Here is a 236,996-nt window from a genome sequence, read left to right as displayed (position 1 = left end):
CTAAGGATGAAACTGTAATGTCAGAAAGTACTGTATTTTTTATGATTAGGAACTAATGGCTGTGCTACCCAAAAACTGATAAAATGATCAATTGAAGATCCACTTTCTCTTATTTAGTTAATATTTTTCCCAAACAACAAAAAAATATATAATTCTGATGGCATTGTAGTACATTGTACAGCATGTCTCTAATTTCTCCATCAGGTGTCAGGATTGTGATGCGCACAACAAAGTCCTTTGTTTTTTAAGTCCATTAGCTGCATCCTCAACATATTTCATGCCAGTCATAACTTGTAAAATATTTACAGAAGGACACCAAATGTATATTATAAGTAAAAAGTAAAATAACAACAGTGAAAGCCTCCAACAGTCTGGATGCCACACTGCTGTGAGGGGGAACCTTCTTTAATCCTGCACTACAGAATTTCCAGGTATTTTCAGTATCAAAAGGATCAACAAAGGACAGTTGACTTATATTTTTGTTGTATCTATCAGGGTAAAAAAATCTCTCTTTTATTTAGTGATGTACTGCTTGGAATAGGGAAAAGGTTTGCCTTTTGTTAAGCATATGTTTAAGTGAGTATTGAGGGAAACTGAGACTTTCTGTTATAAGAAACAGGTTTTCTCTTTTCCATATGTGGTATTTGTGCCTCAGTTGCAGGACAATGTTCTATGTACTTGTGTCTGTAAAACAGGACGCTGGTTCTCACAGATTTGTAAATATCAGTACAGAAAAGTAGTGAATGTTGTGTGTCTGTATATTTTCATGCCAAGCCTGAAGTCTATAATTGTTGACTTTCATAATTTGCTTGCAAAGCAAACTGGTGTTAGGACTTTATTTAATTGTTTTTATAGTTTTAATATCCCCTTTTTCAATTGTACATACTTTATAACCCTTCCGTATTTTCTAATTTTGAATCAAATAAATTGAACCTCTGATTGACCCTGAAGCTACAAAAAATGCCAGGGATTAAATCTGCGTTTTACAGGACAGGAATATGTATGATTTCCTAAATATCTTACTGATATCCATTGTATTCATTACATTAAGACATGACTCCCATCATTTTATAATGACTCATATATATTTATATACTTTGTACATACAGACACTGCCCTTGAAGTGTTTGTAATGTTATCTGAGGTGGCAGCTGTAGTTAAAAATGTCATGACCAAGAATAAAAAATCTAACTTAGATTGCATTAAGTTAGAGGAATGACATCATTACTCTGCAACAAGCATATTAATGTATTTAGATGTTTGTAATTCAGCAACAATTGATGTAATTGATATGAACTAGAGATAGTTTCCATCTCTTTTTTGTACTAAAAGATTAGCTTCATCCTCATTTGTAACCTTTACTTTCATCTGTGATCATGTCTATATGTTTAATATATTTCTGCATTGTATGACAAGTAATGTTTAACTATGAATAATATATATATAATATTTGAACATCACTAGTCTACACTTTAGTTTGGATTTTTTGTGAAATTATAGCTTTAACTTTATATCACATTTTCAGATTTTGTTAAATACAGAGGAATTTCCCGATATATTTTTAAAAGAAACCTTTTAAATTATTAATATAAGTAGATCAGAAATTATCATTGATGTCACAAATTATAGTAAAATGTTCATGAACAGAAAAAAAAACATTAACTAATTCAATCCTAAAATCATTGTCATTGGCTGTGTAGCATTAAAGTCATGCCGGTTACTAAATTTAAATACAGTATGTATACAATATATATGTAAAGTACTGCACATTTAAACCTCAGAGTGAGCCAGGAAACATCAAGAACCCAAGAGTGAAGTGGCCATTTGGTTTTTGCTCACATTCACTTGTAAATTGTTGACATATATAAATATTTGTGGTTGCCAAATTCTTGTGGAATGTAATAATGTGTGGCCGGGTTGTCCTCCTTTCAGTGACTAAAGACATGGTTACTTAATAATTTATGTTTTATAATCTCAAGGCTTGATTAACCTCCCTTTTCTATTCTTTCACTCTAGAAAGCTGTCAAAAAGGCATAATCTGTAAAATGAATCACCAGCATCTTTACTTGTAAACATATCTTAATACAGCATTTTTTTTCACAGTCTAAAATGTTCTGGCAGGCTCAAGACACTTGTGCAATAATCATATGATACATCTAAGCTGCTTTCCTGTTTACTTAGAATAGCTGTTAGTTATTAACACCAGGCTCTATGATTCTACTCCAAAACAAAAATGAAAAACAGCCTCATTGTGCCATGAATTAATTCTGTAAAGCCTGTCTGGTAAACAAAATGCTTGTCTTATGTTGCTTTACATGCTTTTAAAGGCATGTAAAAATAAAATCAATTTTATTAACCTTATTTTGTAAATCTTATTTACTTTCTTAAAGGTTGTGTTTATGTTTCATTTATAAAGAGATGAAGATGTCATAAATATGTTATTGTCAGGTGGGAGTGGTAGAGGGCTGGGTTGTGGTGGGCACCTTACAGAAGATTCAACCACCTACTGGAAGTGTGAGCATTTTTGGATGGGGCCAGGACAAGGTCTGGATTTGGGAGCTGTACAATGAGGATTAGGAAAGTGACAAGAGAGAAGCTGCCAACTGAATAATTCTTGATAAAAGATAAGGGGTAGCTATATGAAGAAATGTATGCAGAAAATGGATTTATTGTAGTGGAGATCATCCCTTAAGATTTACTTACATTTTACCCATTCCTTAATACTCAGATTATCACGCCTGGAAGCACTAAATGCTGCTTTGGATGAGCTATGCTTGTTGAGATACTACTTGTGAACATGAAGTGTGATTTGCTATTGAGAAAAATGGACAATGTAAAAATAGAAATGCCACAAGTTCCTCACCACCAGTTTTCACACGACCAATGAACTTCACATTAACCAGTACTCAAGTGCATTTGGAGAACTGAAAACAGCAAAACATGTGACAAAAATGGATAATAATGTAAATGAAATAAATTTCAACATCAATATAAGTGAAAAACTGGATACGGTATAACACATATATACATCTAAACACCTCCCTTCAGTCATGCTTAAATAATTTGCAAAAAAATCCATTTGCAACTGTGTACATTTTAGTTTAACATTCTTCTTGAAAGTGTTTAGATCCAAGTGTTAACTGTATAAAAGCACAAGATAAAACCAACCAATCAATTAATCATGATTTTATATGGCATGTTTTGGAGGTGACAAACAAACAAAAAAAACAAAACAAGCAAAGAAATTCTCTGTAGATTTAAGAAATTCCTTAAAACCACCCAAATAACAAAAAGTCACTTTCAGTAACAGACAAAAATGAAATTATACAGTATGTGTATCATTATCCCTTCTTAAAAGTACCTTTTTGTTAACACTATTCAAATACATATACTGTTTAAATAACATGCATTTCTTTTGAAATAATATAATTCATATATGACATAAATTACATTTTATGCTGTATCTGTCGTTAAAGATTTTTGTGTTAGTCAATATATTATGTATTTTCCTGGATGAATGGTAATACTGATATAAGGTTTTAATTTAGGTTAAGGGCAGAACCTATACATTATAGACACATTTTTAACCGGCAGCAGATGTCAGTGTTTTCCTTATGTGTATTTCAAGAGCCTATTCCCTCATCGACAACCAGTGCCACTGGTACACAGAGGGTTGTGCTGTGTTACCCAGAATGCAGTGAAGGAGCAGTGCTGGAGCTGGCTGTGTTGTTGGGATGTTGAGGATTAAAGATGGCCACCAGCAGGCGGAGCAGGGACAGTAGGCACTTCGGGATTACGGCATTATTTATTTTATATGGATGAAAAGAGGACTAGAAAGACGTCATTAATAGCCTACAAATACACCATCCTTTTCCTTATCCCTGTTCCTTGTCGACATAAACACCGATAAACTGGTGAGTTGACAGTCGTAATATCTATATTGGTAGCTGTTTCACAGAAGAGGGGGTACTGAAATAATGCCAACATCCTCTCCCATTCCAAAAAAAAAAGGAGAAAGTGCATTTGCTGCGTTTGAATCATTTGTGATCTGGTGATTAATACCATAATGGAAAAGCAATTGAGACCTTGGAGTTTTTATTCTTAGTAGGTTACATAGAAACGTTATTTTGGACCAGGAAGTGCCATTTTGTCCAGTTTTTCTTTATGATTATTTGCCGGTTTGTGTTCGGTCGAGGGTTACTGTACAGGCCGTTTACGTTAAAGGTCGACAAACATCTAAGGGCGAGGGAAATTGCAACCACCTTTCAATCTGACGATTTTAAACCGCAGCGGCTGTTGCAGGAATAAGACTAGCTGCGTTGGTCTTGACGTTAAGGGTGGGACGAACAATGTGAAGAAATATAGTGCAATAACTACACTAAGACTGTACAGACAAAACTGTGTACTTAGGCTAAGTCGATATGTATATATTTCTTTATTGTACAGATCAAGTAAAATGTCCTTTGGTTTGTCGTAATACGCAGAGAAATATTCCTCGATGTTCGGGCTACTGTAACTTGCATTTGAATCTTGTAGGCATTGTTGCCGCTGCTATTGTACTTAGTTCAGAAGAGCCTTTCTTTTCACTGATGACGTGCATGGTAAATATGTACATATATAAAATAAATAAAACTGGTATATCCCTTGTGTTATGAATTCGAATATGGCGTTTGGAGATTGCATGGATTACGATGAAGAGAAATAAGCACACTGGTTTTGCGGAACTCTGCCCTGCTCGATTGGTATGAAAGTGATGCATTTTTATTATTGGACGAAATACAGACAAAAATGGCCCAACTTGTCAAATTTGCACATCATCTAGTGAAATGGTGAATTCATTCGATAGTTGAGTTACCTACAGCCGTGAACGGTATAGGTTTGATTTCTGACTAAAGAATTCCTTAATTTAAGCAAGATTTGATAATGTAAGCAAGGTAAAGCTGTAGAAATAACGTGTGTTTTTAGCACTATTTAGTAGTTTTAATTACACTGCAACAAATTCTCTGCCGGTGAATCATGTCAACCACTGTATTAAAATTATTTGGTCTCCTTATTGACTGTATTAAAAATGTGGTCAATTAAATTCCATGGTTAAACATTGCAGCAATGAAAACTTTTACGTGGAGGAATATTTGTGCTATATATACATACTAAAGCGAGCAAAAACGAATAGTCTTTAAAAACGTGGATGGTTTTCATGGTCCGTTGGTTGCCTTCATTACATACTGGTATTGTAGTCACAATGCCTAGAGCAGTAATTGTGCTTCTTAGGTCTTAGTAACAGATTACCATTCTTGTTTGCCTATTGTAGCCACATTTAAAGCAGGTGAAGGAAAACAATGGCAAATTCAGATTGTAGTCTAGGTAAATAGTGCTGGCCCACTTTGTCAACTTAAAATATTGAAAGTATTAGACACTACTGTTTTAATTTTTCATCTTTTAAAATTAAAATATTTAATCTTATATATTAAATGTTATCTTATAACAAATTGTATGAAAATGAAAAAAAAATCTGAACAGTGGCAGTGACCATTTTAATACAGAAGTTAAAATTTAAAGAACTGCTTCAGTTCTTAATTTGTTGCACTTTGTGGAATGAAGCAGTAAAACAGAATGCTTGTGTAATGAGTCTTTGCCTTTTTCAAAACCTCATGATTTACTTTTTTTTATTTCAAGTGAGACACTGATGTGTGGAAACTGTCCTTTCAGTTCTCCAATTTGAGGTCCTTCTTTACTGCAAATGTGTGGTCCCGTTGCCATTCTTACATATCTCTTTGATACTGAATCTTATGCTGTAAATCTGAGAGGATAAAATGAAGTGTGCAACCTCCTTGCAGTTAAAAAAAAGTCAGATGTTGTTGTTTATAAGCACATTAAGAAGCCGTGCACCTTTCTTACAGTACACCTAGTCTTGAATAAGTCATACTGTGGCTTCTTGTGGAATCATTCTTGTCACTTAACTGATCAAGGTTTGATCTCATTTGGAATCTCCTTTTCTAATGGACAAAAAATAAGTTGCATCTCACAGAAGACAAAAATGGTACAGATAAAGCATGCGCGTATGATAAAATCATGTAGTGTTCACATTTCATTTAATAGCAATAGAAGGGAGAACAAATTTGACAAGTGTTTCTCAGACTCTTGCCAAGTTTTCTTTTTGACTCTTTGGCTCCTCTTGTAGTGTGCATTATTTCTCTGAGTGGTCTTTAAATTGCTGCAGCAGTGTCAACATGACCTGCTGCAAGCTCCACTGGTCCTTTTTAAGATTCGGCACATGATGTATTGAATATTATATGTGATTGTTAAGGTGTATAGACTTTACATAGGGTTTACCTGAAAAACCACCTGCTAGTCTTATAGAAATGTATTGGAAGGAATCATGTGTGATCTCTATAGTTCTACTGTACATGTTTTAAAAATAGCATTACAATTTGTGCAAGACCCAGCTACTCTTAGAGGTTTAAGTCTAAATTCTGGGAGTTTATTAGCAGCACCTGACTCTGGAAATGTAGTTCTGAAAATGTAATCTCAGTCCAGAAATACAAAATTTTCTGAAGAAATGTATTTTAGTTTATTATTGGAATTTATCTCCAGTTTCTCATCACTGGAGAAATATGTTTTTATGACCTGGTTTGTCCAAGGTCCTGCAGAGTGTGGGGATAGGCAAAGATATTTAATCTTATATGTGTAATTTCGCAGCTTGAAAAATACTCAGAACTCTCCTTTACACACCCCATGTAGCCATGTGTAGTCTGCACAAACTGTGGAAATACCAAAAGATAAGCAAATGCAGTGACATTGAATGAAGAAATTGAGTACAAAGTTGTAACTTTACTTCATGCTTCAGTGATGAAGATAAAGATCTGACTCTCTCAAATGCTGGCATTTAGTATAATTCTAATTCACAGCTTAGTCCTTGGGTGTAATTTCCCAGTTTCAGTGAAATGTGGAAAATAGTTGTCTTTTAATGATTAATCAAATAATATGTGTTCATATTAAATGCCTACTCTAGATAATAAATTATATCGGCATTAAAGAGTAAAATGATATTTCCTAAATATTGTCTAATCTTCAAGAGGTTTGGAAGTAGAGGTTAGGGCTCTGGAGGGTCATAGGTTCAAATCCTGGATGAGATGCTGATGTTCTCCCTTTAAGTAAGATACTTCACTCAGATTGTTGTACCGGTGAATCACCGGATTGTCATTGTAAATCGATTCTCATTTGACTTATCTGGTAAAATAAAGGACTGAAAGAATTTTGGTGGAGCTGTGCTGTATTCAGTGTATGGTAGTGTGTTGTGTACATGATACCAAACAATGTCACTTGAGTAAAGGAAACTACTGCAAATGTTACCAGTTTAAGTTCAATGAAATCGGTAAAAAATGCAGTCATTTCAGATGTATCGTTAATGTTGAGTCTTGAGTGATGGACGATGTGGACAGAAACATTATAAACAGGAATGTGTAAATTTCACATGCTTACATCTTTAAAAAAAATAACAGATGCTTTGCAACACAAGATTTGGGATAGTTAAATATATTGAACAGGCTATGTACTAAGTGTTTATTTAAAGGATTGGCAGGGATGACACGTCTTGTTGACACTACTTCAGTGGCTTTATTTGTCTTGTTTGCCAAAAATGTCATTTTAGTTTCATTAGGCATTTTTATTAGTGTATATAACTTCCTAAGGCACAGGTTGCAGTTCCTACTGTTACACTAGGGAGCCAGACGGGATTGGTGCTTCCTTTTCTTAGCTTTGCACAGTTTGTGATATACACTGCCATCCAAATGTATTGAGACAGTGATGTCAAAATGACTATGGTATATTATGGTATAGCCAAATGGTATATTTAAGTAATATGGATTTGAGATGAAAAGATGAATATGTATAGAATGTCAGAATAATTGTATCGACTATTAATGTATAGCATATCACATTTATTTCTGGGTATTTCTGTGCATATGTGCCTTTAACATTTTTGAATAATACCATTCCCCCCATTTTAGGTAAGCATAAATATTGGGACAAATTATCTTAAAGTTAATTGAAATAGTATAAAGCTTAGGGTTTGGTTGCAGATCCTTTGCAAGCAATTACTACTTCAAGCCTGTGACCCATTGACATCACCAAACTCTTGGTTCATTTGAGATGCTTTGCCAAGCTTTTGCTGCAGCCATTTTCAGTTGCTGTTTGTTTTGGGGGTTACTAACTTCAGTTTCCTTTTCAGCATGATTGGATTTAAAGCAAGAGGTTGACTTGGTCAGTCTAAGCAGTTGCACTTTTTTCCCCTAATGAACTCCTTGGTTGCATTGGCAGTGTGTTTCGTATCATTGTCTTGCTGCATATGAAGTGCCAGCCAACGAGCCTGGATGTTTTTCTTGTACACAGGCAGACAAGAATGACTTCAGAAGTGTACAGAAGCATCTTATGCTATAGTCATTAGTAACATCATCAATTAAGATGAGTGACCTAGTTCCAGAGGTGATCATGCATGCTCAAGCCATTGTCTGCAGTTCATTCCTTTCTCCTCATTATCACCTTGCTATCACTTTGGTAGAGGTTTATCTTTGTCTCATCTCTCCATAACACTTTGTTCCATAACTCTTCTCTGTTTCATCTCTGTACTCTTTAGCATACTGCAATCTGTCCTTTCTTTTTTTTTGAGGTGATGAGAGGTTTGCATCTTATGGTATAGCCTTTATGATTTAACTATTTAAGTCTTCTGTGAACAGTAGGTTGTGATACCTTTACCTCTGCACTGTGAAAGTTGTTTCAGAGCCAGCTGTTTTAGAGTTTTTCTTCACAGCTTTCATACATTTTCATCAGCTGTAGTTGTCTCAGTTGATCTGGTTGTTGCCGATTGCAACTAGTGGTTTCTTTCTTTTTCATGATATTCCAATTTTTCTGTGCTCAGGTTCTGTGCTATGATTGAATTCTTTTCTTTCAGCATCCAAATTGTTTGCTTTTATTCATTGACAGTTTTCTAGTCTTCATGTTGGTTTAGGCCTACTGATTCTAAAAGCAGACACTAAAGGGAAGAGCAAAGGCTAAATCCATCAATACACATTCACCGCTCCTTTATGTGTAGACAGGTAGTGCAGGAATCACCTGGCTACAAGAAATATCTGGTGGCTAATTGTCCAAATATTTATGCACACCTGAATTGCGGGAATTGAACACAGAAAGTGCTATTATTCTTCAATGGTACCACATATAAGCACTGAAATACCCAGAAATAAGAGGTGTCATTCTGTACTTTTGGTTCATATTCATCTTTTCATCTCACATCAGATTTGCTTGATAATACATCAAAAATAGCAAATTTGGCCTTACTGTCCCAATAATTACAGATATTTTTTTCTATATTAAGTTAATATGACGTATGTGCCATTATATTTTTCATACTTTCAAAGCATACAGTTCTGAAGCTGAAAGAAAAGAAAATCAGAACAATAGCACAGAAATTGGGCATACCAAAATCAATAATTTGGGATATACCGATGAAGAAAGAAACTACCAATTAGGTACCAATTAGCAAAGACGAACATCTGCAGTTGATGATGGAAAAATTATCAGAGCTGTAAAAGAAAACATTAAAGCAACTGTCAGTGAAATCACCAACAAATGCAAGAATGCCAGGCTTAAATTATCAAACTTAACTTACTTCTTAAATAAAAAACAGCTTTTTTGAAAATAAAGAATCATCAATTATGATTCTTTAGTAAACCAGAATTTTTGAATTAGCTGCAGTGTAGCCAATAAGCTTGTTTTGTCACTGCAGAACTTCACCTCAGAACTGAAATGAAACGCACATGTCATCTGAGAGACATATTGTTAAGGTGGTCGTTTGCTTTGGCAGTGTCATCCTCTACAGTCGCTAAACAGAGACAGAAACAGTGGATCTTGTGTTTCTCTTGGTGTACAGATACAGAACCTGCTACTAGGACCCAGTTCTACTGGTCTTTGGTTAACAAAGAGGGTTATTGTTGTATATGCAGACAGAGAGCCCTGTAGTCTGTGCTACAAAACTCTTTTAAGTTCAAAGTTCAGTTCAAAATAGCAGTTTCTTGCACTGCTATTGTCACTGAGTGGCAGAGTCTGTATTCAAAGCATGGAGAGTAAGTTAAATCAAATTAAGGTTTTGGGTTTGTAATAATGTAATGCCAATGCCATATTTAAACACTTTATTTTAAAGGAAGATGAAGAAGAGCAAGAGGAGTGATATGCTTATTGACATTCAATGACTGCATGCCTTTGCAAGTTCTTGAAAAGACAGACCTTTTGAGTGGCTAGATTCTCGATATAAAGTGAGACAACAGCACTTTACAAAAAGTGCCATTTTTAAGTTGTTAGAAAAACAACAGATTTCTGGTGTCATTGATGAAATTTACCCCAATAGTGCAGCAGTACTCAACAATTTTGTCTTACATTTATTAAAATGCATATATAGATAGGATTTACTTGTTTAGTGAACCAGTGTGGAGGGAGTTATGAATATTGAGTTGATATTGTACAAGCACTACATGGATATATGTAATAGGAAAAATACATTGGCACCAATATTTTTGCTTTAGACGGAATAGAGATTCTTACATTTTGGTCCTGTAAATTAATTATTGCCCTTTCTAAAATCCTTCTGTGGCTTCAGGTGTTGCGTTTTCCAGTATCATAAAAATGAGACCTTTGAAAATATAGCTAACGCCTCTATATTTTTTTTAAGTTGTACATTTTGAGACAGGTTGTGATTTCAGCAGCACCTGACTCTTTGTGTCTCAAAAAGTCATGGGTCCTGCCATCATTGTCCTTATTTTGCAGTGCAGGATTTGTCAGGTTTACCAGGATGGGAGGTCCATTGCCAACTGCTGCAAAGATTCAGCTGTTTAGATGGGTTTGAGAATTGGTATATTGCGCAAAGGCAGTTTTTGATGTTTGCTTTGTGCCGGCTGGAGTGGATGGCATAAATACTTCTAAATCTACTTCCTTTTTGGCATTCAAATAGTAAGTGGACTACACTACAAAACTAGGGAAGAAATAGACATGAATATATGTACGCATGTCATCTCTGAATTTTGTCATTTAATAATGCCTTATCCAGCAATGTGGTAAGAATTCTGCAGCTAAAAAGGTTTTTATTTCTTGTCTTTAGCCACAGTAATTCTTGAAATAATAGTTATGCTTGTGGGCAGCTGAAATTCTGATGGGTATGTGGGACTTTAAGATGCACACTTGAAACAAACCCGAAAACTTAATGTGCATAAATAAGGGTTACCTCCTGTCTTGCTAATGATACAGAGCAAAACTAAACAATAAAAAGTTGTAAGCTAGGCTGATCTTTCTTTTTTAGCTTCTTTCTGATCTGTACAATAAAAAGTTGTAAGCTAGGCTGATCTTTCTTTTTTAGCTTCTTTCTGATCTGTATATTCTGAAATACACAGTTCAGATCTATAGTCTGTCAAAACAACTGTTAAAAACAACAATTAGTTAAAAACTAATTATAACTTATCTATGTCTCACATCTACATTACTAACTGTACTCTGAATAATTTACATGATAATAATATTATTGAAATACTTTTAATTGTAGTATCGACGTACTGGTAATCTGTTGTAAAATATGTTCAGATGTGTTCACACCTCTCATGTCTCAGATTTCAGGTAGACACTCGTTAAGTTAGATTAACTTCAAATACTGATGTACAGATGGCCTCCTTTCGGCAAACCAGCTCGGTCCCAAGAACCATTCCACAAAAAACCATTCACAGAGGTTTTAGGTAATAAAATATCTTCCCTTTCTCTTTAACCTCTGTGGATTAACTCTTCGAGTCTTCTTTAATCCACTGGGGGAGCCGGAACAGCTGAATTCCTGGCAAATTCTATTCCTCTTCTTAAATACTATTCATCACATTCCCAGGAACACCACAATGTACTGAACTAGGCTCACGCCTCACTTAATGGCCAGACTTTCCCTTGATTTAGAAAGTATATGTCCCTTGTCTCCTTGTTGTCCTACTAAAATGTCTTACATGGCTAAACTGGTGCCCAGTTTCCAAATATAATCGGCAGTACTCAACAACGCTACAGTCTATGGATAATTCAAATTAAATCCATGAATACATTATAGAGACAAAATGCTCAATTCACTCTGGATGTATCATTCATCACCTAACTCAGCTCCATAACAAAATACTTCCATGACTTTTTCCATTAATCCTCTTAAACCCTTCAGACTATCTCAAATTAGGACTGCAGACTGGCTGCTGATGTTAAATCACAAGATTAAAATATCTACTCATCTGCGATCTAAACTCTCTAAAGTTATATTTATCGGAATATTACCTGACTGCTGTAATATCCTAACCTCTGATCCTGTGAAATGTTCCATTATTCAAAGCCCCAATCAAATGAACCACTTTTTAACCAGTGGAAGTTCTCTTGAACTTACAATGAAATGCTCTTTTATTGTAAAGGAATCACTAAAGCCTGCCTCTAGTCTTGTTGTCAAGAGATCCTTCATGATCTGTGAAGTAGATTTGCAATTATCTAGTAAATATAATTTATGTAAGAGATATATAACTTATTTGAGAAACAAAATAGTATTACATAACATTTAAATAATGGTATTAGAATAAAAGTTAATGTTGGGAGCATAAAACAGAGCTCATTATCTGCGCTGTTTATTTTGTACTGTTTTTTGTTTGTCTTTATCAAGTAAAGCAGTTTTAGTTCCTTTGAGATGAAACATACTACAAAAAAGAAAGTAATGATAAATATGACGTTGTCTTGTTGGTTTTTTTTTAAAAAGGGAGGATAAGATTAAAAATTGGGGTCTCAAAAAGGCCCAAATGAATCTCTTCTCAGATCACTGAAATTAACAAAATAATTTCATAAGGAATTTTCAGAACCAAGATTGTGGGATTCCTTAAGATGAATTCACTAAATTTGAGGTTGTTCTGATTATTGTACATAAAATAATCTTAGTACATAAAATAGAAATCAGAAAATACTTCATTTGAAAATAACAGGTTTGCTTAGTTACAAAATAAGGTATAAATCTTAGAGCTTTCTAAAGTAGGATAGTTTCTAACTTGTGTTATTAAATTATTGGTATGTAATGAGGTGCCTGTTGAATATCAGTTTCACTTTACTTTTTTTCACTTAGATTTTTCAGGTTTGTAATCCATCTAAAAGAGTTACATGGGCCAAATGGCCTTTACTTGTTTCTAACCTGTCTTATTTTCTTAAAAAAATAAAGCTTCTGAAAAGACTTCTCTTTCTCCCATTAAAGTGAAAAGCAGAGTTTTGCTTATGTTGTAATGCTAGTACAATATAATTACCTGAGCAATTTCCTCTCATACTCTTTAGGGACATCGTTGCAAAAGATTGCACTGTTGGAATCAGAAGAGCAATGTAATGTCATAATTAAGCAAGTATAACTTGCTTTATTAACTGTATACAGTTTGAAAGTGCAGAAGTAGGATTTTTTCACTCAACGCTTGCCCAACATGGGTTTTAAATCTGTGAAACATAAATTATTACATTTTTGTCTCCAGTTAAAACTGATTATTATGCCCTTTATCAGATACTGTATGTAACCTAAAAATAACTCATGATTATGCACTTTGCTACAATATTATAGAGTATGTAAATTAAAATTCAAAGACTTTTGCAGACCCCGGTTTTGTGCATAATCCTTGCAGCTGATATGCAGTATATACATTGTATAATTTCATGAAGAGACTGCTTCAGTTCCCCCCTTTCTCACTCTTATTAAGACGCAGATGGTACCTTCCAATCCTGGTGTGACTGAGTGCCACCCCTTCCCCCGCCCCTCTCCTAATTGTTGATGGATGCATCAGCTGTGCCAGTTCCTGTGAACATTGGCACAATAGTTTCCTTGGTGCACGAAGCAAAATGCTGAGGTTTTTCGCCAGCTCTCCTCAGAGAAAGCTTGTTTAATCACAGATTGGAGCAGACTTAAAGAATCCAGGCCTCTCTACTGTTGTGTGTTTGGAGTGTCCTACAGCAGTGGAGCCATTTTAAAATGCTTGCTGGGCATAGGGATAACAGTAGGTATGGAATATGGTGCTGATATGTGAGTTTTATGTAGCTGTTGCATTATCTTTGTCCATTATGTGAAATGGCAACTCAGGACTCAACAAGCTCTTGGAATATTTGATGAATGAGTGTATTTCATTGTTTTTACTGGTGCTTTTAACATTTCTTTATGTGATGTGGCGTCATTATGTCTAGTCTTTTTACTTATGCTACAGTTAGATTTTAGTACCTTATTAATATCTGAAAGTATGTATTGACATCTGAAATGTGCAGTAAAACAGCAATTATCTTTGTAAGAATGGAAACGTTTATTTTAGTAAAAACTGCAATTGTATTTCCATATTAGGCTTTAAGCTAAAATTTGTATACTTTTACAGTATGTGTGATACTCTTGGTAATCCACACCATCTTTGCCATATTACTCAGATAAAGTCCTGTTCTTATTCTTTTTTCTATTTCCAGTAGTTTTCCAAAATCTTTTTATTTTCTGTGGTATTCACATTTGATGTTTAGAATATGTGCATTATTGAAACTGTATGAAGGCTTTATTGCATCTATTTTCCTAGAGTGAAGTTGAATTTACACCTGCTGAAGTATGTGAGATTAATTTTGTTACTGTAAATGCCAAAGCATACCTAGCATACAAATTATTATTCACATAATGATGTCAAATCACTGTGTGCCTTTTGGTCTTTGAAACTAGAATTTTTCTGACTGTATTACTGTGTAGACTAGGTTCACAGCATGTGACAATCATTTCGGTCTTACATTCATATTTTTGGGAGCCATCTTTCACAGTGTTCAAATAATATTTGAAGAATGAAGACTGATAAAAATGTAATGTTTTTTTAAATTATTGTTGAAGTCACTCATGGTATATTTATGCTTTGCGTCTAATCGTTTTTCTTTGCTTGCAAACAACAGCATTTCCATGACAGCAACAGAAGCAAAGATTATCCATATACAGCATAAAGCTAGGCATACTGTCAATAAAAAGGACAAAGAGAGTTAGACATGATACTGCAACTTGTTCTTTCACACAAGGAGATCATTAAAACTGGAATAGAGAAGGAAGTGCATTTAGATTTTTCTTCCTTAATGTGGTGGAAATGCCCTTTAGATATTCTGCTAAAGAATTCTAAATAAATATTTTGTAAGTAGAAAGAAACAAGCCGATTGCTGGAACCTTATTGATGCCAAAATCTTACACAGTTCCTTCTTTAGGATCACTGAGTGTCAGCCTCAATACAAAAAAAAGTTGGCCAGTTTTTTTTCTCCAAAATTCCTACAAATGAAAACTTTTTCCTGGAACATTTTATTATTAAGTCTTTTAAAAATATGAATCACCAGTTATTTTTTTTGTACTCCTCTGATTTGGAGTAGTTAATTTTATTTTTCATGTCTTGGCTCACAGTTACAAACCTACACACAAGGGAGGATAAGAAAGTACAGGTAAACTCTTCTAGTCCACCCACCTTTGGGCAACCTGTCTTTTAACATATCACCGGGACAGCTTAGACCTCTTCCTATGATTCAGTGCCCATCAGGGACATGCACGTCCCTTATTGACAGCATTGAAAATGCTTGAGAGGTTGCTGAAATTTCTGTGTTGCTGAGAGAAGCCTGGCTGATTACTCCCACTCTTGGGAAATTGCTTGGTAAATTCACAGTCACAGTCAGATAGTGACATGGCTCAATCCCGTGATCACAGAGCTCATCCTGCACTCAGGTGAGCGCCTTTACTGGTTTATCACTCTAACCCTCATGTTAGCTTTTTGTAATATGGTGACCGAAATTGACTAATTAAGTTTTCTTAATCAAGCTCCAATAATACTGGAAATTTTGTAGGATTATCTTACGTTTTCGTGTCTTAAATCATTTGGTTTTGCTTATGTATTCATTTATTTCCAATGTAATTAAGGACAAAATACAAAGTGTGCCTTGCTTTTATTTTGAATAGAAATTGAAGAAGGGAGAGACATTATTGATTTGTTATTCACCTGTTCCAGCTGTATTGAAAGCAGTACTGAAATAGCTGGACCTAAGAAACAGAAAGGGGATATAAAAAATGTAAATTTCGTGCACCAATGTGCACAATGTTCACTATGTGAACAAATGGGGAAGATTTATTTCTTCTTTGAACTGAAATACTTTAATTAAAATAGAGATCTGTGTTAGTCCAGTTTGCTTGTCTTCTAAATACTTTAAGGTCACGTTCCTTGGTGTCTTTTCAGTTTACTTGGTAAAGCTTTATATCGGGCACTGACTGCTTGAAATAAATTTGGTTGGAGTAGTTTTTTTTTGGTATTGATTCTTATGTAAGGCAAATTATTATGGGTGTAATTTTGTAATCTGAAAAGGGTATTAAGTATTAATCTAGTTGGTCTAATCAATTGTTTAAAATAAGGTTTGTCGCTGTGGACAGCTTAGCTGCCTAATAAAAGGAATTAAATTAGATTTTGGTAGTACAATATAGTTAGTTTGTATTTTGATACCCTTAATATAACTTTGAATTAACACAATCACAGAATCTTATTGTAATATAAAACGTATTATAGTGTATTGGTTATATATTTTAACAATTTTAGGGTAGTGTAATTATATTAATTTTAGAGACATTACATCTCACTGTAATATCAGATTAACAGCAAACATTTGATTTACAGTACATCTCAAGCAGAATGGTTTGTGACCTGTATATGAACTGCCTTTTCACCATGACATGGTCTTGGAATGAAACAAATGGCAACATTACAACTCTCAGGCAGGCAGAAAAAAGTAAGGATACTTAAAGTGTGAATGTAAACCTATTAATATAATACCTTTTCTTACTTATCAGAATCCCAGATCATTTAATATAATATGACTGTTTTCTAAAAAATTGTAAAGTAAAGTAACATTGAGTGATTTGTAAATGTGCACAAGTTATGAACACTTGTTCTTCCTAAAGGGAAGTGACATTGTGACCTCTATTACATATGCAACCAATTTAGTTATGCAGCCAAATAGAAAACATACATTTTCAATAAACAATGAACAACATTAGCAGCACTCCGATTAATCTACTTATGACTAGATGGAGTTTAATGAAGAGTTTATTTGTTTTCTTGTCCTCTGAATGGTCTGCCATGTTAGATGGCGTAGTTCAGTCTTTTCAGGAAGTTTCCATAATGTCAAAGTGTTGAATGCATTTATAACTCATTAAAATTGCCTTTCAGAATACATTTTTGGTAAACGATATAATCATGTTAAATCATTTGTAAATTTTGAAAAGCAAATGTATTGAATATTGATTTATTATATGAAGCTGGGCAGCACACGGTCTCGGTGTTTAGCATTGCTGCCTCAAAATGCTGGTGCCCTGGGTTCAATTCCAGACCTGCGCTGCTATTTGCCTGGTGTTTGAAGGTTCTTCCTGTGTTCTGGATGTCTCCCCTGTGACAGACTGGTGTCACGTCCAGGGTGTATCCTGCTTTGCGCCCGTTGCTTGCTGGGTTAGGCCCTGGTACCCTCATGACCCTGAATTAGAAGTGAAAATGGGTAGATGGTATACAAAGCCTTTAGTTGTGCAGGCACTGGTTCATGCAGCAAGAGGAAAATGTGAGGGAACATGGTTGATGCAGGAACCACCAGCTCACCAGGGGTCCACTCAAATGCATTAAGAAGCTCCAGGTGTGCTGCATTCAATGTTCCCTGCCTTTTTTCTGCTGCTTCCTGAACTAGTTCCTGCCACAAAGACCTTTTCTATAATAAAACCAGAAAAAAAAAAAGAAACTTCACAGAGATGGATGCACATACATCAGTATAATTTGAGTTGACTTATTTCAGTGTTTCCATGAACGTACATTAAAGAAGTTTTGCCAGCCATTCCAAGCATGGCATAAAGTTTTAGTTTCCAATGATCATGTCACAAATGACTATGAGCTGCTTTTTCAAGAGGTTATTAAATCTGGCACACTGTTATGAAATGCACAGAAAAAGACTGCAGGGCAAAAAGTTTAACTACATGCTAAAGCAATTTTACTGAAATCTTCAAATCAATTGTTTGCTATCTGGGAAAGTTAGAACCCCTTCAGTCTGAAATGAAGAATTTCGTTTTAATGAATATTTTATTCTGCATTTTTCTTTTAGACTTGTCAGATGAACTGCTTTGAGCTTAACATTTAAAAATTCATGACATGGTCATGACCAGTTTACTTGGGTAACAAAGAATGTACAAATGATATCTAATGGCAATGAACTATTTTTCCAGTTCATTATCATTTGAATATTGACTATCTTGGAGACTCTTTTAAATTCTGCAAACACCAAAATAATCACTCTCACAATAGAGTTATACAGAAGGATAGGACTTGCACTATTTACCAAATGAAGTGCAGCACATATTTGGGCAATACATGGCAGGCATTGTGCACAATCAGCCCCATTATACAACAAAGGCAGAGTAGCGAGAAATTGCTTAACCAGTTGTATTATGGGGCAGTTTAAGGAAAGACAGATTGTTAAAGGCCACAGTGGATTTACAGTAGTCCTGGCTAAACATTCTTTCATTTTTTTTAAGTACCGTTTGTAGACAGTTTATTGTCTCACTGGGCATACTTCCTACTGGTCCACTAACACATCTTGTAGCAGCACCCTAGATTGCTCTTGAGGTCTCCCATCCCATTACTGATGAGGCCCAGTATTAGCTTTGCTTCTGAGATCTGATGAGATTTGCCTACAAGACGGTAACGCATTCAGTTTTTTTTTATATATTAATTTTGTTGTCTATGAATTTAGAGTTTTTTCAACATCAGTGTACTACATCCTCATTTTGCGTAATTCACAAAGAATAATTCATATTTCATATGCATTTAGTACGGTTTAGGAAATAATGTGTAGATTGCTGGTATATTATCATTGTGCAAAGGAACAAGTAATAGGTTTATTCCATGCTGAAAAGAAAAGAAAGAAAACACAAAGTCTGGGCTGTGGAGTCTTCCTCAGGTGACCCTTTTTAATATTATCATTGTGGTTCATGGTACTCTTAGAATTTTAAGTGTATCATACAAATCCAAAAATAATATTTTTTTATTCAAATTATTGCATGTTGTAATTAAAATTTAAAATATGAAAGTGTTTGCAGTTAGCAAATTAATGCAACCAGGCCCGATTCAAGGGTATCTCGGATCATGTAAAGTTGTAATCTAGGTTCTGTGTGCTTCACAATTCTGGGTTTAGCAGTTGTTTTCTATGTAAGCACACAATATTTGAACTTTTGTCTAAGCAAATCTGCTTGAGCTTGAAGTTAAAGATATATTTAAATCTAAAATCACACAATTTTTATTTCTACATATGTTGTGATTGGTATTTGTCTAATAGTAAAAATGTTGCTTTTGATATGTTATATGTTATTTAAAACAGATCAGGCTCTTGATGGTTTTAATATTTTGTTACTTTGAGAAATGTGTACTGAAAACTTTTGAAGTGTTATCTTTTTACATTTTAATGTCTTCTTCTCAAACATCTTTTTTGCATATGGTTACAGTACTTATTATACTGTTACAGTTTCTGTACCACTAAAATGTAATCAATTCATGCTTTTTTCCATAAGAACAATTTTTGCAAATTAATGCAACCAAGCCTGATTTAAGGGTATCTAAGTCTTTACCCATACTCAAAAAGCTTGTTTTTTTCAGTTGCAGTGAGACTCACAAGCAAGAAATGTTGTACCTAAAGCATTGTAAATGTTATTGATAAATAGAAGTGCTGTTTCAGTGACAGTCACATCAAAGAGCAACAATACTCTGTTGTTGGGGAAAAAGTAGCAAAATATCATATGCCTTCATTTTTGTCATTGTGATCCTCATTTTCTAAATCTTGATTTTGGAATAAAAGAAACACTTTTTCTTAGAAGTGCATTTTTTCTTTTCGTAGAAAATTAATTAGGAGATAGAACAGTAACTTATATAAAGCACCCTGTGTTTTTATCAGCTGCTGGCAAACCTATGTGTTCTGCCACTGGTGTAAGAGGGAACTGTTATTTTGACTCAATCTGATATACAGAATGCTAGACTGTTTTTGTTTTAGAGCTAACCAAATGAAAACCATGATGTTTTTTGGAGTATTGTAGTTACAGTTCACACTTAACCTTACTTTTGTAAATTGGAAAATTAAGAGCATGCTATTATAGTTGACTGATTTTTTTAAGTGTTCTTCTTGTTCATGAAATATTTGTGTTAATTTATTGTGCTCGCTTATCAGAAGTCAACTAGTGAACAACTGCTGTGAAGTTCCCATTGTGCAGGGATTTTCTCCAGCACACTATCACCCAAAAATAACATGTGCGGGAAGCTGTGACCTGCTGTGTGCGTTGTCAGGCACAGCCACTCAAACATATGGTAGATGCACCTACCACTGTTCCCTGCGCTATTGGAGCATCAGCAAGATTGGCCAAAAGATAGGCTGCATGGGAAAAACAAAGAAATAGGCACTACTTTTGCAAGGCATAGGAGCATACAGGTTAATATATAGTAAGTGTCGCTGAAGTTCTGACATATAAAAGGATTCATGCGATGGAAGCTAAAAAATACAATATAAGAGGTCCCTGCCTAAGGTCATTTTTGTCTCCCCATTTTTATGCCATTGGCTTTTTGTGATTGTGAATGTAAAAATTATCCAATTTTACGTAAAAAGAATGTAAATGTATTCCCTAAAAATTTAGTCTGGATTATTTTATTAATGTTTATATATTTTTTATGTTTTCTATGCCCCGACTTTGTCGTTTCATCTTCGTGTGGACTGTATGTATGTAATACACTACATGGTAAAATTATTTTTAACTTTAATGTTTAAAAATGTTGTTCATCACTTGCACTCTTAAATGCAAGCTCTCTCTCTCACACACACAAAAAAAAACTTCACAAGCTCTTTTTATTATTCATTTGGAATTTGAAAATGAGCAACAATTTATAAAACATTTCCAACAATCTTAAATTGCATCTAAGTGCTCAGCAAAATGGTTATTACAGTAGTCATTTTGTACACACAAAGAAAATGTGAATGTTCTATTTATACACAAAAAATGAATTTGTAGGATTGCAGACTTACTTTGTCAGGTCCTGGTCCTTATTACTGTTGAAATACAGTGAGATATTAGTCACATTTAATATCCTTGCAGTCCCCATTAACCCTGATTTCCATAATTTTGTATGGGAAATAATTTTGTGCTTAATGTTCCCTTTTTAAGTTTGTTAAAGGGGACCTCCAAAAATTAACTGTACCAGCAGTGTTTCAAAATGTTTTTTTGTTACATGAAATAACACAAACTTAGATACAGCATTTGAAGAGTTTGTTTTTTAAGCTGGCCAGAGTTTTTTTTTTATTTTGAAAAGGAAGGCTTTAATGTCTGTGTTGGTTTTCTTACAACAATTTTCTCTAGGAGAGACCTATATTTTTTTATTTGGTAAAAAAAAATCGTAATTGTGATGGCAAAATAATAATCATAGCAGGACTTAAGGGATATCGACCTTTTTGCCAGAAGAGAAAAGTCATTTAATTTGAGAAATGTACCTTTTTATGTGCAGCATTCAGGTTTGTTAGATTCTAACATTATATTGTTCACTTGGCATGTGATTATATGATTTTGTTGCATGCTAAATAGGCATGGAATTAATCTGTACAGAACCCTATTACAGTACTAACATTGCATTACAAAAAGCTTAAAGTACGTCCAGGAATTACATTGTGTCTTTCAGTGTCTGCCTCTTTGAACAGAAACTGCAACCTATGCAGTATTTCAGGATGCTTAGAAGGGGGTGTTTACATTTTTAGTCAGCCAAGCTCTGTTGGCTTCACATTTTCCATTCCCGAAGAGTTGCAGTCTGTTTCTGTGGGACTCACGATATGTGGTTGATTCTTTTTAGGACATACATTTCTGTGCAACTGTAGACAAATCCTTCCAGGTTTAGTTGTTTTTTAGTGCTTTATTCTGGAGGTGGAGAATTGAGATACTGATGTATTAAAGTATGATGTCTTGTTTCATCACTGAAGGGATGACATGGAATTTTCAGTTCTGCATTTCACATTTGAAAAATAGATGGACCTGTCAAATCTAAAATACATTGATTAAAGGTTGAGTAGTAGGGATGGGGTATGTGAAGACATTGTTGTGAGCAGGGACGTACTGTAAATGAAGAACATCATGTTCACTTGTATTCTACTTTATCACTAAAAGGCATGGCAATGTAATACCTAAGACAGAGCTTTTATACCTGGTATGTTTTGTTCTTCAGTAGATTATTTTCCCTCCCCAGAATAGTAAACTACTTTCAGTTCCATATAGAGATTGTATAATGTTGCTGCATTTTCTTTTTTTTGTGTGTTATCTGAAGATTTTTATTTCAAAGTTGTTTTTTTCTTACTCAAATTCTAGGATCATCAAGGGTTAATCCACTCATCTTTGCACTAGGTTGCTCACACAGTACTGGCACAGGAATGGTGAAGGTAGACCATGCGTACTTCTATCAAAATGTAAACACCGTTTTCACATTGTCACACCATTATAAGAAGAAAGTTAGTTTTGCCTGAAGAGGTGGTGTACCTCTCACTAATATTATCTGAGCCTCTCAAATAATATTGCAAACCTATAGATACTTAGTGGTATCTTTGATTTGCCGTGGCATGGAAACTTCAGAGTGCCCTTTTCAACTTAGCCCCACACAACTCTTATGATGCTTTGCCAGTTGTGCACTTGGAAATTCCAAACTCATTCTTCGTGTCTGGTATATAGTTTAAGACACTGTCTACACTCTTGAGTAAGTGCTTTTATTAGTTGAGATTTCCAAAAGTTCTAGATGCAGAATTTGAATCAAAGTTGGACTATATGTAGTTATATATATTAGAATAATGTAGAATCCAGATGATTGGAAAAAAATGTTCTCTTCTTAATTTGTCAAAAGTTAGAATATATTTGCTATACAATTTTGATGTTAAACTAAATAGTGCATTAACAACAATTTAATTTTCTTTTGGTCTGGTTGAATGAATCATATATACAGGCTCTGAAATGTACAATACTATGGGATAAGCAAGCCTTTAACAAGGGAGTCAGGAGAAGCTTTGTTCTGTGTGAGCAGAGAAATGTCCATTTGACCATCATCTTCAGTGATGACAGTGAGTCTTCCGTATTATGCAACACTGCAAAAATCTGTATCTTCCAAAGAGTTTTATGCTGAAGTGAACTATCATGATGATATCGTGATTCATTATGCTGCTGGAAAAGATTGCCTTCAGCAAAAGGGTTTTGTCATTCAGCAATCTGTAAGGTTTAATAATAATTGAAAAGTGGGTTTCCAGTAAGTAGCCTCTAGTGGTTCATCTTACATTATTGACAATTACAGTACACATCTAATTTACCACATCATTGTATTTGATAAGCAATACAGACTATTTGCTATTCTCTGTTCTGCAGAAGTGTTTGCAGTAATTAATATACTAAAATGCATTGCACCTAAAAACATTTTAATGAAATACTATTAAGTGTTTTCTAAAAATCTGTTTTAAAATATTGGTAAGTAAGAAAATTAAAGAACATGGAAGCTATAGTTCTGAAGAATTAATGAGTATGACTCACTTTTACAGAAGACGTTTACAAGTGCATTGATTAAGAATTTTTTTATTTCTAATTGTAATTAACAATACAAATGTTTCTATTTACAAAATTGCTTTTGTATTTCTACTGTTACAAAATACTGTATAATCATGATTAGTTATGGGTTACATCACAATCTATTCCTGTGAAGATATCAATGTAGAAAAGTCAGTGGGAGTGTTACATATGTTTGGCACCTAATGTAAGAAGTCATACTTTTTTGTAAACCTAGAGGACATTTTCGTATGAGACTAAAAGTCATACTTTTAGAATTTAACTGAAAGTAAATAAGTGTGTGTTTCAAATCTTAATTAATATACAGTGGTGTGAAAAAGTGTTTGCCCCCTTCCTGATTTCTTATTTTTTTGCATGTTTTTCACATGACATGTTTCAGATCATCAAACAAATTGAAATATTGGACAAAGATAACACAAGCAAACAGAAAATGGAGTTTTTAAATGAAGGTTTTAATTATTAAGGGAAAAAAAATCCAAACCTACATGGCCCTGTGTGAAAAAGTGATTGCCCCCCCTGTTAAAACATAAATCAACTGTGGTTTATCACATCTTTGGAAAGCTGAGTTCAGTTTCTCTAGGCCAGGCCTAATTACTGCCATACCTGTTCTCAATCAATAAATCACTTAAATAGGACCTGCCTGACAAAGTGAAGTAGACCAAAAGATCCTCAAAAGCTAGACATCATGCTGCGATCCAAAGAAATTCAGGAACAAATGAGAAACATAGTAATTGAGATTGATCAGTCTATAAAAGGTTATAAAGCCATTTCTAAAGCTTTGGGACTCCAACAAACCACAGTGAGAGCCATTATCCACAAATGGCAAAAACATGGAACAGTGGTGAACCTTCCCAGGAGTGGCCTGCCGACCAAAATTACCCCAAGAGCGCAGCCATGACTCATCCAAGAGGTCACAAAAGCCCCACAACAACATCCAAAGAACTGCAAGCTTCACTTGCCTCAGTTAAGGTCAGTGTTCATGACTCCACCATAAGAAAGAGACTGGGCAAAAATGGCCTGCATGGCAAAGTTCCAAGACGAAAATCACTGCTGAGGAAAAAGAACATAAGGGCTCGTCTCAGTTTTGCCAGAAAACATCTTGATGATCCCCAAGACTTTTGGGAAAATACTCTGTGGACTGACTAGACAAAAGTTGAACTTTTTGGAAGGTGTGTGTCCCATTACATCTGGCGTAAAAGTAACACAGCATTTCAGAAAAGGAACATCATACCAACAGTATAATGATGATATGGCCAGCAGCCATATCACCCTGCAACTCACAACTGGCAACCCACTGAAGCTAAGCAGGTGTGAGCCTGGTCAGTACCTGGATGTGAGACCTCCAGGGAAAAACTAAGGTTGCTGCTGGAAGAGGTGTTAGTGGGGCCAGCAGGAGGCGCTCACCCTGCGGTCCATGTGGGTCCTAATGCCCCAGTATAGTGACGGGGACACTATACTGTAAACAGGCGCCGTCCTTCGGATGAGACGTAAAAGGGAGGTCCTGACTCTCTGTGGTCATTAAAAATCCCAGGGCGTTTCTCGGAAAGAGTAGGGGTGTAACCCCGCCGTCCTGGCCAAATTTCCCATTGGCCCTTACCAATCATGGCCTCCTAATAATTCCCATCTATGAACTGGCTTCATTACTCTCTGCTCTCCTCCCCACTGATAGCTGATGTGTGCACTATGGCGCACTATGGCTGCCGTCGCATCATCCAGGTGGATGCTGCACATTGGTAAGGGGAGTCCCCATTACCTGTAAAGCGCTTTGAGTGGAGTGTCCAGAAAAGCGCTATATAAGTGTAAGCAATTATTATAATTATTAATTAACAGTAAAATATGGTGGTGGTAGTGTGCTGGTCTGGGGCTGTTTTGCTGCTTGCTGTGGTAAATGGAACCATGAATTCTACCAACAAACCTGAAGGAGAATGTCCGGCCATCTGTTCGTGACCTCAAGCTGAAGGGCTCTTGGGTTCTGCAGCAGGACAATGATCCAAAACACACCAGCAAGTCCACCTCTGAATGGCTTAAGAAAAACTAAATGAAAACTTTGGAGTGGCCTAGTCAAAGTCCTGACCTGAATCCGATTGAGATGTGGCATGACCTTAAAAAAGCGGTTAAGGCTCGAAAACCCTCCAATGTGGCTGAATTACAACAATTCTGCAAAGATGAGTGGCCAAAATCCCTCCACAGCGCTGTAAAAGACTCATTGCCAGTTATCGCAAACGCTTGATTGCAGTTGTTGCTGCTAAGGGTGGCCCAACCAGTTATTAAGTTTAGGGGGCAATCACTTTTTCACACAGGGCCATGTAGGTTTGGATTTTTTTTTCCTTAATAATAAAAACCTTCATTTAAAAACTGCATTTTGTGTTTACTTGTGTTATCTTTGTCTAATATTTCAATTTGTTTGATGATCTGAAACATTTCAGTGTGACAAACATGCAAAAAAAAAAAGAAATCAGGAAGGGGGCAAGCACTTTTTCACACCACTGTAGTGTCTCTTTGTGGATCAGTTTCAACAGTATGTATAGTTAGGGCTGGGCGATATGGCCAAAAACATTATCACAATAAAAATGTTCATATCAGTCGATATCGATAATTATGACAATAAATGTAAAACCATTATTTCTTTCAAGTTTAAAAGCAGATTTTTTCTCCTGAGTGAAAGTTAATTGGTAAATTAAACAACTCTTTATTTTAAGAACACAACAAACACTTGCCAAACAGCAGAAACATTAAACAAATCTGAGGTAGAGAGTATTCAAGTCTTTTTTTATGTCAAAATATGCATGAGTAAAATTTACAAAATAAATATCTTAATAGAAAAATAAAATACTGCAGTGTGATAAAACACACATAGAAGATTGCTCAGACAGACTGCAAAGTTTAAAGTGCTCTGTTTTATGTCTGATCGTAAAAACACCAAATATCTCCAAATTACCCATTATATCTCCATTTGCTTCAGTGTCGCTCATTTCTCCACTCTAACTACAATCCTGTCAGCCACCACCGTGCAGGTAAACAACTCTGTGTTAGCTGCCCGGTGTGCAACACGCACCCGCACTCGCGCAGTATTTTGTGTGCATGTGCATATCATGTGCAAAGCATAAACATATATATCGAACATTTATCGAACTTTTGTTAAAATTATATAGAGGAAAATTATAGCATGATAATTATCATTATCGAATTATCGCCCAGCACTATGTATAGTAGGGTCAATTTGTAGCTGTTCTCGCTGTGTGAATGGAATCTTGAAATTCCTCAAATGTGAGCATCATGGCACATCTTGAAAGTCATAGGGTTATCATACTTGCCAAGCACCATCCCATCTGTGTGCTCTTTTTCAGATTACAATGACTACTGCATGATAAATTCTTGGAAGAAATAACCTACACATAAGGATAATGATAGTAGCTTTATGACTGCATGAAAATGATCAGTGTTTTCTGATGCTATTCAGGGTTAACATTGAAGAGCTAAAATCGTCATTTCTATGAGTCATAGAATGTCTTAGATGGTGGCAGAGAAAGTGGTGGAGTCTGTTATTTGCCAGTGAACATTATTTTGCTCTTGATAGATCTGGAGGAAGACAACATATGTGGAGATGTAGTGGTGAGTGTGATACTAAATGTTGAGGACAGTAGAAGCCTGATCACATGGCAAGGATTCTCCTTAGCACAACACCTTCCAATCTGGAAGCATCTATCTTCAAACAGAACTGTAAAAATCCACACAGTTCTAGGATTTCAGTGGCATGACCAGACACTATTCCAGCATCCAGTAGAACAATTGTAGGGTTAAGTCGCCAACGCCAGCAACAGGAGATAGCTTCAACCAGCCAGTCTTTGCCATCTGACTGCAGCTGTGCAGTGAAAGTGACAGGATATCCCACAACAATCTACCTTACTGATTAATAAGTACAGAAAACTCAGATATATTGGCTGCACTTTTACAGCTCAGATTAAGAGCACTGTTGGTATGCATGTCTGAGGATTCATAGTAATTGTTTTTCATAATCATGCTCTTAATTTTCTCTTGGTGTGGATGATGATTCCTAGCAAGTATGAAGATGTGTTAAGTAGAAAGTGCAATTTTAGCTTTAGCAACACCCAGGGTTTCCCTGACAAAACCTTAAATGAAATGCCAGATTTAATTCTTTAAATGTGTACTTGGCTAATTTAGCAAAGGGTAAGAGTAATTTAGCAAAGTAAAAAAGTTAACAGTAAAAAATGTGAGAAGTTTGATTTTCATAGCCCAACCCATTAAAAAAATGCTCTAGTAAATTCTATATTTACTAAAATGCTATGTATCTAATTAAATCCACTGCCATGTTCAAGTATAGATGTAGTATTCTGTGTGGTTTCATAAGGCCTTTAATAACTGAAAAAACTTGTCCCTTTTGACAAATATTGGTCTATTCAAGCATGCCTGTTCTGTTTGTTCTCTTGGCTTGCGTGTGAAATTCCAGTGTGCATGCTTCTTTCCAGTAAGATTGATGGGTTTTTTTTTGTTTCAGGGCAATAGGAAATATCCTGAAGTGAGGCTGTTCTGTATGTACCTAAGACTGTATAGTACACATGGACTAAGATGATAAATGTCCTGTCCTAGACAAGAAGTGGCTTTATAATGAACAATACAATAAGACATACAATACAGTATTAGCATTGAGCAGGTTATTAATTTTTTACATTTTCTTTTCACATTTCTCTTTCTTAATACAAGTGAAAGACCCCCAAGGGCAAGAAAGTGAAGTCATAAGCTCTGTGCTGAGTTGTACAGATATTCCCAAGATAGCTGTAGACCTATATGATGAGATATATTTTTCATAAACCATAAAACAAAACTGGCAGGATTTCTTCACATTAAGAATATTTGCTGCACTTTCAGTACTGGCCCAACTGCATTATTTAACATCATTTATAAGAGACAGAAAACTAAATGTATTTTAACAGTTATTTTGTTGAGAATCATTTTAAATCAGATATTATTACTGGTTGAAACATTACATTTAAATATAATAATGAAAAATAATGGTCAGTTTTTAGAAAAAGCTATTTTATTGATTGTATGATGATACTAATGACTGTAGTACGACATGCACAGTCAGTACCAAATGGACAAAAGCATACCATTCTTTCAGGTGGCAAAATATAGGGTGTGGAATTTAATTTTCAAAAAAGACTGACCTTAAATACAGTTTCAGACGAGCATTGTTTTTTTATTTCATAATTGTTCTGTCAAACAATTTGAAAAATCATAGGCCCAGCAATTATCTGTAGTAAATTGTGTGGACCTTTTCGAGGTTTTGTGCTGAACACTCTTAATGTTAATGTTACTCTTAATGCTCTACATGTTTTTAGTTGGTCTGAAGAAAGATCAAAAGATGATCTCCAAAAAGTGAGGACAGAAAGATAACCCGTTTTCACCCTAAGCATACTCTTTCATGAAGAAGAATATTTTCAGCAAAAAGTGTAAATATTTAAAAGCTCATTCAGTATTAAAGTAGTTAGTCAGTCAATCAAACAATTGTGCAAAAAAAAAGGCTGGAAAAGACTTTCCCTGACCCATTTATGGATATCAGGACATTGTATTGTATAGGTTTATAGAAATTTTATTTTGTTATGGTTGAATGAAGATATTTAGTTTAGAATTTGAAAATACAGCTTTACCAGTTGCTAAAAACTACTTTGACTTGTGGGTAGTTAGATGTTTTCACACATTGGACAAGTAAAAAAGCTTAGATTTGGCATTTCCTGTGTTTTTATCTTGTCAAATTATGAATTAAAATACTTACAGAAGACCTTCAAAAACATACGCACACAGTGTTTTTCCGTAGCTACATTGACTATTAAAATGAGGGTAACTGTGCTAATGCTGTGCACAAAGCCTTTACTAGCAACATTAAAAATAGCCCTTTCATGAAAAATCCTGTTATTATTTCTTTAGGACATGCACTTCTTCCTGACCTCTAGTGAGCTTATATATCAAAATTTGTCCGTTTGGACTCTGCAACATCACTCATCTACCACCTTCTCATACAAGACTGCATGGATATAACACAGGGATCTGCAACCTTTCAGAAGGATTGTGCCAGAAGTTACTATAGCGAATGCACTTGTTTTTACAGATTTTAATTGTGATTAATAAAAATGTAATACTCAAGTATAAGAACATCTAAAATTAATAAATTAATATGCACTTCTTAACATTTAGTATAATCCTTGCCCTTGCTTTCCTTTGCAGAGTTTTCCAAACACAAGCTGACACTTTAAGCAGTACACAAGCCTCTCAGTGCTCAGTTGTTAACCAGCTATGGGAGGAACAAAGAACTGAATTAAGGTGGTAGTGAAAATGCTAGTTTCTTCAAACAATCAAAGTTCACTGGCAGGGACTTCCTATAGGTCATGATAGAGATGCTGTGATCGCTTTCAGTATTGCAGATCCTGGAACTTTAAGTTCCTTAAATCTGAATGCAGTAAGTAAACCAAGTGAATCATTTTATTTTCCATGTCACGAGCCTTGACTTGGACCTCTGCTTCTTGCCACAGCATGAAACAGTACACTAGAAGAATGATGTAGGCATCTTCATTTATACTGTTTCAGGCTTTATATTGGTTTTGCATTTCTCAAGTTCTTAAGGTCTTAAGGTCATTCCTTTGACACAATTGGATTTATCCTTTGAGATCTTGACTTCTTCCTTGAATTTGATTGCTTGAATTCTACACACGTGGCTGAGCTAGGGGTCTATTGAGCCCTGCTTCCAGTTAAGGAGAAACAGAAAGCTGGAAAGCTGCTTGACTAGCTGGAGGAATCAACATGGGGGATATCGATTTCTTGCAGGGTCTGTGATATAGTTTAAAGGAACAACTAGCAAAAGTGAAGAATAAAATGAAAAAAGAGCTTTGAGCCTAGTCTGTGTATCCATGTTCCAAGAGGACTTGTCTAGCGTTTGGACACATGGAAGTACTCCAAGGAGCTCTTGCTCTAGGGGATTGCAAGACTTGAACCTTTTTGCAGGTTACCCTGCTGTTTGCCTCACTCTCTCTTACCAGTCTGAACAACTCAGAGGCCCCACAGAATCTCACAGACAGCTCATGTTTCCTGTGTGAAGCATGGACCAAACTGCCAAATGTGTAGTCTTTCCTATGTTTTATCTGCGGATTAGGAGCCTCTGGAAAATTTGTCTTTCATATTTCAACATGGTGTGGCCCTACTGCTTGTTCCTCCCTCCCTTTTTAGTAAGTAAAGGTGTTGTCTGAGGGAGTACCTCTGCATTATGGGCAGACCCATGTGATGTTTGTCTGTTTTACCTTAGGCTGGAGTTCTCTGTAAGGCTGTTCCTCTGACTGTTGTCACTGAATCTGGCTTTCTGAGTGTATCAAAAAGGAAAATGGGGATTTCTGGTTTGAATATTGATATTTGTCGCCTCCACCAGCACTCTGTTGCTTCCATATAAACCTTGGATGAGTCTTTATCTCTGCTGCAAAGGGCTGTATCCCCTGCCCAATGGTGTCGTTCTCTTTGTCAGAAGTTTGCAAAGTGATGACATCACCTTTTGTGTAGGAGAAGGCACTGCATGCATGTTTGTCCTCTGAGGTGGACTGCTCATAGCACTTTCCTGGGAGCAGAAAGGTCAGAGAATGGTGGTGACACTTAAGTGTTTATGTCATCTTGCTGTATGTACCCTACCCTGTATGTCAGATGGATGCCAGAGCTGCAATGAACTCTTTCGAAGCTTATTGGGTTCTTCACGTTTAGTGGGCAGGTTTGTGGACGTGCAGAGGTCACACAAAGTCCTTCATTACTCATTTCTTCAAGGTGTCCCATTTAAAGTTAGAACACCGGGCCAATACTGGATTAGGCAGTGGGTTTTGCACTCTCCTTTGCCCTTACTTTCTCTTAGCCTGCCAGCAACCCATTCCAAGCTGCAAGGACTTAAGCCACCTTGACTTGATTTGGTTTTACATGCACTGGCTAAATCAAGGTCTAGTGTATCTTTTGGGAAATGTGTGTTATTACAAAACATTTTGTAGTGAGTACTTTATGCATTATCTTTGATTTGTTTTTTTTCTCTTAAGTACAATCTTTGCAAAAGAACACAAACAAGAATGTTGGTGTTTCTTGTTGTGCTTGTGTTAAGACAGTTAAATGGATAGTTTGTATAACTAAAAATCTCACTGTAGGTTACTGTATATTATATATTAATTAATCTACTTATAGTTATCTACATTGACTTGTAAAACTTGCATTTTTAAAATGATTAAATTACAGTATTACCTTTGAGGCTCCTTAAACATTTCTGAGGAATACAGAATTACACTGAAATTCTTTCTTCATCTTATTTCATACATGTATTACTGTATGAGTGGGTGTGGTTAGACAGGTCATATGTTTATGTCAGAAACGAAAGTATGTCTAAACTGCTTTGTCATTCAGAAGAGAAGTCTTCAGCAGAATAATAAGTTTTACAATAAGTACCGCTTTATTTTAGAGGCACCTTTGCAACATATATGGATAGTGGTGATCTTCTCTCTTCGTATTGTGCCTTAGATTAAACTTAAGCTAAAATCCAATTTTAGAAAGTTAAAATATTTTGTTAAAGATGCGCTATAATAAAATGGGTAGTCACGGTGTTCCATTAACCTTTTGCCTATTTTTTTTGGTGCCACAAAATTAAATTCAGTTTTCTGAAGTAAAAAGGCAAAATATGTGCTCTTTCTAAATTCACATTTGGTTATGTAGTGAAACCTAAATGACATTTATTATAAGTGTTGTATTGATATCCAAAATACATGTTTTTGTTCCATAGACTTGAAAAAATCTATTCTAAGGAGCTGTTATAAATAGCTTTACCTTCAGGGGAAAGCTGTGATGCAGCTTCACATAGCATTGTCAAGATATTTTAGTGTTATTGTGCATTCGTTTAAGAAAATATGACATAAAGTTCTCTTAGCCTGAAATATCCGCACTAGCAAAGTTTATTAGTATAGTGAGGGTATTTAAAATATTTTAGAAGTTTTCCTGCCTAATTAAAAAGGGATTAAAAAATCAATGCTGACTGATTATGAATATTTTTATACCACTTTTAAATACATGAAATGATTATAATGTGTATTTTTCATTAATTTTAATAAAAATTATTTTAAAAGTATTGGACAAATTTTAAGACTTAAATGAAATATATGTATATCAGAATGGTTGTATTGTAGAAAAGATCATTAAAGGACACATGCAACTCTAATGTAGAGAAATAAAAAAAATAATCCAGTGTTATTCCTTGTGAGCAGATTATTTTTTCACTGCTGTGTGATGTCTGGCTCAGTTGCTTTTTCTTAAGTTGTAGTTTAAAAAATGGTAATGAGGAATTTGAAAGTACAATATATAGGATTTATGAATATAACATTAATACTTAATATATAATTATTAATTACAGTAGACCTGTGTTTTACACGGTTGCACATATACCCAAAATCCTCCCTTAGACTATTCCCCTCCCTGAAACATGTCAGTTGTAAGTGTATTGCTATGTCTATGTACTGTTTGTAGTTTAAAGTATGAAAACAATAATACAGCAAATAAAGTGCTGTATGTTTTTATACAAAATAGAGCAACAACCATATTTCCCTGCAACTCACAACTGGCAACCCACTGAAGCTAAGCAGGTGTGAGCCTGATCAGTACCTGGATGGGAGACCTCCTGGGAAAAACTAAGGTTGCTGCTGGAAGAGGTGTTAGTAGGGCCATCAGGGGGTGCTCACCCTGCGGTCCATGTGTGTCTTAATGCCCCAGTATAGTGACTGGGACACTATACTGTAAACAGGTGCCGTCCTTCGGATGAGACATCGGATGACTCTCTGTGGTCATTCAAAATCCCAGGGCGTTTTTCGAAAAGAGTAGGGGCATAACCCTGGCATCCTGGCCAAATTTCCCATTGGCCCTTAGCAGTCATGGCGTCCTAATAATCCCCATCTATGAATTGGTTTCACTACTCTGCTCTCCTCCCCACTACTAGCTGATGTGTGGTGAGCGTTCTGGCGCACTATGGCTGCCGTTGCATCATCCAGGTGAATGCTGCACATTAGTGGTGGTGGTGGAGGGGAGTCCCAATTACCTGTGGAGTGTCCAGAAAAGCACTATATAAGTGTAAGCAATTATTATAATTAACTAAAATAGATATATAATTAAATGCAGGGAACACTCACCCAAACCTAGTGATAGGTTTGTGATAGGTATGTGTAGCTGATGAAAATTGCACTATTTAACGTGTTCAGTATCTCAGTTTTTAACTCTGAATCAGGCACTTTTCTTAACTTGCCTTTACCCTTCGTACTTGTTTTTGGTTTATGAGCCATACTGAGGGTAATGCAGCACAATATAAAAAAAGCGATGGCGTAACTAGTTCCCAAAGTGTATTGCACCAAATTTGAATTTGTGAAATTTCCCGTATTATTTTATTTTTCATTTATTTTTCTCCACTGACTGTGTATACACAAATTGATCGAAAATGCAAATCTACTGTAAATCTTCTGTATTTTTGTTGAATGATGTCCATTATGCAACATTAGTACTGGTTGTTAATTAATATATTCATAGATAGTCATGTAGTGCGTTCTTGGCTATAAAGACCAGAGGTTATAACAGAAAATTAGTGTAATGGTAAGAGCTGTACCTGGCAGTTGTTTAAAGGCTGTTTTTTCTGTAATGTGATGCAGCATCCAAATGAACATTTAACTGCTGGGGGCTGTTGTTTGCCAGACATTCATTGCTGACCAGATTTTTGGATTTACTGACTCCTTCCTTTCTTTCTTGCAGGGCTGGCTTTGGTCTGAAGAAGCCTCTTAAAATGAACATGGTTAAGAGGATTATGGGGCGTCCCCGGCAGGAGGAGTGCAGCCCGCAGGACAATGCCCTGGGACTCATGCATTTGCGTCGCCTCTTCTCAGAGCTCTGCCACCCGCCACGCCACATGACGCAGAAGGAACAGGAAGAGAAGCTCTATATGATGCTTCCAGTTTTCAACAGGGTGAATGAAGGGGTGGGATGGGGTAGTAGTTGATTACCTCCAGCATTTTACTTCTCAGCATAACAGTGGTTTCTAACTGGCAACACACACACAATTTATTGCATGCTGCTGGTGCTTAGTGGGCATTAGATGGCTGGGGTTCTCTCAGATTTCTACATTACAGCAGTTCCTGGGACCTACTGTGCTCCTACAAGCTTGGAGTGACACCAGTGGCAAATGAGCTCTTCAAGTTGATAGTAACTTGTAAAAATTATTTGTCCTAGCAGGTAGGCATGATAGAGGAACATGATCACTCATTCTCGCTGTATGCCACAGAGGTTCCTTTTAAATTCCTGGTGATTTCACATCGGATAGAATGTATAAACACAAAAGATAAATGTCAAATGTAAAAGAAAAGAGCTTCTGTCATTTTTATTCAACACTTTTTGAAAGGACATGCTACTTTATCTCTTTCAGTCAGCTCACATTCAAATGCACAGAGACACCCACACATGACAGGGGTAAAGGATATTTATTTTTCCAGACATGTTCAATATTCTTCTGTTTACCTTTTCAGGTCATCTTTCATTAATGAGTATGTTTTGAACAGCCATTAACCACGTGAGATTTATACTGCTTAAGCACTATTTCCAGTTTATTTTTTAACATGGGATAGTTTTTAGGGATGGCAAAATGGCAACATACTGTGACTGAGACACCTTAAAAATATCAAGCAATCTAAAAGGTTTCCAAGAACAATTCCACTGATTTACTTATTTGAAGAAGAGCAGTTAGTAGTATGGTGTTTCATCTAGTAAGTTTGACCTGCAAGTATAAAGTCACTTTTCAACTCTGAAGCAGGTTTAAGAGTGATGAAACATGTTTCTAGTGAACCAGTTACAGTTCCTAAGATACTGGTAGTTTGAAGTTCACAAAAAAAATGGTGGACAGGCTGCCATTTTGGAAGCACCATTTTGCTGTGTTTATTGTATTTTCTTTGAAATAATAACTGTCAGACTGAAAGTAATTGGCCAAATAGTTTTTGTTTTGATCAAAGTTCCTGTATGGAATATGCATTAATGAAAAAAATGGTAATCCATCCATCAGAAATGTGGCCATCTGAGTTGAAGCTAGAATGATAGCTACCAAATTTGGAGTAATTTTACCAACCAGTGTTTGAAGATGAACACCTTGCCTTATGGTGTCTGTTTCACCAACAAGGTGATGACCCAGTTAACTTCTCAAGTATTGCTGCAGCCCTTAAGGTGCAGTTCTGAAACAGGACTGAATGTAATGTAAGTGGATGTAATTAAACTGCATGAAATGCTAAGTGTCAGGTTGATCACTTCCAAAAACAATGGTTCTTATTTTGGTATCATATTAGAAGTAGTCATTTGTGTTAATTTTGTCAATTTTGAACATATTAATCAGGATTAAAGTGAAGAATAGGAATTATTGTTATTGTCCTTTCCTGTGGTCCATCTGTAACAAATATGTATAAGTTGCTTCCTGCAGTGTATATTAAATACATGTATTTGGTCACATTCAAAATACTAAAAAACCTTAATGTTTCAGAAGGTAAGTAAATAAAAGCTTGGTACTTTACATCCACTTTTTTAAAACAGTTGCTCTCTGTGTACTCCTACAAGTGTGAGAGTTTGGTGGATGGAGTTCACACAGTATTTGAATATTTAACTAGGAGATAATTGACTTCCATGAATAAACCTACTAGTCAGTAAAAATAATACAAAATGTTTTATGTGTACACTATCTTTCCTCTCTGTAATCTTCTGCATACATTTGAAGAGATAAGTAACAAAGTAATCCCTTTTTCATTTATGCGTAATACAGTTTGTAGTAATAGTGCAGACATGATACTGGCCTTTTAATTGGAATTTGTGTGTTGTCTATGTTACTTCAGGTAAACTCTAGCATTACTAATTCTTTAATATACTCTTGACTACAGTACATCACCTAAGACTAGGCTGTTTCTATTAGGTATATAAAAATGTAGTTTATATTTGTTTTTGCTTTTTATGTTTCATCGTTGTTTTTCCAGTTAATGAAGAATTTAGTTTTATCATATTAATTTTGTGACAGAAACTTTGTTTATGAAGTTGTTGCTTACAAAGGATATATTAAAAAATGGTCACAAATAGTGACTTGTTTTTCAGGCATCTAAGCATGCAAATACATTTACAGATATTTCTCAACAGCCACAAACTATTGTGTTTATTTTACATAGACTCTCGTGGGGAGTAATTCCATACTTGAATTGACCCAAAATCTATTACTCTTTTCCTGTATAATTGGAGTTTTCAGCCTTTGGTCTGTTCAACCTTGTGGTCTATGAAGTTACAATAGTCCTAGTACCCTGCAAGCAATGGGCGCAAGGAATGTATACCATTATTATTACTGCTACTGATGAGTTTTTGCTTTTGCTTTTGTTTGTGGTTACACTGTGAGACATAAATATGTTGTATATTTTATGCATGCATAAGGTGGCAGTTGTAGTGAACGTAGCAGAAAGTACCAAAAGTACCAAGAGTATAGTGGTGGGTTAATATAGTAATGCCCAAAGGTAAAGAAACTGCCAATGAGCACAATGTTCAACACAGTATTTTGCTTGGAACATTGAAACTTTGCAATACAAGTGAAGTAAGCAAAAATAATGCAATAAGTGCTTAGAACAGGGACTAGAGTGGACTGGCACTGAAGATGAGCTGTGGCCACTGTGTATTCTGTGTTATGAAGTGCTGTCAAATAATACCAACTAATCCGTTTTGTTACTTAAAAACAAAACATTTATTTTTTTTGCAACAAACTGAGAATTCAAGGAAAGCCAGAAAATAATGCACTGGCTGGAATAAGGCTGGAAAACCTCATGCAATTGACAAAGATATATGATTACAAGCAGCAACAGGAACGTTGAGTACCATGCTAGGCGAGAAGGCTTTACAATCAAGTACAATCTCACTGTGACATGAAACAGTTCAATGCAAAACTGGAGAGAATGCCCAGAACATTAATAAAAGCAGATAGCAAGAATATGGAAAATTTGCTTCAAGGTTTTACAAGTGAATGTATCAACTGACATTGCAAAGCTTTCAGACCTTGATTGAATTGGCCATATGTGCAACTGCAAAGGTTATTTTTGAAGTTTTGAGTATTTGTTTTAGTGATTTTGACTCCTGCTTTGACACACCAACACATTTGAATTGGCTGTTGTGTAGCACCGTTAGCAAAAACTATGGTAGAAATGGTCAGTGTTCATTATCAACTACTTCTGCTTAGGTCCACTGAAGAAAGGTACTCATGCCCTTTTGAATTGTACATATTTAAATAAGTGCTTTTGCCTCACTGATTATCCTTTGCTAGCTAAGTATTATGCACAGATATTTTTAACCCATTAAGGGAAAAGCCATATTGTTAAATCAATGAGTAAGAATTTCACATAATTTAAATTTTACCATTTTTACAAAGTTTTGCACATGCAAATAATCTCCAATATCCTCAAAATACAACCATTAAATTTGTTTTTACAGCAGTGAAATATTTTTTTAACAAACAAATTTATGACTTAGTGCAGACTTAATAAATAACATTGTTAAATAACATATAGTTCAACCAGTAATTTTCATCCACTTTAGCAGCAAAATCAAAACACGGCATCACTAACTATGGATCATAAGAAACAAGACAACCTTCAAAATAGTGTATTTCAAATCCCATCCTAGCAGCACAATCATTCTTTGTAAGACAATTTTCATGATGACTTTCAGTAGTAAAAAATAGCAATATTCAAAGAACACAAGCTGCTAATTTACCATTTTAGAGTAAATATACAAATATACAATTGCAATATATGCAAAAGCAAAAATTTGCTCAATCGCAAAATATTAAAAATCTTATCTATTTATTGTGAAGCAACAAAGAGATTTCAACATTCCTGGAATTTGTTGTCTTTGTTCTATCAGTCTCACATTTTTATACAAAATAGTTGACACTGACAAAGGCCTGTGAAAAGGTTTGGGTTCATACAAGTGCTACAACTTGAAAAATTGACTTTTGAAAAAAGAAAATGAAAATTGTTTGTTGTTTCTTTCTACTTTTATTTTGATATTTTTGATACTTTTGATATTTCTTTTTACTTTGCGTACTGAATAAGATGGAAAAATGTGATGTTTTGGAATTCAAAGATTCAACCAGGCATGTACTCTGTATATTTTCCAAAACAATTTAAGATCCATTGGTGGACATGGCTCTGAAGGGCTGGATTGGAAAAAGGGTTAAGGAGGGTACATCATTAATGTTTTATTGAGTCCAGATGACATGTTTCTCATTACTCTTATTATTGCATTACATTTTCATGTATAATGAATTTTAAAAAAGCACGTGGTGACCCACACAATGTTTTTTTTAAGAGGTCTGCAGATATGAAAAGGTTTGTAATTGCTGATTCATAACTCATGAAAATATTTTCATTGTTTCATATTTTTGTAATTATGTATAATTAAGAACTAAAGGTTAACTTTAGAATTACTGTCAAATGGCCAGTGAGGAACCAGTCAGAAATATATGGAGTTCTGCCTTATTGGGACTAGGACTTCATTAAAGGCTGTATGAGGCAGTTCTACAGTTTTGCCAGCAGCCATATCACCCTGCAACTCAGAACTGGCAGCCCACTGAAGCTAAGCAGGTGTGAGCCTGGTCAGTACCTGGATGGGAGACCTCCTTGGAAAAACTAAGGTTGCTGCTGGAAGTGGTGTTAATGGGGCCAGCAGGGGGTGCTCACCCTGTGGTCCATGTGGGTCCTAATGCCCCAGTAAAGTGACGGGGACACTATACTGTAAACAGGCGGTGTCCTTGGGATGAGACGTAAAACCGAGGTCCTGACTCTTTGTGGTCATTAAAAATCCAAGGTCATTTCTCGTAAAGAGTAGGGGTGTAATCCCGGTGTCCTGGCCAAAATTTCCCATTGGCCCTTATCAATCATGGCCTCCTAATAATCCCCGTCTATGAATTGGCTTCATTACTCTGCTCTCCTCCCCACTAATAGCTGATGTGTGGTGAGCGTTCTGGCGCACTATGGCTGCCGTTGCATCATCCAGGTGGATGCTGCACATTAGTGGTGGTTGAGAGGAGTCCCCATTACCTGTAAAGCGCTTTGAGTAGAGTGTCCATAAAAAGCACTATATAAGTGTAAGCAATTATTATTATTATTATTATTATTATTATTATTATTATTATTATTACAGTGTGACTCAGAGCTATCAGAATATGTCTTTACATTGGCCTTAAAACTTGGACCCTAAACACCGGCTTCCCAGTTTAAAAATCTGATGTTGTGTTTGTCACATACTGAGACCTGCAAAATTTATATACAGAACCTTTATGCTTTCTCTTGTGTTCTGATGAATTTGCTGTTTTCTTCATCCATTTTTTAAAAATATGATCAAGAGATTATTGCATTACAGGAAGAAAAATTTTTGAAATGCTGCATTTCATAAGTCAAATATCTGTTACAGTATTTAAAATTAAATAAAAAAAGAATGCCATTGGTCTCAGATTTAGAAGTACATTTTGTACTGTTATGAGATATTTTTATATAGATATGAAAAATAAACATTTTGAACATTGAAGCTAATTTAATCACAGAATTTATTTAGCACAACCATAAATGGCATTGCAGTGGAACTAATACTGTAATAATGGATTTATTGTATTACTGCTTAAATGCTTAACTTAATATAATAATAATTGCTTACACTTATATAGCACTTTTCTGGAGACAGAAGAAGTTTATTTTTGGTGTGGGGAATCATCAAACATTAAAAACATGGTGAAAAAATGGTGTTCATTATCTGTAGGTTATTCAATTGACAGAAGTGGACATAAAATGTCTGTTTTGCATGTGCTCAGTGGTCAGTTCTGAGATTCTTTTCTAAAAGGTATTTTCTTTACAGATCTTAAGTATGTAGCCTTAGCAAATTACAGTAGATGTCTTAGAAATATTGTACTGTATGTGAGCCTTTTTAGTTAAATTTGATTTTTTTCTTAATACAAAGTACACTGATCTGTGTAGTTTTACAAATATAGTGACATAAATATAGTTGTAGGAAGAGATGCTGTGGTATGTGGGTAATTGCTCTCTTCCAAATCCATTCACATCTTTAAAATCAATTGTCATGTGGAACTGGCATAGTCATTAGTCACAAGTGGAACAGTGAGACAAGTTCTATGTGAAATTGGTCTAATTGTGGTTGCTCCACATCTTCAGATACAAATCTAATTAGAATTTCTTTGCTTTCATTAACATTTCTTATGATATGTTTGTATTTCAAAGTTTACACACCATTTGTTAACTATACTTTTGGCAGGCATGAAAGGTTTCACAATCTTAATGCTTAAATCACATACAACACATGGATCCACCACTAAACATTGTAAATATCTATAAATTCTGTCCGCAAACGAAGTATATGTTTACCTTCAACACTTTGAATTTCTGTTAAGTTGTGTTTCTTATGAACAGTGATGCCGATATGAAAATGATGACTTCTTGGAAAATCAAAATGTACTGTAGTGCTTTGAAATTTGCATTGGTGTTATTTCATGATACTGTTTTTCTGAGCCAAGCTGTATTTTTCTCGTCCCTGTTACAAAGGTTTTTGGGAATGCTCCTCCGAGTACAATGACTGAGAAATTTTCAGATCTGCTGCAGTTCACAACTCAAGTGTCACGGCTGATGGTGACAGAGATCAGACGGAGAGCATCCAATAAATCAACAGGTATGTGTTGTGCATGTGGAGAGTACAAGGTACATGTACATTAGTGCTTCCATCTGACACTGTATTAAGATTCTTATTTACTGTCAGTTGGTCTGCAGTAGGTCCTTGTCTAGTAATAGTCATGAAATGTTAACCTTTTTGGAACAGAATAGCACTTTATTATCAATATATTTTTTCTTTCTCAAGGATATAATTTAATTTACCTTTCTGGTTTTGCTGTACAGAAAACATGTTTGCATCCTCTGGTTTCTATAAGGAAGATCAGAAATGACTTATATAATTTAACAACTTGGTCATTGGGCAAACAGCTTCTATACAAGCATAATTTGTATTCTTCTTTATCTTTGCGTTAATCATCTTGGAAAATGACTGGTCGGGTTTGGAGCATAAGTTTATTTTGATATTTATTTAGATTTAAAAAAATGCAATCAAATAGCTGCATTGTTTGAAGTGGATTTTTAATTTAACACCAATTTGATGTGTGCACCAATATAGTGAGAGAGTAAAGAGAGTTTACATGTTTGGTTTGGTGTAAATTTGTTTCCATTTTTTGTCCACTACCTGTACACTGATTATACACAATGCACAAGACTTTTAGTGATGTCATGACAATAAGTATTGGTTTCTGGTTTGAGTAAAATATAGATTTTTTATTCTTGTAGTCCCATCTATTGATGCAGCCACCCATAGAAAAAAAATAGAAAATTCACCCCTTGGGAGAAAAAATAGAATCTGTTGAAGACATTTGTTTTTGATACTTCAGCAGCATATATACAATATGATTTTTTTCTTTTCAATTTGAATTATAACCCATGCAACAGCAAACAATAATAATACAGTGCCTTGCGAAAGTATTCGGCCCCCTTGAACTTTTCAACCTTTTGCCACATTTCAGGCTTCAAACATAAAGATATAAATTTTTTATTTTATGTGAAGAATCACCAACAAGTGGGACACAATTGTGAAGTGGAACGAAATCTATAGGATTTTTGAAACTTTTTTAACTAATAAAAAAATGAAAAGTGGGGCGTGCAAAATTATTCGGCCCCTTTACTTTCAGTGCAGCAAACTCACTCCAGAAGTTCAGCGAGGATCTCTGAATGATCCAATGTTGTCCTAAATGACTGATGGTGATAAATAGAATCCACCTGTGTGTAATCAAGTCTGTGTATAAATGCACCTGCTCTGTGATAGTCTCAAGGTTCTGTTGAAAGCGCAGAGAGCATCATGAAGACCAAGGAACACACCAGGCAGGTCCGTAATACTGTTGTGGAGAAGTTTAAAGCCGGATTTGGATACAAAAAGATTTCCCAAGCTTCAAACATCCCAAGGAGCACTGTGCAAGCGATCATCTTGAAATGGAAGGAGTATCAGACCACTGCAAATCTACCAAGACCTGGCCGTCCCTCTAAACTTTCAGCTCAGACAAGGAGAAGACTGATCAGAGATGCAGCCAAGAGGCCCATGATCACTCTGGATGAACTGCAGAGAACTACAGCTGAGGTGGGAGAGTCTGTCCATAGGACAACAATCAGTCTTACACTGCACAAATCTGGCCTTTATGGAAGAGTGGCAAGAAGAAAGCCATTTCTCAAAGATATCCATAAAAAGTCTCGTCTAAAGTTTGCCACAAGCCACCTGGGAGACACCCCAAACATGTGGAAGAAGGTGCTCTGGTCAGATGAAACCAAAATCGAACTTTTTGGCCACAATGCAAAACGATATGTTTGGCGTAAAAGCAACACAGCTCATCACCCTCAACACACCATCCCCACTGTCAAACATGGTGGTGGCAGCATCATGGTTTGGGCCTGCTTTTCTTCAGCAGGGACAGGGAAGATGGTTAAAATTGAGGGGAAGATGGATGCAGCCAAATACAGGACCATTCTGGATGAAAACCTGTTGGAGTCTGCAAAAGACCTGAAACTGGGACGGAGATTTATCTTCCAACAAGACAATGATCCCAAACATACAGCAAAATCTACAAAGGAATGGTTCACAAATAAACGTATCCAGGTGTTTGAATGGCCAAGTCAAAGTCCAGACCTGAATCCAATCGAGAATCTGTGGAAAGAGCTGAAAACTGCTGTTCACAAACGCTCTCCATCCAACCTCACTGAGCTCGAGCTGTTTTGCAAGGAAGAATGGGCAAGAATTTCAGTCTCTCGATGTGCAAAACTGATAGAGACATACCCCAAGCGACTTGCAGCTGTAATCGCAGCAAAAGGTGGCTCTACAAAGTATTAACGCAAGGGGGCCGAATAATTTTGCACGCCCCACTTTTCATTTTTTTATTAGTTAAAAAAGTTTCAAAAATCCAATAGATTTCGTTCCACTTCACAATTGTGTCCCACTTGTTGGTGATTCTTCACATAAAATAAAAAATGTATATCTTTATGTTTGAAGCCTGAAATGTGGCAAAAGGTTGAAAAGTTCAAGGGGGCCGAATACTTTCGCAAGGCACTGTATGTAATAGCTAGTTCAGTACCTGCTGAATTATACATTAATGCATTTTGTTGCTGATTGGTACAGTTTTGTTTTGAATTAAGTGTCTGGCTTGTATTATTTATAATTTAGAAGCAACTACGAACTAAGGTGTCGCCGGGGGAAAAGCAGGTGTAAAAAGGATGTTACTCACACCACACTGATATTCTCCGTTTTTTGTTCGTACATTTTCCAATTCCGATCCGTAATCCGTTTCCAGTATCCTTAAATAATCCAGATTTCAAAGTCCGTATGTCCACACCAATCCATACCGTAACCAAGTCGTAATCCGTAAATCGTAGTTGTAAACCGTAAACCGTAAACCGTAGTCCGTTATTCCTTATTCCTTTCAAGCACAATCCTAATCCCCCCCTCCTTCCTCAAAAATGCATTCACCTTATCACCTTCCGCGCTGGCTCACCACTTCTGGGACATTTATATTCTGTTTCCTGATGTAGCTCAGCTGTGTCTCCTTGTTTCGCTGCATAGGCCTTTTCCAACAGCGGGTCAGCTGGTTATCCTTGGTGGCCATCTTGCCCAGGTCTATATCTAGTATTTTCAGTGTTTCGTTCCGGAAATACCAGTTATAAATGACCCTTCCCTGGGTCCTCTTACAGAACCTATGACATTATGGGAAAATGAGGAAGTGTCACACAGCCCAAAGCCAGTGATTGCCTTCTTCCCTGACTGGGAATCATAGATTGTGTGAACACACCTTAGCCATTTGAGACTCTCAGAGATCCTGCTGTTATGATTTTATGCCCATGGAATATAGCTACCCTTGAGTTACTTACAATATACAGTAGCATGTTGTACTTCTGTTCTTTTTTTGTTTTGTTGCATATAGTTAAGCCATTCCTTTATAAAAAAAAGAAATCAAAACCAGGCCATTTATCCTTTATCTTATTAAAACAATGACTAACAATTGATTCTAATTGATCATCCAAATAATGCCAATCAAAGAGGAGAATTTTACTATAGGCAATACCTAAAATTGCTTTTGTTTTAGAGTAACTATTAATTTAACCTTTAATTGTCTTGTCTCTATTTTCAGTGCCCATTATAAAACAAGGACCTAATACAAAATAGTTTACACACAGCTCTAATGAAATAATACTGCTTATCAATATATGTTCAGTTAAAAAATGTATTGCTGTTTTGGTGCAAGCTTTCTAAACACAGCACAGTCAAATTAAGTTTATTTAAAAAAGGGACTTGCGTAGATGTTTTTTAGTTAATTTAGTACATATGTTGCGTAGATTTTAAAAATACAGTGGAAAAAGTAACAATGAAAAGTAAACATAATCTTAATAATTTGGTAACTGTGTGAAAAGTAGTCCCCCAGCCATTAAATTGTTTTGATCTCAAAGAAAGGATTTATTTTTTGATGGAGAGAGGCAGCCTAGTTCAGCACAACTTACACTGTATGTTTCACTGTCCTTATATGGCCTTGTCATCAATATTCAGAAAAAAACAAGAGCCCTTGGAGTACTATAAGATTTCGGTTTTTGGGGTCTTATATTTCTGCCGCATTGAGGTCAAATTATTTCCATCTGTGGCATAATTCTAAACTTTGCCCCTACTTATTTGTAGATGAAGCCCAGCTTCACTTTCATGATTTAGTTTCCTTTTGCTTGGGATATTGCACGTGGTGTTTAAATCGCTCTTAGGCATATTAAAATGTTACAGGCAAGCCAGACAGCTTCTGGTGTCCTTGATAGATAGCACATATTATCTTCAGGATCAGTTCAGTGTTCTTGGACACCATTTGAATATATCATTGTGTTATTTTTATTATTTGTTGTTTCTGTTTGCAAAATAGCCCTGTGGGTAGCCACTTGGAAGCATTTTATGGTTTGGTGTACACAATATTTGTCTATTATGTCTCTTTATGTGTTTCGTGAGCTATCTAAGGTAATCTAACACCAATCTTTTTATAAACTGTTATCAAGTACACTTTCTTCAGGGGGAGATCATTAAACTCACTAAAAACCTTCCCAACAAAATTAAAAATTTAGAGCAGCTAAACATTAAATTCTAAATCCTAATGTAAAGATATTTACCAAGCCTTTTTGGAGAGAGTTAATTTCAGTGCTGAACAGTGTTCTGTTTACCCCCACCCACTACTCAAATAATTAGCATTACTCAACATTCGGTAGTTTTTATGATTTCCTAAAAAGCTTTTTTGTGCCTTTGGAAGCTTATGTCTCTAAATGAGCTCAAACACATGTTTAACTTTTTAAAATTAATTAAGTTAAAAACAAACTAAAAACAAAGCAGCATATTAAAATAACTGAATGGTAGTTGTAGCGTCCTCTCATGAGACACCAGTAATGTAGGGGTTTGTGCATTTACTGGGACAATTTTTAATTGTAGCAGGAAGTCACAAAATGATTCTTTTGGTGGTATTAGAATCCAACCTTGCGGGATAACTCAAACAACGCACACACACAGGTACTAATACACGAGAATACATTTATCAATACATAAAAAGTGCATATAAACATAACAGATCTTATAGCGAGGGTTAGCAGAATACAACAGGTATATATTCAATCACGAAGAGTTACAAATACCAAGAGGGACATACGCTCAGTATATCATTCATTTAGACCGTTTCGTAAATGAACTTGGTTACAACTTCTGCACTAGATACTCAAAACAAGTACATCACTCATAGGAATTAAATTGATATCAACTAGTGGAGGTAACAATTGAATTCTTGAGCGGTAATGCAGAAAGTTGAATACTCATCCAATCTGTGGGGATTCAGATCTCCCGCAGACAAAGAAGCAAAGGCAGGCTTGTTGCTGTCCAATCCGCGCTCTCTGGCTCGGTGCCAGGCTGCTGTTGCTGCGTGCGACGTGGTGGAGATTCCTGCGGAGATTCGCTGCTGATGCTCTCTGAAAACCAGCTAGTTAGTGTTAGCTGAAACTAGCAAGAGTTTCTGCACAGGAGAAAAGTGACTGCGGGTCCCAGCAGGTCAGGAGGAAGACCGGTTCGTTCCTGATGAAGCGCTAGTCCTGATTACTGATTCCGCTGTCCACAGTTCTGACCTGTTCACGAGGCTTGCTGATGATGCAAACCTCGGGTGGATCCTTTGCTTACGCGCTGGCAACCTCCGTTCTTGACTCTTAGAACAAAAGTTAAGTCCTGCACTCTGACACACTGGCCGTTACGTGGTGGTCTGGGCTGAGTCGGAGAATGTTCAAGAGGAGCCCTGAGGCTGAAAGTCCAGCAGGCGTGCTGCGAGAATGTTCTGCTCCTGGGAACTGTTTCCCTTGGGAACTGTTCTGCCCTTTGGAACCGTCCTACAGGCGCTCTGTGTTGCCTGTTTTTACCTGGAGGAACTGCAGGTCACTCATTGGTAGAAAGTTTCATGTGCATCAGAGACACATGTGGGGTTAACCTGCCGTACCAGTTCCTGATTGGCTGATGATGAGTAACCATGCCCTCTGACCTAAGAGTTGTAAACCAACTTTGAATAAGACTCTCCATTGGAATCCCAGACTTTAAGGTGCCAGATAACCATTTGTTAGGTTGCTGGAGAATCTCAGCATTGGGAGTTGCTCCTTATCAGGACACTCTATCAGCTAGAAAAACACCTTAATTGTGAACCAAATGGAACCAAGCACCACTGACATGAAGGAGAGAGGGACTGGCAAGGGATCAGAAAACTTCCTGTACTTTAGATAGATACTTTATTGATCCCGTGAGGGGAAATTGCAGTGCAACAGCAGCTTAACACACACAACACAGCCACAGTGTAACGAATTATATAATAATAGTACAATACATACAATACAATACAAGAGTTACTCACAGTCCGGACACACATAGAACAGACTAGAACAGAACAGTACACAGAAAAATCGTATCGCACATATGAATATAAATATAGATGTAAATATAGATATAAATATAAATGTATTGCACAGGTCCCTGGCATATATTGCACAAAAATGGTTGTAAACGGGAAAAAGAAAAAGAAAGAGAACAGATGTAGCAGTAGATGTGTAGATGCGTTTAGTCCAGAAACAGGTCACTGTCGATGTTGCCTCTGCCAAGACGCAAGATGGATGCGTTGTACAGTCTTATGGCAGAAGGCAAGAATGACCTCCTATATCGCTCCCTGTCGCACCGTGGATGAATCAGTCTATTGCTGAACGTGCTCTTCATTCCTGCAAGCCTGTCATAGAGGGGATGGGAGAAGTTGTCCATGATGGCCTCTAGTTTGGACATCATTCTCCTCTCAGCAACTACCTCCAAGGGGTCCAGGTCAGACTCAATGACAGAGCTTGCTCTTCTGATGAGCTTGTTCCTTTTAGAATCAAATAAGCCTCCAAAATGTCCACCATTGACTCAAATGAGCACGAAATGCATTTTTCCAGAGGTCCTGCAGTAGAAAATAATTAAATTGCCCGTGCTAAAAGTCATGTAAATCTCCCTGTGACAATAGGTGTTTATTACAAAATCATCACTGTTGAGCACCGTGAAGCACCCTTCATTGCCCTTATGAAGTGGCTGTCATCTGAGTGTTACATAATTTTAGATGTAAATAAATTATACATCTTATGGTTATGCTGTGGCTGTCATGAATCATCAATGTTAATTTGCCCCTCAGTCATATAACACTTAATGTAAGTACCTGGTGAGGTGTTTTACTGGTTATAATGGGTGATGGTATTGAGTACTATTCAAAAGGACTTTGTAATTGGGTGAAAAACCATTTAATATTAGTATTAAAAAACAACAACACTGAATATAGAAATGAACAATTAAAGATGCTTTAAGGTTTTCTATCCTGTGACCTTTTACTGCTGTGGATGGTTATTGAATTCTTTTGCATTTTTCTTTTATTCTTTTGACAAGTCTTTTGAGATCCATTTCAAAGCTTAGTTATGATAACATACCTAGAATGCAGGTAAGAATACTGGGTAGTCACACATGTACAATTATGTAAGTAAAGAGGTAAATCACATATATTTTCCTATCTTTTTCTTAATTTATGCCTTAAGTTTGAAGTGACTTGTTTTACTCTGAATATCATATTAGTTTAGGGCAGTGGTTCTCAAACTGTGGTACGCGTACCGGCAGTGGTACGTGGAGTGCCGCCAAGTGGTACGCCAAATGACCCTGGAACTGTGTCGTGTGCGCTGAAAAATCGGGACGGGTTTTTATATTTTGTATTTTAATACATGTCGAATACGCAGCGTACGTACTACGATACAGTGCACGCTAATACTTCAGTGGACACAAGAGATACTCTGTAATTCTATACCACTCTATAGGAATGCGTGCTACGGATGCAAGTGACCAATTGTATTTAAAAAAAGCTATTGTATCTCCAGCAAATAGGGAGAAAGGAGAATGTGCGTGATTTTGGAACAATGCCAACGTTGTAAACACAGGAATGCATAGAAATACGTGCTACGAACGCAGGTAGTCTTGTGTGCACACAAAAGCGTGATAACAGAAAAATATTTAAGAACTGTTCTAATTTGAGAAAAATACACTGAGCGTCTCTCTGTTTCGCTCCCATGCGCATGAAATAAAAACTTTAAATACGGAAATAAAAATGGAAACGCAGAAAAATGCAAGCTTGCAGATTGCTAAAGCAGGTAAGCTACACTATTTTTGAAAAACCTTATTTACCGTTGGCAAAAGAGCTGACATGTATTATGTGTAGAGAAAAGGCTGCTAAACAGCTCGACCTGCTGCCCCCCTCCCCCTGAAAGACACAGTCACTCATAGAATTATTGAAATGAAGGATTATATCAAAAGTACACTGATGATAGAGTGCGTTAAGATGAGCAGATGTTTTTCACTGCAATTAGATGAGTGTAGTCGATTTGGCCAATTTGCTCGTTTACGTTAGATACGAGTTTGAGGGCATGTCCCATGAAGATTTTCTGTTCTGTAAACCGCTACCAACAGGAACTACAGGAGAGCACATATTTCAGCTTCTGAATGAATTTATCGAAGAGAATGGCCTCGACTGGATAAAATGCGTCTGAGTTTGTACAGACGGTGCTAGAGCAATGACAAGCTGACACAGCGGTGTAGTTGCACCAATTAGGTTGCTCCAGAAATTAATGGACGCATTACAACATCCACTGCGAGACCTTTGCCGTCAAGAAAATGCCTGACGATTTAATATCTGTTAGACTCTGTTGTGAATTGTATCAAGGCTCGAAAAATTAATTCACATCTGCTTTGCTCAACTAAACAGGCTCACCCCTCTCACTGAAATGGTGCTTTTTTATTAGTTCTTGTTAATGTTTTTTTTTTCCTGTAAAACACTTTGAGAAGCCACCTTTAAAGGCGCTATATCAAATAAAGTTTATTATTATAATATTTATTATATGTATGTATGAGTGTGTGTGCACGCACGCTCATGTTGGTCATTGAGAATATCTGGGATTCCTATGAGAAGATGACTTGTAGGTGGATGCTTGGATGCTTTGGTTGGATTAGGGGTGGAACTTGGTCCAAAAAGTTTGAGAACCACTGGTTTAGGGTAAAATATCAATACAATCAAAAAGGCTGAACAAATCTCAACTGTACTGTGACAAACATTGCATAATACCCTGCCATTTTATATTTTGAATAGAATGTTTTCAAAAAACTAAAAATGTTCAAATATATTTTACTTTTTAGTAGGCAGAATAATTATGAAGTGAGCTTCAAATGAATTGCTTATGATTAATCCCTGGCAGTTCTGTCTGATGGACATTCCGCTAATTAAACTTTTCCTAAATTAGTTCTAAACAAATATATGATTGTCAGCATTAGTTTTCCCCATTAATTATTATTAATTTCACAGTACTTAACATTACAGTGTAATGAAGTGACTGTCTATTTTGATGTCCTACTATCCATTAAACTTTCATGTTTATGTCAAAGATGATGACTACATCACAAGCACACACATAATACTTTATTAAAGCTTTGTTTCAGCTAGACTTGATTTTGACAGATGGTGTTGAATTATACATTTTTTAGTTTTCCTTTACTTCAAGACAGAAGTTTTGTGGGCATGTTTATATATGTATATGTATATATGTTTTTTGAGGATTTGTTTAAATCAAGAAAAGTAAAAGGTTCCTTCTGAAGTGTTAAGTTTTAAGTTATTTCTTGCAGAGGCAGCAAGCCGGGCCATAGTTCAATTCCTGGAGGTGAACCAGAGCGAGGAGGCTAGCCGAGGGTGGATGCTGTTGACCACCATCAACCTGCTGGCATCTTCTGGACAGGTGTGTTTGTGCAGGCTGCTTTTCTGTCCACAACTCAAAACTGTTTTAGAGCTTTTGTTGATGTTTGATGTCTTAATATTATGGTTGTCATGAACTTTAGTAATACATCAAGATTTCTTTACAATATAGCTAAATGTGTCAGTTGTTGAAAATTAGAAAGAATGAGAAAATATACAGTCAACTTATCAAAGACTGTAAAAGGCTCCTACAGTAATGAGACTGCAGATAGCTTAGCTTTTCTCTAGAAAGACAAGGGGTAAAATTTTTATTAGAACTAATATTGGGAAGATCACCTTGTCTTGACTTAAAATGGTCATTTTTTAATCTAGTTTGAAGAAAAATACAAATTTAGGTTCGACACTTTTCAGTCCCTTTTTCAATTTGTAACAATTATAATCATTTACTAAAGAATTCTGAGAAAGATTTCTATTTAAAGCTTCAAGCTGTAACTGTAACAAATGTCTTGCTGGCACCTACACTCTTAACGTAATTAGAACAGCAGTCTTTTCTTCACACTGTAAAAGAATTCCCTTCATAGCCAGCTTTTGCGCTATTGAATTAATTCTTTTGCCAGCTGATTTCTGTGCTGCCTTCTAACAGATAATGAAAGCCCACCCTCTCTTGACCAAAGGTCAGTAGTAATATTTCAGTGTCTGATATGATAGTGACTGTCCATGGTGCAATGAAAGATGTAACCTTGACCTTAGTCTTTACTAGCACTATTATTTTAAGAACATAAAAAAGCTTGCAATTAAAGATTAGGTTCTTATAAGCTCATTGAAAAGACAGAACATGACAGGGTAGATTGATCCAGTCTCCTGCAGCTCTGGGTAAAGAAGTGCCAACTGCACTTTCTTAGTTTCACGTTTTAGTTTGACCATTTTTCTGGTCTTGTTCTTGATGTTTGGGATTTTGAACAATTTGAGATTAACATGCATTTTCATAAACAAATTTGAAAAGATAAACCTTTAGCACAAATATGTTAATGAAAATGTTTTTGTTTTGTATTGTAGGGGTTTTGTGCATTTACTGGGACAATTATTGTAGCAGTAAGTCACAAAATGATTCTTTGATGGCTATTGGAAAACCGACCTTGCGGAATGACTCAGCAACGCACACACACAGATACAAATACCCAAGAATACATTTATTAATATATAAAATGTGCATATAAACATAACAGATCTTATAGTGAGGGCTAGCAGAATACAAAAGGTATATATTCAATAACGAAGAGTTACAAATACCAAGAGGGACATACATTCAGTATTCCGTTTCGTAAATGAGCTTTGATTACAACTTCTACACTAGATACTTTAAAGTAAGTACATCACTCATAGGAATTAAATTGACATCAACTGGGTTGAGGAAACAATTTAATTCTCGAGCTGTAATGCAGAATGTTGAATACTCATCCAATCTGTGTGGAGTCAGATCTCCCGCGGACACAAGGGAACAGCGACAGGCTTTTTCTGTGTCCAATCGGCATTCTCTGGCCCTGTGCCAGGCAGTCCTGGTTCAGCGTGAGGTGTGGGAGAAGGAGGGAGAGATTCCTGCTGCGGAGCGCTGGCAGGGGGCTCTCTGAAGACTGGCTAGTTAGTCCTGGCTTAACTAGCAGAGTTTGTGCACATGAAAAATGACTATGGGTCCAAGAAAGCCACACTCTTTAGACGGGAAGAAGACCGGTTCGTTCCCTATGTAGCGCTAGTCCTGAATACTGAGGTTCAGCTGTCGACAGTTCCGACTGGAGTTCACTCGTTGATCAGGCATGCGTTTGCGGTGGGGTACCGGCAGTTCACGAGGCTTGCTGCTGGGCTAACCTCAGGTGGATCCGTCCGACGTGCAGGCGACCTCCGTTCTCGACTCTTAGAACAAGGTAAAGTCCTGGCACTCGGACACACTGGCCGTCACGTTTTTGTCCAAGCTGAGTCTGAGAATGTCCTGGAGGGGCCCCTTCTGGGCCCTGTGCTGCCTCTTTTATGTGGAGGAACTACAGTCCTTCATTGGTTGAATGTTCCGTGGGCACTCGAGACCCACATGGGGTTACCCTGCCCTACCAGTTCCTGATTGGCTGATCGAGGTGGAGGATGAGTAACAATGCTCTCTGACATTAGGGACATAAGCAACCTGGGATGAGACTCTCTCTTGGAATCTCCCAGATAGTAAGGCGCCAGAGATGACCATTTATTAGGGTGACTGGATAATCTCAGCATTGGGAGTTGTTCCTTATCAGGAAACTCTATCAGAAAAAACACCTTAAATCTGAACCAAATGGAATGGCCTCTCTGTGTCCAGCACCACTGAGATGAGGGAGAGAGGGACTGGCAAGGGAGCAGCAAGCTTAATTCCTGTATTATTAATAAGACTTGCCGCTACAGTATTAGCTGTTAGAAATGTTGTTGTGCGACATATTGATTGATAAGCATACCTCATGGATCTTCTACTTGAAAGAATAGTAAAGTAGTAAAATGATCAGCCTTTTCACTACATGAAATGTGTGAGCCTTTCATAATAATATACCATGAGAGATATACAGTTGTATTTTGTTCAGTGTTCAATTCCTGTAGTTTCAATAAAGAAAACTTAGTTATAAAGTTTACATTGGTAACACATCTCCTGTCCTAATGATAACTTGGATTAGAAAAATTTTAGAAATGTTATTTAAAAAATACAAAATGAAGTTATCCATAAATGGATTTCTCTCAGTAAACCTGTAATGAAAAATATATGTGGTCTGTAACCTAAAAACAACCTCTGCATTGTCTTCTGAAAAGAAAGCAAGAATACATATTTGTATTGTTGTTGAGAGTCTGATTCATCTACATGAATAAGCATTGTGTGAGTTTTTGTTGAAAATCTCCCACACACTAAAGACTGTGCAGAAGTACTTATCATTTTGTTTACATTTCAACTAAAATCAGATTTATGATTGTAGGAGGTGAAGTTTATCAATGTCTGTTATAACAGCATCTGTTGCTTAAATAATTTAGTTTGTCTGCTTTATCCTCTTCATCACCGTTATGTGCTTTATTAATGAATAAAACTTTACATGGGTAGGTTTTTGTTCCGAGCATTTGACAGTTTCCCAAGGTAGATTGTGAAGAAATGAAATGATAAAATTCTTGATTAAATTGATCAAAATGATCAAATTCTTTGATAAAATAGTGAGGCAAGTACAAAATATACAAGAAAGTAGAACAGGGAATTGCATGCAACTCTTAATTGTGTATGTAAGAAATAAAGATTTCCGGAAAGATGATAGAAATCATCACCATCAGCCGCTTTAAGTGTGCTATGAGATAAGGGCTTCGCTCAAGTCCTTCCACAAATCCCTATCTTCATATTCTTGCTCCCACAAATTACAATTTTCCAAGAGAATTTCCTGTCGGTCTTCTTTAGTCTCTTTTGCAATTCTTTTCCAAATTTGTTGCTCTAGTACTGATCCATTCTTCTTGCTTTATGTCTTTTATTTACTCTTCCAATAATGTCGCCTAACTCTTCTTTGCTTTGTCAGGAGAGGGACATACAAATGTGTTAAATCACAGTGCTTTGCTCCACTTTTTGTTTTGATGCGAAGTATACAGTACAACACCTGTGTGTTAAAATCCCAAAGACAATTCCTTTCCCTTAGGAAAACACCCACGCAGGAAGCCATTTCACTTTTGCATGAAAAAAATCTCCTCCTCTACTAATAAAAGAATAAGTGGGTGTCTCTTATGCAGAATCATAATCTATAGTGTCAACTGAAATGGAAGTATATTTAAGTAACGTGCATCAGGATTTTAAGAAGATAGTGGTTTATGATGAAAGTCTATGAAAAGGAGCAGGAAGAGTATTATGCACTGAAATTAATTTCCAATGAGGAAGTGTCTAGGCAGTATTTCAGGATGTCAAAAATAACGTAATAATAAGAAGCACTGCTGAAGTTGGTGAAAGAGAACTTGATAGTGAAGGTCACTGTGAGGCACACTGCTCTTGGTCAAGAGTGCAGGCATGTCTAACACAAACCGTCAGAAATTTCTCTGGCAGAAATTTGAATGTACTGCTTTTAGAGGCGAAGCAAGACAAAGCTCCAGCATGTCAAGGCTTATGTTACTTTGCCACTAACTCAAATCAGAATCTTGACCTGAATCTGAAAATCTGTGGCAGGATTATCCATTTACTGCCACAGTCAACATGCCAAGCTTGAGCAATTTCTCAAAAAGAATGGGCATAATCCCAGTGTGCAAAACTGCTAGTGACTTTTGCAAAAAAAACCTGCAGCCCTGGATTAAGAGCGTAAGGGGAGAACATTCCAGCAACAGTCCCGGAGGGGATTATGAATAGAGCGTTGAGGCTGTAATTTTGCTTCTTTTTCTTTTCTCCTGTCCCACTATGAGGTTTCACCGGGGCAGGCTGAGTTTTGTTTTTGTCCTCACTCCTTTTCTTCCGGAAACTGCTATTTTATGGAAGCTTTTTTTTTGCATTTGACATTTGACCTTCATTTCATCTTTAAAAGACTTCCTTACGTGCCTTCAAGTTTTGATTGAACATATTCACTTAAAAAAACCTGTATGTGCATCATTTATAACTCAACAATGGGAGTTTATCAGAACAAGATGAATACTTCTGAAGAGCCAAGTATGTTATTCACTCACTTGCAGGTCTTCTATGTGAATGAATACTTGTGGAATTTACACAGTGTTTTTGGCAAAATGTAATATGTCTCCACACTGATTGTCTATAAGGGAGCCAAGTTGCACAATCTAGAAAGAAGTGCTAAATAAAGCCACTGAAAGTGCAGTTAAGAAGAGTGTTGGGGAAGTTTCAGCCTACGATTCTAGTTCCTTTTGGTTTCAGAGATCATGATGAGCTTCCCCTGGTAATTAGCTTTGACAGCTCTTCAGAATGTGCTTTTTCCCCCAAATTAGTCAAATCACAAATCATACTAAGCACGCATAAAAATAAAACACATACAAGTATTTAATACATTGTCCGAAAAGTACAGATGATCTACTTCTTATATGTTGCTTTGCCTTTAAAAATCGGCTTCTGTAAGATGTTAATATTTTTTAGACATTCTGATACTTCAGATCCTAGGCTATCCATATCTTTACATAATAACCTGTATATAACTGTTCTAAAATGTTTTTTTTATTATGTGGTATGTAGGGGGAACATTTTATAGCTAAAAAGAGTCTGAAAATGACAATGCGGAAATCACATGATATGTGATCATTGTGTCAGTCTGAGCATGTTGGGCATTGTGGAATCTTTCTTATATTGCTTTGTTTGTTTTTAATAAAACTGAAAGGGGAAAATGCTGTTATTGCTTTTATGCTTTACTTTCATGACATTTTCTACTTTTATTTTGAGAGTATGTTTGGAAAAAAAAATTAAAGCTTATCTTAGAAAATAATTGACCTTATGTCATGCAATATATATATATTGCGCATCAAAGACTCCCATCACTGTGTATCCAAGAATATTTTTAGAAAGATAAAGTATAATAATATTGATTAAATGTTTTGGCATCATTTTGATTAACTGAACATTCATGACTAACCATGTGACAAATGAATGACTGTTACATGAGCACTAAATCACTATATGTTAAATGTCACCAATGTGAAATTTGATGCAAAATATGAAAGAAAAAAAACCAAATGAATCTGGTCTCCCAACATGTCAAGTGGCTTCATATTATTGGAATGTTGGAGGCTAGAATCAAATCACTGCACTGTTGCTTTTCATCTGATGTGGTGACAGCAATTTCTAACCTGTAAAAAGACTTTACAGCCAAGCACAGTTTGTGACTGATTCGGGAGACCATGAGTCAGGACACTTTAAAAGTGTTGGAGATGTCCAAATGTGTCTGGGCAAAAATGTCTATTTGCTGCAGAACTCCACTTATAGGGATTGATGGCAACCTGACTACAAAGCACTATATTTATCAACTCCTGGTATCTCATTTGCTGTTTTTCTGTGTGCACAGTCTGATGTGACAACATTCCAGCAAGACAATGCCCATTGTTAAGCTGCTTGTGTAACAGTGGCTGACTTGGAAGATAAGAACGTAATGGTTATGTTGTTTTTGCCCTACTTGATGAGTCTGGGGCAATGTAAAGTACTTCAGGCTTTAGCTGAAAAATATTTTAGCATTTCATTAGTCTGTATCTTCATCCTGGTGATGCCATTAATAATCTAGTAATTAAATTAGATTCACAGATCATCCCTGTTGTTGACAAATGTTAAATCAGAATAATTAGTTCACTGATTTCATGTCTGTTCAACAAAATGTCAGTACACCTGCTGAAGAAAATATTTTGTATTTTTCATGATAGTTTATTTCTGAATGTATTGTGGAGATAATATATATATCTTAAGATATATGTTATCAGTGTATCTTAAAAAAGATAAATATATCGCTTTCTGTATTCCGTTTCAATTTTGCATTTCTGAAGAAGCTCTTGACATCCCTGTTCAGAGTTTCTGTTCTCTCCATGAGATTTTAGAGGTCCAACTCCGTGCTTTATTTGTAGATATGTGGTCTTAGGTAATTATTGGATGTGCCTTTGATGTTGATAGAATCAGATTTCTTGATGCCACCTTTGGTTTTTAAAATCAAATAAAAACAAAGCATTTGTGTTTCTCTTTGCTTCTTTCCCTAGAAAACAGTGGACTGCATGACTACAATGTCAGTGCCATCCACGCTGGTCAAATGTTTGTACCTGTTCTTTGACCTACCCCATGTGCCCGAAGCCCCAGGGGCAGCACAGACAGAGCTGCCCCTCGCCGACCGCAGAGCTTTGCTACAGAAAGTCTTCGTGCAGGTCAGTGAGCTGCTGACCAGACAACAATCGGACAACATTGCAATCTGTAATAATGATGTGGACAGCATGCTAAATGAAAATCCTGAATATAAATGAACTAACATTTAGCAGCATTTCTCCAGTAACATTCCAGCTTGAGTGTGACAAATACTACCATAGGGGAACAGAGAGGATAGTTTTCAGCACAGTAAATCTACATTCAACAGGTCATAAACAGTAAATGTTTAGTAAAAGTAGGAAAATTTAAATTTAGGCAAATAAAGTTTATTTTCTACTTTCTATCGGATCGGCATGTAATATAATATTTCTGATGGAAGTTTTTGAATTGGAGGATTTTCCGAATTGTTCCAGAAAATTAAGGTGTCTATACATACTGTACCTCATACATCAAAAGCAGGTTGTAACACATGGAAGAAGAAATACAGCATTTTCTTGGCAACTATTGTTTTTGTGTTGTGAATCGGAAACTGTTTTATGATACAAATAAGACATTGTCATATGTCATACTACTGTGATTCCATTGCAGTATCAAGCTAGAATTTGAAATTTTAAGGGACTATGTTGATGCTTATTTTTGGTCTTTACTAGGGACATATTTTAAGTCAATAAAGAGCAGGGTTTCAAGATGAACAAATCCATCTGAAAGGAAACAAAGAAATGGAAATTCTAGTTATTCTATGGATATTATTGAAGGGGTTGGGGGAGCTATAACAATATGATGTCACATTGTTAATTGACTGTACCAATTTTCATGTTTTTAGTGTAGGGCATGACAGTATTTTAAAGTGAGTTTGGTGGGTATGAGGATTGAGATAACAACTTTGAGCAACCCTCACAGATTCCCTTCTTTCTCTTACAGATACTTGTGAAGCTCTGTAGCTTTGTGTCCCCAGCAGAGGAGCTGGCTCAGAAGGATGACCTCCAGCTCTTGTTCAGTGCAATAACATCATGGTGTCCTCCCCACAACCTCCCCTGGAGGAAGAGTGCAGGGGAAGTGCTCATGACAATCTCTCGGCACGGCTTGAGTGTCAATGTAGTCAAATACATACATGGTGCGTGTCCAATTGCTGTAGCACTGTGAACATTATGGGCTGCTAAGTCAGCCTACTGTTTTCATGGTCTTAATCTGCAAGTTTTGTTCAAATAGAATTTTAAGCCAGAATGGCTAGTAAAACATAAAAAAAGTTTGAAATGGCAGTATATGAGAGCAGGCTATGTGGCCCATTTTATTTGATTGGAATTTTAGCAGCTGAAATTTCATCCCGTTTATTGAAAGAGCCCACAGCTTGGGCCTTGAGTTTAGACACCCACCACCCTACCCATATACATACTAATTCACAAATTCAAAGCAAAACCCAAAAAGAAAATAGTATATTGATTGTTGCCAAAGGTACGTTCACCCAATACTTAGTTCGCAGGTCTGAATACTTACAGTATAAAGTCAACACATTTCATTTTTTTTCTCTTTAGTTACATTAACTGTAACTTATCACTCTTAGAAGTCTTCAGTTTGAGCATTTATGTTTTGAATAAAATATTACATGTAAAAGAAATATTTATACATTATTTTGTACATTTATTGAAAAGAACATCTTAGGAAGAGTTTGATTAGTTTTGCAAGGTTACAGATAGCTGATGCATGTGAGGCTATAAAGCTGTATAGTTGTTTGCAACTTCTAGTTATTATAAGTGCTGAGCAGATAATATTTTTTTATCTTTGGTTTATTTTTCCTTTCTAAACATAAATGGCAGTGTTCTTCAAATCTGTTACTTGTATAGTATTTAAATATGCAAGTTTTTTAGGGTGACCGCTATTGGAGAGCCCTCACTAACTGTAGCAGAAGCAGTGCAAGATAATGATCACTCAATGGTTCAACAACCCATTTAAAACAAACAGTGGAGGATGGCAGATGCAAGAAAACAAAGGAACAGTGCAAGTTCATGTGTTGCACAGGGCAACTTTATTGTGAATGATGATGAGACTTCACGTTTTGGATGAGTAAGAGAATGTTTATAGAGGCACAATCATGATATATAAATATATAGCCAATATATTTAAAAAATCAGCAGCCAGAGAAATGTGTGGACCTCATACAATTGTATGCATCTGAATGGTATGTACAATAGTATGTCAATACAGGGTTATAGGCGTATAAAATAGACCACATAGAGAATATCCCTTATTAGTTTTGTTTCCTGGTCTCCAAATTACTTTGAATTCAGAAAACATTGCAACCTATAATAAAAAAAAACATCCAAGAATATTGTAATGCTAAGCAAGTCCTGCAACTGCATACACATCTAATCCATTTCCAAATCATCGTCACTCTTTATAACACAGAGTGAAAATATTGTTAGCATGAAACAAAGTGGAATATTTTTTCTTGGAATCAATTGGCCACTGGTCTTCTGTGGCTTTAGGAGTCATTTTCCCTCCCACAAATCTTTTGTTTCTAATCACAGTGGCAGAACCAAGGGCCAGTGGCAGGGGCAGTATCCCCTTCAGTATGCTGATACTTCAGCTTTATGAACAATATGATTTGCTTTGGGGTGCAAAAATGTAGGGCTTGTGAAACAGAAAATTGTTGTTTACAAACATTTTTACTGTTACATATATTATTACCAATTACAGTCACCTGAAAATTATGTAAAAACAACTTTCGTATAATTTCAGGTCTGTTGAGGTCAGACATACCATTTTGATTGGAACAATTTTTTTTTTTCAGAGAAAGAGTGTTTGGCCACTTGCATACAGAATATGCAGCAGTCTGATGACCTTTCACCTTTGGAGATCGTGGAGATGTTTGCTGGGCTCTCATGCTTTCTTAAAGACTCGAGTGATGTATCACAAACCCTGCTTGATGATTTCAGGATGTGCCAAGGATACACTTTTTTGTGTGACCTTATGCTAAGGTAAAAATGAGTTTTGTTTTTAAATAACTATTAAATAAAGATTATACTTCTAATTTGCCAACGTGCTCCTTTATGGAGATCAAGGGTAAAACAGCAATGACAACAAATCAAAATCTTCTCCAAGAAGAAGACTAAGACCAATATTGTTTTCCCTAGAGTTTGGCAGGTTAGCACTGCATTATTGCTCCTGGGTTCATGATTTGTTTTTTGCAGAGCTACCTTCTGTCTGGTTGCATTGGTTTTCACCAGGTTTTCAACTTCCGCTTTCGAAAGACCTGCTGGTTAGGTTTGTTGGTGTTTATAAATTGCCTATATGCTAGTTTGTGGTAAGGGACTGACGTTCCATCCAGGTTTCAGTCATGACTTTGCTTCCAGGATAAGTTCTGAGTTGTTGTAGTCCTTCAAAGGAGTAAGTATCATTTTGATAATGGATAGATGAATGGATATTTTAGTTGGCCAGAGATTCATTTCCATCTTGGATTCTTGTGTGTTAGGCAACTAGAATCAATTTTCAGATACTTTAAACAAAATGGTTCTTTTCCCATTCAGACAAAATGTTGTCATTATCTTTTGAGTGTGCTCTTAACACTACTTCTCCACTGATTGGACCTTTGCATCTGACCTTCCAGTATCACCCATCCCCGACACTGACATGGAACTTCACTTACTGTACCTTCAGCATGGACCTGAACATCTGTATTCAAGGTCTTGACCTGTTGTGAGATATTTCAGATGACAGTGGAAATCTTGCCTAAATGTGGGCATCTATCACTGGAGTCTCTTATCCTGATGAGGATTAGAGAATCTAGTGATAGAAGTGATGTGATCCTTTAAATCAATTTAGACTTCTGTTCCTTGAAGTCTTGACAGAATCATGAGGTTTATCTTATGGCTGCTGTCCTGCAGCATCTTTTGGCCTGTGATTGCCCTTAGAAACCGTTGCATTTGCCCGAGGGCTCACAGTTTTCCAGGTCTTGTCACTCTGATAGAATCCTCATTTGGTGATTCAACCTAATAAGCAATTATGATTCTAATAATTCTGTTGCTCTGTTTCCAAGTGTAATGTAGAGGCACTACTTTGGTGGAGCTTCTTGATTAAGAAGTTTTGTCCTGGTTGCAGTACTACTTCTACTCTCTCTCAATATTTCTCCAGTCGAGCAGGCTGAAGCTGTGGCGGGTTAAGCTCTCCTGGATAGTCCTGCCGCCCTGGAATGCCAAACCTGTGCGTCCTCTTTTTTTCTGGGAGCTTGGCAGCAGGAATCCACTTCCCAAAGCCGAGTGAGCGACACAGGGCTCTTTGCTAACTACTGTCTCCCTTCACCTGTGTATTTAAAGCCCACTCTGCTATTGCAGCTTGCACTGCAGCTCCACTTTCAGGTTTTCACTTTGCCAAGCACTACAGCTCCAGTTTTAAGTCTTCATTTCTCTTTGCACTGTGACTCCAGCTCCAAATCTTCGCTCTGCACTGCAGTTCTTGGCCCTTTGCCCTTGGCCCTTTTCTGCTGGCCTCCTCTTCCCCAACGATTCTGACCCGTTTCAGGAGCCAGCCTTCGTTGTCCAGGACCCCAGGGCTCTGTCCATGCAGTCATCCATCCCTCAGCCTTGCAGCCCAATTCCTGTTCTGTAGGGAGTTCTGTGCTAGCCTTTTCTCCGACTGCCCTCATTCATGCTGCCCTTTGACTTCTCTTTGAGGCAGCCTTTTTTCACCCGACCCTTGGTGAAGCTCTTTCTCACCTTTTCTTAGGCTGTATGGGTCACTTTTTTCTACTTTTATTTTTTCCTTTTCCTAGCCACCCTCCAGCTCCCCAGTGGAGTCTTCTTTTTTTTTTCCTAGGGAGGCAGTCATCATGAATCTGCTCCGACACTTGGTGAGCATCACCCCTTTAGCTTGAGCTCCCTGAGCATTCCTTTGTTGTTGGACTGGGACCGTTCCCTGCATCTGTGCTGACCTGAGTGTCCGGGAGATGAGAGGGGACTAAGCTCCAGTCCTTGTTTCTATATCTTTTCCTAGCAGATGTCTCCACCCGTTTGATCCACAGGGCACCTATGTATCCATTTCCGTCTGTACCCGGGTGTTTTAGTTGGAGTGAGGAACATGGGAGACCTATCTGACAGAGCACACCTGGCCAGGTCTCAGAGGAGATCCCCCATAAGGGTGTGCACCTTGATTCACCAGCTCCTGGGCCCCACCAAATGGATCACAATGTGGGGGTTCCCTGCCTTACTGGTATTCGATGAGACTCCTCCTCTCACAGGAGCCTTCGGGAGAAGCACAGTGATGCCTGGTGGCTCCCCTAAGACCGTTGCACCTCACCTTTCCTTTTCTCTTGCTGTATTGCAAACCTTGCTCAGCCAGCCAGTTATTTGTTATTTAATTTTTTACTGCCTGTCCGCCTGCATGCACCCCAGACTATTAAGAGGGCTATCCACATAACACGTGTGGTCCCCTTTTTTCGGGGAGATTGACACTAGCTTTCACCCTGATTCCAGTGGACAGATTGAGATGAGGTATGCTTCTGGGGGCTGGTATCTTTCTATGCCAGCCCTTTTCCCTTTTTCGCCTGAGTTGCAGACAGCTGGCTTTTCTTCATAAAACAGTCTTTGCTGTTTTCTCTTTAATTACTGACCGATCGGCTCTAATTAAGCCCTGCTAGCTAGTAATCTATTATTTTATTTTCACTTCCCTTTCACTTCATTTTTTCTCCATCCCAGAGCTCTTGAGCCCTATTTTCGGGTGTTTGCGTCACTCTCCAGTTCCTTGTGGTTAGGTTCTGACCAATCACCACCTGCACTGCTGTATCCAGCTGCATTGTAGCACTGCAACCGTAGAATGCATCCTTGTTATTGTTATAGCTATTGTGATTATTGAAGTCTTTAAGAATCTAGATGCAATGGTTAACAACAATGTCAACATTTCCAGTTTTCTGGAGCTTCAAAGCAAGGATGTGTTTGCTTGGTTTACCTTAGGTTACTAAGTTCTTCATAAATGATGTTAGTGTCATTAACAGTCTTAAAAGACCACAAAAAATGAAACAGGCAGGTACAGAGAGACAAAAGAATAGACTGGAAGACACTACAAGACACAGAAACACAGAGAGGCGAGAGATCCTTGTCCAGAACATCTGGAAAGACCAGAATGGAGTTATTTGAACTTTCTTAAGAGAGCTTGCCATTCATTTGATTGGAACCTTGATTTCCCGTGTTGAGAAGCCCACAGTTAAACACTTCCCTGGTTAGTGTGTGCGTTTTTAGAATATTGAGATAGGTTTCCATTTAATTTTGTAGCATCCAGATTTACAGTGAAAGAGAGATTTGTAGGTTGTATAATGTTTAGTTTAGAAAGTAGCTTTCTGTTCTTTTAGCTTTTATAGGTGTTATATAAGAGTTGAATACTTGGTAACGGTCTGTAATTTTTCTGGGTGGTCAAGACGTAGGTCTCTGGGATGCCTTGTTAGTAAGTTGTACTTTCACACCTTCATATTGTTAAAGTACAGGTTACCTCCTTGTGAAGATGGAGCTCCATGACCCCTCCCTGGCCCAAACTTCAATCCCATTTCTTTCGAAGATCTGTTTCTCCTCAAACATGGAGTTATATTAGGCATGCTTCTTAAACTCATGGTTCACACAATAGTTCATATTTACCTACTTGCTACATCTTACCAGGTATAGAAGGCAAGACATTACCTCTTGTTTGGGACATTTTCTAGATTTGGAAGTCTCTTTTAGCCTGTGTTATAATGTTTCCAAATTATGTGGAAGACTGCCTGTCTTTAACTACACCAGGAGTGAGTTCTGCCTTCTGCAGCTGTGGATCTGACCTCTGAATGTTGCTGCCTAATTAGCCTAGGTTCTATGTACAGGGGATTCTTCAAAGCCTTGTGCTCAGACAGCTGTCTCATGCAGACCATGCCTCTTTACATATTGGATCTGTGCTTTCTATTGTTGAAGACATAAGAGTATGAGAGGTCTCTAATGACAGGAGGCTATTCAGCTTCATGATATAACCCCGGACAGAAAGCTGTCAGTGTCTGCGACCCTCCATGATTGGGTGTGAATTGAAAATCTCTGTCTTGTGGAAACATGGAACAATCCTATATCTTTGTATATGCATATATGTTTATTCTCTTTTTATCTATAAAGTGTATGACTGATGTATACCTTTTAAATGAAACAACAGCAGACAGCTTTCTTCTTAGGTTTCTGTCTACCAAAGTACCAAATTTGTTGGTGGACTTAAGTTTGAAGTGATTGTGAATTTTGCCTGCAAGAATTTTAAAAGATTCTTATAACAAGTCGGTAATCTTACATTTTTATTTCTCTAATTCTTTCAGATTAGAACAAGCAAAAGAAGATGATTCCAAAGATGCTCTGAAAGACTTGGTGAACTTGGTGACCTCTCTGACAACTTATGGTGTGAATGAGCTCAAACCTGCTGGTCTCACTACAGGAGCACCCTTCCTTTTACCTGGGTTTGTAGTGCCACAGCCCTCCGGAAAAGGTTTGTCTTATTTAATTATTTGTTAGTATATTCAGTTATTGATTTTTGCTAAAGTCTTTCACGGTGTAAAATTAAATTAGGGATTGGAGTCAACTGAATTTAACAAACGTTTCCAGGGTGGACATTACATATATTGTTTCAAATTAAGGGTGTGTCTGAGTAATTACTCTAAATAAAGGGATGTTATACATTTTGTGAGAGCATAGCCTCTAGAGATTCCTCTAGGGGAATGAAATGATGATCTGTTACCTCACCAGTTGGCTTATAAATAAGACAATCAAGTAAGACAATTATAATTAAGACAATCAAATCAATATCAAATCAGGTTCTGACACCATCTTGTTATGCAAGAAAATTAATACAGATTAACAAGTATACACACCCCAGACAGGGGATACTGAACATCACAAGAGACATGTTTTCATTGTTCTCCAGCATAGCGTACTAGCAAAGTAATAACCAGGTGGTAAAACCTAAGAATGACATTTTTTTACAATAACACATCTAACGTATCTACAGCTGTCTGTAAAAGAGTCTTGGTTTTTATAGGCATGGGATCACAGAGCTTGACAAAAGAGACACAAGAGCTGCATACAAAAAGTGTTTCTTAGAAAATAAAGATCCTAATCAGCAGGATTACCAGGGCTGGTTCTCTCTGAAACAAATGGCAAATATATTGGAAATTTTTTCCTATTTCAAATAATATATCAGTAAACAAGTGAGACGCTTATTTTAACCCAGTGAATATCACAAATTGGAAATTACTATTTCCGTACGTATAAGTAAATGGCCCCTTGCATGAGGCCAAGTTCTAGTTCTGAAGTTCATTCTGTTTTGTCTCAATACAAGAAACACGTTTTCTTTCTCTTCTCTCTATAAATTTCCCTAATTCTATGTGTTTTTTTTATCCTGCCCTCTCTACTGATACTCTGAGAAGGTTGACTGAAATAATATATTTAGCCATGATTAGTTTAAGTCCAGTTGAAAATCCCAGTTAGTGCAATTACCTAGTCATGTTTGTTTCTTCGAGGACAAGTACAGTACTTACCCCAGGCTGCCCAATTTTTTACCTTGAAAGAATTTAATTTAATACATTTTTTGTGTATCATTTTAAAGTAATTAATTTTAAGTTGTGTTAACTTGTATACTAGTATTCTTGTTTACAGACTTGTATGAATTTGTTATTGAAAATCTCTTAAGATGAAGTTAGAAGGTACAGTATTTTGTCAATGTGATAAATAATATTACAAAATAGCAGACAGGACATAACTAAACGTTACCTAACACTTGTGTACTTTTTATGTCTCTTGCTCACCTCTGATGGTTTAGTCAAAATCGGGTCCCAACTTAGACAAACAAATATTTCTGAACAAAAGTATATTCAAATATACAAGTATATACAGCTATGTCCAATCACTGATCAAAATTCTTCCCCTATAATGTAAGTATACCACAACAACACCTGAACAGATCAATAAGAGAAGACCTGTATTTCTGCTTACCTAGATGCCCATAATTGAATGGGAGCCAATTTCCCAGTTCTAACAATCTGTCACAGAATTCGGAAAGAACATTTTGGGCCTAAAGTAATGGCAATCAGAATTTCCAAAAATAAAGAAGACACCAAGCTCTCTTATAATAATGCTCAAATTACATAGAAAGAATCTGGTTCCAAGACTGATTAGAAAAAGGATCTCTCCTACTGGTCAATTTCAAAGATGGTGAATAATGATGATTGAGTGATGTTTATTCTCCCATCCTCTCTTGTTCCTTGTTGTCCTCTTTGTTCTGTGTGTCCACTTTTATATTCGTGCTGTGCTCCATTCCTCTGGAGGCTGGCTAAATGACTTCCATTGGAACAGCCCAGTCATTATTTATTCTGTATAACGGATATATTAATGATTTAGTGTGAAGTTAACTAACTCAATCATTGCAGTCATCCTTTGATCATTTGTGTCACTTCCATGTTTACTTGCCTCCTAGCCCAGGGACAGCTAGGTACAGTAAATAATGCCAAAACAGTCTTTATTTTTCAAAACCTTTTGAGTTATGAAATCAAGCTGTAATGAAAATGTTGCTAACTTCAGTTTCCCCCCTCACCAAGTCACAACGATATTGTGTTTTGACAATAGCCCCCTTTGCATATTAACATAAGTCAAATAAGCTTAACATAGCAATATCTAGTTTGGAGGATTGAATAAATGACCATGATTTCTGAAATTCAATGTGTATTCAATATACAGCTGTAATAACAAATGGGAATAAGTGATCACTTGAAAAATCTACACATCCATCCTAACAACAGCTAATTTACAACATCATTGCGGTTTTATGACCTTATGACCTAATGGTTCTGCCCAATGACATTTGGCTATTTCAGAATAAGTAAACTAATTACTTCAGGATCTGAACCAGAAATTTGAAACTTTTGTTGATGCAAAACAAATTAAGGAACAAACGTGAACTGATGTTCTGAGCACTTAGGCCTAAAGGCAGATATGTTAATATGGCTTTTAAGGACGTTGCAAATTACAGTAAAGTTTCAAATAAATATTGACAGCTTTATTTAAGGATGATGAAAACTTGTTTGGAGAGCTTTTCATGTATATTGACCAAGAATGAGGCGGAACAGTAACAATTTATAATGCAGGAGCAGTGCAGTTTGAATATAGAGGTACTCGATGATGTAATTCTTGTTTCACAAAAGGAACTTGAGAAAGCTAAAAACACAAATTTTATGAAAAAGTCAGGAACTTAAATGTCTAAACCCTAAAAATGCAAATTAATGTTGAATTTAATCGAGCTATGTGCAACTATATATATGTTGCAGTACTTGTCTGTTCTCACTGTTTTAGGTCAGATTCTCTCTATAAGAACCCTAAGAAGACTGAACATTTGATTGTTTGACGCATTGTATCTAGCACTCCATCTCAAGTTGTTAGATTGAAGTGAAGTGATTGTTGAACTGTTTCAAGTAAATCATAAAAAACAGCATTAATAAATTACTTCTGTAATTTACAGTGTACGAGGTGAGAGGCGGTCTTTTTTTATGCAAGCAGACCATTATTCACTGCACGTGAACATTACTTGTTGCTTTCGCTACTTTATTTCCGTAGAGACAAAATATAGCATGCATATACAGTAATTTGAGCAACACAAACATCTGTAAGAAAGTGTTTATGTTTGCACTATAAATCATTTTAGTGTTTTTATATTTAAATTTTCTTTTCTTCTTAAGTATAATGTAAACTTTTATTGAACTCTTTAATTCGTTTTAGAAAGACTTACATTTAAACTAAACTTGCTAACCTACAGATTTGTATACATATTTCAAAAGTAGGTTCATTCTACCCTTTTTCTCATCTAGGTCATGCAGTGAGGAATATCCAGGCCTTTTCAGTACTTCAGAATGCCTTTCTAAAAGCTAAAACTAGCCGATTATCCCAAATCATTCTGGATGCTATTTCAAATATTTACGTGGCGGATAACGCTAATTACTTCATTCTGGAATCCCAGCACACTTTGTCTCAGTTTGCTGAAAAGATATCCAAGCAATTGGAAGTACAAGGCAAATATTTTGAGCTCTTGGAGTTTGTGGTGTTCAGCTTGAATTACATCCCTTGCAAAGAACTCTTCAGTGTCAGCGTGCTTCTGAAGTCCAGCACTTCATACCAGTGCAGCATCACCGCTGTGCGGACACTGCTCAAGTTTAGCCGTCATGACCCTATCTTCGGTGACGTCTTTAGAGAAGTGGGACTGCTGGAGGTCATGGTCAACCTTCTGCACAAATATGCTGCTCTCCTGAAAGATCCCACACAAGCTTTCAATGAACAAGGTGGGGAAGCATGCACATATTTTTATTTAAGCAGTGTCCCAATTTTAACTCTGAATGCTTTTCATATGAGATTGCCTTGTTACTATTGTCCTCTCGTTCACAGGTGATTCTAAAAATAACAGCTTAATGGAAGACCAAAAGCAGCTGGCGTGGTTAGTGATGGAAACTTTAACAGTTCTTCTTCAAGGCTCAAACACAAATGCAGGTATTTAGCCACTGTCTCGTGTCCAGCTTCAGTTGCATCTAGCTGATTTTGTAGCTATATACTGCTAGTCTATGAAAATGTATTTTCTAAAAAAAAATGTCTGCCTTTTTTTGGAATAATATACTAAACGGCAGAAGATTCGTAGAAAACATTTTATCTTGATAATTGTAATAAAAATTAGCCATAAATTCAGCCTCTGCTGTTTAAATTCTACTGCTCCTTCTAATGTGGTTATTAGTCATGTTCAGGTCTTCCTTTAGAATGAGGACATATCAGCAGGCTTCTTAGAGGAAATGTGACTTGTGAGGTAAAGGTTAAGAACAGCACAGCTCCCATCAGGAATCTGAACTAAATTTATTTCTGTTCGTGTTTTGCTCTGGACCTTGCCAGTTTTTTTTACTCTTCTGTTTCAGAAGTTCTAAATTCCTGATTACCTTTTGTTCTGGCAGGAGGAAAATTAAAATGCTAATATCAGTAGTGACTTGCCACTATATTACTAATCATGTCTTTTCTCTTAATAATGTTGCAGTGATAACATTGACTTTGTCCACCTGTATAAATAAATGCACTTACTTACTAGCTTTCACTTGTTAAAAAAGACTCCTTCATTTTTTTGCAGTTCTTTACTACAGGTTTTACCAAAGAGGGTAACCTTTCTTCCTACAGTTAGATTGCCTGATTTTTTGGTGAAAAAGAAAATTGTATTATATTGTTCGCTAATTTAAATCACAAAATATATGAAATTTCAAGGTATGCACAGAGCCATATTGCTGTCATTATCTACAGTGCCTTGCGAAAGTATTCGGCCCCCTTGAACTTTTCAACCTTTTGCCACATTTCAGGCTTCAAACATAAAGATATAAATTTTTTATTTTATGTGAAGAATCACCAACAAGTGGGACACAATTGTGAAGTGGAACGAAATCTATTGGATTTTTGAAACTTTTTTAACTAATAAAAAAATGAAAAGTGGGGCGTGCAAAATTATTCGGCCCCTTTACTTTCAGTGCAGCAAACTCACTCCAGAAGTTCAGCGAGGATCTCTGAATGATCCAATGTTGTCCTAAATGACTGATGGTGATAAATAGAATCCACCTGTGTGTAATCAAGTCTCTGTATAAATGCACCTGCTCTGTGATAGTCTCAAGGTTCTGTTGAAAGCGCAGAGAGCATCATGAAGACCAAGGAACACACCAGGCAGGTCCGTAATACTGTTGTGGAGAAGTTTAAAGCCGGATTTGGATACAAAAAGATTTCCCAAGCTTCAAACATCCCAAGGAGCACTGTGCAAGCGATCATCTTGAAATGGAAGGAGTATCAGACCACTGCAAATCTACCAAGACCTGGCCGTCCCTCTAAACTTTCAGCTCAGACAAGGAGAAGACTGATCAGAGATGCAGCCAAGAGGCCCGTGATCACTCTGGATGAACTGCAGAGAACTACAGCTGAGGTGGGAGAGTCTGTCCATAGGACAACAATCAGTCTTACACTGCACAAATCTGGCCTTTATGGAAGAGTGGCAAGAAGAAAGCCATTTCTCAAAGATATCCATAAAAAGTCTCGTCTAAAGTTTGCCACAAGCCACCTGGGAGACACCCCAAACATGTGGAAGAAGGTGCTCTGGTCAGATGAAACCAAAATCGAACTTTTTGGCCACAATGCAAAACGATATGTTTGGCGTAAAAGCAACACAGCTCATCACCCTCAACACACCATCCCCACTGTCAAACATGGTGGTGGCAGCATCATGGTTTGGGCCTGCTTTTCTTCAGCAGGGACAGGGAAGATGGTTAAAATTGAGGGGAAGATGGATGCAGCCAAATACAGGACCATTCTGGATGAAAACCTGTTGGAGTCTGCAAAAGACCTGAAACTGGGACGGAGATTTATCTTCCAACAAGACAATGATCCCAAACATACAGCAACATCTACAAAGGAATGGTTCACAAATAAACGTATCCAGGTGTTTGAATGGCCAAGTCAAAGTCCAGACCTGAATCCAATCGAGAATCTGTGGAAAGAGCTGAAAACTGCTGTTCACAAACGCTCTCCATCCAACCTCACTGAGCTCGAGCTGTTTTGCAAGGAAGAATGGGCAAGAATTTCAGTCTCTCGATGTGCAAAACTGATAGAGACATACCCCAAGCGACTTGCAGCTGTAATCGCAGCAAAAGGTGGCTCTACAAAGTATTAACGCAAGGGGGCCGAATAATTTTGCATGCCCCACTTTTCATTTTTTTATTAGTTAAAAAAGTTTCAAAAATCCAATAGATTTCGTTCCACTTCACAATTGTGTCCCACTTGTTGGTGATTCTTCACATTAAATAAAAAATGTATATCTTTATATTTGAAGCCTGAAATGTGGCAAAAGGTTGAAAAGTTCAAGGGGGCCGAATACTTTCGCAAGGCACTGTATGATTCAGAACAAGGCAACAACACTTCTGGTTACAAGAATCGGCCCATTACATAGTATACAAAAGCAGGGTTGTGAATAAATCTCTTTTAATCCAATAGGATTGTTGTCATAAAAACATATTTAAGGCACATCTTAACATAGGACTTAAAATAATTATGATTAAAAGATCTCTTAAATCACAAAGATAATTTTTTGTCTATTTTTCTATCAAGCACTGATATCACCCTCTCAATACACTCTCTTTTCATCAATTACTTTTTATGAGAAAAAAGGGTAGGAATGGCACCTGGTTTGAGCACAAGTTTTGGCCCAGTATCTGAAGTGTTAATATATTTCATATTATGTACTGTCAGGCTTCATAATCATGTGAAATCCAAATCAGAGAAAATTTCAACAGACACATCCAAATGAACAGTATTTGAAAACAATATTTTATTGTTGTATTAATGTACATACTTTAGACCAAGCAAAGTTTGCTAGTGTATTAATTTATACAGCATATAATGTTATAAAACAGACACTTAGAAGGTGACATGTTTTAGAAACTTTATCTAGACTGCCTATTTGAATAAGTGCAACTGAATTAAATTCAATATATTGATTTTGAGATAGTTTTGCTGACAAATACTACTTATTTGTTAATGCTGCATGCAGATCACGATGGAACATTTCTGTGGTGAAATGTCTGCTTAACAACCTGTACTTATTCACTTAGGAAGTACATCACATTACATTAGTCATTACAGTGATTAGTAAGCAGAAAAGTCCAGTTTTCTTGTGTCAAAATTCTTGTGAATTCTTGTGAACTGCTCTTGCCTGTGACCAGCATTTTGTGACAAGATTGCAACCATACAGTACTTTCACAAACTTAATTTAATAAGCTTAAATTTGTGCTTAATGATTCAGGTTAACTTTCATCATGTTTTGTACATAATACTACATTACAGCACAAGTAAGGAAATTAGAATTGCTATTATCTAAATTTAGCTGTGAATACTAAGTGCTATTTGATAGACCATATCTTTGGTCTTGTGTTTTAGGTGTTTTTCGGGAGTTTGGAGGTGCCAGGTGTGTCCATAATATAGTAAAATACCCCCAGTGCCGAGAGCATGCTCTGATGATCATCCAGCAGCTGGTGCTGTCCCCCAGTGGAGATGACGACATGGGCACTCTTTTAGGATTAATGCATTCAGCACCATGTACAGAGCTGCAGCTGAAAACGGACATACTGAAGGTGATAAATTCCAAATTTGTGTACTGTGTGCTGATGCCTTTGTCTTGTAAAGTGTTTATTAATACATTTCCTAAGGAGTGTAAATGGGGCTTACAAATTTTCTGTTTATACATTACCAGAGATCAATCTATTGAAAAAATGTTTATGACTATCATTATTGTCTGGATCTGCAACTATACTATATATTAATTTTATTAAGATAATGGGGGGAGGGAGGTTTTTTTTTATTTGATTACAATACTTGTTTTGGAGAAAAACTGATGTTGTCATTTCCTGTTCATGTCTTTGCTATAACTTTAATTGTACTGTAATATCTATATATGGTTAGCATTGCTGATTCGCAGCACTGGGCCTCCAGTTTCAATTCTGGATCTGGGTTTCTCTGGTTTTCTCCCACAGTCCAAATACATACTGGGAGGTTAGTTGGCTTCTGGAAGAAATTGACTCTCTGTGTTTGTGTGTCTGCCCTGTGATGGACTGGTGTCCTGTCCAAGGTGTACCCTGCCTTGTGTGTGTTGCTTGCTGGTATATAGTAGATACCCGAGTTTCTGATCACAGGGTTGAACCTGGGTCATGTCACTAGTTTACTGCTGGGTATTCCCCAAGCAGTGATGTGCAACTGACTGAGCACTTCTGTGGGGTGGGCGGGATAAGTGGATCAAGCTGCTTTTGGTGACACAGTAGCACAGGAATATTTAATATGGGTAATTGGGATAAACAGAGCTCACAACAGGCCAATTTTGCTCTGATCAGGAAAGCCCAGAACAAGACTATGAACAAACCAAAAACAAAACAGTAAACTGTAAGAATAACATGATAAATGGAGATTTTACAGATGTAACCATTCAAAATGCGTGGTAAAACCCTATACCACAGGTTTTGATTTACAGGCAGCCGTGGTACTTAATTCGCTGGCCAAAGATGATCCACAGGTGGCATGTGTGGTGTGTTAGTTATTAGTGAAAATCTTGCTTCATTTAATCTCTCTACTGTGCATGTTTAAATCTGCTAAATATGTAATTTGACAATCAAGGGGAAATTTTGGTAGCTGAGCATAAAAGTAACAGAAGCACAACATCATATCGTCATAAATTATATTAATTTAGGGATATAAATATATTATATATAATGTATATGGCTGGTAGTGTAAGCTTAAATAAAAAGTACAGTATTCCACTTCATAAACATTTTACGCATCAAAGTCATTCACTAATTGTGGTTATTTTGGAAAGGTTTTGACGTGCTCATTCTGACTATATTAAGTTTATATACTTTGTAAAAAGCTATAATGTTTTAACATTTTCTATGAATACGTGCTGTTATTATTTCAGTAAATGTGAACTTTTTAGAATTCACTAAATAGGGAATATAATATGGAGTCGCATAACTAAAGAGATTAATAACAATATTAATTTAAGGATCTTAATGTATTTATATAGCTGGTAGTATTACTGTAGTTCACTTTCCGAACGGCCCCTTGGTGCAGTGGGTTTGTCAATAGGGCTAGGAGATCCAAGTTCAATTCCCGCTTAGGGCACAAACAAATACTCCTTTTTTAAAAATAAAATAGTAAATATTATGTACACTATATTAACAATTATTTATTGTTTTTTATATTACACAACATATTCAATGTTAAATTATATTAATAATGAATAAGCAAATGTGAATACTGTCAGTAGTGGGAGTAAAATCCAGTTCTACCGATTTTATTCAATTCAAAATACTTTATTCAGTGGGGGCAATATCACACAAGACTTTACATCAAGCCTTAAAATGAAATTGTATGTATTATAATTGTAGTTAAGAATAACAAAGTGGTATTAAAAAGACCACTGCAACTATAATAATGTATATGAGATACGATGTTTCAGATGTCAATAACGTTGTGAAAATTTGACACAAAGCCTTCAAACTACAGGCATTTTAAAGATCGCGATTTGTGAACATTTTCACAGCTTTTATTTAAACAATATCTAGTACCTGGTTGCATTTTAAGAGACCTTAGTTTGAATAAAGTAGATCCCAGGTGTAAGCGAATTCATAATGCAAGAATGCATTGTTACATTTTTTATGCATAAGTTTAAGTGTTCTGAAGTCTCTCAAAAACGTAAAAGTATGTAACATATAATTGTATGGCACGATGGGCAACTGATTCTTTTAATTTTTAAAGAAAATCAAAAATAAGAAACAATAACTTGACCCAGCCTAAATTAGACATTGCATGACTTTAAAAGCAATAAAAAATGGGTGATTTTTCTTCCTCGTGATCAGAATCTTTGTGTAAGATGTAAGTTTTTGTTTACTTTTTAAATAAACGTTTAAAACACTTTAATTTTGTAAACGCAACACACGTTTCGTGCACAAAAAAAACACATTCCCCCCTCTCCCTGTGGTGTGAAGCAGATCGGCAGGTTGTTTAGTAATAACAAGAATGAATGAACCTCCAGACCATCTCCAGGATACTTGGAAAGGAGGGATTGTTTCATGCCAGCCAGCGCATTATCACCTCGCAGTAGGGGGGAAGGGAAGTGAGCTGTAATTTCGCTCTCCATCAGTACACTTTCCCAATAGTCAATGATGAAGCTTTAGCCAAATAATTAGTTTAAATACCACTTTTCATGTTTTTTATAGCTTTTAAACTCATTCAATGTCTGTTAGGCAGGTACATGTCGATGTTTCTTATTTTTGATTTTCTATAAAAATGTTTAAAAAATCAGCTTCCCACTTTCACCTTGCCGCAACTATATTGGGGATGTAGTATTTTTGGGGGTTTGTTCAGGATCTTTGATTTGTTGTGTGGAGCCCATTTTTTTCCCTTGGTTCACGCATGCTGCATTTGGGGTTGTTTTAGTCTGTAGTGGTCATTTATATCACAGGTATTACGGGTTATTGTGGTGTCCATCGTGGCTTTCTGTTTACTCTACACTTGACTTTGGAACACTTTGAGAAATGTTGCAAGGCAGATGATTTATTGCTAGTTGGCTTTAGTCTCTTGGTTTACTGGGGACGTATCAGCTGTTAAACTGAGGAAAGGATACAACCACCACTCCACAGACAGACAAAGGTGATAAAGATGATAAAAAAACATTCAAAAGGCTGCAGTGTGTTAACACAAACTAACAGAGCCACTTGTGACAGCAAGGTGACTTTCTGTTCAATTGCATGAGAGCTACAGAACAGTCAGATAGATTTTAAATTCTTTAAGCAACATTAACTGTCAAATTCACCTACTTTGTGCAGTACATGATTTCTAAAAAGGTCCCCTTTTCTCTCGTGCAAACTCATTGAAGATGTATTTTTTTTAATTCTGAAACCTGGACGATATGCCTCAGGGACTCATTCATAGTATAATCAAAACAACCCCACTCCCCGCCCCCGCCGGGTCTCACCTCCTGCACAAGCGAATATCACGAAGTCAGGTACACAATTAGACCGAAACAATAGCGCACAGGGCAGTGAACGGCGGTGTGTTCGTATACTTTATATACAGTATGACACCGTATGATTTCAAAGCCAGTAAAGTATATGTTTAATATTTTTCTTAATCAAAATTTTAAGTTAAATTTCTCATTGCTGAAATTTGTATTAACACAAAATATAGATTTTCTTAATGCGGATGTAAACCTGAAAGAGGCACATTGCGTTCGCAACACGCTATAAAAACAAACTATTTTTACACGTCCTGCTATATATAAAATACAGCCAAAAGGATTGCTCTAAAGGTTAATTCTAAGCTGAAAAGACAAGGCTCAACATGTCTTCTCTAACTCTTCAGTTTACAGCTCGTCCATGGTCATTAATTATTAATATTATTAATAGTATATTCTGTATTGCATTAAAATTGGAATGTTTTTACAAATATTGAGAGAGAGGACACACAATCTGTCTCCTCTATAACTCTTCAGTTTACATAATAATTCCCGCAGAGCCCCACAACATCGTCACAACATCGTAAACAACAGTCGCTGGCTCACTAAAAGGTGTGACACATCTGTCTTCAGTGTCATGGTATGTTTTTAACACATTGATAAGATGTTCTCCGGTTGCTGGCAGTTGTAAAAATAATACTTCGTCCCTCCTTATTCACAAAACCATCGCTTATAATAATTCATCCAGATACACGCACTCAGGAGCCAATTTTGCCAGAAACAACCTCTGAGTAAGTCTTTGGAATCCGCAGTACTGTACAGTATATAATATACATTGAAGTCTTAAATTTAAAGTTAAATTGTTGGCTGATTACTGGGTGGATTAAGACAAAATAACAATTTTCTTAACTCAGATGTAAACCTGAAAGAGGCACATTGCGTTCACAGCAAGCTATAAATAGTGGACTATTTTAATATATTTGGCTATGTAAAAAACAAACCAAAAGTAATGCTCTGATTGGACTTTCAACCACTTCGGTGCTGCGCGCTACATTACAGTCCATGAGCGTTCCATTTGTCCATTACAAAATAAATGTTTTTTTTCAAAATGAATGTCAGAATGTTTCCAGAACATCCACTTGTGATATTTTAGCTGCTTGGTTACACGATTCCATATTAATATTACTATGAAGTGGTATTAAATCAATACAACTTTTTTTTTACAATATTACAATAACAAGAAGTGGTGTTCTTACTACGTATTCTTGGAAAAAGATGAAACATTATAACTTTTTATGGAGTACAGTATATAAACTTTATATTGTTACAACAAGCACATTAAAACCATAACCCACTGTAAGTTACCAAGTTAAAACTTTGATGCATAAAATATTTATGAATAAGGTAAATCTACTGTGTGTATATCAGGTCCCTCAGCATTGACCATGAATCAAAACTTGGTGTTTTCTGGCGACAGCCCAAATGCTCCACACATCACGTGAAGCTTTCACTGCTCGACCTGGTGGTTTTACAAAGTAGTGCAGTCCCACAACAGATTATTTCTAACAAGTTGTGGTGTCCTACAGACAAAGAACTGCAAACATCTGCAGTATTTATGGCGCATTCTGAATGGTTGGATCTATATACAGGTTTTTACAATAGAAGATATCAGTATCAGCCTTCTTAGTATTGGGTAATGTTAGTACAGATGCAGCCATTCAAAATGGGTGGGGTATTTCGCGGCATACCCCGGTGGGCGTGTCGCGGTATCACTCGGTATCACGCAGTATCACGCAGTATCACGCGGTTAATCGTGTCATTTGACGTCATGCCGGAAAGTATCCGGCATCACCTTGTAAAACCGCCAGGGGGAGCTTAACCTCTCATGTACAGCATTTGAGCTTTTAAATTTGAACTGTGTATTACAGCATGTTAATCATCAGTCATTAAAATGTTGGTATATTTTATGAAAGCAAGATTGCTCATTTGGACAAAAGTACACAACCTACCTTTATCAGAAATATTTATGCATCAAAGCCTTTACCGAAGATATTACTAATAGTATTAAGAATGAATGACTTTGGACAAGCTGTATACTCAAAGTATAATTTCTTTAGCACATTTGTACAAGCACTTGGAATCTGTCCAAGCCATACTTTGTCAGGCATTTTGTTTTACTTCAACGGGCATAAAAAACTCCCTTGCTTTTAACAGGGTGTTTCATAATTTCTAACTACGAAAATTATTTAAAATGCGACACTTATCATTCAACTAGAGCTCAAAATATCACAAGGATCCTCAAGAGCACAACAAAGACTGTATTAAGAGATACTTGTATGAGATACATGAGAATTCAGGCTTTTTTATCAACGCTTTCTTTTCCGTATACCAGATATTATGGAACCACTTCAGAAGGGTGTCAGCCAGTCAGATTCCAGGAATCGGTACTTTAAAGGAAAAATACACACCGGTATTCCATTTCTCCCTAAACATTTTAAGCATCGAAGTATTTAACTAACATGTGAATTAGCGTGTGAAAAAGTGGTAGTTTTAAGCTTTTCTGCTAATATAATATGGAATCGCGTATCTAAAGAATTTAATAACTATATAATTATATTTGTGTACTGCGACAGGGCTGTGTAGGGCTGTTTCGCCTCTTTCTTCCGACTTCCCTTGTAGCCCACTGGTCTACGTGCCCGATTACCAACTCACGGGTTGTGTGTTCAAATCCAGCTGGTGCTGGACTTTTTTCTTAACAAACATTTCTTCGAAAAAATAGAATAGCAATATTATGGACAATCAATTGACTTTTATATTTCAAAATATCACAACATGATTGATTCTAAGTCATTTTTGATAACAATGAATAGTCACCTTCTTCCCTTCTGACAAAGGTTCCTGCTTCTGCTTCCTGCTTCTATTGTGTGTGTGTAATAGAGAAAATTTTTATAGAGAAATGGAGGCTGGACAGTATGCGTTACAATATAAACATTTATATTGATTTAAATCGTGTTTTGATTTAAATCGCAAACGCGTGTTTAATTATATGTGTTTTTTTAATCATAATCAGACTAATGCAACATAAATTGATACAGTATCTTTGTCTTCTAAGTATCTTAATAAACTTTCAGCATAGCTTTCTACCCGTTTAGATTTATTTTTCTTGGGATTTTGGGATCAAACGTGGAAGGATTAGATTGTAATCGTTTTTATTTTTCAAATACATTTTAGAAAAGTGTAATCTATACCTGCCCAGACTGTACGCCTTCCTAAACCCCGCCTTTCACTCCTGTCCTGCTCTTCCCCGCGCACCCCAGCCGGGCGCTCTTCGGCCTCTGCCCGGGACGAATGTATATTTGGATATTTACACCCGGCGCGGCACCGAGGGAGCGTCTGCATTTATAACTTAGTTTTTAAAATTAGTCAAGCAATATGAAGCATCTCCTTCTACTTTTAAGTCCCTTAAATACATTGAGCACAGCTTTCTCACCACTTAAGATTACTTTTTGATACCATCCTTACACAAAGCAGAAACTTTCCAATGACATACAGTACAAGTGGAAAGATTACAGATTTTAATTGTCTAATTTTGTTACGTTATACGTTTTAGGAATGTTTCATCTAAACAAACACCACAAAACTATTCTCGATTGTATTTCTGAATGTTATGTTACACCTACAGTAGTTCACTGCTTTAAATACATCGAATTAAGAAAGTTAGGTGTAGCACTTTAGATCTTTTTTTCTGAACCAGGGAAAATCTGATCATGTTTCTCTATAACAATAATAAAAAACTTTATTTTACATATCACCTTTAAAAGTGGCATCTCAAAACAATACAGTAGATGGAAAAACAGTTAAAAGGGACCAAAGTAAATACCAGACAAACACAAACGCGTTTTTAATAAAATTCTTCTATTCATTCAGCAGAGAGTGAGAGGGACATCCAGCAGAGAGAGACACACACACACTTATCCAGTCTCTCGAAATAAAGCTATTTTTCAAGCAATGCAACAAACGTCGGGCAATGTGTTTTTTTTAATCCAACATTGACAGCCACATCTTAAATCTTGTCAGTCAGCTCTTTTTTCTCTATTTGAATTGTGGCTTACACATCGCACGACTTTAAAAGCTAGAAAGACAGGTTTGGATTCACATTAGCTGGCGAGCCTTGTTAACAAAAAAACAGACAATACACAGGGAGGAGGAGGTCAAGCGAGAGAGAGAGTTTTTTACCCTCCGTCTAAAAACCCAAATAAGCTGGGGCAGAGAATCTGGGGGGATCATTGCGTGGTACAGAGCGGAGCTCAGTCAATTCTTATGGAATGTGTTTTCTTTCTTCTTTTTTTCAGCAAGGAATAAACCTGTTACTTGATTCATATGGATACCCGGTTACGTTATACATTTTAGGAACATTTCATCTAAACAAACACCACAAAACTATTCTCGATTGTATTTCTGAATGTTATGTTACACCTACAGTAGTTCACTGCTTTAAATACATTGAATTAAGACACCCAAATTAATAATGTAACATGCCACTGTTTGTGCATGAACAAAGTTATACTGAGATTTCCTTAGATACGCGATTAAAAATAAAATAAAAAAATGTTTGAATCCCCGGCGGAACACATTCCATAAGAATCAGCACTTTTACGGTATATATCGCCTTTAAAGGTGGCTTCTCAAAATGCTTTACAGGATAAAAACAACAAGAACAGCAACAACAACAATATTGTATTTCATTTGCACTTTGAAAACCAAGTAATAACTTAACTATATGTGCAAAAGTTTCATATGTTGCTGTTGTGAATGCCTCTTGTGGAGTGTATCTTATTTGCCTTACGTCCTGGTTATCTCGCTCGCCCTCCCCCCCCCTCCCTCAATTCAATTAAATTCAAGGTGTTTTATTAGCATGACAGATGGGTACAATCAGTGTTGGGTATTTTCTTTGCTTTGAGATTCCACTTTTAAAGGTGATATATAAAATTTTAACTAAAATAAATTGATATCTTTGTCTTCTAAGTATCTTAATAAACTTTCAGCATAGCTTTCTCCCCGTTTAGATTTATTTTTCTTAACTAGTATACTTTAGATAATTTTTTCTGAACTGGGGAAAATCTGATCATGTTTCTCTATAACAATAAAAAAACATTATTTTACATATCACCTTTATGTGATATCACCTTAAGGATGCGCAAAAAAATTTAAAATAGTCTTCTTTAGGTGTGAGGGTAGGAGTGGATCGCAGCAGGCATAATCGGCAAATTAGGAAAACAAAGAACAGGACAGGCGAGACGTTTATCCAGAGAGCGAGTGATCAGAAAAAGGAACAGCTGTTACACCCAGGTTTTACGCTCTCTCTCTGTTGAATGAATGAAAGCATTTTATTAAAAACGCATTTGTGTTTGTCTAGGTATTTACGTTGTAATCTGTGGTTTACATCTACTGTATTGTTTTGAGATGCCACTTTTAAAGGTGATATGTAAAATAAAGTTTTTTATTATTGTTATAGAGAAACATGATCAGATTTTCCCTGGTTCAGAAAAAAAACGATTAAAATCTGTAATCTTTGCACTTGTATGTCATCGGAAAATACAATCAGTTCCTGCTTTGTGTAAGGATGGTGTCAAAAAGTAATCTAAGTGGTGAGAAAGCTGTGCTCCTCAAAGCGCTTTACAGGATAAAAACAATAACAACAATAGTGGCTGGGCAAACTATTTTTTTTTATAGAAGTACAAAATGAGATACTGTATAATGATGTGCATGAACAAAGTTATACTGCAATTTTCCTTAGATACGCGATTAAAAAAAAAATTTGTTTTTGAATCCCCGGCGGAACACATTCCATAAGAATCAGCGCTTTTATACAGTATATCGCCTTTAAACACATATATTTAAACACGCGTTTACGATTTAAATCAAAACGCGATTCAAATCAATATAAATGTTTATTTTGTAACGCATAGGTGACTATTCATTGTTATTAAAAAGACTTAAATTCGATCATGTTGTGATATTTAGAAATATAAATTTGTTTGGTGCTAGTGAGGTTTTATTTAATCTCTGACCAAGGGAAACGTTTCATTTTTTCAAAGAAATGTTTGTTAAAAAATAAAGTCATAGTTCCATGGGATTCAATCACAGACCATGTGACATGGGAGTCAGGAAACTAACACACAGCGGCACCAGATTTGACAACGCTATAAAAACGCTATCAAATAATGTGACTAGGCACAGAACAAGTTTACAGCACAGTACAATAATAAATGCTGACCATGACTTTAGAAGCATAAATTACCTTACACTCAATTTAAACACAAGCTGTCATTAGCCCTCTAAGCTGGTTCATACAGAAATGTAGAGATCCAGGCTCAGAACACACAGCTTCATTAGCGAATACATATTCAGGACAACTAGAGAAGACATTTTACAGAGGATGGATTTTTAGAAACATCTCATCAGTGACATCACTGAAGTCAACTCCTAGGTACCGTAACTGTCGTGTGGATAATTTCACAAGAATCAGACAAAGGTTTAAGCATCGCTTGTTCTAGATAAAACTGCAAAAAAAAAAACAAAATAACAACCCATAATGTACTTCTTTGCGGCTCTGTTTGCCCAAATCATATATTCACAACGTGAAATCTAGAAAATAATATTACGTTACCAAAATCCGCAATATGGAAACAGAACCTGTGTAATTGTTGACAGATGATGTACTCGTAACATTTTTACAAGACAAACTACAACATTTAAAAAATGACTTGTATGTACTTGATATCTTTAATCAATCCACGGCCACATTGTTAAAAGCAGAGTCCCAGCACAAAACGAAACTAAAACGCATACCGTTTCGCGCTTCTTATTAGTTGCTCAAAAGTAAATTGACCGTATGAAATGCATAATATAAACCTAGAAACATATACGTGAGCAGTATTTACGCACTGTAGTATCGGTGTTAAGACATACAGTACCTCTCAAATACTGTAAATCAAGTTAAAAATATCTCAAGACCGATTCTGGTCATAATGAAACCATGTTTCGTGTATGTTTTCTTTAAAGTACCGAGACCAGCCATATACTGTATGTTTATGTTCCAAAATTAATATCGTTTATGGCCTTCACACACGTTGCAGTATGCTCCTATTCTTTTTATGCTCAGGCACTAAGATTTCCCTTCAGTGGTAAAATTCCATATGAATATTCAATACTATAACGGGCACAGTAAAGAGGTTTACAGTAATTCTTTCTACGACAGACCAACGGACCACGAGTGCCCGTCGGTCAACCAATCACGTACCGCGGTACCCCGCGTCGTCTTGCGTCGCGATGCGTGACGCCGTAGCCAATTACCTCCGGTACGTGTCTGTACCGCGCACTTTGAATGGCTGTATCTGTATATCTGACACTGAGGTTTTATAGAAGCTAAAGAAATTCACAGGCCTAAAATAAATAGCACATCCATTCTTAAATGCCTAGACATCAATCCTATTGGCACAATGAATACAATGCAAGAACCTGAAGCCAATGCATTAGCAGGAAATTATGAAATTGTTCCAAATGGGTAGAGGAGGATAATGGAGATGAGTATGAATTTAATGGCTACACATTTATTTTGGGAAAGATAAGTGGCATAGTACGGGTGGGAGCATGAGTTAACATATCAAAAGAAACCCAAGACCTGGTGAAATGAAGCAAGAGGATACTGACGGTTTAAAGTCTATATGACTTAAACTGGGAAATAGAAATTCAAATGAGTGCTGTCGACCAAGTAGCATAATGTATTTTGAGATAAAGAAGGTATGTTGCCATGGTGATGTTGTATTACTGGTAGATTTCAGTTTGTCACACATAAATTGTGGTATTGAGATGGGGCATACAATGATTTTTTATGACATGTTTAATTGTTGCTTCTTAACAGAGTCGGTAAACTTGCAAACCTAGTCCTTTCAAACCTAGCATGAATATAATAAACACTTTTGTTTACTAAACAAAAGCAGTAATTTACAAACAGAGACAAATTCATGTACTGGGCACACATTTAACAAACTAAAGTTAATTAACTGATTAACATTGATAAGTGCAAAGTGATCTTTGCAGGAAATAGGAACCTATGCTAATGCATATTGCATTGGTGATTCTAGGCATTAGGAAACTATGCATGAAAGAGAGCTGTATGTTTAAGAATTTACATACATTTTCTTAGCAAGACTTTTGGAAGAAGGACTTAAAATTATGACAAGAGTTTCGATTTACTTAGATACTGAACTACTTAAAGAGAAAGTGGTTGGCAACCTGTACGTACTTAATTTTTGTGTGTGCCATTGTTTGTGTAGATTTTCAGAAATAAGGGCCGGAATTGCTCAACCGAATCATAGCACAATTTCTTTATTCTACGGCACAACTTGAAAAGATGAGTCAAATGTAAAGACATCAAGCATTTGTTTGCTATAACTTACACACAGTATTTCACAGCTATATATAAACAATTACAATTCTGGGAGTACCAGAGCCCTACCTTTAACAGACTTAGAAAATGCATAATTCTGCCTGTTTTTCAGGATAGATTTAAAAAATGATACTTAACTAAGACTGTTTTCCCATTCAAAATATTGTATCACAAACCATGAAAGGTTAACCTTAGCCTATGAATTCCTATATATGGGAAATGGGTATTTCAACAAACAAGTAAAATAAAACAGCAAACCATTTTACATACGAATATGGTACATTTAAAGTATTCAGATTCCTGGACACAATTTTGTTTCTTAGACTTTATGAAGGAGTCCACTCTCACAATCCGATCAGATCTCCTCCATCAGAGTCTACCTTTTCATTTGTCTCTTGTCTCTGTTTGTTGTATGTCCTATTTATTCTTACTTGAGACCTACTTTGTACTACTGTATGTCATCCCCATAACTGCTGGCTAAATGACCTCATTTAAATAGTTCAGCCACTATTAAATAGTTATGTTCCAAGAAGGCTGACAGAATGGTTTTAAATAGAATTTGTTTATCCTCAATAAAAAAAGTAATGTTCATGAAAATTGACACCTTTGGCCATATTTACTGACTTAAAAGACATAAAACACATGTGTAAACCCTTAACACAATGCCCATTGTTTGTAACATTTTCATAGGACTAAGCCTATAGTAATGAAATCTGTTTTTCAAAGAAATTCTCTTTGATTTTGTTTTTTTATTGTGGTTTAATGGAGTTTTATAGTCTAGAAAATGTCACACGCTTAAAATGGAATTAGCAGTGTGTGAATTCTTAGCAGTACAATATGATATATTTATAGATTTTAAGTTTATTTAAACTATACCTTATTAGTATGCGTTCCCTGGAAGAAAATATGTTTTAAGTGATAATTCTGGCATTAAAAGGACATAGCAGTAATGAATGTCCTTCAAATGAATCACATAGCAAAATTAATTCTGTTTATTTCACTTTTCTGCATTTCATGTTCTTGAAGTATGAAGTGTGTTCATTTATGTAGGGGAACAGTCTTGATTGGTATTTGCTTCTTAATTAAGAAAAAGTAATGCCCCACTTCTCTCTAAAAAGTGTTTTTGATTATTATTAAGAAACATGACCCCTAAAGGTACATTTTCAAATACATAAATTAAGGTTGTATAGTGTATATAATAAGTGTGTTAAAAAAATCTAATTTTTCCTGGAATTCTTAAACAGGAAGAACAGTGCTGTGTTGCATGCACTGAGAATGGATAAGAACATTTTCTATAAATTAGGTGCTGGGAGTGTTTTCAGTTAAGCTAAAAAATAGTAAAAACAATATTGATGGAAACTAAGCACTGTTTTCAGAAAATACTCATGCATTTCTTATTCAGTACACAAAATGTTTTTTAGAAAATAAACTCTTATCCTTTCTGTGCTAGTAAAAATCTCACAATGGAATTCTGTATTTAATTAATTTGCTATTAGCAATTTGCGATTTGTTATGTTAAACTGGATGAATATTAGTAGTCTGGGAACAGAACCAAGCAAAACTGAAAGAATTAAGCTAATCCCCCTTTCCAGTGTTGTTACGTAATACTCAAGAAAATAAATATATTCTCAATGGTACCTAATAGACAACACATAATGCAAAATATGAAATGTTTCAGTTGCTTAAATAAATTTAAGAAAAATAAGTGTTTAACGGCAGATTAATGTTGATATGAAACGTTTCTATAAAATCTTATTTTCCTGTGTCAGGCACTTCTTGCTGTCCTGAGAGAGAGCCATCGCACCAGGACAGTGTTCAGAAAGGTGGGGGGGTTCGTTTACGTCACATCTTTGCTCGTCGCTATGGAACGGTCTCTGTGCTGCCCCCCAAAGAATGGCTGGGAGAAGGTCATCCAGAACCAAGTGTTCGAGCTCCTGCACACCGTCTTTTGCACGCTGACTGCTGCAATGCGGTACGAACCCGCTAACTCGCACTTCTTCCGCACGGAAATCCAGTATGAGAAGCTGGCAGACGCTGTGAGGTTGTTGGGCTGCTTCTCTGACTCCAAGAAAATTGGCCTAGCAACTGTTGTCCCGTCCAACTCACAGCCATTTCAAAGATTGCTGGAGGATGATGTGATTCCTGTGGACAGTGTGTGTCCCACTCTGAGACATTGCAGCAAGCTCTTCATATTCTTGTACAAGATGGCCACTGATTCCTTTGACAGGTAGGCAGCTCTATTAGGTACCGGTGTGCCTTTTCTGTGTTTACTGTTTTTTACCTGTTTTTGATTCCCACATGTGAAACATTATTTTTCTCAGTTGATAATACAGTTGTTGTCCCATATTTCATTGTTCAGCTGTAAGTGCAGACAAGGACATAATGACATTTGAAATGTCTAGAGCAGAGGTTGGATTAGGTTCTAGGCTCTTGCCATTTTGAGTTTTTTGTGTTTAAGATTTAATTGTGTCTTAATTGATAACCTACCATTTTGACTTCAATTAATTTTTATTAGGATTGGTTCATTTTAAAATAAAATGTTAATATATACTCAGATTTAGATGTATTCCTGTAATGTTTTGGCCAAAATAGCCCTTATTGCTCATTGAGATAAAACTGGAATGAGACATTGAAGTATCATTTTTTCACTGTGCTAGGTGTCTACTTTGAATAACATGTTTTAAGCATCACCTTGCCTGTTGTAATCTGCTTTGTAGAATTTAAATGTATGATTTTATCATCATCTTGGTTGCTTGCTTAGTAAAATATTTTGAGGCTTATCCTATTTGGTCATTTGGAAGTTACTATATCATTTAAATGATAACACAATGGTTAGTTCTTCACCCATACCCAGAAGTAATACTGTTTATCATTAGTGTGCTTTTTGCAATACTGGTACTGCCTTCTTATCTTAGAGTATGTTTTTGGCTGAAACTGTCTTGTTTTGTGACAGTTTTTAATGTATAAAATTTCTAAAAAGCATGCTTCCAGCGCTTTTCCTTAATAATTAATGCATACATGCATTTTTTAATGACTGAGTGTTATTCCTTGAAGGATACATTTCTGGAAATTCTCTGTGATAATAGCAGAATGATGAGCAGTCAGCAATTAATTATTAATTAGTTGCAATGGGCATTGAACAGGCTAGGCTAATGAAAATGACTGTCATTTCATTGAAACAAGTTTTATATTTCAATGCATGAAAATGACAGTTAAACATTATAGCTAAAATATAGACAACAAATATTGTAAAAGAGAAACATAAAGTATTGATAAAGATAATGTTTTCCCATATACCACAATGCTGCAGGTATGTAATGGAGTAATGGAGAAGAGATTCTTTTGTCTTTTAGATGCATTAAGAACATGCCTGATTTGCACAACCTCACACATTTTGTGCTTTGTTGGAGGCAGGGAAAACAATAGAAATAATCTCACTTATTTCCTCGTATAAATACAGATTTTGAATGTAAATGCTTCCAAGGAAAAGTTATAAATTCTAATGAGCAGCAATGAAATAATGTAAACATTAACCACCTTATGGCTGGTTGTGAATGTTTACTGATAACACTCTAAAAAGAAAATAATCACTTAAGAAATATTAAAATGTTTAGCTGGTTCAATAAAGGAAGTTTACTCGTGATTGTTCTGTTTGTCAGGGTAAGCAGCCAAACTTGGATCAAAGACATTTTCTGAAGTGCCTTAGCTCTCAGAATTTCATCCTTTACAGCGGAGAAATTGCCTTCTCTGAGACTATTTTTGTTTATGTGCATTTGTGTATGTATGTGCGATGGTCAAATCATGTGTCTGCTATAATTTGTATTCCTCTTTTATGTGTGTGCATTTGTTCTCAGCTCAGAGTGCTAACAAGCTCCCTACCTGTTTTTCTCTTAACCTTTCACGTTTGCCTGGCTGTCCTCTGCTGTCTTGTGTATGTAGTCGTGCTGAGCAGGTGCCTCCGTGCCTGACACACGAGACCTCCCTGCCCTCTCCTTGGGGCACTCCAGCTCTCTCCAGAAAGAGGTACTGCTCACTGCAGTTTTCTTTTCTGTTCACATCATTCTGTTGATTTCTGCTCATCTTTTCAGTTTCTACACCTTTTCTTTTTTTTTCCAGTTTCTGTAACAAACTCGTTGCAGCTTTTTTGTTAGACCGCAATGCACATTGTTGTATTTTTGTGCTGTCACTTGTCTCAGTGTCTATTTTTTGTCATCCTTATTTGATGAAACGCTATTGCAAGAAATGGGATTTAGGGTTAAAGATGTGTGTCATTACCTGGTTAGCTTTGTATAACTTGATGAAAACATCTTGTGTTGTCTTATGTATTATTCATGTTTTGAGAATATTGAGAATATATCTTAACTTAACAGCTCAGAGCTTAAGTTGTGTTTGATATGGTTATATATATATGGTATTATACAAAAATAAAAAAAAAGGTTCTGCTCCTGTTAATTAAGTACTCAGTGTCTTTTAGGATTGCTGAATTAAAAAATATTCATAGAAAGTTTTAGTTGTATAAAATTAAATTAAGAAGCTCCAGACCCTGTGGAACAGCAGTCTTCCAGACTTGTGGCTCCCTGTGGTATCCCTTTTTTTTCATTGATTGGGCTGTTTCACTATTAATCATCAGAGTTCTGACAAAATAATAGAATTATCAGTAAATAAAAATTACAACTCAAACAGTTTCATAGCTTCCGCTTTATATAAATATTTTATTATGTTCTTTTAAATATCGGTTTTACAACTTGTCTGATTATTTCTTATTCACACAGGCCTGTGACTGTACATTCTGATGTACTATACTTAGGTGTTTTTTTTATTAAAAAGTAATCTTATAGCATTTTGGATAACGACTTTTGAAGGGTAGCAGAGAATCTTGCCCTGAAGGATATTCACAAATGTTGTCTGAGCCATTGGGTCTTGGCCTTCAATCACACTGGGGTTTGTTAAACTAAATCATTTTTTCTTTTGCCCTGTGTAATTGGATGTAGAGATCTGATATTTTGATATTTTGGTCAGCTTGCAATTGAAATTGTATAAAACTTGTACAAATTATGTGTGATCTCTACTCCTGCAGACATGGCTATCATGGCGTCTCTGCCCCAACCTCATCTCTGTCCATGAAGGCTGTCACTGACCTGAAGCTACACCTAGGCGCCCCTCCCTTGCACTCCCCTGATGCAGTGATCATTCACCCCGGAGCAGGGCTAGCCATGTTGGACCTCCTTGCCTCCGTCACCTCTGAAATGCAGCCTGAGGTACAACAATACACACAAACATTCATTGAAGAAGGCAGTAACCGAAGAAGAAGGCAGTAAAAAACATAATATACAGTTGCAAGAAAAAGTTTGTGAACCCTTTGGAATTAAAAATGTGTTCTGATCATCAACTACGTCACAGTAATAGACAAACACAATCTGCTTAAACTAATAACACAAACAATTGTACGTCTTCTTGTCAGTACTGAACACACCGTTTAAACATTCACAGTCTAGGTTGGAAAAACTATGTGAACACTTATATTTAGTAACTGGTAGAACCTCCTTTAGCAGCAATTACCTCCACCAACTGTATTCATAAAATAATCACACCCAAAACCAAAAGATCACAAAATGGCCTCATATTGTGAAGGCAAATACCTTTACAAAAATCTCTGTGGATAATGATAATGCTCTATAGATAGAAGAATGTCATATTGTAGCTTAATAAATGTGTGTCAAGTCAGCTTGCTGCTGTAAATATAACATACATTCCCTCTTTTTAAAAGCTGTTCACTACCAAAATATGATTTTAAAAATACCTGGACAGTAAACAGAAGAGTTCTGTTCTTAACAAAGGAGCAGTAATTAATAAAATTGATCAGGTCAGGAACTGGTCAGGAAATGACAAGAGTCGAGAATTTTTTACAAAAGTCTGTTAGCTAGTGTATTTCTGTCATATGTTCACACCTTATAGCATCCCTGAGATGATAAGTGTGTTAGTGGAAGATCATGCAGATGTGCTTTGTAAAATGTGAAAGAGTCCTTGTGAAACATGAGTAATGCCATGTTACTTCGGTTGGCTGTTATCTCCCAGCATGCCCTGGACCTTCAGCTTGCCATAGCAAACATCCTGCAGCTGCTGGTCCACTCTGAGAGGAACCAGCAGATAATGTGTGAAGCTGGCCTCCATTCCCGGCTCCTCCAGCGCTGCAGTTGTGCCCTGTCCGATGAGGATCACCCACTGCACCCTCCGCTGCAGAGGATGTTTGAGAGACTTGCATCACAGGCTTTGCAGCCCATGGTCCTGAGGTATTCATTGACGTATCTAGCAGTTTGTTAGCAGATGCTTCACTGCCACAGAAGTCAGGCTTTTAAATTCTGGTCAGGAGGTATTTAGTAATATCCTAATTCTGGATAGATAATATCTCCACCTTCAAATTTGGAGCAGCAGGAAGTTAACGTAGAAGTTTTGTTTCACCTAAAAACAAGTTCAATGAACTCATAGTATGTTTTATGAGGTCTTTCTAAAAGAGAAATAGTAACATGATCTTTTCCATTTTTTTTAAGAGCTCCACAAAAATGCACTTTAATGGAGATTACAGTTTGCTGTAAGCCTGGTAAATGCCTTTGAAAGGAGAAGATTTAACTTATATATTTATAAATATTTTATTAAAATAATTATTGAAACATTTGTTATCTTATTGGATATTTTTTTAAAGTGTCTTATTTGTTTTAGACGACTTCAAAAGTGCTTTTTAGTGTTTTATCAAAGAAATGTTTAGAAATGCTTAGAACAGGAAAATTTCCCCATCTTTGCTTTACAGTCTAAGCTAATTTTTGCTATATCGTTTTGACTTTTGTCATACTGGTGGCAGCACTTGGTTACTGAAGTTTTTGATAGATTTTTCTGAAGTAATTGTATTTAAAAGTGCAGTGTAATTGTCCTATCCATTCCAATGTCAAGTCATATCAGGTTTTGAATAGATAGACAGTTGTGTACTTGTATGTACTGCAAGATGGAATTTAAAGGTACCTTTTCCCCCTAATGTTTGGTTTACTTATTGATTGGGGAAAAAAAATCTAAAACTACTGCATTGTTAGATGAAATAGATCAGATTTTATTATAATTACCTTACTTCCTGGATAAAGAGACTGACTGATATTTCATGAAGGCATCTGCAGCAAAGAGACTTTGTTTTTTTTGTTTATAAAGGGAGTTCCTTCGCTTGGGAAATCCCTTGAATTGTGGGGCATGGGACAAGAAGCTTCTGAAACAGTACCGCGTCCACAAACCAAGTTCTCTGAGTTATGAAGCTGAAATGAGGAGTAAGTGAAAAATGCTTATTCAATATTCAAATAAAATAAACCACATAAAAATCAATCCCATTTAAATAGCTTCTGTAGACTTTGCAGTTTTCTTCACAGAGCATGGTTTTTGTGTTCACCCAGCTGGTTTTAGAAATGACAGTTAAGAAGACTTGCCTACCCATTGGGGAAATATTGTTCATTCTTGGTTCTACCCCAATTTGCTAACTCTTACTGATAAGTTAAAAAAAATAAAATGCACTTATACTGACTGAGCATGTTTGTTAAAATTGGAATTAGCATTAGATTTTTAGATTTGGGAATTTATCAGGATCAGTGGTTTTGCAGCGTGTGATTTGGCTCTCAAGTTTATCCCAGCAGAAAACCTTTCATTATGTGGTTGGTTTGTAAAATGGTCACCATTTTAATTTAAAAATTTAACAGTATATTTGATATCCATGAACAAGTGGTGGAAATTCCGAGATCAATATTAATTTCACTTTAACATTGGATGTTTAAATTAAAAAAGCTGCAGTGCCTAACTAACTGTGTTACAGTGGTGAGCTATGATATAAAAGTAACTTCTGCAATCTGATTCTGTGAATGAAATTTCAATGTCTTCAAATGATTTATTCCAGAAGTTATATTTGCAGACTCATTTCTTTTTTTGAACAAGTTGAAAACCTGTCATTGAAAATGTACTAAATATTTTCCATACTTGCAAATAAAACATTCTCAGATTATACGTCTTATGATACCCCAATGAAGTAGCCGGTGACCTTGGCCAAGTTTATGTGTGCATTTAAACTGCTAGTTTTATTTATTTATTTTTTTAATTTCTAAGAGAATATACAGCCTGCTTTCCCATGAAATGGGTGCTATTTTAAGTAGATAGCAGATGTAAGTAGATTCACAGATTATTGAATAAATGGTTTTGAGGATTTTTTAATTATATTTTTGGGGTTTGTTTTCTTCCAGACAGTATGACAATGTCAATGGAGGGATTTGGCCCTGACAGTGTGTTTACTGTGAATGAAGATAACAGTCAGTACAGAATAAGCAGAAGTCTGGTTAGATCAGCAGAAGGAAGCACAGTACCTTTGACCAGAGTGAAGTGCCTGGTCTCCATGACAACCCCACATGATATCAGACTTCATGGCTCATCAGTCACCCCGGGCTTTGTGGAGTTTGACACGTCTCTTGAAGGGTTTGGGTGAGCTGGATTTATTTAACACAGACTTGTATAAGGGAAATTTTATACAGTTAGCAGTCTGTTGTGTTTTAATACTTTTTTCTGCAGAGAATTGTTTTTGGAGCCATATTGATTCATCTATACCACTGCCATCACTTATTTTAAAGTATTAACAAATGTGCCCTTTAGCCAGGTAGATTTGCCTTCAGAAAAAACACAAACTTATCCTTTGGTTTAGATGAAATTTTATTTTTAGCTTGTTAAAAGTTTGCTGCGATGGATAGGAGTGAAAACAAATATAAATTTAATACCTCAGTTCATTAATCTTTAAAAAGTGTTATCTGTTATAAAATAAAGTTTCTTCAGAATATACACATTTTCTCATTAAGTGTTTTGTCATTCTTAATTCAAAACTCAATGATTGACTGTTTCTTGTATCTTTTTATGTAATTTTCCATTTTATAAAACACAAAGGTAATATGATTAAGTCTTTGAACCATAAGAATCTAACCTATATCAAAGATAGTCAAATTTGGTGAAATGGCAGAAGTAGTGAATGTTACGTTTCACTGCTATCTATTGAAATGCACTTAATTGATTATCAAAGTAAATTGCTTGTAAATCTTAGAGTAGTCATTCTGAAAAGTGGTCTGGCCCTTCATGAGTTATGTTTTTTTTTTTCATATTCCTGCAGTTTTTTCTATTTATTATTCCATTTTAAAAATAAACTTTTCATAAGACATGCCACCTATACTTACAAAATGTTAATTTCATTTTCATATTATGATATTCTACTGTAAATTACCGCGAAGAATGAACCTGAACAGATTCTTTTAATAAACCAGTAGAAAAAGCCTTGCAGTCATTTTAGGGAAATCTTCTTAGCTAATTATAGGATGTTTCTCCCCATTTCTTCTCTTAGTCACTGTGTGACAGTTTTCTTTCATGCTGTGATGTGAGATTGAAAGGAATCATCGGCTGAGTAAGGGGCCTCCATGCTTCTGTGAATTCATGACTCACTACTGACACTTAGGGTCATAGCTCCTTTGAAAAAGTCTTCCTCCTTGGCCACAACCAGAATGACAGGAATGAAAACCCTATACATTAACTGGCTGTTGCCTGTAATAGTGCTGGTTTTTGTGTTCTTACAGATAGATATTTTGACCACACATTTGCAATACACAATGATTGCACCAATTATTCAGACTGTATCTCCTAGTTTCCCTTTGCCTCTTATATGTAGAAGCTGGTAGTGCAAATTGTAGAATTTGTATTAAGTGAGAAAAAATATGGATATATTTCAGTCAGCATATAAAGAAAAATCTGAATGTTTTAGCACCTTTGGAATAAAATGGAAGGTGATAGTATTTAATGGTTGGGTAGTTAGAAAGAATCTCTACTTGACTGGTTTTGGCAAGGAGAAACATTTTGCCAAAAAATGTCTCCAGAACCCCTTTTTTCCAGGTTGATTCATTTGGTTAGATAATTCCAGGTACATATATATTTTTGTTTGATTATAATGAAACAGACATCAAAAGATTTCAGACAGATACATCTGTAGTTCATTTGAGAAAGTATAATAAAACAGAGTAAAAGAATTTTCTTTCAAGAATCAAGATTTTGTATATATATAAATATAAATTTTGTAAACTGTTCCAGCCTGAATTTCTGTGTGCACATCTGATATCAAATGTTTGTTCTAAAAGTTTTCTTATCACAAAGGAGAAAAAATAATAATTTCTGTATTCACTTTATTTAAAATGTACTACTAAAATGTATACTACATGTTTTGTATTTTCTGTATAAAGAAAACAAATAATCACATTTCTATATGAAGGAAAATAATAAGATAGATAACACAGTATGAATAACTGTTGTAGGCACTATGCACACACCTGGAATTAATGGATCTCTTTTATCATGCAGGTGTCTTTTCCTGCCCAGTCTGGCTCCCCACAATGCACCATCCAGTAATGTCAATGCATCTGGGGTGAATGACGGGGCTGTTGTCAGTGGAATAGGAAATGGTTAGTATATTTTTTTTTGTATATCATGTATTCTTTTTCAGAATATATTAAACATCTCTGTTTAATATATGAATTTGCTTCAGTGTTTCATTGATTGTATTTACTCAGCTGTGGCTACAGGAATTAGATTTTTTGAATAATCTTTGGTTAGCTTATCCTAAATGCGCACATTATTTTGTATCAAGAGTAAAGTTATTGATTTTCTAATATCAAACTATATAGTACAAGTACATAATCACAAAAATATGAAAAAGGTTGTTGTTGCCTAGATTTGTCCATTCAAAGTATAAAGATTTGAAAATGCTTTTGTTAATATTTTTAAATATATCACAACTCAAACTGTAGAATTTTGTTATGGATACCGCACAATTTTTATCTTATTTTCTCGTTTCTTTGTGCTCATTGTAAAGTATTTAGATGTGAATTTAAATATCGCATCTTTCATACAGCCACAAGAAAGGCAGAAGCCGCTGTAAATAATATTATCAAGAATTTATGAAGTGATGTAGGCATAGAGTCCTAAGAGTGTGGCATGATAGAGGAAATTGAATGTTTCCTGCTGTTAAAATCATCCTGAAATGTCTGCAGATGGTGTCATTTATATATAGATGGGAGCTTGTGTTCCCTGACCTATATTTAAAAGTGACATCATTTCTGTTTGAAAAACATTTATTCTGGTTTTTAACACTGGTGGTTTGCTTAGAACCTTGAAGTAGCCCTTTTGGTGTGCCATGTTTTTACAAAGATAATGGGAAAAAATAGTTTTAAGTGCTCATTATTGAGGCGTGTCTTAATAAAAGACACCTAATTTCAAAAGTATTCTTTTGTAAAATCTGCATTATCCTATTTTGCTTTCCCATCTGTTTTCTGTAAAAACTATCTTGAATTTTAGTGTATACTGACACAAACAATCTTCCTTCATGTTACTCATTTATTGAATTTAATGGGTTTTGCATTGAAGTTTCAATTGCCTTACAATTGCAGGTACTGCAATAATGTTGTTATTCAGAGGTCCACTGGAACCCTGGCTTATAGGTGATTAATTGAAGTTGATTGAACTAGCTGTAAAACTGGTCTACAATGGAACAAAGACTGTGCCCAGAATAGCTACAGTACTTTTGTAACTATTAGGTACAGTGTACTAAGGCATTGTTTACTGTTTTGCGTTTCACTTAAATAAAAAAAATGGGAGGTATCGAATAAGTAAATTAAAGTAATTTTTTTTAAAATTTGTTACAGTTTTCTGGTCATTTAGTCCAGATCTTTCTAGCCTTTAACTAAATTGTATTGTATTTGGCAGGTGAGAGACTGTTTCCTCCTCCCTCTGGTTTGACATACTCCTCCTGGTTTTGTATCGAGCGCTTCAGTAGTCCTCCCCACAACCACCCTGTGAGGCTGATCACAGTGGTACGTCGGGCCACCTCCTCTGAGCAGCACTACATCTGCCTGGCCATTGTTCTTTCAGCCAAGGACCGATCGCTCATTGTGTCCACCAAGGAGGAGCTGCTGCAGAACTATGGCAAGTTCACTCAGGGCTAATGATCCGTGGTACAGCTAAGCATTAACATGAATACCCTTTAGCATGAGCATGCCTGGGCTTTATCTTTCCTGTTTTCATAAAAGTCATGTAAAAGTCTTGGCAATGCCAGTTAGTGGTGTTGTGTAACACAAAATTACAGTAGAGTCCCGATTATCCGACATAAACGGGGCCGATAGTATGTTGGATAATCGGAAATGTTGGACAATGCGGAAACTGAGTATACAAATCATAGATTAATGGAAGGCAGTATAAGTATGAAATCTGGTTTATTAATCTACTGTAATACTAAAGTAGTAGAGTATAGAACTATTGTTAGTTATTATTTAAAGAAATTAGTGATTGGAATCTGTTTTCCAGATGTGCTTCTCTTCCTTGCGGCAAGGTCTCACCATTGTCTTAGTAACATGACATCAGTGGCAGTTGCCTCCTCTTGTTGTTCAGTGTAAGCTAGTGACACTTTGAGACCCTTGGCTATGATTCTGATTGAAAGAACTACTTTCTTTCTCTTCTCACTCTTCATGTTTCACAAATAATACAATTATATTAAGGGAAATGTAAATGTAAACAATAGGAAAAATAAAACACAATCACTGTATATACAGACAAAAATAAATCATGAGTGCAAATGAGCAAGCGAAGCTACGTCAATGGCGGCACATGACGCACTGAGAGACAAAGCAGCATGGGATTGGGCAAAATATTGTAGCACCCTGCCGAACGCTTTAGCTGCTGCACAGTGCAGCCGCTAAAGCATCTGGCGAGGGTGCTACAATATTATGCATGCGCACGCATACAGTATGTAGCTTGTTGATTGGCTATATTGGTTAAAACGGAATGTCGGATAATTGAGACTCTACTGTACCACTATAATTGGCGTTAAAAATATGGTGACTGCAGTCTGTTCATGTTGAGTTAGTACATTATATGGAAGTCAGCCCTGGTATATGTGAAACCCTTTTAATATTGCATGTTTTTCTTTCCCAGTGGATGACTTCAGTGAGGAGTCTTCCTTCTACGAGATCCTTCCTTGCTGTGCACGTTTCCGCTGTGGAGATCTCATCAGTGAGGGACAGTGGCATCACCTAGTCTTGGTGATGAGTAAAGGCATGTTAAAGAACAGTGCTGCCACGCTCTACATAGATGGGCAGCTAGTGAACACAGTCAAGGTATGGACCAAAAAGAAACTTTTATTAAATTTCTGTATGTTATTCTAGGTCTCATTGATCTTAAGAAACTACTTTTTCTCTTGTTGTTATCCTAGTAAAGAAATAATTTAATTATTCTTCTTGGAATTGTTTTTGGCACCACTAAGACCCACTTCAGACCCAGATATACTTTGGTACTCCTAAGGCTAATCATATTTTTATGTTCAGTGTGTTACCTGGTATTTATATTAAAATATAATGACCATCTTTTGATTCTTAAATAGGGTGATGAGGGTTTACATATGAATGTAAAACCTGACAATTCATTTTGTCGCTTTAATAAAGCCAATGCAGAAATAACCCAGGTGATGCAGTAGATGGAAAGGGGTTAAGCTGTCAAACATCAAATATTTATCATGTACACAATAAATTAGAGCAGTAATATAGAATCCTTCCTTCAAATAAGTCATAAAATATTTATATGTCATTCTGCAGAAACATTTCTTTCTAGTGCCTTCCTTTTCACTTGTTTATTCTTTTATGCAGGTACCTCAAATGTTTTGGTGTAGATAATATGCAGATAATTATGATATGCTCAGATAAACAATTGCCTTATGAAGCACAATAGCATCATTATAAGTAAACAGTTCGATTTTTTAGTTTAACAGCAAAATTACATTTGATTCTGAGTAGATACTAGAAACATTAAAAGTTGAAAAAATAACACCTGTTATGAAACATAATTTACTGTTTTTTCTTCTGTATTCAGTGCCACATATCAAGGAAAATGCAAGTTCTTCACTTTATTATAGATATTAAATTTGAAGTGGTTAAATCTTAACTAAGATTTCAAAGGCTGCGAGCCTTAAATAAAAAATGGTATTTTAAGCTGCAGTGGCCTGTTATAAAACATAAATGCTTTTGTATGTCTGCATCAGGAGGGGAAGAGAAGAAAATGAAATTTAGACTGCCCTAGTTGTTCCCAAGTTGTCTATAAATCTCATTATAAAACCAGTATGGTTTTCAGTGACAAGAAGCACATGAGGGCAGCAACGATGGTTTCAGCTGGTGTTTGGACTCTAGAGTGGTCAGACAGCTGAAAGCTTCTGTCTAGGGAGAAACTGTGCATCTGAAGAGCTTGCAGTGACAGACTCAGACTATAGGGAACAGTTTAGTCACATCAAGTCTTGCATAGTGTTTTGTGTCAGCCATCAAGAGACCTACTGTAAAATAATAAAACTGACACTTTGCATTAAAATGTCAAGTCTTTCTTCAGTATTTTTAAGATTATTTTTAAAATGAGATTTTAAATAAATTTAACGCCTGTGTAGGTTTAACATGTGCCACCACTTGCCCTTTTAGAGTTATTCAGATTGTTCATATTTACTCTCATACTGTTCAGATATCACAGTCAGGCATCATGAACTAGGTGTGCCTTATTTACAGTGAAGTGTCATGTCTACACTCCATCAGCACAGGATTTTCTTCATATCTTTTTTTTCTTCCAGTGAACTCCAGGGATTATAATTTTTGAGTAATATTAAAATTCTAAAATTTAAAATGAGGAATAAAATATTCTGTTTTTTATTTAATGTGTTTAAGTGAAGCAGGTAAAGTTTTAAAGCAGAGATAAATCCTTTTTTTTCTCCCTGTGGAATACTGCATTATATGGTCTTAAAAATCTGCAGAAGGCCCATGTAGCTTGTTTGATAACTTGGTATTCTTGTTTGGAATTGTTTTGCTCCTATGAGTGGTTCTAAAGTTTTTTTTTAAATGTATTGCCTCATCTTGCAGAAATGTTCCCCTGACATACACCTGCCAGACCCATTTGTCATTTAACATGCTCCCTGCTCCAAAAGGGCCTATAAGGATTGTTAGTGCAAAAAGGAAGTGCAACATATCTGGCACTGACGTCACTGCACGTTTGCAGACTCAGGAGTCACTATTGCACTGAGACTTAGGAGAATCTTGCCTGAGGGTCTGTTTCTATGACTCAACCGACAAAGGTGCAGGTCAAGCTGTAAGACCCAGAAATCATGGGTTTCAACCAGGGTCATGTCATTAGGCTTCATGTCATTAGAATTAGAATTCTGTGACCAGTATTCTCCAAGAGAGGTTGCACACTTGATTGTGTGCACAGAGGTTAGGAATTTAGGAACAAGGCTCTTTTGGCTTTTGGCACACAGTGACCTCTGCAACCTCTTGAAATTATGGGTTGCTGTCAGTGAGGGACTACCTTACAATACACTGAAACTCAGATACAGGGCTGTGATGCCTGACTTGTCAAAAACTGAGTATCTTAAAGGTGAGCAGATTAGTTGAGTCTGCCTACACTTTCTGATTCTCCTCTGTGTGAAGTTGCAGTATTTGTAGCCATGAATCAAGATGTGAAAAACCTACAACTGGTGCTTCTAAAATAAGTCTATGGCCAATGCAGTGAGAATGATGCTTTTGGTCGTCAGTCAGACAGTGATCTTTGGGGAGATGGCACTCTAATTCAAGCATGACAGCTGCCTGACATGTCACATGCACAAGTATTGCATGATTTAAAATGTTTTTTTTATTACACCTGAGGAATCAGAGAACAGTGACAATCCATGCATTTACTTTGTAGCAATTCACTTAGTTATACCATGCTTTTAAATGTTTTTAAATATTAATCGATGTTTTAGATGTGCAACTAAGGCTGATCTTCCTATTCAAATGTGAAAGTGGAATTAAACAGGTTAAAATTTCTTGATTTTATGATGAAGCAATAAAGCATACAGTACTGTATTAAACTAATGTAACTCACATTTTTAAACTACGCATTTGTTTTTGTTAAAGTTTGCACACTCCTAGGGTACAGAAACAATTGCCTTTTCTCATATTTGCACAGCAGATTATATGAAACAAGTAGAAAATTGTAATGTACTGTAGATAAGAACTCCATTTTTGACTCATTTTTTGTAGAGCATTTTTCTCAGTATTGAATTCCTCCCCTTGTGTAATTGCAATCTCCCCAGCTCCACTATGTACACAGCACACCTGGAGGTTCTGGTTCAGCCAACCCACCAGTGGTCAGCACTGTATACAGCTACATTGGCACCCCCCCTGCCCAGCGCCAGCTTTCCACTCTGGTGTGGCGTCTGGGACCCACACATTTCTTGGAAGAGGTCCTGCCAGCTTCCAGCGTTTCCACTATATATGAACTGGGACCCAACTATGTGGGTAGCTTTCAGGCAGTCTGCCTCCCATGTAAGTACAGAATGCAGTACTAATCATTGTTTAAGACTAGTAGACCTTGTAATGAAAACAAAAAAGGGTCATTTTATTTTTTACAAAACATGACCTTTGGTCTCAAACAGCTATTCTGTGTTGTTAAGCTACATTTGTTTTGTGTCTAGAGCTTTTCTTTGACTGTCAAGAGTAGGAATTTAAGAAGATTCCTTCGGATTAATTGCAATTCACTTTTTTCAAATCGGTTGTTTTTATTTATTAAGAAATATGGACAGGAATTGTTTAGGAGGTAATGTGGTGATTCTTAAAACAAGCATATGCTGTGAAGATAGCAGAAGACACTAAACTATCTGCAAATGTTTCACGTAAGACTTGGATAATTAAAACAGAGAACATTAGGTAAAGTAAGTTAAAAAATGCAAAAAAAGTCTGCAGTGCTACATAGAATGTATTCATGCAAACTTTTTTTTCCTAAATTAAGATGTTGCATAAGACTTCTGATCAGGTGTTGACCTATTTTTCAACTAGAAAAAAGAAAACACATAGTTTAAGATTGTTTATTGGCCATAGCCAAGAGAATATAAATAAATAAAGGGAAGTTTAAAAAATATATATATTTCATTTTTAGGGATATTTTTTTTCCCTTATCTATATTCTAAAATATGAATAAAACATTTGTCAGGAAAAGGGAATTCAGATGTATTTTTACAAAATGTAATAGTCCCAGATGACTCTGTAGTTCATTGTTAGTCTTATCTTCAATGGGGTCTTAGGCAGTCTTATGCCTGACAGGCTCATTTAAGTAGTAGGCTAAGACAATTTATAAGTGATTGCTCTGTGATGTATTTCATAACCAGCACAAGTACTGTTAAAAGAATGCAGATATGGAAATATATTTTCTAGGATGAAAACCTGTTACTACTTTTGTGGTTTATTATTTGGATATTAGCTTATAATTGCAGAAGGATAAATAATTTTCTAAGTATTTGTAGCTCTGCAGACTCTGACAGACTTCCAACTGAAAATGATCAGTGTTTACTTCATATGTGCATTGGGTTTTACAAGTACTTTAATGGATCGGACATTTTTCAGTTTTTCATCACAGAAGTACTTGATATGTTTTTAAATGAGCATTTGTCATTTAATTAATTAACTTTGTTATTAATTGTCACCGTTGTTTAATTCTGTTATGCTTCAGACTTGGACCACAGTGGCAGTGAAGCAGTGTATTTCTGCTGCATCATGATCCATATAAAGGATGTTGTTCTTCATTTACCGAGTGTCTTTGTATATTTGTTCTTGTACTAATAATCACATTAGACTCAGCATGACTGAGAGACTGTGAAATCTGATTCATTAGCATGGTGCTCTTACCTGATAGCAGTGAATGCTCTATCACATTGAATTAGAAAAATAATGGAAAGTTTGAACTTTGAATGTCACTATTAACAAAAATAAGGAACTTTTGTGTGGTCCAAAAATGATTTCCTACATTGCTTAGAATATTAGAAATCTCAACAATGATTTCACAGATTTTTAGTGAGTGTCTTGTGCAGGCCATGTCTGTGCCCGAGCCTGTAGTTTCTAACTGAAATGTGCCATTCATGAACAGTGACTGCGTTTTATTTATGGAACCTACAGTACAAGAAGTATAAACCCCCGGTATTGCTTTGAATTCTCATGCTGCTAAAAAAAATAACATTTGATTATATCTGTTTTACTGTGTGCTTTTACGAGTTAGTAGTTCTCATTGTAGTTTTCAGTATCGCAAATAACAAATAACTTGGGTTAATATGACATTTAACATTTTAGTTTTCATTTCCATCTTAGTTTTATTCAGGGTAACATCAATATTAAAAATTTCTGTGGGCAACCAGATCTATACACAGTACTGTTTTTTTTATTTTACTTTTAATTAAATCTGTCAGGTTGAAATGCATACAATGCAAAATGCAATTTGGGGTTAAAAGGATTTTAGAATCCCTTTCAACACTTTATCTTTTGCAGGTAATACCTATTATGTACATTTTAGTTATCTATTGTTAAACTCTTGTCAGCTTTACTATAAATAGGAATGTAATCTGTGGAAAGTAAATTGTGTTTGTGTTATGTAGTTTGCCTTTAACCTTGAAAAACTAAAATAATCTTGTGAAGAAAACCGTCCATGAAATGACCTGACCTGAGGAAATGCTTATCCTTCAGGTAAAGACTCAAAGGCTGAGGCTGCTGCTTCATCTCCTGTGGCCCTAGTGCCTGAAGAGAAGGTGTCCTTTGGGCTATATGCCCTCTCTGTGTCCTCACTCACTGTGGCCAAGATTAGGAAGGTCTACAACAAGCTGGACAGCAAAGCCATTGCCAAGCAGGTGAGGCTTCACTTTAAAAATTCTTTGGGTTAAATGTGCCTCGTTTCATGTTATTTTGTGTCATCTTGCAGAAATTGACTTTAAATTATTGATTTTTTTTATCATCAGGGGAAGGAAGTTGATTTTGAATCAACAACTGAAACATCTTTACTGTGCATCTTTACTCCCTTAATTTTCTATTCAAATGATGTTTACTTAGGCTGCTGCATCTGTAGAGCACTTTAGAGAAATGAACATTGCACCGACAGCAGTTTTACAGAAGCAACAGTGCTTGCTCAGCACTATAACACACAGGCCCTTGAACATCCAAAGATTTTGAGCTAGGATGATTTGTTTCTGTATTTGTGTTTATGATATTTTTACGTAATAAAGTCACAATCACAGTATGGATACAGTTTTTTGACAGCTTTTAAGAATTCACCTAAATTTGTTACTTTAACTGTTAAAAGTCCCAGGTCTTATTTCTTGAAAGCAGTGTTGATAAAAAGCTATCACATTTACTTTTTTTACTATTTGTTTTCTAGTTAGCAGTGTCCTCTCATGAAAATGCAACTCCAGTCAAGCTGTTACACAACTCTGCTGGACATCTCAATGGACCGGCACGTACTATTGGTGCTGCTGTCATCGGTTACCTTGGTAAGTGTTAAGATGATAATAATGTGATGAAATTTCCCAACTTGTCATCTGAACTTGGCAAGAAACCCTGTTTACTAGTATTGCTCTGTTGAATAGATTGTATATTTTGAGTGACTGGGAATATGGTCAGATATGCTGATGGAAGAACAGCTGATTCTAAATGAGTGTGCCTCTAGGGACGGCATGGTAGAACAGTGGTTGGCATTCCTGCCTTACAGTAGTGAGGCCCTGGTTCAACTTTGGACCTGGGGTACTCTCTCAGTGGAGTTTGTATGTTCTCCCTGTGTTTACATGGGATTCCTCTGGGTTCTCTGGTTTTCTCCCACCCTCTAAAAACATACTGGTAGTTTAGTTGGCTGGGATAATTGGCCTTATTTCTTAAATTCTTACCACCTTATCACCTGGTATGCTTTACATTTATACGCTAATATACGATATATGTGAAGATACTGGTGAAGAATATTCTGATTTCTAAAAAACTGTCAAGTGAAAATTAACAAATTAAATTATAATAAAATACAGACAAACCAGTTCTCTTTCTCAAACCAACAACAGTATTGATACTTGTTGTTCTAATTATTTTTAACCCTCTTGAAGGTGTAAGAGCTTTTGTTCCAAAGCCAGTTGCAACAAACTTGCAGTATATTGGAGGGGCAGCTGCCATCCTTGGCTTGGTTGCCATGGCGTCAGATGTGGAAGGGCTGTATGCTGCAGTGAAAGCTCTGGTGTGTGTTGTAAAGAGCAACCCTCTGGCCAGCAAGGAGATGGAGAGAATCAAAGGCTACCAGGTAGGCACAGTGTGCAAAACACCACTATGTGCTATTGAGTATTGAATTTAACATTCAGACTTGTGTAATCCATACATAATCATAATCCTATGCTGTAAAGTAAATGTCTCTACTTCTTAGATATTCTTATCAGCAGACCATCAATCTAGGACACTTACAATGTCATATTGTTCAGTATTATTTTTTAGGGTTAAAGGTATCATCAAATGAGTGAAAAAATAATTGTTAGAATTACAGGGAGATTACAAAGTTTTTTTATCTTAGATTACCAGTTTATGGACATAACAGGTGTATGTGCAATGGTGTGTTTTACAGACCGTACAGTGGCACATACAGCTGCTTTGTCCTCGTTAGTACTGTAAGACTAGTTTGTTTAAAGTCTATCAAGCCTAAAAACTGTTCTATGCTTTTTTTTTAATATGGTGTCATTTTTCAAAAACTGTCTGACATTTAAACCAAATGGCTAGTGTTGTTACTTGTATAAGCTACAGATGCAGCCATTCAAAGTGCCCGGTACAGATACGTACCGGAGGTAATTGGCTACGGCGTCGCGCATTGTAACGCACGGTGACGCGCGGTACTGCGGTACGTGATTGGTTGACCGACAGGGGCACTCGTGGTCCGTTGGTCTGTCGTAGAAAGATTTACAGTAAAAATCTTTACTGTGCCTGTTTTAGCATTGAATATTTATATGGAATTTTACCACTGAAGGGAAATCTTAGTAGCTGAGCATAAAAAGAATAGGAGCATACGGTAACACGTGTGAAGGCCATAAACGATATTAAGTTTGGAACATACAGTATATGGCTGGTCTTCGTACTTTAAAGAAAAAATACACACCAGTATTCCATTTCTCCCTAAACATTTTAAGCATCGAAGTCTTTAACTAACGAGATACCGGAGTCAACAAGCATACTTTTAGAATTTGATTAAAAGGGAATATAATATGGAATCGCGTATCTAAAGAAATTAATAACGATATAATTATATTCATGTACCGCAACACAAGAATGGTACACGCTGTACATTGTCTGTTTATAATGTTTCTGTAGTGCTCAACACTCTGCATGTGACCTTGCCTTGCATGTGACCTTGCATGTGACCTGTGGGTTAGGTTCCTGACTCCCATGTCAGATGGTGAGTGTTCGAATCCAGCTGAAGCCATGACTTTTTTTTTAACAAACATTTCTTTGAAAAAATTAAACTTGTCCCTGGGTCAGAGATTAAATAAAACCTCACTCGCGCCAAACAAATTAAGATTTCTAAATATCACAACATGATCGAATTTATGTCATTTTAATAACAATGAATAGTCACCTATGCGTTACAATATAAACATTTATATTGATTTAAATCGCGTTTTGATTTAAATCGTAAATGCGTGTTTAAATATATGTGTTTTTTGATTCACAATCAGACAAATGCAACATAATTTGATATATTTGTCTTCTAAGTATCTTAATAAACTTTCAGCATAGCTTTCTGCCCCGTTAAGATTTAATTTTCTTGGGATCTTGGGATCAAACGTGGAAAGATTAGACTGTAATAGTTTTTATTTTTTAAATACATTTTATAAAAGTGTAATCTATGCTAAAAAGTTGTACACCACCTGCTATAAAGATATATATTGTATACTTTCGGGTTCGGATAGGACAGACACGAGAACTCAGACTTGCGGAGTTAAAGCAAGTTAAAGCCTTGATTTTATATATCACCTTTAAAAGTGGAATCTCAAAGCAAAGTAAATACCCAACACTGATTGTGAACTTGAACTTGAACTTTATTGCCATATGTAACCGGTACTGCTACAATGGAATTCTTACTTACAGAAAGTCTCTCGTTTGTAAAACAAGTGTAAAAAACAAAACAAAGCGCAAACAGTGCATCAAGACAATGTACAAACAAACAATAGACAATGTGCAAGTAAACATGCAGACAGTCTGAATGTAAACAATACAGACGTGTAAATAATGACTGGAGACGTACAATAAATAAATTACAATGAGGTAGATGGTGATGGTGTAGGTGTGGTCCGAGGGGGATGGCTAAATGTGTTCGCCAGTCTCACTGCTTGTGGATAGAAGCTATTGAAGAATCTAGTGGTAAGTGTCCGTATGCTCTTATATCTCTTGCCTGAGGGCAGTGGGGTGAAGAGCTCATGCCCAGGGTGGTGACTGTCCTCTGTGATGGCCAGAATTCTACCACGGCAGCAGTCCTCATAGAGCTGTTTAATCTCGGTGAGACCGCAGCCGATGATCTTCTGGGCCATATTGACCATTCTCTGCAATGCCTTTTTTTCTCGCGAAGAGGTGTTGCCATACCACACGGTGATCCCGTTGGTGAGGACGCTCTCGATGGTGCAGCGGTAGAAGTTCACCAACACATGTATTGGCATCCCCCATCGCTTGAGGCACCTCAAGAACTAAAGGTGCTGCTGAGCCTTCTTCATGATAGAGTCAGTGTTCACAGTCCAGGTTAGATCTTTAGAGATGTGGATTCCCATCTGTCATGCTAATAAAGCACCTTGAATTGAATTGAGGGAGAGGGGGGGGAGGGCGAGCGAGAGAGCCAGGACAGACAGGCAAATAAGATACACTTCACAGACATTCACAACAGCGACATATCATAAAACGTTTGCACATATAGTTAAGTTATTACTTAGTTTTCAAAGTGCAATGAAATACAATATTGTTGTTGTTGCTGTTATAGTTGTTTTTATCCTGTAAAGCGTTTTGAGAAGCCACCTTTAAAGGCGATATATAAAACCGCTGATTCTTATAGAATGTGTTCCGCCGGGGATTCAATTTTTTTTTTTTAATTGCGTATCTAAGGAAATAGCAGTATAACTTTGTTCAAGCACAAACAGTGGCATGTTACATTATTAATTTGGGTGTCACCTATTGCCAGAAAGCTCTAAATTGCATTTTGAGTGCGGTTTTTGACTTTTTCTAAATTGCAACCCATAAATAAAGCTGATACAGTTTAGACTTTGAATTATTTTAAACTGTATTACAGCAGCACGATGGACAATGCAGCGTAAATTGCAAAAATGCACTTGGAATCTGTCCAAGCCCTACTTTGTCAGGCATTTTTTTAATTGCAACAGACATAAAAACTCCCTTGCTTTTAACAGAGCGTTTCATAATTTCTAACTACGAAAATTATTTAAACTGCGACACTTATCATTCATTCCATTCCATTCCATTATCAGTCTTCCATTTCTCCCTAAACATTTTAAGCATTAAAGTTTTATGAAACGGTACCCAAATATGCGATTGCTGTATAGAATGAATTTTAATTTTAAAAAATTATTTAACACGAAAATTAAGCTGTTTACATCTTCCGCCTGAGAAGTCACCCGTTGCTACCCAACGCAGAAACACAGCCACTCACTAGCAAAGAGAGGACATTAGCTAGCCAATATGATAAAGAAATAAATGATTATTTTGTTTATTTCTTTTGCACATTTATTTGAACACTTCCATCGATTGTACAAGCACTTGGAAACTGTCCAATTCCTAGTTCATCAGGCATTTTCTTTTACGCTGCGGGCATTCTCCCGGTCTGGCGCCGGTCTGTGTCTTCTAGGATATAATGCCAGCGAACTCTTGTTTTTATGTCCACTATAACAGACAATCTCCTTTGCTTTTAACCAAGTGTCTAACCCCTCTGATTGGAGAAAAAAGACGTGCTGGTTTGCTATACATACTGTACCAGGAAGATGATTTCTCTCTATTCGAAACATGTATTTTAAAAGTTTAAGAAGTAAAAACCTTACAGCGTACACAGATTTCTAAACTGATCAGGATCGTTATCTTTGTCTTATCCATAATAATGTTCACCGCTCTGTTCAGCAAATTAATAATAAACTTTATTTTATATAGTGTTTTAAACGAATAAGTAATTAGATTGCTCATAAACCTAATCACTTTTTCTACATAAACACAGCTTGATTGCTCTCTGAAAATGCTTTTTCTTTTTATTTAGGCTCAGATTTCAACTATAGATCGGATTATTATAAACTTTCTTGGAAAAATGTCTTTTATGTAAACTATGTTTGCTGTTAATTCATTTAGGGATAGAATATGTTCATTGTCTTCCAATCGAGTCGAGTTGACATCAGAAGCTTGCCACGCCTGGACTGTTACACCAACGCATTAGCATGTTAAAGCGATTTCATTGAGGAGCCTAGCTTTCTTAACTAGTAAGTACTGTACTTCCTTGGCTTTGGAGGGGGGAGGTGTCTTTCGCTGGAAATCTCGCCCCCTTCTACTTTGAAAATACCTGTGAAACCGGTTTAATTCATCACAGCCAGCACTCCCGCAGAGAGGGGGGTTGTACTTGTTAATGTCTTAGCCGGAACACATCATTATATCTCATTTTGTATTCCTATTAAAAAATCGTTTGCCCAGCTAAACACTATTGTTGTTATTGTTGTTTTAATCCTGTAAAGCTCTTTGAGGAGCACAGCTTTCTCACCACTTAGATTACTTTTTGATACCATCCTAGCAGAAACTTCTTGTATTTTCCGATGACATACAGTGCCTTGCGAAAGTATTCGGCCCCCTTGAACTTTTCAACCTTTTGCCACATTTCAGGCTTCAAACATAAAGATATAAATTTTTTATTTTATGTGAAGAATCACCAACAAGTGGGACACAATTGTGAAGTGGAACGAAAACTATTGGATTTTTGAAACTTTTTTAACTAATAAAAAAATGAAAAGTGGGGCGTGCAAAATTATTCGGCCCCCTTGCGTTAATACTTTGTAGAGCCACCTTTTGCTGCGATTACAGCTGCAAGTCGCTTGGGGTATGTCTCTATCAGTTTTGCACATCGAGAGACTGAAATTCTTGCCCATTCTTCCTTGCAAAACAGCTCGAGCTCAGTGAGGTTGGATGGAGAGCGTTTGTGAACAGCAGTTTTCAGCTCTTTCCACAGATTCTCGATTGGATTCAGGTCTGGACTTTGACTTGGCCATTCAAACACCTGGATACGTTTATTTGTGAACCATTCCTTTGTAGATTTTGCTGTATGTTTGGGATCATTGTCTTGTTGGAAGATAAATCTCCGTCCCAGTTTCAGGTCTTTTGCAGACTCCAACAGGTTTTCATCCAGAATGGTCCTGTATTTGGCTGCATCCATCTTCCCCTCAATTTTAACCATCTTCCCTGTCCCTGCTGAAGAAAAGCAGGCCCAAACCATGATGCTGCCACCACCATGTTTGACAGTGGGGATGGTGTGTTGAGGGTGATGAGCTGTGTTGCTTTTACGCCAAACATATCGTTTTGCATTGTGGCCAAAAAGTTCGATTTTGGTTTCATCTGACCAGAGCACCTTCTTCCACATGTTTGGGGTGTCTCCCAGGTGGCTTGTGGCAAACTTTAGACGAGACTTTTTATGGATATCTTTGAGAAATGGTTTTCTTCTTGCCACTCTTCCATAAAGGCCAGATTTGTGCAGTGTAAGACTGATTGTTGTCCTATGGACAGACTCTCCCACCTCAGCTGTAGTTCTCTGCAGTTCATCCAGAGTGATCATGGGCCTTTTGGCTGCATCTCTGATCAGTCTTCTCCTTGTCTGAGCTGAAAGTTTAGAGGGACGGCCAGGTCTTGGTAGATTTGCAGTGGTCTGATACTCCTTCCATTTCAAGATGATCGCTTGCACAGTGGTCCTTGGGATGTTTGAAGCTTGGGAAATCTTTTTGTATCCAAATCCGGCTTTAAACTTCTCCACAACAGTATTACGGACCTGCCTGGTGTGTTCCTTGGTCTTCATGATGCTCTCTGCGCTTTCAACAGAACCTTGAGACTATCACAGAGCAGGTGCATTTATACAGAGACTTGATTACACACAGGTGGATTCTATTTATCACCATCAGTCATTTAGGACAACATTGGGTCATTCAGAGATCCTCGCTGAATTTCTGGAGTGAGTTTGCTGCACTGAAAGTAAAGGGGCCGAATAATTTTGCACGCCCCACTTTTCATTTTTTTATTAGTTAAAAAAGTTTCAAAAATCCAATAGATTTCGTTCCACTTCACAATTGTGTCCCACTTGTTGGTGATTCTTCACATAAAATAAAAAATTTATATCTTTATGTTTGAAGCCTGAAATGTGGCAAAAGGTTGAAAAGTTCAAGGGGGCCGAATACTTTCGCAAGGCACTGTACAAGTGGAAAGATTACAGATTTTAATCGTCTTTTTTCTGAACCAGGGAAAATCTGATCATGTTTCTCTATAACAATAATAAAAAACTTTATTTTACATATCACCTTTAAAAGTGGCATCTCAAAGCAATACAGTAGATGTAAACCACAGATTACAACGTAAATACCCAGACGAACGCAAACGCGTTTTTAATAAAATGCTTTTATTCATTCAAAGCTGTTCCTTTTTCTGATCACTCGCTCTCTGGATACACGTCTAACCTGTCCTGTTCTTTGTTTTCCTAATTTGCTAATTATGCCTTCTGCGATCCACTCCTGCCCTCACACCTAAAGAAGACTATTTTAAATTTCTTTGCGCGGTGTATTGTGCAATTAACCCTTGTATGTGCTGTCCAGATTTTCCCCGGTTCAGAAAAAAAGATCTAAAGTATACTAGTTTGTCACTAGTATACTTTTAATACAGTCTTTGCTGTGCTCTAGAGGATCCTTGTGATATTTCGAGCTCTGGCTGAATGATAAGTGTCGCAGTTTAAATAATTGTCATAGTTAGAAATTATGAAACGCTCTGTTAAAAGCAAGGGAGTTTTTATGTCCGTTGCAGTTTTTTTGCAACATGAATATAATTATATCTTTATTAATTTCTTTAGATACGCGATTCCATATTATATTCCCTTTTAATCAAATTCTAAAAGTATGCTTGTTGACTCCAGTATCACGTTAGTTAAAAACTTCGATGCTTAAAATGTTTAGGGAGAAATGGAATACTGGTGTGTATGTTTTCTTTAAAGTACCGAGACCAGACATATACTGTATGTTGAAGTTCCAAAATTAATTTTGTTTATGGCCTTCACAGGCGTTACAGTATGCTCCTATTCTTTTTATGCTCAGGTACTAAGATTTCCCTTCAGTGGTAAAATTCCATATAAATATTCAATACTTAAACAGGCACAGGTAATACATTATATATACATACACAAACTGTATACAGTACAGTTTGCATACGGTAATATGTCTATGTTTCTAAATCAATCTCTTTTATGAGCATGTGAAAGGCATGGTGAATCGATTCTCAAAAATTACTGTACTTTGCATGATTGGAAACAAATGCGTGATTGCGAAATGCTGTGGTGTTACTTTTACAAAGACAGTCAATTAAAAAACTAATGTGGACCAGGGCAATACTTTGAGTTTACAGCTTGTCCAAGGTCATTCATTATTAATACTATTAGTAATATCTTCGTTAAAGACTTTGATGGCGACAGCTCAAACATGACAGGTTGAGCTTTATTAGCTCTACCTTGCGGAAATTCCGGATGCTATTATTTTGCTTGCGGAATTATAGGAGAATTTAAGGTAACTAGCAGTATTTACCGGTAATTTGCGATAGACTGCGTAAAGCGCACCTCAAAATAATGCGGTATCGCCCACGCATTTTGAATGGCTGCATCTGTAGTAAAAGTTGCATCAGACAGAAAGCCATTAATATCTGATATTCTTTTTGGATCAGTTAATTGATTGAATGATTAAATTGTACCTCAAAAGATTCTGCTTAACTGTGTGTTTCATCTTTAAATTATGACCTTTGTTCTTTAGATCATGTTTACGTTTGAAAGAAGCTTTTGTGCTCTCAGTCTTCATGGTAGTGGTAACAAAGTGCTTTGTGGGGGTCCTAGTCATGCAGAAAATGTAAGAGGTTATTTGTGTTTTGTCTTGTCTGACCTAGTCAGTTCCATACCAGGCTCCATACCAGGCTCTGGTGCTTGCTTGGCAGGATTAGTAAAGTAGCTATGAATAAAACAGTCACATTTTGAAATCATATCTATTCAAACTTACCGACATATTGTGAACATTGTAATGCCCTGTGATTTTTAAAATGTGCTCTTTGAGAGCAGTGTTGAACTACAAGCTTTTAATATAAGTTTAAAGAATACCAATGAGACAGCATCTTCAACACTAGTTTCTAGAGATAGTGACACATTTCCTGCACTTCAGTTTACAGGTTTTACACTTTGGGGTAGTAATAGAACTGACAACTTTTCCTCTGGGATAATTCATTTCCTTTCCCTCATTACAATAACTGCATTAATGCACAATGAAACTTAATTAAAAATGAAGCAATTAAAAATGTAAACATTTAATATTTAAATATAAAAGCATACACTTGCAGTTTGTATTTAGACCTCATCACTACAAATGTAACATCTATTATTCACATTTGTTCTCTTTTCTGTGTATTTTAAGTCAAATGAGTTTAGTTCAAAAGAAAATAATACTGGTAGTTGTTATAGTATAGGGCCATCTGGTGGTTAAAGATAGATGCACATTGACAACATTTAATACACGTTATGCAATTTAGGAAAATTATAAACTTTTCTCACTTGTAGTGGAATATTCTTTATTGTAATAGTGTTGTAATTTGGAAAATTTGATCTGATGTAAGGAAATGTGCATATTGTTTTAAAGAGCACTGGAGCAAATTGTAGATGGCAGCTCTAGAACAGAACTAAAATATGTTGTTGGAGCAGAGTAAGGGTCATCTCTACTCAGATAGGTAGATGCTTCTACATTCAGGAACAGCTAGCTTATGGCCTGAAGAACATGCAGGGTCACTTGTCTTATTTTATCTGAGAACTCCGCTTGATTGAATGAATCTTTTGCCTAACTACTCAAAAAATTACTTGTTGACTAGATTCAGCCAGTCAAGATGTGAAGATTACTTACATGGTCGTGGTTCTCCAAGAAAAGAGCTCAATACTGTTAATTAAGCACCTTTCACATACAGTATACTACTAGAACAGCCACAATAAAAACTATACTTTGCTATCTGGTTGTATCTGTTTTACAGTTAGGGTACCTTAATTCTTGCAATGCAAATGATATCAAGTGTGACCAAACTGTATGTCAAAGTTAAACGTATTCATTCTGTAACACACTTGCATCAGGAGAGCCTAAAATTCTTGTACTGTTTGATTAATGTAGCAGTTATTCATGTGCAGCATTTTATGAACATGAGAAAACTTTGATTGAAAAGACCTTTTAACTTAACATGCTGTTTCCTTCTAAGATAACAATTGTGTCTCAGCGTCAGGTTCAGCGATTGTGAATTGAAAGATAAAAAGATTGAACAGTGTACTTCCAAATGTAGCTTAATGATTTATAATGAGAATTTATCTTTCCCATGGTTAAAAGTGTTTCATACCGTCAGAGTGTAACAGACCATCATGTCTTGCTCTCTCAACTTAATTTGAAATAGTTACTAGGGTCACATTCATTTAGGTTCACATTCCTTTTAAATTTTTGTAAAGCTTAGTCTGATCTGGTTGTACTCGACGTTTAGAAAGATTGGAAAGACCAAAGGTAAATTTTGGTACAACACAAAAATCAAACCTATATCATTTCAATTTGCAGTTTTCTAATATATAAGGTCATTGTATAATAACTGTAGGATCCAAAACACTTCTGTAATGCCACATACTGCCAATCTTAAAATAACAGTTCTCTCAGCAGAGCCTCATGAGCCAGAAATGATGCCTTCTGCTACCACGAGTAGGAGATGTGCCTCTCCTGATGTATTCTGACGCATCATGGCCATTACAGCATCTGTACACACTTAAACATTTGTGGGGAAACAGCATAAGCTTTGTACTGTGAACAATACAGGGCCAACACTGTCTTGCACAATGCAGTAGCTAGGCAGCAATATTTTGCATTATACTCTAGATTTTAAACATCCATATTCAAGACTGTGTAATAGATTTTACCTAAGCTGTATGTGTTTAGTTGGCCTGATATTAAAAGCATTTTCAGTTTTGAATATAGAGCCCAGTATGTTTAATAATGTGAGTAAATAAAACAGATGAAAAAAATAACTGCAGGTAATTTAGACAATGCGTTATGGTACAGTTGTTATTGGGAACTCCATATTATACCAAAAAATGATCTCATAACACAGCATAATGCAAATAGCATTAACAACAATTTAGTCATTTTTCACAACATAAAACAGTATGTAGGTTAGGATACAATGCACTGACTTTCTTTTTAGTTAACAGTTTTATTTACAGCATATACACAAACAACACGTGGAGTTTAGAAGTATATTTTCACCATGCAATAACATTTAAGCCCTTCCATTCTGGTTGAAAACTTGCAAAACTGATATATTTAATAAATGCTCAGCATCCAGAGTTGGTACGTGAGGAGTTTTTTTTTGTGACAAGAGCATGTGATATTTAATACGTATTGTGGAAAGATACTCTACAATTTATAGTTCTAGAAGCAAATTAGTTTTTAAGGGCATGTTTGGACAGGCTCTCAGATCTAATTTTTATATTATATATTTATATGAAACATGCAACTTTCCTACAAGAAATAAAAGTGTTGGTCTGTAATCACAAACTCCTATTTTAAACTATGTATTGAAGAAACAAAAACAGGTGTGATGATGTATGCTGTAGAGGCACTTTTTTTTTCCTTAGCATGTTAATGTGGCCTGCTGTATTACAGAAGACAGTTTTTTTTTGTATTGGTAAAAGTCTGATACTTGAGTTATTTTCGCATGGATGTTTTAGTGTACCCACTAGTACTGCAATGGGCATGAAATGTCTGAATAAATCAGTATACCGGTATATGTCTTGTTTATGGCTCAGGAGGCTGCACTGAGAAGACTCATTTTTTTTTAATGGGCAGTGCAACAGTATGGGGATGTTTTGGAACAAATGCTTATAAAATGACCTAATACATTTGGAACTGCTATTTGGTATGACTTATACATGATTGTTGTTTTGCAGTGAATTTCTCTTTAGGTTCCTTCATTCCATCCTCATAAATCATGTTCATATTCCCTGAGTTTGGTTTTGATCCTCTGATTTGGAAAACTTAAGGCTTTTATGTCTTTTTATAATATGCAGACCGTGATTGTTTTGCAGTATTTTGGTTTTCCCATCCTGGTCAGTTTATTCTCTGTGTGTATGAGAAACATGTTGAGTTAGTTTGGTGTTTAGACTGAAGAATTTATTTTTTTCCTGCTTTAGTTACTGGCAATGCTGCTGAAGAAGAAACGTTCCCTTCTGAACAGCCATATTCTTCACCTCACCTTTTCCCTAGTGGGCACAGTTGACAGTGGTCACGAAACTTCCATCATTCCCAATTCCACAGCTTTTCAGGACCTGCTCTGTGACTTTGAGGTGGGGTTCTCCATATGCGATTCAGGCTTTTTCTACACAGAAGTAAGAGGGACCATACTGCATATACACATATTAGTGAAGAGTGATGGTTTTGCAGCTCATCATATGTTTGTTTATAGGAATATTACGATCAAATAACTAACTAGCCAGTTGTGTCCAATTCAGTGTTTATGGATACAAATCTTAAATTCATGAATGTTTGTTAAAACATACTTTTGAAAAGGATATGCACCTTAAATATATTGATACACATTAAATGCATTTTGTGAAAAGTTATTCTCAATCTCAGTTACTGTATATCGTATCAGTCTCTGATTTCTCATTTGCTTAGTTTTATATCTGTTTATCTCACAGGTCTGGCTTCATGCTCCGTATGAACTGCATCTGTCGTTGTTTGAGCATTTCATTGAACTCTTAACTGAGTCAAGGTGGGTATCTCAATAGGTGTTTTGATTTTTTAAATGCTTATTTTATATTTGTATTTTATGGTTCTAAGTCTGAGCATACTCTGCTATTTGTAATTACGGTGAAGTTGAATATTAATAGAATTTATATTTTGAACATCCTACAGATTAGTTAGTTTAATACAGAGTTAAATTACAATACATATGCTGACATAATTATTGCCTTCATAATGTGACTCCAATTATCTTGCTCTTATTATATTATTATTAATATTATATTATTATAAATAAATATAACCTTGTCAGGGAATTGTACATGAAAGAAAAGCCAGAAAAAAAGATAAATAGAATCTCATACTTTGTAGAATCTTGTCATTGTTTGATAGCATTTTGACCATGGTACACTTGTGTGACTTTGACTTTTGCATAGTCACTAAATAATCATTAGTTGATTGGATCCAGGTTCTATGATTTAACTAGTTAAATATCAAGCCTGGCACAAATCAAAGAGTAAAAACACACTGAACAAAGTTTAAAGAAAGGGACCAGAATGTCCCACTTAGCAAGAGAACACTGCCTTCATACTGTTCATGCTGCTCGCATAGTGTTTTAACGCAGCTAGTAATCTCTGGTTTCTTGTAGTCTCCAAAAAATATCCAATTCTAAAGACTATGGCAACATATAACATGAGTTCCTCAACATCTTAATAATTTCTTTAATTGTTTCCAACAATGTAGCACAGATACCAGTTCAATACATCCCATAAGTATTTAACTGGTTAATTAAATAATATTTCTATTACACAGTGTTTCTGTCACATACTTTATTAAATTCAATTCTCATGTTGTGTGCTAGCAGCAGATTAAATTGCATTCCACACCATATCTTTGTTGTGAAGTTGTTTTATGGGCTTAGAGCGCTTCTATAATATTTTTAAGCAGTCAATTTTTTAAATGAATCCTGAAATAAGTTTCACTGTTTACTTGGCCCATGACATCATTAGGTTCTTGTCCAGTTCAGGCACAGGGTTTGAAATGTCAGCACAGGGAAACTAGTCTGAGTTGGACTGACCAGCACCCCTACAATATTCTAATAGTTTTTGGTGGGAGTGGTGGGCTGGAGAGGTACATTGTAACATTTACTTTAAGGGGTGTGTAAAGCCCCAAACACGGCCCTACTGGATGTTAGCAAGTGTGGCATTGATCTGTCAATGTCCTAATTGACTAGTATCTGGAGAGGTTCATGTGTTGTGGTCTGGGCAAGGGTGTGTAGTTGTAACAGTTATTTTGACAGAATCCTACAGTACAGCACCGGCAACCTGGTGCAAGGTATATATTGCAGATGTACAAATTGTATTTATTACAACGTTAGCCACACACTACCATTATTATAATAATCCATAAACTAATTCAATAATGGGGACTTCCTTCTACCACTATCAATGTGAAACATCCACCTGGGTGAAGCAATGGCACCACTCATGACCCATCAGCTATCAGTGAAGCCTACTGATAGATGGAGATTATTAGAAGGTCTGCTAACACCTCTTCCAGTAGCAACCTTAGCTTTCCCAGAAGGTGTCCTAGGTACTGGCCAGGCTCACACCTGCTTAGTTTCAGTGGGTTGCCAATTGTGAGTTGTGAGTTGCGAGGTGATATAGCTTTTGTGTACTATTATAGATTAAGGCATTGAAAAAATACTTTTTTGAATATAGATTGCCCTCCTACCTTCTGGGAAAAGATATTGCAGTTTACGGGCTAGCTCGACCAGACTCTGTAACAGGTTCTTCCCACAGGCGGTCAGGCTCCTCAACACCACGGAATCTACTCGCACCCACCCCAATTCCAGAAACAGGCTTTAAATCCCTCCAGTGTATTGTGTATATTGTACTATGTATTGCCTTGTAATTTGCACCATCTGGACTTTGCACTATGTGTATCCTATCAACAATATCTATGTCAGTTTCCTGTCTGTATTTGCACATTGGACCAGGACGAACGATATTTCGTTCCTCTGTGTACTTATGAATGCCTAGAATGACAAATAAATGTGAACTTGAACTATTACCCAGTAGTCCCCGTGTTGATCAGCCTGTTGTTGAAATACAACTATGACATGCCTTTTTAATAAAATATCACAAAGACACATACCCGCTTCAAACAAGCTATTTTCATTTTCCTAATAACTTTGTAAATGTGCAGCTATAAGTAATAGGCTTATTTTCAATATTCAGTGTTTGCCATATAATTTTGTTCCCTCAGTGAGGCAGCTAAAAATGCCAAGTTAATGAGAGAGTTCCAGCTCATTCCCAAGTTGCTGCTGACCCTTCGAGATACTTCTCTCTCCCAGCCTACTATAGCTGCGATCAGCAATGTCCTCAGTCTCCTTCTACAGGGCTTCCCAAACAGCTATGATCTTCTCAGGTAAACCATACCATGCTCTAACATAACAAACCCAGTGCTATTCTAATGTTCTTGATTGTAGTTTGTATCTGGCATTATTTTAGCGAGTGCCATGTTTCAGATTTGTTACTGGATAATGTCTGGTTTTGGTGTTATTCATAGATTAAGGCTTTAAAAAATACTTTTTTCAATTGAAGTAATACATTTTCCAGTGATGCAGTGTTGTCGACACTTTGTACAAAATGTGACTGGTCCATGCTTTTTCAAGGGTGACAGTAGCATTGTTGTACATCTGTGCTTATACAGGTTTGGCCAGTTCATTTCCTCCACTCTGCCCACTTTTGCTGTCTGTGAGAAATTTGTGGTCATGGAGGTCAACAATGAAGAGAAAATAGATGGAGGTAGGCATTTAAGAGTTCTGAAAAGTGTACACTTATATACCAACATAAAATGAATATCAAATTTAAGATTTAATATTTCCAAATATTATTAAGATGATTTGTTAAATCCCTTAGGTAATGTATGTCTAGATTTAATAATTGTTAATTACTTTGTGTAGCATTATTCTATCAATTCACACAAAGATCTGTGAACTGACAATTCAGATTAATCACCATCTCAGTATGCCACATTTACCATTTGTGTCACTGATAAAAGCTAATGTCCTCACTGCTGTACCTACCACTGAATATATTCATATTCAATAAAATATACATAATCAATGTAGAACTTACTTTTTAACCATTCCAAAATAATAAAAAGAGTTCTTTGCAAATGTAGTTTTTCTTTTTTGCCATTAGGAAATGAAGATGATTTTGGAGGCCTACTTTCTGCCAGCCTTATCTTGTTAAGAAATAGGCTCCTTGACATTTTACTCAAACTGCTCTTCATTTGCAAAGAGAAGTCTACTGTTAATATACAGTAAGTGAGCTCTTAAATCCAGTAGTGTTATGAAACTTTTGGTCAACGATACAATGACAGGACAAGAAAAGGCTGGTGTAATTGTGTTTACTTGTAGTATTTGTTAATTATAGACGTGAAAATAGCTAAATATGTTGCTTAGAATGCCAGTAGACTGTGGTAAATTGTGAATTAAGATGAATGTGAAGATATAAACTAAAGATTTTATAGACACTTGCTCATATCTTCAAAGTGAAATCTTTAGAAGATTACTATATCGGTTACCATAAGACTTAATTGTTTGGCCAATTGATTGAATTGATTTATTGATAGCCAGGGGTTTTCCTTCCTATAGTGTCTCCAAAACTTTACAAGGCATGGAGTGTCTAAAAATATATTTGTGAGCAGGTCACATCAATCTGGCACAATACCCCTCTCTGTGTTTTCTGTGCAGAGCATGTGAGGAGCTGGTAAAGACACTTGGGTTCGACTGGCTTCTGATGTTCATGGAGGAGCACCTGCACTCCACTACTGTTACTGCTGCCATGAGGATTTTGGTAGTCCTGCTCAGCAACCAGACTATTCTATCACGCTTCAAAGAAGGTCTGTCTGGGGGTGGATGGCTGGACCAGACTGACTCAGTCCTCACCAACAAAATTGGCACAGTGCTAGGTAAGCACAGATCATTTATTGCTTAATGACTTCATATTAATGCTTTTAAGTCTTTTACCTCTTTGAATTCTCTGATATTTGAACAACACAAGCAGACATTTTCCTTTTTAAATACAGTGTGTACTAAATCATTCTTAACTAAAGATGTTGCCACACAGAACACGCTGTAGAACTCATTGCCATGTTAGACTCATTGCCATGATCAATAGGTGGCACTTATGGTGTGTTAGATGGTGAAGTCATTAGCCTTATTTAATTTGTAAATGGAGGAGAAATATTATTCCCAAAGTCCAGTAGCTGAAAATCGCACCCAAGCATGTAACCAAGTAGTGATGAGCATGAGAAATTTTGGTAGCTGAAAATAAGAATTGTTTCTAAATGTCATTAACAACATTAATTTATGGATACAAATATATGTATATAGCTGGTAGTGGTAGATTATTCCACTTATTTTGTAAACATTTGCATTAGTTTAGATATGTTTGTTTAAACTACATTTTGCTGTTGTTATTGTTGTAATGGAAAATAAAATGCTCATAGTTTGTAATGATGCTTACCCAAAATGAGTAATGCCTTGGTACAATGGTAAAGTGCTTGTATACCACCTGGGAGGTTCCAGGTTCGATTCTGGACAGGGCATACGTTTATTTTTAACAAATATAGAAAATTGGAAATAATATGTATACCGTATTGACATTTTTACTCATTCTACATCCCAGGATGTTAAATAGTGAAATAATATAATTAGTTAATTAGTAATAAAAATGAACATTAATGTGTTAGCAAACGTGAATACTGTCAATGGCAGGAGTAAAAAAACAGTTCTACCACTTTCCAGCAACCCTTAAAACAAAAATTGATGTTTGTGATTGTGTATATTTTCTTTAAATTACTTCTTGTAAAGACACTATGTATAATATTTGTTTTATAATTAGAATCTAGAATAACAAAATGGTATTAAAAAGAAAAATAAACTACAGACATTTAAAATTAGTGGTGTTATGAAACAATCACCAATCTTAAAGATTTGATTTGCCTTTTTAAGAAAATGTAATTGTTTGCTAATTTTCCCTTTTTAAGGCTAAAAAAGCAACTTGTGGATTTTGGAGACAGATTTATTTTACTCTTCACACAAATTCACAGTAAAAACTAATAGGTGAGAATTCTACCACAGAGCCAAAAGTCCAAACACACCGTATTAAGCATTCAGTGTGCCACCTGTACTATTTTACAAAATAGTTAATTACTGCATAAGATTATTTGTAAATATAAAAATATTTATAAGATTCTGTAAAGGAAGGTGGCAGCCTTCAATTGACTTCATATTTTGTAGTGTATAAAGTCCAAAGCTAAAACCACAGAAGTGAATATAAATTAAAAGGTAGAAACACGGCAGTACAAAGGGTTTTGATACAGTGCCAACAAAATTTGTCAGCTCCCAATATAATTAAGTGAATTACAATTTCTTACCACTATACATGATAGTATGCTTAATTAAAGTATTTTCTCAAATAATTAAGAGGCTTTATAAGTAGCAGAATATAGCTAATTAAATTGCCTATGTTACTTTGTATAACATCTTTTATTAAGATTTTCATGAAGATCTAATTACAATTTGTCAAAAGTATGCAATAATACAGGCCATCCAAGAGAGTGACAGACCTTTTCTTGGTTGTTGATCTTGTGCCTTTTGCTCCCCAGGTTTCAATGTGGGCAGAAGTGCTGGAGGCCGGTCAACAGTGAGGGAGATTAATCGGGATGCCTGTCACTTCCCTGGGTTCCCTGTGCTCCAGACCTTCCTGCCCAAACACACCAATGTGCCAGACCTCTACTTCTTGCTCATGGCCCTGTTTCTGCAGCAGCCTGTCACTGAGCTACCCGAGAACCTGCAGGTAAATGTTAGTACCATACCTTTCATTCTAACAAAAATGTCACAATACCAATTGTATTATTATTCCAATTGATTATTCTAACTAATTTCAAGTACGTCCACATACTGTATTTAAGGTGCTATGCAAAAGTATTTAGACCCTTGCAGTTTTTCACAGTTGTTTTTTTAAAGCTAGCAGTCATGACAATTGGAAGTAGCAATTGATATGTGTTAAATGCACAGCCTTCTGCATACATTTAAAGGAAAACACACAAAAAAGTAGTAAATACAGTCATGTGAAAAAGAAAGTACACCCTATTTAAATTCAATGGTTTTACATATCAGGGCATAAATAACAATCATCTGGTCCTCAACAACTTCTATAATTAGATAAATCTATCCTCAGATAACAGACAACACATAACAGATTTCACTATGTCATTATTTATTCAGCAAAAAGTGAGCCAAAATGCAAAAATGAAGTACACCCTTACTTCTTCCATAGGAATTAAGAAGGTAATTGGCAGCCAGGTGGTGCTTATCAAATGCACTTAGTTGGTCATCAGGAAGTGTGACCACCTCTATAAAAGCAGAGTTTTTGGCAGTTTGGTGGTCTGGAGCATTCAGATGTGTGTTAAAACCATACCAAGGAGAAAAGACATCAGCAATTAATTTAGGGAAGCAATTGTTGCTGCTCATCAATCTGGGAAGGGTTATAAGGCCATTTCCAAAGAAATTGAAATCCAAAATTCTGCAGTGAGAAGGATTATTTACAAATGGAGAACATTTAAGACAGTTGCCAATCTTCATATTGAACCTATCACTCACGTTGATTCATATATGTACTTAGGAGTACACATAGACGGTAACCTGTGCTGGATTACTCATGTTGAGAGTGTTTGCTCCAAAGTTCAGCAGCTCTTATATTTCTTGCGAAGACTAAGAGTGTTTGGGGTTTGACAGGAAATAATGCTACTCTTTTACTATACTGTAATCGAGATCATTATCAGATATGGTATAACAGTGTGGTTTGGTAATTTAGCAGTTCATTTAAGATCTCAAATTACCAGTCTCATCCAAACAGCTTTGAAGGTCATGGGAGTGAAACAGCACCCCTCCCTGCAGACAATCTTTGAAAAAGCCGTATTCAAACAGGCAGAAAAAATTATATCAGATCCTTCCCACATCATAAATTCTGAATATCAACTTCTTTCTGGCAAACATTTAAGGGTTCCCAAATGTAAGTCAAACAGATACAAATGTTCCTTATAACAATACTTATACTTATAACAATACATACTGTATGTAGTAAAGTTAAAAGGCCAGTGAAAGTTTGAGGTGAGTTTAATTTGTGATGGAAATGGTAATTTCCAGAGAACACTGGGAGCAGAAACACAAAAGGTTCATCCCCTAAAATGTCCCAAATTCCAACAGTGTTCCCAGCAAGTTTTATAGTCAAAAGTTCAGATATGGTCACCCTATATTATTACCATGGTTTTTTTTTCGAGTAGCTATTCCACTTATAGCCCAATGACTGTTCCTGATAATGTTATCCCCCATCTTTCAGGTATTCCTGAGATGTCACATACAACATGAAGTGCCTGTTTAAAACTCAGTCAAGCCAGTTTAGGATTGATGGACATACTCTAATGTTCATTTTCTGCACTTTACAATAATTTATTTTTTTTATAAATAACATTTTTTTATTTCAGAGTTGAACTGTCATATGTAAAAAACATCAGCAGGTAACCAGGTGTGTTAAAATGATTTTCATTTGCAGTTTGATCTGGACTCAATCTGGACCTTTATCTTCGGAGTTCCAGCCTCCAGTGGGGCTGTGGTGGGATCCATTCACAATGTCTGCACAGAGGCTGCCTTTCTTCTGCTTGCAATGCTCAGGAGTATGCTCAATTTAGTAAGTCTGGACATTCACAAATCCTTGTTGAGAAAGTGCCCCAACAAAGGAACATTAACTGCCCAGTACTGTAGTGCAGTAAAATACTTAATTGCATAAGGTTGTTAATAGGTGAATGTTTGTGTTCTTTACTTAATGTTAGTTTTGATTAATCATTCTTTCTTACCAAGTCTGCAAGCACCTGAGGAGTCGCAGGGGTCACTGATTCATTTAGAGCTGAGAGAACCCTATCAGACTATTCCCAATCCTACGCTTTTTGGTGCTGAACCAATTATGTACTGCTGTTTTGGGAATCCTGGTCATAGCCAGCAACTAGCATTGCCTAGGTTCAGACTGATGACATCTTGATCACAGAGCCCAACCTACACTTAAAGCAAGTGCTTTTACCATTTGAGCCACTGAGGAGACCTACATTTGTCTTTCTTGATAATTTGGAGCTATCTTTCTATCATGAAAGAAAAATGTTGATGCCTCCTATTATCTCTTTAGAAGTGGGGTAATGGCGTTGATCAGCAGACAGAACCATAATGATGCTGTATGAGCAAATTTCAGCATAATTCATAAAAAAACTAGCAATTGCATATTGGAATATGTGGCTTTTAACTAAAAGGTTAGAAATACCTTTTAATTGAAATATTTTATTAACTAGATTAATGAATGAGTTGCAAATTTGAGATTTGTGTATTTTGTGGGACTGAGAAATTAAATTAATTTTTTTGTCTTACAGCCATGGCAGTCAGAGGAGGAGGGCTCATGGCTTAGAGAATACCCTGTGACTTTGATGCAGTTCTTTCGGTACCTTTATCATAATGTGCCAGATTTAGCTCCGATGTGGATCAGCCCAGAATTCCTCTGTGCATTGGCAGCGACTGTCTTTCCGTTCAATATCAGACCGTACTCAGAGATGGTATGTTATCCTTTAAGAAGATGATATAATTAGAAGTGCTTTGTTCCTATGTATTCAAATTAATGGTGCTTTAAAACTCACGGAAGAGGAAACATATTGCATGCACTAGTTGCTAAAAAGCAGTTTCTTGTACAGGTTGTTCAGAGTATCTGTTATTTTCTGATAAAATCTTTCATAATTCAGACCCTAAAAAAAACAATCATAGAGTCTGGTTATATACAGTAGCTGCTGTCATATGTTGTTTATAACCAAAATAAGCTTAGCATGAAGTTATGGTAAATGCTTTGATTGTAATTATTTATTTTGTCACGTTTTCAGTGTTTCCAGTGTGTGTTGTGTTTCCAGTTGTGTTAAAGCAGCTGTGTTTGTGCAAATCTACAAAGTTTGTGTTTCTGCAGGTGAGCGACCTGGACGATGAAGTTGGCTCTCCAGCTGAAGAGTTTAAAGCCTTTGCTGTCGACACTGGCATGAACAGGAGCCAGTCTGAATACTGCAATGTTGGCTCCAAAACCTACCTGACCAATCATCCGGCTAAGAAATATGTCTTTGATTTCATGAGGGTGCTGATCATGGAGAACTTGTGCATGACCCCGGCCAGTAAACAGACTCCGATTATTGACCTGCTTCTGGAGGTAAACTGTCAGTTTTGTACTCCTTCAGTTTACGTCTCATTGACATTCTGTTATAGCTCTACGTACATTGAGTTTGGAAAATTATAAGGAGATAATTAAAACAATTTTTGAATGACTATAATTATTTTTCTATTTTTAAATAATGCATGTAACTACCTAATATTGATTATCAGTGTATGGACGTCCTTTCAAATGACAATTAAATATTATACATCCCTGTTAACATTCAGGAATTATATTGCCTTGCAAAAATATTCCCCCTCTTTCAACCCATTTTGTTTAATTACTGCTTATCTATCCTGTTATGGTTATTGGTAGCTGCTATTGAGGTCTCTCAAGAATCTAGGGACAATAGTCAAGCATCTAGCTAGTGTCAACATTTGTAATTCTCAGGAGCTTCAGAAAAAGATAAGAACGAAAGTGTTTACTTTATTCTGAGACAAACCGATCAAAGGAATTTCTGGTTTACCTTGGTTAACTAAACGGTTATAGGATTACTTTTTGGAATTGGTGGATAGGTTTCCAATACACCTTTTAGCATCTGGGTTTATATATAGAGATACTTAACTCTAAGTGGTATTCTGTTTGGTATGTGAAGCTTGTTTTTCTCTATTTTTGTGCCTTAGACTTCATATAGATTTTAATACTTGGTATTCTGTTGTTGGTCAGGGTGTTGGCAGTCGAGATAACGTGTTTGTAAATAGTGTGACGTGTAAGTTATATGTGTATGTCAGTGTTGTTTAGTTTGTGTTGTTTTTTTAACCAAGGCCGTGCCAGAAAATAACTCAGGTGCCTCTAATTATATCACTGTTTAGATATTTTCTTGGCAAAATCTTAATTTGGGTGTTATGATTATTAATTTTACTTAATGATCAACCCTCTTGGTCTGTTTTTGGTAATTCTCTACTTTCATAATCTGTATTTTTAACAATGCACATTGTCACTCAGTAATTAAAACTTGAATGGTCAAATGTAACACTTTTATGTAAATGTCATAAGTCAACAATATCCTTGTCACTCCATGATGCTGGCCTGTATTGCAGAATGGCAAAGCCCATCTGTGCCAGTCACGGCCATTTGATGTCTTGGAAGGATTATGTTGCAAGGATGCTTCTCATCTACAGGAACAGAGAAGTTGAGAGGAAAATGGAAGGAGCAAGTTACAGACAAATTTGAGAGAAACAATGCACTCTGCTAAACACTTAGAACTTGTAATGACACAGCTGATTACTGGGTGTGAGTCACATCAGTAATAAGGCTGAAGAATCCAAGTTCCAGAGCCGGGATGAATGAGAGGCAATTGAAGTGGTAGATGGAGAAATGACAGGCAGCAGCTAGAACAGATGGAGCTCAGGTTGTACAGAGGTGGCAGTGACCCGGCTGGAGCAAGTGCAGCATGCTGATTAAGGGATTCATCAGAGTCAAAGTCAGAGTTTGGTAACAGATAATCAGAAAATAATATCAGGACAAAGGGAAGATCTAAAGACTAAGTCAAGAATGCAGGTGGAAAGTCAGTAATGCAGGAAGGACTCAATGACAGACTGAAGCACTGTAAGCTGGTAAACTGACTTAATGTCAGAGCACCAAATGCAACCTGGATTACATATCCTTGATATAAACCTGGTAGTTAACCAGGGGCCAATGATGAGGGTTGGCTGATGATGAGCTGGCTGGAGTTCAGCTGACAATGGGCATCGCATATCGGAATGTGGTTCATTGCCATGGTAGTAGACGACTGCAAACCCGGGTTTACTGCAGTGAGAGAGAACTGGGACAGGGTAATCACTGAAAGCACAAGGTCAAAGTTACAATGAAGGTGACTTAACAGAAGAAAGTGAATATTTTAAGTAGCCCTGTCAAAGTTATGACTTGAATGAGATCAGGCCCATTGTTTGTTCATCAACAATCTCCAACAAACTTGACCAAGCTTGAGCAAGTTTGCAAAGAAAACACCAAGTGTTGCACCATGTGTGAGGAGTTGGTAGGTACTTACCCAAAAAGATGTGAGGCTATAATTGCTGCCAAAGGTGCTTCTACTAATTATTGACTCGGGTTTGAGGGGTACTTATGCAATCAACGTATTTTAGTTTTTCGTTTTTTTTATGTTTGGGAGCAATTTTTGCTAATATTTCACCCATAGTTTAGATGAAAAAAATTCACTGTAAAAATGTGTAAACTTTATTTGCAGTTCAACCAAATGGGTGTTCATTGGAATGGGGTGAATGCTTTTGCAATTTATTGTATTACATGTTACAGCATATTACTTTTAAAATGTATCTATAAGATGCAGTTTTTTTGGAAACTCTGTCATACAAGTTGCCAAATCTAATTGTCTAATAAAATAAGGACAGTTGTAGAATTGGTGTTTATTGAGCAAGTGGAAGATTCAGCAATATTTCTGTGTTTTTGAAGGCTTCTCCAGAAAGATCAACAAGAACCCAACAGAAGGAGTTTCAGTCTTATATCCTGGACAGTGTTATGGAGCACCTTCTTGCAGCTGATGTCTTGTTAGGTAAGTCTATGGCTGGACAGACACTTATTTATTAACAAATACCTTGTTAAAAAGTATTTAAGTAATCAGCATGAGAAGCTATGACCAGAAATAACCATGATATTGTGTTTTTTAACAATCATAACCATTTTCCAAATTTACTTTAGAAAGGATGGCTTCTTAATGGTGTAGTTTGTTTAATGGAAGCTTTTTGAATAGAAAAAAAAAAACATGGAAAAAAACTGTCGTTTAACAGTCCTGCACTTTCAAGAAAGCCTTTACAATATGTGATGAAATATGTTGGTATGGGTTGAAATAACTGTAGCAGCAAAATGCTATCCATGTTATGACATATTATCAAATTATTTAATAGCATGACAAGTTAACATACCAGAATAACTTTAAATAGAGACAGAAAATATAGTTTCTGTTTCATACAGCCTCTTACACATGTTATTACAATGAGGAATATAAAAAAACAGTGTGGCTTCTGCTAATTTGTGGTTATTCAGTCGCTGTTTTCCAAACGTAGATTTTGAGTAGTGTTTCACCTGAGAGACCTCAGCTAAGTGTTCCCATTGCTCAGACCTGAATTATTTGCTTGTAAATATGTATAAAATTTAGATCAAATTATATTTAACATTCTTCTCTTGTTTAGTATTTTCTTTAGTAGACCCATACCTAATTATACAGGCATTGCAAATCACTGGTATCAGGCCTATGCAAAGACTGAAAGGCTGTTTCTTGTAGAAAAACTGTGTGGTGGATTCAGATCCTCATCATTCATTCAGGGTTTACTGTTTATGTAATGTACATATCTCTAATTATCTGTAAAAGTTAGAACTGGAGATTGAACAGAGATTTATGGAAACAGTAAAATGTTCTCTTTTGTTATCATCGCTTGCTTTACCAGTTACGAGAGGCTAAAGTTATTGTGGTATTTACAGTATATAGACTTAGTGCTCTGTCTGACCTCCCTAATGTTTTAGTCTTTCATGAATGTGATGTGAAGTTTGTCTGTTTAATTACTTGTTTTTTCAGGAGAAGATGCATCACTGCCTATCACAAGTGGTGGCAGTTACCATGTCCTGGTGAACAACGTGTTCTATTTTACCCAGCGTGTGGTGGACAAGCTGTGGCAAGGGATGTTTAACAAGGAGTCCAAGCTGGTGGTGGAGTTTATCATCCAGCTCATTGGGCAGGTAGGTTGAGGTCTGGTTTTGGAATGCCTGGGGCTACGTTCATTTCCTGAAATTTTCTTAAAGAATAATGATAAGAAAAATGGCATTGGGTTGCTGCGTTTGTTCTTTTTTTATTGTTATACTGTATGTAGAAAACGCAATATTTTTCTTAGCAAAATATATGATAAACAGACGGGTACTGTTAAAAATAATCAGTGTTTATTAGGCATACCATCTGTTTTGTCATTTTCCATTACAAAGAAATTTCTATTACTTTTTGATATTTCCTTAAGTATACACATTCTGCCACAGGACAACTAAATTTCTTGACTTTTCTACTGATTCTTCAGCTTTAAAATACCAAATCTTCAGCTGTAAGCCATTTGGTGTGGACTCATCTGTAAACAAATACCTCACGTTTTATACCGCAGAGAATATCCCAGCATGTTCTAGTTTTCATTTTTTCATAAACTAATAAGTGACAGATTTATTTAATCAGGCACAAGCCTCCCACTGATAAGCAAATTTGTTTAATTCAGTAGGCTTAGCTGTATACTGCAATTGCATAGAAATTAAGCAAATGTGATAATGTAATTTGAAACTGAAAAAATAGAACAGACTGTCAGTTTTCACTGGTGATTATAGAAGTAAATGTAATTGTTTTTACCTTTGTGTAAAGTGTAATGGAGCTTTAAACTAAATCATTAACATAATAGTAGTTTGTTTTACATGTTGGATAAGTCTATAACACCTTGAAACTCTCATAACCACTCAAACTAGTCTCAGCTTGACTTAGAGGAATCGGCAGATTTTTGTTTGCTCTGAAAAAACAAATACATAGCATGGTTTTCTGAATGTTAAATAAGAAGTTTAACGTGACAGTTCAAGAAATTATGTATGTTCAGCTATGTATGTATGCAGTTTGATTAAACTAAGTAAGTAAACAAGTGTAATTGAACATTACATTTAAAATTAATATACATCAGATAGGATGCTGTTGTACTAATGGATGGGGTTAAAATCCTTCTTTTATTATGATGCACCAGCTGTCTTTGTAATACCAAGAAGCCCATGTATATTAGTGTTCCTGAAAATATTGTTGCACGTAAGGAGTTCATTGTGTATCATTTAAACCAGTTCAGCAGTTCTTATTTTTTCATATGAGTCAGACAATAAGCAGGTCACCATAGCATATGATTTACCTAAAGTACACAAGCTCTGTGATGATGTACGGACAGCAGATGAACAGTGATGTTTCAGTATGTTAAAGTAGCTGAGATTCATGCTATCCTGGCATGATTCTGAGTAAATGCCAAAGCAAGACCAAAGCCTACTTGTCACACCCAGTCAGCCTAGAGCACACAGTCCTCAGTAGCCCCAGGAAACAGCAACATTCTCACGGGGAATTGCAATCAGACACACTCAGGTCATTTATCAATACGTCCCATGTTCTAGCAATGCTCCAATCAGTCCTCCTAATTATTCTATTCTCCATTTAATACTGTTTACGCCTCTTGATGATTGTGTGAGCCCTTTTTCAGGAAGCGCTTCACTCTGTCTCTGCTCAGAGAAACATCTCAGCCTGAAGGCCAGAAAACTTGAATCAGAAACCTGAAACCTGATCTATCAGAAACCAGCATCAAGCACCAGTCCAGTGGTGTCTTCCTACAGCTCCCAGTTTATTCAGATTGATGCTGTTTCATTTTAAAGTCAGTGGACGCCAGTAGTGCTGCATTCCTACAAAATGTCTCAATACTTGGTAGATGTCAGCCAGGAAGATCACTTAGACAGGTTTGTGTAGGCAATAAGAAAAGCTCCATAATTTTTTTTCCGGGAACCAAAGTCACATGCTGGATATTCAGCTGAAAGGTCACAATAACGTACTCACTATGGAGTTCTTCAATCATACAAAGTGGAAATCAGTGTGCAAAAGATTAGCTCTCGCATCCAAGACTATAAACTCCTGCTGCTGTCATTTGACATACCATTCTACATAAATCCTTTGAGTTGTCTATTAACAGTCCAAGAGAAAGCAGCTTAAAGTCTTTCTCCTTAATACCTAATGTACATGAAAGAAGTACAACTCTGGTCCAGGGGATTGTTACTTGTATTTTATATCCACTCAAGTCATAACTACCTAATTAATTGATTGCCATGTAATTTGCCCCTTTCTGCTCACCAGTCTCTGTAATGACTCATTTAATGCGATGTAGGAGCAAATAACTTCAGATTGTGCAGCAGCCATTTTACTTCAGAAATGTTCCAATGTGATGTGTATGCACAGTTAACAAGTAAGTTCCATTTTTCGGCAAATCTGGTTCGAGAACAATATTTCTAACGGATTAAAAGATATGTATTCACAAACCTGCTTCTTTACAGTGTAACAGGGCCACATCATGTTATTGGAAGGTTTGTTGCCTAATTCTGAATTTGAAAATATGGTGCTGCACACACCTGAACTCATCAATGCCAATTCTTTCTAACCCCAAAGTATAAAAATAGTGTTGCAGTTCCCCACTTTATTATAGACATTTTAATTAGTTGAATATTGGTTTCAGTTCCCCTAACCCTACTTTTAAGGTCTTATAGGAAAAGTAGGGTTAGGGGAACTGAAACCAATATTCAACTAATTAAAATGTCTATAATAAAGTGAAACAATGCCATCAGAGTAAGTAAAATAATATATTCTGGAAATCATATTGTATAGTTTTTAAATTAGTTTCTGACATAAACATAAGAATTATGTTGTGATGACGCTAAATTGGTCATGTGACATGTACGAGACCCTAAGCAATGTTGCTGTTCCACTTCTTACACATGCTGATAGCTTCCTCATTTTTTTTATTTTACGAGTTGTAGATTAATTAACAAAAACACTGTAACAAGTCATGTAGTAACAGACAAATAAGTACTAGAACCTGAGATGAAGTTTGAACAACTGAGTTTATTGTATGCAAGGAACAATAAGACCAAAGTATTGTTCGAAATATAGGTACAAAACCTCCAGTTTATATTGCAAATTTCACCCTTCCGCAAATTGTTACCATAGCAATGGGGGGGCACCTGTGTTTGGACATTCCCAAGACCTTGAACACTTTTAGTGGTCAGTTTTATCTTTCCTTAGTTGGGGGGGGGGGTCTTTATCTTACACTTTGAATTTCATATTGATTAACTCCCATCCCTGCCATAACTCAAAGGTGCCTAAGCATGGAATGTCTTGTGTCACAAGAAGTCTTTGTGCAGAAAGAAATCAGTTAACCCCTTTCTCACATCTTGTATCTTTCTTCAAACAGTATTGCTTAGTCCTTCCTGCAACTTATCAAGTATTTTATACTTTTTTCTTCTTTTAAGCTCATCACGCATCTAGGTTGCTTAGCAACAAAGGACTCTTTGTCCTTTCTCATACACTGTGGAGCCTCATTTATTTATTATTTACCTAATGACTATCACATTATTTAGGAAATCTCTATTACTAACACTTTTTTGCATAATCAAATAGTAATAACTATCAAAGCCCACTAATATGCGCAGAACACTGTAGGAATGTGAAAGACATTGTGGAAATCTCTCAAGCATGCATGCACCACAGCTTACAGATGTTTCTCAAGCTGAAAGATACAAGGTTGTACAAGGTAAAATAAGTACAGAAAATTCAGTATGGATACTCTTAATCACATTAGGTAAATTTGCATATAGCAGGAGATTACTGTATTTCTTTTCAAAATTACATTGAAAAAGGTGAATTGTTTGTTGTGGCCCTGGATCTTAACTTGTAGGATAAGAATTATGAAATAAAATCATTTTCTTTTTTACATTTCTGTGTCTTGTGGCTCCAATTTACATTTTCGGTCTCACTTATGCATAGTGTGGGATGTCACATGAATTCTTTATAAAATTCTTATGAGGAAATTGAAACTTTGAACTTATCATGAGGAAAGATGTTATGTTGTTATGCAAATTAAACATTAACAGTTGAAAGAAAAAGTTTGTGAACCCTTTGGGATTACCTGGATTTCTGCATTAATTACTCATAAAAATGTGGTCTGATCTTCAACTAATAGGCAAACACAATCTGCTTAAACTAATAACACACAAACAATTGTACTTCTTCTTGTCAGCACTGAACACATTGTTTAATCATTCACAGTCTAGGTTGGAAAAAGTATGTGAACCCTTGACCAGGTAATTCCAAAGGGTTCACAACATTTTTCTTGTAACTGTATATCTAAATTCCTCAATGTGTGCTCCTAGGAAGTTTGTTTGCATTTAATATTTTTTCCATTCTGATCAAATCCAATTAAACATATAGCTTATTTAAAACCAAACTGCTTATTTATGGTGAAGAATCTCCCTTATTATTTTTACATCCAAAACATATGTGAATAATCTTTTGATTATTCCTTTGAATTGTAAGGAGTTTAATCCTCACGTTCATATCCATGCCTTTGCTGCACGCGTCTTCCTAACATATGGAGTTCCTTTAACTAAACCTAAAGTTTGTATACACATGTAGTGAGTACCTTGAATAAGAGAATACCGGTACATTTAGAGTATTACAGCATCTATGTGAACATAATGAGATTTGATCAGATGATTCTCATTAAGTGGTATCTAGAAATCCTGATCAGAAAGCATGGATTACAGTAAACAGGATTTTTTTGGAACCACATACTGTATGTATTTTTGTTACAACCATAACTTAAATTTTGATTAATTATTTTCACTTAGTTGTGGTCTGATTATCCAATTTCCATGTTGCATCTTTTTTTTTTTAAGCAAAGCTATTTTTTTATTGAATGAATTATGCCAAATATGCTGCATTCCTAAGGGCCTTAGCTTTGAAGATTTTTTTTTACCTTGAAAGCTCAACAAAAGTATTTTTCTGTTGTTCTCTTTGCCATGAAGTCTAAGAGGAGATCTCAAGGCTTATCCCTGGACCCCATCTATCACTGCCTGAACAGGACCATCCTCTACCAGCTCTCCCGGCCACACAAGACCGTTCCTCAGCAGGTGGCACTGCTGGACGCTCTGCGTGTGCTCACTGTCAACCGCAACCTCATCCTGGGCCCAGGCAACCATGACCAGGAGTTCATTGCTTGTCTGGCTCATTGTTTCATCAACCTCCATGTGGGAAGGTGAGAATCTCGCTGTGTTAAAGCAACACAGAGAACATTTTTGAAAACAAGTCACAAGGTTTCATAATGTTCTTTTTCATTTGTACCAAAAATTGAAATTGAATTTAAATTGAATGTAGTTTAAAATACCTTTTGAGAATTATTTTAATAATACGTTTCATTTTTTGTTTTTGTATTAAACAGTTTTTGTGGTGATTTTAGTAGCTTGTGATAAATTTTGTTTTGGAATTAGTTATCATGTATTCTTAGCTTTTAAAGAGCCCAAGTGTCCTACCATTTCTGCATTAATGACTGGATAAAACAAATGCAGCTTTCTGGATAGAGAAGTCACTGCTAAAATTCTGTTTTCACTAGCAGCGTTGATGGCTTTGGTCTGGAAGCCGAAGCTAGAATGACTACATGGCACATCATGATGCCTTCTGACATTGAACCTGATGGGCCACACAGCCAGGATGTCAGTGAAGGTAAACTTCTGAATTAGGGCAACATAAATTAGGACACAATGTAGGACATCTACATCGTAAGCAGTCCAGTATGGGTACAGGACTTTTTGAAGTACTGCAGTATTTTTGTGGTGCTTTTCTCAGGACCTTAAAACTGATCGTCAGATAAGCGGAGAATTGGGACATTATTGTTCTGAACATTTATGTTTTCAGAGGTTTATAAAATCCATATGTTTGACAAAAGATCATGAAACACAAGAGTGTAGAGGCCTATACAAAGTTGTGTCAGAGTGACTGTATTAACTGATAAGTCAGATGGTTTGTTTGCCCAATTGGATTTTTCAATAAATATTTGGAAATTTCCCATAATATCTTCTCTGAAACAAATAAAGATATGATGTACAGTGTCACCTTATATCCAAGATGTACATTGAAAAGTTAAAATAAAACTTCAAACAAGTTCTTGCTTGATCAACTAGAGTGAAATTTAGACAACTTAAATGAAATGTTTTTTATGTTTTGTTCTCTTCTGTTTATCTTAGGTCGTCAACTTCTGCTGAAAGCAGTGAACAGAGTTTGGACTGAGCTCATTCTCAGTAAGAAGCAAGCCTTGGAAGAAATATTCAAAGTGCCCTTGCCTGTGAATGACCGTGGCCATGTAGATATTGTCACTGCACGAGCCCACATAGAAGAGGCAGCTGCTAAGAGTTGGCAGAATCATCTAGGTTAGTTCTGTAATTATTTTCTAATATATTGTTTGTTGAAAAAAGAACTCTTTAGAGATGCTAATCCTAATGTAAATTGCATGCTATGAAAAGTCCAATTTTAGATTTTGCATTTTATAGCGTATTTAAAATGTTATATGTGTACTGCTTGATAAACCTGGTGTACTATCCTGTTGTAATCCATATCTTAACCTTCATTTGAACGATGAATTACATGAAGTAAAACATGAGTTTCTGAAATGAGCCTGTTGATGATTTTAGTTATCTATGGGAATAACTAAAATCTCTGGGATCTAGATTTCTATTGCAGCTTTAGGCGCAAACCAGCTAAACCAATAATTTCTTGATGGTTTCTAAAGGGAAGAAATTGTAATCTTGTGTTTCTAAACTCCTGTGAATACTGCAGATACAATAATAATAATAATAATTGCTTACACTTAGTGCTTTTCTGGACACTCCACTCAAAGCTCTTTACAGGTAATGGGGACTCCCCTCCACCACCATCAATGTGCAGCATCCACCTGGATGATGCGACGGCAGCCATAGTGCGCCAGAACGCTCACCACACATCAGCTATTAGTAATGGAGCCAATTTATAGATGGGGATTATGATTGATAAGGGCCAATTGGAAATTTGGCCAGGACGCCAGGGTGACACCATTTCGAGAAATGCCTTTGGATTTTTAATGACAATAGAGAGTCAGGACCTCGGTTTCATATCTCGTCCAAAGGGCAGCGCCTTTTTACAGTATAGTGTCTCCGTCACTATACTGGGGCATTAGGACCCACATGGACTGCAGGGTGAGCACGCCACGCTGGCCCCAGTAACACCTCCTACAGCAGCAACCTTAGTTTTTCCCAGGTCTCACATCCAGGTCCTGACCACGCTCACACCTGCTTAGCTTCAGTGGGTTGCCAGTTGTAACTTACAGGTTGATATGGCTGCTGAAAATAGCTGTGCAAATACTCAAGTTTCTTGAGTTGTATGTACTAGTTTTTTTTAATGCAGTTAGAACCTCTTTTCCTTGTTAAGTGTATGCTCTCCATTACAGGGTGATATGGCTGCTGGCTATGTACAGCAACCTAGTTTGCTGACTTGGACATACAGTAGGCAATATAGACAGTGAGAGTGATTTTTCCAAAATTTGGCTGCAAAATAAAATGTGCCCCTGAATTTCCCAAAAGGAAACTTTTAAAATTAAAATTTTCTAGATGTAAGTATGGGTTTTTTTGTTGGTTCATATAGACATAATCTGGAATTTTCACAGGACATTATTGAGAGATGAGAAAAGAAACAGAAATTTGAAAGCTGAATAGTAACACTGAGGATTGATCGGACTTTTTAAATTAAATGAGCTGCAAAAACTTAGCTACACGTGTCTAATCTAAGTTGTGAAAAAATAGACTTGTAGAGGTCTGATAGGAATATAGATGGTTTATTTTTAAGATGACTTTTTTTTCAACCTATATTTCTATACTGTTTTGTCTGCTGTGTGCTCCTCTCCAGCCCATGAGAAGAAGAGTATCAGCCGGGGAGAAGCCATAGCTCCCGTCTCACAGTCCAAGCTGTCCAGAGTCAGCAGTGGCTTCGGCCTGTCCAAGCTGACAGGAGCGCGGCGCAATAGGAAAGAAAGCGGGCTCAATAAAAGTAATCTCTCTGCTCAGGTCTGTGGAATAGATTCATAGAGTGAATTGCGAAGCTGACAAAATCCAGTGTAAAACTTTAGATCTCATATTAGTGATAAGGCACTGTGTGTGGAATGATAAAATACTATGGTGTGTTTGAGGACATAAAATGATTGTAGTGGCTTCTTTAAAAGATTATGTATATAAAGACTATATAAAGTCTATTTTCTTTGTAGTTGTGATAATTCTCAGCTACAAAGAAAAAAGGTAACTCATTTTTGTTTGACTGTCATCTTTACTCTGATGATTCGTTTTACATGTTAATTCTGATTAAGAACAATTTATTGTAAATATTTCCTGCCTCAGATGGTCTTTCAAGTTACGCAGCCATCGCTGTATTTATATTATTATATATTTTAAGATTTAGACATTTAGTTTTTCCCATTTGTTGTATTTTGTGTAAACATGTAAATTTTCATTTCTAAACATTTAAAGATTCTGTCCTGAATATTGTAGTGATTAACTTTATTTGTCCTAAATGTATCACCAAATGGTAAAAATGCTTCACCGTGTTCCCCGTCCTTTAGCTAAGCTGATATGCGTGCAGTTTTCTTTATCCAACATTATATATACTTTGTGTTAGTTTCCAAACTTATTGGTATAGTTTCCATCTTCAGGAAACCTTCCAGTGGATGTTTACCCACATTGCTGTTGTTCGGGATCTGGTGGCCATGCAGTATAAGGAGTATCAAGAAGTAAGTAACGAATGTGAACTCACTTAGCATAAAACATTCAAAGTGTCTTTTATTATGTTGGACATAACTGGTACAGAACTGAGACATGACTGAAACAGAGAACCTTGAAAAGAGTTTCTACACTTCCTTGTGGGTAGCTGCGTCATCATGTGTAGTCTGCAAAGGAACAAGTAATAGGTTTATTCCATGCTGAAAAGAGAAGAGAGAAAACACAATGTTTCAGCTGTGAAGCCTTCTTCAGAGAAGGCTTTTATCTCTTCTCTTTTTAGCATGGAATAAACCTATTGTTCCTCTACACTTCCTTGACTGACTATCCATATACCTTATCAGTTTTTTTTATTAACTTTCCTGAATTAGCTAAATATTTCATGCAAGTGTCAATTTTTTGGTTTAGTTTATTGTAGTTTATGTTGTATTTTGAATAGTGCAAGCCAAAACACTGGGCCAGTCAATGGTATTACAAACTTTTGTTTATATCCCTTTAATAGTACAACTAGATATAGTACTCACTCCTGTATTCTGTACCTGAAATGATCATCTTTAGAAATATAGTACTAAATCAATTATTTAACTAAAGACCAGTGATAAATATTGTATTAAGCATTTACCACTGTGTATGTAATCCTAAAATGGAGAGTATTTGGTATGGTATTGTAAGAAATCGCATCATTCAGAGACCGCACCATTCTGTACTCATAGGCAGAATCTAATGGTCAGCACTCAGTAGTGATGTATTTTAGTAACTTTATCACTAGTGGGATAGTGGGGAAATTATAAACAAAATCCAAGATCCAAAAAGCTAATTTTCTCTAGTACTTAAACAAATAAATAGTACGGTAGATTAGTTGACAGTATAAAATTTAAAATTATCTTCCTTCTACTCTTCCCCATGCAGAGGCAACAGAATGCCCTGAAGTATGTAACTGAGGAGTGGGCTCAGATAGAGTATGAGTTATTGAGAGAAAGGGGCCTTTGGGGGCCACCAATTGGATCCCACCTGGATAAGTTCCTGCTGGAGATGACTGAAGGACCCTGCCGGATGAGGAAGAAGATGGTGCGCAATGACATGTTTTACATCCACTACCCCTATGTTCCAGACACAGAGCAAGACACCAGCTCCCAGGTAAGCACATTTCAGTACAATAGATCCACCACGCCTAAACCAGCAGAACAAACCACTTCAGATTTAAACATATGATCCGAAGCAAACTGACTTTCTTTGCAAAATGAGTGAAATACAGGGTTGGTTTTGAACTGTTTAGCATTGTAGTAATTGAAATTGCTGAAATTATTTTTCTGCAAATTCGGTTTAATGTCTTGTAACACTTTTAACTGTCACTGTGTAGCTTAAGGTATTTGAATTATGCATTAAATGTGTTACCAATCCTTCAGTTTCTATAAATGTGGGGTCATGTTTAGGTCAATTAAAATCCTATGGATTTAAAGACAGCTTAATCTTAAACATAGTGTTTTATCAGTATTCGGAAAAATGTGAATAAGCTATAGATTTTAGCAAACAGGGGTATTTGTTTTCTTCCAAAGTATTAAGTACATTTAATTAAATTAATTGTACATAATTAAAAAATCTATAAAATCATTCTCAATTTAGCACATCACCAATTAATCCAAAAGGAGCATTCAGAAAGCAAGAAATCTGATGTCCCCTTGTATCAGAAATGCTACAGGGTCTCTAAAAGTTGCATTTCCCTTTAGGTCCCCTTTATTAATAATGTAACAATGTTATTGATCAGGGAGGGGGTCAATTTAAGTGAAGCAGAAGCATTGTGGTTTTGTCAAGCTGTTGTGTTTCTGTTTGGTTTCCCCATTGTTCCTTAACATTTGGTATGCAATTTTTCATACAAAGCCTTCACAAAATCTCTCAGTGCTGGACTTTTTTCACTTGGGCAGTGTTTAAAATATTTTGTATCATTCTTACTGCTAGTTTAATGACCACTTTATATGTAATTGGTCAAATACTAACTGAAACACTAGATTACAAAGATGTGTTTTTAGACAATCAATTTTTTGCTCCATTTAAAAACTTTTATTTTTTTCAGAATATATATTTTTGTTTTCTTCTTGATATATTTATTGTCTGTATTTCACGTCTCGCTATCACTATCCTCAAAACCTCACACAGGGGAAAATGAGGAAGTGTAGGCACCTAATACAAACCATTCTTCTTTTAATACACAGGCTGGAGGTTTAATCAGCACATCACTTAATGATAGCACATCAAACCTGAAACAGCCACAACACTGCATGGTTAGCTGTGAGCCAAAACAGCTTTGTCTGACCAATCCCACCCTACCCTTGGCAGCCTCTTGGGGGTATTCTAGTCACAGTCAGCTAGTTACTTGACCAGATACAGCCTGCATTTGGGCGATTGTATTTACTTGTTGAGTCACTCATTAGGCTCCATAAAGTTTTTAATTTTAATCAAAGCTTTCTTTTGTCTTCATTTATATTAATGCTAATTTATGAAAAAAAATATTTTAAATTTTGATTACAAAAATATATTTTACACATACTGTACTGTAGTGGCTTTAAAACTTTACAGTATCATATTGTGTTTAGAAGCAAATAAACATGTACAGTACAAAACTAAACGGAGGCCAGATTGAAACAGGTTTTGCACTATATTTAGATTTTTTTGCTACTGTACTGTAGCTGATTTACTCCACTGTACTTTTTGGTTATCTGTGGATGATGTGATTTATGTGTGTGACATATCTAGAATTCTAGTCTTTTTGTTCACATACCTGTATTACTGTACATGCTGTGAAGAAGTACTTTCTGTTCTGTTTTAAATAAAATATTAGAATGAGCAACTTTCTATGCCATGCCAATACAATACATTAAGAACTAGGAACTTGGATTATAGGGTGGTTAAACAGACTTAAGGAACGCTAAAGTTTTTTAATTCAAAAATATAGTAAAATACACACTTTGCTTGCTTGGTGAGGGAGACAGTGATTTACATTTTGTCTTAATGCTAATTATATAATGTAAATGATAGAAGTGAATAGATAGAAATAAATATAACATTATATAAAATATGTAGTTCAGGTCGGTAGCTGCGTCAGCATGTGTAGGCTGCAAAGGAACAAGTAATAGGTTTATTCCATGCTGAAAAAAAGAAGAAAGAAAACAACGTTTCAGCCGTGGAGCCTTCTTCAGGTGTTATATAAAATATGACTTCATTCTCATGATGGTGCAAAAATTCTAGTGTTTTGCATGTTCTTAGATAGCTAATTAGATTAGCTATCTAATAAGGACATGCTTTGAACCTATGAACAATTGTCCCTTTTGTTCAAATTTCAGTCCCCCTGGGCGAGCAGATTAAGTAGTATTTTGAGTATACAAATTAACTGCATAACTTGTGTAGAAATGCTGAAATAGTAGGATTACCAAACAGGAAATAATGTCACACAAAATTATCTTAATTTGAGTTAATTTGAGCAATCTCATTTTGTATACAAACCTGGGAAAATATAGCCAATCATTAAAAATAGTGAATTAGGAAATGTGTAATCAAAATGTGAAGGTGATATTAAGCTGTCAGCTCAGTACATAATCTCCTGTCACAGCTTGAGGAACAATGAGCCTGTCCTACAACAAATTTTTAATATGTTGTATGTTATAGGTAAGTGCCCTATGATGTATTTGTCCCGTAAATGTCTGTAGATAATTGTGTTGATTGTATACGCATAGGCAACACTGTAATTTATCTTCCAAGCCAATAAAGCTTCTTGAATGAATACAAACACAGTGGAGTGTGAATGGCTGATGACAACTAGCTCAACCAGTTGTTGGGTACACTCTGGTTAATAACACCTGCAGTTTGCTTTCTCCATCTGTCTGTGGTGGAGGGGCTTATCCTCTTCTGCCACTCTTCCTCAGTTTAATATCTTATATATTCCTAGTACAAATGCTGATGGGTTTATGAGATTGAGAATGTAAAGTGAATATTTAATGGACTGTGTGATATATAAAATTAATATAAATATCAATGTAGTAGACTGTGTACCATATTTTTTGTTTTTATTAATTTATAATAATGACATTCAGAAACTTATTTTTATTTTAGCTACCATCATTTTTCTTTAGTTACATAATACACTCATACCCCGGTATCTGAACCTAATTCGTTTCTGAAAATCTGTTCGGAAGGCGGGAGATCGTAAATTGAAAAACAAATTTCATTATTTCTTATGGGAAACATTCCACCCCGAAGTCAAGTTCACTCAAAAACCACCCAAAACATATAATACCATACAGACCATTATAGCATTAGTGAACAATGCAGTTCTACTAAAAAAAGCCACCTATATCTGTAAAATAATTAATGTTACCAGATTTACTTTTTTCATTCTTTCATATAGATCGCTATCCACACGATCTACTAGAACGATGTGTATACTGTTGTTGACTAATTTAAACAACTGTTGTTGTTACAGTACATTAAAGAATCTTTTTCTCTTCCTTAAGACCCCATAATGAACAGCAACTACAAAACAAACATAAAAAAACACTTTGAATATGAGAGCACAAGCTTTCGTTGTGATTGTAAACAAAGTACTTCTGCACCCGTACAGGAACAAACAGCTGTTCAGTGGCACTGAATTCAACTGATCGCAGAAGATTCTCAGCCAAAATCAGTCACTTTAATGTGGATTAGCAAAATTTATAAAAATTTATTTAACTTATAACAAATTACAAAGTACAAATTCTTCATGTTCGGGTAAGTATACATTTGCATACCGAACATTCTTTTATTTCGGTATGAGTGCACCATATTAATATTCCATATTAAGAAGATTTACAAAAGTAGGACAGCAGATTAAATTAAGCTAATGTTTTCACTAACATATAATGCACCACAGGTGCCATCTATCGATCTTCTTTGGCCAGTGAAGGTTTTTTGGGCAGTTTGATTCAGGGTAACACATCAAACCGAGGCATGGCGCAGTCAGTTTACCGTGGAAATGAGTTTTGACAAGCAGTCTGTTTCTACTTTAGAAATGGCTGTTCATATGCCCTTTAATGAAGAATAGGTCCTGTGAATGCACCTGTTTATGTCAAACCTGCCTGCAATAATGAGTCTAATATCTCTTTCCAAAATTTAATTTTAATTCATAAGATATTTTCTAATCCTAAACAATGTCTTTTTAGAAACCCACCCGTTACCGAAGAGCCATAAGTTATGACAGCAAGGAGTACTACATGCGTGTCCTCTCTGGAAATCCAGGCATGTATCAGCACTCCATTGAGCAGAGCTCAGAGGGGGAGACTACACAGCATGAGCCTGAGCATGGAGAGGACACTATCGCCAAAGTCAAAGGTAACAGCCTGTTAATTAAGCTTACAGTGCTATTGAAACAGCAAGCATATTACCTTCTGTTAAACCCTAGCATATGGTCTCATGACATTCTCAGAACTTTGCAGTTAATATATTATGTGATGTTTTAACAGATGGTGTTATTGTATATTATTAGTTGATTATATATGCTTTTTTATTCTTAACAGTAGTCCTTTATGGTCAAATTACAGATTTAAAGATACCTTTAGATGTTCAGAATCATCAGAAAAGACCATTTTAATAGCAGACTTAAATTTTTTCGATTATTTAGTCATTAGATTGTGACTGCCTTCTGTTGATGTCAACTTAAACCAATATCTGGCTGTACCCCATTACTCCCAAGGCTTAGTGAAGCCCCCACTGAAACGCTCACGCTCCACTGCTGACGGGGCAGATGAAGACAGCCAGGAGCAGCTGCAAGACCAGTTGCTGGAATCTGGGGCCATGGATGAGGAAGAGAAGACAGATAATACTACTCTGCTGAGGTTACTGGAAGAGGGAGAGAAGGTTGGATATAGTTTTTGCTCTTTTGTTGTGGAATTCCATGATAGGTGCATTACTTTAAAATAGTGTGACATGTTTGGGGTGGCCAGGTCACAGCCAGCAGGATCTTGATGCTGTGGGCACAGTGTAAGGCCAGGAAATAATTCTTAGTCCTTATCCTTCCTGTGAATAGAGCACAGAGCAGTTCAGCTTTCTCCTCTTCAGATCACTCCAAGCTTCCAGCTTTTTAAACAGTCACCTGGCCAACTGTCTTCAAACAGTTGGTCCAGACAGGGCTGTGCTCTTACAATATGTTTTTTTGAAAATAGTGGTATGTTAGAATTTATGACAATAATTGACACTTTATATATACAAAAAAGCAAAACCATAAAGAATTTCCATTCTATTCCTCATCCCATCCCCCCTCCCACCATCACTTCATGGGTAGTAAATGTCCTCCCTCCCCAGCCCTCAGATGACCCCAGAAATGCCCCTTCAGGAGGTAGCCCTTAAAATGGGCTTAATGGTGCTTTGATGGTGTCCATTGCCCTCAGCCTCAGTCTGTCCCACTCCACCAGCCCCTTGGACTTGTGCAATTGAAAGGTCCATAGAAACAATGCCAAGAAAGGAAAGGGTTCACTGACTCCTGGGGAAGGGCCACCAGTGCTGGGGAGCCATACACTTAGCAAATAAGGGAGAAAAGCATACATTATTTCCAGAACAGACTTCGGGCCCTAGAACACAACCACATCTAATTGTTTCCACACCATGTGAAAAAAGTGGCTATTGCTCCTTGGGGATATAGATTTTGAGTAGTCAGTGATTCTCATGAAAAAACATTTCTGAGTAACTAAATTCATTGGAAAAACTGACATGCTCCTGCCAATCAGGGTTTTTAGAATTGAAAGTGCTCAAACACTCAAATTACTCCAAATACTGTCCCAAGAAATGTCTTCATAGATGAAAGTCCTTTATTCTTAATTCAAAAAGTCCTTTATCCTGAATTCAAATAGTACTACTCACTAGTGTGAGTTCTTCAATTAACTGCTAACTACCAAACAGGCTAGATATCCAGATAGTTTCCTTTCATTTGTAACCTTTCTCATGTTCTCAGTAGATGGGCATAGAACGTGCACACCAGTCCTGATGTTATTTCTCTTTAGTTCAGCATATTATGTAATGGATGGGATTGAAGCACTACAGTTCAGAGAACACCATAAACACAAATTGAGGTGCAAACATGCAAATAAAATAAAATTAGCCAGAGTTTGAATTGTGAATAATTTTACTATGTCCTTCAAATGCAAAGGACTGACTGACAGATGGAAGGCCAATGTGATGAAATATGGGAGAAGACAAATGCTCCTTCCAATTTTAGTATTTTTTTATTTTAATTGACAAATAAAAGATGATTAGGCCGAATCATGATCTAGATCATGATCTAGAGTAAAAAATCGTGTACTCTGTGAAGAAAGCCCACTCATTCTTCCAGTTTCAACATGAAGCAGGATTATTGGCATGAACTAAACTGCGACCAAACGCGATGCGAATGACCAAAAATTAAATTTAGAATTTTAGTATAGAATCGAAGGCTGCATTTTAAGAAGGAACAAACTGTATTGTAGTATTTTAGATTTTTTTTGTCTTTTAAATTAAATTAGCTTTAATTGCAATTTGTCTTTTACTATTGAAGAGTATGCAAGTTAAATGTATAAAAAGTATTGGACAGTATATCAGTACTGTGCTGCACTAGCTTAGTGAGTGTTAAATCTGCAAGTTACTTCACTTCTGTTATCTCTAAGTAGCGTGGCACCATTATGTGGTTCTTGAGACCAATAGATTGGCACATAAATCTATTGAATAAATCATTTTAAAAATTGTCCTACAGAGCTTTCTGAAACTAAAAAGGTACTTCATACTGAGAGCATTGTACTTTGCGTATATAAGCCAGATTCTGAAGGTGACCGAGGATAAGTCTTTTTCCATTCATCAGCAGTTTATCGGTAGCCTGATTTTTATGTGATTAATACTCCGAGCAGTGCTTCAGTTCTTGCACACCTGAGTATTTGTTTCCTAGACTGTGATATAAATAAATTGGAATGTTTTAATTGGATTAACTAATTTTATCACAGATTAAATTATTTTTTTAAGTGGCAGTGTTCTCTGTGATTTTTCATTTTTTTATTTATGTCTAAATTCTTTACTGATACGCAGCCATTATTTCTTATTTATTTAAAAAAAAAATAATACCACAAGGGAGCTTACCAATTCTAGATTTTAATGAGGCCTATATAGTAATCAATTAAAACAGGTGGTGTGCATCAAAATAAATGAGAGATGAAAAACAGGCTGTACCTTGCTCTTGTGAAACTTCTGGATCAATTAAAAGTAAAGTATTGTGTTCTCCTTTTAAGACATAATTCAAAGAAGAAGGGTGGAAGCCTTTACTATGCCTCTTCAGCTGGAGTTTTTCGGTATCTAGTTAAGCTATGTGTAACATCCACTAATATTGTTTACCATGCAGAAACAGATAATCAGCTTTACATTTTTGGGGATATAAATAACCACCTGAACACCCATATTAACCATTAACATTTTGTGAAGAATTGGCAAACTGACATAATGACCTTATGCAGTATTGGTCTTTTGGCGCCATTATTACCTGACTACAGTCAATTCTTGCAAAGCAAGGGCCTGTAGACCTCTAAGAAAAAGAAAACAAAATGGTGGTCCGGTAGGTCCTCAGGACCAGAATTCAGAATTTCCAATCCAGGTCAATAACCATAATAACCAGGGACACTGTGCTGTAGAAGGTGCTGTTTTTCTTATGAGAAAACCAAGGTCATAACTACTTGTGGTCATTATGGATCTTATGACATTGTTCATAAGAATATGTTGCTAATTCTGGCTATATTGCACTCTGAGGTTGCATAGTCTTGGCATGCATACATGCAAATTATTTTTGTGACAGTATCCTCATTCCTCTTGGTCATGTTTAAAATGAACATATATCGTTTATTGTATCGACACAGTATTCCAAAACCTGTTCTGTTCCCGAGGACACCAATGAAGAATCAGTAGATCAAAACAATGTGTGTTTTGTTTGGTCTTTAGATTCAGCACATGTATCGGTGTGCCAGGGTTCAAGGCCTTGACACAAGCGAGGGACTGCTGTTGTTTGGGAAGGAACATTTCTACGTGATTGATGGCTTCACCATGACAATTACAAGAGAAATCAGGGACATTGAAACCCTGCCTCCGAAGTAAGTGCAAATGCATTCAATTTGATTGATATCTCTTTTCATAGAGCCTACATATTACTTCATATGTGAAATGTCTGCTGTTACCTTAGAAAAGCAGTTGCAGTTGACATAGTTATTGTTATGAAGACATGTCAGTTTTCTTCTGTAGTAGACAGTTTTCCTACTGTCTGCCTTTGCAAATTACAGCTTTGTGACACTGTAAATCAGTGCATGATGAAGACTTTCAAAAATGGCTTGTGTTCCTAGTCCTAAGATCCTGATTTGCCTGCTGTTACAATAACAAAACTAAACAGAAGTAGGTATTGTATGAAGAGGAGAGTTATAATTGAAAATGATTTAAAAAACCTCAGATGTTTTGTTAAACCTCTCAGGTTCTTTCATATGACGCTTTAAAACTCAACTTTAAATCCATATATAATCAATGTAACGCTATATTTGTAAACTAAAATGATTCTCCATCACAAGATATCGTGTATTGTTTCTGGACTGACCTTAATCCAATGAATGTAATCTAAACAAGTAAATCTATTATTAATTTTTCAATTGGTAACATACAGTATACCAATAGAAGAAGGCAGTTTATTTTAAGTCCGAACACTATCTCTCTTCATTTTGTTACAAATAGAGTTACAAAAATAGTGAATATCAGACAATGAGAAGATTTTGCCAAGACTATACCCAAGCGGTTAGTATAATTAGAAGCACCTGAGTTCTTTGTTCTCTGGCACAGCTTTGGTAAAAGTAAAAAATAAAGACACATTGGTTAAACAAATATTTATAATGGCAATACACACTAAACTAAAAATACAGCATAAAAGTTATGCTTTTTACATACAAGGCATCCCAGAGGCCCACATCCTGACCACCTAGAAAAAAAAAACAGACTTCTATCAATTATTCTTCTACCTCTATAACATCTACACATACTGTACCAACAGGAGAAGTAAATCTGCCTTGTAAATGAACAGAATATGATTATACAGTTAAATCTCTCTGCCTGTTCTGCAAATGCATCCACTAACCAGAACTGGTTGTTTTTAACCAAGGGATTCTTTATTGAGGAAATCCTAAAGTTTCCTAAAAGCAACAGAATGGCAAGCTGTCTTCACAAGGTTCAAAAATGTAACTTGAATCTTATCTTTACAGATGTCTGGACAAGGAGCTGTTGTCTGACCCTTCCTCCTTTCTCCTCTCTTCTCTCTGCCTTCCTTTCTCTTCTTCTGTTCTTGCCTTCTATCCCCTTTCTTTCCCTTCTTCTTCTCCTGTCTTCTTTTTTCTCTCACCATAGCCCATTTTATTCTGTGGTCCTTGACTTGATTGGCACTTAATCATTGACCCAGAACTTAAATCAACCAAAATAAACCAAAGATTCCTTTAAACTGTGTTCAAAAGTGTTCTCACACCCAGCAAAACTAAAGACTTTAGTTCCTCTCTTGCTTTGAAGCTCCAAAAACTTCTTCAATCTTTACTCTAGCCAGATGTTAAACATCGTATCTGGATTCTTTAAGACACTTCAGTAGTCACTTCCAATAGCTGTTACAGTATCTTTCAAAATGCTAATGCAAGAAACAATGGGTATAGTCAGGTGTTATACATGGTTTTTAAAATACCTCAGTGAAAAGTATGACAAAGGTGCTCCAGATAATTTTTTCCATAAATAAAATATAAAAGTGGTGGTGACACAATGCCTGTTTATGCTTTTTGTTAAAAGTATGCACGAGCCCATTATCCCCAGAGGTGCCAGGCAAGGTCAGAGCCAGCTGAAGAGAACCTGCAGTATTTTTGCCTATGAAGACATAAAGGAAGTGCACAAACGTCGATACCTCTTACAGGTGAGATGATTAATGACCTTGCTTTGGTAACATAAAGCGTATTACATCTGTAATTGCTGTTTATTAAGATGGCTTCCTTAGATTATGAATCAACCCATTGTCATACATAATTAGAATTAATTAAAATGTTTAAGTCTGAGATTTCTGCAGGGGATTTTTTAATCAGAAAGTGGTTTTTCATTTCATTTATTCATTTCATTTATGCAAACTGATTTTCTGTTTGGTCTGTTTTTTTGGCAGCCTATTGCAGTAGAAGTATTTTCTGGTGATGGGCGGAATTACCTGCTGGCATTCCAAAAAGGAGTTCGAAACAAAGTCTATCAGAGGTTTGTGCTATGTATGGTATTTTATTCAGACCATCACCCAGCTGGGTTTTGTCTGTTCACAACCATTTTGAAGTTGTAAGCAGTATTTTGGCCATTTTAGCGCCCTTTGTTCCATTTGAATTGTGCATTTCTGTCACTCTTGTCTTACCAGGTTTCTGGCTGTTGTGCCCTCTCTGGCAGACAGTTCAGAGTCTGTATCAGGCCAGCGGCCTAACACCAGTGTGGAGCAAGGGTATGTACTGTAGATCTGATTAGGCCACCTGATTATTATCAATGATTATTGATCATTATAACAAATCAGAACATTACCTCACACCATTAATCTGATATTTGTTAGGGGTTTTTGAGGGAATTTATCATATATAAACCATTTTTAGGGTATGTGATGAAGTGTACACATTTTTCAGATGAATAAAGTATAGTTGCTTCCTTATACTGTAACTTTTCATTATGTGTGTGAAAATGTATTTTATAAATTCATTAAATAATATCATTCAGTATAACATGCATGCATAATGGTTTATATGTTGTGAGTATGTTTTAAGTAAAAACTACATTTTTTCTTGTGATAAGTGGACTCATGAAGGATTTTAAAGCTTAAGATTTTTAACATATTTTATCCATTTACTTCTCTCGCAGAACAGTTAATAGTTAAAGCCTTTGTTTGCTGTGTGTGATATTGAAACAAAATAATAACTTTTCAGAAAAGGAAGCATTTCTTTAAACAGATCAATGCTATGCAGTGTATATATTCAGATGTATTTATACATACTTTTATGTGGATAGATCCGGTTTGCTGAGTACTTTGGTTGGTGAGAAGTCAGTAACACAGAGATGGGAGGTACGTGCACTTATTTAATTTATTTGTAGATTTTTATTGAAATATTTTTCTATTGTTCTAGCCAGGCATTTAAGTGTAGATTTTATTTCTGACCTGTGTTTATGTTGTAATGATGGCTTCTTTTACTGAATGTAGGCAGTCCTGGCTTTTAAAAACAATATGTTCCTGGAATCCCCATCCTAAATTAGATAATCAAAAATCAAGCCTTATATTCACAGTATTGAAAAGGGAATTAGAAGACCGATTTTCACAGAAAGGTAGAAATATAGGATTTACTTATACATGGAGTAACTAAATACTGTAATATGTTAGGAAACAGTTCCATAATGCTATATGTTCATTGAACATAAGGCTTGATTAAAGTACAGCTTTTTATAATTCTACTTTTTTATTCTAACTGTGCTAAATATTTGTTTTACAGACACATGTCATCTTATCCATTTTACAGAGAAAATGTTTCATGAAACAGTCCCTTGCTTTCAATATGTAGAAGTTGGATCATTGTAAATCAGACTCATGTAGGTCATGTATTTAATGGCTGAAACGTGTTTCCTGTTTATGCAGCGAGGAGAGATCAGCAATTTTCAATACTTGATGCACCTGAACACACTTGCTGGCAGGTCTTACAATGACCTCATGCAGTACCCAGTCTTCCCCTGGATTCTGGCTGACTATGATTCTGAGGTACAAGGGAAATGTGAAAAGGCAACTATTTTTTTATGCAGGACTTGGGAGGAGTGAAAGAATAGTCTTATATACTTACTCTGATCACAATTGTCTAGAATTGCTTTGGAAAGAGGGGACTTGTCTTCTTAAGCAGGTATAAAAGTGCTCATTTAATTTCATAGTATGTTTATTTATTATGCATTTAAAAAGAACTCTTAAACAGAGTTGTGTTGTTTATAAGTTTTGTTCTTAGATCAGTTAAAATAATTAAGGGTCTTTCTGGCCAATGTTTGAACAAACAAGGTATCAAATCATTAATGCATTAATGTTAATATTAACATTATGTTTATGTTAAAAAATAATGGTCTTAACAGAATGATTTGGTAATGTTAAAATAGAATTGGATCTACTCAATATGCAGTCAGTTTGCCTAGTTGTACTATGGGGAGCTACAAATTTGTAAATGCTGTCTTTAAGGAATTGGACCTCACAAATCCCAAAACATTCCGGAACCTGGCGAAGCCTATGGGAGCACAGACTGATGACAGGCTATTGCAGTATAAAAAGAGATTTAAGGACTGGGAAGATCCTAATGGTATTTTACCTGTGTTGTCAGTTTTTCTCTACAGACTTCACTTCTTAGCATTCAAATTTTGTGATTTTACATCAAACACTTCATTTTTAATGAATTGTGGCATCCATTTGACTTCTTTAATATATATTTATCCATATTTAAAACCTACAGAGGTGCAGAGTGTTAAAGGTATGCCTGTAGTTCAAGGAGTTGGAAACAGATTTTTAGGGACTCTTTTCGAGCCACTTTTCCATAAACATTATTAAAATGTTCTAGGTGCAATCCACACATGACAGTATAAAAGGCAGGGCAACTCGATACTTTTGCTTTGAACAGAATTTTCTTTTAAAGTTAATTGACCCATAAGATTTCATTTTAAAGGGGGTTCTGTTAGGATACATACAATTCTTATACAAAAATAGATAAAATATAACACAAATATCACAACAACAAAAAAGAAGAAACACAAAAATAATTAAAAATACAAACTATCTGCCATGAAAGGTAACTTGAATAAATGAAAATTAATGAGTATAATTATTTCAATTACAAGAATTGTTTTACATTCTGTTCTAAATAGAAATTTAGTTTTTAAATACACTAGTGTGATAAAATACACTAATTATGTGATCTTAGTTCAGAGTAAGCTATTCTAATCCGTTGGAACTTTATAGCTAAATGCCTTTTCTTCCAAACTCATAATATAATCAGGGAACTTTAACATATATTTTACTCATATTGTTTAGAATTATGCCCTGTATTTTGTGCTGATAGAAGTTCTTTTAAACAAGTAGGAGTTTTTATCTGACTATATTTGAAATGAAAATAATAGGAAAGACTAGAGATTGCAGATTGATCCATTTAATGCTTAAGCATGATGATTAAGTCCTTGACAGTCAGCTTCTAAACTAGAAATAAGTGTACTTTGGAACAATATCAAATTGAAATATTTTCTAAAATAAGATGTTTTAGTCTTTCTTGCAAAGGAATATTAATTTTTACCCTCATTTAAAAATGCCTATTTTTTAAAACTAAAATAGAAAACACTTTGTGAGGACATTTATCATACAACTATTAAGCTGTAAGATTTCATCATATGTGTACATACATGTAGTCTTCAAATGCTTATGCATGTTGAATTAATGATGAAACTGAAGTGCAAAGTAAAAGTAATTCTAAATTCTTGAGATAACAAATAGTGAAATGTTATTGCTGATTGCCTGGGAATATCACCAGAACTCCTTGAATGGACTTGCTCTCTTCTGATGTGATTTAATAGGGCTTCTTTCCAATTTGTACCTGGATTAATAAGTATACTTTTACTTTAAATTGACTATTATTTAACTTCAATTAAATATTTTAATTTAAAAAATGTTTTATTTTGTTCTCTTAGGGGAAACTCCTGCCTATCATTATGGGACACACTACTCCTCAGCAATGATCGTGGCCTCATACTTGGTTAGAATGGAGCCTTTCACACAGATCTTCCTTAGGCTTCAGGTAAGTCTCATTATGCATGATTGTTTGACATAGGTTCCTTAGCAAAATAAAAGTTGCCATAATATCCATCCGTTCTTCAATCCTTAAGTTCTATTAAATGAATAAAAAGGTCCTACTGTACCTTCATAATAGCCGTAACATTTTCTCCCTCATAAAAAATACCTTTTCAAATACAGTGTTATTCTGATAAATTGTAATGCACTTACAGTAAATGGGGAATATACGGATGCAGGTTTATGACTCTAGTTCGTGAGATAAAATATTACTTTAGGTCCACCCATAAAATATTGAATGATATTGCAGTGCTTTGACATTTCTTTGATTTCCTTTTGTTACATTAATCTTATAAACACTGAGCTGTTCATAACAAAATGAAGAGTAAAAAGAAAAACATTTTTTTTACTGTACACATTCACAAAATGCTCTTCGACTACAAAAATAAAAGGGACAGGAATGGTCTTTCATCATATCTTAAGTGTTGTACATGTTTTGAAACATCACAGTCGTTTTGTAGTCTTTTGTTAGATGTTTGAATTTTCTAAATATAAAAAATAGTGGTAGAATGGAGCGCATACACTAAACAAGGAAAAGGGGTTTTAACTGCAGTTGAGTACATACAACTCAAGTCTCCCTGAAACTCTTCAAAACTTGAGTATTTGCAGCAGCCATATCATCCTGCAAGTCAATACTGGCACCACTGAAGCTAAGCAGGTGTGAGCCTGGTCAGTACCTGGATGGGAGACCTCCTGGGAAAAACTAAGGTTGTTGCTGGAAGTGTTGTTAGTGAGGCCAGTAGGGGGTGCTCACCTTGAGGTCTGTGTGGGTCCTAATGCCCCTGTAAAAAAAGGCATCGTCCTTCAAATGACACGTGAAACCAAGGTCCTGTTTCTTTGTGGTCATTAAAAATCCTAGGGCGTTTCTTGAAAAGAGTAGGAGTTGTTAACCTTGTGTTTTAGCCTTTAATTCTTTATTGTCCTTTATCAATCTAAGTCCTAATCATCTAGCTGCACATTACCTTTAAAGTGCTTTGAGTGGAGTGTCCAGAAAAGTGCTATATAAGTGTATATAAGTGTAAAGAATAATAATATTATTACAGGTGGGTAGCTGCGTCAGCATGCGTAGGCTGCAAAGGAACAAGTAATAGGTTTATTCCATGCTGAAAAAAAGAAGAAAGAGAACACAATGTTTCGGCTGTGGAGCCTTCTTCAGGTGTTACTGTTATTACTATTATTATTAAGCGGCTGAACTTAAAGGTAATTATATGTAAATAGCATTTAACTTAGTTCACTTTTAAAATGGAGAAAACTGAAGAAGTTAAGCCATGCAGGTTCACCAAAAAATGTTGCCCACTGCTTCAGAAGATAATTACAGGTGTTTGGTTCTTTGCTTAAATTTCCTCAGGGAGGTCATTTTGACCTTGCTGACAGAATGTTTCATAGTGTCAGAGAAGCCTGGTTATCAGCATCCAAACACAACATGGCCGATGTCAAAGAACTTATCCCTGAATTCTTCTACCTCCCAGAGTTTCTCCTTAACTCTAATAACTTTGACTTAGGTAAGTAAAATAATTTTGATTTTGTTTGTAATTTTGTTTTCTTACTCTATAATTAGCTTTTCTAGATAATAGACTAAATGCTTTCCATAACACATTTCTTGATATACAGAGACTGGAATTTGTTCTCCGGTAAATGAAAAACTAAAGTACTATACTTCAGACCCAGTATACAACAAACACTTCCAGAATAAAGGAGTGTTGATAAAATAGACAGTCAATTGAATGTTTGATGTTCGTTAGCATTAAATGTTTTGAATATGTACATATATAAGATCAGTTCTTGATTTTTAGTTTGTGTGAATGGGATTTATTTTTATTATTGTTATCTATTAAGATAAATTAAGAGAGTTTCTTTTAGTCTGACTTTCAGACAGCTGACTCTGATGATCACAGACTTGAAACTCAGTGGGAGTCCAGCAGTTTTTTAGATTTTTTACTGCATTTTTTCCCTGCAGTAACAATGGGAGAAATGGTGAATTATTCACTTCTGTAGTGTAGGAAAGGTAGGTAGTATATATTAAGTTAAATAAAACAGAACTATTGACGAGGTAATGCATTGTGATAGCCTTATTATATCTGGCATTGTGTAACTAGTATGTGCTTAACACTTAAAATAAAAAACACTTTAAATAAAGCATCTGTTCTCATGTCTATTAATTGAATTAATGTTTATGTTCAATGATAATAGGCAGCAAACAGAATGGCATTAAGCTTGGAGATGTGATACTGCCCCCTTGGGCAAAAGGAGACCCCAGAGAATTTATCCGGGTCCATCGAGAGGTAAGAAAGTATAATTTCAGCCTGTGTCATTTTACTTTGCTATTATTAAGTTGTGAAATATGATTCTAAACTCTAGCAATACTTTTGTAAACAATTTGTGTACTAATGTGCTACAACTAGATCTCTTTTTGAACTGTGTCTATAATGTATTTTCCTACCAAATGTGCTGCAGTTATGTTCTAGCCTTGAGACTACTTAAGATTGCATACAATTCTAAAAATCACAAAACAATGGAAAGAAAAAGTTTTAGGTGTGTTTGAGAGTTGTAATATCACATTATATTTAGAAGAATGTTAATTCTTCATACTAAAGCCAGTGTGTTGGTGTATAAACACAGGCTCTGGAGTGTGACTATGTCAGCGCCCACCTTCACGAGTGGATAGACCTGATTTTTGGGTTCAAGCAGCAAGGGCCTCCAGCAGTGGAAGCGGTAAATGTGTTTCATCACCTCTTCTATGAGGGCCAGGTGGATATCTACAACATCAATGACCCACTGAAGGAAACTGCCACCATTGGATTCATTAACAATTTTGGACAGATACCCAAACAGGTACTACTATTTTTACATTATAAAAAATAAAGTTGTTCAAAACTAATATTATTGTACATTTTAAGTATTAGTTATGTTTACATTAGGTAGGCGGTATGGTGCCACAATGGTTAGCATTGCTGGTCCCTGGGTACAATTCCTGGGGTTGAATTTGTATGTTCTCCCCATGTTCTAATGGGTTTCCTCTGGGGGCTCCAGTTTCCTCCCACAGTGCAAAGACAGTGATAAGTTAACTGGCTTCTTGGAAAGTTGGCTGTATTGTGAGTGTGTATGTGTTTGTGACTGTGTGTTCCCTGTAATGTACAGGCTTTCCTTCCAGGGGGTTTCCCACCTTGCATCCAGTGCATCCTGGGAAATGATCTAGGCCACTGGGACTCTGAACATGAAAAGCAGTTATTGAAAGTGATGTGATGATATAATGTTTTCTTGAGGCGTATTGAATTGTACTTCACCTATTCTGTAGTAGTGATGATTCTTGATAATCCTTTTTTAGACTGAATGTTGAAAATCATCTACTGCTCCCTGTAGAATTCTGTTTTGGAAAAAGTAAACTTTCCACTTCATGAGTTAATGTCAGCATTGCAAATCAGGTTATTTGTAGGTTCTGGAGAAGAAAACATTTTTCTTTTTTAAGTGGATATGCTTCTGAAGTTACAGGTTTCAGTTAACTGTTTCCTAACAGTACACACGTTTTTGTGTTTGACAATGAAATAAGGCAATCACACTGTTTTGTTTTTAGCTATTTAAGAAACCTCACCCCCCAAAACGGGTCCGGAGCAAGTCAAATGGAGAGATTCCAGGGATCCCAGCTTCTCTGAGCTCTGCTGGAGACAAGATCTTCTTTCATCATCTGGATAATTTGCGCCCTTCTCTGGCTCCAGTTAAAGGTACTGTAAGTGACTGTGGCTCATATCACATTTTAAATACCAATAGTCAAAAACTACAAATATTTCAAGCACTAGTAGGAGCATCTGTAATTACTCTCTGGGAGGCTTGGTTGTCCAGTGTATAAGAAAAAAAAGTTTTACCAGAAAGTTCATGCTTCAAACTCTGACATAGTACCGTTCTTTGAATGAGACACAAAACCAAAATTTAGTTTTGGGTGTTCAACTCTCTAGCCTTTGTAAATCATGTGAATTAAACAACTTCTCTACGATCTTTAATCATTAAGATTCTAGGCACTGAATAATTTTGATGACTGGATGTATTTTTTTTTTAAGTTTCTAAGCAGTGGGATGCCTATAGTAATAGTACAGTTGTCTTAGGAACCACTGCACCAATGGATGTGAAAGTTGTAGATTTCATCACTCTCAGAATTGCTTGAGAATTGTACCTGACAAATAGCAGCATTAAATACCCCATTACTATTACAACTGCAATAGTTCATCACCTGCTTGATGAAATGCACCCTGCACCACTGGCTGCTCTTCCTCAAAAACTGTTCGCTCAGTTCACTCCACTTGGTAGGTATAATTTAGGTGACAAGGATTTATAATACTGCAAAACAGAGTTCCTGTTTCAATCAAGCTGGCTCTCTGACTGCCATTTTGTTCTCTTTTCAATACATATCTTGTACTTTTATCGTGATATCTCATAATATCGCTGTTCTCTTTTAAGAACTACACGTGGCACTTTCATTAGTTTTCGAGACATATTTCTCTTAATAATGCCTCAGATTTATATCATGTTGTTAATTTTTCTAGAACTGAAGGAACCAGTGGGACAGATTGTCTGTACAGACAAAGGTATCTTAGCCGTGGAACAGAACAAGGTTCTCATCCCTCCAGCCTGGAACAAGACCTTTGCCTGGGGCTATGCGGATCTCAGCTGCAGACTGGCAAATTATGAGTCTGATAAGGTGATCGATCACTTGGAGATATCTATATTGCGATTTGTTTGTGACTGGATCAGACAGTGAAGTGTTTCTCACTGATTTTGATTTGTCTTACAGACATTTAGAAATTCTATCTAGCTGTTTCATCTTCCAAAAAGACTTCTGCAAGGTCTTAATGGACATTTGGACTTTACGTTGATTTTTTTAAAACTAATAAAAGGTCTTCTTTGGTTAAGATAAGATCACATTATTAGCCATATACTGTACAGTTTCTTGCATTAGGAATTCATATTTTCGCATACCCCAGCTTGCTCTCCGTGAGACAGACACACAGACAGGGAGAGAAGCTTGGGGTCAGAGCTCAGGGTTAGCCATTGTACAGCGCCCGTGGACTAGCTGGGGTTAAGGGCCTTGCTCAGGGGCCCAACGGAGTAGGATTCCTCTGCCGGCCACGGGATTTAACCCGGCAACCTTCCAGCCACAGGCGCAGATCCTTAGCCCCACAGTGCCACTGCTTGATTTTCTAATCTTTCTGTTCTTAAAAAAATATTTTTGTTGTGTATTTGGAGCAGTTTTCTAATGCAGGATAATGTTGAATAGAGGCTTACAGGTTTTAGAATTACCAGTACATTAATACTTTTAACAGTAAAGAACTGTTTTCTAAAGGTTTGCTTTTTCTTGTTTTTTATTCATCTACCATTCGCTGAAATTAATGTATAGTTTTACAGTTCCCTGGTGTGATCTGTTTGCAGGCTGCTATTGTGTATGAGTGCCTGTCTGAATGGGGTCAGATCCTCTGTGCTATTTGTCCAAACCCTAAGCTGGTGATTACTGGAGGCACAAGCACTGCGATCTGTGTATGGGAGATGGGAACATCCAAAGAGAAAGCAAAGACACTCACACTAAAACAGGTAAGCCGTCATTCATCCCTAATCAAAGACAACCACGTTTGATACTGCCAAACATTAGTTGTCTTAAATAGAAAATGATAGCATTTTTAAAAATAAAAATTGTTTTATCCCACAGTAATTTCTGATAAAGGGCTACAAAACATTGATTCATGATTATATAAAAATTAGGCATCTCTCTTACATTTGTCTTATAATTTACTGGCTACACTTGTTAGCGATTCAGAATTACAATATTTATTATTATGTTAATAAAACTCATATGGAAATTTCATATATTGTATATATCCACATTCTGTTATTTTTGTGATATTGTGATATTTAAAATTGTGGTCGAAATTTATAAAGAAGTGTAGGAAATTGGTTAAAGTGTAATGCACAACAATATGAAAGTTAATTCCATGCTGAAAAGTGCTTTTGGCTGTGGAGCCTTCTTCAGGTGTGACACAGCTGAAACCTTGTGTTTCTATTCTCCTCTTTTCAGCATGGAATTAACTTTTACTTGCCCCTTTGCAGCCAACGCATGCTGACGCAGCTACCTACAAGTGCTGCCTTCATATAATTGCATTAGGTATTCACTTATTTTTTTGAGTTTAAGCATAAAAAAGTAGCCTAAAAATATTTTCACTTAAAAAGTTGCTGTGCAGAAAGACATGATGCCTTGTTCTCTTTGCGTTTAAATGATTTTTCCTCCTACTACATGGAAAAACTCAATTTTTATATTGAAACTTAAGCCATTTTGGTTGAAGATCGCAGTTAATCCTGATAGATCTGAAATATGCATTACCTTTATGGATGTGTAGAGAGGAATAATGTAAAATATAAATAATAAATATCAATAACATATGAAATTTGCTTAGATTTAGTAACAAATGTGACAGAATAGATATTAAGGTACTTAATATTGACTGTCTGTGTATAATTGATATTTTTAAATGATTTGAGATCAATGTGAATTAAAGATTGCTAAAGCCTGGTTACTTCTAATCCAAACATAGCATTATTAACAACGGTGTTGTAAGATATTATATTATTATGTAACAGTGTTATAATAATAGAAAACTTTAGTGGGGGGCTTTAAGTAAATTGTTAATGATAACCTCATGCATATACTGTAAATCCTGAGTGGGCTCAGCTATGTGTTGTATAATGTGGTATATTAAAGAGAACTGAAAAATAACCAATTAAGTGTTCTCAGTTTTAAATAAACATCGACATAGTCATCATGTTTTTAAAACATGGCCTGTAATGTAATGGCTGATTAACTCTTAACCTGGTACTGTAGGTGTCATTCTATTGCCAATACATATACAAATGGTGAAATGGGGAACTACTGTTCGAAATCTGTTACTGCCACATCACTTACTTTTGTATTTTTTATAACACTGGGTTTCCCCAAGAAACTGTTGGCAGTTATCTAGGTTGTATAAGTATTTATTTATAGTAATGTGACATTAGTACAGCTTCTCCACCCTTAGAAATGTATGCTTTGAATTTACAGGTGGTGAGTATTTGTTCATGTGTTTGTGAAGGTGCATTTTGAAGAAACTTGATGTGATGTCAGTGAGATGTATAATTAAAACCTGTTTCCTCTGGTTGCAGGCTTTGCTGGGTCACACAGATGCTGTGACATGTCTGACAGCATCCTCAGCCTATCACATCATCGTCAGTGGCTCCAGAGACCGCACTTGCATCATATGGGACCTCAACAAGCTGGCCTTTGTTACACAGTTACGAGGTCACAGGGCTCCTGTGTCAGCTCTCTGTATCAATGAGCTAACAGTACGTAGGCTGCTCTGAATTGAATCTCAGTTACAGCTGTTTGATCTCTTATTGTAGTTGTATGAATTTACAGCAACAAAAATACTCACAATGAGAGATAAAATTATTTAAGTACATTCAGATGTTTTTGGTTGTCATGTAAAATTTGTGAATAGTATAGTTTACAGTTGCTTTTTCATGTTTTAAAATGCTATTCCACAAGACACCAATACAATATAGCTACCACAGTAATGCTGTATTAATGCTTTGTTCATATTTAATTAAAAACTTAAAAAAGTGAATATATGGGGAAGCAATTAATTTATTTTTGAGGTTGTGTGTTATTTACACTCTGTTTCTGTGTTACCAGGGAGACATTGTATCCAGTGGTGGTACTTACATCCATGTGTGGAGCATCAATGGCAGCCCAATTGTGAGTGTTAATACCTTTACTGGACGGAGCCAGCAAATCCTTTGCTGCTGTGTGTCTGAGATGAACGAATGGGATACCCAGAATGTCATAGTCACAGGACACTCTGATGGAGTTGTGCGGGTAAGAAACTTTTACATTTGTAACCATTTAGTATTTTTTCTGTCATCTACTGTACTGTATGTCCTCCACTTTGTATTTGAATAAAAAGGGAAATTAAGTATAAAAGTGTTGCACAGGAATAATTCCATAACTTTTTCATGTACAGGCTTCAATGTGTGTGTTATTCTCGTGAAACTTAACTGATGTCTCACCGCCATCATTATTAAAGTAATTGAAAGTATAGAACTGATAGTTGGATATAATAATAATAATAATAATAATAATAATAATAATAATAATAATAATAATAGATACTTTATTAGTCCTGTGAGATAATTAATAATAATAGTACACAATATAGCACTAGTCTGGACACATGTGAAAATATAAACTTCTGAAGAACAGGTGGAATAATTTTCATATTACATTTTACAAAATAAACTTTTCTTTGCTTCGCACATTGGTATGTGATTTAGTATACACATACAAGGACAATTGATTGAATTGAAAGGTTTCAAACTATTTGCTGAGCCTAAGAGCCAAATAAATTTCCAAAATAAATGAATAATTCCAGATAAATAGCAGAAATTTAATTATTACTCCTTTGGGGATAAAATACTTCAACTGAATTGTTCGTAGCCTCACACAAATTAATTGCAAATGTGATACAGAATATTAAAGAATCTCTTAAATAGTGTAAATCTTAGAATCTGTCCTTCATTTGGATTATTTCAGGGGTAACCTTAATAATGTTACAGATCATTGAGGTTAAAACATGTTGACACCCTATTTTTCTAGTTTTGGAGAATGGAGTTTCTGCAGGTTCCTGAGACTCCAGCTCCAGAGCCAGTAGAGATACCTGATGTGCCTGACTGCTGTGCAGAAGACAAAATCGGTGAGCTGTTTAGTCCACCATATATCTTTGAGTGAGGGCAAGGCTTAGGACTCGCATATCATAGCAGAATTTACTGCTTTAACGTTTTCATTAAACCTGATTCTAGAAGAAGTAACCCAGTGAAAATAACAAACATGAATACTTCCTTTCTTTTAGTTTAAAAACATCAGCATGCTGTTTCTTTTAAGTGTTAACTGTTTTTTTCTCATTGAAAGTTCCAAACATTTCTGGTGTTTATTTGTGGCATAAATAAAAAACAACAACTTTTTTTTCTTAAAATAAGTTCATTTCATAGGAGGAATGATTGCTTTCTTTGTGGAATGTCTATTGATAGGGCAGGAAAGAGCACTATTCATGATTAATGGTTGCTTCTCTAATCAGAAGGACAAGTGGCTCATGATGATGACAGCAGTGACTCCGATGGAGATGATCAAAGTACCAGTCAGGAAGCCAAGCCACGAGTGACCCACAGCCAGCAGGGCAGCGCCATTCATAGGCCAAAGAGCTCTGTGAACAGGCCGGGTACTTCCTGGTCTGCTGACAGCGGTTCGGATGATTCTCGACGGTGGTCAGACACTCTCAGCTTGGATGAGAAAGATGGCTTTGTGTTTGTGAATTACTCCGAGGGCCAGACCAGATTCCCAGTGCAGGCACACCCACAACCTATACCACAGAGCAGTATACACCCACAGCCTAGTGCACTAGCACATGGGCCAGTAGAACCCAGGCACTACAACAAACTGCGACCAGGTGAGTTGTGCTCCTCATAGTATAATCCACATTACTGTTAAAGACTGAAACACTGGTATTTACTGCTGTAATAAACAGATTTATTTTTTCTGTAAATTAACCTTATTATTGTCTGTAGACCGGAAACGTGGTTACACACTAGTTATATCCTCTGCAATACAGCCATTGTTATTGATACTATAAATTAATGTGTTTATTTTGTGTTTCTTCTAATCTTGAGCAGGCTATAGATGGGAACGGCAGCTAGTTTTCAGGAGCAAACTGACTATGCACACTGCTTTTGATCGGAAAGACAATGCTCATCCAGCTGAAATCACCTCTCTGGGCATCTCAAAGTATGATTAATATTTTTTTTTAAATTGACACTTTAAATTGTTTTGAATGCTTAATGCAAAGATATACTGTATAACATTCAGTTAGTTTCAGTAATGTACAATACAGTAGAGATCCAATTAGGTTCCATTCTTGCAGCAATACCTGCATCAATAAAAAGGTCTACCACACACAGCAAACCATGCACTTGTTTTCTGTTGATACAGAGAACAGTGTGAATTTGTAGTTCCCTCATTTTGTGAAGCTGCGCAGATTTAAGTTAGTGAAAGTGAAACCTAATCATCTAAAGATATGTTATCTAGTCGTCTAAACTTAACACAGGGAGAACATACAAACTCCACACAGTGGAGATAGTACCCCAGGAAGTGTACCCAGGGCCACAGCATGTGAGGCAGCAGTGCTAACCACTGTGCCACCTTGCCATCCCCTCATGAAAATATATCATAATATATAAGCAGTTTAACAATCTATACCTTTTATGTCTTATAGCTTAAGTTCCAATGTTCAAAACACCATAACTGTTCATTATATTTATTTTGAACAATTTTATTTTTTTAATCCATTACATAATAGGTTAGGTGTCTGTCCAAAATTGTTAATGAATCCTATGGTGACAGTTTCCCTTTGTGAGTTGTTAATGTCGTAGACGGGTCTCTCCACCAATGTTTTTTTCCCCAAAATGCTCATGATGCTCAAAACACTGATATTGGGGCCAGCTGTCCCAGAAACCGGCTAACCTACCAGTATGTCTTAAGACTGCACCACCCATACTGTAGGAAACCCACATGAACACAGGGAGAACAATCAAGCTCAATGCTGTAAGCTCCTTAGGAGTTGAACATCACAGAAATGCCAATCACTGTACTACCATGCTGCCGTAATTCAGAAATGCTTTTCAATTGAGATTTGTTTGTACTGTGAAGCTTAAGGGTATCTGTTTTTATTACATTTTCTACACAACAGGTAGTGTGGGAAATTTGAGTTTATTTCATTTTCCTTTTCATAGCTAAGATAACTTATAAATTATGTCTTCCAACAGAAAACATTTAAAAGGTGTGTTTGTGTGGTTGTCAGATAAAGATAAAGTTAACATTACACCAGCCAATTTTTTAACAAAGCTAAACTTTGCACTAAACTAAATAAACACGAAAAAGGCTTATTAGCTGAAGGTTTTTTTTATTTCTGCTTTTCAGCAGAATGGGATTTACCTTTACTGATTCCTAGATAAACTCACCTTAGGGTATTACAAATATTTCCCCAGATCCTGTTTTAGGCTCCAGCAGAGGGTTTTAATGTGACAGCAACATAGAAATAGATTTTTTCTAAGTATGTGAGGTACAGTGATTATTTTTGTCAAAGTCATTTATAGTAGCATACACCATGACATGTTTGTGATATAAAAGTAGAGGAAGTCGTTTTCTAGAAAGAATTGTTTCCTTTGCGTTTGTGCTGTTCTGTGATCATAGTTCGAAACAAAGGCTCTATTTTATTATCAAAAAAGTCAGATTTGTGCTTCACAGTAGATTGCAGAATGGGCTGGCAATTTATGGTTATTTGATTTCTCTATTTGATTGGAAGGGTTTTAAATAACATTACTGTTTTTATGTATATTTGTAGTGTAATATTTTAGGTTGTTTTTTGTTAAAACTTTGTTGTTTAAGTGAATTATATGGTTAAAATCTGTTCAAACTACAGCACCATTGCAGCTTAGCTGTGTTATGTATGGTTAATTGTGATGGAGATATGATGGGTTGATTTATTTTAGGGACCACAGTAAGATCCTCGTGGGCGATGGCCGAGGTCGGGTGTTTAGCTGGTCAGTGAGTGACCAACCCGGCCGCTCAGCTGCAGACCACTGGGTGAAGGATGAGGTGGTGGACAGTTGTTCAGGATGCACAGTGAGATTCTCCCTCACAGAGCGGCGCCACCACTGCAGGAACTGCGGCCAGCTCTTCTGCCAGAAGTAAGACATTTTACAGTTACAAAAAATTACAGACCACAGTGAATAATAGCATAATAGAATTAAATATATATATATATTTCTAAATCATTGTAATCCAGCACAGAGTTTATTGTTGCAGTCTTTATGTAAAGATTCACATTTATATGCATCCCAGAGTAAAGTACAAAATTTAACTCTTGGCTGTAGATCTTCCATATGAAATATACAGTATACCTGTTACAGGAGGTGCACCAGATTCAATACACCCAGTTCCCTGGGTTACAGAAGGGTTTGGATCCTCAAGACTTTACTTAAGCTAAATCTTGTGTAATTTGGAAACGCACACAACTTTCTTAGTCATTTCTTGAATACAAATAGAGAATTACCATTCATGATATTGCAGTGAACCTCGCTTATTTTCCCTAGCTGTGTCTGTGAGTGAGGAAAGAGGTACAGGAGAGCACAACTTTAAACTCACAGTGTTTGTGCTTTAATGGGTTAAAGGGGGACAGCAATGCTATTTTCATATTTCAGGGTTAGAAAGAATCAGCATTGATGAATGCATTTCAAACTGCAATAAAAGTACAAAATGTACACAGTAACTTGTAAAACTTCCAATTTACATCACAAAATAGTGGAAATGTCCAGGTATGCATAGCGCCATGTTCTGCAATTCAGAAAGAGGCAACAAAACTTCTGGTGATGTGTTGCAGCCTTTTTACATTGTAAACAAACTAGCACTTCAGATCATTTTATACAATAGAAATATTGCCGAAGTTTGACTGACAAATTTACTTTGTTACCGAGATTTAATAACTGGTTTGAGAAATTGCGACTGCAGTTCCCCTTTAACTGGTGTGTCTTATTGTTGGAGGGGGTTAGCAAGAGAGAACATAGCAGCAGCAGCTGGAAGTCCATAAGGCTGAGAAAGAAAAAGGAAACTTCCCCATTTATATATATGCAAAAATAATTGAAATACCCTATAATTAGAATAATTTAATACTAACTATAGCATACAAATATCCAGTAAATAAATCCATTAGGATTGCATTTTAACTAATTTTATTGCTAGTGAATTAAATGTCTAGGACACTTAAATCAAATATGAGACATAAAAAGGGTGCACATTTGTCTGAATTTTACAACCGGCTTTTACCATTTAAATTCACTTGTTATGAGTTGTGCATGAAGCTAACATCCTTACCTTTTGTGTTTGAAAAGCACCTTAAGATTGCAGCTTGACGAAAGGTATGAATTTGAAAAAGTATGTGCTTTGAAAATACTTTCAATCATTGCATCACAATGATGTGATGAGCAAATAAATTTAAGAAACATGGCCAAATTAACCATATCACACTTTTTTGTTATGTTTTCTTTGTCGGTGTACAGTACCGGTTGCTGTTGGACTAACACAGAAGTGCTTTTTCTTAGAGCTTATCCCTTTGCCCATCTCCTTTCATTTCAGGTGTAGTCGATTCCAATCGGAAATCAAGCGTCTGAAAATCTCTTCCCCAGTGAGAGTGTGTCAGAACTGTTATTACAACCTGCAGCATGAAAGGGGATCTGAAGAGGGCTGCAGAAACTAGCGACCCCCATCGATGAAATGGCCTGGCAGAACCACTGGCATTGATACATTGATTCTGTGCTGTTTTCTTGTTAGGCTTTGTGAGACAGAAAGGAATTTGAATGGAGTCTGGACATTCACATGCATTTATTTGTACTGTGTATAAAGCACTGATTTAGAAAAAGGGATCACCAATTGCATTTAAGCGTATTGTTCCGTATGTGGCAGATAGATGTGATGGGGTAAAAAATCAGATCTGGTGATTTTTGAAAAAGGTGTTTTCCCCATTCATGTCTTTGCTTGGTCTTGCCGTTAATGCTAACTAAACATCTTTAAGGAAACACTGGCTTTTTAGATTTTAGATAGATGGTATATTAGGCCTCCACACAAAACTAAATGAATCTGTTTATATTGTAAATAAATGCAATGGCCTTTTTAACAAAAATAATTAAAACACTTTTGCCTGTTACATAGAAATTCTGACTAACCACTATTCACTTTAAAAAATGAATAGAAGAGTTTAGTCAACATTACTAGTTACAGAATCCCAGGGGGGATAGATGGGGGATTATGAATGTTAGTAAAAATGACCATGTATTGACATATTATTGTGTTTTAAGTGCAACAAACTCTTAGTGTTTGATTGCAACATGTATCATGTTTATATGTTGCCCACAGTATCTATACATCTGCTCATAACTCAATTCACAGAAACAAAACAAAACCTCTCATGTTTCCAGAGCTCAAAACAATATTTACATGGAGTGTGCTTGGGAAACAGTATGTTCACTAAAAACAGCTGGCACTGCATTATATCATCTCAGTGTTTTCGGCATAAATGTTTCTTTAGTTGTATATAGTCTATTCCTTCTATAAAAGCTATGGCCAGAAGACTGGCATGGCTCTTAAGATTGACCACTTTGTTCTGTAGAAAGCAGCTTGAAGAAACATATCATTGAAGGCTGGTTCTTCTCCTTATTAAGCTTATTAATGTGTGAAAGGAAGGAAAATTATGGCAAATATTTCAGTGCAGCTGAATTAAGAATTATGTCAGTGGTACACACAAAATAATGTGAAATCCTGACAGTGATTTTACAGAAGGGTTAACAATTTGCTGACTCTATCACATGTTTTGAGAATGATTTTACTACACCCAAATTAATTTGGCATTATGCACCTACTTGTTCTTGTTCTAAGGAAGGATTATTTGTGTGCAGATTTTATATCAATAAGATGTCATCAGTAATTTATAAGGTGAGATTTCCTGTCTTTAATTCAAATGTTTTTTTCTGTCTTCTGTTTCTTCTTTTTTTTTAAATGTGATTTGTTTTCATTCTAAGCATTTTCATTTTCATTTCCAAAGCAAAACTAATTTAAAAATTGGAAATATAATGGTATATTTTTCTAATACCCATTAAATAGCTTTATAATTAGTTTTGTATCCAGCACACTTTTGAATGTGAATCAGAAATTACACGTTTGGAGATTCAATGTACTCATTGACTAAGATTATTTTCTACATTATGTTTTAAGTGTTTTAAGTGTTGATGCACACAGTGCTGCATATACACTGCCAGTAATTGTGCAGGTTGCCACAAGGAAGGAACACTTCCTTCAGCGTTATGGAACCATCACCATAAAAAGCATTTTGTGCCCTTGGAGAGAAGCTGTTTATGGCAATATTTGCAGATCAAATGAACCCACTGAAGGCTTTGTGAACTTGCATACAGAGGAGTGTCAAATAGTGTAAGTGGTGAGTGTTTAGCAAAACTGGTAAACTTCACAATGTTTGTGTGCGCCCTTCTTTAATGATATTGTTAAATCTTGGGAATTCAAAGCAAGGGAATGTACAAAATAACAATTTTTAGATGTTCACTATATGCTTCTTTGCAAAAAAAGAATAAAATGCAACAAAACATTTGATAATGGAATTTCAGTGTCTCAATATCTGTAGGGACAAACCTCTTTATAATATGAATTTAGAAGTTACTTATGAGATCAGATATATTTGCTTTTCCCTAAACTGTCATTTTTGTATCGGTACTGTGGGCAACCATTTATTGAAATGCTGCTTTAATGGTTAGAACCTTATTGGATGACTTTGTTTTCTGTGTCATACTTGTGAAATGTTTTCATAAACCTTTCGTTATATGTAATATAAGTAGAACTGTGCATTTTATTTTGTACATTTTAGATGGTAGCCATTATCCCCCTTCTCCGCCATGTAGCGTGCACTCTATTGTTATTATTGTTAGAATAATTAATGTACTGTATGTATATTTAGTGTGCAATTGTAACATCAAGCTGATAGAGACCTGCTGTCTTATAGCAGCTTCCAGAAACTTAATGGTAAACTGTTCTGAGAGTTATTTTGCACCTTCTTATGTACAAACTGTAAGGAACCATAATTTTATCAGATACATTTTTATTTGAGCGCTATCATTTTAATGGACACATTTCTTTACAGTAAATGAACTGTATAAAGTATTTATGCAATTATACTGTTTTTTTTTATTTCAGCAAGTTTTGTTACTTGTTGCATGATTAACACAGCTGACTTTCTGTGTCAGTGCAATGTATATGTTTTATTTTATTTTGTTTCATAAGGCATTAACTAATTACTTGTAAGCCCAGAAAGACCATTATGTGTACAGTTATGATGAGAATACTGGAAAACTGACAGAACTCTGGTGGAATTTTGTACTATATATGAAAAACAACAGGTGAAATCCTTGGGTTATTTTTTTGGTGGTCTTGTGCTAGACTGATGCATTACTACAGTATCTAGCGTGCAATCTGTGATAGCTGAATGTTCATTGTATATTTGTCTTCAGTAAAACCTCAAAAACTAGGATAACCCAACAAAAATATGTAACTATAATGCAATAGTTCTGGTACTAATTTTTTTTTCAATTAAATTCCTGCTATTTGCCACCAACAGTGTCCTGATTTATTATATTTCAAATGTGTAAACAATTATTTAAAAATGCATTGTGGCATCTTTTTATATGCTTTTTTGTTATTCCTTTTTTATTCTATTTCAGACTTTCCCTTTATGTTTTGGTAGGAGTAAGATTCACTATGGGAGCTGAAGATGTAACATTCAAACCCTGTAAAAACTCATATGTTAATTAAACAGACTATAACAGTATCGTATACAGAATATAATATTCACCCACTTGGGATTTTTCACATTTTATTGTTACTGTATGTAATCCAAATGTATTTATTTGGGATTTTTTGCCCTTCAGCAATTCAGCATACTTCTGTCGAGGTGAAAGAAAAAAATATTCAGATCTTCCTCATTGATGTAAAACAGAAAATAATGGATTGCACAAGAAATCACCCATTTACAGTAACACACTTAATTAGGGTATGATACAATCAGTTGCTTTTAAAAGTTACATAAGTTGAATTATGTCCACAATCCTGTGTGCAATTAAGGTGTTTCACATGAATGCAGGTTAAGTACACATATCTCTGGGAGGTCCCACAATTGATTAATCCATCTCCCAGCGAAAACTGCAGCAATCATCAAAACAATGGAATATTCAAATCTGGGATAAGGTAACTGAAGGGTACCAATCTGGGGAAGGGTATAAGCACATTTCCAAGTTATTTAGTAACCCCAAAGCATATTAAAGTCCATTATAAAGAAATAGAAGATATGGCACAACTATGAATCTGTGCAGAACAGGGCATCCTCAAAAACTACAAAATAGTATTTTAGCACTATTTAGGGAGGCCAGTGTAATGAATATACCTGTGTATAACAGGGATCTCAGCCGCCTGGGCTAGGGGAGTTCTTCTTTAGCTCAGCTGGCAAATTCCACGTTGTGTGACGCCAGAGACCCGGGTTCGCGCCCAGGCAGTGAGGGACGAACCGGCAGGGCAGGAGCAGCAAGGGCGGAAACCCCAAGAACTGTTACACCAGCAAGATCCCTATGACAACTGTAAAGGAATTACTATCCTTCACAGATGAGATTGGAGAGATGGTGCATATGACCAAATTTTTAGGGTGCTTCACAGATCTTGGTAGAATGGCAACATAAAAGCCAACGACAGTCTGTCAGAATGCATGTGGGAAACTTTTGAGACCAAGTGGAGGAAGATTCTATGGTCTGATGAGACCAAAATTGACCTTTTTGGCATCAGTACTAAGTGCTGTTGGCACAAGCAGGACACTGAGAACACCATCCCAAGTGTGTAGCATGGTGGTAGCACCATCATGCTATGGGGATGCTTTGTTGCATCAAACAAATTGCATATAGTACACAGAAACCTTTGAGTAAAACCTGTTGCAGTCTGCAGGAAACCTACTGTAGGAATTGGAAGAAGACTCATCTTCCAGCAAGACAATGACCCAAAACATACAGCCAAGCTACACTGGAGTGATTTAAAATAAAAAAAGCCAATGTTCTGGAGTGGTGCAATGAAAGCCTGGACCTCAAGTCAAGTTCAGATTCTGAAGCAGTAGTTAAAAATTGCTGTTCACCAGCAGTTGCCATCTGTAAACCAATCCTAAATGGAATAAAGCTTTCTTTTGCCATTTCTCTGTTGAGTACCAATAGGCCTTCAATTTGACATGTTGCATTAATAAAACCTTTTACAAAACATTGAGTTATAATAAATCTTAGCATGAAAATATAAAAGGAAAACAATTAGAGTTCTAATGTTGAACTTGTGTATTTGTAGAAATCTAGTGTAATTAATGCAATTTTAAACTCTTTATCTTATTTAGGACAATTAATATTTATTATTATTGTTGCAATAAAGATTCTCAAACTGTTATCATTAATACTGCCAGTACTGATGTCCCTTTCTGCACTAAATATCTATTTTTAAATCTCTGAGACTATACAATTTAAATTACATTAGTGGTCTGGACAATTCTTGACAATGAAGCTACATTTAATTTAACATTGTCGTTACCAATGTATATTCTGTTGAGAAGCCGTGACTATACATATTTTCCAAATTTTACCCCCCTCCCTCCAACACAAAAAATATGTTTTATTCCTGGATTTACTTACAGTAGGCCTCCTAGCAGTCCAGCACTTTATTAACTGGGAATGTAGCTTCACTCTTGATTACCACTTGAAAACATATTTTATCAAAGTCAAGAGTTTGCTTCTTGGGAAGGGTTAAAGTTGACAGGAGATTGTGAAATCACTGATAGTAATAAACTGTTACCACTGATTTGTATATGGCTGCAATGCAGGGATCTCATATTACACTGCTGTTTCATATTTCTCCAGCAGTGTGCGCAAGCTAGCACAAAAGGGAATCACTTTACAGGCAATTACCTTGAGATTTGAGCACATATGGAAAGAACACGCGATACTCATTTCATTCAAATAGAGCCCATGAAATTTGGTACAGTAGGTTTGTGTACTTTATAAGTTAAATAAAATTTAAAAATTGTATTCTCACAAAACAACTTCCAGGTTTAGCCAAAGTGTAAAAAATGGAACAAATAAAAGGTTAGTGCAATTTATGTTGTATTAATGCAACTGATGTACAGAGATCAGTTAAAATGCTGAAAAAAATATTTTATTTTAAACTGTATTCTTAGATTAAACATACTTAAAATTTTCAATATATGAGCAATTTGTTGTTTATTGTAGGTATATCATTGCATGTTTTTAAACTTTTTTATCACATCTAATAAATATGACAAGTGTAATTATTAAATCAATATTAATGTAATAGTTAATATCCACATTAAAATATAAAAGAATTGTAACTGGATTATCTAAAATGTTTAGATTTAATAAATTAGTAGAGTAACAAGCAAAGCCTAAACATAAATTAAAGAGATAAAAGAATGAATCTACTTGTTTTGACCATTTCTGAAGAAAAAATACACAAATAATGACATATAGAATATATAAATATTTCTTCATGAACAATCACAATATTGAGTGGCCAGCCTCACAATTCAGAAAAACCTGAGGTTTATGTAGTTGTGTAAATACATTGAGTTAATGTATTATACTTGTTGTATGGATCTAATCTGTGATCCTACACCTGAAGGCTTTGATATAGTTTTATTTCATGTGTATTCTAAGATTGGTAAAAAAAAAGGATATTAACAGTGGCCCACCAGTGAGGGAGCAGGGTATACAGTACCATTTACGTGTTTGAAAGAGTAAGGTGAAATGATTTATGCCTTGTCACTTCAGGATGAAAGTGATATACAGTAGATTATTAATTTTACCAAAACAATTTTAAAGTAGTAAAGCACTTTGAGTCACTAAAAGCCTAAGTGCATCCAGTTAATGACAGTAAAGTGTGGAGTGCAATCTTTTATATTATTAATATTTTTGGCTTATATGATCTCCATGAAACAGAAAATTGCATCTTTTTTGACAAACAGTTAACACATGTTAACTGTTTATATAAAACGTTCTATATGAAGCAAACAAGAAAAAAGGTCCTTAAAGTGTTAAACTAATCATGTCACCCTAATAAAATTCAAATGAAGAAAAGAAAACTCCTTGTGAATCACCTACTCAAAATGCCCTTCTTCCTTGTTCTTCCTTACAGAACAATTATAGAAGGTAAAATAGAGTTAGGTTAAAAGTATTTGGATAATTTTATGTTTTCTAACCATCGTCAGTAGCTGCTTTACCATCAGACAGTTTTAGAGCCTAATCCAGGAAGCACAGGTTGCGGACAGGACACCAATTCATCATAGGCTAACCAGGGGGCAATTCAGAGATACCAATGAATCTGGACAGTATGTCTTTGGACTTGGAGGAAACCCACCTGGACCTGGGGAACATTCAAACTCCAAACAGATTATGCCTCAGGCCAGAATCAAATCCAGGACGCAGGAACAGAGATACAGTATAGGGCCACCATTTTCTAACTTCTGCTACACAGAAATCCATGAGTCTGCATTTGACATTCCACTTACTGTACATACCACTGAACACATGGCCAAGCAGTTTATAGTGAGTCATTATAATTATTTTCTGTTTATGAGTCAGCAAATCTGAATTTTAAGGTTTCTGCTTGGATTCATTATAACACAAAACTGTCCAAAGTCTGTAGTTACTCCCCTTGTGACTGGATCTACTGATTAATGAAATATAAATAGCTGTGGAAGTCACAGGCTAATAGTCTAGAGTCGCCACCTGACCCCATAATCCCCAGACACTCTTGAGACTGAAGAGGATTTTAAAATTGCCCTGAAAGTGAAGTAAATTAATGTGCAAATTGAGCGCTTAATATTTAACAAACTATTTAAATTGCTTAATTACTCGGGCATGACTATACAACAGTCCTCTAAATATGTGAACATTGAAATTATCTTATTTTAATGATCATTTCCATTGTTTAATAATATAATTGATTAAAACATAATCCTAATTTGCACTACCTGCCGATGTTACGTACTGTATCTGTAAAATAGTGAAAATCACGTTTATTTTGTAGGCTTTGCAGAATGGTATGACAATGACAATAGTCAGCAGGTATTTATCAAAATAGGAGAAGTTTAGTATTCAATTTACATGTTAATTTAGTACAGTTTCAGGGGAACGCGATTTAAGATCTATCGATATTTTTGTAGTGTTTTGTTAATATTCTAGGCTAAATAGTCAGATATTCAGGTCCTTCATAAACCTTTCAAGACACAAAATAATTTTAAAGTCGTTTACACGGCAGCCGCCTCACAACCATTACACAATAAAACTGCAATCAGTATGTCCTATAACCTTAAAAAATGTTCCTTACTAACACTTTGTAGATTTTGCCTAACTTTTTCGTTTATTGCAATACCATTTTTATGGATGAAAGCAGAAACGAATCCTATACAAAATACTGTACATGTATGCGAAAATACATAAAGCAACCAAGACGTACTGTGAGATATGTGTTAAATTTGCCTGACCAGCTTCTTCGACCAAAAATAATTGATTTAAAGTACACAAGAGCAAAAGCTCAAAAGCAAAAGCAGGAGGAGAAAAGATATCTGTGAACAACACGACCGAAACTGCTGACAGTGATAATCACATGCAGTCGCTCCCTGCTGCCCTCCTTGCTTCGCGTGTCGCTGTGGTGCCTGTGAGATACAGGCCTGTATACTGCGGTGCAAAATAAAACGCACAGTTTCCTGTCGTACAGGAGAGCACTGCTCTCTAATAGGCTTGCGTCAGAGAGACGGAGTGAGGATTAAGCTGGGAGTGCAGCACCAGCCCGGAGACGCTGCTGCGCCTGATACTACTGCGGGTATAAACAAACGCACGCAGTGTGACAGGACGAGAGCGGAGAGGCTGTTTGACAGCTCTTTCAGTTCAATCACTTAATTTTACCACGGTGTTCGATTCGCTGTAGGTCTTTCATGAGACCATTTCATCGGATAATTCAGTTCTAACAAGGGGTATTTATTATTTAGCTTGCACTGCTTTCTGTGTTCCCGAAAGTCTTAAGTCCTGTAACTGAAAATCATCAAGCAATGTCAGAGCTGAGAAAACGAGGTGGAGGCGGGGACCCAGACAGTACAGAAAACATCAGCGACAAGGTAAAGTGTTGTTAAGAGTGGGAATATGTAATTTACATTGCTAAAAAAGTATATATAATCGGGGGAGGATCTAAAACTAGAGTGAAGATTTATGATTTTTAGCAATTCCGATATTGTTTGGGGTTGATTCCAGTTTTTTTAAGCTCCAAACCAATTCCTAATTACACCCTGTGACTGTAAAAGGAATTGGAAATGAAATCGGCTTGAAAGAGGCGTTTAAAATCTGCGATTGACCTTTACCATGGATCCTGCTGTATATTTGATGGCTATTGTACAGTACGTGTTAATGGTGCTTGAACAGAGATGTCCATTGGCTCTAACATACTGTATTGCTGCGGTTACAATGCTCCAATAATTCGTAGTGTTTTAAGGTTTTAACTGCTTGCTTCTAGAAAGCGTAAAGTTGTATTGTTCGTTTTGATATTCATATCATGTTAATACCTAAAAATCCAACATTCCCAAAACGAGGTGTGCTGCAAAGGTTTTCAAATTCTAATTAATAACATAATTGATAAAATAAACATAGTTTAAGGAGCCAAACTTTATTCAAACCTTTGGCAGATAAATTAAATTCCAAAAGTGAAAGTTGTTTCATTTAATAAACTTGTGCTGCCTCGGGGGTAATAGTGAACAGTAAAGGGGACGAGATTCAGCTGGGCGGGGGGGGGGGGGGGGGTATTATTTAGGTTAAAGTTTTACTGAGTGATTTTATGAATAAACGCTGTTCGCTGTCATAAACTCTTATTGATTTGAGAGCGCAGTGGGTTAAGGACGCCCGATCTAGCTGAACAGGAAGTGCAGTTCATTTTACAGCGTTACACAGCAGACGTTCACAGGTGTACTACTGTACATGTCATTAAGGAATGGTGTTCTTTGTTTTTAAGTTAAGAACTAAATAAATCGAAACACGTCTCAATGTCCTAACAATCAGCTATTCAGTATTACATATTTACTTTATTAGCTCCCAGAACTTTACTTAAGGCTGTCTTGAGTGTCTTGTTTAACCGGTTTGCTTAGTCTAGTTTTAGTTGGCTTAAAGAGCAAAGGTTAAATGCACTCTCTTCCTTTCTTATAGCACTTGAGTAATCTTTGTGCTAGATAATGGCAATACAACGGCTAGTGTATGGCAGCATAATTAAAAGATACCAAGTAATCTGAAGGTTTGTAAATGCCTGATGGTTTTAGTTTACAAGAAGACTTCAACGTGTAATCAATGCTCTAGAGTCTTATAACACCCAGTTGAGAAAGGCATACATAATACAACAGACAAACACAGTAAGCCTCTTTTGTTTTGGGTTTTGAATAAAATAGTCAGAAGTGTCAGTCTCTTAGAATGGTCTTTAAAACAGCATGATTTCCAAATGTGAAAAAATAGGCTGGTTTAATAGAAAAGCAATTGACTGCAGTTTAAAATGTATTTTAGTTTTAAAGTTGGGTAGTGTTTTTCTTTTTTCTAAATTATGAAAAGAAAAAAGAAAACAATAATGTGTTAAATATAAAGTGATGTAACTTAAAAACATTGAGATTTGATTCATTTTAAAAGCAGCTTTTTAAAAATATTTTGTTTTATATCCAACTTTACATAATTTCTGTTAATTAATGTCAGTATATGAAACCATTGCCTTAATATAAAGTAATAACCATCTATGTTAGCAGTAATATGTTGAATAATAAATATAATGGGGCATGAGCATTTTAGCATTATGTGTTTGGCATATTTGGAAATTAATCTATAAAAACATTTTTAAACACATGGGAATTAATTTCTATACTACAAAGATTTTTTGTTAGACTTGCTGGACTTAAACCCATTTTTGTCATTCTGATTAATATCTGTAGTTACATTAGAATCCATGTAAATACATGCCATAGCTATCCATTTTTTTACAATAAAAATATTCATAGCTAGATTTAACTATTTGCAAATAGTCTGTGGCTCAGTGGCCCTTGAGTTTGAAGCAGTCTTACAATCTGTAGTTTTCTGTTTAACTAACCCCCACCCCAATGATTTTATAAATAATAACAAATATATGACAGAGGATGTGTACACAATCACAATAAACTTTATCAATACATTTTATCCACAAATGATATCAAATTCTGTGATTTGTTTCTAGCACTTAGTAGGTAGTACTTCTTGCAATTAAGAGTATTATTTTCCTTTTGCATAAAATATATAAAATTATAAAATATATATAAAACTACTATCATGCATCTATACAATTACTTGGTGGACCTCAAAAGACAACAGTTATGTAATCATAGTTAGGTAATGAATGTAAACAGACACCTTCATCAGAAAGCCACTTATTCCTGGTAAGGGATTTGGCAACCTGTATACAGGTTATCCAGGAGTTACAGCGCACAGTGCAGGATTAGACTCCAGTGAGCCTAACCAGTGTGTGTTTGGGTTGAGAGGAAACTTTTAACACCTCAAGAAAATGAACGCAAAAACAAGGGGAGCATGCAAACCAAGGGCCAAGAGATGTGAGGCAGCAGCACTAACTTCCATGTCACTGTGCAGCCTGCTAATAAAGAAAAACAAACTACCACAATTTATTTCCATGCTACATACATTCTATGGAAAATAAGTAAATTGCTTCTACAATGGGCAACACTTAACATATGGTACACCTTAAAAAGTTATAAAATCACTGAAAGAAGGCAAACATTATGTACAAGAGATACATTTTGTTTTGCATCTATCAGCAAAGAAAAGCCTGTGAACAGATACAGTCCAATAAGTTCAGACGCTCACAACACTAATAAAAATACAGTACAACAACAGTTCCAGTTGCAACAGAAATTTCCACAGGGTAGTGCTGGGTGTGTTGTAGTATTTGCTGTTCCTCAAGAAAATTTGGGTCTTTAGACAACAGTAAACAAAGCATATTTTAATCTATTTGTGACAGACCAAAATGCAATTTAGAGTTCAAAAACCAAGTCTATTTTATTTGATTTTTTTTCTTCATTTACTGTTTGTATCTGTTTAATACCCTGTTTCCTTCTCTCCAGAAGCACAGATTTATGCTCTGTTCATCACAGGCAGGATTTCTAATTTGTGTTTTGTGGATAGCAGCTTCATATGAACGGATTTAACAGAGTTGTTCTTTAAAAGTTTTATGTTCATCTGTGCAGACCGCATTTGTTTTAAAAAGGGAAAACTAAAACTAAGTCTGTAAGTTATAAAGAGCACATTTTAACATTTTAACGAAGGCTTGTAAACTACATACTGTATGAAGGATCTCAAGGATCATATTTTTTTTCTGTAAAGTTGGTCAGTATATTTCTAAAGCATGACTTTGATCTTTAATGGGTAGGCCAGTAAGAAATAGAGGCCAGAATATTTATTGATGAAATTTGTTATGGGGTTGCGGAAGAACATTGTTTGACATGCATCCATTCATTTAGATCACCACTTTGTGCTGTTTAAGGTTCAGTGCATTTTTTTTTATGTTCTCAAAGAGGAGGAAGAAACATATCCTTCTCATGACAGTTTTCTGACTGAGTGACAGGCTGTGTACTGTGTGTTTGCTATCTTATCCATTGAACAGTGGATTTTGTCGCTTGGCTTCTGAAATGTGCTACATGGCATTCAAAGTCCATGGTAAATAGCTTTTGCTGTCATTGTGCATATACAATGTGCTGTTTGCTGCACAAGTAAGAATGCCTCATGAGGCTTTTTGCCACCTCTGCAAAGCATTTAAAGTGACTGTTCACTTGCTGCACCAGAGCAAGAACTTTCATTAAACTATCATCACACTATATTTTGTTTAAGAAATATAAGAATAAGAAAACACTTTGCATAAATGACACAATGGACCTGTGCTGATTTCATTATGCAGTGTAAGAGTGGACCTTCAGTACAGGGAAGGTTATACAAACTAATTCTGCTAGAGCCTGGAAGATTTGAAATATATCTCTTAGAATATGACTATGAAATGTTATTATTTTCCACTTTAACCTTTATTTTGTTAACATAGTTGCTGTTCAGGCATCTCCCAAGTTACTTAACAGTTAAAGATGCTTTCTCAAGTACAGGTTGAGCTCTATGATAATGGCCTTGTCATGTCACTAGTCTACTGTGACCAGGATTCCCCAAGTGGTGGTGCACAATTGGCTGAGCGCCACTGAGGGCAGGGTGGGACTAGCTGGCCGGGGCTCTCAGTGACACTGTAAGCCTTGCAGGCTCCTGGGCACTCGTAGACACGTGTTGCTGTCAGTCAAGAACACATCTCTGTACTGAACCTGCATATACATGTACATGTTTTGTGGCATGTTAAAAGACGAGTCAGAGGACCCTACCTGCACTTCATTCTCCCCTCTGTGCAGTCACAGAGATTGGAGGGTTTGCAATTTTAATAAATTGAATATTTATGTTATATAATTATTATGTAACATTTATCCTCCTAAAACATCCCACCCACATGAGTTATGCACAGTAGCCATGATGTATGAGCAGCCCCATTATATAAGCAGAGAGCAGGCAGAGAAGTAGAAAACTGCTTCACCAATTGTATCAGAATCTTTCCCTGTATCTGCACTAAAGTGACTGATGGACAGATGAAATGGCTGGAATGAAATGGGAGTTTTCTACATTCCTATGCTGGTGACTCAGTTATGTTACCTAGTTAGTCACACTGAAAGGGACTGAAGCTCATCAATTTAATATGAAACACCTTGAGTTCTGTCACAGTAAATTAGGGATGAAAATCCCTGTTTTTGAATTATTTGCTCATTACCAGGAACTAAAACATTTTGACTACTTAAGTCCAATAACTGGGCCAGTAAATTTATCTAGGGCACGGTAGAAAGCACAAAACCCTGCTGCTGCCCAGAAACAGGTGTGGACAGCCCTATACCTTTTGTTGTTGTTTTTTTCAGTCAACTCAACATTAGGATTTTCAGATAAGGTGTTCAGTTTAATCTGAATCTCTGAAGTATCCCATAGGTATTACCATTTAGTTACATCGTTGTATTTAAGCTTAAAGAGTAACCAGGCTCTCCGTGGGCAGAAGGGATAGACAGCAATTAGGTTAGATGTAGATTTGAATTGTTCCACAGTTTAGAAAACAGGCAAATGGATGGGATTCTGAAAGTAATAACTTTTAATTCCTTGTAGGCTTATCTAATAGGCTGTAAAACTTATTTTTCTTGTTTTAATTAAGTTTGTTGGATATCTCTTTGGAATTGTTTTCACACTGCTAGTTTCACATTATTAGAAGTGCAAAGTTGTAACAACCTATGTTACATCTGTAGTTCAGCTGTAAGGAGGAAAATAATCCAGATAAGACCAGATAACCTAGCCTATGATAAACCATTTTTCACCAATGTTCTTCCATGCTCCAGAATGCTGTGGGCTCACCAGCAGCTGTGCCAGATCTCTTTAATGGTGAATAAAGGTTTTGTGAGCAAATACAGATGGGCAAGTGTATAAAAAAATTAAATGTGTTAGGTGAGTAAATGCACTGATACTTTATTCTGTTTCATTCTTAAAACTATGAAAGTATAATCTCTTTTCAATACTTGAGTGTCATAAATATCCTGTTTTGAAATGACTTGTAGATTCACATCACTCCAGTGCATGCTCCACAGCTGAAAAAGAAAAAAGCCACCCAAAGAGTCAACTTGCTTACAACTTTATATTTTTCACTTTCAAAGGTATGCATTATTTGTATTATTGTTAATTCCAAAATCTTGTGTTAGTTTCCATTGCAGTTGGTCCAGTCTTGCTGTCTTTTGGCATTGTTCAGCTGTATTACTTAAAGATAGATTCCCTCATCTTTTTTGATTGTGAGATTATTCTTGGACCAAGCAATCTTTAACTTCAGCAGTAAGATGACAGCTGAGATCAACTCTGGCTCCTCAAACATTTTGCCAAAACTCTTCTTCATGATGCATTGAAAGGCATCTAACACTTTGCTACAGAGCATAGAAGAACATTTAATCCTCCTACATTTTTGTAGTGTGCACAACAGTCCCATTCATATGTTGGTTTCGGACAAATTTCCGTGTCACCATATTTAAGGCAGTAAAAATATTCAGTGAAGAAAGGAGTCTTTGTTGGATTTAGGCCATAAAGGGAAGTTTTATAAGTATGGTATTATCATCTCCTTTTTCAAAGACTAATGTACACAGCAAAGAAATCCTGCTCACTTATTAATTTTGAGTGCTATATTCCCGATGACCCCCTCTACTTGTTCTGTCAGCATGTGCAGAATTTTGTCCACCTCCATACCCACATCCATTCTCTCCACAGAACAGAGAGTTCCTTCTTTTCTGATTTGTCTCAAAGAACTTGCACTTGACCCAAATGGACATATACAGTACAGCTTTTTGGACAGTAGGTGTCATTGGATGTAATGCTACAGATGACACCAGTTTTAATACATGGCGCAACTGTGGTATTATGGTATTATGTGGGTAGCTGGTACTTTACTGGTAGTAGGCAGATAAAATCAAGTATGTACTATCATTTAAATATACAATTTTAACTATCACTCAGTTTTTACAATTAATAACATATGTACAGTATACAATAAGATCATTAGCTGTTTTAGCCAAAGTAATGTGAATGGAACTTTGTCCCTTTACAACTTTTTATGCCTGTTTGGCAGTAAAAGGTATTAACATATTCACATTTATTATTTTCATAACATAATAACTGTACATTCTTGTAAAACTGAAATGGTTTTCTTTAACAAATAAAATGAATACCTTCTTTGCTGAAACATCAAAACAACTTTTTCTGCTTAGCATCTCTTTTTATATAGCACTGCTATCTACAATAATAGCATGCTTTTACAGAATTTAGTAAACACATCAGATTGGTCGTGCAGGATTGTTTTTGTACAAATCACAGCTTTTATAAATGGGTGATTGCAACAGATGAAGTATAATGTAAAATAAAAATGAATGCAGATACTTTTCATGTTTCATACTTTTAGAGGACTCCAGTGTTGTCAACCCCCACAAACTAACTGGGACAGTGGCAGTTTTTAAACTATTGATGCATTGTTATCTAATAGATACAATCCATCAAATAGAGCTATACAGTTTATGAAAATACTTTTAAAATAGTACAGGGGGTACCTGATATATGAGCTGGAAGTTGTTATTTATAGTAAAAACGACATCCATAGGGGAGTATTTCCTATTATGAACTATGTATATATGGAGGATTAGGGACCGTAAGAGCACAAACTTTGACCATGCCGCTTGAGGGAGGATGTTCTTGACATAAGAATTCATTTGGATTGAGTGTTTGTTACTGGTTATAAGTCCAAGTTACATTCCTAAATACTGTAATGCAAATTACAGTAAAATAAAAGGGGAATTTATATCCGTAAGGAATAATGTTATTAGCTTGTAATGTAATGTATGTTCCAAACAATATACCTATAACCCATAAAAAAAATAATAAATACAAGTATATAGTGTTACCAACACTTTTTGAACCAACAGTCAATAACTGCTTCAGGATAGATTTTTTCCATACATTGTTCATGCATTTCAAGTTAACAATTAGATAGATAAGACTTTATTGATCCCGAAGGGAAATTGATGTGTTACAGCAGTCCAGCCCAAGACAAGCAAAAACAGACATCAGAATAGACAAAAAAATTATACAAAATAAATATAAAATAAATAATAAAAATAAATACATAGGTGTGTGCAAAATATGATGATCATAGTCACTGTTAAAAACAATAGAATATGTGCAAAATGTGTATAGGTTAATACAGATTGATTGTCCAAAAAGTATAATGGAGCAACATGCTTTCCATCGATGAGCAAATGAAGGGCTTACAGTCCTAGCCTAGGGCAGCTAGCATTGGCTGAATCAGTGATGTTGTAACGGGAGCCAGTCCAGGCTCCTGCAAGGCGTAGTTCAGAACCCTATGCAGACGGTATAATCCAGAAGTAAGTGGAGAAGGACATCAGGGAAAGAGACGAAGAGGATCAGGACGGGTTGACAGACAAAGGTTCATGACTATGGTAATCCGGTGTTCGGGGGGCGTGGCAATGGCAAACAAGTTTAGGCAGTCCAGGGGGAATCCGGGACGCAGTCCAAAGTCCAAAACTGGGGGATCCATCAAAGACAAAACAAACACAGTTAAAATCCAGAATGGGATCCGGAACAGGCACGGGGAATAAAACCAGGATAACAAGGCCAGGTGCTCTGAGCCCTGGGATCAGATGGTCAGGACACCGTGATGAAGCCTATTGCATCGGGTCTCTCCTGGACCCATTGGTAGGCGGGATTCCGGGCATCCATCTCCTAATGCTGAGCCAGGAATAGCGAGAGCGCCAGGCTTAAATAATGAGGAACAAACAGAGGGAAGGTGCACAAAATCAACTAAAATACGAAAGGGTCAGAGTCCCCTTTAGAGGAGGGATACCCCCCTTTTTACCAGGGCAGCTCTGAAGCCCTAAACAAAAAGTGCAACACCGTCTGTGGGGTCCTAGTTGTGGCTCAGCATTCTGTATCAGGAGCCGGTTCAGGCTCCCGTGAAGCGTAGTTCAGGACCCTATACAGACAGTATAATCTGGAAGTAAGAGGAGAAGGACATCAAACAGTGGGAAGTTGCACATAATCAACTAAAATACAAAGTGTCAAAGTGCTCTTAAGAGGAGGGATCCAGATTGTGACAGATGTGGTACGTGGTGGTAAGATCTCAACTTTAAAGTTAATAATTCAAAACCTATGTCAAGTGCAACAACATTGTCTGCAATCATTTTTAATTTGCAGATTTTGCTCTTCACAATATATTTTTCATTTCAGGGACAAAATAATCCATGAATCACTTAAAGTAAGTTGCAAGGTTTTGGTGACATGAAAAAGGTTTCTCAATTCCTCAATGACTCAAGCATAAAGTATAGTGGGGTAATTTATAACAGAGACATCGGTATTCAGCCATGTGAAGTTGATCCAACCTACAAACAGCACAAACAATGAAACCCACCTCATTCATTATGCCACAAACACTGGCTGTGCAAAATCAGCTGCTGCCCACCCCCTGGGACAAACAGAGAAACAAAATCGCAGACACTGTTACTCTCGCACCAGTAATAGAATGCTTGAACTTAACATATGGGGTTACTGGAGGTCAAAGTTTCCGTACATGGTCAAGTGATCATCTGAAAAAGATGGCGCTGTATCTCGGAACAAAAGTAGCCGAGAAGCTACTTTCAACAGCACAAAAACGAATGAGACTGGTTTGGTTCTCCTACGACTTTGGAGGGGGACTGAGTGAGGCTGTTATGTCGCACACAGCATCCGCTTATGTTTACGACACTGTTGCGCTTCTGTTTGGGGTTACTACGTTACGACACTTAGGTGACTTGGCGGGTTTTGCCATTCGATGTAAGTTTGACGATATGCACAATAAAGAGCAGAAAGTCAAGAAATGGTGCTGGGATCTGACAGATTGCCAGGGATTGACTGGCGGAGGCACTGGTCAGAAACTGCAAGGCTTGCTTTCTTAGAGGGAAAACAGGGGGTCTTCTCTGCCATCTATGACATCTATGGACATCCATCAGTGCTTCCTCATAGTGGCCTGTGACCTACATTCAAAATGGCCAGAAGTAGCCTCCACAGGATTAGTCACAACCCAGGCAGTCACGGACTTCCTGGAATCCCTCTTTGCCCGTTAGGGGCTACCAACCATCATCGCCACCAACATCGGGCCACAGTTTCTGTGTGGAGAGTTTAAGTCTTTCTTTGCTTACCGAGGGATTCGACACATCTGCACTGCGTTCTAAAACCCAAAGGTGAACGGGGGTGTGGAATGACTGAACCCAACTTTCAAAAAGGCATCAGAGCCTACCTGGCTGAGGGCTGGTCCTTCTTAGCACTTAGGGCTGCTCCGCACTCTTCTCCACTACAGGGCCACACATTATGCCACGACTGGCAGCTCACCAGCTTTACTCATGCCTGGCTGTAAACTACAAATGCCCCTGGACAGTCTGCGGACTTACCCAGCTCCGACCCCTCTGGCATGTGCCCACAGCAGGGAGGAGAACGCCAGCATCAGATGAAAAGGCAGTATGACAGGTCACACAGGTGAAGCTACCTGGAATCACTGTCCAGGATTTGGTCTGGATCCAACAGGAGCACAAGCTTTACAGGTCACAGAGAAGTTAGGTCCCGCCATCTTGCACCTCTAACGGGTCATGATGGCATGCTAGCCACCTCCGCAGAGTGACGATTCCCACGCACCCTGTTGCTGGGGCTGCTCCTCCTGAACTCACAGGCAAGATGGACTTCCTTGTGGTGCAATCCGTTCCCGTTGAAGAGCAAGGCCAGCTAGAGTCCAATCCAGACCAGGCTGGTTTAAAGACTTTATCACTGACTTTTATGTCTTTTCGTTGTGTTTCCCTGACCTATTTCCAGTGGTCCTTTTTTCACTGACTGGCAGAACTGTGTTTTTTTTTTTTGGGGGGGGGGGGTAGGAATGTTATGGCGCACACAGCATCCACTTAAGTTTATAATGCTTTTGCGCTTCTGTTTGCGGTTACTGGGTTATGGAACTTAGGTGCCTTGGTGGGACTTTTACTGTTAAGAAATATGCACAATAAAGAGCAGATGTCTGTTTCAGTCCCTGGTTTTCCACAGTGTAACAGGGGTCACACCCTTTAAAAGCAGGTGCTATATCTCAGAAATGCAAACAGCACAAACGCTGCTTTCAGTGGCACAGACATAGCACTAATAAATGAGGTAGGTTTCATCGTTTGTGCTGTTCGTAGGGGGGCAACTTCACAGAGCTTCAGTATTCAGTAAATGCCAATTATAAATGATTAAAAATTACAAATTAAAACAAAAATGAAACATAAAAATAATAATTTAAAGTCTCAATCTATCCCATTAACTTGGGAAATTATTTAATTTTTATTTAATATTCTGGGTTTATAGAAGAACATAGTTTTATTAGTACCTTTCTTGCTTTCATTCAGTTTCAGAGCAACTTGAAAATCCTGTTTAGTCTCAGAATGTCCAGGAAATATGGGGTCAGGTAACAACCCTGGAAGTGTTAATTACACAAATGTGGACCAGTGACTTTCACATTTCCAAATATACTGTAACTAAGTGATTAAATTAAACTAGTTGGCAATAAAATACAAAAATGCTTGCACAAAACCTCCATGTTTCTTTAGATCTGATGCTAAGTTGTTGTACTGTAACACTTCCAATGCCATTGGTAAGCCAGGAAGGCATTTAAGGTGCATATTGGATTTTTTTAACTCTTTCAGTTGAAACAGACCTTTGACACTCTTTGACGTTAGGCCATGGATTATCCATACTGTTTTCTGCCATTTTTGTTATGAGCCACAAGCAGTACATTGGTCTTCCTTTTTAGTGGTCTCTTTGTGTTTATTGATTGGGCAAGTTCTCAAGGCACTCAAGGCGTTTGAGTGTTTCTGAAGCAGTTATAACAATGCCCTGCACTTTTACTTCCTTCAGTGCTGTACTGAATTAAATTCTCTGATAATTTGATTAGTATTCTTTAATTGTCTATACCATATCAATGGTATTTGGCAGATTATGTTGGAGGATTGTAAAATCATTGTCGGAGATAAAATCTACATTTTTGTCAATGCCTTTGACTTCAGAGAGGGTTTCAGGGTTTATGATACTTTGAGGAAGACAGCCTCTGCATGAGCACTCAATGAGCATGCATGGGTCTCTGAAAATAAGTTCAGAGTATTGAGTTTAATGTGCTTTGTGAGGATTTCCCACTGTTTATTGTACTTGAAAATGTCATTTAAATGTGCTCTAAAGAAGGCTTTTGCTTCTATGGATGATTTAGCTGCATGCAAGGCAAGAGTCCAGTTATGAGGCCAGTAAGGTTATGTACACGACATATTGACTTATCATATTCTTGTCTGAAACCATTAGTTGACCACTCCCATGTTAGCCATGTTATCATAACATATAGTAGCCCTCCCTATATATAGTCGGGCTTGAGTCTGCCAATGTCTCTTCCGTAGTAATTTCTATATTAATAAACTCCAGAAAATTCTCCTGCACTTAAAATGATTTCTGTTGATTGTACCACAGCATTAATGATAGTTACTCCTTGTGAGGTGTGAGGAGAATATGGATTCCAATCTTTACAACATGCTGCAGTGTTGTCCATCGTGCTTTTTCTCACAAATTGTGCTAATCATGGCCTCAGCGGAAAGCTTCAGAAATCCATTCTGGCTATCCTTGCTTAAATAATAAATGGTTGTTTCTTATTTCTTCTTATTTCTATTCTTATTTCTTATTTTGTTATCAGCATAAGGAATTAACCTGTCATTTTTGTTCAATATTATAACACCACTCTTATTATTGATACACACCTACTATAATAAATATTTTCCTGAAAATAACTTAAATCTGTTATAATTTTAAGTGTATTTTTTAAGGTGTATATATTTCAGATTGCTGCTTCATTAAAATAGGAACCCTTGAAAGTATTGTGATTGTTTGAATTGTCTCTGTATCTTTGATATAAATCTTCTACCTAATGTAAATATGAGCCTTCTTATCGTGTCTGGCATTTTGCCATGGTTGCATTTTCTGGCTGCTAGTGGTAACGTGGCAGGTCTTCATAGCCGATATCTGTTTTTTGTAATGTGGAACTTTATGTTTAGGGAAGCAGTAGTGTTCCTCAAAGAACAAGAGTTACAGTGCCTTGCGAAAGTATTCGGCCCCCTTGAACTTTTCAACCTTTTGCCACATTTCAGGCTTCAAACATAAAGATATAAATTTTTTATTTTATGTGAAGAATCACCAACAAGTGGGACACAATTGTGAAGTGGAACGAAATCTATTGGATTTTTGAAACTTTTTTAACTAATAAAAAAATGAAAAGTGGGGCGTGCAAAATTATTCGGCCCCCTTGCGTTAATACTTTGTAGAGCCACCTTTTGCTGCGATTACAGCTGCAAGTCGCTTGGGGTATGTCTCTATCAGTTTTGCACATCGAGAGACTGAAATTCTTGCCCATTCTTCCTTGCAAAACAGCTCGAGCTCAGTGAGGTTGGATGGAGAGCATTTGTGAACAGCAGTTTTCAGCTCTTTCCACAGATTCTCGATTGGATTCAGGTCTGGACTTTGACTTGGCCATTCAAACACCTGGATACGTTTATTTGTGAACCATTCCTTTGTAGATTTTGCTGTATGTTTGGGATCATTGTCTTGTTGGAAGATAAATCTCCGTCCCAGTTTCAGGTCTTTTGCAGACTCCAACAGGTTTTCATCCAGAATGGTCCTGTATTTGGCTGCATCCATCTTCCCCTCAATTTTAACCATCTTCCCTGTCCCTGCTGAAGAAAAGCAGGCCCAAACCATGATGCTGCCACCACCATGTTTGACAGTGGGGATGGTGTGTTGAGGGTGATGAGCTGTGTTGCTTTTACGCCAAACATATCGTTTTGCATTGTGGCCAAAAAGTTCGATTTTGGTTTCATCTGACCAGAGCACCTTCTTCCACATGTTTGGGGTGTCTCCCAGGTGGCTTGTGGCAAACTTTAGACGAGACTTTTTATGGATATCTTTGAGAAATGGCTTTCTTCTTGCCACTCTTCCATAAAGGCCAGATTTGTGCAGTGTAAGACTGATTGTTGTCCTATGGACAGACTCTCCCACCTCAGCTGTAGTTCTCTGCAGTTCATCCAGAGTGATCATGGGCCTCTTGGCTGCATCTCTGATCAGTCTTCTCCTTGTCTGAGCTGAAAGTTTAGAGGGACGGCCAGGTCTTGGTAGATTTGCAGTGGTCTGATACTCCTTCCATTTCAAGATGATCGCTTGCACAGTGCTCCTTGGGATGTTTGAAGCTTGGGAAATCTTTTTGTATCCAAATCCGGCTTTAAACTTCTCCACAACAGTATTACGGACCTGCCTGGTGTGTTCCTTGGTCTTCATGATGCTCTCTGCGCTTTCAACAGAACCTTGAGACTATCACAGAGCAGGTGCATTTATACAGAGACTTGATTACACACAGGTGGATTCTATTTATCACCATCAGTCATTTAGGACAACATTGGATCATTCAGAGATCCTCGCTGAACTTCTGGAGTGAGTTTGCTGCACTGAAAGTAAAGGGGCCGAATAATTTTGCACGCCCCACTTTTCATTTTTTTATTAGTTAAAAAAGTTTCAAAAATCCAATAGATTTCGTTCCACTTCACAATTGTGTCCCACTTGTTGGTGATTCTTCACATAAAATAAAAAAATTATATCTTTATGTTTGAAGCCTGAAATGTGGCAAAAGGTTGAAAAGTTCAAGGGGGCCGAATACTTTCGCAAGGCACTGTAGTACCATAGAAGTATGTTTTCTACCTGTCTAAAGTAGAAAAGCTCCGGGTCACTATTGTATAACTTTGTGCAATGGAAAGCATAGGTGTCTTTGAAACAGCAGTAAAGGGCACCAAGCAGAAATAAGCAGTTCATTGTTTTACTCTGTGGAAAGCTTTAACTATTTGATTTGATAATCTGGTTCTGAAGTTTGTCTGTTATCAGAATGTAGGAAATGAACCCTGAAGTTTCTGTTGCCTGTGTATTTTAAGATACTGTCTTTTTTTGTCTATTTTTGTCAGCAGAGAGATGCAATCATGGTAGATTTTAGATGTGTTGAAAACCTTCAAGAACCTTTTTTTAATGTTAAAATGTTAAATCCAAAGGAGTTCTGAGATTTCTTGCATTTATTTGAGCAAGGTACTCAATGACTATAACAAAACTAATTCTTGTTTTGCAAAATGGTAAGTGCAAAAGTTTGAGTTTGGATTTTGTTTATAAAATTCCTTGTTATTTTTGTAGCTTCTTCATTCTAATATTTTTTAGTTTATCTGACTTTTAAATGGCTTTACTATCCATTAGTGGTTACCTACAGTAGCTCATAAAGTACTATATGTAATATACCTAATAGTTTTCTTTTATGGTCAAAGATAACTTGATAAACCTGCCTGTTTATCAAGTTATCACCCAGAATGTCATGTGGTGAACTGTATCTCAGTTACTATGCTGATGAAACATTTAAACACAGTGCACCATACTTGTTAAAGAGCCTTCCAGACTTACGGTTCAAGTGATAAAGTGTTGTAGGCGCAATCTCAATGGCCGACTGCAACACCTTAGTTTGAGCTAGTATTAAGTCTGCTGAGAGGGGATAGGGACACCTTTGGTTTAAATACACCAGCTGCAGATTTCCCAGCAGTCTATCAACCACGTTTGTGAGTCAAGGACTGTTGATATCCCCTGTATCCCCTGTTCAGTTCTGGACAACTGTTATGTCCAGCTTAAAGTACTGTGCAACCAAGCTGCACTGAAATCAAATACAAAGAATGGCAGTAAATTTGCTTTGTTTTATATTTTTTATTAATAGGAAGCCATACAGTGGTATAAATACAAATGCTGTGTTGTCAGGTAGGACAGTATAACATTTCAGACAAGAGTTTCTAATTCAAAGATGATGTTTATGATTCCTGAAATTGCTCTTCCGTGCATTTGTTATGATACTAGAGAAAATGGTCTTTCCTTTGGTGCACAAATAATGAAATCAATCTGTAAATAGGATCAGAACATCATGGCAAATGATACTCTGAGAGCTAACGTCATGCTACCTAATAATCCCTCCCACTTAATAGCATTTCCCATCCCAAAGGATTCCAAAGTGCTTTTCATTAGCAAAGTACGGCAGGCTTTATGTGTCAGCTAGTGGTCTTAATTTTGCATAGATTTATCTTGGTGAGAAATATTTTTTTAACTCAGAATAACCTGTCTGTGAAGTCCTCTAGCCATCCAAGTACCTGGAATGACAAGCTGTCTTTCAAGATTAATCCTAACGATATTTAAGACAAATCAGTTTTCGTAAAGACTGGCTGTGCAAATCCAATTGTGCAGTGCCAAAGATTTGTGATTGTAGTTTGACTGAAAATATTGTTGACATAGAAATATACACTGGCCCAACTGAGTTCCACTGTTGTCAGTGAAAACAAGAAGGTGCAGTTGCAGTGGACTTAGAAAACAAACACTGGAGAACTGGAAACACATCACCTGGTCTGGTGAATCATAGTTCATGTTCAAGTCCATGGATCCATCCTACCTGGCGTCAACAATGCAGGCTGATGGTGGCAACGTGATGTGTTTTTTGTAATGAGGAAATTCTTCCCCATTACTAACTCTTGAAATTAGGTTGCATTTGACTTTAAGAAGGCATATATATAAAACACTGTACACTGATCTCTGCTATTACGCGATAAAAGTTTAGGTGGTTCAATTTTTTTCAAGGTAAACTCCTAAATTTACTGCAGTATTTATTTATTATTGTAGCCCCCTCGCCTGGTGTCTTGGCAGAAGCACACACAGAAAATTAGTATGTGCCGCAGTGCAGGCTGGTGGTACCACAGGCTGACTGCTAGCTGACCTTAGCTATGTAAATAATTGTATTCGGTTGTTTTGAAGTTGTTTTGCACATTGCCTGTTGCTGTTTTGCACATTGCCTGTTGTCTCTGTCTTTTTTTTCTTATACAATTGTATTGTTGTTTTTTTTGTAATGGTTACCATCTGAAAGCCAGCTAAATAGCATTTCGTTATACCATATAGCTGTGTATGAGTATAATGACAATAAACTTGAACTTTAACCCTGTTTTCTTCTCAAGACCCATATCCACCCTGAAGTTGTGTAGGTGTTCTCTTTGCTGCTCTTGTGTGTTTAAGTTTTGTTCGAAGGGTTTATGGTTTCTGCTGTCTGGTAACAGGCTGATGGAGGCCTGTAATGAAAAGTGCTGGTGCTATCTAAATGTCTCGTTGTTGCCTAAGTTGTTCCTTAACTGCTACACTGTAAATTTAATATGTGATTAAACTGTGTAAACATGTTTATTAGGATAACTAATAAACTTAGTAAATCTTAGGTATTAGGCGTTGTTAGAATTAGTAGTGAGGACCCTATGCAGAAAACCAGGGTAAACTCCAAAAGGCATAGTTGAAAGAACAATCCGAAGTCCAAAAACCGAAGGTCAACTAGCCGGTACAAAAGTACAAATAACCGGAAGCGGAGCCATAAACTGCGAGGAAGCCGAGAGTCAAAACCAGAACCAGGAGACGTAGACAGAGAACAAACCAGGGTCAGGAAGTAGTAAATGTCAATGAGACTGGGAGTAGCTCTAGCTTGGGAAATCCTAATACTGAGCACAAGGAAGAGAGTGAGGCAGCATTAAATAGGCTGGGGAAAAGGGCTAATTGGGAACTGTGCTGGAATATGAGGTGGAATGCCGATTCCTCCGGGGGCGTGGCATAACAGGCATTTGGTTAGGTGTTGAGTGGTCTTCCCCAACCCTATTTTCCCATAAGCCCTGTTATTTTTATTGCTCGGTTTTGCACAACGAGCGGTTTTACAGGAACGCATCTATCGCGTTAAAGCAGAGATGCCTGTATTATCATTATAGAAAATATAATCACCACCTTTGTATTTGGCACCTTTTATGACACATCAAGGTGTTTTACTATAAAGATTCAAAAATGTTTTAAATAAATACACAACTTCAGTTTCAAAAACTTTTAAAATAAATACACAATTCATTGCAATAACAAAACAGAATAATAAGCTAAGGCATAAAAGTACTGTACTGCATGTTTTAATACAGCGTAGTACTTGAAATATCTAATATGAGCTGGGAGATCCTATCACAGCCTTGGAGCAACCAAACAGGCAGAATAACTTCCAAAGATCTGAAGTCGCATATTGGGAACTGAAAGATGACCAAAATTCAAAGAGGGCAAATGATATGTAGATGTTTAGGGATTTAACTGTTGACTAATGAAGCCATAACATTCACAGCAAAATCACTTAAAAGAGGCTGTATTTTGAATTTTATTCTGAAAACCAAATGGAACTGGTTCAAAGAAGGTAAAACAGGAAGGATTTTCAGCAACAGTCTTTAACCTTGTTAAGCAGTGTGACATCTAAGCAGTGTTATAAGTCCTGCAAACAATTTTCAGTGTCATAAAATAAAAAAGTTGTCAAGCCTAGGAACATTCTTACCCAATGGAAACACATAAGGTACATGGATACTATAAACAATTACATAATGAAGAGAGTAAACAGTTATGTCAAGAACAAGCAATGTCTAATTTGAACATAATGCATTCTGTGATGTAAGATTTCAAGTACGACAAAGCAGTTCCAGTAATACTAACACCCAATTCTAAACTATTTAGTAAGATAGTATTATCCACCAATAACAACGGCAGCACTGAGAGCAAATGGGACAAGTCTTAATAAAAAGTAGCTGATATAAATGATCTTGCTCCTAAATGGTAACTGCCCATTCTAGAACTACTACATGTGATTTTTAGCCATGATCACTGCCTTATTGTTCCTTTAGCAAGTGTTAAAACTTTTAATTTGTCCAATAAGTAGGCAACAAATTGTCACGGTCAGCACCCCCTCCTCCAGAGTGCATTCTAACCCTCTCCTGACAGTTCCTGTCAGAACATGGTTGCCTGATGGCCCGCCTACTACCAGGCTTCAGGGGATTTATTTAGGTTTGTTGTGGCTTACTTGACCTTCTAAACCCAGGGCATGGAGCGGAGCCCCATTATCCTTGGATTTTTGTTCTTCGTGTGTTTGCGTCTATGTTCGTGTCCGGATAGAATTCCAGGCAATGGACCTACGGACTGTTTTTGGATTCCCTTTAGACCCGCATGGATTTGGTTGCTTTTGGATACCTACCCTTCACTTTTGCTTGGACTTCCCTGTAATCACAGTGAGCACTAATAAACCTTGTGTGTCTTCCCTGAAGTCCATTTCTGGTTCTTTCTGGATTAGCTGCCCCGCATAGGGTCTTAACTACACTTTCCACGGGAGGCTGATCCTTAACATACAGGATTGTACTATTTTTGTTTTTCTTTCTCTTTTCTGTAATACCGTGTGTGATTTAATTGTGGGTCCAAATTCAAATTGAATTGGGGGTAGTTTTTCCATTTGTTAAGTAAATGAATTATTTAACATTATTTCCTTTTAAAATGGCAGCAGCATGGCTTATTCCTTGAAAAGGAGTGACAGATTTTTCTTATAAGTAATGTTTATGAGTCTGAACCAAATTTATACCACATTCCATTCTAAAGAACCATGTCTCAGTCACTGGAGTAACACTGCTGACTCCCTTCATAAGTTAAATGCCATTCTTTTAGTTAAGATTTGCCTTACTTTCTCATGGTTTTAGGGAATGAACTGTGCAGGAGAAATGTATTTGAATGCCAGAATTCCAGAATAAGAGAGTACACTGCTTCACTTGAATTTTGTCCCAAATCCCACCTGACATACTGTAAAAGATATGCAGCAGAATTAAATTGAAACAAAAAGGTTTGTCTCATGCCCCTTAATTACTTATTCATTTATCTACAGTATTTATATTGTATGTTTGTACAGAACCTTTCTTGAACATGTATGCAACCTTCACTACAGCAAATATTTATAACATACCACTATTTGCAGTTGTTGAAAGTCTGATATTTCCGATACAATATATTAAAATAGCATTTAAGTGAGAAATGTATAGTAACAGTACACTGTATTGTCAGTTGTTAACAGTAGTTCATGACGGTGTAAGTCATCATAATACAGTACAAGGCCTCTAAATGGATATTGATATTACCAGGCCAAAACTATCGTTTACCATCCGTGGCATTAACATTTGTAAATGGACAGTTTTAACTGAATAAAAAAACAAGCTGTACAGAAAAAATTTGCATCTACTGCTACCACATTATTTATTCATACAAAATGGTTTCTCTTTAAATTTAGTGCTTGTGCTTGGGGTAAGGCAAGAATGAAAGGAACGGAGCTCCATTTGTGAGACTTGCACTTATGATAAATGCTAATAATAAACTTTATTTTATATAGCACCTTTAAGGGTGGCTTTTCAGAGTGCTTTACAGAATTACAACAGTAACAACAACAATTAAAAATAAACAATAAAAAATACACAAGATAAACACCATGAGAATACGCAGAGGAGACAGTAGATGGTGGTACAAAATACAGTAGGAGCAGAGGTATAAATAATGGAACCAGTTAAGAAGAGTCTCTTTAAAGAAGGTTTTGAGTCTAGATTTGAAGGAGTTTAGAGAAGGTGAGTCTCTGATAACCTTGGAGAGAGAGTTCCAGAGCTTAGGGGCATAACAGGAGAAGGCTCTGTCACCCATAGTGTGTAGACGAGCTTAGGAGTTAGGACACAAGAATTAGAGGAATGAAGGTTGTGAGATGGGGAGCAGCGCGATAATAGATCAGACAGGTATTGAGGTGCCAAAGCATGCAGAGCCTTATAGGTGAGCATGAGGATTTTGAGGTCAACTGGAAACTTGACAGGAAGCCAGTGCAAGGACTCCAGGATAGGAGTGGTAGTTTGATATGGATGTATATTTGAGTATCACCAGCATAGAAATGATAGTTGAGGCCATGTGATCTAAAAGCTGACCAAGTGGAAACATGTAAATGCTGAAAAGTAGGGGACCCAGTATCGAGCCCTCGAGACCAATTTCAGACCTAAATCCGCCAAGAGAGACAAAGGGACAGCAATCAGTGAGATAAGACTTGAACCATTTGAGAGCAGTGTCAGAAACTCCAAACACAGTCTCAGGATGAGAAAGTAAGATGTCATGGTTAATAGTGTTGAACGCAGCATTGAGATCAAGTAAAATGAGGATAGAGAGAGAATCAGAATCAGAACCTATAAGAAGATCATTAGTAACTTTGACCAGGGCAGTTTCTGTGCTGTGAAGTTGACGGAAGCCAGATTGGAGGGGTTTGAAAAGGTTATTTACAATGAGGTGGTAATGTGACAGCACATTCTAGAACACCCGTGCTCAAGTATTCATTTATTAGATTGAGGACAATGGACTAGAGAGAAATGAAACATGACTGAAATAAAGTGGTGGGAATGGGATCTATTTCTTGCATTAGCAGAAATGAGTCTCTGATAACTTTGGGGAGAGAGTACCAGAGCTTAGGGACATAACAGGAGAAGGCCCTGTCACCCATAGAGTGTAGATGAGCAGCCATATCACCCTGCAACTCACAACTGGCAACCCACTAAAACTAAGCAAATGTGAGCCTGGTCAGTACCTGGATGAGAGACCTCCTGGGAAAAACTAAGGTTGCTGCTGGAAGAGGTGTTAGTGGGGCCAGCAGGGTGCGCTCACTATGTGGGTCCTAATGCCCCAGTATAGTGACGGGGACATTATACTGTAAACAGGCGCTGTCCTTCGGATGAGACGTAAAACCGAGGTCCTGACTATCTGTGGTCATTAAAAATCCCAGGGCATTTCTCGTAAAGAGTAGGGGTGTAACGCTGGTGTCCTGGCCAAATTTCCCATTGGCCCTTAGCAGTCATGGCGTTCTGGTGCACTATTGCTACCGTCGCATCATCCAGGTGCACAGTGGTGGTGGTGGAGGGGAGTCCCCATGACCTGTAAAGCGCTTTGAGAGGAGTGTCCAGAAAGTGTAAGCAATTATTATTACTAGGAATTTGTCTTTTCACATACCCCAGCTTGCTCTCCATGAAACACACAGGTACACAGACAGGGAGAGAGAAGCTTGGGGTCAGAGTGCAGGGTCAGCCATTTATACAGCACCCTGGAGTAGCTGGGGTTAAGGACCTTGCTCAGGGGCCCAATGGAGTAGGATTCCTCTGCTGGTTGTGGGATTTGAACCAGCAACCTTCCAGCCACAGGCGAAGATCCTAAGCCACAGTGCCACCGCTCCACCCAGAGGTGGTGGATTTCATATGTGAACCTAGTTTACTGAGGGATGCAGAGTCAAGAAGAGAGAAGGGAACCAAAAAAGTATGACAAGCAGGGAGGAGGTGTGGGAATTATAAGATAAGATCACTTTATTAGCCATATACAATTATTTGCATTAGGAATTGCCTTTTCGCATACCCCAGCTTGCTCTCCATGAGACACAGACACAGACAGGGAGAGAAGCTTGTGGTCAGAATGCAGGGTCAGCCATTATACAGCGCCCCTGGAGCAGCTGGTGTTAAGGGCCTTGCTCAGTCCAAAGGAGTAGGATTCCATAATCACTGAAATACTGTTTGAGAATAAAAGAATCGACGTTCTAACTGCTGGTTTGACCAAGATAGGGTTTTCTAACGGTTTGAAAACTTTTTTGCATTGTTAGCAAAGGGGAAAATTTTTAAATTTATAGAACCAAACAACACTTTCCGTGGTCTAATCAGGCGCAAATAGGAAAAGAGTTGGTAGCAAAATGAGTCAGTAAAACCATAAAATTTTAGTTTTTAGAAAGAGTACTGATAATTTTTAATCAACATTGACTTCAAACCAGCAGAGTTTGCCTCTTACTTCTACATTATTTTTAAGATGTTGAGTTATGGATGTGAGTTGCAGTCTCATGTTCGGCATCCAATGTGTTGTGATACTTTGATTTGGTGGAAACGTACGATGAAAATCCGATAAAACAGGATATTCGTTTTTGGTGCTGCACCAAAACTCTGCCAACTGCATTTCATTAAAAGCTGTTTGTAAGGAAGAGTCCGAAATCAGGTCAGTGAACTTCTCATATTCCTGTGACGTGAAGTCTCAAGGTTCCCTGAAACTATGAATGGATTTTTAACACAGGAGTAATTCTGCAGTATTTCATCCTGCTCATTTGGGAAGTACTCCATGAAAGATTCACGTAGGTTTAAATGTTGGATGATTTCTTCAGGTTCATCAAGCACTTGGTTGTCCTCATCAAACTCTTCACAAAAGCTTTTCAGTGTTGCGAAATAATCGAGCTTGTGCCGTTGTACGCTGCTAACCCAAACTTCTAGCTTTTGAAAGGCACGAATTTTATCACTGGCTTTGAATACAGTCGTATTCATCTGCAATGCCAGATTATTTCAATTATTTTTTGTAACTATGTCCACTAGGTAAGCCAGGTAAACTAGGTAAGCTTCCCATGTCATCGCAGAGGATTTTGAACAGCTTCGTATTCAGTGGCCGGGATTTTATTAAGTTTATCATTTTTACGGCTCCTTCGAGGTTTTGATTCTAGCTATGGCTCCAGATGTTGTTCCCACCGTTGCCTTCGCTTCTTCCATACAAACGTCAACGCAGTTTTCCCACAGTATTTCATTTTTCTAAAAAAGTATTCAACGTATTTAATATTTCAACTCCATTTGTATTAGTAATGGTTCACACAAAAGAAGGTACTCTTCCACAGATTGCTGGTGCTGATACCTCACAAACACAAGCAACACTGCTAGTCCTGTAACATCTGTGGACTCATCCATTTGCAGAGCAAAGTTAGGTTGCTTTAGTTGGGATATTAGTTCAGTCCTCACGTCTATTACCAAGTCCTTTATACGGCAAGCAACTTTATTATTTGAAAAGGGCACTAGTGATATCTGCTTAGCATGCTTTTCATCCCACATCTGTTTGACCAGATCGATAGCACATGGCTTTACAAGCTTTTCTGCTATTGTATGTTGCATGTCCCTTAGTGGCTTTTTCTTTCACAGTCTGTTATGCCTGAACCATTTACGTTTTTATTTTTAAAAGTTCATTTAGCTTCTGAATGAAAAAATCAGTGTTCTTGGTCACGGAACCCCTGTGGACACAGTTTGAGAACCACTGCTCTAGAGGATCAGAGGTAGAGAAACAAGATTAGAAGAATAGAACAGAATTTGCAAGCCTAGGATCGCCAGTTGTGGAAATTTACAGAGTGTGAGGGGGAAGTGTTAGAAACAGGTAATTCCAGTTTGATAAGAACAGCTAAGTGATCAGAGAGGCCTAGATCAAAGGAAAAGTAGTGGGAAACAAAAGAGTCAATTTGCAATTATTCACTCTAGGGAGTGTCCTTTGTTATGTGTAGGGCTATGAACAAGCTAAATCAAAGTACCCCAGCAGTGCTAGAAAATCCTTAGCCAAACAGGAAGACCTTGAGTCAATGTGTATATCAAGAATAAGGATCCACTTAAATCTGGGGCATAAAAATGAAAGTAAATCAACAAACTCACCTAAAAAAGGCTTCTTAGGTTTGGGAGGTCTATAAACTGTGGCAATGATAGTAGAGTGGGGAACAGAGACATGTTAAACAAGACACTCAAAAGAAAATGGAAGAGGTACAATAATGGGACTTAAATTGAAAAGAAGATTGTAAATAGCAATGATGCCCCCACCTCTACCTGAGAGATGCGAGAGGTCAAACAACCTGTACCCAGGAGGGACTAGTTGGTTAAACAGGAGACCATCGTTTTGTCTGTACCAGGTTTCAGTTAAGCACAGAAAGTCCCGTTTTTAATCTGTAATAAAGTCTTATTGTTCACAGAGCGGGTTTTTAGTAGAGCTGATCTGGCTAGTCTTGAGGATCCAGGGGGAAGCAGAGTGGATTCCAAGTGCGTTGGTGAGAGTAGAATTTTGAGGTTGAGGCCGGTGCGGGATGGACTTGCAGTCTTGCGACGAGAGGCAGGGATAGAGACTCCGCAGGTAGACGAAGGAAAGAAACAGCATCCTGTTCCATGATAGATGTAATGCATCGGTAGTAAGATCCCAATATTATGGCAATAATCAAACGTGTCTTTTATCAGGAAATAATTCTGTTTTAGTTGCAGCAGTTGCGGTGAGGTGTACCTTAGAAGTATGTTCAATGGATCCACAGCAATGCAACAAGATGGGAAGGACATCCTGAATCAATGCAGTAGTAGGTGGTTAAAAGTCCTGAGATGAACAGTTTCATCGGGTAGAAACAGCAGTCACAATGCAAGTGGAAGTCACATTTGTTAATTCAAACATGAAGCGAATAAAAATAAATAATTAGAAACCAGGGCGGCGGATAAAGAAAAAAGAATAAAAAGTTAATTTAACATTTTAAAAAAAAAGAAAAAATGTAAAACTGGTGAGAGGAACGGCAGCCAAGCACGCCAGCGCTCCCTCTCAGCTGGAACCGGATTGAGCTAAACTTCTTTTCCTTGCAAAGCAGGGGTCATAGGAAAGGATTCTTTTAGGAGGCCAGAAGCAGCATGAGAACTAATTTGCATATTGTAATTAACAGTTCAATGATCTGGAAGTCTGGAATATGGGATCTGCACATTGTAAAACTGACAACTTTGACATTGTAAGATTGATAACTAGATTGCTTATAGTAATTGAGATACTCTGTTCAGATAGAAAACTTTTAATTTTCATTAAAAATGACTATTCCTTCCATCCATCAATTTTCTAACTGCTTCATCCAATTCAGGATAGCAGGGGAGCCAGCACCTATCATGGCAAGCAGTAGGTGCAAGGCAGGGTACACTTTGGATGGGACGCCAGTCCATCACATGGCACACAAGCCCATAAACTTACCAGCATGTCTACCGGCAGGAAACTGGAGCACCCTAAGGAAACTCTCATGAAAACAGCAAGAACCTACAGTACAAACTCTGTGCAGATAGCACCCCAGGTCTGAAATTGAACCCAGGGCCCCAGAACTGTGAGGCAACAATGCTGGCCACTGTGCCACCATGCCATCCTCTTAAAAACATAAGACAAAATGATAAGGTATCAGAGCATTGTATTTGTAAGTGAATCACATAGTACAATCATACTTGGAGACAAGAATCAGTGACTTAATGTATAGTATATAATGTTTAGTTGAGACACTCATCCACCCTTCCATTATCAATCTGCTTTTCGTGGTATGGGAGGCATCTAGGTGAGGCCTGTATTTGCATATTTATAAATAACTTAAAACTGGGATTCAAAGTACACGATCATTGAATCTTTGTATTGTTAAGGTTTTTGGAGAGGTGGACATTTGAAACAATTTTCTTCAGTTGTGAACTGTGTGAGAACATTTCTCTTCAGTTGAGAACTTTGAGGATAGAATGTGTTGCCACTGTAATATTGTACTCTTGAAATAGATAATGTTGTACTTACTTTCTCATTTTTTCTTCCATAGGAAACAGATGGAGAAGACAGAACTGGGATGACTGGAGAAGGAGACAGAGACTCCAAACCGGACACAGATACTCCTGAAGCACCTCCATCTGTAGATAACACTCCTAAAGTTTTAAACAAATTTCTGGCAGGGCTTTCTTCAAGGTAGGCTCTAGTCAGCACGCTACTTTACACATTACTATTTTACATTCTTTTTCTTTAAAATGAGACTGCATATGAAATACAATAATGCATCTGAAGACACGAGTCTTTGTAAGCCATATTACCGCTGTGGTTAATTTTTCAATTTAAGTTAAATTTGACAATACCAAATTCTGTTTTCTGCTGTTGAATATACTGTAGAAGTATGTCTTCTCTTTTATGATGAGTTCTTTTATGGGAGAATTAGCTAATCAGAGAACACAGGAGAATTAAGGGGGGGATTATGTCCATCTAGCCCCTTAAAACAAGGCTTTTACTTTAAATATGAAATCAAACTGTAACATACAGAATCTTGATTTCAGCATAATTTGCTGAAATAACCTTGCTCCAAATTCCAGTAGTTTATGTTTTATATAAGTGAGTTTTGGCATAAATAGAATATTTAAGTGATTATTTTATTCTATACATTTATCAGTCTAAACAGAAATTGATCACAAGCACATTTTTCCTGAAGTGTTGCTTTATATGGATAGTGCACTGTATTTGGCAAGTACAATCATCTGATGCTGATGTTATTTCTTGCAGATGGAAGAACTGGTGGATTCGTGGGATTTTATCACTGACTATGATTTCTTTCTTCTTTCTGCTCATCTACATGGGGCCAGTGGTGCTAATATTAACGGTATGTTTCTCAGAGAGAAGTGCAGTAATACTCTGACATAGTGTTTCCATTTATATCAGTCATGCTTGCATAAGTATTAAAACCCTTTGATGTGGAGATTAATTTAGGTACACAAAATTCCTTTAGCTTCAGAATTTCAAATAAATAGTACTTGAGAAATTTACTTGTTAGCAGACATATCCATTAAGGTTCTTTTTTACAAAATGTTTTATACTATTTATACTATACATAATAGTATAAATATACTAAGTTATTATATGTTGTACTTTATATTATTTTATTCATATGGTTTGTTTTATATTATAAGAAAATTATATTTATTTCATTTTTAAGGCTGTTTCTTCCAAATGTAGTTATTGTTCTAGTAAATGAAGGTGCTCTTATTTGTATCTGCAATAGTTTGTCTCACTGTATCCATGCATTATCCATGATTTATCTAGTGGTTGAAACTGAACAGTCTTTTGCAAGAGTTTTTTAAATCTTTTCTGTTTTTCTTCAGTGTCATGATTTTTTATGGGACAGGTATTTAGGCTAAATCTCACTGAATTCAGTTAATTTTAAGCACACAAATCATGTTGTTTTTCTTTTATTTTAGGTCATGGTTGTTCAAATCAAATGCTTCCAAGAGATTATAACCATTGGATACAGAGTTTATCACTCATATGACCTTCCATGGTTCAGAACATTAAGCTGGTGAGGACATTAGTACTGTATAAAATGAGAAAATAGCTGAATCTCAGTTACTGTGTTAACTTCCTTCTTTGTCAAAAAAGTCTGTTTAGCAGCATGTTGTGATATAAAAGTGCAGAAAATTGGTGTGAGTCTGTACGTCTCTGTGTGTGCCCTGTGATGGGCTGGTGTCCCATTCTGGTTGTATCTAACCTTTCACACATTCCTTGCTGGGATAGGTTTGGGCCACCCCACAACCCTGAATTGGAAGAAGTGGTTAAAAAATTGATGTATTTTCAGTTCTTATAAATTAATAGAAAAATCATTGTTTCTGGTAGACTGTCAAAATCACCTAAAATACATCCAATTTGTCAATGAATTCAGGGCTTCTGAATGCAGAGTGCTGAATGAGGCCTGAATGCCTGGCATTTGAAATTTAAATTCAGGTGTCATAGATCCATAAATAATAAATAAACATTATAAATAATGTTGAGAACAATCTTAAGATTTGAGATGCCCGAGATTTGGGTGCCTGAAAGCTTGCTCAAAGCAAGGCAACTTGAAAGCTCCAATTTTCATTTGCAGTTAAAAGAAAAACCATGTTGCATTATAATAATTTACAAAAGTAACAGATTACATACAATTCTGAAAGAAGTTGATTAATAGTTGATACAATGATTTTCACAGATATAATTTTTCAGATTTTTTTCTCCAGAATTGTAATTGTTTTTGGGGTTGACATTGATTGGATCATACCTTACAGTCAGGGATTTCACAGCTAGCTGTAAGGATTCTGTTATGCTCGGGTGGGTCCCTGGTCTCCTCGGGGACTGCTCACATACACACAAGGAGCTCAACCCCACCCGGTGCTACTCGCACCAGATTTGGCATGCTCTCCCAGCCATCAGCCACTTCCGATTAGCTCTGATTAGCACAGCATTCAAGCTCTGCAGCACCATTGCTTGGGGTATGGTTATTGAGCTGCTCTCAGCCACACTTTATCCTGACCTTGGAGTTCTGTTTTTCAGTCCTGTCCTGGTAACTGGTGGTCTTATGCAGTCCCCCTCCTGCTTCCTGTTTCGTCCTGCTGCTGGCAGTCTTGTTCAAATCCAGACACATTCCTCTTATACTCATATACACACTATATTCTGGTGGTGGTGTACATTGGTTAATCACTATATCCTTAGCTTGTTGACCAAGAATGACTTTTGTGGTTTGAAATATGCCTCTAAACAATTGTTTGTCAGTGATAGCTGCTTCAGTTTACCAACTGAAGCTACCTCACCTGTAAGAATTGCTCTGACCTGTGTGTGGGACCAGTCCTCATCCTTCCTGTGCTAACTGGAGATTTGTAGTCGGAAACCAAGTTGATTAATAGTTCATAACAAATTTAGGGTATAAAATACAAAGGAATTGGTGATGTGATACCAAATTAATAAAAATATACAGTGACTATCTTGTAGTCCAAAAGATAGTGATGATTTTTTCCACATAGTCTTAGACAGCAAATGTAATTTAAGATAAGATCACTTATTAGCCACATACAATTTCTTACATTACAAATTTGTCTTTTTGCATACCCCAGCTTGCTCTCCATGAGACACACAGACAGGGAGAGACGCTTGGGGTCAGAGCACAGGGTCAGCTATTGTACAGCACCCCTGGAGCAGCTGGAGTTAAGGGCCTTGCTCAGGGGCCCAAACAGAGTAGGATTCCTCTGCCGACCACGGGATTTGAACCTTCCAGCCACAGGCGCAGATCCTCAGCCACAGAGCCACCACTCCGCCCTAAAATTCCAATACGAATTTTTCTCAATATTTTTAAGCAAATTGATGATGATAAAACTGTTGAATATATGTTTAGGATTTGCTTGTCTCTTTTTAACTACAGGTACTTCCTGATTTGTGTGAATTATTTTTTCTATGGGGAAACTGTGGCAGACTACTTCGGTGCCTTGGTTCAGAGGGAGGAGCCCTTGCAGTTTCTGGTTCGATACCACCGATTCATTTCCTTTGCATTGTACTTGGCAGGTAAAGAGGTGATACCCTTTCTTGAAGAGGAACCTTGTTATTCTGATAAATAGGAAATAGAAGTAACAATATTTATGGTTTTCTAGAAAATATATGACTGAATAATAGCATTTTTGTAATTGCTTGTGGACCGAGACTAAAAGGACTACAATGAACATGTGTCATAGAGACTTGTGAGCAGAGACTTGTTTTCCTCCCAGTTCACCTGTTATGTATAATGTTGTGTTTTCACAAGAGGTTGACCAGTGGAGTCCCTGTTTATAAATATGTCAGCAAGTAGTACAGCTGGATGGGTGTGTGGGAAGTTTCAAGATAATGAGGAATAAGTAAAGGTTGATTCCATGCAAAAAAGAAAAGAAAAGAATCCTGAAGAAGGCTCCATAGTCAAAGTGTTGTGTCTCTTTTCTTTTTAGCATGGAATAAACCTTTACTTGTTCCATTTGTTTCACTCTTTGTATAGTGCTTGTTTGAGAAACAATTAAACAGATGTGTTAAATTGGTGAAACACTTAAAATTGAAAGGTTTGTTAAAAGTGAAGCTTTTGCACACTTAGTTTAACATTAAAAAAGGTATAGTGGATTTTACTTATTACTGTAATGAATTCTAAAGATAATGGACACCAGATGGAAACAGTTCCACACAATGAGAGAAAATTTCAGTGCATTGTAAAGTGTTGTAATTCACATTGCGCAATGAGAGGAAAAGACAAGCCAGGAGTCATATATTATGTTTATAATGTACAGCTCTAAAAACAGTGATTATGGATTATGTGCCATTGATACTTTTTTCCTTATTTCTGATATTTTAATGAAAATATCTCATGAAAAGGCTAAAATACTATGAAACACAATGGGAAGCAGTAGCAATTTCTTATGTTTCCTGGTACTGTATGTGGAGCAAATTGGGAGCTTTTCTTCAGCATGTTTAGTATTAATTTAATGTAAGTCTTCAATAACCGTTCGTGGTGGTGGTTAGAATCTCTGATGTGGTTATCATTTCGTTTAGTAAATGTCTTTCATTTCATGTGTAGATTTGCAAAATCAAGTTGCTATTGCAGATGCAGCCATTCAAAACAATCGGGCAATACCGCATTATTTTGCGGTGCGCTTTACGCAGTCTACCGCGAGTTACCGTAAATTCTCGTATAATACTGCAAGTAAAATAATAGTATCTGGAATTTCCGCAAGCTGGAGCTAATAAAGCTCAACCTCTCATGTTTGAGCTGTCGCCATCAAAGTCTTTTTAGTAATATCATCAAAGATATTACTAATAGTATTAATAATGAATGACCTTGGACAAGCTGTAAACTCAAAGTATTGCCCTGGTCCACATTCTTTTTTTCATTGACCGTAAAAGTAACACCACAGCATTTCGCAATCACGCATTTTTTCCAATCATGCAAAGTACAGTAATTTATGAGAATCGATTCACCATGCCTTTCACATGCTCATAAAAGAGATTGATTTAGGAACATAAACATATTACTGTATGCAAACTGTACTGTATACAGTATGTATATGTATATTTAATGTCTTTACTGTGCCCGTTTAAGTATTGAATATTTATATGGAATTTTACCACTGAAGGGAAATCTTAGTAGCTGAGCATAAAAAGAATAGGAGCATACTGTAACGCGTGTGAAGGCCATAAACGATATTAATTTTGGAACTTAAACATACAGTATATGGCTGGTCTCGGTACTTTAAAGAAAACATACACACCAGTATTCCATTTCTCCCTAAACATTTTAAGCACCGAAGTCTTTAACTAACGTGATACCGGAGTCAACAAGCATACTTTTAGAATTTGATTAAAAGGGAATATAATATGGAATCACGTATCTAAAGAAATTAATAACTATATAATTATATTAATGTACCGCAACACAAGAATAGTACATGCTGTACATTGTCTGTTGATAATGTTTCTGTAGTGCTTTTTCAGCACTCTACATGTGACCTTGCTGGTGGTGCTGTGGGTTAGGTTCCTGACTCCTACGTCACACACTGTGTGTTCAAATCCCACTGGAGCCATGACTTCTTTTTTTAACAAACATTTCTTTTAAAAAATAAAACATTTCCCTGGCTCAGAGATTAAATAAACCTTAACTCGCACCAAACAAATTTATATTTCTAAATATCACAACTTGATTGAATTTAAGTCATTTTAATAACAATGAATTGTCACCTAGGCGTTACAATATAAACATTTATATTGATTTAAATCGCGTTTAAATCGCCTTTATTTAAAACCCATAAATAAAGCTGATACTGTTTAGACTTTTAATTATTTAAAACTGTATTACAGCAGCACAATGCACAATGCAACGTAAATCGCTATCTTTGTCTTCTGCATAATAATGTTCACCTCTCTGTCCAGCAAATTAACAATAGTAATAATAATGAACTTTATTGTATATGGCCCCTTAAAAGCTGGCTCCTCAAAGCGCTTTTCAGGATAAAAACAATAAGAACAATACTGTTAGACTGGGCAAACGATTTTTTTTTAAAGAAAAAATACAAAATGAGATATAATGATGTGTTCCAGCTTAGACATTAACGAAGAGCATAACACGTGGGCGGCCAGCGGGAGTACTGGCTGTGACGAATTAAACCGGTTTCACAGGTAATTTCAAAGTAGAAGGGGGCGAGATTTCCAGCGAAAGACACCCCCCCCCCCCCCCTCCAAAACCAAGGAAGTACAGTACTTACTAGTTAAGAAAGCTAGGCTCCTCAATGAAATCGCTTTAACATACTAATGTGTTGGTGTAACAGTCTGGGCGTGGCAAGCTTCTAATATCAACCCGACTATGGCGAAAGGAACCCTTCTTTCATTGGAAGACAATGAACATATTCTAGCCCTAAATTAATTAATAGCAAACATGGTTTACATAAAATACATTTTTCCAAGAAAGTTTAACCTTTGTCACTAATGAAACCACTAAATAGACATAAAAAAATCTTAAGATTTTTAGAATACATGACTTTGCTAAAATTTATTTAAAAATAAAAACGATTACAAATGCCAGCGGAGAGAGAGAACAGGGGAGGGATGTCGATTTTGCATAAGGGGTGGGGCTATGGAAATGAGGTCTATTTGGGAATGTGGAGTTACATGTTCTGGCTGTTTGTGAATTATCGTTGTTGAGTATGGAGTGTTGAGGCAAAATGCAATTTAGCGCTTTCTCGCAAGAGGAGACCCCCAAATTAATAATGTAACATGCTATTGTTTGTGCATGAACATAGTTACTGTATACTGTTATTTCTTTAGATAAGTGATTCCATGTTATTTTTTATCCCTGGCGGGACTGGGAGTCCATAAGAATCGAGTAATAGGTTTCATTGCGCTTTGACAGATCGTCTTTAAATCAATTGTTGATTAAAAGGTTGACAGTAAATGTTTATATTGTTACGCATACTGTACAGCCTCTATTTCTCTATAAAAATCTAAAAGATCGTTTGCGCAGCCTAAGAGGGGGGCGAATGCACTACAATAGATTAGCATACTGTAGAGGAACACAGTATAAGCATCGTTGATATGTGGACTTTGAAACCAAATTTCCCAAATTTAATATGTGCTTTTCTATGTTTATTGTCAATTGATTGTCCATAATCATGCTATTCTAAGCAAGGAGCGCTTCACTCTACCTGCTGTGGGAAGAGTTGGCTTATTCCTTCCCTGCCTCACCGAGGGCAGACCCTGCCAGGCCCTTGTCAACACCGGTTCGACCATCACCCTGCCTGGTGTTTACACTATTTTATTATAACATTTATATTGATTTAAAATCGCGTTTTGATTTAAATCGCAAATGTGTGTTTAATTATGTTTTTTGAATTGGAATCAGACAAATGCAACATAATTGATACAGTATCTTTGTCTTCTTAGTATCTTAATAAACTTTCAGCATAGCTTTCTCCCCGTTTAGATTTATTTTTCTTGGGATTTTGGGATCAAACGTGGAAGGATTAGATTGTAATCGTTTTTATTTTTTAAATACGTTTTAGAAAAGTGTAATCTATACTAAAAAGCTGTACACCACCTGCTATACAGATACATATTGTAATACTTTCGGGTTTGGATAGGACGGACACAAGAACTCAGACTTGTGGAGTTAAAGCAAGTTAAAGCCTTTATTTTTCTTCTCCGTCACCACCTGCTAGCCCGGCTCTCCCGCACCCCCGCCCGCCAACAGCGCGAGCCAACACACCGCCCCGAGCCTGAGAGAGTGAGCTAAGACCCAGGGGTGCAGAAGCAGGGAACTATTTACAAGGAAAAAGGATACCTCTCCAGACTGTACGCCCGCTTCACTGTGAGGCAGCAGCACTGGTCGGTGGCCTTCCTAAACCCCGCCCTGACTACTTTCACTCCTGTCCTGCTCTTCCCCACGCACCCCAGCCGGGCGCTCTTTGGCCTCTGCCTGGGGCGAATGTATATTTAGATATTTAGACCCGGCGCGGCACCGAGAGAGCATCTGCATTTATAACTTAGTTTTTAAAATTAGTCAAGCAATATGAAGCATCTCCTTTTACTTTTAAGTCCCTTAATTATCATTGAGCACAGCTTTCTCACCACTTAGATTACTTTTTGATACCATCCTTACACAAAGCAGAAACTTCTTGTATTTTCCGATGACATACAAGTGGAAAGATAACAGATTTTAATCGTCTTTAATTTTGTTACGTTATACGTTTTAGGAATGTTTCATCTATACAAACACCACAAAACTATTCTCGATTGTATTTCTGAATGTTATGTTACACCTACAGCAGCTCACTGTTTTAAATACATCTAATTAAGAAAGTTAGGTGTTAGCACTTTAGATCTTTTTTTCTGAACCAGGGAAAATCTGATCATGTTTCTCTATAACAAACATATCACCTTTAAAAGTGGCATCTCAAAGCAATACAGTAGATGTAAACCACAGATTACAAAGTAAATACCCAGACAAACGCAAACAAGTTTTCAATAAAATGCTTTTATTCATTCAGCAGAGAGAGCGTAAAACCTGGGCGTAACAGCTGTTCCTTTTTCTGATCACTCGCTCTCTGGATACACGTCTCACTTGTCCTGTTCTTTGTTTTCCTAATTTGCTGATTATGCCTGCTGCACTCCCACCTAAAGGAGACTATTTTACATTTCTTTGCGCAGTCCATTGTGCAATAAACCCTTGTATGTGCTGTCCTTAAGGTGAAATGTAAAATAATGTTTTTTATTATTGTTAAAGAGAAACATTATCAGATTTTCCCCGGTTCAGAAAAAAGATCTCAAGTATACTAGTTTGCCACTAGTATACTTTTAATACAGTCTTTGCTGTGCTCTTGAGGATCCTTGTGATATTTCGAGCTCTGGTTGAATGATAAGTGTCGCAGTTTAAATACTTTCGTAGTTAGAAATTATGAAACGCTCTGTTAAAAGCAAGGGAGTTTTTATGTCCGTTACAGTAAAAGAAAATGCCTGACAAAGTAGGGCTTGGACAGATTCCAAGTGCAATTTTGCAATTTACGTTGCATTGTGCATTGTGCTGCTGTAATACAGTTTAAAATAATTAAAAGTCTAAACAGTATCAGCTTTATTTATAGGTTGCAATTTAAAAAAAGTCAAAAACCGCACTCAAAATGCAAATTAGAGCTTTCTGGCAAGAGGAGACACCAAAATTAATAATGTAACATGCCACTGTTTGTGCATGAACAAGGTTATACTGCTATTTCCTTAGATACGCGATTAAATTTTTTTTTTTTTGGAATCCCCGGCGGAACCGGGCATCCATACGAATCAAGTAATAGGTTTATTCCATGCTGAAAAAAAGAATAAAGAAAACACATTCCATAAGAATCAGTGCTTTTATATATTGCCTTTAAAGGTGGCTTCTCAAAATGCTTTACAGGATAAAAACAACAATAACAACAACAACAACAATATTGTATTTCATTGCACTTTGACAGATTGTCCTTAAATCGATTGTTGACTGTTTTCTCTTTACTTCTTGTTTGGAGTGACTGAGCTCCGCTCTGTACCACACAATGATCACCCCAGAGTCTCTGCCCCGGGTGATTTGGTTTTTTTTGACAGAGGGCAAAAAACTCTCTCTCTCGCTTTGCCCACCCCCCCCCCCTGTGTATTGTCAGTTTTTTTGTGCTGTCCTTTGACAAAACAAGGCTTGCCAGATAATGTGAATCAAAACCTGTTTTTCTAGCTTTTAAAGTCGTGTGATGTGTAAGTGGGAACACATCATTATATCTTACATATGAAAAATACATAATATAGCTCCCAAACAAATGCAAACATGTTTTTAATAAAATGCTTTTATTCAGTCATAATCCGACAATTTCTGGAAGACTAAGGAAGGACTAAGGGAATTGTCATCTGTTGTTGAAGCTCTGTGAGCTCGGTGACTTTGAGACCACTTGTTATCCCAGGTTGTTTAAATCGCCACAATTCAAATAGAGAAAAAAGAGCTGACTGACAAGATTTAAGATGTGGCTGTCAATGTTGGATTAAAAAAAACACGTTGCCCGACAGTTGCATTGCTTGAAAAATAATTTTATTTCGAGAGACTGGATAAGTAATTCAAGTGTTTTTTTTAACTTCCTGAAAAACAAGTAATAATTTAACTATATGTGCAAACGTTTTATGTCGCTGTTGTGAATGTCTGTATGGTGTATCTTATTTGCCTGTCTGTCCTGGCTGTGCTCTCTCGCTTGCCCTCCCCCCTCTCTCTCTCTCAATTCAATTAAATTCAAGGTGTTTTATTAGCATGACAGATGGGTACAATCAGTGTTGGGTATTTACGTTGCTTTGAGATGCCACTTTTAAAGGTGATATATAAAATCAAGGCCTTAACTTGCTTTAACTCCGCAAGTCTGAGTTCTTGTGTCTGTCCTATCCGAACCCGAAAGTATTACAATATGTATCTTTATAGCAGGTGGTGTCCAGCTTTTTAGTATAGATTACACTTTTCTAAAATGTATAAAAAAAAAACAGATTACAATCTAATCTTTCCACGTTTGATCCCAAGATCCCAAGAAAAATAAATCTAAAGGGGGAGAAAGCTATGTTGAAAGTTTATTAAGATACTTAGAAGACAAAGATATGGGTTCTCTTTCTTCTTTTTTTCAGCATGGAATAAACCTATTACTTGTTCCTTTGCATATCAATTTATGTTGCATTTGTCTGATTGTGAATCAAAAAACACATATATTTATATTCCGCGTTTGCGATTTAAATCAAAACGCGATTTAAATCAAGATAAATGTTTATATTGTAACGCATAGGTGACTATTCATTGTTATTAAAATGACTTAAATTCGATCATGTTGTGATATTTAGAAATATAAATTTGTTTGGTGCGAGTGAGGTTTTATTTAATCTCTGACCAAGGGAAACGTTTCATTTTTTCAAAGAAATGTTTGTTAAAAAAAAAAGTCATGGCTTCAGCTGGATTCAAACACTCACCATGTGACATGGGAGTCAGGAACCTAACCCACAGGGCCACCAGCAAGGTTGCATGCAGACTGCTGAATAGCACTATAGAAACATTATCAACAGACAATGTACAGCATGTACTATTCTTGTGTTGCGGCACATGAATATAATTATATCGTTATTAATTTCTTTAGATACACGATTCCATATTATATTCCCTTTTAATCAAATTCTAAAAGTATGCTTGTTGACTCCGGTATCACGTTAGTTAAAGACTTCGAAGCTTAAAATGTTTAGGGAGAAATGGAATACTGGTGTGTATTTTTTATTTAAAGTACCGAGACCAGCCATATACTGTATGTTTAAGTTCCAAAATTAATATCGTTTATGCGTTTATGGCCTTCACATGCGTTACAGTATGCTCCTATTCTTTTTATGCTCAGCTACTACGATTTCCCTTCAGTGGTAAAATTCCATATAAATATTCAATGCTTAAACGGGCACAGTAAAGACACTTACTGTAAATCTTTCTAGGACCGACCAACTGACCAACCAATCACGTACCGCGGTATTTTGCGTCATTGCGCGTCACGATGCGCGAGGCCATAGCCAATTACCTCCAGTACGTGTCTGTACCGCGCACTTTAAATGGCTGCATCTGTATATTGACTATAATAAATTACAATTGTTTTTTTATTTAGCCTGTAAATGTTAATTATACAGAAACTGACCTGCAAAGATAAAAAATATTTACTTTTTTATGGTAAGAATACTGACAGCAGTGTTTATTTTTTCAGGTTTCTGCATGTTTGTGCTGAGTTTAGTGAAGAAACATTACCGCCTGCAGTTTTATATGGTGTGTATCAACAGAAAGTACTGTAACTACTGCTATATGAAATTAAAGGGCATCTGTCATTCTAACCAATGAGCACTTCATCTTTAATGTCCTTAAGTGCTGTATTAATTGTATGAATACTGGTAGGGGCCCTAAACTGGTTCTTGAAATGCTTTTGGAGACATGTATGTATCCTTATGAAATACTCTTCTTCCTTTACTGAAATTTCAGTGTTTTAACATACTTCTGCTTAAATGACTATATAGTTTCATCATTCTTAGCAGGCTATTATAAAATTAAAATATTCCTAAACATTAATCAAATACCGTTCAATGAGTTACATTTATTTTGTAGTTTTGATACATTATGTCAAAATAACTGTACCTGATAATGTATAATACTATATGTGTGCTAAGTGTTCAGGGTTTTTTTTTTCAAATCTTTATATAACCAGACAAGCGAATTAAGAACCAATGCTCATTTACAATGACAGCCTGGAGAATACCCACTTTATACAAAAGAATTTACTGGAAGAAAATAAAATAGAAATACCTTGCTCAAGGAGCAATGTGAGTGTCTCATCTTAGACATGAATCCATGGCTTTCCAAAATAGATTAAGTGCTCAAGAAACATGTATATGATTTAAAACATCGTGTAGGTGATAAACTTAGTAACTTGTTCTCATAAGAAAACGACAGTCTGTTTAAATGTAATTGCATAGGAGAATCTTTAGTACAATATCACATTTAGATTAGAGGTATAGATACAGAATTGAGGACTTTACTGCATGTACTCTTTACTTAAGGAACATGCATTTATGGTTTAGAATGTATTTACTAGTTTATGATGCTTGATAAATTAATTGTTCTCAGAAATACCAAATCTTAAAATAATGATATTACTAAGTAAATATATACACTGTTTAAACCTCACTACATGACTGAGGCACCTTAGAGAGACAGGAGCTATTACTGTACACAGACAACGGCCTTTCAACTATCTGCTGATTATTAGTTGTCAAAGTAATTTTGTGCACTTCAACTAATTAAGGTTTACCAAAGTGGGTAATTTTTTATGCAGGCAGCTCAGTTTAGTTTTTTTCATTTTTCTTTGCAGTTTGTGCTGGCATTTAACTTTTTTCACAATTAAAGGTTTTTAAGCATTCAAGCTGTGCTTGACATATTAACATAAAATATGTATAGATAATTTGTAATTCACCAAAATGCAAAATTATTGGAAGCGGGTAAATACTTTTGCAAGGCACTATAGATGCATTTTTAGTTATTCCTTTGTATTTGATTTCTTTCAGCTTGAATAAATCATTCTGTCCATGTTACAAGTAGTTGACAAAAATGGAAACACCTTGGTTAATGTAGAATACTAAGTACAGTATATTGAAAGCAAGGCTTCCACATAACTGTGGATCATTTGTTCATTTACCCCCAAAAAAACATCCCAGAATACTTAGGGTAGTGTACAAAAATATAGAACAGGCCTTTTTGTCTACAATTATAGCTAGCATGAGAGGTAATGCCATTGACTTGGAGAGAGTGGTAAATTGTTGGGGTGTGTTGGAGGTTCAGTTAGATTCAGTTACCAGGACAGTTGAACTTTGTGATGTTTAATGAGCAACGGTGTCTAAGGTGATGTCAGGAGTAAATCCAAAGGGAAAGCAAACTTCAGCATAGGGCAGTGGTTCTCAAACTTTTTGTACCAAGTACCACCCCTGATCAAACCAAAGCATCCAAGTACCACCTACAAGTCATCTTCACATAGGAACCCCAGAAAATACACTCTCACACACTCACATACACATATAATAAATATTATAATAATAAACTTTATTTGATATAGCACCTTTAAAGGTGGCTTCTCAAAGCACTTTACAGAAAAAAAACAGGAACAACAACAAATAACAATAAACAATAAAAAAGCACCATTTCAGTGAGAGGGGTGAGCCTCTTTAGTCGAGTAAAGCATATGTGAATTAATTTTTTGAGCCTTGATACAATTCACAACAGAGTCTAACAAATTTTAAATCGTCAGGTATTTTCTTGACGACAAAGGTCTCGCGGTGGATGTTGCAATGCATCCATTCATTTCTGGAGCAACCTCTCTAATTAGTGAAACTACACCGCTCTTTTGGCTTGTCATCGCTCTAGCACCGTCTGTACAAACTCCGACACATTTTATCCAGTCGATGCCATTCTCTTCGATAAATTCATTCAGAAGCTGAAAAATGTGCTCTCCTGTAGTTCCTGTTGGTAGCGGCTTACAGAACAGAAAGTCCTCATCGGAAGTACCCTCAAACTCGTATCTAACATAAACAAGCAAATTGGCCAAATCGACTACAGACTCATCTAATTGCAGTGAAAAGCATCTTCTCATCTTAATGCGCTCTATCAGCGTACTTTTGATATCATCCACCATTTCAATAATTCTATGGGTGACTGTGTCTTTCAGAGGGGGCAGCAGGTCGAGCTGTTTAGGAGCTTTTTCTTCACACATAATACATGTCAGCTCTTTTGCCAACAGTAAATAAGGTTCTTCAAAAATAGTGTGGGGCTTACCTGCTTTTGAAATCCGCGAGCTTGCATTTTTCCCAATTTCCGTTTCAGGAGTCTGTTTCAGAAGTTAAAAGAAATTTTAATATCATGCACATGGAAGCGAAACACAGAGATGCTCAGTGTATTTTTCTCAAATTTACCTAGAACAGTTCTTAAATATGTTAAGAGCTATGTTAAGCTTTCCTGTTCTCACAAAACTACCAGCATGCATTTCTAAGCATTCCTGTTTTTACAACATTGGCATTGTTCCAAAATCACGCACATTCTCCTACTTCCCTATTTGCTGGAGATACGTTTTTTTTTAAATACAGTTGGTCACTTCTTTTCAGTTGGTAGCATGCATTTCTATGCTTTCCCGTGCTTACAAGATTGGCTGTGTTCCAAAACCACGCACATTCTCCTACCTCCGTATTTGCTAGAGATAGCTTTTTTTTAAACACAGTTGGTCACGTCTTAACACGCATTCCTATAGAGTGGTATAGAATTACATTGTAGCTCTGTGTCCACTCAAGTATTAGCGCACGCAGTATTGTAGTACTAGGCTGCGTAATCGACCTTATTAAAATAGAAAATATGAAAACCTGTCCCGATTTTTCAGCACACACAACAAAGTTCCAGGGTCATATGGCGTACCAGCTGGCAGTGCTCCACATACCACTCCTGCTACGCATACCACAGTTTGAGAACCACTGGCATAGGGCAACAGTAAGTGGAAGTGCATACTCCAGGATCATGATATCCATGCATTAATTTAAAATGCAGGATAGAACAGGAGAACAACTGCAGATCAATTGACTGCAAATTTTAACCTGGGGAGAGAACAGCCAGTTTAATCAAAAATGGTCCTTCGAGAGCAATGGAATACCAAGAAGTGGAGACATCTGATATGATCGAATAAATTATCCTTCACAATGTTCCACAATGTTGTTGGACATATTTTCTTGGCATGGTGTGGGAGCACTCTTTCGCTTAAAGACAAGGCCAATTCTAATTGCTACATAATGTTACTGAGTGATCTTCTTTGTTCCAAATATTGCAGCATTTCTTTCCTCCCAGAAGGGGTGCCCTCATCCACAGAGGATGAATGTGGGTCATCCAGTCTTTTGATGAGTGTCAAAAAATATGTTATCCATCTGTCACTGGTTTCTCAATCACTAGATCTGAGCAATATTGAGCATTTATTGATTACTATGGAAAAAGGTCTGAGATAGCTTTGTAGACCTCCACCAGCCAGGTTTGAGTCTATTGATTTTCTCTTGGAGGAATGTTGCTTTCTTCTTCCTGCACAATTCCAGATTCTGGTTGAATCTGTGCCACAGCACACAAGCTGTACCGAGTGCTCATTGAACCCAAAGAGCTATTACTTGATTTTACATTCAGTTTTTTGTGTTCTACCTTTGGCACCCAATATTTAAAATTACTAACCATGCTTGCATTTCTTGTTGACTGTGGACTTACATTACAATTGTGGCATTTAATTTTTCTTATCGTTTTCCTATATTGATGTGGAAGTGTTATTATAACATAATCATGCAGATCCTTAAAAATAATGATTTTGTGATTTACATGTGTTTTAGATGTTTTTGTACCTTAATTACCTTAATTTAAAATTGATATGTGTTATGTTTGCACTTGCAGTTTGCATGGACCCATGTGACACTCTTGATTGTAGTCACACAGTCACACCTTGTCATTCAGAACCTGTGTGAAGGAATGATATGGTAAGAAGGGATCAGGTCTGACTTGATAAGCCTGTATTTCACACGAATCTGGAAGTAACTTCAGTTTCTCCAGCTGTAAGTGCTTTTCATCCCAAATTAAGTCTTTCTGGGAGATATCAGGAAGATATCACATTCTTTCAGCAAATAAATCAAATGAGTCAGTACCTTTTTTAATCACATTTGAGCTACACTGTATGTAGCATTTAGCATTTCCCATGAAAATGGCGAACAACCTAGTGAAAAGGGTCAAATAGAGTGCCATGAATCATAGGTGTATCATATGCCAAAGTCATCACAGTCTCTCTCAATCATGCACTAATGCGTAATCACTTAGTAATGTTCATATCAAACACATATTTAACACCCTCTAAAATGTTTTTTTCGGTTTATGATGCTGTTATAAATTCATAGTCACTTGGCGATATGGAGGTGCAGTTAACAGTGTTTAATAAGGGTAAAAAGTAAATACAATTCTGACACCAAATTAAAATGCTGGAAAAAATGCCCCTATAGTCAGTAATAAAAATAGTGTGCTATTGTATGTGGTTTCCTGACAGTAGTGCAAATAAGAAGTACAAACTTATAAAACAAATGAATACTACCACATAAATACAGTGAGTCTCTGAGTCGCTCACCCCTTCAAACATGGATCAATCGTATTGAGACATAGCAGTCTGAGACATAGCAGTTTAAGTAGATAGGAGTAGTAAGTAGTGGTTCCTACACGGCAAAAACAGTCCGTCATTTTCTACATAGTTCAAGGCTTCTAGTTTTCATTGCTTTTTCAGGTTTTCAACAAAGTATCCTTGCGACAGTACAAAATTGTACATTTGTAGTTCTGTACTGTAAAATTTTTCAGAAACTGTATTTTTTAATTTCTCACAGCATATGATTACTGGACATGGATATTTAATGCTAAAAAAGATTTGTCTGTGGATTGCTTATACAACATTTAGAAAATGATCAAAAGCACACAGGCAAGCTGGAGGATGTATAAGATTGTTGGATGAATCAAATGCAAGGCAAACACATTTGGAACAAATATTGTGTCACCAGCCATATTCCGTGGATTTAAATTCAATCACGAGATAAGCTAAAGATGAACCAACTTTGTTTCATAATTATAAACTTGTTATTTTAACAGTATTCACATTTATTTTAAAGGTATGTTGCATTTAAAAAAATCAAAACTGAAAAATATGATATTTAGGTGTTGATGTATTCAATTATCCATTACATCCTTAGAAAAAGTCTTGAACTTTGGAAACAAATAATTTGGATGCAAAATTTGTACTTTGAGCTTATGTTTTTTAGGTTCATAGTTCCAATATCTATTGTGATCTGCAATGACATCATGGCTTATCTTTTTGGTTTCTTCTTTGGGCGAACACCTTTGATTAAGGTAAAACACATCTCTCTTAATGTATGTAAATTACTGTGTGTGTTATGTACTTCATAATTTACCTAATTGTATTATGTGTCCTTTTATCTGTGCTAAATAAGCTAGTGTCAAACTTTATCTTAATATTAAAAAATCAATTCATATGACTTTATAGAAACCCAAAGCAAATAACTTCATTTGGCTTCACAGTTCTTATGATACCTCTTGCTTAACAATTTGTGATTATAAACTCTGCTGTGACATACAGTACACATGCAACCACTCAGAATGGGCAGCAAAAGTCTTCCCCAGCAGGCTGCTTATGGCACATAGTAATATTATTCGGCTTGCCAAACTTAGCTTTTCATTGGCCAAAGAAGATCGAAAGGTGGCAATTGTAATGCAGTAGTTGTTATGAATGGTTGCTTAATTAATCTGATTTTCTTCTTTAAATCCACTTAATATGAAATATTAATGTGAAATTTTGATAGCTGAAAATAAAAATTACAGAAGCATAATAACATCTCTGAACATCATTAACAATATTTATTTATGAATATGAATTTAAATAAAAACAATGTATATTCATGTAGTATTTTGGCATCTTAATTAATTAAATATTGCAATATTTAAATACAGACTCAAAAATATATTAATAATGCATGAATGAGCAAACAAAGTTTGAGTAGGGAGCTCTGTCAGTATGCGTAGGCTGCAAAGGAAGAAGTAAAGATTTATTCCATTCTGAAATGAAAAGAGGCTGTGGGGCATTAAATGCCAATGTTGTAGTACACAGTATTTACCTTATACAGTGTTTTTGTACATGTATAACAGGGAAATGTCTTTACAGCTCTCTCCAAAGAAGACCTGGGAAGGTTTCATAGGAGGTTTCTTTTCAACAGTTGTGTTTGGGTTCATAGTAAGTTCAGTCCATTTTTACTTGACTATTTTTACTTTATAACCAAATATGAAATTAGCACAAAACGAGCAGCAGGTTAAGTGTTCAGCAGTGTTTGGTCATCATTAAATTCAGATGTTTATAAGAAACAAAACATAGCAGAATCAGAAACTGCTTACAGGAAGTAATTATATGGTATACTGTTTCTTGATGGGAGTTCAGATTTTAGAGATATTATGTTGTTGACTAGACAAAAAATTAAATATGCTAAACTTTAAAAGATGTTTTTTGTATTTATCTGCCTAACATTAAATATAATTTGTAAAATTATAGTTTAACAAGGCTCATCAAATCAGCTTTGATTTTTTATTACATTCAATATGTGGCTTGCAAGGTATGCTTTATTCTGTTTCAGAACTGTTCATCACTTTATACCTGTTGCTAGAAATCTGAATGAAAGTAGATTGTAAATTTTTGTAATTTTAGAATAATGATTTCTATTTTCTTTTTAGTTTGCATACCTCTTGGCACAGTACAGATACTTTGTGTGCCCTGCAGAATACGACAGTGAGAGTAACAGTTTTGCTGTGGAATGCGAACCTTCAGAGCTCTTTGTGATGCAGGAATACACTCTTCCTTCACTGATGCAAAGCCTTCTGAGATTGGTAAGGAAAAATTTATATAACATTTAAAAGATGTTATGAGCATAAAGAAGAAAAATAATAATAAGTTCAATTTCAATTTAATTAGAATTAGATGTGTTATGCATATACCACAGTTACTGTAGGTCATGTAAACTTTTGTGAATGAAGAGCGACTTTAAGGCAGATATCAAATTATTCAGCCAGAACCCCCAACAAGAGTACAAAATGATAAAATAATCTGTTTTGAATAGAAATATAAAAAATATAAGCAACTTCAGATCTTTAAGCATTGTTTAATCATGAAAATATACAGACATACAAGGTTTATGAATTTTTTACAAATAATCAATTATGTTTTCTTTGTTCTCTGCCTTTTTTACCTGTTTTGACTTGTCTGTCTTGCCTGTTGTTGTTGGGTTCCATATTTGTCTTCCATGGATGTGGTGCAGTGAAAAGCGCTTCTCATCCTTTTGACTGTGTTATGATTCTGTAGATAGCAATCTTTTTAAAACACTGATCTTAACGGTACACAATAGATTATTGAGTGGTACACTCATCTACGTCGGAATCACTACTACATGCATACATGCAATGTAGCTTTTATGCTACAGTTAATAAACACTTCTACTACCTTCTAATTGCCCTTACATTTTATAGTTTTAAACCATTTAATATTTAGTAAAGGTCTTTTGCCACATGGATTGCAGACTCAACGCTCATTTTAGCTTTTATAGATACAGGAAGAAATTTGAGACACTAGCTTATTTCAGGTGTTACTGTGTGTATGCCAGCAGGTCACATTGCATAGTTATATCATTATATGTTGTATACAACTGTTATTTCTATAGCAGAACTCAATATATAGAATAAACAGAAATCTCTATTTTGAGGCAATGTAAGATTAATTGAGTGATCCAAAATGTTCCAGTCCATTGTTTGTGATTGTCATTTGCTCTTTTTATCTTTCTTTGCAGAAAACCATGAATCTGTACCCCTTTCAGATCCACAGCATTGCTCTTTCTACATTTGCGTCTCTAATAGGACCCTTTGGTGGTTTCTTTGCCAGTGGTTTCAAAAGAGCTTTCAAAATCAAAGTAAGGGGAACACGTGCCCCATTCTTCTTTTCTTCTGTAGCTTGGAGAATATTTCATTTTATTATAACTACACACCAACCTTGATGAGAATAATGCACGGATTGTTGTAGTGGCAGTTAAAAGCAATGCTAAAAACAACTAAGTCCATATAAACCTCATTCTCCTCCAAACCTAAATATTTCACTTTTCAGATCAAAAGATTAGCAAGACTACAAAAGCTGATATTTAGCTGTAATGCTTTGCAGAGAACAAGGACTGCACATTTTCAACATAAGGACTATAAACAACACATAACTATATGTTATTTTTTATAAAAATAATGCATTGACTGGTAAGTTTCTTTTAGTGCTCAGCTTCTTTTGTTACTTTTTACATCAACAGGATTTTGCAGACACTATTCCCGGACATGGGGGAATCATGGATCGTTTTGATTGTCAATATTTGATGGCCACATTTGTTCATGTTTACATTGCAAGCTTTATCAGGTATTTAAAGACAGTGTATAAGCTGCTGTGGTCTTTGACTTACTTTTTTGCTGTAGTGTGTTTTTGTCAGAACTGGCAGATATTATAGTTATTGTAGTACCTTCTTCCCCAGTTATAACAACGCTCCCTTTTCTGAGAATTTGGCTGGAAGTTCTGGAAGGTTAAAAATAAATCACTAATTTCTTTTTAATTTGTGAATTAAGTGAATATATTTCTTCGTGTAGTTTTTTCATGATGATGATTTCAAGCCTCAGTATGGACGTATGAATATAGAAAATATAGTACTGTATTAATATGAAATAATCCTGTATGCACATTGAATTATTTTCTTCAGTTGAGGTGATAAAGCTAGAGAGTCACCGTAATGTAAGTATGTGATCTAAACTGTATCTTTCTATCTTCTAGGGGACCCAACCCCAGTAAAGTGCTACAGCAGCTCCTCGTCCTCCAGCCGGAACAGCAGCTCAGCATCTTCAACACACTGAAATCTCATCTTAAGGAGAAGGGCATGATCCCTGCTGCAGTTTAGGGTATATAAAGACTGAAAGGCACTCACTCCTTGCTTCTCTACCATCTCAATTAAAAGGACCTGTGGAGCAGAAATGTCCTCTGTATCTACAGATCATTGCCGGATAGAATGTTAAGCTGAATGTTTCTTATTTGTCATTACTATGAAACATTAGAACTTTTAACATATTGATAACATTAGCAAACACCATGCTATCTGGAGTATGAGTATTGCATGACACATTAAGCATTGGAAGAAATTAGATGGGGATTCATCTTCAAAAAGAATCCACGAAAAAGTTTGGTAGCTCTGAAGATTTCAGAATATCTTCTAATGAGCAGTGGAAGCACATACTCTGTGAATATAGGATATGAATATGCAACACTTTATGAAGCTGCTTCAGAATTTAAGAAAGATGCAACATTTTAGTATCAAGGTGCTCTAAGGATTTTAGGCATATATTTAGTATGTATGAGCAGTGGAGGTACTGTCATTTCATTATCTTGTTACTCTAGGACACTGATGACCAACTGCAGGTACAAATTATCCCACTAACAAAATGTTTTATTGTGTAAATGTGTTTTGTAGGTCTTACTCTTGAAAACAGAGCATAAAAGCATCAAAATATATATTAAGTACTTTTAGTACTTAGGTATGCATATATAGATAATTATTTTTGCTCCTCTGTCTTTCACAAACTGAGGTGATGTACTTTTAGAATAGAGCTGCATCTAAGGTGTCTGCACAGGCATGGCAATAGACACTCTATATATGACTTAATAGCAAAAGCATATACAGTACATACAGTATGTGGATCGGTATTTACTGTATATATATTTTAGAATCAGAAAATTTGCTACTTATTTGATTTGTCTAGATAATAACACATGAACAATGTTGTGCAAAAAGGTGAATGGGATTTTCTATTTTATTTTGTAGTGTATAGTATTGAGTATCTTTATAGAGATGATTTCGTGGGTAAGGAAAAAAACAAAGATTAGTTGCTAGGGCAAGGCAGTTAGGTTGTATTGATTCTTTTGCATTGATACTGTGTAAAGATACTCAATTTGCTAATGATTGCACTGTGATCTGTGTGTTTATCATCCTGTAAACCAAATATATACTGTAGTAGTACTTCAGTTGTAGCTCAACTGTTTTTGCAATTGCTGTGTTTGGAATTCCTCCAGATAGTTTTTGCAGTCTGATTTCAGATACTAACAATACATGTTCTTATAGCAGATTTATGTTTGTTTTCTTTGGTTAAAACAAAGTGTTTTGTTTATTTAGTCAAAGGTATTTACTCACTTTGTTCAAAAAGTAATAACCTTTGTTGCTATTCTAAGTATGAAACATTTCAGTCTGTCACATACTTGGGTGTCATCATCTGTGGGTTTAAATTCTGTTAAAAGAACAGAGGTATCTCTTAATAACCTGTTACACAGGTGCTACATTTAATTTAGAAAAGCTGATAGCATATTTGATTTAAAAAGAGGAGTACCAGCCCTGTCCACAGTAAAAATACAGTTAACCAAAGTAATGTATGTTTTAATTGCATTAATAATTTGATATATCTTTTCAATATGAACACATTACAAGTAAATCACATTTTTGAAAACTCAAAAACCACCACCAGAAGGTTTCCAATAAAATCCTATTAAATATACTGTTTAAACATATTGCTATTGAACTAAACATTTTATTGTATTCATATTATATATTAAACAACTGATTATTCTTGTTTTCATGTTAATGAAGGAACGTGAGTACAGAAAGATTCAACTGTGAAAATTGAATCCATATATGCATTCTTTAACATAAATTTACTGTATTTTGGTTAAATTGACAATACAGCTTTTATTTTTTTTCTGCCACATCTATATATGTACATCCTTATAAATTGAAGTTAAATTTTATTAATCCTTTTTTGTTAAAATATACTTCACTCAAAGAAAAGAAAAGTTTGTGAATATTGGGACCATTAATGCTGTTAATTTATGCTGGTAATTATTAGGTACATATGCTTATTCAATTGGCAAATTATTAATATATAGGTTTATAGACATAAAATATTTTAGTCTGGATTTGGTTTACATACATTCATTGTATTAAAGTTATGTTTAGGTAGCCAGCATTTCTGCTGTGAACTTATTTCAAAGGGGTGTTAAGTTGTACATTTGTTGTTATATTTTTTGAAGGATGTGTAGTAATGTTTTTTATTGTATTTATTTATAATTGTAGTTGTTTAATATAATTTGCACAATGGATGCTTATAAATGATTGTTTTCATACTGTAGCTTATGAAATAGGTGAGATGAATGTTTTATCTTGCACTGAAATGATTAAAGGAAAATGGTGTATCTCAAGCATTGTTTTAATGATAAGATTTTTCTATCAAGATTTAAAGGTTGGGAGACATTGTGATGCCATAGCTACAGTCTTTCTACTTTATACTGTTTCTCACTTAATATTTACAGATTCCTAAGAAGGCACAAACAAAACATATTTTGCAATCAATGAAGTGTTTTGTTATGGATATGCTATTTTTTGTCAAGTAATTTTGTATTTAGTAAGCATTTACTTCACTGAAAAAAATGTGGAACAAAATGCCAATTTTATCAGGATGCATTAAAAATGTTATTATTTTATTTGATTACACAAATGAGTAAAAACCTTGGTTTTATAGCGCATAATATACAGTACATGTCAACACCTTAGAAATAAAAAACAAAAATCCTATTTAAATGATTTCAGTTACAGTTGAAAGATGATGCGAGTCTTGGAGTATTTGGGTAAAAAGACTGATAAACATACAATCGGGAATGGATGTTGGCAGGAAGATGAGACTAAGAGTACCATTTCAGTTATTTTTGAAGACTTATAGGGTGTTGATGCTTAATTTATTTAAATGCAGTAAATGTTATGAGAATGGTGTTAAAAACAATACAATTTCTAATTTTTCTTTTAGGAGTCATTCATAAAAAAATTGAAATAGACTGAAGAAGTGCAAATGCATATTTCTCCATTTTCATGCTTATAATAAAGCTGGAAGTTTGTGTTAGTTATTGTATTCTGACAGCAGAATCTTATCCCAGACCATTTACGGTATATTCCTGTTTTGAACAAAAATAGTTTATTTTCACAGTTGCAAACAACTATGACCTCCGGATCGTAGTTTTTGTATGACTGCCATGGAAAAACATCTTTTTTTTAGGTTAGTCTGATGATTTTATCTGAGTGTTTACAAGCCAAGAACAGCCCATGTTGCCCCACTATTAACAATATGACTATGAATTATATCACCCAGTGAAAGGGTGAAAGTTTACTTTAGCCATCCTAGAGGGCCATTTGTTCCAGGAGTAGGGTAAATGCTGACTAATTACAAACTACTATAACAATTTTTTTTTCATACTTGGGGAGCATACTGAGTTTATAATGTTTAGTTTTAAGCATTTTTCCTTTCAGAAAAAAATCTCAATAGTTAAGAAATGTATAATGAAATATTTTGCACATAGAAAAAGAGAAAGAGATGCCTTTTACATTTTCTTGTCTTCCAGAAAAACAAATATGAATGACACAAAAGGCAGTGAATGGAACAAAGTTTAGTGATTCCTTGAAGATCTTAATAAAGATTATCTTTACTGTTGATTTGTTTTTGCATTGTTTTAATTTATTATTTAAAATCCTTATTATTTAAAATTTAAAATAAATTCCTTATTTATTTAACAAATGAAGGAATTATCGCACACACACTCATTGTAACCTTTGTTACTAAATTAAGTTTTGTGAGTTTTGTAATCTTACAAATGTCTGTCTTTTAGTGCTTTATCTTCACTTAATAGTTCTGATTTGTTATAGATGTTCTTTTCATACCAATTACCAGCAAAAGTGTTAATTGTATGAGAACCACAATTACTGACGAATTAATCTGAAATATCTGATAATTCAGTTAGTACCATGGTAATAAAAGCTACTTTTAGAGTGCTAATGTAAGACATATCTAATATCTTATATACAGTATGTGACTATACAGGGTATAAAAGAATTGCTAATTATGTATTTCATCAAAGGCCTTTGCATTTGAAGAAGCCAGGTATCCTTCAACTGATCTTGGTAGTACCAGTATATCATGCATGAAAAGATAAAATGACCTTTGTGATGAACATCACCAAGACATCTCCCCTGTCGACCCACTTTGGACAGTAACTATTTTGACCTGAAATCCAAATCCTGTGCTACAATGTACCTAATAATTAACAGCTTAAATTAACTTCTATATCATACATAATGAAAGCACAGTAGTATGTTTTGCATCAATATCTCTTTGGCACATATATCCTATTTATATTTTAAACAGTGACCAAGCTCAGTTAAGATAAGCCCATAACCTATTTGAGAAATAAAGATCACCTGGTTGCTGTCAATACGCCTGAAGGTGGCTTATCTGTGAGAACAGAACAGTGTGAGATATTATGCTTCAACAATAAGCAGACCAAACCAGATAGTGCAGGAAACCAGCTCTATAATAGACAGACCATATCTCGGAAGACAGAAGATCAACACAAAAGACCAGGACCATCAGTAGTGAGCTGATACACATTTTGTCAAACTTTTGACAGGTGTCATGCCCCCATTTCTAAGTCCATATTTGAGAATCTACCCAGCCCCCTCCCCTACACCATAGATTGACGGGGGACATGTGTGTTTGCTGCCACGGGGTGTGCGACGTGCCCGGTCATGTCGTCGCCCGAGTTTCGGTGTGTCTATTACGGTCCTAAGGTGATGCGGACCTATGGCGGTGTGCATGGGCTGGTGTGAAGCTGAACCACCAAGAGGTGCGCGAGTGGCTGTCTAAGCATTACGCTTACACGATGCACAAACTTAAAACTCAAGTTTAAAACTTAAAAAATTGTGTGTAGTGCTTTGTACTCTAAAACCAGGGTTGATGGGGAGAGCCGGCCACGCACGCTCACAAGCACACATTTTGGTAAAGAACGCTTACTAGACAACAGAAATAAAATTTGATCTTTTTATTTGCTTCAGGGAAATTGATCCTTTCACTGTTACAAAAGAATCTCTGTGATAAAATTCATAAACAAAGTACACAAGAGCTCTGAGCACTCCATGACCCAACTTTTAAATTCTGGTGCAGAAAATGAGACGCGCAGTATATTTTGGGATCCACATCCTTGAGCACTGCACATGTAGAATGGTGAGATACTGAATCATCTTTAATTAGTTTCGCCAGTTCATTTATTTCTCGCTCGGTTTCTGGGGTAATATTATAAGGCTCCTGGAGTCGGGCACTCCACAGCACCACTCCCAAAAATTTGGACACGCTTAGAGAATCATAAATCTGATGAGGAGTACCCAACACTCTAATTCACATGCAAAGCAATTATCAATTGAAATATCTTTGAAACAGTGGTTGAAAATGCAACAAACTACAGATTTGATCACATTGTTCATAATGAAATATACATTAGGTGTATCATCGCGATTTTCATAGCTGGGATTATTAACACACATACATAGACATGAAAAATTCATTTGTGTGGGTGATTTGGTTGCGGAAGAAGCCTTGGGATTCTATTGAAAAAAAAAACAGAGATAAGGAAAGCTTAACTTAAGCTTAGCTTAAGTGATACATTGATACAAGTGATAGATGGTAGTGATGGTTAGAAAATGCATAATTACCATTTGCAATTGATCGGTTGGCTGAGGTGTAGCGGAGTCAGTATTGCTCTTGAGGGGTATTGCTCTTGTTGCTGCATTCCTCAGTGTCCGAAGAACAGCTATCTCCATTCATATTGCAGGGTGAGATAGCGGGGGTTTGCGCGTCATTCTCCAAAAGCTGGGTAATGGAAGAGACAACAGGGCCGAGCGTGTTATTCATCTGTCCTCAAAATGTATTCAAAACACTGTTACTCCTCCAGGTCTAGAGGTCCATTTTTTCTTAGGCGCCTGGCTTGTCTGTTTTTCACAGTGATTGAGGATCGTTGGGTGCGGACAGGATGAATTGCTTCATTACTCTTCTCTCCTACCCACTGAGAGCTGATGTATGGTGATCGTTCTGGCGCACTATGGGTGCCGTCGCATCATCCAGGTGGGTGCTGCACATTGGTGGTTGTGGAGGGGAGTCCCATTACCTGTAAAGCGCTTTGAGTGGAGTGTCCTGAAAAGCGCTATATAAGTGTAAGCAGTTATTATTATTATTATTCAACCGCAGAGGAAGCGGAATGCAGGCTATGAAGCGGAATGATTCAGACCTATCTATCGGGCCTCTAGCTCTCCATGGGCATCCCCCCCTCTTACGGTCACTAAATCAACTGGCTGATAACGGACCACGTTATAGGCCCATCCCCATGCATCCCTTACTTCTCTGACTGAATTTTTTTTTTCTCATGATCAAAAACCTACTATGAAAGAAAATATAAACCGTATCATGATCATTTATTCCATGTTGAAGAGAGTAAAAATAAAATGCAATGTTTCCTCTGTGGAGCCTTCTTTGCGTGTGACTTTTTCCTTTGCAGTCTACGCATGTTGACGCAGCTACCCACATGATATGATGAAAATGTAAATCTACTCTAGCTTTTTTTTAAAAAACTTTATTTTTGATGCATTTTATTATTACAACAGCCAAGGACAGTGAAAGTTATTTGGTTGGAGACAATAACAGTTGCATTTTTTGTCCTTTAGAGGTGTATTTTCACATTTTCCCCCTCCCCCTCCCTCTGTCATCGCAGACCGCTTACCATCTCTGTGCTTTTACCTGCACATCTCTTTCACAAAATGAGTTCAATTTGAAAAAAATATATAATTAAAGGTAGCAAGAAGGAAGTATACATTAGTATTTTTTATGTAAAAGAAGGTAGACTGCATAAATGACATTTCCAAAGAAACGTAAGCATTTCGACAAGAAAACATTATGTTCATTTTACACACATGCTAAATCTTACTTCGTCATAATACTACAACAGTGAGTTAACTTCTTTAATTTCAGTAACCTAAAAGTATTTGAGGTTTAAAGTGTTGCATGTAAGTGCCCCCTTCTTCTGATAAGAGTGGAATGCAGAGCCACAGGGCACACTGATGCACCTCCACCTCTCAAAGTTTATTTTAAGAAAAAAAGATAAATCAATGTTTAAAAAAGCTGAAAGCCTATTTAAAATGAATGTGATTTCAATGCGTTTTAAAAAATAGAGAAACTGCGATACACGGTAGTCTTTAAAGGTTGGAATAAATGCCACCACATGTTCCCATTCATTCAAAACGATGAGTAAAGATGTACAAGAGTTTTCTTTTAAAGTCTTATTTCACTGTGAGATTTTTAACAGCCTGAAAAGCACCAGGTAATAAAAATAAAGCTTGTATTTTACAGTATTGCAGAGAGTGAAATTTACTTTTTTATTCACTCCAACATTCAGAAAAGTATTGGTTGCTTAAAGCACAGGTTCTATCAGACAGAGAATCAATCTTTTTTAAAGATCGATAATCCAGGAATGGAGAGCTGTTTTAAAAATCGATAAGCCAGGAATGCAGAGCTTATGGTACCTATTTAGCTTCACCCCTAACACCTTGTGTCCACTAACATCCATGGGAAACCACATGCTCAGTGTTAACCTTTTTTTAGCATTAATGCATGTTTTTTAGGTGACAAATTTGCTTATCGCTAATGGACTGAAGTGTTTGGGAGCACAATTCCATATTAAGAAAAAATAAAGCCACATTTTGAACAGTCCTGATATAACCTAAATGCATTTTTTATCGATCTGAAGTGTTGGGAGGCCATGGTACACAATTCCATATTTAGAAAATAAAGCCAAATTTTGCATACCAACTTGAGCATAAATATGCGCCCTCTGGATGCTTTCCAGCTACAGAGAAAAATGGCTAGTCACGAGTCATGCGAAATTGTTGAAGAAAGACTTTGACTGGATCAATGATTTCCAACCCTTTCTGAAAAGGGTGCCTTAACCCTAATGATACGTGAAAGTGTGCCAGTCAAAGTAATCCATCATCCATCTCCAGCCACTGACTTTGGCTATATTTTGGACACCATGTCTAAGAGGTATAGGAAAAGTGATACTAAAGACTATGTCATGCAATGAACCTTTAATTTCTTGGAATGAAAAGGGTGAATTTGTGTACAACGGTGAGCCGGTGGTGGGCTCTCACATGATTGATCTGATGAGAGCTCTCATGCAACAGTACCAGAGAATAAAAAATCCAATGGCTGGGTCACATTCATGGAGGCAATGGCCCAAATTAATCTCCTGGCAACGTAACTTCCCAATGCTGGTAACAGAGAGCTGTTAGAAAAGCTGCGTTCTGAGGGTTGAACCATGTCTGTCAAGCCTGCCATGGGGCAACCAGCCGCTATTGCTTCCCACCACCGGGTATAACTGCGCGAACGTCTCAGACACCAAGACTGTTACCGAAACCTGCCTGGCTGACAGTGTCATTTTTTTCACTTTTGTAAGATCTATTGTGTTCATGTATTGTGGTTTTTCAAATTCTTTTGTGTGAACTTCATATCTAAAAGATTATAATAGATGCATAAAAAGCTACTCGTGTGTTACTTTTTGAATAATAAAATAAAATCAAAGTTTGTATTTCTGATACAATGTAAATTCACAGTCACATGCATAACTGAACATTCATATTTCAAAAGGTTTAAAGGGTGGCTAGGTGTCCCCTCTGGCTCATGCTGTGAGAACCTCCTCAGGAGGAGTCAAGGTGGCACTGCCAACCTGCAGTTGGGGAAGTGAACTTCACTTAACGCCAAAAGATGGACCCCGGCCACATTATTCTCAACAGCTCTAACCTACTAATACTCCTCGTCTTGGTCCGCTGAAGTCCTAGCCCAGTTGCGAGTCAGCGCCTCCAAAGCTCCAAAACTCACAGCAAGTCAGGGGACTTCTTTCTCTCCCACCACCTGTGAGGACAAAGTATGTGCTGATGCATAATAAAAGAAAGAAGAGAAAAGAATAGGAAAGGAAAGTGTAGAGGCTATGTGTGAGCCTGACCACAGTGGAAAGGAAAAATCCCCTATGTGCCTGTCTCGCCATGTACACCTAGAGGGTGCTCTATTTCTGTCCTGTTCCTAGTTCCCTGTGATTAATCATGTCTTTCCGGTGTGTCTTGTTGTGTAGCCTATTATAACTTCCTGTGTCTGCTCTGCTCCAGGCTCAGCATTGAGGGTACAGATGTCCTGAGACCCACCTAGCAGCAGGTCACCCCACGTCCGTGGCTTGTGGGCATAGGTTTCTATACCGACCTCGTCTGACCCCTGATCCTGGGCTAACCTCCGTGTTGCCCCCTTTTACTGCTACGCATAGGGTCTCTACTGCTCTTCTGACCATTCCACGACTTGCCCTTTCCGACATCGTGACAGAATGCTGAGCCTACATTAGACCCCGCGAGCGGATTTTTGAAAAAAATTGTGAGTTTTTTTTTACATGCTGTGTGTTCTCTTGTTCCGTCAAGGTTTCATGGGGTTTTGCTTATCTGTGTTTAAATCTGAGAAGGCTTTAAAAGATCCAGTGTAAATAAGGCATTGAGAGTTTTGATAAATTGAAGTGAAATTATATTTGCTTTTGTATTATAGAGAAACATCATCAAAGTAATGCTGTCCCTGGGAATTTGATAGTCATGGAACAATGAATATTGGACCAAATGCCATTACCTTACTGTGCTCATTTTCATGATAAAGTTGTCTGAATAGGTCATTTAAAGTTAAAAGTGCACTGTATCTTTCAAATGCCTTTGTATAAATGAATGTAATTAAAAAAATGAATGTAGCTGTGATTGGCTTTGTATGCTATAGGAACAAGTAATAGGTTTATTCCATGCTGAAAATTTCAGCATGGAATAAACCTATTACTTGTTCCTTTGCAGCCTACGCATGCTGACGCAGCTACCCACCTGAACTACCTTTGTATGCTATATATTTACAAAGGTAACATTTTCAATAGTTGCCATGTAGGAAAAATATAGATTGCAGCCTGTTTATGGACAAGTGGGTTAACTTAATGGAAAACATTTCAATATTGAGCTTAATACATCTATATTCATAACATCAAGATGGAATATCATAACATCAAGATCAAGAATAACTTCAAGATGGCACCGACAGGGAAGGCTGCCGTCCTGCGAGCTCCCATTCGTCCTTGTCTATTTCTTAATTTTTTGTTGTTTTTCCTACTGCTAACTGCACATACTGCTTGCTTGGTAATAAGATATGACCGACAAACACTTATAGACATAAGATTGAATATTGGCACAGTTAAATCTACACCAATAATTACTACTGACTATATGGACTGTGGTGTCTCACCTGTACCTGTACTGCGAAGAAGATGGCCCTGTACTGCGAAGAAGATGGCGTCGTAGGAAGAGGGGTAAACGGGCAGGCGTTCTGGTAAGATTGAGGCAGTGCAGCAATCATGCCCCGTTCCTGAGTATACTTCTTGCTAATGTTCAGTCACTGGACAATAAACTGGATGAAGTGAGAGCAAGGCTTTTTCCAACGGGACATCAAGAACTGCAACGTGCTGGCGTTCACTGAAACCTGGCTTGACCCTTCTGTTCCGGACTCTGCTATCCTTGCGGGAGGATTTTCTATTCACCGTCAGGACAGAACTATGGATTTGGGTATGAGCAAAGGCGGTGGGGTATGCTTCATGGCAAACAATTCCTGGTGCAGAGACGTGGAGATTATTTCAACATCATGCTCTACACATCTTGAACATTTGACAATAAAATGTCGCCCTTTCTATCTCCAGGGGAGTTCACATCGGTAGTTCTCACAGTGGTGTATGTTCTGCTGCAGGCAAATTTCACAAAGGATGGATTTCACACTGGATGAACTACACTCTCACCTTAACAGACACAAGAATACACATCCACCACCACACTCATTCAAGGCCCCTCAGGACAATTCTGGATCACCCAGCATCTTGTACCTCCAGCAACCTTATTTACTGTATCTCTTGCAGTAAATGCCCAGCCATCTACATTGGAGAAACAGGAAGGAGACTCGGAGACCGCTTCAGAGGCTGTGAAGATTAAAGATCTCTCCAAGCCCATTGTTTCTCATTTCACCTCTGACGGCCACGACCACACTAATCTCTCCGTCTGTGTTCTCAAAGACGGTTTTCCGAACTCATACATCAGAAAGACCACCGAAACTAAAATTATTCTGCAGTTAGGATCACACATTCTCCCTTCCCTTAACGACAGATTACTGTTCTTTTAAATTTTCTCCATTCATTGGAAGTTTCATTTCACACCTCTCTGCACCCATTCTGACTTCACACCTCTTGATTGGCCTCTCTATCTGTCCCCTGCTCCCGCCTCTCACTCCTCCTCCCTCCCAACCTTTGTTCTCCCGCTACTTTACCTTTGCCTACTGCCCTGTCTCTCTCACACCTGAAGAAGGCTCCACGGCTGAAACGTTGTGTTCTCTTTCTTCTTTTTTTCAGCATGGAATAAACCTATTACTTGTATATTTAACATATATAATATAATGTACAAGATTGTTTATCATATTTGAATTGTACATGAAGTAGAAAAAGAAAAAAGTGCATGCATTTCTTTTTGGCTTAAGTAGTCAAATTTATTATATTCTGCTCTTCCAGTAATTCTTTCAAACACAGTAATAAGAAATAACTTCATTTACAACTAAACACAAACATCTACAATACAATAATCATTCTAAAAGGGTATGCAATTTGGGTTTTAAACATGGCTTGTAGTAAAAAAAAGTATAATTGAGTAACAATTAACAAATGTTAACCCCTCTCTGCTCATTTTCATCTACCTGTTATCACAACTTGCAGCAAGAGCCATGATAATTATCTTTAATCACACATTGTGATAAATGTTGTTGTTCAAGCTTGTAGAATTGGTACAAATATAAATATATTGTAACGACTACAGATTCATTCAGGATAAAGAACAAGAGGAGTCAATGTAAGCACACAAGCACCTGCTTTGATTCTCTTGAAAAACCAAAACCAAGACCAGTATTTACACACACATTAGGGGACAGACGAACACTTACACAGGTTTAGGGTTGTAACTCTTCAACAAACTCTACACACTTAACTTATGGGACACTAAGCTTCACCAGTCTATTTACATAAGCAGGGTCAGTTGCTGGTCATCTTGCGGACCCCCAGAATCCCCCCTGGCTATAACTTCCAGCCAGCGCTGTGATACCCTCAGTGACTGGGTGCACTTCCTCCTCACCACCGGGCGAGGGCGCTACAATATTTTAAATATACTGCAACTAACTTTTTGGTGGCATTGGCTTTTGGAAAAACTAGCTGGAGACAAATTACATGCTCACTGATAGTTTTAATTGTCCCTTTTCAGTACAGCTGGACGTGTTGATCAAGGAGCAAGTAAAGCTAGGAAAGCTGGCATCCTCTGGCTTCAGATGAGGCAAAAGAGAGAAAGCTATTTTATAGAGAGAAATTGAAGGAGATGGCTAACCTGGGATAAAAGGGGAGAGACTGTTTGAACAGTCCAGTGATAGGGGTGTGGATAGCTACAATATATAATATGACAGATCTTATATGGTTTGTAAGATACACATACCAACATCAGTTACTATTGCTGTATATTCCATTGTAATAGTGTATTGATTTTACTTTACAATATCGTATATTTCAATATTTCTCATGTATTCACACTGGTACAATGTAAACTCATGGCCACCTTTTTTAACTTCCATCAGTGCATCCATTTTCTAATCCAGGGGAGCTGGAGCCCAACCCAGAAAGTCTTTTTTTTATTTGTGGATAAAGTATTTGACATTCTGTATACTGATGCACTATAAAACACAACAAAATTTGATTATTTTATCAGGCATATTCAGCATAAGTGATTGCCATCACTAAATAATTCTTAGTTCTAGTAACTCATTGATGACAAAAGATTTGTTTCCAAGAAACAAAATACACACTGTTTTTCCAAGGCATACCAATATACTGTACCAGTTTCTGGAATGAGGGAGTGTCCCTACAAAACCCACTGAATGGTTTGGACAATGCAACCATCTGGTTTGGATAATGCAACTGTGACATCGCCACTACATCTTCCATTGTTTTTGTGTCAAGAAAAAACCTACATCATAAACACCTCCACAATAATAAATAATAATAATAATTGCTTACACTTATATAGCACTTTTCTGGACACTCCACTCAACGCACTTTACAGGTAATGGGGACTCCCCTCCACCACCACCAGTGTGCAGTATCCAACTGGATGGTGCGACGGCAGCCATAGTGCGCCAGAACGCTCACCACACACCAGCTATCAGTGGGGAGGAGAGCAGAGTAATGTAGCCAATTCACAGAGGGGGATTATTAGGAAGGCATGATTGGTAAGGGCCAATGGGAAATTTGGCCAGGAAGTCGGGGTTACACCCCTACTCTTTTTGAGAAACGCCCTGGGATTTTTAATGACCACAGAGAGTCAGTACCTCGGTTTTACGTCTCATCCGAAGGACAGCGCCTGTTTACAGTATATTGTAGAGTATAGTATAGAGAATCAATACCGATTCTCATCACTTTAAATGGTATTAAAGAAGACAATTCTGATATTCTGCAATCACAATATATCCCATAAATTGCCTCCCAGCTTGTAAATAATATTCATTCTTGCTAAATTTGACACATCACCTTTGTTATGGTTTTTGTAGAAATGTCAGGGCAGAACAACACTCACATGCCTATTTCTGTTGTGAGGATTTGACCACACAGGGATTTAGAGTTCACAATTGATGTAATACAATTCAATATTTTATGACTACAAATACAATTTTACATGCTCTAAAACTAAAATATAACATTATTTTTAATATAATTGTCACAATATACTTCCTATCACAAAAAGGAGGCAATCTTGCAATAGTATCTTATGTTTCATCAAGTATGTTATGTATCGGTTCTTTGCAAAAAAAGAAGGAAAAATGTTAGATTCACCACAGTCCTAATTGCAGCAAGATATTATAAGACATAAAGGTAGCTTGAAAGCCTTTTATTAAAATTATATTAACAAATACTATAACAGCAAAACTGTATCTGGACAATGTAATCACTAAACTCACTTTCATAGGCAACTTGTGAACTTAAGAACTGTATTAGTTCATATGAATTGTGAAACTGCTACAGTATATGCTTCATGCCAAATGTATTATGAAACTAATGGCTAATTTATTTATTATATCCTAGTCTTCCTATATATATCCTATATATATATATCCTGTGTTTAATTGATTTAGCAATGAAGTGTAAAGGCAGAAGAAAAACTTTATGTCTTTATGATTAAAACTGTCTGACCTTTATGACAAACACTTCAATGAAAAACTCCTAAGATCTGAAATTCAAACCACGTCTGTTTAAAAAATAATAATGCTATGGCTATCGGTGTACACAACACTCACATGTTTTACATGTGACAAGAACAGTAAAAGCCTGGGACTCGGAGAGCACTGAATGGCTTCGAGATTGCTTTGACTGCACGCAATTGGACGTATTTAAAAACACATCAGAGGACATTCACAAACTTTCTGTTGTGATATCAGATTATATTTCTTTCTGCATCAACTCT

The 236,996-nt window shown here is 36.3% G+C and overlaps 2 protein-coding genes across 8 annotated transcripts; both read left to right on the top strand.

Annotated features, from left to right (window-relative positions):
- Positions 1-3,716: 3,716 nt before the first annotated feature.
- On the top strand, positions 3,717-169,768 carry wdfy3 (WD repeat and FYVE domain containing 3). 7 transcript variants are annotated; one of them, XM_015364893.2, is made up of 65 exons: positions 3,717-3,914; positions 34,517-34,727; positions 41,374-41,497; positions 51,125-51,234; positions 57,885-58,046; positions 58,906-59,098; positions 60,773-60,959; positions 65,291-65,457; positions 68,825-69,292; positions 69,396-69,497; positions 72,954-73,147; positions 86,740-87,197; positions 88,910-88,993; positions 90,048-90,228; positions 91,046-91,260; positions 92,165-92,277; positions 93,235-93,469; positions 95,375-95,475; positions 96,776-96,994; positions 98,000-98,181; positions 101,166-101,397; positions 103,582-103,742; positions 104,267-104,378; positions 104,976-105,166; positions 116,369-116,521; positions 116,876-116,949; positions 119,187-119,348; positions 119,634-119,728; positions 120,128-120,248; positions 120,682-120,899; positions 122,601-122,797; positions 124,550-124,684; positions 125,412-125,591; positions 125,990-126,223; positions 128,636-128,735; positions 129,756-129,916; positions 134,801-135,030; positions 135,385-135,494; positions 136,016-136,198; positions 137,706-137,863; positions 138,502-138,579; positions 139,475-139,702; positions 143,755-143,923; positions 144,285-144,448; positions 147,539-147,687; positions 149,399-149,519; positions 149,760-149,845; positions 149,997-150,077; positions 150,632-150,686; positions 151,251-151,370; positions 151,830-151,947; positions 153,320-153,426; positions 154,828-154,981; positions 155,670-155,761; positions 156,099-156,311; positions 157,051-157,198; positions 158,015-158,169; positions 158,898-159,056; positions 160,656-160,835; positions 161,185-161,367; positions 162,145-162,241; positions 162,623-162,991; positions 163,212-163,326; positions 165,090-165,287; positions 166,732-169,768. In XM_015364893.2, exons 2-65 carry the CDS (start codon positions 34,548-34,550, stop codon positions 166,850-166,852), a joined length of 10,542 nt encoding a protein of 3,513 aa, XP_015220379.1. In that variant the 5' UTR covers positions 3,717-3,914; positions 34,517-34,547; the 3' UTR covers positions 166,853-169,768. The 7 variants fall into 7 exon arrangements, with proteins under 7 accessions (XP_015220379.1, XP_015220370.1, XP_015220389.1 ...); XM_015364884.2 differs by lacking the exon at positions 3,717-3,914 and adding an exon at positions 13,892-14,073 and having other exon boundaries at positions 122,601-122,791; XM_015364903.2 differs by lacking the exon at positions 3,717-3,914 and adding an exon at positions 13,892-14,073 and having other exon boundaries at positions 135,388-135,494; positions 163,215-163,326.
- A 5,159-nt stretch (positions 169,769-174,927) lies between these two features.
- Positions 174,928-226,014, top strand: cds1 (CDP-diacylglycerol synthase (phosphatidate cytidylyltransferase) 1). Its single transcript, XM_006626799.3, has 13 exons — positions 174,928-175,360; positions 201,295-201,437; positions 202,020-202,116; positions 202,712-202,809; positions 204,676-204,815; positions 213,035-213,093; positions 217,279-217,361; positions 218,676-218,763; positions 219,593-219,661; positions 220,153-220,305; positions 221,259-221,378; positions 221,760-221,863; positions 222,269-226,014. The coding sequence occupies exons 1-13, from the start codon at positions 175,295-175,297 to the stop codon at positions 222,390-222,392; spliced, it is 1,344 nt and encodes a 447-aa protein (XP_006626862.1). The 5' UTR covers positions 174,928-175,294; the 3' UTR covers positions 222,393-226,014.
- The last annotated feature ends 10,982 nt before the right edge of the window (positions 226,015-236,996 follow it).

This window comes from Lepisosteus oculatus, chromosome 3 (genome assembly GCF_040954835.1).
Source record: "Lepisosteus oculatus isolate fLepOcu1 chromosome 3, fLepOcu1.hap2, whole genome shotgun sequence".
Lineage (NCBI taxonomy): Eukaryota > Metazoa > Chordata > Actinopteri > Semionotiformes > Lepisosteidae > Lepisosteus > Lepisosteus oculatus.
This window is presented reverse-complemented; position numbering and strand designations above follow the sequence as displayed.

Bases quoted from the DNA above. Each gene is read 5' to 3' on its own strand.
- wdfy3 (XM_015364861.2), top strand. From the start codon at position 14,045: ATGCTTGCTGGGCATAGGGATAACAGTAG. The intron at 59,099-60,772 runs GTGCGTGTCCAA...TTTTTTTTTCAG, and splicing joins TGTAGTCAAATACATACATG to AGAAAGAGTGTTTGGCCACT. The intron at 92,278-93,234 runs GTAAGTGAAAAA...GTTTTCTTCCAG, and splicing joins TTATGAAGCTGAAATGAGGA to ACAGTATGACAATGTCAATG.
- cds1 (XM_006626799.3), top strand. From the start codon at position 175,295: ATGTCAGAGCTGAGAAAACGAGGTGGAGGCGGGGACCCAGACAGTACA. The intron at 213,094-217,278 runs GTGTGTATCAAC...TTGCACTTGCAG, and splicing joins ACCGCCTGCAGTTTTATATG to TTTGCATGGACCCATGTGAC. The intron at 221,864-222,268 runs GTATTTAAAGAC...TCTATCTTCTAG, and splicing joins TACATTGCAAGCTTTATCAG to GGGACCCAACCCCAGTAAAG.